At 38.5% G+C, this 249,465-nt stretch overlaps 10 protein-coding genes across 23 annotated transcripts; 4 read left to right on the forward strand and 6 right to left on the reverse strand.

Moving 5' to 3' along the window:
• Window positions 1–52,362: 52,362 nt before the first annotated feature.
• Window positions 52,363–53,760, reverse strand: ccr10 (chemokine (C-C motif) receptor 10). Its single transcript, XM_056248805.1, has one exon. The coding sequence runs from the start codon at window positions 53,683–53,685 to the stop codon at window positions 52,417–52,419; it is 1,269 nt and encodes a 422-aa protein (XP_056104780.1). The 5' UTR covers window positions 53,686–53,760; the 3' UTR covers window positions 52,363–52,416.
• A 13,057-nt stretch (window positions 53,761–66,817) lies between these two features.
• Window positions 66,818–69,589, forward strand: LOC130084172 (receptor activity-modifying protein 1-like). 2 transcript variants are annotated; one of them, XM_056249407.1, is made up of 6 exons: window positions 66,818–66,961; window positions 67,226–67,251; window positions 67,895–67,957; window positions 68,036–68,065; window positions 68,159–68,306; window positions 69,342–69,589. In XM_056249407.1, the coding sequence occupies exons 1-6, from the start codon at window positions 66,906–66,908 to the stop codon at window positions 69,583–69,585; spliced, it is 567 nt and encodes a 188-aa protein (XP_056105382.1). In that variant the 5' UTR covers window positions 66,818–66,905; the 3' UTR covers window positions 69,586–69,589. The 2 variants fall into 2 exon arrangements, with proteins under 2 accessions (XP_056105382.1, XP_056105381.1); XM_056249406.1 differs by having other exon boundaries at window positions 66,818–66,960; window positions 67,216–67,251.
• A 2,429-nt stretch (window positions 69,590–72,018) lies between these two features.
• Window positions 72,019–76,005, reverse strand: LOC130084169 (UDP-glucuronosyltransferase 2A2-like). Its single transcript, XM_056249399.1, has 2 exons — window positions 75,859–76,005; window positions 72,019–73,721 (listed from the first exon to the last, which is right to left on the reverse strand). The coding sequence occupies exon 2, from the start codon at window positions 73,713–73,715 to the stop codon at window positions 72,111–72,113; it is 1,605 nt and encodes a 534-aa protein (XP_056105374.1). The 5' UTR covers window positions 73,716–73,721; window positions 75,859–76,005; the 3' UTR covers window positions 72,019–72,110.
• Window positions 76,006–85,052: 9,047 nt separating this feature from the next.
• LOC130084170 (C1q-related factor-like) lies at window positions 85,053–101,819 on the forward strand. 3 transcript variants are annotated; one of them, XM_056249402.1, is made up of 3 exons: window positions 85,053–85,918; window positions 101,352–101,571; window positions 101,700–101,819. In XM_056249402.1, exons 1-2 carry the CDS (start codon window positions 85,268–85,270, stop codon window positions 101,529–101,531), a joined length of 831 nt encoding a protein of 276 aa, XP_056105377.1. In that variant the 5' UTR covers window positions 85,053–85,267; the 3' UTR covers window positions 101,532–101,571; window positions 101,700–101,819. The 3 variants fall into 3 exon arrangements, with proteins under 3 accessions (XP_056105377.1, XP_056105378.1, XP_056105376.1); XM_056249403.1 differs by having other exon boundaries at window positions 101,352–101,533; XM_056249401.1 differs by lacking the exon at window positions 101,700–101,819 and having other exon boundaries at window positions 101,352–101,627.
• Window positions 101,820–113,561: 11,742 nt separating this feature from the next.
• On the reverse strand, window positions 113,562–116,087 carry dcakd (dephospho-CoA kinase domain containing). Of its 2 annotated transcripts, none has more exons than XM_056249404.1 (5): window positions 116,012–116,087; window positions 115,336–115,448; window positions 115,044–115,247; window positions 114,879–114,966; window positions 113,562–114,111 (listed from the first exon to the last, which is right to left on the reverse strand). In XM_056249404.1, the coding sequence occupies exons 1-5, from the start codon at window positions 116,065–116,067 to the stop codon at window positions 113,826–113,828; spliced, it is 747 nt and encodes a 248-aa protein (XP_056105379.1). In that variant the 5' UTR covers window positions 116,068–116,087; the 3' UTR covers window positions 113,562–113,825. The 2 variants fall into 2 exon arrangements, with proteins under 2 accessions (XP_056105379.1, XP_056105380.1); XM_056249405.1 differs by having other exon boundaries at window positions 115,895–116,060.
• Window positions 116,088–118,840: 2,753 nt separating this feature from the next.
• LOC130084166 (protein FAM171A2) lies at window positions 118,841–125,284 on the reverse strand. The gene is made up of 8 exons (XM_056249390.1): window positions 125,053–125,284; window positions 124,177–124,404; window positions 123,913–124,005; window positions 122,401–122,553; window positions 122,101–122,280; window positions 121,856–121,969; window positions 121,641–121,767; window positions 118,841–120,482 (listed from the first exon to the last, which is right to left on the reverse strand). The coding sequence occupies exons 1-8, from the start codon at window positions 125,147–125,149 to the stop codon at window positions 118,925–118,927; spliced, it is 2,550 nt and encodes an 849-aa protein (XP_056105365.1). The 5' UTR covers window positions 125,150–125,284; the 3' UTR covers window positions 118,841–118,924.
• Window positions 125,285–126,960: 1,676 nt separating this feature from the next.
• Window positions 126,961–147,174, forward strand: LOC130084167 (carnitine O-palmitoyltransferase 1, liver isoform). Its single transcript, XM_056249392.1, has 19 exons — window positions 126,961–127,199; window positions 129,150–129,292; window positions 130,531–130,670; window positions 133,355–133,526; window positions 134,648–134,749; window positions 134,864–135,001; window positions 136,863–136,940; window positions 137,494–137,601; window positions 138,251–138,338; window positions 139,274–139,469; window positions 140,148–140,336; window positions 140,497–140,602; window positions 141,374–141,490; window positions 141,579–141,743; window positions 142,982–143,110; window positions 144,110–144,265; window positions 145,251–145,364; window positions 145,818–145,910; window positions 146,315–147,174. The coding sequence occupies exons 2-19, from the start codon at window positions 129,152–129,154 to the stop codon at window positions 146,447–146,449; spliced, it is 2,367 nt and encodes a 788-aa protein (XP_056105367.1). The 5' UTR covers window positions 126,961–127,199; window positions 129,150–129,151; the 3' UTR covers window positions 146,450–147,174.
• Window positions 147,175–149,933: 2,759 nt separating this feature from the next.
• On the reverse strand, window positions 149,934–154,989 carry LOC130084173 (dynein axonemal assembly factor 3-like). The gene is made up of 12 exons (XM_056249408.1): window positions 154,907–154,989; window positions 154,593–154,686; window positions 154,396–154,505; window positions 154,167–154,260; window positions 153,657–153,817; window positions 153,388–153,564; window positions 152,777–152,899; window positions 152,574–152,696; window positions 152,157–152,379; window positions 150,618–150,732; window positions 150,442–150,516; window positions 149,934–150,323 (listed from the first exon to the last, which is right to left on the reverse strand). Exons 2-12 carry the CDS (start codon window positions 154,672–154,674, stop codon window positions 150,185–150,187), a joined length of 1,422 nt encoding a protein of 473 aa, XP_056105383.1. The 5' UTR covers window positions 154,675–154,686; window positions 154,907–154,989; the 3' UTR covers window positions 149,934–150,184.
• Window positions 154,990–161,445: 6,456 nt separating this feature from the next.
• On the forward strand, window positions 161,446–225,912 carry kcnc3b (potassium voltage-gated channel, Shaw-related subfamily, member 3b). 7 transcript variants are annotated; one of them, XR_008806902.1, is made up of 7 exons: window positions 161,448–161,924; window positions 175,997–176,665; window positions 199,215–200,220; window positions 201,798–201,986; window positions 206,490–206,540; window positions 212,039–212,078; window positions 224,095–225,912. XR_008806902.1 is itself a non-coding variant. In XM_056249395.1 (7 exons), the coding sequence occupies exons 2-6, from the start codon at window positions 176,048–176,050 to the stop codon at window positions 212,071–212,073; spliced, it is 1,869 nt and encodes a 622-aa protein (XP_056105370.1). In that variant the 5' UTR covers window positions 161,448–161,924; window positions 175,997–176,047; the 3' UTR covers window positions 212,074–212,078; window positions 224,095–225,912. The 7 variants fall into 7 exon arrangements, 6 of the variants coding, with proteins under 6 accessions (XP_056105368.1, XP_056105369.1, XP_056105370.1 ...); XM_056249395.1 differs by lacking the exon at window positions 206,490–206,540 and adding an exon at window positions 205,759–205,779; XM_056249393.1 differs by lacking the exons at window positions 206,490–206,540; window positions 212,039–212,078; window positions 224,095–225,912 and adding exons at window positions 205,759–205,779; window positions 216,210–216,445 and having other exon boundaries at window positions 161,446–161,924.
• Window positions 225,913–229,621: 3,709 nt separating this feature from the next.
• Window positions 229,622–243,559, reverse strand: cog7 (component of oligomeric golgi complex 7). Of its 4 annotated transcripts, none has more exons than XM_056249411.1 (18): window positions 243,307–243,559; window positions 243,007–243,191; window positions 242,327–242,475; window positions 241,744–241,860; window positions 241,500–241,668; window positions 237,325–237,407; window positions 237,113–237,235; window positions 236,828–237,026; window positions 236,311–236,438; window positions 235,745–235,899; window positions 235,527–235,643; window positions 235,331–235,396; window positions 233,375–233,555; window positions 233,155–233,295; window positions 232,989–233,072; window positions 232,717–232,831; window positions 232,494–232,637; window positions 229,622–229,927 (listed from the first exon to the last, which is right to left on the reverse strand). In XM_056249411.1, the coding sequence occupies exons 2-18, from the start codon at window positions 243,170–243,172 to the stop codon at window positions 229,761–229,763; spliced, it is 2,304 nt and encodes a 767-aa protein (XP_056105386.1). In that variant the 5' UTR covers window positions 243,173–243,191; window positions 243,307–243,559; the 3' UTR covers window positions 229,622–229,760. The 4 variants fall into 4 exon arrangements, with proteins under 4 accessions (XP_056105386.1, XP_056105387.1, XP_056105384.1 ...); XM_056249412.1 differs by having other exon boundaries at window positions 243,007–243,212; XM_056249409.1 differs by having other exon boundaries at window positions 243,302–243,559.
• Between the last annotated feature and the right edge of the window lie 5,906 nt (window positions 243,560–249,465).

Raw genomic sequence — 249,465 nt, forward strand, 5'->3', positions numbered from 1 at the left:
GGCGGAATATTAGTGCCCCAAACTAATACATACAAGACATAAAGTGCTGTCACCATCACACACACTCATACTAGACACATATGTTAACTGCTCATTCTCAATGTTCACTTTTCTTTATATTATTGCTTAAAGATTTAAATTTTAAATAAGATTTTAACCTTTCCATTTTCCTGTAGCTTCTACCTAATTTTACATGGTATCTTAACCACTTTCAAAGCACGTCTGTTCATTATTCATTTGATTTTTAGACAAGTCAGCTGGGTTGTTTTGTTTCATTATCATTATTTTGCTTCAGCTTGCTCTAGCAGGCAGATAACAGAAAGACAGACACAGTTACCATCCCTTCCTCCAACTCAGGCAGTCTCTCTCACTATAAACAAATAATTTTTCCACCAGCCTCCTAAGGCTGTAACTTAGACAAAATTTGTATTCATTACAATAACCTTTGACCATTCACCTTTGTCATCCAGACTTTCCTTAAATCAAAAGCTGTCTTCATCTTTAGCCACCACCATGTCTAACGACCTTCAAGAGTTAAAACTATGTCATAGACCTATTAGTTCAAAATCAACACTATGATTTTCCTTGCCCATAAGGCAAACCAGTACATAAAAGGTTTTGCTACTGTCTCCACAACAACTAATGGGAATCACTTCATGGCCTCAGCTGGCTCTTGAAAGCCCACTCCTGTTAGCCCTTTATCTATAATCTCCATCAGGGTGTTTTCCCCTGGCATATTTGCAGACGCTTGTCACAATAAAAAAAACAAGCCATACAACTAATGCGGTTTCTTCTGGCGAGTGGTATATATAGAGGAGCTTTGCTTTATTGGGGAGACATGCCGTGACTCGTCACCGCGTCATCTCCCCTTACCGGCATAAGGACGCTGCTGGCCTCACAGCTCCTGCTCAACCCTCATACCTGTCTCACATAACACACCTCCATTCAGGAGATGCCCAATGACTTTACGTGATCCACTCTGGCTTAGGTTGCCCCCTGTCTGGCCAAAGAAGGTCTTACCCGTCATCGAGATGGTCACTCGTGCCCACTGGTGACCGCTCTTTCCAATCACACAATCAGTTCTCTTCAACAGAACTCAGCTGTTTTCTGGAGCTTAGGAAAGGCACGTTCAAGAGTCACCAGGGCCATTCAGATTGCCTAATAGTGTTCACACAGGGAGACAGGTCAATAACAACAGTATTTAATCACTTAAATCCATTAACTATCTTAAAAGCAGCAACCTAGCTACTTGGATTATACTCAGTGAATTTAGATCACAACCGTACAGTGTACTTCATCTGTAGCCGGAGCCATCGGTCCTGAATGGTGGAGACTAAATGAGAAAGAAGTTACTGGTCCTAAAATAAGCTAATCAAAATGTCATCTCTATCTGTATTATTATTTTAAATACTTCTTTAAAGTCATTCAGTTTTATTTTTAAAACATCTCTGTGTCTATGATCTTCAACTGAAACACTGTGCTTTACTTATTATCACAGATACCAGCTTTTAGCTGACTCATTGAATGAGAGAGACTCTGAGACTCTATTGGATGGTACACTGCTCTCTCATATACTTCTAATATCAAACTTTTATCTACCATCTTTTAACTCTATCCCAGCTTAAGGCATCTTTGCCAGAAATTACATACGGTTTCAAATAAACATATTATTTATATTTGTCTTTTGTCCACCTCAGGGAATTTAGACATTACAAATTTCCACTCAGATTGAGTCTCTGTCGCACTGGCAGTTTCAGGCACAGCACACATCAGATTTTAGATAAGCGAACTGTTTCATTACAGCCCATAACAAACTTATCTTTTGAAAGCAAAACATCAGCTTCTAGTTCTTTCATGGTCAACTTTTCAAGCTGTTTGTTTAATCAGATGCCTTTCAACACATTTTACATTTAGCAACTGTTAATTCAGTAGCCTACTGCTTCTGCTTATTTGTTCTTACATAATGGTAATTATTCTAGTTCTCAATAACGTTTCACATTTCTCAATCTCAATTACCATAGCTTAATCTCTGACTTCAAAGTTTTCTCTTCTAGGAGTTTATCAGTCTCCAATCAGGATTCACACTAACTTTGACAAGGCTACTCTGCCTCTTTTGCAGTTATTATAAATCATCTTTGAGATCTGTCTCTCTATATTACCTTTACATATTTTGCAACTCACATTTGTTGGAGTCACAAAAGGATTCACTTTAAGACTTCAATCTTTTGACCTTGTTTTTTATCTCTTATTTCTCAGACCAAAAATTGTCACTGTCGTCATTTAAACACTGATCTATTTTCAACCCCATATTATTACCAGAAATGTGTTGTCATTTTATCACATTTTTAAACACCTTCTCGGTGGTCATTTACAGTGACCTATTAAATTGTCCTGATGACCACCATTAAAACACTCTCTGTCATCTAGTGAATTTGTTTCAGCCTCAACTTCAGCATCAGACACCTGTCCTTGACTATAGTTTGATCACTGTGAGCTTGCAAACGGCTCCAACTAACTGCACACCCTTGAAGCAGTGCGTGTCCCATTCAGGAATGTAAACAGACCCACTGATAAGCAGTTCTCTGTATTCCTTTGACCATCCACCAATGGCGGATTCAATCACAATAGCCAAATCATACCCTTCATCATTATTATTGGCAGAACATAATTTCATGAGCAGCACAGAAAATGCTCAAAATATTCGAATTTGTTTTCTGTCTTTACCTTACTAATTTGGTATTATCATCAACAACACTAATTACAAGTACTGTTGCTGTTATCCCAGCTTATCTTTTACAAAACATCATCTGCAAATCTCTTCAAAGTGAGATCTTCAGAGCAGAGCTGTTTACAGCATTTGCTCTCTTCTGTCTCACTATTTATTTATTTATTTATTTATTTTCCCGGACTGTTCAGTTACTCTTCATAAAGTGTAACAATTTGTACATCATTATTTTCATTACAACTGGTTTGAAGCCTTTGCCCTTCCATCACATGGTTAGTCTGCAGATTCAACTTAATATTATCATTATTGTCTCAGTCTTATCTCTACTGTTTCTCCAAAACAGATTATATTACTCAGTCCGTAAATTACACAGACAACCATTATAGCTACTTGCTTCAATACCCTTATTTTCTTAACATTAATAAAGTAAAGCAGATATATCATCATTTCAATCATACAATGCCTTATTTTATTCTAAAACTTTTCATATCATTAAAACACTGTTTATTTGACTTCCATAAATTCTGTCAGACCATGTCTATTTTCATCACATATAGTTTTCTACTATATTTCTCCTTTCTTTTCCCTACATGCCAGTTCCTTCATTATCCTCTCCTTTCTTTTCTCAAACATGCCAGTTCCTTCATTATCTAACCAGTACATAATTGTTTGAACAATCCCCACACACACATTTTGAACGCAGCCACAACAACCTTTTGTCCCGCTGCCCTGTTCCCCTGATTCTCGCACACTCTTAGTCTATTTGTGCTCAGTGTTCCCTCCCTGGGGAAATCATGGTATTTTCTCAGTTTTTTCAATATCTAAAACATACATTTCCCCCCATACTTTCCTAGTTCTACAGAAAACCGGTGTATCAAATTTGGCATGCTTACTCTGAGATTTTCCCATACTGGCTGTTTTCTGTTCCCTGTGGATTTCTCTTCAACGCGCGTTTTCTCTAATCTGTTTAGGCGTCCCCAACAGACCCGATTCTTTCTTTTAACCCAAATCGGTCGGGTTGCACTATTAGTGCCCTCCTAATTAAGGTTAACCAAAAACTGTTCTGGTTCCTCCAAATTAGCCTCAGTACCTAAAAACAATTTGCTCCGTCGTGGAACAACTAATTTTCAGGGTACCTATCTTGATCTGTTACAGTTCTCACTTAATCCCAGATTATTTATCTGCTTGAAATTTCTTGTTCTGTTACAGACCTCAATTAATCTCAGATCATTTTCCCTCGTATCTGTTTTAAATTTCTTGATCTATATAGATCTCAATTAATCTCAGATTACGTACCACAGAAACAGCCTTCAGCCAATATGGTTCAATTTCACTCTTCTCCCCAATTAAACTGAATTTAATTAACTTACCCAAAAGAAAATAAATTGAACTGTCTCTTACCAGAGATGCTTCTGTTGCCACCGGGTTCTTTCAATTGATTCCAGTGGAGTTTCTCCTGGCCCTGATAGCGGTCGGCCCCTCTCTCTGAAATTTACGAGGTAGAGCTGGAACTTACTTAGTCCAGGTGGCCAAACACCGTCCGCTCTCAGGTCCAGAAGGCACTTCCAAGGAATCCCACTTCTGACACCAATCTGTTGTGGCAAAAATTCATCTCAAACAAACATCACTGCGTAAGAGACACTCAGAGTCAAATTATATAAAATAGAAGTATTTATTCTTGCAAGAATAGGAGCAGTCTAAAACACAGTTGTTACCCTGTGCAGAAGAGTGACACACCCCCAGACAGACTGAACTAGCTTTTATCTTAGTTTCAAGGCCTTCTTCCCCCCAGAGCCTTCCTCCCAGTAGTTTTCCATAGACGTCACTAGTTGGCCCACTAAGCTCCCCTGCACCAAATGGCCTTCTGACATCTAGGTCAGAGGTCCTTGTTCGTCTGTTCTCTGGAGTGTCTCCCTCTTCTGCCTCCCCAGGTATAAACAGAATCCTCTCTCACTACAAGTGAGAGACACACATGTGACATTCTTTGAATCATCTATATTTAACTAAAGATCAATGAATATCATTAAAATTGCCACCACAGACCATACAGGGTTAAATAAAACATTGTTTTTAATGGGCAAAAGTCAGATAAATGTTTGGAATGTAGATCCAAGGAAGATGTAGAACATGTATTAATACATTGTAAGAAATATAGAGATGAGAGGATGAGGCTAAACCAAAAGATAAGTAAGGCAGGAAGGAAGTGGAACCTCGAAGGTTTATTAGGCACAACAGGAGATGGGGTAAAGGATACACAGAAAGCAGTTATACAATATTTGAAAAACATAGGAATATATAAGAGGATCTAGGTGTTTTTTTTTATTTTTTATATATATATAAAGTAGTCCCAACGAATAGTTTATGCTACATATTCTGATACAGTAGGTGGCGGTATGCACCTTTAAAAGTCATAGTTGCAATCTGCCATAAAACGGAAAAGAAGAAGAAGAAGAAACGCAGGATACCGTCATTGACAGGCGACGAAATGACATGTTACGTGTCCTGGTTAAAATAGCTGATTTCTCTGGATTTAAACAAGTAAACAAACCGCATAACAAATGCATTTCTTTGAAGAAAAAGACACGTAAGCTTCGTAACAAAATGTATAAGTAAAACTTAAACAAATACAAAAAATTCAGTAAAATAAGCATTTAGCAGCAGCCAGAATGATCCGGTTGCAAATAGGCTTCTGCATATAAACAAGACATGTTGTAGGCTAGGTTTATGATACAGACTATACAGTGATACACCTGAATATTTATATATTATATAATTCATATCCAAAATTGTGTAGCTAACTGATAACACGACTTTTAACTTTTAATGCCAACTGACGCTTGTGAATATTGCTTTTTTAAAACTTCCGCCCTTTACAGTGATAATATTTAAACGTGTCACAGAAGTAATTTCTGTACTCAGCTCCTTAGCTGTTTTTGGACTGTTTTTATGTGCCGCTACATATGTATAAAATGGATATGTAACCAATACTAAACCTAAACATATGGTCAATACATTCACTGCATTACAGTGCATTACATATATAATCACACTGTACATGTTTAAAGAGCTTTGAGCCTTGAGTTTCAAAAAAAAACTTTGGGGTCCCACACAAAAAACACTTCAGCCATATCAGACAAGAAATCTGTGGGCTGAGTTTTCCCTTATGATTATTGACTGAAATTTGTTAAAGATATTTCCAGTTGCAGATGTTTGAATGGAAGGATTCCCTTAGGACTTTTGAAATGTTGTTGTTTTTTGTACTCTGGACTTTTTATCGTTCACATGATTAATTTGTAATGCGTTTTATACCTTGTTGGTGTTTTTGAAGTGTTTGTGCATTTTATTCAAGTATATCAACTTTTTTCTACGCATGTCTTTTTTTATATTTTAGTGATATCACCAAGTATTACTTCATCACAAATGTCTTGCATACAGTAGCATTCACTGCATGAACCGTAACTTCATTTCTGATGTCCCATCATCTCTGCTGAGCTGATTCACTAGAGAAACTCATTTCCTCCAGATGGATGCTACATGTACATTATGTAGTGGCTAAGAAAAATGCTGGCTTGTTTTAAATATCATACACTTTCTGTTTTTGCAGTTTTTATGTACTGAGCACAGTATGCAAGTTTTAAGTGTGCATGAAACACATTGTTTTTCATAGTTATATTGCATGCTGTAACTTTCAAATGGATGTTGTGTGTTGCAGATAACTGAGAAAGAATCAGATGATAAAGTGCTCTGATAAACAGTGTCAGCTTTGCACAAAGTGTTTTATTATTATTATTATTATTATTATTTACATAGTCTTACACTTAATTTGGGAAATAGGGTTCCATCTGTGAAATATGTTGTGTAATCAAAATGAATTTCAATACAAATATGTTACAAGTCACACATCATTTGTTGTATTTCGAATTTTATATTTGTGTGTGTGTGTGTGTGTGTGTGTGTGTGTGTGTGTGTGTGTGTGTGTGTGTGTGTGTGTGTGTGTGTGTGTGTGTGTGTGTGTGTGTGTGTGTGTGTGTGTGTGTGTGCACGCGCATGTGTGTGTGTGTGTGTGTGTGTTGCTTCCAAGACATAAAATAATCGGATAACCCCATTTAACCTGATGGTTAAGTGTGACTGGTTGAAGATTGTTACAAAATGTTTGTTCACTATTTGTTTGTGTGGATGTGTTAACAAATAGAAACCAGCTTCTTTCTTTGGGTGTAAAAAAGGCACAATATGCAATGCTCTATTATTTGCCCTTGATTAATTTATTTCAAAGTGAAAATCCCAAATAAAGAAGACCATCACCCAAGGTTTATTATTATTGTATTTTATTTTTTTAATGAAATCAAGTTACAGTGTTACATGTACAGTGGGTACTCAACCAGAATAATACTTTTACCGCCGCCGCTCCCGCGGCGGTAAAATTCTGGTGTGTATTTGTTGCCTTTTACCGCTAAGAGGCGCTACAATTACAGACTTTGAAAAGTGTCAGTTTATTCTCTCTATTGCGTAATCTGCCGCAGTGCCGCTGCTCATTCAGAGCCATTGAAAGCTGGTAACAGATGATTTCAAGTGAAACTTGTAGTTAAACGAATTCATAATCACAATAGGCCTACTGAAATTAAATTGAATAAAGTGAAAACATTTCAACATAAAACATCGCAACCGAAACATATTAGGCTATCAATGAGGGTTTGGAAGAGCATAAGACTATATTTAACAGCGTTCAGACGATAGCTCAGCGGTTAACGCAACAACATGAGCCGCACTACGCATCAAAACGATCTGAGATCGAATCTCAATGGAGCCAATTTGCTGTTGGCCGAATTCGTTTATGTTTTACTGTTCTTGATGCTTCAATAGGTAACTGTTTATTAGCGAGTTCATTAACTGTTTACTTATGTAAAGTCAAGAGTTTTGTTTAAATTATCAATGGCACATTACAACATAAATTTGCTACATTCCAGTAGAGCCGCTGCACGACAAAACTGATGAGGGAAGATTAGCTGATCGCGTCAGAAAATGAAAATAATGAAGCTTTTCTTTAATCTGCTAAATTATTGTTTTGTGAATCATTCACGAAATTGAGGTGATAGACAGTGATACCCGGCCATAGCAACGGAAGAAATTTTTCAAAACAGATCCATAAATTGAACAAATCAGAAAAGACTGATTTTGTTGACTTGGCTACACAAAATAACAGACTAACTAAATAGTATTGCTTTCAATATAAAAACAAATGAAAATGTAAAAGAACACTAAAATTAATTAAGTTTGAAACCCCATTGCACATTTTTAAGGTTTAAATAAAGTGGGACAGTTTATTTGTTTAAAACAGCTGGTTGCATTGAGTTTAGAGTTTATTTCCTTTGCGATGCAAAATAAGAAACACAGAATCTTATTCTTGCAACATTTTAAATTTGTATTGCCAAATAAATTGCAGCTTAATTAAACAATTAAAACAGTACAAAACGAACAAAACGACATAAATTAAGAACATGCGTTTTTCTTTGCCTCTCTCTTGCGCTGGATCTCTTTTTAGCAAAGTTTATTTTGTCTCCCTCCAAAAAAAAAAAAAAACCTGTAACAAATGATTTTGCCTTTGTTGCTTCAAAGACACAGCATGCCTTGTTGAATTCACTTACAATAAAACGAGGTTGAATTAAAGAGCTCTTTATCTGCTTCGTTTCGTCAACAGTTAATGTTTAGATAATGCCAGATTGTTGACAATCATACACACTGCTTCAAACATTCTAAAACTCTATAAAAACAGTTGAAACAACTGGATTGAACACTTTAATTTAAATTTTGTGTGAAAAACTTTAAATACAAAAAATACACTATATTTATAATTAAATAAGATATAGGGCCTACATTTGGACACATCGAGAGATTTATCCTTAAAAGAATTTAGCCTTTGCCTGCTCATTGGGCTGGCTATCCGACATCTCCATATGAAAGACGAACATTAACACCTATTGTGCACGCACGATAAAGCCACTGTCCCTCCAAACCCCCACAGGCTCTCTGAATCTGAGACTGACTTAAAACAAGAAGTCGCAATTCACACTTAAACCGCTATTAGACATTAGCATTAGGCTATTAAAGTGTTGATAATGAAGGAATTAAATAATGTGAGCTACATGTAGTGATATTTCTGTCATGAAACTTTATTACTAAATATTTAATTTCAATAATTCATTCAATTTCAATACGTTTTTCTTTTTTATTCAAATAAATCTCGAACCACAGTGCTTCGTTGTGCTGCTGTTAAACTAAATAACATTTATAGAATAATTATGAACTTAAATGAAACAATAGCGCAACATTTCGACAAATAAATTATTTGATTTGTTTTTACATTTTAATTCAGGGCGATTTAGCCTATTTAATAGAGCGAGATTTTCCCCTTGCCTTGTCCTTTCCTCATTTTTAAGCGCTCACATAGTTAAACATGTTTAAGTAGATCCTCTGTACCTCTGTACCTCTCAGTTTCAGATGGATTAGGCTACATAATCAGATAACATTTATTAAATATTTAGACATTTAAAGGCTTTAGACATGAGCTGAGGCAAGTGGCTTTCGGTTCAGTTTTGTGACGAGCAGTTCCCGGAGACAGAGACGACTGCTAAAATGTTGTTAGCCTAATATGAATAAAAGTTTACTAGAAGCCTATTAAGTTATTTTAGCTGTTATGAGAAAAATAAATCCAAGTGAACGCGCCGCCGTGTTTGTCGAACACTAATTCAACATGCCAGAATAAAACCCGACTTTAGAACAATAGCGACACTCGACGTGATGTGCCAAAACTATAAACTTCAATATTTCATTCAAAATAATCTCAAAACGCTTTGTGACATTTTGAAAAGCCGTGGGCCTACATTAAGGCCACTGGAACCACGAACGTAGGCTACTGTAACTGAAACGCTGGTTTTGATTTTATTGTTTGTCGTTTAAACGTGCCTGTTGCATATCTTTATTTTATATATTTTATATGGTCTATTGGTGAAGTAGCCTAAGCCTATTAGCACTGATTACTGCGGAGGAAGGGGGTGGGGGGTTAAAATAATTCAGCAGCAGGGATGTTTAGACCAGAAGGAAATCCCCGTCCCCCCTGGCAAATCACACCTTGCTTAAAACCATGTTTTTAAAAACTCAATGTAGGGAATCCAAAAAATAGGCTATATATATATATATATTTTTTTTTTTTTTTTTTTTTTTTTTTTTACAGAACTGCTTTTGAAATTACGATTGGTATTAGATGTTAAGTCATTCTGTTGGATACTATTTGTTCCAGTGTAAAATGGAAATGCATGGCAATTTTCTTTTATAATATAAGCAAAAACTAGGCCTATATGGTGCATAACAGAGTTTTAGAACTAGACAAATCTCTCTGCATTAATAATAGGATATAAAATGCATTAATAGGGTAATATAAAATTGACAAAAGTCCTTGTTTGTGCGGGATTTGAACCCGTGTCATCTAAATGATTGAATCGTAAGTTCTTCCACTCGGCCATGAATTTACTCACTGTGAAATGCCCAAACGTTTGTTTCTCCAGTGTGTTCGCTCACATGAGCGAGAAAACGTTTTATCGTTAGCATAAAACACCTTTTACTGTTTTAAAAGACGATATCTTATCTGTATGACCAAAAATTACAGAGTAGGATAGCTTCTATCCTAGAAAGTTCTTTTAGTTGTTATGAGAAAAAATAAATTCAAGTGAAAGCGCCGCCGTGTTTGTTGAACTCTATTTCATCATGCCAGACTTTAGAATAATGCGTAGCGCCACTCGGCGTGATGTGCCAAAACACTTAATTATAAACTTCAATATTTCATTCAAAAACATCTCAAAACGCTTTGTGACATTTTGAAAAGCCATGAACGTATTAAGGCCACTGGAACCAGGATCGTAACTGAAACGCGCTGCATGTTATCTCTCAATACAGGAGCAGAAGCGCGGTTCAGATTTTATTGTTTGTTGTTTAAACGTGCGTGTTGCATATTTTATATATATATAATATATATATTTGATATGGTCTATTGGTGAATTAGGCAAAGCATTGATTACTGGGGGGAAATCCCCCACCAGCATATCGCACCTTGTTACACAATGTTTTTAAAAACGTAGCCTATGGAACCCCATGAAGTTTTTTTTTTTTCTGTTTTTTTAACAGAACTGCTTTTGAAATTACGATTGGAATTATTATACAGATTGATATAAATTCAGTCAATCTTGTGGATAATATTTGTTCCTTTGTGTAAAATGGAAAAATGCATGGAATTGTATTTTATAAGTAGGCTACCGTGTTTGGACAGGATTTGAACCCGTGTCATCAAAATTATTGAAACCTAAGTTCTACCACTCGACCACAACTTTTCTCACTGAGAATTTCCCAGAAGTTCGGTAGTTCAGCAGTCAGTGCGCGCACACGAGAGAAGCGCTCTTCTTCAATCCTCTCATTCCTCAATAGTTTAGCGTCATTGCACCTAATTGCGAGAGAGGCCTATTTTAACTTTTGATTCATAAAATGTTCTGCTCTAAAAGTTTGTTATATTCTGTTTAAATGTAGCCTACTTTTACTTTACGTTTTGCTTTCGTTTAATTTAACTGAATCTGTTAGCCTATAGGTTAAACTATTTATATTTGTATTATTATTATTTTTTTGTTCTAAAGGTTTGTTCTATTCTCTTTCGTTTGTTTATTTTTATTTTATTTTTTACATATTCAATCAGTCTCAACTATTTCATCCTTACTGTTAATTGACATTAGCCCGTTTCAAAATGCAGCAATTGCGGCTGTTTTGCTAAATGCCCCTTTGCGCCACCTGGCGGTCATTTCGCGAAGGACTTTGAAATGCGACTAGTTTATTTTTGCCGCGGTGGATTTGCCGCGGCACGAGTCGCGGCGGTAATAGGCATTCTGGTTGAGTACCTACTGTAGCTGATCTTTTTCTACATTATTTTCAACTACAGTAGTTTAAATGGAACTTAGTTGGGCCAAAAGCATCTGATGAAACCCTGTTTTATGGCCTGCCATGATCGTTGGAAGAAGGCCATGATGAAGGCCATGATGATTCTTCCCCTGTTCATGTTTTGCATGTTGTCCTCGAGAAACTCATGCTCAATGATGGGGATGTTCTCCTCCTGTATCATATTCTGTAGATATATATGGAAATATTATATAAAAGTTTATATAATATATATATTATATTTTGTTCTCTCAGGGTTAAACGAAGCGTAACCACAATTGAGTTTTCCACCTGGAAATTGAGACACTGATGCTCAATGATGGCGATGTTCTCTGTCCCAGTCCCTGGTTCCAGTCTGGGTGTTTTCATAGCATTCCACTCCTCCTCCGTTATCTCACACTCAGACATCATATTCTGTAGATTTATATGGAAATATTATATAAAAGTTTGAGGGCAAAAAAACAAATGCTGAAACAACATTGAAACACTCCAATTGTCAGTGAAAAATGTCAGTTACACATTTTGTAGGCAAAAGAACTTGTTAATTTACTGCTGGTCTTTATGCCGGCCCTATCGTCCATTCATTGAAAACATTTAATATATTTTCCATTTTTGACATAGGCCTAACTGTAATGTGAGAGCAATGACATTAATAATGTTACATTAGAAGCTGATGCTCTGAAGCTTGTGTCAAACTGGCTCGGTTTGCCTAATTTTATTTTAGTAGGTTTTTTTTGTAGGCTTTTTTTTTTTAGTAGGCCTATTATTTATTTCAAAAATGTTGTATTGTTTAAGCATTTACTTCTTTTAAACAAACAACCAAACAAACAAACAAATACATAAATTGTCATGAAGAATGTTTTTGAGCCAGCTGTGTTTACTATATCTGCCATATCTTTATTTTCAGACTTCATAGCGATGTGAAATGGGTCGGAATGAACTGAATATGAACCTATGATATGAACTGAACATAGCAGCTAGATGACGTCATGTTCTGCAGTTTCCTTATTGGCTGACAGACATCGCAATCAAAAATTCACCTGCAGGGGGGCGGGTCTCTAGCGCATGACGTCATGACGCTTTGACCGCACCAACTGTAACTCCACCTTACATTACTTCATTTGGATGGGTGTACAACAGTGCGCGCTTAGCTCAAGTTGTAGAGAGAGCGACGGTGGCATCGCAAACTCGTGGGTTCGAATCCAGGCAAAAGTGACATTTGTACTACGACTATGTAAACGGATGAAAGTGACGAATGATGACTACGGGTAGAAGTAGAGTACATAGAGTGAGAGAGACTGCGAGGGTAATAAATAAAGAGAGAAACTGCGACAGGTACATACAGTGCGCAGTCTACTAGTGCGAGTGGACTATATAAAGTGCGAGAGGGATACATGAAGAGAGAAAGCCTCCAAGACCGCGAGATGGATACATGAAGAAGAGAGAAGACAGGTACATAGTGCGAGGGGACTACATAAAGTGCGAGACTCCGAGACTGCGAGAGTAATACATAGAGCGAGAGAGACTGCGAGAGATGCGTAGTCGGCGATTACGAAAAAAAAAGTGATAATTGACTTACCTTGTGTGGCTTTGGGAAAGTAGATGAGAAAAACAGCTGTCAGGTATTCCAGGGTCTCCTTGAGACCTAAAGCTTGCAACATCTTGGGTTTATACATATTAGAGGACATATTGTATCTAATTTGTCAATGTTTTTAAACTGTCGACAGTTCGCGACAGGTACATAGAGTGCGAGAGGGATGCATGAAGAGAGAGGGAGGCTGCGAGACTGCGAGAGGGATACATGAAGAGAGAGAGAGGCTCCGAGACTGCGAGAGGGATACATGAAGAGAGAGTGAGACTGCGAGACTGCGAGAGTAATACATAGAGTTAAGAGAGACTGCGAGAGGAGCGTAGTCGGCGACTACTTTTGTAAATGTTTGTACCCTGTTTTATCTTTTAGCGTCCACTAGATGCCGCTTAAGTGACTTATGCTTTATTTCTAAAAAGGCTACTAACAAGAATTAAGTTATCAAGTAAATTCATTTCCATAGCTTTCCATTTAATTCCACTCATCTTTATGAAAGTATACAGTTGGGTAATTTATGCATAACAATTCTTTTTTAATGATTTATTTATACATTTTAAGATACATTACAAAACAGTGGGAGACAAAAAGGCACTAAAATATGTTACAGTAAACAGATACACCGAAGTCCCACAAGAAAAAAAAAAGAAAGAAAAAAAACAACAACAACAACAACAACTTACAAGTGCAATCTAATACAATCCTGCATACAGTAAACCCAATTATATATTGACCAGACAATACATAGGCCTAAGTAGTATCATCTATAATAATTCTTTCTTTTGCAATTTTATCAGTAGCAGTGAATACAGGTAAAGAGGAGATACAGAAATTCAAATGAAAATAGCAGAGAATAACACACACATAGAAAAAAATAATTTCCTTTAATTGTAAAATTGAGGAAAAATGAGTGCACAATTAATTAACAGCATACACACAGACACACACACACACACACACACACACACATATGTACGGTATATATCGTCACTTATTTGGTTCCCCTGGAAACATTTCCGTTGTGGTGTTTTTTGCAGCGCGTTTCTGTATTTGATTATGTGAGCTTTTGCAGCGCATTTCTGTATTTTGTTGTGTTGTGAGTATTTGGAGCACACGTGTGTTGTGAAACTGATGAAGATGTTTTCTTAATTTGCGGGTGTTTTTTTCTATTTGCATGTTTTTTTCTATTTGCATGTTTTTTTCTATTTGCATGCATTTTTTTTATTTTTGCATGTGTTTTCTTCAGTTGCAGCGCGTTGAGCTCTCTCGGCCACGTAGAAAAGCTATGGACAAAACACAATTTCCACGAGAGAAGGCATTGCTGATGAAAGTTAGATAAGGAAATGGGTAACTTGCCAGGCAAAAAGGTACACTTTAATAGGAAAGACAGGCCACCACGTTTGTTGAAGATATTATTAGGAATGAAAAACCATTGCGACACTGGGTTCACAAGGCATATTGCCAGTTTACTTTAAAGGTGTTTATAGTAGGCCTATCAGCAAAGTCCAAAAAGTCAAGGCAACCTTCACCTCTGGAATTAGAGAGTACTTCTCAATTTGTGAGGCCTATTTTTCCAAATGAAATCCAAAAATATTTAGTTAATTTCCTTTATAGCTTTATCATTGATAAATAGAGAGAGAGAGAGCAGGGTATACAAAGCGAGAGAGCCCTTCCACCTTAGATAAAATAACTCTGCCGTATAATGAAAGTTTTGCTTCCTACAGTAGGCTGTAAAGTAAACTAAACACAGTAACGAACAATGACTCGATTTGACCATCTCAATGCTAGCGCGAGTCCGATGAGGAAACACTGGAAGAGCTCGTTATTCAACCCGAACTTCCATCGCAAGGATGATTCGAGCAGGACGTTTCTCAGTGAAACGCTATTCCGTTTGAGGTACATTATACGATTTTGCAACTGTAATTCCTCACCATCAGCATTAACAAGTGCATGTCCATCAACAACCCGATTATTTTACTTGTAGTCTACTTATTTATTTACCAAGTATTTTGCTAATATTGCGGTGAATACGTGGAAACTGTATCAATAGCAAAGCATGTATGCAATGTTCATTAGCCGAGCTCTAGAGTGAATGATCTGATGTAAAATAAACGTTGGTAAAACAAATATTTCCTCAAAGTAACGTTAGTGTAGTGAGAACGACAGACAATCTGCATTAATAGAGACAGTAGGTAGCAGGGCCGGAGTGGGACTCATTTTCAGCCCTGGAGTTTCATGCCTTATAGACCGGCCCACTTTAGTTCCCGTCTGACTATATTAAAATAATGTAATTGAAACCTCAGTATAGCTATAAGTCTGCAATAGTGCAGTGTTCTGTACAGCCTTGTTATTCATTGTATTTAAAAAAAATATATAAATTTCTATTCAGTGCAATAGCCGTATACAGGGTTTTATAAATACAGAGGTCCAAAAAGTGATCTTGCTGGGGGTTCGGGGGCATATGCTCACCCAGACAAGTGAAGTAATACAAACAGTGAAAAGTCCCAGTGCTGATATGGGGAAATATAAACACATTCGAGGTATACAAATATCTATATTTATACAATAACAATGGCAATATATTAGCCTATATATATAGGTGATTGTGTTGTTAAATTGAGCTTATTTTTACACTGATGATCATCATTGGCAAAGAACATAATATGTCTGTGTTAAACAGGAATCCATTGTAATAAAGTTATTCTCATTCTGGGCACAGTAGCCTATGCAATAGGCTTCTCTACCTGCTCTCATTTCTCATCTCCATCTTCTCTCATTCTTCTTCTCTTAGTCTCTTTATCTTAGGTTACCTGTAAATCTCCCCTTCCTTAAGCTGAGTTTTTATTGATACAGTCTTCACAAACTGATTATTTCTTTCGGTCGTTTAAAACTTCTTCCGTAATTAAAACAGCTGTTTAGTTTAGCCACTTGCATCTTATCTCGTGAAGCGTCGCGTTGGGATTCGCGCGCGGCCGCGGCTCGCGCTTCTGTGAACATAAATCCCGCTTGCTTTGATCGGTCATCTCAAACATTTTGCCATTGCCGACGAGCGGTGTTTGAATACTGAAGCAGCTCAGATTATGAGGTCGGTTATCGTCGCGATATGCAAATCATTGCAGCACCAAATTAGAGTTAATATTAGGCAATTATTTCACAACGTTCGTTATACACTCAGAAAGCTGTGACTGGAGCCAAAAAGCATTCAACCCAGTGCCATGACAACACCGGCCCTCCTGGCCAATAAAACAGACCGGCCCACCGGGAATTCTCCCGGTGCTCCCGATTAGCCAATCCGGGCCTGGTAGGTAGTGGCCCACAGCTGATCAGCAGAAGTATTTCAGTAAATCCATAATAAGGGCCCTTTAAGTTTGATCACTTTGTGCCCACGTGGCCAAGACAAAAAAATACATATTTAAAGGTTTTTCATTTAATTTGTGATTATGTTAATGGATGTTAAATGACAGAACAGGAATCCTGCTTCGGAACACGTACTGTAGATCCTGCTTCCTCCATTTCTGCAACCGATCGTAACAATTAGCAGATTCACTGTAAAAAGGGATTAGTTAACATATCTTAAAAAAATTAGGAAACCCGTTGCCTTAAAATTAAGTAAATAAACTTCATTCGTATTCAAAAAATTAAGTTATGCAAGTAAAGTTTATTTACTTAATTTTAAGGTGACGAGTTTCCCCACTTTTTAAGTTAAAGGCACAATATGTAATTTTAGCTGCTAGAGGTCGCTTATTCAAAACAAAGGCGTAGCTTGATGACGCCATGAATGAGCGAGGATTCACAGGAGTTGTCGTCTTCACCTCTGCCGATGGAAAGGAATCATGCTTCTCTGGTTCCAGGATTCCCGTGTGCTCGCAGCAAGTATACTCAAGTTTACCACTAACCACTCTCCTGTGTGTATTTCCAAGCAGCCATTGTGTGCGGCGGTGCTTCAGGATTCTTCAGTCTGATTCTCTGTGTTTTTCTGTGCGTCTACGGACCTGGTATCTCTTCTCTGCATTCAAGTTGGAAGTTTAGTCCGCTCTCAGTTCATGTGTCTTCGGATCGGTATTCCTATTCAAGTGTCTACGTATCTGCTTTCAAGTTCAAAGTGCATTCGTGTCTGCCTTCAAGCCCTGATTTATCATCAAGTCTACCTCTGAGTTAAAAGTATTCAAGAGACTGTTTATGTTCCAGGTATTCCGTTTCCTGTTTTCATTTCTGTGTGGATCCCGAAGCCATCTATGAGATTGGATATTGCAACAGGTGTATAAATAAAGTCTGTTAACCGTATTCTAGGGCTGCACGATTAATCGAATTTTAATCACGATCACGATTTTGGCTTCCCACGATCAAATTCGCGTGATCGAGCGATATTTTAAATGCGTCATTCAGTTCACAGAAAGCTTTTTTTTTGCCAATCTAGCGCACCGTAAACCAGTGTCTGATCACGTGCCTCCATGAGCCCAGGTGCGCGAGAGAGACCTACGGTCTGCGTGCGAGCGACAGTGCACGAGAGAGACCGCGAGTGTGTCTGCGTGCGAGCAACAGCGCGCGCCTACCGATTGTGTCGCGCGCGAGAGAGACTGAGTGACAGTGCGCGTGAGAGACCGAGTGTGAGCATTAGTAAATTGCATTAGTAAATTGGTACATACTACATATATATATTTACTATTTATACCATGGTCTGGGTGAATACTCGATTCTGATTGGCTGCAGGGTGTCCGTTAAAAAGTGATAGAGGACACCTAAAGTAGTTCTGGTGAAACTGCCTGTTTACCATTCGAAATTAATAAATAAATGCGCTGCCTACAACAGCTGTGTGAGTAACCATAGCAACAGGCAGTCAACGTTAGTTAGATATTACATAGCCTACTACAATGAGCGACTTCGTTCGTTATTTCATCTTCAGTCTCTCACGGACTGACGGAGCCCAGTAAGCCCGCAGACTGCTCTCGCATCGATGGCCTGTCACCGACTTTATTTGACGGCTCTCCAGTCCAGCATCGGAGAGTCGACCTACAGCGGTGCTTCGGAGGCTGTGGTTAGTGTAGACTAGTGTAACACAAAGTGTTTTATGTGCAATAAAAAAATAACTATGCCTACCTTTGTGTTTCATGAAAAAAAAAATGCATTTTTGAACCTGAAGGGTTCTACAAGCTGAGCGGACTATAAATATCTCAAGTTGCTAAATAAATCGTCAGGCAAGTTATTATTTGAAAAAACTAGATTTAGCCTAATTAAAATATAAACTAATGTTTTAAAAATGTTTTATTTGGCAAGTGACCATGGTATAAGCGGGTTAATGCCCTTCGAGGTGACCGTTGTCAGGTTTTAATGGACTTCGGCGGAGGCAACCGTCCTCCGCTGCGCGTCGGCCGGTTTACACCTCGCCGTCGTCCATTAAAACCTGACAACGGACACCTCGTCGGGCATTAACCCTTACATAAGAGGCATGGAAGTTCGATTAATGGACTCCAATAATCAGTCCTACAAACGTCTTGTTTTGACCTATTGTTTAACAAATAGAAATAATTTGAGCACATAAACTTTCACATGGAGAATTAAATAGATTAAATTTATGCAGTAAGACTTCACAACTAATCACTGACACTGTAGGCCTACCACAACATTTTACATTTATTAAGCGTCAAATAACAATGACTCTGAATTTCATCCATTAATCGAACTTCCATAGTGCAGTTCTGCCTTGAAATGTTCTCATTTGGTTACATTCTGTTATGGAATATTTGTTTTTTTATTGATTGTATATTTTGCGTGTTTTATTCACATCCATTATGCAGGTACAATGCAAGTTTATATTTTGCTTCCTAAAATAGATTTACACAATGTAAAATGTAAAATAGTGCCCTGTTGAAGTTTTGCTACATTTTCTTTATTGTTTTCTTTATTCTTTAAGGAGATGCACTGAATTTTGGTGAATAAGAGGACCTATTTTATTTAGATACACATACATTAGCAGAAATGTAGCACAATATGGATGTGAAAGCAGTTATAATTAGCCTATGTGGCAATAAAATTTGTTTTGGTTAAAATCAACAAATAATCGTGATAATTAATCGTGATCGCAATATTGATCAAAATAATCGTGATTATCATTTTGGCCCAAATCGTGCAGCCCTACCGTATTCCTTGTGTCCTCATCCTTCTAGTAGTGTGACAGAAGACCGGACCACACACGATGCAAGTATCCCCGGCTTCCGAGATCGCTGCCGTATCAATCGAAGCCCCTCGGGGCGCCGCCGCACCCCAATCGCTTATGGATACCTCAGCATACGCCACTGCCAATGCAGCCTCCGCACCGCACACACTGCTCCAGGAAACCTTCACTGAATTCCGTCACGCCCTTCAGAACCTCAGACCTCAAACCTGCTTCATATTCGGGCAAGGAGGAGTGCAACGGGTTTCTTCTGCAATGCAAGCTTTATATGGAGGTAAATGCTACTCAATTCATTTCTGAAAAAGCCAAAATTGCTTTCATAATTTCCCTGCTCTCTGGCCGTGCGTTGAATTGGGCTCAAGCCCGGTGGGATTCCAATACTCCTGCTTTACTGTCTTTCAACGGTTTCATTGAACATTTTCGCACTGTATTCTCTCAAACTCAGAATGCCATGTCTGTTAATGATCAGCTGTTTCGTCTTCGACAAGGCAAATCCTCAGTTGCAGATTATGCTCTGAAGTTTCGGACAATCGCCGCGAACAGCGGATGTAATGAGATCGCGTTGATGACTGCCTATCGTCAAAGTCCTTTTAGGCAAGTCATGCCACTCGGCCGCCATCTTGGCAACGCCTCCGGGCCATGGACGCGGGAAGTAGGGGTGCTGCAGGTGCTGCAGCACCCCCTGTTGGCAAACTGTGATGACAATCAAATGATAGCTTATAAATATATCTCTGGTTGTTGTTTCTGTTCCACAACATTTTGTATGTCATGTTTGGGGTGTGGGATGAAGAGAGGGGTATTTTTAGTAATTATTTAAGTAAAAATTATTTAATTTATCTTCGGTGTGTAGTATTAGCCAATCAGGTGTCTTGACGCGAATCACGCGATTACGATTCAGCCTACGCAGCACAAAAAAACACCGTCTAAAAAACTGCTAGTGATATAACGTTAGCCTATATCAATATCAGCGCTACACCAAGATAATTAGTTAGCTCATGTCATGTCAGAGTTTACCAGCAGAACTCCAGAGCGCAAATCTACCTTTGGTGTACCAAATTCATCGTAAGGTAGAGACACGGTGTCTTACATCTCTGCGTCTTTTTCCTGCCGCCGTGCAGGCCCAGATGGTAGCCTATATGATTGTGATTAGCATGCCTATTATAAAGAAACGAACCTTTTACTATCATGTCCATTGATTTTGATTAATATGCACGAGGGAGAGAGAGAGAGCAAGAGACAGCGCGCGCGCGGCCGGGGCTCGCTCGCTCTCTCTCCCTCTCTCTGCTCGTTTGCGCCATGGTTTGCGCCCTGTCAAACTATGTGTCAAACGCATCAGTCATTCTACTCTACAACACTCACCGATCAAAAAAGGCTTTGGCAGCCGCCAAAAAGCGGACGATCCGACGGGTATTAAAAGATTAAATACAACCCGAAACTAAAAAAACCGACCCGGCCTCTATTTGAAACCGGCCTTTATTTACCCAAACCTGTCGCCATACCAGGCGTGTAAAAGTGACAGGCGTCTATTTGGGACTCGGCTATTATTTGAAGTTTTATGGTGTAAAGATCGTTGCTGTGCTTGCATCACTCCCTTACTCCTCCTTATAGTCCCCATGGCCACTTGGCCTGCGTGAATGCAAATGAAAAAAAAAAAAAGTTTTGAGGGAGAGTAGTAATAATTCGTTACATTTATATAGCGCTTACTAGTAATTAATAGATCTGTTTAGAAGTGGACTTTTCCTATAACCACGTTCCTGTAATTGCTTGGTCCAAGCAAGCGCCCACCCCCCACCCCCCAGCCCCCAGCCCCCAGCACCCCCTGTCGAAAATGACTTCCCGCGTCTCTGCTCCGGGCAGCTATTTCGGACTAACAAGACCAGGCTCCTATCTAAATGAATGGGCAGAGAGTCAGAACTGCAGTTTCACTGGTCACCAGGACATAAAAACTGCATGTATAGAAACAGACCGCGGGAGACTTCTGATGTCTGATATTTACACAACTCACACATACACTGCATATCAAATCTGCCGCCTTTTCAAACAGTAACGTATTCTCCGCTGTCGCAAACCTCAACTGTGCGCATGCGTCAGTGGAACCAGACGATAGGCTTAAATGTTTCCCGGCTTGACTGTTAAAAGCAGACGATTGGCTTTCCAGTGGGAGGGGCGGGGCATGTGCATACAACCGCCATCTTTGGCGTTACGGGTTTTCTCTATATAGTTGTATTAAGGATTGATGAAGTGGCATGTCTCTATATAAATAGTCTCTGCTATCGTCGAGGGCTCAATTCTGAAATCTGCTTACAACTGGCCATCTACGAGGATTGAGAAACTCATCCAGCGCTCTATACTCATCGCACAACATCGCACAGCTTGCTTAAAGAACTTCCCTTCACACTCCTCTCATCACTCCTCACCCGTAAACCCTCCAGTACCAGAACCCATGGAAATCGATGCTGGACATCTCACCGTAGATCAGGGGTGCCCAATCCTGCTCCTGGCGATCGACTGTCCTGCACAGTTCATCTCCAACCCTAATCATACACACCTGAAGCAACCAAGTAAGGTCTTCAGAGCACGTCAGGATCACTTGAAAATTAAAGGCAGGTGTGTTTGATTAGGGTTGGAGATGAACTGTGCAGGACAGTCGATCGCCAGGAGCAGGATTGGGCACCCCTGCCGTAGATGAACGTAATCCTCGTCGCACCAATAACCTCTGCATGTACTGCGGAGCTTCGAGACATTTCCGAATGGAATGTCCCATCCGTCCCGGGCGTACAGCGGTGAGTACTGTTGACCTACCATTTCCAGTTACCAATCTGAAACAAACTCCAGTACTAATCACCTATTTGAAACACTCCATTCCAGCGAAAGCTCTGATTGACTCCAGCGCTCCAGGGAACTTCATCTCAGCCTCACTAATCAACCGCTTACAAGCCCGCCGCAGACGACTGAGTCAGCCTCTGAGTATACACTCCATCCTAGGGAAACCTCCCAGCAGAAGAAGTATTCATTACTGCAGTCCAGAACTCCAACTTTCCATCGGCTGTCTTCATCAGGAGAAATGTTCGCTACTGGTACTGGAGGGCTCCACTGCAGACATCGTCTTGGGACGCCCGTGGCTCAATCAACACTCGCCTGACATCTGCTGGACTAATGGGGAAGTACGTCACTGGAGTGATTACTGCAAGGAACATTGTCTTCGCCCTGTCAAGAAAAGTATTTCGGTGCCTTCCATGCCTGCTGTTCCTGTTATCCTGGGTTCAACTTCAGTAGAAAGTCCAACCACAGAATCTCGCCACCACTCTTCCACCTCATCGGCCTTGGGACTGTGCAATTGACTTGCTGCCTGGGGCCACTCTACCACATGGAAAGATATATCCATTGTCCATCCCGGAGCAGAAGGCCATGGAGGAGTACGTGGAGGAGGCTTTACGTCAAGGATATATTCAGCCATCTACGTCCCCTGTCGTCTCAAGCTTTTTCTTTGTTGGGAAAAAGGATGGAGGACTCCGCCCATGTATAGATTATCGCATTATGAATGCCTCTACAGTTAAGTACAGATACCCACTGCTTCTGGTGCTCTCAGCCCTGGAACAGTTGCGTTCAGCTTGTATCTTCACCAAGCTCGACCTGAGAAGTGCTTATAATCTGGTTTGTATCCGTGAGGGAGATGAGTGGAAGACTGCCTTTATTACCCCTGCTGGACACTACGAATATCGGGTCATGCCTTTCGGCCTTTCGAACAGTCCAGCTGTCTTCCAAGGCTTCATGAATGAGATATTCCGAGATATGCTCCACAAGTTTGTCATCATCTACATCGACGATATCCTGATCTTTTCTACCAATCTCGAAGAACATGTCCAGCAAGTGAAGAAGGTCTTGAAACGTCTCCGTGAGTACCAACTGTACTTGAAGTTAGAGAAATGTGAATTCCACCAGGAGACCATGCACTTCATGGGGTACGTAATTTGTCCAGACGGCATCTCAATGGATCGAAGTGGAAGCTGTACTCAACTGGTTCAAGCCTCAAACCCTGAAAGAGCTGCAACGCTTCCTGGGCTTTGCCAACTTTTATCGCCGATTCATCAGTTCAGTTCAAGACCTTTATTTGTCCCCGAGGGGCGATTAGTTTTGCTGCAGTAGCCAAATAAATTAACATTAACATGCAGTACACGACAAACATCAACATCAATTCAAATACAGGGTCAGACAGATGAAAAATAAAAATAACACCACATCATTTTACATTTAAGTTCAAGTGTGTCTTATGTGCAGACATTACCTATTCTTTACGGAGTCAAGCAGAGAGATCGCAGAGGGTACAAAGGAGAATTTAAATCTGTTTGTTTTGGCTCATCCGCGACTACAGTAAGATCTGTGCTCCATTGACTTCTATGGTGAGAAAGGGTACCAAGCATTTAACATGGTCTGATGAAGCCTCCGAAACATTTGAGTGTTTGAAAAAGTGGACGCATCCACCAACGGAGTAGGAGCTGTTCTTTCCCAGCGGCAGGGGACCTTTTCACGACTCCATCCATGTGCCTTCTTTTCTCATAAGATGTCCCCGGTGGAGCCGAATTAGGATGTCGGTAATCGAGAACTTCTGACCATCAAACTAGCTCTGGAGGAATGGAGACAATCATCCTTTCCAGGTGATCACTGACCATTGCAACCTTGAGTATCTCCGTGAAGCCAAAAGACTCAATCCATGCCAGGCTCGTTGGGCACTCTTCTTCACACGCTTTGACTTCACAGTCACCTATCGACCTGGCTCAAAGAATCTTGGAACCTCTGCCGAGAATCCAGAGACCATACTCCCTCCAGCCATGATTGTCAGCCCCATCCAGTGGAACATCGATGAACTCATAGCCGACGCCACTTTGAACAAACTTGCTCCGCCGGGAGGTCCAGAGGGAAAATTATTCGTACCATCTACTCTCCGCCTTTCCCTCTTGGATTCAGTACACACCTCTCCGGGCTCTGGACACCCAGGCAGTCAACAAACCCTCTCACTTCTCCAACAATGCTACTGGTGGCCAGGGATGGCTCAAGATACCTCCTGGTTCGTGCAAGGATGTGGCCAAAGTACCCCGACGTCTGCCTGAAGATAAACTCATGCCACTACCCATTCCGAACAGACCATGGTCTCACATTGCTGTGGACTTTGTGACCGATCTACCATCCTCTGATTCCAAGACCTGCATCCTGGTAGTAGTTGATAGATTTTCCAAGTCCTGTAAGCTGATCTCTCTCTCTGGGCTTCCCACAGCCTTCAAGACCGCTGAAATGCTGTTTACTGAGATTTTTCGCCACTTCGGAATTCCAGAAGACATCATATCGGATCGAGGACCACAGTTCATATCGAGAGTCTGGAGATCATTCTTCAAGCTACTGGGAGTCTCGGTGAGCCTGACGTCGGGGTACCATCCGCAATCAAACGGCCAGGCGGAGAGGAAGATCCAAAAGATCGGGAGGTATCTGAGAACCTACTGTCATGAAGCGCAGGACCGCTGGAACCAATACCTCCCATGGGCAGAGTATGCCCAGAACTCTCTCTGACAAACTTCTACTGGTCTAACTCCCTTCCAGTGCGTTCTGGGATATCAACCCCCTCTGTTCCTGTTGCGCTCACTACAGCACGGGTGTTTGGTAGAGAACGCAGGTTAATAGGTGGGAGGTTCACCTTCCTGATTGAAGGAGGGACTAGTTAAGCATTGAAACGCAAATCAGTGAGATCTTAAAACGGTGTGATATCATGAGCTTGAGATATACGCAGAATCAAGAGTTTGTTTGCATGTTGTCTCGTCGGGAGAGACGCACCACCGGTAAGCTGCTGTTTAATAATGAAACGCTTATTGAGATGCGGGGGAAAGTTTGCCTGTCTGTTTGTGTAACTACTGACAAATCTTTGTGTGTAGATAAATGTTGGTAAATGTTGCTGTGGGAACACTGAGAACCTCGTTTGCAATCAATGTTTAATGTTGTCGTATTGATAGTATTCGCGGTAGAACTTAAGGAAATGTTTGGATTTGGAGCGTTTCACTTTCATATGAGTTACTTCCTGGTTTGCGATGCCGGATAGGAAATGTAGTTTGTTGTCTTGCGTTTATAATGAGTTACTATGCTAAAGCGCCACTACATAAACTACACTCACTTGATTCACGTCCGGCCAAGCACTGAGAATATCTCTTTGATTTAGAGCGATTGGTTTAATTGAATATTGGTGTATTGTGTGAAGCTGTTGCATTTCTGTGCTTAATGTTTATAGTCATTTAGATTAATTGCTAAATTAATCTAATATAGTCATTTAGATTAATTGCTAAATTATACTATAGTATTTATTGAGAATGTTGATATATTATTACGAAATATTTATTAGAATTAATGTTTATTAATATTTTATATTGTTCAGAATTTATAGTATGATATGTAAGTGTTATTAATATTGTCATTTACACTGTCTTTTTATGTCTATAGGTTTATAACCTCTTTGTTTGTGGACAAATCAACTATATGTGGAAATAATAAATCCAAGTAAACAAAACCACAATTGAGTTATGAAACGTGTTCTCTCCTGACGCCCCGTTCGGTGGGGAAATTCTTGGAAAACCGAACAGTTATAAACCGTGGTTCACTGCACTGGAGTGAGTGCAGTGCTTCATGAAGGAAGTTCAATCAATCCAGGAAAGCTTCAATCAACCCAAAACAGCTGGCTTCTCACTTTCTCTGACGGACCCCAAGTTTTCCATTAATTAAACTGCCTGTTGATTAAAGTAAAGGAGCGGAAATACACATTGGGTGTGACAGCTTTTTGGTCAACGCAAAAGGAGTAACTATGGCAGACTTGGAAAAGTTAAAAAGTGTGCGATCAAGAGCACAGGCTTCGTTCACAAAGAGGGCTCATATTCTCACCAAACCGGGGCTTTTGGAACCGACTGAGGTTCTCAAAGAATGGAAGATTTTCAGGACGGATTTTTCTAAAGTCATAGACGCGGGACATGAGTATGTTGAAGCCCTGAGGGAGTCAACGGATGAAGAGGTGAAAGCATAGGCGGATCAAATTGATGTGAAGACAACGGAGTGTGAAAACCGGTTCCTTGAGGTAAAGGTAGCCACTCAGGAAACCTTTTGGACCAGTTACGCTGAGGAGGCGTTTTTCAAACAGGTTAAAACAGCTGAGACGGCCATCACGCAGGCAGAGGAAGAGGAAGTTAACCCTCGGAAGTCAATCAAGGACCGCAGGTTAAGGAATAGAGCTCTTGAAAGAGAGGTTGTTGAACTCGGAGAAATGTTAGTAGAATGGAAGGAGTTGATTCCTGGTTCGAAGGTGTTAGATTTCAGGACACGCCACAAGACACTAAAGAAGAGGGTCCTGGTGCTGTCTGACAAACTGGAGGAGGATGAAGTAGACCAAGTAAAGGGTAGAGAAAGAAATCTGGGAGATGAGAGCGGCGCAGCTGGGGATCCGATGCAAGATGCTTCTTTCCTCAATAGATCTGTGTCTCAATAGATCATGTCTTCCGATCACAAGCTGAAGCCCAGGTGGTATACGGGGGCATTGAGCATGAACACCCGGCCCCTCGTACAGCAAAGCAGCCCGGAAAGGATCAAAGGAAACTCTAATCTCAAGCCTCAAATCAGCCTTGAAAAAGTACGGCTACCCACTTTCTCTGGTGACATGAGAGACTATTATCGCTGGAAGATTGAGTGGGAAGATCTACAAGAATTGGGTAACCCACAAGGTGTGGAATGTATAAAAAAGTTTCACTTGTTAAATAGTCTCCACGAAGAAGTCAAGAAGGATCTTGTGCTATTTCGCTGTGGAACCGCCGATGACATGTTCAGGTTGCTGGACAGCAAATACGGGAACTGAGTGAAAATAGTCCTTATGATCGTTAATGAGGTCCAGTCTCTTCCCCCTGTCAAAGGAAACAATCCAAGAAGATCTATTGAATTGATCCAGGCTGTGGAAAGGGCACTGTGTAACCTCCAGATTCTCGGTGAAGAGGACGCCGTGAAGAACCGTGTTGTTGCTCAATCGCTTGAAAGCAAGCTTCCCAGTTCACTCAAGAAGGAGTGGATTATGCACAAAACTAACCCAGCAAACAGATTCTCTCCACTGGATCATTTTGATTCCCTCCTAGGATTCCTAAAGAGGTAGGAGGAGATTCTTGAGGAGTTGGACCAGTTAGAGCCAAGCCCCACAGATAGAGGCTCTGTTGAGAAGGGTGCTGCGGATTACTTCGAGAAGAGAGGGAGGAAGGCTTTCACTAAATCCACAGCAGGTCAGAGGGACGGTTACCCCAGTTGTACTGTCTGTGGAGATCATTCTCATGGTGGCAAGCTATTTGCGTGCAAGGTCTTCAGAGAGGAAGATCTCGCAAGAAAAGGGGTCCATGTGAAGAAGCTAGGGTTGTGCTTCAAGTGTTTGCGGTCTCACCCTAGGGATGGGAAAGGATGCACACCTAGATACCTCTGCCCAAAAGTAGACTGTCGGAAAGGAGGGGTGTCAGACCACAATTATCTTCTGTGTCCTAAGCCACCGGTTCCAAAGAAGGACAGCAGCAGTGAGGAGCAGAGCGTTATAAAAGTTGGAGGAAAGACACTTGGCCTAACCAACAAGCAAGAAGAGTTTCTGGCGGAGCTGACTCCAGAACAAAGAGAGAAATACAAGAATGTGTTCTCAAACAGAATATCAACTACCGTATCTGCCACGGCTGGAGATGGATTGCAAGAGCATCCATTGGTGATGATGCTGATGGAAGTAACGACAAACTCAGGTTGCCTTATTGGCTCTCTAATCGACCTCGCATCTGACACCAATTATATCACCAATGAGACAGCTGATCGCCTTGGACTGTGCGGTGAGAAGATCAAGCTTATAGTTCATGGAGTAGGAGGGATGAAGAAGACCGTCTTTACAAAAAGATATTCCCTACGGTTAAGAGTGAAGACACCTAAGGGAGAGGTAGCAGAGCATAGCATTTTCTGCTATGGGTTGAAAGACATCGCGGAGGTGACTCAGCCAGTCACAACCAAGCAATTGCAGAAGTTCTTTCCAAATGTACCCAGGGACGAGCTAGTTCATCCCAAAAAGACTGACCTCCTTATCAGTCATCGAGAAGGCCGTCTTGTTCCCCAGCCAATTAAAATAGTAGGAGATCTCGTCCTCTGGGATGGTCCGCTGGGAAAGACTGTTGGAGGTACCCATCCTGATCTTATTGAGACTGTCGATTTGGCAGTATACCACTCTGAAACACACCTTGCAAGGACGATGAGATCAGCTTCGATGGCGTACAAAGAAACCGTCTTACCTCAAGAGGAGGAAGGAGATGCACTTGTCCGAAGCACTAAAACCACTTACAATGAGGTCCTTGAGTGGTTCAGGTGGGACAGCATTGGAGCTGCGTGCAGTCCTCAATGTGGTGGTTGTAAGTGTGGTAGGTGCCCTCCTGGAGGAAAAGAGATGACCCTCAAGGAGGAGCGAGACCTGGAAAAGATAAAAGAATGTCTAACATATGTATTGGCGGACAAGCACAGCAACTCTCCCCATTGGGACGCGGCTTATCCCTGGAGGACAGACCTCAAGACACTGCCCGACAATAGGCAGGCCGTGGAGGCAACATTCAGAAATACTGAAAAGCGTCTGGAGAAGGAACCTATGTGGAAAGCTACATACAAAGAGCAAATACATGTGATGGTTTCAAGGGGAGCTGCTGTTAAACTCACGGAAGAGGAAATAAAGAAGTGGGAAGGACCGAAGTGGTATATTAGCCATCTGGTTGCACTGAATCCGCATTCCTCTTCAGCCCCAGTGAGAATTGTGTGGAATAGTAGCCAAGAGTATCAAGGTATAAGTCTGAATGATCTTCTCCACAAAGGTCCCGATGTACTTAATCCCATCAGAGGAGTCCTGTTGAGGTTCAGGAGTGGACGCCATGCCGCACTGGGTGATGTAAAGAAAATGTATAACTCAGTGTGGCTGAAAGATCAGGAAGTTCACCTCCACCGATTCCTCTGGAGAGACGATCCTAAAGACGATATTGAGGTGTTTGCGGTTGTCAGAGTGAATATCGGTGATAAACCCGCAGGATGTATCGCCCAAGTCGCAATGAGGGAAATTGCCAACTTTCCTCAGTTTGCTGATATGGTGGAAGAACGCCGGGCTCTGATTGAGGACAGCTATGTGGACGATATTCTAACCTCACACAATGATCCTGAGGCATTGGAAAAGATCACCAAAGGGGTAGAGAAGATGTTAAAACCGGGAGGCTTCTTCCTGAAACCATGGGTTCTATCATGCCAAAGTGGGAGGGGTGGAGTCACTACTGAAGCTATTATACCGAGGACCTTGGTACTGCCTAACCAGATTCATGATGGGGGAGAACAAAGCACTCGGGGTCGGTTACGAACTTGAAACTGACAAACTTCGGTTGCAGACGTCTATCAACTTCTCCAAGAAAAGAGGGAAAATGAGGACTGGAGTTAACCTGAGCATGGAGGATGTCAGGGAAGGAACACCAGACCCCCTTACCCGACGTATGCTTCTTAGCCAGATAGCTGCATTATATGACCCTGTTGGTCTTGCTTCACCAGCCAAACAAAAGGGAATAATGTTGGTTCGGGAATCATTCCAGGAAGCTGGTAGGGACAACCCATCTAAAAATACATGGGATTTCCCTCTCTCACAAAAACTTAGAGAAGCCGCAATAACTTTCTTTGAAGAAATCGTGAGACTTGGTCAAGTAAAATTTGAGAGAAGCCTTACACCCCCTGGAGCTAAAGGGTTGCCAATAGGGATTACGTTTTCAGATGGAAGCGAATCCTCCTATGGGGCTGTACTTTATTTGAGGTGGGAAACCAGCGATAAAGTTGAAGTGAAGTTGGTAGAATCCAAAGCGAAACTCACACCTCTTGACTTGAAAGGAGATGTGATCAAACCAGAGCTTTGTGGTGCGGTGTTTGCTACCCGCCTTAAGAAATATTTTGAGAAACACTGCCATATTAAAGTCAAGGAATGGATTCACTTCGTGGACAGCCAAACAATTCTGGCAGCCATCCAAAAGGACAGCTATGGCTTCCAGACCTTTTTCGCTAACCGAATCGGTGAGATTCAGAAAGCTGGAAATGTGGAAGATTGGAGGTGGATTGAAGGCAGAAGAAATATTGCGGACATACTGACCAGAGGTGCAACTCCTGAGGAACTTGGCGAAGGGTCAGAATGGCAGCAAGGCCCTGAGTTTCTGAAAAATCCCAAGACCGACTGGCCTATGAAGATGGCTAGTGAGATTATACCCTCTGCTGCTGAAGATGTGGGAAAACTTCAGCAGAAAGCCTTCTCAGCAGTGGTCACTAGGGCCCAGTCTAAAGAAAAAACTGGCCTCAATGGGCCTGACATTAAGGCGAACCTCAAGAATGAAAGAGTTAATAATAGATCAACATCACCAGCTATCCCGGGTGTAACATCAGTAGCAAACAAGCAGAGAAAGCCTTGGGCAATTGGGCTAGTGCGCCTTGTGGAACCTCAACGTTTCAGTTCTCTGTCCAAGCTGTGTAGTTCCACAGCCTGGACTCGACGGCCTGCAGTAACTTGGCTGAGAAAATGCCAGGCACCAGACTCATCAAAGTGGGAGGCAAACAATTCTATCCTGTCAACTGAGGAGAGAGCACAAGCATTCCAAGACCTGGTCTTCGCCGCCCAAGATGGTTGTCAGTTTCTGGACTCAACACTTAACCGCTTGGTGGTCCACAAAGATGAGAGCACAGGAATTCTTCTCTGTGGAGGACGAATCCAGTGCTGGAAAGAAGATGGGACAGCTGTTCCCTTAATTCCTTTTAGTTCATGGCTCACAACACTACTGTCAAGAGAAGCTCATAACAAGAACCATGAAGGTGTTGCTGCTACACTTTTGCGTACCAGGAGGAAGGCGTGGATTATGCAGGGTCGTAGGATAGTGAAGAAAGTTGTAAATGACTGTATTGAATGTCGCAAGAGAAAAAGTAAGATGTGCCAACAAATGATGAGTGACCTGCCGCCAGAACGATCACAGCGTGCTAACCCATTTGAATATACCACACTTGACCTCTTTGGCCCCTTTGAGATCAAGGATGCTGTCAAGAAAAGAACAGGAAAGAAAGTTTGGGGCCTAGTATTCTGCTGTATGGCATCAAGAGCAGTTCATGTGGATCTAGTTGACGATCAATCATCTGAAAGCTTTCTCCAAACTTACTTTCGCTTTGTAGCAATGAGAGGCAATCCCAGAAAATTGTGGTCAGATAGGGGTACCAATTTTATTGGAGCTAAACCTGCCCTACAAGACTTGCACAGGTACTTGGAGACTTTACAGGAAGTAGCCATAGAGGACAAAGCCGCCAAGAATGGGACAGTGTGGGCATGGAACTTTCATCCGGCTGACGCACCACATCGTAATGGGGCTGCGGAAGCTGCTGTTAAACTTGTTAAAAGAGCCCTCACTAGCCTTGGAGGCATAACAAACTCACTCACTTGGGGTGAGCTCCAAACACTTTTCTTCCAGGCAGCTAACCTCACAAATGAAAGGCCGATTGACGCTAGAGCACAAGAACAAGAGGACTCTGTAGAGTATTTGACCCCCAATGATCTGCTTCTCGGGAGGACAAGGCAAAGTGGAGATACAAGAGGAATTGACTTGTGTATTCATCCCTGGCGCCGTCTCAGGTCCATCCAGATAGGTGTGGATATGTTCTGGAAGAAGTGGAGCGAACTCGCCGGACCTAACTTATTCATCAGACCAAAGTGGCACCGGACCCAAAAGAACGTAGAAATTGGTGACATTGTTTGGATTGCTGATCAAAACGCATTACGAGGGCAATTCCGGCTTGGACGGATCCAGGCCGTGTACCCTGATAAGAAATGACTTGTGAGAGATGCTGATGTTAAGGCATGTGCAGGCCTTCCTGCCTCCCAAGTAAGTGGGCAACTTAAGAGGATCCCTCAGCAGCCGACATCAGTCATCCTACGGAGAGATGTGAGGAGACTGGTAGTCCTCATTCCTGTGGTAACAATGACTCTTAGAACTTTGTTTCTTTACCATTATTTGAACTACCTTTCAAGGGAATGGACCAACCCCCGACAGAATACTATATATCTGTCAGTGGAGGTTAACAGAGACAATAATGGTTTTATAAAAAAAAAAAAAAAAAAAAAAAATTATATGTTTTATGAAATGTAAGGCTGTGACCGCTTGGAATCACATGATTACGCGGTCAAGTGGGAGGTGTTGCGCTCACTACAGCACGGGTGTTTGGTAGAGAACGCAGGTTAATAGGTGGGAGGTTCACCTTCCTGATTGAAGGAGGGACTAGTTAAGCATTGAAACACAAATCAGTGAGATCTTAAAACGGTGTGATATCATGAGCATGAGATATACGCAGAATCAAGAGTTTGTGTGCATGTTGTCTCATCGGGAGAGACGCGCCACCGGTAAGCTGCTGTTTAATAATGAAACGCTTATTGAGATGCGGGGGAAAGTTTGCCTGTCTGTTTGTGTAACTACTGACAACCGCGGCATATGCGCGCAGTTTGTTTGTAGATAAATGTTGGTAAATGTTGCTGTGGGAACACTGAGAACCTCGTTTGCAATCAATGTTTAATGTTGTCGTACTGATAGTATTCGCGGTAGAACTTAAGGAAATGTTTGGATTTGGAGCGTTTCACTTTCATATGAGTTACTTCCTGGTTTGCGATGCCGGATGGGAAATGTAGTTTGTTGTCTTGCGTTTATAATGAGTTACTATGCTAAAGCGCCACTACATAAACTACACTCACTAGATTCACGTCGGGCCAAGCACTGAGAATATCTCTTTGATTTAGAGCGATTGGTTTAATTGAATATTGGTGTATTGTGTGAAGCTGTTGCATTTCTGTGCTTAATGTTTATAGTCATTTAGATTAATTGCTAAATTTTTATGTCTATAGGTTTATAACCTCTTTGTTTGTAGACAAATCAACTATATGTGGAAATAATAAATCCAAGTAAACAAAACCACAATTGAGTTATGAAACGTGTTCTCTCCTGACGCCCCGTTCGGTGGGGAAATTCTTGGAAAACCGAACAGTTCCCATGGTCTGGAGAGCCATCTAATGTTCCAGCGGTCCAGCACTGGTTCTCTGAGAGTGAGAGGGTCTGGGACTCGGCACATGTCCACCTGCAGGGGGCAGTCCCAAGGTACCAGCAGCAAGCAGACGCACGAAGACGACCCACGCCACACTACGCTCCGCCAGAGACATCCACCTCCGGCTGCCCTCCCCCAAGCTGAGTCCCAGATACATAGGTCCTTTTGCTGTACTGAGGCAGGTCAACGAGGTCACTTATCGTCTTGCACTTCCCCAGCACTACCGGTTTGCACCTACTTTTAATGTATCTCTGTTAAAGCCATACACTGCTCCTCTCTCTCCTGTTCCCACAGACACGGATGCTGGCGAGGTGCCCCCTCCTCCTCCTGTAGATCCTGCTGATGACGTGTACAGCTCCAATACCTCGTGGACTGGGAGGGGTTTGGACCGGAGGAACGCTCCAGGACTTCCATCATGACCATCCAGATCGTCCTGCCCCTCGTCCACAGGGTCGCCCTCATACTGTCACGGATACACCTAGCGACACACCCCAGCCAACAACTCAGCACACCTGCTCACGCTCATCATCCCCTGAATACTTTACTCACCACCTGCACTGCATCACGAACTCACCACCCTGCACACAGGATTTAAGCTTCAGTCTCTCCATTGTTCTCTGTCCGGTCTCGTCATTTTATGTACAAATAATCTACCGATTGGTGAGTCAAAAACTATTTTGGGCTTAATATTGAATTGATAAATGTGGTTGAATTAATGCAAACCATTTGCCTTCATATTCAATTGAGCAGTGTGTGATTTTACTTTTGCTGACTGACAAACATAATTGGCAGCTGTGCAACAAACGTGTGTGTGTGTGTGTGTGTGTGTGTGTGTGTGTGTGTGTGTGTGTGTGTGTGTGTGTGTGTGTGTGTGTGTTACATCCTGATTTGTACATTTCTTGATATGCCGCGATATAACGTTTACTGTTATTACGTATTATTAGCCTAAACAATAAATCAGGTAATCTGGCTTTCATAACTCAGTGCCTAGCCTCTTTAAGACATCACCGCACATCACTGGCAGGTACTGCTGTCCTTCTGAACAACTTTCCTGGGAAAATTGTGACATCCAAAAAGAGCACTGATGGTCACTGTATCCTATGCGTTCTTTCAATCAAAGACTCTTTTATTATCCTGGGAAATGTCTATGGTTATAACAACATAAACCAAAACAAAAATCTACTCTCTGAAATTGATGATCTCGTTAAAATTTTTAAATTACGTTATCCAACAACTAATATTATTTTAGGAGACTTCAATATGGTATTTAATGAATGGTTAGACCGCTCACCCACCAAGTTTTAATAACCATCACTATAACCCTCATTAAGGCTGCATTTACACTGCAGGTCTTGATGGCCAAATCCGATTTTCTGACTATCCGACTTTTTTTTTTTGACGACCCGCTTACATCATCTTTTAAAAGTGACCCGTATCTGATTTTTGCGTTTACACTATACACTGCTGAAACTACCAAATGTAGACGTTCTGACCCGGGAAAGGAAGTAAAACAGCACGAAATGCAATGGATGCAGATGCAAATAAAATTATCCAGTGTTTTGTTTTCCACAATATTTTGAAAAGTCATCAAAAAATTCAGCAAAACATTGGTCTCGTACGGCAGAGAAAAAAAGAGGAGAGCCCTTGTTGGCACTGTAGCCACGAGCGCTTAAAACCGTGCCTCCCCATATCTCGTGAAATGTCTTCAAACGAGGATTTATTTCTGTAACAACCCTGCATTTTTGCCCGCACTGTCTCTTCGCCCCAAACACTCAAAAGACATGAAACCTGCGCATTGCTCCACTGTGTGTATCCTCGTCCTCCATCGCGCGTATAATAAGTCATGTGATCTCAGTTGGTGGTGTCCACCTGAGTTGACGTCACTTTTTTAATGACGTACGACTCGCATTTACTGGGGAATATCCGATTTGTCTGCTTACATGGCACACGCAAATGCACGTATCCGATTCATATCCAATTTATTACCACATATGAGTGAGGCCTGAATCCGATCTGAGAAAATCGGAATCCATGCGTTTTTTTCCTGCTTACACGTTCACCGGTCATATACGATCTGTGCCACATGAGAGGAAAAAATCGGATTTGGGTCACTTGAACCATGCAGTGTAAATGGGGCCTTAGTCAGTTTCTGTAGCACTCATAATCTGTCTGACCCATGGCGCTTTACACACCCCAACTTAAAAATCTTCTCTTGGTTATCAAATCAAGGATTGACCTTTGGTTCATCTCTGACAGTGTAAAAGACTTCGTATCTGACTGCTCTATATCTGACCTATCTGACCAATGCTTTATTAGTCTCACCTTGAAACCCAGTAATAATCACAAACAAAACAAGGGTTATTGGAAACTCAATGCCAGCCTGTTACAATCCGAACCGTATAGCCAAGGGGTTAAAGATATAATTTATGAAATTACTCAAGACTCCAACCTTTTGTTTTATAGCTCCAAATGGGAATTTGTAAAATTCAGAATAAGAAACTTTTCAATCTCTTTCAGCAAACAATTGCAACATTCTGCCCTTTTAGAGGAGACCAATTTGACAAGAGAGATAAGTCTCTTTTGTATTAAACCCACGCTTACGGATACTGACAAAAGAAAACTACTTACTCTACAAACCAAATTAGATAATATTTATACAAGAAAAGCAAATGGAGCCTTCATCAGATCCAGAGCAAAATGGATTGAGGAAGGAGAAAGAATTTTGTCTTATTTCTGTAGATTAGAAAAAAACTCGCCAGGAAAAAAATAACATAGGAACACTGATCATTAATGAAAATGAATGCTCTGATCCTAAAACTATAACCAATGAAGTTTATTCCTTTTACAGCAACTTATATTCTTCTAGTTTCTCAGCTGATGCAACTGAGGCCCTCTTTAATAAAATCAGAGGTTTTATTCCCCAAATAACTGAGAACTTCCAAAATACATGTGAGGCAGAGATCACGTATAATGAGCTTGAAAAGGCGTTGCAATGTCTGACTTCTGACCGATCCCCTGGCCCAGACGGCCTGACAGCCAACTTTTATAAACATTTCTGGGAGCATATCAAAACACTTTTATTTGAAACACTTAAAGAAGCTTTAAACAACCAATCACTTCCACAGACGTTGAGGCAAGGTGTAATTGCTCTCATTCCAAAACCAAACAAAGATCCCAAAGTCTTGGAAAATTGGAGACCGATAACACTATTAACAATGATTATAAATTGCTAACACACATATTTTCAAATCGTCTTAAAGAGGGTCTTCCTCAAATAATAAGTGACACTCAATCAGGATTTATGAGAGGTAGATCAATACACAATAATGTTCGCCTTGTCCTTGATTTACCAAAGGACGATGGCTTTATTCTTTTTTTTGGATTTTTATAAGGCGTTTGACACGGTAGAACATCCCTTTATTTTAACTCTGTGGTTTTGGGGATAAATTTAGAAGCACTATAAAATGTTTTTATAACGACACCAGCTGCTCAATATCTCTCTCAGGTGGCACTACGACTCGCTTCACTATCAACAGAGGTATAAAACAAGGTTGCCCCATCTCACCCTCACTTTACATAATTGCAGCTGAAATGTTGTCAATCCTCATCAAAAATTCAGATATTGAACAGTTAAATGGCTTTGATAACAAAATAGTTATAAGTCAGCTGGCTGACGACACCACTCTATTTCTTAAAAATGTTGAGCAGGTCCCAAAAGCTATTGAAACTATAGACTCATTCTCAAAAGCATCTGGGTTACAACTGAACCTGAAAAAGTGTGAGTTGTTATCTATACACGACTGCCACCTTGAGGCACAGGGCCGGATTAAGAGTTCAGAGGCCCCTGGGCACAATGTCTTGTAGGCCCCCCCTTTGGGCCAAATGTATATTTTGTCCAAGGACATTTTAATATGGCATTTACAGTTTTACTGACTTAAAAGGAACTTTGTTGCTATGCTGGAGTAAAGTTCATAAATGGTCGTTCTTTCCCATAGGATTTTGTAAAACTATGTTGGGTGGACCTCTGTGCCTATAGGGGGGTTCGGGGGCATGCTCCCCGCAAGAAAATTTTGTACATTTTAAGGTTAAATGCATCAATCTGGTGCTCTTTGAGAGGTCAAAATTAAGAGCTTCAACCCATAAACTGCTCATTGAACAAAGAAAAAGCATTGACTTGTACCAGGGCTCAAACATCTTTTTAGTTATGAGAGTCTCAGTCTACATTACATTATCAATGGTGTTTTAAGATGCCAAACAATTATTATAATAATGTAATAATGATTTATATAATTATTCCTATGACGTAAAATCCATAATATAGCCTATAAATATACTATAAATGAAAATGAATATTTCAAAAGTATATTTTAGTCTACATTACACTATAATACAGGAAAATTTAAATACTTTTGTCCTAATTTCTTCACTTGCAAGAAATAAACCCATGAGCTTTTATTTTGGAGAAAACACCAGATAACCATGCTGATCGCGTGAGCAAAGAGCGCACTTTTCTTTAAATCACCCAGCACACACAGGATGCCTATTCTTAAAGCCTTGTGCTGTTTTATAAAGGCACAAAGCCATATATAACGCTAGAGACCTTTATGTTAGGTTATACATTTTACATCTCATATGTGTTGGGAAAAGGGAGAAGAGAGAGTTCGGCAAAAGGCGGATTCGAACTCGGGTCGAGCACATCAAAAGCTGCTTTCAAGCACTTCACGTGTTACGACCTACGCCACTGTAGCTATTCCGTGACGGGCGTCTTTTTGCTAAAAAGACAGGTGTAACCCCTCCACCCGGGTCCTTTTCACCCCGCTCTGAGCGGGTCTCGAACCCGGGTCTCCGGCGTGAGAGTCAGGCGCTCTAACAAGGAGGCTAAAGACTGCAGCCTCTAACACCTGTCGCTAGAGAGCGTTTTGAGATCAGAGGAGTGAGGTTTACTCGCACAGCAACTACTAGCTGGCCTCCGTTACACTGGCACTTAGTGCAAATACGCTCCGTTATCTAAAATATTTTTTTCTTCCCCTCGCTTTGGCCACAAGTGCGCATGGCGAACTTGCAATGAATACATTTTATCAGACCGGCCCTCGCAGCCTCGAAACACTACCGGCCCACCGGGGAAACTCCCGACTCTCCCGATTGCCACTCCGCCCCTGCTGCCCAGGGCCCCTTAGATGTCGTGGGCCCCTGGGCAAGTGCCCAGTTGCCCTAATGGTTAATCCGGCCCTGTTGAGGCAGCATATGGTATCCCTATTAAAACTGCAGTCAAAAACTTGGGTATACATATAACCAAACAAAGATATTAAAGCTTCAGTCCGTAACTTTTTTAAGTTAAAAATAATCCAAAATAATTATATTAAAGAAAACATATTCTGCCAGTGGTCAAAACTATCTGCTTGCCATAGCTAGATTCAAAACGGTTAGCTTGTAATAATGATTTTAATTCCAGTGGTACTGGTGGGTTTCCGTGGGAAATTCGAGCACGTCTTTGCGTCATTACGTCACACCCGTACACATAAAGAAGGAGTTTCGGCTAGCTATACTGCGCGTGAGGATGTTGACGTTGGGGAGAGTAGAGATGCCTTTTCTCGCAGCACTTTACATAATTGAACTTATGGCGGATCCAGAAAGATCCAAACGACAATCATCAGTGTCAACTGGAGATTCACCAGTTATAAAACCCAAAAGACTTCCTACTTCGGATTTAAGGTGGCTAGAGAAAGAGAAAGAAATCGTCTCATGCGAACACAAGGATTTAAACATCGGCGGGGCTTTTGAAAAGTGCGTGAACTCCGTGTTTTGAAGGGGTTCAAAACGGAAGAAGAGACGGCTTTTTTTCTGCTGAACAAGTAAGACATTTCAATAGTTCAATCGTGTAACAGTACGTTTTCTTAATTCACACAGTTATGGAGTTTCCTTTGTTGTGCCTTTCTCGTTTTGCTATTATGGACAATATGAATTCTGAACTACACAGGTAACCATAAAACACATTATATTTAACATTAGTCACGCAATGCTGATGTTGTTAACATGAACAATTTGAGAACAAAGTAGGCTATAATTTGCACGGTTGCTGTAAATCGCGTTGATTAAATCTAACGAAGCTTATCGTGTCGAATGCTTTTTCCCCCTTAGTTGGTCAGAACAAAAATGGATGTTACTTGTTCAGAAGACATTTTCTGGTGAAAATTATTATGTTGGTCAAACTTTCAAAAAGTGAATCTGTGATTCTGTATGACAGTATCCACACAGCGCGGTGACTGACAGCAGCACTCGCCTCAAAACACTGTGTTCATCCGCGCTGTTTCATGCCGATTTACAACCCACGTAAAGATGATAATTCCGCGAATCACTGCAGTTACAGATTTCGAACAGAGATGGCGACAAAGAGGAAAAGCTACGGACTGCAGCTTTAAGTTGAGTGAAACATTAAATGTATGGAACAAAATGGATGAATGTAAATCAAGATTAGACAGATGGTTAAATAGAGATCTTTCGCTGTTTGGTCGCATCTTTATAACCAAAATGGAAAGCCTTTCAAGGTGTATTTACCCAGCCTTTTCTCTGTCTATCCCCAACAAAGCGGCTAAAACCATCAATTGACAGTTTTGGCAATATTTTATCTTTTGAAAATTTTGGTACAAAATTTAATTTTCAGTGCAATCGTAAACATTAAAGCGTCCCTTCTGCCTTCCTTTTGATGGCAAAAAATGCACCTCATTTTTTCAACCCCCCTCTTCTCCCTTCATTGATGATTGCTGGTCACCAGTTCTGTAGTAAGGCTTTGCAAAACAAATTGTTCCGTGATCTCTTTACTCTGACTATACCCAATGCAATACAGCCGAAATGCTGCTTCTCTTATCTTCAGTCATTCCTCTCTGAAGAAACTACGCGCAGATTTCTTAAATTTACCTTTATCACCAAAAGCTAAAGAGCTCCATTTCAAAATATTTAATGACATATATCCTTCAAGAGACCTCCTCTCACGTATAGATTTAACTTTGATCTAACTAACTGTATATTCTGTGATGAGGACATAGAGACCACGGATCTTTTATTTTTCTTCTGCCCTTACACACATTCTGGTGTGACATTTATGATTGGCTGGAGCCTTATCTCCAATCTCCCTCCAGTTTCACCAGAGAATAGAGATAACATCACATTTGGAATTATAATGAAGGACAAAAACTATTAACTGCTTTTAAACACTTTAGTTATCTCGGGTAAATTTTTCATCCACAAATGTAAATGTATAAAAACACAGCCTCTTTTTTTCTGTCTTCAAGAGAGAATTTGCATTGTACTACAAGTCCCTGTTGTTCATGAAGAAAAAAACAGCACAAAAACTTCTTGATTTTATTGATGCCTTAAAATTAACTGAAGCCCCTACCACTGTTTTATTACTTTTGTTTATCATATGTTATTTTATTTATTTTTATTTATTTATTCTTTATTACTTTACTTTCTTCTCCCCAAAGTAGGGTATGTCATTTTATGTGCTTTGTTTCCTGTTAGCACTGATATTTTTGTGAAATCTGACTAAACCGGATATTGTTGTGATTTTTTTTTTTTAAAGAGTGTGTGGTCGACTGCTTCCTGTTGGTCGTGTTGTTGTTGTGGAGATTTTCCGGAGTCGCTAGTTTTGAGTAGACATAGACAAAGTTTCAATATGAGCGGATGTCGGGTAAAAGAGAGGCGGTTGGCGTATCAACGTGTGAAAAAGACCACACTCCATTGTTGTGTACCCCTGTGTGCGAATTCGTCCAGGTACAACAGTACTATAAGCTTTCATAGCTTTCCAGTGGATGTGTCGGTGAGAGCCGAATGGATGGTAAGAGTACGGCGGGACGTATACATAGTTCCCACAGGCCAATTAATGTCACGTGACCTCCCCGGAGACGCCTTTGAGGGCATAAGCTGCTGTGTTTACAAAGTTTTACAAGCAAATTTAGAATATTTCTTTCTGTTTATAATGTTACGAAAATCATGAAGAGACAAAGTGACAGAGATTATAAAGAGACTCAATACAAGACAGAGAGAGGCACAATGCGAAAATTTCTGTCATAAATGGTGTGGATCCGCACTAACGGAGCAAGCACTGAGCACTGATTATGCAGTTTTGCCTCATACAGTATTATCATGTGCAACGTTACCATTATATGGTATTTTTTACACATGTGAGCAATTCTGAGCCTGGAAATCACTGAAGGCGTACAATCAGTTTGTCGATGGTTAGGTTTGTGATGTTTGCTCAAGTGCAATCAATGGAAAATTAGTCATCATAGCGAATGTATGTAGCGTGATGCTAGACTATCTGTCTATTAAAAAAAGCCATAGCCTGCACAACTTAATTCCTGTTCCCCTTAAAACAGTCATCGGTGCTTTCTGTAATATGCATGTACTTATTTGTACAGTGTAGAATAGTGGAACGGTAACATGTATTCGTATTGAACCGAAACTGTACGGGCGTCACGGTTCAGTGCACGATATAAAAATAAATAAAACTCGCGTGCAAATTAATTAATGTAATGCGGAACTACTTTATACGCGGGTTCTTTAGGGACATAATGTGAGATTGCAATGCTGGAATGTGTGTGTGTGTGTGTGTGTGAGTGAGTGAGTGAGCGAGTGAGTGAGTGAGCGAGTGAGCGAGTGAGCGAGTGAGAGAGAGGCGCGGGCGCGATCGAACAGTGGTGGAAACAATGTTGTTTTTAATACCTCGTAATTATTTTCATACAGGACATCAGCCATAACCTCCGTCGTTGTTCTGACAAAAGCTTAGTCTTCTCACATTCATGAAGTCTAAAGACGGGTATTCTGTAAAATCCTAATTTAACTGAACCTCCAGCACGATTTGAACATCCATTGACCCAGCAGGAGATGACCATTTTCACTTTTTATCACGAAATTAACTCGTTTCAGCTTCTTCTAATATTATTCTGCCCACAACATGCCCACAGAAATGGCGCCGGCTCGGCAAGTGCCCGTATGTTGTGACGTCATGTAGGAACTATGTATATTAGAGTGATTTGTGAAGGATCATGTGACACTGAAGACTGGAGTAATGATGCTGAAAATTCAGCTTCGATCACAAGAAATAATTACATTTTAAAATATATTCAAACAGAAAACAGTTATTTTAAATTTGTAATAATTTTTCACACTATTACTGTTTTACAGTATTTTTAATGAAATAAATGCAGCCTTGGTGAACATATATTATTAACAAATAAATAAATATATAAATGGAGCTCTTGCATAAACTTTGATATAAAATAGAATAATTCTCAAATCTTCTACAATGTACATAAGCCATACTTGTTATATTTATAATATTTTATAATATTACAGTAATATTTATTATTTTAACTGAATACTGAATCTGTCATTGAGTAAATAGTGAAGAGGTAGCATCAACCTAACTCAGAAAATCTACAAAGTGCTACTGGATTACTGGAGCATGTAGGCGATTGCTGAGCAGTGAGATGGAGAGAGCTGATCCTCTGAGTGTTTCTCTGACTTTAGAAACTCTTGAATCTCACTGGACAGAGTCTGATCATTCACTTCTAGCAGACAGAGGAACAGATTAATGGATCTGTCAGCTGAGAGACCACGTCCGTCTTTGATTTTGCCTTTGATGTAAGTAATAGTTTCACGTATTGTGTCTGGGCTTCTTTCTGTGTGTCAGAAGACTCTGTAAGAGTATCTGATTGGATTTCAATAAGATTCCCAACAGGAAACGTAGGGAAAGATCCAGATGTCCATCTTACTCTTCACAGATTCCTCAACAGCACCCTTAAGCAAATTATGCAGTGAATCAAAAGTCTTTACTGCCTCTGCAGTGCTATTTACATATAGCAGTAAAACCAATAAAAAGCAGCAAGAAACTCCTGAAAGCTCAGATGTATGAAGCAGTAGACTTTCCTCTGATGAATCACAGATTCCTCCTTAAAGATCTCAGTGCAAATCCCAGAATACACTGAGGCATCAGTGGTACACTGAGGCAACAACAGGTATGTGGCACATGATGTGGAGGCTTCTTGCTTTTCTAATGTGTGGGATTATTCCGCTGGCTTGATGCTCATCACTAAATCTCTTCCTGAAATATTCCTCTTTCTGAGTCTCATTGATGTATAGAGCTGTGTGTAGATCCTGTTCAGGAGGGTTTGATTGTCCTCTTGTTTGATTCCCTCAAATAAGCTCTTGTACTTGTTCTTCATGCTGGTTTTGTGTTTGTCTTTGACTCTCTGTAGAATATCATTCACTAGTTGATGTGAATCTCGCTGCAGGTGTGCAGTCTCTTCCAGCAGTGTGTTTGTCTGCAATGCTGGCTCGTTGTCTTGCTGGTTTTGTGTCATAGTACTGGACCCTCCAACCTCTTTCTGTGGGTGTAGAACAGGCTGCGTTCTACATATTTTAATGCACTGGGGACAGTTTTCTGATTCACTGATCTTGTCCAATAGCGGCTAATACAATGCCTGCTGAAATTCTGCCCGCAGTTGATAGACACTGGATTATTCAGAATCTGCTCACATACTCCACATTTGGACTGATCCTGTACCAAATCTTTCCGCTTCACACTGCACAGATACAACATTGAATACAGAATTTTTGGGTAACACTTTATTTTGATGGTACCTTTTGAACAATCTATAAGTAACTTTGCAACTACATGTCAACTAACTCTCATTAGAGTATAAGTAGACGGTCTGCTTAATATCTGCTAACTCTGTTTTTGTGATGGTCCTCCAACAGACCTTATACTGACTATAAGTACTTTGTAACTACATGCTAACTTATTCAATACTAACTTACTTCTAATACTAACACTCTAATGAGAGTTAGTAGACATGTAGGTGCAACGTTACTTGTAGTCAAAAAATGTGTTCGGCTTTCTGTTTGTCAGATAGTTGCACCTCCTTCTATCGGCAGGGAAGGCAGATCAGAATCAAAATATGCTTGAGAAACAAGCTGGAACAGGCAGTGCAACAAAGTTGGCTCGACGTTTGATATTTGATTGGTTTGATATTCGACCTTAAAAAAGTTGAAATTATCTTTAACGGTTTATCATAATGGTAAAAAATAGTTCCCTATCGGTCAGTCACTACAACGTAGGTCAGACTGACCAATAGGAATCTCGCTAGAGAGGCCAATCTACTTCGAGTGAAACTAAAACAAGCCAATGCACATTGGCATGCAATCATTTGCATCAGCTGCGCGTCCTCGTCAGCGCGGGTATTTAACAGCAGCTGTTATGATTGCACGCTAGCTTTTTGCTTCGGAGCCAAACGCTTCATGTTAAACCTACAGAGTGTTACTAAGCGAGCCTCTTCTTTGGACCTCTCCTTCCCGGTGCGGGCGTTACAGCACGGCAGCGCGAACAGTCGTCTTTTTCTCTCTCCTGTCTGTGGTGTTGAGCAAACCAAAAAGCTGTTGTAACAGCTGGTAAGGTGCGCCGTACGAGCGCTCAAAAGCTGTTTTCACAGCTGGTAAGACAGCGAGAGAGAGAGAGAGAGATCGCGCACAGACAGGTGCACATTCCTGTCTGTGTTCGCAGTGACTGTTCCCCTGCGTGTTTCAGCACCAGTGAGAGCAGTCCCTAAAAGAGCTTACACAAATAGAGAGCGTCTTTTAAAAAGAAAAAGATGACTTTCTATTTGTGTGTTTCTGGATGCGGTCGTTACCTGGGCTCACAGGATGGTCACAAACGCTGCCTCGTGTGTCTGGGCATTGAACACGCTGAGGCAGCGTTTGTGGATGAGTCATGTACCCATTGTGGGAAGATGACCATCGCGGAGCTACGGTCGAGACTCCTGTTCCTGCAAAGGGGCGGAGTCCCCGTGCCTCTGCCTCGTTCCAATCCTCCTCAGAGGGTTGCTTCGGGCGGGGGCGCGGGTGACCTGAGGATCACGGTGAGCGCGTCTCCTTCGGGGAACCAACCCCCTAGGAGCCCTCACCCCTCTCATGCTCCGCAGCCAGTTGAGCTTCCATTGGAGAAAGCTGGACCGTCCTCGAGGTGTGTACCGGTTGTCTCCTTTGGGGCTCCCAGTGACCAGATGTCGATCGCTGCATCGGAGGGTGGGTCAGACTTCTCTGCGGACGACGACTCGGCACCGCTGCCTCCTTCGGGGGTGCCAGCGGTGCCTGAGACGGACCCGGAGATGATGGCCATGCTCTCCCGGGCCGCCAACGGGGTCGGGCTCGTGTGGAATCCTCCACCGTGTCCCGAACCCTCGAGGTTGGATGATTGGTATCTCGGGGTGGCGCGCGCTGGTTCTCAGCAACCCACCCCAGTGCCTTTCTTCCCGGAAGTGCATGAGGAGCTTACGGGAACGTGGACGGCACCTTTTACTGCCAGAAACCGTTCCGGTGGCTCCTCCTCCCTCACCACCCTTGATGGCGGGGCAGCTAAGGGATACACGCGCATCCCGCCAGTGGAGCGGGCCGCTGCAATGCAGCTGTGCCCTAACTCCACTCGGCGCGGAGAACCGTGTCTTCCTTCCCAGGCCTGTAGGTACTCGTCGGACCTATTCGACGAGGCTTACAAGGCCTGTGGGGAAGCTGCCTCTGCCATGCACGCCATGGCGTTGCTGCAGGTCCATCAGGCCAAGGCACTGAAGGACCTGCACGAGGGTGGTCATGATCCACAAGTTCTCCAGGAACTTCGTGCCGCAACGGACCTCGCGCTTCGTGCGACGAAGGTCACCGCGCGGTCAGTGGGTCATGCGATGTCCACCTTGGTGGTCCAGGAGCGCCATCTCTGGCTGTGTCTGGCAGACATGAGTGAGGCTGAGAAGCTCCGGTTCCTCAACTCCCCCGTGTCCCAGACCGGCCTCTTCGGCGACGCGGTCGAGAACTTCGCCCAGCAGTTCTCGGCTGTACAAAAGCAGACTGAGGCCATCAAGCATATCCTGCCGCGGCGGTCAGCTGCTGCCTCCAACCCACCGCCTGCGGCTCCTCAGTCTGCTCGTCGCCGGGGGCGTCCTCCTGCGTCTGCCCCTGCTCCCGCGCTGCAGCAGCAGCCTCCACCTAAACGGCGCCGTGGAGCCAGTCGCAGGCAGGCCGCCCCGCCCGTCCAGGCCCCCGCCAAGAAGGGTGGCAAAGCCAGAGGTAAGCGGCCCCAGGACGGGCGACCCGGAGATGGAAGGGACTGCTCTCCAGGAGACGATGACCGCATCGCTCCTTCCCCCGGAAGAGGGCCGGGTGGAAAATCCTGTGTTTCGTTTTGTTCCGCCGCTGGCCTTAAAACCAGCGGTACCCAAATTTTCAATAAAAGAGCAGTTTCTGCCATCTCTGGGTCCGAAGAGGACCCGGAGAGCAGTGGGGGGACAGAATCCTCACCACTCTCATCCGCCTCCTCTGTCGCCAGTGAGCAGCAGTGTGCAGTTCGAGAACGCCACCGAGCCGCCTCCTGCACCTCCTGCCCCGTGGAACCAGGTAAGTGCTGCACAGCACACACAGACCCTGCTACGGGCCGCCTCCCAGAGAGAGCCTCCCGAGCCACGTCCCTGTGTTCCACCTCGCTGCCCCACTCCGGGTACGCCTACAGTCCCTTTGGTCCCGCTTGCACGGTCTCTGAGAGCCTGGTTAGCGCTCCCCAGTCCGTCTCGCTGGCTCATTCGGACCATCAGGCTCGGCTTTGCGATTCAGTTCGCCCGGCGTCCCCCCAAGTTTCGGGCCATCCACTCCACTACAGTGAGAGCAGCCGATGCCCATGTCTTGCGTGCGGAGATCGCAGTCCTACTGGCGAAGGACGCGATAGAGCCGGTCCCTCCAGCCGATATGGGGTCAGGGCACTACAGTCCCTACTTCATTGTACCCAAGAAAGGTGGTGGGTTACGACCGATCTTGGATCTGCGAGTTTTGAATCGGAGCCTCCACAAGCTACCGTTCAAAATGCTCACGCAGAGACGCATTTTCGGATGCATCCGTCCCCAAGATTGGTTTGCAGCGATCGACCTGAAGGACGCGTACTTTCATGTCTCGATTCTTCCTCGACACAGGCCGTTTCTGCGCTTTGCGTTCGAGGGTCGAGCATATCAGTACAAGGTCCTGCCCTTCGGGCTGTCCCTGTCTCCCCGTGTCTTCACGAAAGTCACGGAGGGGGCCCTTGTTCCCATGAGAGAACAGGGCGTTCGCCTCCTCAACTATCTCGACGACTGGCTTATACTAGCACACTCTCGAGATCAGTTATGCGAACACAGGGACCTCGTGCTCACGCACCTCAGCCAGTTGGGCCTTCAGGTCAACTGGGAAAAGAGCAAACTCGCCCCTGTGCAGAGGATCTCTTTTCTCGGTATGGAGTTGGATTCGGTCGCACAGACAGCGCGCCTCACAGAGCAGCGCGCTCAGTCGGTGCTGAACTGCTTGAACACGTTCAAAGGCAGGACAGCGGTCCCACTGAAATTTTTTCAGAGGCTCCTGGGGCATATGGCAGCGGCAGCAGCGGTAACTCCGCTCGGCTTGCTTCATATGAGACCGCTTCAGCACTGGCTTCACGGCCGAGTCCCGAGATGGGCGTGGCATCATGGCACTCACCGGGTGGCAATCACACCGGCCTGCCGCCAGACCTTCAGCCCGTGGTCAGACCTCTCGTTCCTTCGGGCAGGAGTCCCCTTGGAACAGGTCTCCAGGCATGCTGTGGTTTTCACAGATGCCTCTGCCACCGGCTGGGGTGCCACGTACAACGGGCATGCAGTGTCAGGGGTGTGGACGGCTCCCCAACTGCATTGGCACATCAATTGCCTCGAGTTGCTAGCAGTACATCTCGCTCTGAGCCGCCTGAAAAGGCCGCTACGGGGCAGGGACGTGCTGGTCCGTACGGACAACACTGCGACCGTGGCGTACATCAACCGACAAGGTGGTCTACGCTCCCGTCGCATGTCGCAACTCGCCCGCCATCTCCTCCTCTGGAGTCAGAAGCATCTGAGGTCGCTTCGAGCCATGTATGTCCCTGGCGTGCTCAACCGTGTGGCCGACGAGCTATCACGAGCTGTGCTTCCGGGAGAATGGCGACTCCACCCCCAGGTGGTTCAGCTGATCTGGAGAGAGTTCGGAGAGGCTCAGGTAGACCTGTTTGCCTCTTCAGAGACCTCCCATTGCCAGCTGTTTTACTCCCTGACCGAGGGAACACTCGCCTCGGACGCACTGGCACACAGCTGGCCCCGGGGCCTCCGCAAATATGCGTTTCCCCCAGTGAGCCTACTTGCACAGACACTGTGCAAAGTCAGGGAGGACGAGGAGCAGGTCCTTCTGGTGGCTCCCTATTGGCCCACCCGGACTTGGTTCCCAGAACTCATGCTCCTTGGGACAGTCCCTCCCTGGCCCATTCCTCTGAGGAAGGATCTTCTGACTCAGAGACGGGGCACCCTATGGCACCCGCGTCCAGACCTCTGGAAACTCCATGTCTGGTCCCTGGACGGGACGCGGAGGTTCTAGGTGACTTACCCCCTGAGGTACTTAACACCATCACTTCAGCACGGGCGCCGTCCACGAGACGTGTTTACGCCCTGAAGTGGAACCTGTTCGTCGAGTGGTGTTCTTCTCGCCGAGAAGACCCCCGGAGATGTTCGATAGGGTCTGTGCTTTCCTTCTTGCAGCAAGGGTTGGAGCGAAGGCTGTCTCCCTCCACCCTCAAAGTACATGCTGCCGCTATTTCAGCTTATCACGACCACATAGATGGCAAAACAGTGGGGAAGCACGACCTGGTCGTCAGGTTTCTTAGGGGGGCGAGACGATTAAATCCTCCTCGACCCCCCTCCATACCCTCTTGGGATCTTTCCCTGGTGCTTCGAGCACTTCAGGATGTTCCCTTTGAGCCTCTGCAGTCAGTAGACTTAAAGCTTCTTTCCATGAAGACTTTGCTACTGGTTGCACTGGCCTCTGTCAAGAGGGTAGGAGACCTGCACGCATTTTCGGTCGACGAATCGTGCCTAGAGTTCGGGCCGGGTGACAACCATGTGGTACTAAGACCCCGGCCTGGCTATGTGCCCAAGGTTCCTACCACTCCCTTCAAAGACCAGGTAGTGAACCTGCAAGCGCTGCCTTTGGAGGAGGCAGACCCAGCCCTGGCTTTGCTCTGTCCCGTTCGCGCTCTGCGTATGTACGTGGACAGAACTCAAAGCATCAGGACCTCAGACCAGCTCTTTGTCTGTTACGGAGGCCAGCAGAGGGGAAAGGCTGTCTCCAAGCAGAGGATGGCCCACTGGATAGTGGATGCCATCGCCTTGGCTTACCAAGCTCAAGGCGTGCCCTGCCCGCTCAGGTTGCATGCACACTCCACGAGAGGCGTTGCATCCTCCTGGGCGCTGGCACGTGGCTCCTCGCTAACAGATATCTGTAGAGCTGCGGGCTGGGCGACACCTAACACGTTCGCTAGATATTATAGCCTACGTGTAGAGCCGGTCTCCTCCCGTGTTCTCACCCTAAACGGGTAGAAGCACCGAGAGGCCCGGCTCTGTCGGCTTGCTGCACCCTACTGTGCACCCTTATTGCTCCAGAGTGAAAAACCTGTTGAGTCCTCCAAAAACCCCTCGGCCCGGACATGGCGGAGCGTCCAGGTGCCAGGCCTTTATCCGCTGAATCCTTGAGAACCGGATCTGGGCTGGGTTCCATATGTGTGACCCTACGGGGATCCCATATGTGTATATTTTCCACGGCTGCTCCTAACGGAAGCCCGTGTCTTTCCCTTGGGCTAAGTCACCCACTATCTCATATGTAGTACAGCCTTCGGGCTAGTCCATATGTATTCCCCACATAACTCCTTGAAGTAAGTGGCTTCCGCAGCGTCCTCCTTCCTAACTGAGGGGCACGCTTTCCCAGTGTTATCCAATAATCTCACTGTATGGGTTATTACGGAACAACAGTGACAGATACACTCTGTGTGTAGCCTCCTCCTATCGTCCTTCTAGGCAAGAAGGTGTAGAGGCTTGCATGGGGCGCTGGATGGGGTGCAGCAGCTGTGGCGCTTTGGTAGGGATTCCTATTGGTCAGTCTGACCTACGTTGTAGTGACTGACCGATAGGGAACGTCTCGGTTACATATGGTAACCCTCGTTCCCTGAGGGAGGGAACGGAGACGTAGGTCCCGTCGCCACATCTGCTGCCGCCCGCTGGGGCGGCCAGCTTTTTCAGGTTTGGCTCCTCAGCAAAAAACTAGCGTGCAATCATAACAGCTGCTGTTAAATACCCGCGCTGACGAGGACGCGCAGCTGATGCAAATGATTGCATGCCAATGTGCATTGGCTTGTTTTAGTTTCACTCGAAGTAGATTGGCCTCTCTAGCGAGATTCCTATTGGTCAGTCTGACCTACGTCTCCGTTCCCTCCCTCAGGGAACGAGGGTTACCATATGTAACCGAGACGTTTTTTATATAGGCTATGTAGAAGAGAACACGTTTACTTTAGTGTCAGTTGTAAATTGCTAAGGTAAAATTGAGTTGTCACTGCTATCATTTCAGCCTTAATAAATGTAGAGCAAAACTTATTGTTTTTTTTACAACAGTAGCCTACAAGCTCAATAGTTTACTGTCCTATACTGTAGGTGCCAGCTAGGACTTATAGGCCTAACATCTAATTGATTTTCACTTTTTTATATACATCTGTTCATTTCATCTGTCATATTATTATATATAAATGTATTATTTATCATTTATATTAGTTTATGCCAAAGTTGATCAATATTTTTCTTAACCCAGATTTCAACTCAAGGTGGCGCTAACATGCTGATAAAATACCTGCTTCAATGTTTTAGATATTCAAAATAAATAAAACTTGAATAGGGTTTAATATAACTAGAATTAAGTGCTCAAAGAAATTTGCTTTCATAGATTTTCATTTATTTCAACTCATCATTATCAAATCATTATAAAAATGGGTAATTTATAGCAATATAAAAATATTCTTTCTCTTGCAGTTTTTGTCAGTAGTGAATACAGGTAAAAAGAAGATATAGAAATGAGATTGAGACAGCAGAGAATAACACATATACAACAATATTATTTATTTTAATGGCAAAAATGTTATGCACAATATATTTACAGCAATTGTTTTTTGGATTACATAATGTCCTCACTTGATAGATATTAATGAAACAGCCTTTTTTACCCAAAAGAAATGCTCAACTGTGAATCATTGTATCTGTTTGTGTTTGCTGACGTGTCTTCGGATGGTGAAGTTTCAGAGAGACAGTGCTGTTGTTGAAAGTCTAAGTTAGAAAAATGACTGAAATTTAGAAATTTTTGTTAATGAAACCTAACATTCTTAGTCTAACATAGCGAACTAAAAAATAGAGAAAAGATATATCTAACAAGCATACATTATGAGCCTCAGTAAGATTACATATATATTTTTAGCTGTGAAAGCTTAAAGAAGAAGCTTTTGCTGTAGCACCTCATTGCAGTACACGAGATCCAGGGGGCGGAGTTGGATCCAGATCTAGGATTAGGGGTGGGGTTAGGGATCAGGGGGCGGAGATGGGTAGGATTAGGGGTGGGGTTAGGGATCAGGGGCGGAGATGGGTGGAGGAGTCCCCCTGGATTTCGTGTTCTGCAGTGAAGACCATCTCAGCTTTTGTGCACATGCATTTGTGTCTCGGTTTTCCTGTAGCTCGAACACTAGAGGGTTGGCGCTTGCAACGCCCAAGGTCATGGGTTCGATTCCCAGGGAAAGCAAGAACTGATAAGAATGTAAATGTGTACCTTGAAATGCAATGTTAGTTGCTTTGGATAAAAGCGTCTGCCAAATGGTAAATGTAATTATGATCTTAAACTGAGAAATGATTTATTTCAGATTGTCTGATATCTAAGTCATTGATGACACCAGCTCATGACCGAAGTCCCTTTTTCAGATATAGTTGTGGGGAAAATGAATGTTTGGGCTGTGTTTGCAGCAGGTGTGTCCAGGGCAGGGGTTTTCTTCACGGATGGGTAAGTAAAGGAGACGGGTGAAAGCAAGGTTGGAGCCGGAGAGGACGGCGTAATAGAGCTTCCGTTGTCATGATGAGGTGTTATATGGGACACACACGCGCACACACACCCGGTATCCGTCAAAAGCCTGATGATGTCGTTTCGGAATCGGACGCCAACCAGCGCATAAAGCAAAGGGTTCAGGCAGCACCTCACGTAGGCCAGATTGCGTGTCACGATTTCCTGGAGGTGGAACCTGGTCGACTCGTCGCAGAGTTTCGGTGTGGGTGTGAATATTTTAATCAGCAGCACCACAGTGTACGGTAGCTGGAAAACCAGGAAAAGAACCACCAGCAATGCCATCAAACGCAGGGTCCTCTGCCTACGCCAGCCTTTCCCACCGGCACGGATCAGCACGCGTCCGATCGCACCGTAGCACGCCACCATCGCCACGCAAGGGATGCAGAATCCTGCAATCTTCGCCATCTGGGCCCACAGCTTCCATTTACTCACTTCATCGCCCCAAACCTTCATTACGCACATGTTTGAACCCATGTTCTTTTCTATGGAGCTGAAGCGCAGGTCTGGCAGGCTCAGGAAGACTGAGGTTACTGTGACGCCTAACGCAGACAGTGTGCTGTAAAACAGCGTGCCAGAACTCATCTTATGCACGGCCCTGGTGCGAACCACCACTAAATAGCGATCGACGCTAATGCACGCCAACAATAGCAGACCGCTGTTGGTGTTGATGGCATACATGCCACGGTTTAGCTTGCACATGGCCTCTCCGAACTCCCAGCTGCCGATCAGCGTCTCTCCCGTCTGTAACGGAAGAGTCAGCAGAAGCAGCGTGTCAGACAGAGCCAGGAAGAAGAGGAAGACATCGGTCATGCAGCGCAGACGTAGCCGGCGGTACAGCGCGAAGGTTGCAATGACCAGCCCGTTTCCAATTACACCTAAGATGAAGACGATGAGGAAGATGGTGGTCTGGACAGCAGTGATGGTCAGCTCCTGCTCTGTGCTGGCTTCACAAAGCTCTACAACGTCAGTGAAGTTGCCATCGGTGAGACCAACTTCAATTTCTAAATCAGTGTAGTTATATAACCCATAGTCGTTAGTTAGGCCTGCATATGACATGAAGTCTTCTGTAGTTGAACCAGAGCTCGCCATTCCTGTAAAACATGGGAGAGAAGCGGAAACCGTTCATCAGGTGTGCTTATTATGGGAGGTGAACCATATAAACCCTATTTACATGAATTTCTAACGCCTCTGAACGAACAACATAATCTTTTTCTAAAAGAAACACTTCGTACTCATTGGTAGTTCATACTTTTAAGGAAGTAAAAGGCATTTTAGTGTAATTTCAAATATGTCAGTAATATTTGATGAACATTTAATGGACAAAACAACTTAGATTTACTTGATTATCCATTATTCCATGATCTGTGATCATACCGTTTTTTTCTTTTTGAAAGATCATGTTAAAATGTGACTATCAAATATGATCCATCGGGCTTCTGTGAAATGTGTATTTGTATCTCTAGTCGTCATTTTATTACATTGTTTATTACGCTTGACTGTGAACTCATTATTCTTACTAAATGGGCCATTAAAGCCTGATGTTTTAAATGTTACTCAAACACACACAAACATATATACACTACCGTTCAAAAGTTTGGGGTCAGTGAGAATTTTATTTTTATTTTTTGGAGGAAAGAAATCAATACTTTTATTTATCAAGGACAGTAAAGACATTTATAATGTTACAAAAGATTCTATTTCAAACAAATGCTGTTCTTTTGAACTTCCTATTCATCAAAGAATCCAAAAAAAAAAAAAAAAAAACTGTACAACTGACAGACCAACAACTGTTTCAACATTGATAATAATAATAAATGTTTCTTGAGCATCAAATCCTCATATTATACTGATTTGTGAAGGATCATTTGACACTGAAGACACTGACACTGGTGATGCTGAAAATTCAGCTTTGATCACAGGAATAAATTCCACTTTACTATATATTCACACAGAAAACAGCTGATTTACACTGGAATAATATTTAATACTATAACTGATTTTTGTTGTATTTTTAATCAAATAAGCGCAGCCATGGTTAGCAGAAGAGAATTCTTTTAAAAGTATTTAAAATCGTACCGACCCCAAACTTTTGAACGGTAGTGTATGTATATATATATATATATATATATATAGGCTATATTAGATTTTTTTTTTTAAATGTGTTATATATGTTATGTTTATATATATGTATATATGTGTTATATTATATAATATGTTAAGACATATTAAGGTGTTATTAAGGGTTAAGGTGACGTCAATGCTGCTGTTTTGTTGCATGCTTCCACTAGAGGCGCTCTTTAAAGGTCATGTTTCTATACTATGTCGTGAATAATCTATAAACTGAGCAAATCAAAGATGCTAAAATTACCATGTAAACAATAGTGTTGCAGAAGTTACACATTTAGTAGATTTTTATCTATTTATTATTAAACCAGTTCGGGTTAGTTAGACATAAATCATCTTTGAGATCTTCAGTTTCACATGTGTGGCATTTAAAGGGCAGAAATCTGAGTGGTTTCCTTGTGTAGTGATTCTTCTGTAAAAATGTCATAACTTTAGCACTGACTATCCAGCAGATTTTGCAGCAAACTTTTATGTAAAATGTAATGTAAAAATGATTATTGTAGTAGGTAAAAAATGCTGGAAAACAAATAACCAAAGAGTTAGTTCATTATTGAGGTTTTTGGTTTACATAGCCTTCTATTCTAAACACATCTTTCATGTCTCAGAGTCAGCACAGCTTATTATTACAGTTTTTAAATTGAACCAATAGTAAATTGCATAAACTAAAAAGTGTTTTGGGATGCACAGGTGATTTCATTGTTTGACTGGCTGCCAGTTTTATTTATACTGCTGATTCTGTCACGAGTTCACCCTTTGCATATATTTAAGTTAGGCCTATATTATATATATATATATATGCATATGCATATATATGTCTGCATGTTTATTATGTTTGTTTACAGGTAGGCTACATTTAAGCAAATGAAATATATTTTTGAACATCTATTGCGGCAGTCTTACATATTTGTATTTGATTCATTCGTGGTTTTTTAAAGAAAAAAAGAAGACAAAAAAAAAACTTTTTCTTTAGAACTGCATAACCATGCTAGAAAAATAAGATCGTAAAGTCGTGCGCCTCACAATAACAACAGTAACTATAGTTACCGGCGCCACACTGGAGACAGATGCATCAGCGATTAAATGTCACCTTAAGTTTCAGGTGTGTTTTTGTGGTGAATGGGAGCACGAAATATCTATGTTAAAAATCTTTAAATAACGTCTAAAGTGAAATTGTACTCATTCCACTACTCATCGCGTGTCACAGTCAGACAGTCGTTGGCGTGATCTGACACCCAGGTCGTGCTTTCAGTCAGCATCGCGTGCCAACCTATGGTGCCAACGCGCTTTAAAACCCTGTCTCGAGGAACAGGGTCTTTATTTTAGCAGAAGTGAAGATAAAAGAGCAGAATGAAGTGAGGAATGTTTCTGTGGAGAGACAGGCTGCCGTGTGTGTGGCTCTCTGCTTGTGAGGATGAGGATGAAGAAACTCAGGACTGCATCAGATGTTGAAGCCAACGGCTATTCAGCCTCAGAAACAACCGTAAGCTATCAAACATTTACCAAATCAAAACAATTAGGGATTTTATACATTTAACGTGTTTTCATAAACAGTGCTTTAAATAATGCACCATAATTTTACTTTTGAGTTTGCTTTTGAAGGTGTTGATATTGATAAGCGACATAGTGGCAAAGTTACGATGCTTTGAATTTGTTTGAATGATTAAACAGGTTTAATATGGACGTGGTGTCCGCGGGCTCGAGCCTGTGAGTTGCCCGCTAAGCACATTCTATAAATAGCCCCAACTTGCCAATAGCAGACTTCGACCAAATGGTATTTTGCGACCTTTAAAAAAAAAGAAAAGAAAAAAAGGTACGTTTGAGAAACATCAAATGGCAAACGCTCCAAAAGCGGAACGAAACTTGTTTGACCTGTTCAGCTCGGAGCTTTTATCAGCTCGGCCCAAAAAACAGTGATCACGCGAACATTATTAAACTATTTCTTTCTATTTCTATCTCTATTATAAACCCACTCATGACTCTGGGATTTAAACTAGTTTATGAAAGCCTGATGAAACAGTGCTGATATTCCCAACACATTGACGCAAAAAAAACAGGAGGAACATTAAAAAACTAACTTTTTTTTGTCAGAAACGTGCCGGTATATATTCATATTGAATGATGTTATATTAATATAGGCATGTATAAATGTATTAAATGTCTTAGAGGAGCAATGCAATGTAATTACACTGTTTTTGTGTTTTTGTTGAGAAGCTATGGCCGTTTTTTTGTTCTTCTTTTTTGCATTTATTTATTTATATTGTCATTTATATTTATTCTAAATGTTTGGGCTACTGTTTTTGATAACACATACAATAGGTTTATGGAGAACCTACAGTTTTTATTTTATTTTGTTTTTATTTTTACTGTGGTAGTGAAGAGCCATGCATGGGTTACCATGATATGATACTGGAAGAACAATGGTCAATTTGAATGAGCTAATAAAAAACAGAAGCAAGGGCTGTCCCAGTTGCACTGTCAGAATATATATATATAAAAAAAGAAGTTTTTTTTTACACTTTTTACAGATGTAGTTTATTTAAACAAATGCACATTTGCATCCTGACTTAATCTTTTTTGTTTTACTGTCCATTTCCATGATGAGACAAATTCAAACACTTCTGTTGCCATTATGGTGGCAAATGACTCCTAAAATTGTGTGGCAGTTAAATAATGTGATTTTCAGAGAGAAAATTATAAATGTACAATATACAATTTTAATATATATTTTAATTGTTGATTTTTTTAAAACGCGTGTAAGTCTGAAACAGAATATCAAGATATTTTATTATTTTGCATATGATGGTGAAAAGTAATAAAGTTAAAAGTAAAGGTAAAGTAAAAGAGCACAACCATGTTATATGTATTTAATAGCCTACATATTTTTGAGTATAACAAACAAGTAGGCCTTCTTGATTATTTTATCCCTTGAGGTAGCCCTCGCTCACAAAAAGTTTAGAGACCGCTGTATATGATCTAAAATACGAAACATTTTATCAGTTGCAGCAATGAAAAGAACGGGACAGAAAAAGTACGTTTTAATATATCAAAACATACACATTCATCTCTGAATACAACTTCTTTTTTTTTAAATAGTTTTTGACATACTTAATGAACAGTGTATACATTTTTATTTATCATCAAATATTTTATCGTTTTATTGTGTGCTCTGTAATTAAAGTATTAACCCTTTAATGAGCAAACCTGGTAAAAATACAGTAACAAAAAATATTTCTTTGCAATTTGTAGTTAAGACGTTAACAATGATTATTAATTATTACTAGGCGCAGCATTTTTTTAAATTTAAGTCAATAATTATAAAAACAGTATATCAATCTTTCTGCATCGATATCATTCACATTCAAGTAAAAGATTTTTTAATAAATGTGGAGGAAAATACATAGCCTATATATAAATACATACACATACATACATGCATACATAATGCGTTTGCATACTAAACTATAGGTTCTGTCTAAAAGATCATAGACATGAATATGATAGAAATAAAACTATTAACGACCAATGTTATTAAAATATATTTATTTGAAATGGAAATATGTCTGCAAAACATTTTTTTTTATTTCAGCATAAATCACAGATAATAATGCAGAATCAGTGTGAAGGAATATCTATCTATCTATCTATCTATCATAATGCGTAATGTGCGTGGGCATCTGTAAACCTGACAAGTTTCAAATTCAATAGGACAAACCTGCTTTGACTCACCTCTGAGTGCAGATCTTCAGGACCTCTTGTGCTCTTCTATGTAATTCAGACCTCAGTGGTTTGTATCTGAAGTCCTCTGATGTTTGGGGGGCAAGTGTCACTCTTGAGAGAAGGATGCTGCTCTGCCTATTTGTTCTTTCACTTCTTTGTTTTGCTGACTTTGCATTGCCCCACATTTCACACCATAACATCCAAAGCTCAAAGAAGCCAATAAACATCTCAGAAGGAGGTGTGTTTAAGTAAGGTTGTTGATTTCTTGGTAGAACACCCTAAGATTGATGCAAAAATCAACTTAAATAAGCACAGTGGTGATATCTACATTAATATATGCACATCTTGTGTCATTTCATTGCTGTATGTTAACATGACTTCAGTTCGGGGCATTTTATAAAATTTTTCTTATCAGCAATCTGAACTTGCTGCATCAAATAATCTGTAATAAGCAGAAAAAGGAAATGAACATTTCAACTCTCTTGCTATATTACCATCCCCATTCGAGACACGATCACACTTGAGTTGATCACCTCCCAATTTACACATCATTCCCTTCACCTATGTATATATTAACAATGTATATTGTTTAATATGAACAATTATCATACAGTATTATAGGTCTCATTCCCACAGAAGTAAACCAAAAAAATAACAAGGTGTGGAGAGATTTCGAGATAACTTGTTAACAGCTGTGAGTGTGCCTCGTGTAAATCTTCTTCTGTCCCCAGTAAGTCTGTGATGGTGATTAATGCAAATTCCCATTGTGAATTCATGTTTACATTTGAAAAGAGGTTTCTGCCTTGGTCTGAGTATTTAGGTTCAGCGCGATTTGTAACTCAAATTAGTATTTTATAATGTCAGGTTCGCATCTTCTCTCTTTATTCCAGAGCATTTGATGTTTTGTATTTATTAGCTTTGAACTGTTTATGAAATTGGCATGATACATTTACCTGACATAATAAATTGTTCCGACTGACTCTGAAATTGTTTTCCCAAGTAGATTAAATGGATTCGTTTGTTACCGCAAGTTTTGCGTCAGAGTGACGACTAATATTTGGCTCTAATTCAAGTGTACGTGGTTCGCAAAGACAAGAAGTGAATTTCCGTTTAGAACAGCACAAATGTTAGCTTGGTCCCACCAGACTCTCGTACATTTAATTTGTACAGAGAGTCTGGCCTTGCTTCATTGACAACAAGCGTTAACTTCCTTGAAGGCGGGTACTCTCCATCCATCCATCCATCTTCATCCGCTTATCCGAGGTCGGGTCGCGGGGGCAGCAGTTCCAGCTCTTTCCCGAGCCACATTTGCCAGCTCTGACTGGGGGATTCCGAGGCGTTCCCAGGCCAGTGTGGAGATATAATCTCTCCACCTAGTCCTGGGTCTTCCCCGAGGTCTCCTCCCAGCTGGCCGTGCCTGAAACACCTCTCTAGGGAGGTGTCCAGGAGGCATCCTTACCAGATGCCCAAACCACCTCAGCTGGCTCCTTTCGATGCAAAGGAGCAGTGGCTCTACTCTGAAGTCCTTGCGGATGGCTGAGCTTCTCACCCTATCTCTAAGGGAGACACCAGCCACCCGCCTGAGGAAACCCATTTCGGCCGCTTGTACCCGCGACCTCGTTCTTTCGGTCATGACCCAGCCTTCATGACCATAGGTGAGGGTAGGAACGAATATTGACCGGTAGATTGAGAGCTTTGCCTTACGGCTCAGCTCTCTTTTCGTCACAACGGTGCGGTAAAGCGAGTGCAATACCGCCCCCGCTGCTCCGATTCTCCGGCCAATCTCCTGCTCCAATCTCCCCTCACTCGTGAACAAGACCTCGAGGTACTTGAACTCCTTCACTTGGGGTAAGGACTCATTCCCTACCTGGAGCTGGCATTCCACCGGTTTCCTGCTCGTGACGTATGACGACTCAAACTAGCGCACAACATCAACGTCAGGGTTCTCAGGCACTCCTTCTGTTTGCTGATTGGACCGGTAAAAAATTGACTGGAGAAAACCAAAGAATACACAACAAGCCCAGACGTAGTACTGAAGGAAAATGAAAATTGATCAGAAGTACGTAGGAGGGCCGAGCCGGTCACCGTGATTTTGCCAAGTAAGACACGTTCCTGGATCAACATATTTTGTCGATCCTGGATCAACATTCCTGTCCCAAAATGTAGTCCTTACCCAATCCCTACACCTAAACCTAACCCTACCCATAACTTTTCCCTAAAATCAGAGGGTAATGATAGGTGAATAACACTGATGTTTAGTACTTCACCCTGGTTCTAAGCCTATAAACTGTAAACTTGTCCCTCAAATCTGATTGGTTGATTGGAAAGTTGATCCAGGAACATGTGGTACTTAATGAAATCACTTTCACCGGGCGGAGCCAGGCTACAAAAATGTTGCTTGACCAATCTAAATTTGGGTGTGTCTTACTCTGTTTTAATTTAATGTTACTTTAGATAAGTGTACGTGGGAAACCACGGCATGGCCAATCCAAAGCTATTATAAGAGGAGTAATGTTGGTCTACTTATATCTGTGATAGTGGCCATACCTCTGCCTGGAGTAAACGTTACTTTAATTTCAAATATGCAATCACGGGGGCTATAATAAAGTATCTTTGATTGTGTATGCCACCAATCGCAGGTATATAGCAATTACCTCTGTTTAGTGACCAAAACTGACGAGCTTGTGATCGTGAGACCGGCGTTACACAGAAGTCGTGAGGTCCTCTGAGCGGCATAGCTTCCTAATATGAACGGGTAAAATATAAGTAAAGAGTTAAAAGGAATAATCAAACATTCGCTCACATGCTCAGATTTCATTAAACCTTTTTAATTTATGGAGTCAGATGACATAACGAAGTAATACATATGAGACAATTTATTTTATTTAATCTTGTTGTGTTGCGTGAAAGGAAAGACAGTAACACGCAGAGACCTTCACCCGTTCTATCGGATGCCGCCATTGGACCGGTTTAGACGGGCTACGTCCCGAACTGAAGTCATGTTAACAGCTTTGCAACTTGCAGCATGCACAGCGATCATGAAATGACACAAGTTGTGCGTAAGTAATGCGGATATCACCACTGCGCTTATTTAAGTCTCACAGATATTTTGATTTTAAAATGCAACACCATTTTAGGGTGTTCTATAATCTGTGATAAACAGATTTTGAAATGAACACTTCTGACAAGATGTGCATGTAGTTATGCTTTTAGAAAGTACACTGTAAAACATTTTTTTTAAAACAAACATTATTGGAGTACATTTTACAAGAAAATACTAGTTAAATTCTCACGTCTAATTCAGTTTGTTACTTGTAAGTATTTAGGAAATTAACCAACAATTTCTGAGAGAAAATTATTTCTACACCAAATTCCTTTTTTCAATGTAAAAGTTTTATCAAACATAATGTAAATGTTTTACCACACAAATTACGAAACCTAGACTAATCTTGACTTTAGACGACATAAAGTTTTCTTTTGGCAAACACAAAAACACAAGGAAAATAAATATAGTGATATTTTTGAGAATGCGTTTTATTTTTACATTAATTTTGGGAACACTTGTTTAACATTTAATCTTATATTTTTTTATATTTAGTTATATTTTTGGTATATATATATATATATATATATATATATGCAGTATATATAATATAAGTGTGTGTGTCTATGATTAAATAAATCATTATGTATATTTAACATAATTTTCCTCATAATTCACTGATATTTGCCAGCAGATGTTTGATTGCAGTTCATCATAAGTGACATGTATTTGACATCTGAAATTGTGCACGTATGCCATGAGAGATGTTTGTTTAACTGGTCTGGATCTTTTGGGTTGGTCTTGAGTTCAGCAGAATGTCATACTGGCTCCCCGAAGTGCAGAGACCATGTAGGGTATGCTGTGGTTACATTGTAGGTTTTAATCAGTGGAATCTGAGGTCAACTCTACAAGGGTGTATGAGCGCAGCACCAAAACACCACAACCTTTTAAACTTGTAAATGAGAAGCATTATCTTTGCAGAACAAAGTAAGGTAAAGCATTCTATTCAGAAACATATTCCATGGGATATTTGAGAAAATTCTATTTCAGTTCAATATTCAAGTCCAGTTATTTACATTTGTGGTAGGAATAATAAGCTATAATATATAATGTTCATTCAATTAGTCAGTATCAAATAGTACATTTTTTACTATTTACTTAAGCACTTCATTTGCAATAATGACCAGTTGTGTGTGTGTGCGTGTGGGCATTGTGTATTTTTCAATTTTCAGTCTGTGTAAATAGTGAAGAGTAGAGTGAAATTGAAATGACTCTCAGATGGCACATTTTCTCACTCGATTCCCTCCACCCTTTCTCGCTCTTTCCCACCCGTTTCTCTGTTTTGTTTTCAGTAGTTTGTGGTTGGCAGGTCGTTGATGGGTACAATGTTTACTTCAAGCATGCCGTGCACAGTTCATTAGAAACACACACACATACACACATGCATTACATTTGACCTTGTTTTTTGTTGTGGCAGGTATTGGATTTAATTGAGGCTGCAAACTGCAGACATGAGGTGTTCAATGTAAACGACTGCTCCAAGAAGTAAATTTTTACCCAGCAATATGCTAGCATCAAACTTTATGAAAAGCCTAAACACTGTTGAAGAAGCTGCTAATGGTGCCAGTAACCAGAAAGGCTGCTAACTAGGTTTTAGAGTCAGTGTTTCGATAACAACAAAATATACTCCTAACATCACACAAAAGATGCCTGAAAACGAAACTTTCATTTCGACAAAATCATTTATAAAGCACTCGTACACTTTTTGAATTAAAAAATCCTTTTTTATATATATATTTGTTGCATTTTGCATTTCTTGCTTTGTGATTTTAAACTAAGTTGTGTGTGATTGCAGTCAAGTCATTAGCGGTATGTGTGAAATTAAATGAAACTTATGAGCTATTTTGTGCAACATGCTTCAATGTTGTCTCGGCACGAGGTGTGTTACCGAGTGACACAGGAAGTATTGCTCACTTGGTGCAACTGGACAAGTAAAAAAAAAAGCAATGGCAGTGCTTGCTGAATTTAAATCTGTACTCAGATCAAGTAAATTCTGCTGGAGAAAAAAAAAGATGAACTTGTTTTACTTGCTATTCTGAAGGGACCTTTAGGAACTTTTATATTATGGAGCTTTTATGTTATGATTTTTCTGATATTAATTGTGATGCAAACCAACAAGCACAGTGGCATTGGATAAGTGCATTTTTTAGTCCAAACACATGATTTTGTGGTTCAGCCCAATTTACCCAGACAACCACTTTGCACAAGACTGTATAACTGTAAGACAATTTTTTTAAGTTAATACAACTCAACACAACTTAAAGCTATAATAATTGTTACAATGATTTTAATTCATTTTAATGCATGGCAACTTGACATTTTAAGTTCACTCGATACATTAAAGTAGATTAATTCAACTCTAAAAATGCCAAACACCTCATTTTTGTTAGTTTTAGACATCTTACAGGTCACCAGATAAGCTAAATACACGGATAAGCAAAATTGCCCACAACTGGGTAAAACACTCCCACATTTGGCTGGTGGCGGTTGTTAATTTCACACCCTATATGTAGAAAGATACTATGTTTTCAGATCAGCACTTTCTCTCATGCTTGTTTTTCTTTCTTTGTTCATTTTAAGTTTTTTTCTTTTATTTTGATCTTGTTTTTGGCCATGGACAGAGCATTTCCTCACAGATACGGGCTGCTGGATGCATTTAGACATGCACACATGGGACTGTTTGCGCAGAGTCCTGGATGACATTCGGAGAACTGTGCCAAAAAAAGGACATTGATCAGTATAGGGCAGCGTTTTGTATAATATGTGACAGGATGTGACAGATGTTTAGTAGTGGCAACACAAGCTATGGCCCATTTCCTGTGAGTTACTGCAGAAATGACTCCTGTTTCATTCGACACTTTGCCTGGAGTGTTATTTACTTTATGTCAAAACAGTTTACAGCAATGATAGAGGCAGGAGTCTGCACAGTTATCCATCTAAACAACTGAGAAACAAACAAAAAATAGACATATATTTAAATAGACAACCAACTTGTTGACTAAATGTATATGTAACGCTAGTGGTTATTTGATTGTTTTGTCCTGAAGACTGACTTGGCTTGTTTTATTTATTTGGATTAATTTGAACAAAAATTATAAATTTAAATCTCTTCTTTTAATTTGCTGACAATATAAGACCTTGTAGATAAAGGTATGTCAAGCTTTTTGCATGTCTCTCGTGTGTTACAAATAACGATTCTCCGCAAAAAACATGCAACCTCACACAAGCATGTTGTATATGGGTTTGGAGATCCCCTGACGGCACGTCTTGAGCGGATGCATAAAACACCATTAACACAAAAAATAATGTGTTGCCGATGAAAATGAAATTCTGTGTTGAATGTTCTTGCGTCTTCTTGAATTTATAGTTTATTGCATTACATCATGTATGAAATTAGCTGTCCATTTTACTGCTTAAAGCATAAAAGTTGTAACTGCCACAAATGGTCAGCAAAAAGGTCCATATTTTTGCAATGATCATGCAATTGAAGAACGTGCCAAGAAATGTCTCTTTTTTTTTTTTTGCAACACTTCATTGTTTCTTCATTTCTTCAATGTTTTTTCATTGTAACCTGTCTAGACGTAGGGTGAATTCAAGTTGATTGGGACACTTTTTCCTTTAAGATGACGAGGAAAAATTGTCTGAATTCACCCTAAATATTAACTAAAAATATATTTTCCACATTCACTGGAATGGCTTAGCCCTTCACCTTCAGCTAAATTTTGTCCCATACATGCAAGTGCATTTCATCATGAGAATTAGCATCTTTCAGCTGTTCAAATGTATAAAAACATGCAGTGTGCATTATGTGAAATGTATTTTCTCTCATAACTCACTTAAACAGAGGATTATGAGAAGTGTGTTTAGTTATATTATCATGATGATAATGTTTAATCACTCTGACTCTCTAAATGTTCCTGTCACTGTAATGACGATTGCATTACGATGGAAAGCTTTATTTATCTCAGAATACTGTGTGAATACGGTAATATAACTGTGAACTGGGTTAGACATAAGAGCAACTGTAAAAAACCAATTACTATTTATTACATAACTTATTTTTATTTCCATCAGCAAGAGAATGAAACTAAATTAGCGGTGGCTACGGAAATACTGCCAGCACTAATAATGCGCTGTACAGTTTAAAGACAGAAACTAGGGAAAGGTGTCAGTCTGAAAGGAAATATACTGTATTACTAAAGAAAACAGCCAAACTCTAAAGTTTGAGTCACACTTCCAAACCACAAGAGGCCGCTTACACTGAAATTGTGGTAAAATTAAATTCTAGTGCAATAAATTATTCACGAATCAAAAGAAGTGGTCTTTAAGATATGTTTATTTCTTTTATAATACAAGCTGCATTTCACAGACAAAATATATCATTTACTAATACTAAAATAGGGAAAGTAAATAATAAAAGTTGATTTATAGTCATTTTGTCTTAGTTGTAGAGGAAACAAAATGTGTCTCCGAAACCCCGGTACAAAACTTATAACATGTTAGCCAACATTCTAGATCGGAAATAAAGTGCATTTACCACACTGACATTTACACGCTTAGCCAATCTAACGATATCAACTATCATTTAGCCGCACTCTTAGTCGAAAGGGTTCCGTCATGGTGGTTCCCATCATGGGGATCAATTTATAGATTTTGTTTTAATTCATTTTTAATTTTGATCAAATTTCATCAGTTAAGCAGATCGTAAATATATTTTTATCACCAAAAAAACAAGCTTTTAAACAATCAAAACATTTCTCCATAAAGGGTTCTTTAAAATTGAGTCAAGAACCCCATTAAACCCTTTTTTCTAAGAGTGTGTGCATGCAGAAAAACCATTCAGTGAAGTTTTGCATTGAATGCTAATGAAACATATCTGATACTAAAACATATACTTACATCGTGAAAGTTATGTTGAAAAGCCATTTGAAATTAGCAGTAGGAATCATGTAATTCTATAATTAAGTTGTATAATTCCCACTGTCCACTGAGAAAACTCTTATCAGGGCAGGAAGGCATTGCTCTGGCTCCACTATATGCACACACAAAGCTGCACTCCTGTTTACAGTAATGGAGCTCCAAAGAAATGTCTCATCCCAAACTATCCGTGAACTCCGAATGGGTAGGGTATTTCCTTTAGACGCACACACACACACACACACACACACACACACACACACACACACACACACACACACACACACACACACACACACACACACACACACACACAAGCAGTCTCCCTGTGTTCCTCCCCTCTTTTTGTTTCTCCTGTTAAATGCTCCAGCCTCAGGAAAGTCACGTCCATTGATTCACTTAACAGCTCACTCACTCTGTAGTTGCCATTCTTTATTTGTCTTGCACTATGTTTTATCTCTCTGGACTACTTTTGCTGTTGCTGGATTCATCTATGATCTGTGGTAGGAGATCTTCAGTCTAAGAGATAACCCATGAGTTTACTTCAGGATGAACATCTGAAAGTCACTTTTGGACATTCAAGATGTTATCCAGGAGACATGAAACCACATTGCAAGCCTTTCTTTTAACCGTTGACTTATGAGCTACCAAACTACCAACCTGATTGCATAAGAACAGATTTATCATAAGAAATTGTGTTAACGAATGTCTGGTAGCAACATGGAGGATCATTAAAATGTTGATTTCTATATTCTCAGGTCAAATGACACAAGATGACAGAACAGCTTCTGGAGGTAAGGGACCAACTCAACTTATCAGTTATTTCTCCTAGACATAAACAGAGAGAAAATGGAGACCTTTGCTTAAATCTCCTGCTTCTCACTTACTCTTCTTAAAAATCTCACGTCTCAATGTTTCAAATCTGTAATCACATGTGCGATATCTCAATATGAACTCAAACATTTCTTTTCTTTTCTTTGATATGTTCATTATATACTCTTAGTGCATGTAAATATCTCTTTTTTTTTCTTAAAAAAATATATTTTTAGGATGAGATAAAGATTATAATTTAATAAAGTCTGATGAGCTATGAAAAGGAACATCTGAGCAATAAGATATTTCTTATTTCTTTCTGATTATAATTTGGATGAAAGAAAATTGACGTAATCCGTAAGATGTAAATTGCACTCAACAGTGGCTCTTGGTGCACTAAAATAATCTAAAGTTATTTTAAGTTCAACAAATTAAACTTAAGCTTCTGTCAAAAAGATTTTCAAGATTCTCAAAGATGGATTTGTAATTGAATACAGTTAAAATGCAACACTAAAGTATTTTTTATTTATTTTTATATAGCTCTTAAACACTTTAATCCATTATTCACCCTATATTGAAATGCATAAATTATAGAAATAGAAAATGTTATTTATTTTTCTCCAGATAAGAGTCCCAGAGTCCAAACTGAAAACACACAGAAAGAACTAAATGTATCTTTAAGCAAGGGTACGTAATGTCAGCATTATTTACACCTGCATCATCTCATCGCGAGCAAATTCATAATCACATTTTCCCCTCTTTCAGAGACACACAACGTCACGTATGAGGACAACGGTAAGAGAGTTTTGTGACGCTTTAGGGAGTATGTGAGCTATTAGACTTTAAAGATCGCTTGTGTCCCTATTAAATGAATCTCCTGTGGCTCAGAGGATTTTCAGAATACAGACTCTTACTACAGTCGCTGTAATGAGGAGGTGTTGAAGTTTTATACAGAGGAAGAGTGCTGTGCGACTTTCAATTACAACATGAGTGCACTTGGAAAAGAGAACTGGTGTAATATGGAGATGGTGTTAAGGTAAGCCAGAGCTTATTCACCTGTGACTTTACTTAAAATGACAAACCATACACCATAGTTCTATATAAACTGATATTTCAAAACCAAAGGAGCTGCAATTCTGAAACATTGCTTCAATGATGCTTTGTTGATTTATTAAGCAAGGATTTGATCTGTTTACCGTCTTACTTTTGTAAAAAAGTTGTCTCCATACATTTTCATATGCATTTTTGATGTTGCTATGAAAACCCTCACATTTATTCGGCTTCGTTTTGAATTGCTTTTGATTTCTGTGCAACACACTCTAAAATGAACCGTTTCTATACAGTGCTTATCTTCTGCACAGGCGCTACTGAGAAATGTGAAATGCATAGCTACATGGCATATACACAAAGAAAGGAAATGGTCAGAGAAACAATTGAAGGATGTGTGAGGAAGAGCTGAGCTAATCTTGAAACCTGATTGCTAACTATGAGACTGAGAGACCTTCTGGTCCATTAAACAATGAGAGACGTTTCCGTTTTCTACGTAAACATAGATAAGAGTGTGTTTTTTTGTTGTGAACCAGAGTGATTTGTGCCACTTATGGACAAATGCACTTTAAAAAGTGCTTTCTTTAGCGTGTTGTAATTCAGTGTAAAATTTTAATCTTCACTATACCGTTCAAAAGTTTAGGGTCAGTAAAGACTTTTATACTCACCGAAACTGCATGCATTTAATGAAAAATACAGAAAAACAGTAATATTGTGAGATAGTATTTCAATTTAAGTTCAAAGCTGAATTTTCAGCATCATTACTCCAGTCTTCAGTGTCACATGATCCTTCACAAATCATTCTAGTATGCTGATTTGCTGCTCAAGATCTAAATTTCTTATTATTATCAATGTTCTTTGATGAAAAGAAAGTTCAAAAGAACATTATTTGAAATATGTCACATTTGATCAATTCAATGCATTTGTGCAGTGTGTGTGTGTGTGTGTGTGTGTTTGTTTTTGTACAGTAAACCTATTTTCTCTGTCACACAACTCACTTTGTATCTTTTTCTCCTACTTCCAGAAGCTACAACAAGTTAACTGAGTGTTTGGAGTTTGTATCCAGTGTTTTCGGATGCTACTACCCTAATCGTGTGGTGGAGCAGCTGTTCGTCAGGATACATCAGCAGTACTTCAGCTTTTGTAGCAATGGAGGGGATTTGTCTGACGCGCCGGCTGGAGTCGTGCTCGTAGCCACACTGCTGCCCATCCTCCTTATACCCCTCATAGTGTACATTGTGGTCTGGAAGAGTAGTTTAAGGGACTGACTTTAGCAATTATCCCCCAGCTTAAATGAGTTAAAGTGATATTTCACTCAACAATAAAAATGCTGTCATCACTTGCTCACCCTTATGTCATTCCAAACCTGTATGCATTTCATTCTTCTAAAGAAGATATTTTAAAATTGTTGTCTGAACATTCTTACAACATAACATTCTTCAAAATATTTTGTTTTGTAGAAGAAAAAAAATCATTTTGAAACAACATGAGGGTGAATGATGAGGGTTTCAGTTTTTGGGTGAACTGTCCCTTTAAAGTCAGCTCTCGAGTGTATAAAGTTCATGTGCTTCATGATGTAATTATTGTAAATAAAAGAGTGGGTGTGTGATTTTTCTACACACTTAATGCCTAAGAGTCTGATTTATGATCATGATATAAATATATTGTGACTCTGAACTATTAATTCTGAAATACAGAATGTCCAACATGTCCTGCTAGACTTTATTCAGGTGTTGTATATCAGTTTACAGCTATTTATGAAGATTGAAAATGCATAGCAACTTGGTTACAACTGTAAACCTTAAAAAACATTAAACAAAATACTGGGTGACACTTTCCTCATGAAGCCTGTGTTTAATGCATTATAATGGTATTAGTACATTACAATGCATGCATAGGCATAATATGAATTATTCTCATGAATATGTATAAAGTATATATATATATATATAGGCCTATATATATACAATCATAATATAATTATATAAATATATCTTAATATATAACAACAAATAGTATAGTAAAAAATCATATCTTTTTCACATTAAGATAAGTTTACCAGCCTCATTACCACTTCATAATATCTCATTATGCCTCATTACCACTTCATAATATCTCATTATGCCTCATTACCACTTCATAATATCTATGGCTGTTTAAAAAGAGATCTAGCCTTTTTTACTTTTACTAAAAGCAAACAAGCAGCACTTCTAAATGAGTATAAGCACATTATAAAGCCATTTACAAAGACTGCATTTGTCGCTTTACTTTAAGCAGTAAAAAAAAAACACGTATAAAATGTAGTAAGATACTGTGCAGATGTTAAGCAATGCCAAGATGAATATATTATATATATATATACACTCACCGGCCACTTTATTAGGTACACCTGTCCAACTGCTCGTTAACACTTAATTTCTAAGCAGCCAATCACATGGCGGCAACTCAGTGCATTTAGGCATGTAGACATGGTCAAGACAATCTCCTGCAGTTCAAACCGAGCATCAGTATGGGGAAGAAAGTTGATTTGAGTGACTTTGAACGTGGCATGATTGTTGGTGCCAGAAGGGCGGGTCTGAGTATTTCAGAAACTGCTAATCTACTGGGATTTTCATGCACAACCATCTCTAGGATTTACAGAGAATGGTCCGAAAAAGAAAAAACATCCAGTGAGCGGCAGTTCTGTGGGCGGAAATGCCTTGTTGATGCCAGAGGTCAGAGGAGAATGGCCAGACTGGTTCGAGCTGATAGAAGGGCAACAGTGACTGAAATAACCACTCGTTACAACCGAGGTATGCAGCAAAGCATTTGTGAAGCCACAACACGCACAACCTTGAGGCGGATGGGCTACAACAGCAGAAGACTCCACCGGGTACCACTCATCTCCACTACAAATAGGAAAAAGAGGCTACAATTTGCAAGAGCTCACCAAAATTGAACAGTTGAAGACTGGAAAAATGTTGCCTGGTCTGATGAGTCTCGATTTCTGTTGAGACATTCAGATGTTAGAGTCAGAATTTGGCGTAAACAGAATGAGAACATGGAACCATCATGCCTTGTTACCACTGTGCAGGCTGGTGGTGGTGGTGTAATGGTGTGGGGGATGTTTTCCTGGCACACTTTAGGCCCCTTAGTGCCAATTAAGCATCGTTTAAATGCCACGGCCTACCTGAGCATTGTTTCTGACCATGTCCATCCCTTTATGGCCACCATGTACCCATCCTCTGATGGCTACTTCCACCATGTCACAAAGCTCTAATCATTTCAAATTGGTTTCTTGAACATGACAATGAGTTCACTGTACTAAAATGGCCTCCACAGTCACCAGATCTCAACCCAATAGAGCATCTTTGGGATGTGGTGGAACGGGAGATTCGCATCATGGATGTGCAGCCGACAAATCTGCGGCAACTGTGTGATGCCATCATGTCAATATGGACCAAACTCCCTGAGGAATGCTTCCAGCACCTTGTTGAATCTATGCCATGAAGAATTGAGGCAGTTCTGAAGGCAAAAGGGGGTCCAACCCGTTACTAGCATGGGGTACCTAATAAAGTGGCCGGTGAGTGTATATATAGGATTTATAATCCATTATAAACTAAATGGATATAACGTGGTGTTCATCACCCTAATTAAAGATTATAACCACAAATTGTATAAATTATTTTAATACTTATGCATGAGAGTATACAAGCATAATGCCTGAGGAATACCCTTACAATGCATTATAAATACAGACTTCATAGAAAGTGTTATTATTGTTAATTAAATATTATTTATGTTCATTAATGCTTCACTCAAGTTTGGATTTCTTTCTCCTGCACAGACACAAACACAAATAGCGTATTGTAAGAATCACAGCTCCCCCTACTGTCAGCACCACTGCTAGCAAAAAGGCCATTACGTCTAAAGAGTGATATGAGTACCAGGGCATCTTATAAGACTCGGTCCGTAAATGCGCTGCTCCCTTGTGCCGCATTACATACTCTATCCAATAGAGGGCGCTATCCTGAGGTTGTGTAGGCTTGTCTTTGTGTAGCCTAGACAGTCGCTGCATGTTTTCCCTGTATGACGGCTGATGTAAAACTTCCTGCACTGCCGCCATAAAGCTCTGGCTGTCCAGTTTGGTAGCGTCGAGCACTTTAGCGGCCCCTCGTACCTGGAGACGCAACATATTCTCGAACTGGTCAAAAAGCAAGGGAATCCCAACCACTGGAACACCATGGTAGATAGACTCATAAATGCCATTCGTTCCACCGTGAGCAACAAATGCACGTGTTTTAGGGTGACCAAGTAAATTGTTCTGAGGAAACCAATTAACCAGAAGAGTGTTGTTGCCCAGATTATGAGGACGTTCTCCTAAGTGCCTCCATATGACTCGCTGGGGAAGCTGAGCAAATCCGGCAGCGATTTTAGACGTGATTTCACTAGGAAGAGCTTTCACGAGCGTACCCAGTGACATTACAACCACCCCGTGTTCACCTGAACCGTTCACAAACTCCTCCAGGTCTGACGGTAATGGTTTGGAGGGTTTGCACTGGAAGCCTCCGATGTAGATGACGTTGGGCATGGTTGGACGCGGGAACTCAAAGATGAAATCCGACCTCATGAGCCAAATATCCGCACCTTGCAGCAAGTGGTAGAAATCAGTTTCGGGTCCAAAGTAGCGTGTGACTAGTTTGTCATACTCTGGTCTGACAACGAACTGGTCGATGTACACGTTCAGCACATAATGGAAGATATTCTTGACCCTTTCCCCAAAGGACATGTGGTTCGATAGGTGGCTCCCTGATGCAGGGACGTATGAAACCGGAGAAGGTGCGACAACAAAGTGCCCTTCTCCACTCGTGATCCATCTCACATTGTACACCATGGGTAATCCGAGTTTATGAGCCACCAGCACACCCGTAGGCAGACCCGGGTCGGTAAGGACCACGTCGTAACGTCCCTCGTACAGCTGTTTCATCAGCACAGGGTTTTCGAAAATCTCCACAACCAGCTGACTTGCCTGCCGATGCATGTTGTAGAGACTCGTCAGCATCTTCCAATTGAACTGCACGAATGCAAGCGGGGATCCTCCACGTTCCTGTATCTTGAGCATTTCACTCAGGAACGAGATGAAGAAATCTGGCTGCTCGATGTTAATGGGCTCCGGGAGGGTCACGGTTATGGCCGTGTAGTGCGGGGAATCCTCCTTGACGTACCAGCTGCTGGCGGTGCGCACCACGGTGACCTCGTGACCGCTGGAGTGAAGGACGCCAATCAGTATGTTCATGTTGACCCAGTGGCTTCCGTCTACCGGGAAAACAAGGATCTTTCCAGCCAGAGCGGAGGGAAGATCGGTGGCGAAGAGTACGGATAGAGCCAGAAGAATGTGTGAAGCTTTGAGGACCTTCATTGCTCCCTATAGTGCACATAAAAACACTAGTGTTTACAAGACAGATTTAAAGGGATAGTTCACCCAAATATAAAAATTCTGTCATTAATTACCCACCCTCATGTCGTTCCAAATCTGAGAGCTTTCTGTCAGATTGAATTTAGGCTTTTGTTCACATTTAAACATTGATCAGCGAAGATAAACAGAAGCTCAACCGAACCTGCTTGACGTGCGCGAACAAACCTCTTGCTGAAGCTCAAACGTGATGCGTAACACGAGAATGAACCTCATTGGTTCTTGCTGAAGCTCAAACGTGACGCGTAACACGAGATTGAACCTCATTGGTTCTTGCTGAAGCTCAAACGTGATGCGTAACACGAGAATGAACCTCATTGGTTCTTGCTGAAGCTCAAACGTGATGCGTAACACGAGAATGAACCTCATTGGTTCTTGCTGAAGCTCAAACGTGATGCGTAACACGAGAATGAACCTCATTGGTTCTTGCTGAAGCTCAAACGTGATGCGTAACACGAGAATGAACCTCATTGGTTCTTGCTGAAGCTCAAACGTGATGCGTAACACGAGAATGAACCTCATTGGTTCTTGCTGAAGCTCAAACATGATGCGTAACACAAGAATGAACCTCATTGGTTCTTGCTGAAGCTCAAACGTGATGCGTAACACGAGAATGAACCTCATTGGTTCTTGCTGAAGCTCAAATGTGATGCGTAACACGAGAATGAACCTCATTGGTTCTTGCTGAAGCTCAAACGTGCTGCGTAACACTAGAATGAACCTCATTGGTTCTTGCTGAAGCTCAAACGTGATGCGTAACACGAGAATGAACCTCATTGGTTCTTGCTGAAGCTCAAACGTGATGCGTAACACGAGAATGAACCTCATTGGTTCTTGCTGAAGCTCAAACGTGATGCGTAACACGAGAATGAACCTCATTGGTTCTCGAACGTCAAGCGAACATGCTTGAGCTTCTGTTTACCACAACGGATGTGTGCGTTGATGAACGTTCATATGTGAATGAAAGCCTAAAATAAATCTGTTCATCCTATAAAGCGGTCGAGTCTCTTCAGAAAATTTGGACCAAACCGCTAAATTCATATGAATTAGTTTTACGATCTCTTTATGAACTTTTTGAAGCGTCAAAGTGGTAGTTGCGTAGCTGTCAATGGAGGGACAGAAATCGCTCAGATTTCATCAAAAAGATCTTCATTTGTGTTCTCAAGATGAACGAAAGTCTTACAGGTTTGGAACGACATGAATGTGAGTAATTAATGACAGAATTTTTATTTTTGAGTTAACTTGCCCTTTAATATGACACAATGAAACTAATTTCATCAACAAAAACTGTTTATGTTTTTTCACAATCCAACATTCTTTGGTAGCACTTTATAACAAGGTTTCATTAGTTTGCATTAGTTAACTACACAGTTAACATGAACTAACAGTGAAAAATACTTCTAAAGCATTTATTAATAACAAAGTTGTATCTGTTAATATTATTTAATGGACCCGAGCTAACATAAACTAACAATGAATGGTTGTTGTTTTTTCATTAACATTAACAAAGATGAATAAATATTGTAACAAATGTAACTAAAACTGTATTGGTTTTAGTTAATGCATTAACTGACGTTAACTAATGGGACCTTATTTTAAAGTAAACAAAGATTATTGACCTAGTAGCTTTGTTTTACAAAAGATTTCAGTCTTTATACTTAAAAATATCAATGTGTTACCTGCTGTTTATTTGTAATTGTGAAATTTCCTAGCAAAATCTGCGAGGAAAAAATACACCAAAGCTTTTTTTCAGTGTGTAACTCATTCCTCTACCCTGGGAAATACTTCATGCTTGAGTGCATGAATAGACACACAAAATGTTTCTAAAACCCTGAACAGGCCGTGTGATTTAAAGCAGATGTGACTTGTTTTTGCTGCGGTTTTGCAGAAGGTTTTGCAGAAAGATTGAATGTTGTATAAACTGGTATTCCTTCATGTGAAACATGCAAAAGAAAAAAAGGCTTTTAGTGGGCAACGTAAAAGTTCTTTCTACATTTTAAGACAATTGTACTGCAACAAAAACTGTACAATCAGATAGTAATATAAAGGTTCTTTACTGTTGCATTAAAACTTAATAAAGCTCTTTTACCTTCTTCTGTTGCCTCTCCTCTTCTTTGTGGTGAAACGAGGGTTTGTTCAGTCTGGTTCCAAGTCCAGATCGAGTTTTAGAGTTGCATAACAGTGGAGGTAATCCCAGGAAAGTAGGCGTTGTTAACGCAGCAGTGTGTTCGAGTTTGTGTGAGAAGCGTGTGCTTCTGTTTCACAGAAACCTCCTCTAGGACCTAAAGCAGAGAAAATGTATTCGAAGAGTTTTCAACATATACGACAAAACAAATGCTATCTCCATACATGTCAAGAGAGAAGCGAGAGAAATCTAACTGAATCATCTGTGTTTTCTGTTTTTCTCTGTCACGGGACAGTTCAAGGATGATGGCAACATGGTTATTGTTGAATGCTTTCAACAAATTACATCAAAAGTCAGCTCATTAAACTCCTTAGATATAAGAATAAAGTGTGAAGCATGCATGACAACATCCTGAGAATGAAGTGAGAAGAAATAACGGGGTCAATGAATCTCAAAACTCAATGACAAGTCACATGTCCCCTTTTCAGACAAATATCTCAAAATATAAAGAAATTCCACGTAAAAGGCATCATTCTATCAAACCATTTATTAAATATTATGAACTGTTTTCACTCTGCTTTTGGGATATTAAAAAAAATGTCAAGTGCCTTATTTATTACTTAATTTGTTTTCTTGGGTTAAACAAAAAAGATCTAAGTGCAAAAAAGCAAAAAGAAAAAACAGTAAATAAATAATTTAATAAATGTTTGTCCTTTGATTTCTTGTCATTGGTGTTATCAATGCTTGAAAATACAAAAAGTTGTGGAAAAATACTTTCAAGGTCAAAGTTCAGAGTAAGAGGCTCTTTTTACCACCATGTTGAAAAAGTTTTTAAAGTTGTGTTTAAAGTTATTATTTTACATTTTTTTCAGTGGGTTATTACTTTAAAAATTGCCTTTGTCATGGGTGTTTGTCATCACTGGTGCTTTCTTCATTTGTGAAAAAAATTCTCCATTATAATTAATAATATAAGGACATGATGTTAATGAATAATTAGCTGTTATAACCATATGGGACCAAATGGGTTTTAGATCAAATAAAAAAAATCACTCAATATAAAAAATATAAATGTTTATTATAGTCCAAATGGTGTTTGATCAAGTAGCCTATTCATAATCTGCTGTAGCCTAACTGTTGAAAAAAAAGCAGTATGATAGCTTTCTAATAAGGCATATTTAATGTTAATGTTAAAATTATAAGATTACCTTTTTTCCCGCTCGGGCCATCAAAGATGACGTTTTAAGGCGGCATTGGGCATGCGCACATTGAGAGCGGTGAGCCGTTGGCAAACTTGACTATTCAGGAAAGTCATGAACATTCAGTAAAGCTACTGCATGCAACTTGGAAGTAGAAATACAAACACCATTGAGGAGATTGTAAACTTCGACCTGCATTTTGCCAAATGAGGTGAACGTTTGGTTAATTTTTAATTTGTAAGTTTACGTCGCATCACACGACCTGTGTCACGGCAGCCTAAACCGTGTGTAAGTAAATGTGTTACATCATTCTTGCTTCTATATGTATATATTACTAGTTGGTGCAGGCAAGTCTTAGATTACTGATTTTGTGTTATTATTTTTAACAATGTCATTTATCTTGAGCAAATACACTCCGCTGTCATTTAGTAGTAACAGCATAAGGCCACAGGGTGGCGACATTTACAAATGAACACTTAAACTTGAATCGATATCAACAATTAGTACACATTAAGGTTTTTCATGTTCATTTTAAAAGGTCAGATATACTAAAATGGAGACTAACATCACTGAACACACTTGTCTGATATGATTAATTTATGATTTAATTAATATTATGACAGATGAAAGTGAGCATTCATGCTATAATCTGGCTCACTAACAGTCTCTACACGAGTGTTAGATTGTTCATTAATGTGCACTGTCCCGAATAAATACATAAATAAAATAAAATGATTTGGACCATTTTGACTATATCTTTCATGATGGAGGAAAGGTTTCATTGCTACGTCAGTGGATGGTTGTGTCACAAAAATGTAACATCTGAATGTTTGCCCTCTTGATCCACAATCATTAATTATATAAAAACAATACATGTCAAAACGTGTCAAAATAAATGGTAGTTAAAAGAGATGGTAACCACATTTCATATGTTAATAAGTGAATGTAAATGTCAAAATGTTAAAATACATCATGAAAGACTGAAAATGGTCCAAATTAATCAAAAGTCATTAAACAAATGTGTGTTGTTTAGTTTTTAAATAACTATATGTTTATTCAATTAGAGATTTTCAACAAAAAAAGAAACATTCAATATCTGTACATGATATAGGCGAATGAGTATATGTATGTATTTGTGTGTGAATATAGCAGAGACATAAGGATATCCGCAGATTTAATTCAAACAGTAACATGTCCTATAGATCTCAAGCACAGATTCTGAGTAATGTGTGCGCATCTAGAAACAGCCTGCAACGCAAACTAAGACTGACACATCGGTCTGTGTGGTGGGTGGAAAACACAAAACACACACGTACACAGAAACACACTGATCTGTGGGCAGGTACCAATCTGACATCAAAATAGTATGCTTTGGCACGTTAGTGTGTGTGTGTGTGTGTGTGTGTGTCCTGTAGTGCAGTAGGAAGCAAGCATATAAATCTTGATTTCCCATGCTGAGGTTTACAGCCTCCACATATACAACAATTACTCCTACTTGGACAAGTGAATCCATGATTCACTGAATATAAAAACCTTGACCTAAAACAACTATTCATTTAAATAACTTTTGGTTTATAAACAACATAATGTTTAATTCATAAGAATTGAAAGAAAATGACAATCTCCTACACTTCAGCTATACAGAATCAGATATTTTTTGGGCATTGCTTGCACATTATGAAATAAAAACTCTAACGTAAAACAGAATTTGAAGCTGAAAATGTATTTTTTCACATGCATTGCCCAATATATTGGCACTATATTGATTATTTTATTTTAATTTATCGGTATCAATATCTTTGAAAGCCCTTTTCCACCACATAAGAAAAAACATGCTTTAAAAAAATCATAATTATGAGACAAAAGTCTTTTTTTATTTTTATGTCATAATTTTGACTTTTTATGTAATAATTATTACTTTTAAGTTGGTTTAAGTTATTTTAAAGTTCATTATGATTTTCCAAAGCATGATGGTTTTTTTTTCTTATGTGGCAGAAATAGGCTCTTTTTTTCTATATTTTTACTTTGCAATCATCTAATGTTTTTTTTTTTATATATATATATATATAATTTTGGTGCATTTGTAGAGTACGGAGCCCCTAAAGGGACGTGGTGGTGGAAAAAATTTAGGATGGGAGAATTTTTTTTTTTCCAAATCTTTTGCGTTCCCCCGAGAAACTTTGCGTTCCCTCGCAAAGATATTTGCGTTCCCTCGCAAAACCTGTTGTGAGCTCGGACAGACACTTCCTGTTTAATGTCCCGCTGGCAGTGTTTCAGAGCTCCGTACGTTAATGGAGCGTTTCATAGTGTTTGAACTTGGACTCAAATATAAAGAAATGCGGTCAGTGCTTAACTCAAGGAGTTCAGTGAAGTTGGCAATATATTCAAATAGGCTATTCGAACTTCCCGGATCAATATTCTTGAGCTAAAAGTTGTTAAAACACAAACGACACCTATTTACAATCACAGTAACCTAGACAACGAGCTACAACCCAATTCTCCTCAAAACGAGCTTTATAATATAAATGTATCTCTAAACAACAGCCGATTGAGACAAGTCCAAATAAGGGGCCGTCTGCAAAGTGCAAATGCCCAAATCCCCAAACCCTTCTGCACATTTTATATTATTAAACATATTCTATAGCTTCACTATGACACACTGTAGCTACTGTCACCAAATTCAGTTCACACATCACCGCTCTCCTGGTGGTTATACTACACGTAGTTTGATAAAAAAAAATGCATAATTGTTATGATTTTTTAGTATGAAATAAAATCAGTAACTAACTTCACTATACAGTGTAATGCCATCGAAATTCAGTAAGCAAATATAATGCAAAAGCTATGGTTGTGACTAACAGTACCAATATAATTTGTGTAAATAATAGGCCTACTTATTTTTTATGTGCTATTACTTCCCATACTATCTTTCCTGTAGCTCAAACAGTAGAGCGTTGGTGCTTGCAATGCCAAGGTCATGGGTTCGATTCCCAGGGAAAAGCAAGAACTGATAAGAATGTAAATGTGTACCTTTGGATAAAAGCGTCTTCCAAATGCATAAATGCAATTAAGTGTTCTATAACCAATATTAGAGCAGTGATGTGTGAACTAAATTTGGTGTGTTACAGTGAAGTTATTGAATATTTTTCATAATATAAAATGTGCAAAAGCAGTGTAGTATGACCAGCGGGTCACCATTGATGTGTAAGCTGAATTGGGTGGCACTACAGTTTGTAACATTGAAGTTAATGACTATTTTTTTATTTTTGAATATGAGTTGATGCTGTAGTCGTTTTTTGGGTTATATTGCACATTTTGCAGATGGTCCCTTGACTTGTCTCTCAGCCGCCTGCACATAAAGATCCATTTAGCCTATATTATAAAGCTCGTTTTGAGGGGAATTGGGTTGTAGCTCGTTGTCTAGGTTACTGTGGTTGTAAATAGGTGTCGTTTGTGTTTTAACAACTTTTAGCTCAAGAATATTGATCCGGGAAGTTCGAATAGCATGTGAATATATTGCCAACTTCACTGAACTCCTTGAGTTAAGCACTGACCGCATTTCTTTATATTTGAGTCCAAGTTCAAACACTATGAAACGCTCCATTAACGTACGGAGCTCTGAAACACTGCCAGCGGGACATTAAACAGGAAGTGTCTGTCCGAGCTCACAACAGGTTTTGCGAGGGAACGCAAAAGTTTTGCGAGGGAACGCAAAGTTTCTCAAAGGGAACGCAAAGTTTCTCGAGGGAACGCAAAGTTTCTCGAGGGAACGCAAAACATTTGAAAAAAAAAAATTCTCCCATCCTAAATTTTTTTCCACCACCACGTCCCTTTAGGGGCTCCGTAGTAGAGCAATAAAAGAAAACACATTTTTGTACCTTAACAATTAGCATATCAATTTTGGCCACTAGTGGAGCAGTGATTTGTTTTTGACTGTGAAAAAAAAAAAAAACATTCCAGGAGACATTAAGAAAAATGCATTGTATGCACAAATATTTTAGCTGCTTTTGTCTTGTTACACAGCACAACAAGATAATAAAAAAAATTAATGTAGGAATTAGACTGCAGCAAGTCTGTTCCCTACTGTTTTCACCTTTCCCTTCAGGCCTGTTTGTGATAGTATTGGCACTCCAAACAATAGTGTCTCATACAATATTTTCTAGTATGTGCTCCTCAAAAGCAGTGGTAGAATAATAAAATAGTTTTGTGATAGTGTAATTTATGTTGTGCGAATGCATTGTGCAACTAGCGAGCTGATGGTGAAATGACTGGACTGCTGTTTTTAACGCTTTTTGTTGCGTTTAATGTTACCAACTATTGCCTTTCCTCTCCATGCTCAGACATAGAGACCTCCAGGATAACACACACACACACACATGTTCATACATACAGACACTTAAGCACATGTATGCAAACACAGCTCGTAAGATCATTCTGGCTTACATCATGGTCTGTCTGGCCCAGCCTGAGGTTTATCTGTACATTATGTTTCCTTTCAAGTAAAATCGAATAAGAAACAAGATATTCCCCCATGCTCAAGGATGAGCAGGACGCGTGCATCTCTCTGGGGGATTGTGACTGACTCAAGGGGCTTGTTGTTCTCAGCTGGCGAAGGCATGGGGTGGAGAAGAACAGTGGAGGAAGTAAATTACATAGGGAGGGCTGGAAAAGTCTCTGTTCTTGTCGCATTACTGCGCCTGCCGTCAAGGGCACTGTGGCCACGGTTTGAGTCACTGCGCTCAGAGCTCCTCACGGCCTTCCTTCCCTGAAGCCAATGATCAACATTCTCTCTGTTTCAATGACTCACAGCGATAGTCAGCAAGCCCTCCCGTATCTTCATCATGTCCCATGACAGCATCACAAATCACAAGAGACCATGGAGAAAACGCACGTTTCGTTTTAAACTGTTGTGTACGGTGGGACTTGTCTTTTAGACACAAAGAATCACTTAAGCGAGTTAAAGGGATAGTTCACAAAAATGATTAACTCACCCTCATGTCCATTCCAAACCTGTGTGACTTTTTTTGTGCTGTAGAATATAAAAGATGGAAGTCCAGAACAACTTTAGCTTTCGTTGTATAAACGTAAAACTGACAGAAATCTTCTTTTATGTTCCACAGAAGACGTTAGGTTTGGAATGACAGAAATTTTTGGGTGAACTTTTCCGTTAAATCCGGGCTCAGACTACAGGAGTTTCAGGAAGATTAATGCCCTATTTACCCCTCCTGACATTTAGAGAAAAAATTGCGTCCCGATGTTTGGCCCAGATTATCTGGTAATGTGAGGAGTTTTCAGATCAAATCTTAAACCCCCCGATCTGCTCGCAGACTCATTGGGGCCGCCCCGAATTTATCAAACATGTTTGATATTTAGGATTTTAAATTGGGATGATAACGACTATGATTACGTCAGTACTCCTAATAGCCAATGAGAGACAAGTCTACAAGGAGACAGAAGTGACGAAACAAGCAGCTGTATGGGTCCGGTGGACAACGGAGATAGAGGAACGGCTGCAAAACGACTGCCTTTATAATGTCTATAATGTCTACAGCAAGTTGAGGCGACACAGTATCCATATTGTTTACATCCACTTCCCCGTGAGAGCACGTGAGGTGCTAAATCTGCCATGACTAGTAAGGAACAAATGATCAATTCGAAGTATTGTGCGCACGTCCAAACTTCGGTAGGTGCCAGACGAAAACCTTCCTTGTTTGATCAAAACGCTGCATATATTAAAGTTTAATTGGAGCAGATAAAGCAGTGCTTTTATTTATTTATTTGATTAAGGAACAAGTTATTATATTTTGATGAATGATTACAAATATACGGAAGCGTATTGCATTCACTTGAGGAAAAAAATCTACTCTGTTTTTCTGAATTAACGAGTTAATTATCTCAGAATTACGAGATAATTTTTCATGGAAAAAAGGTTTTGCTCTGTTTTTCTGAATTAATGACTTAATTATCTCAAAATTATGAGTAACTCATTAATTCATAAAAACAGAGTGAAAAAAAAAATTTTTCAAGAAAAATGTATCTCGTAATTCTGAGATAATTAACTCGTTCACCTCAAGTGAATGCAATACGCTTCCGCACAAATACAAACTTTTAATGTGTACATAATGTTTTTGGTTTTGATTGCATGCTAACTTTAGCAACACCACACCATTCTCAGCAACTCGAGACTGAGCATTAGCACCAGCAGCTGTGCTGGAACATCATTTGCGTTGGCTGAGAATCAGACCCAGGTGTCCTGCATAGTGGGAATATTTTACCATGAACTAGCAATGCTTGTCTTGCGAGCCCAAGGCTGTGCATTTCCAAGCAGGTCTTCTTTCAGACCTGACGTACATGAAATAAATGGCCAGAAAGGTCTGTAATAATCCAGCAAGCTCAGGAAACCATCTACCACCTGCTTCAGCGGGCTGTGAGATCTTGAGCTCTTCGCTTAAGGTTGGTGCATGCAGTGTAGTTTTTTGCATGTCAGAAATGTATGTCTTAAATGTAATGTATGTTGTATTGAATGAGTTTAGATGGCATCTACCAAATCTGCATGAAAGCCAGTGGAATTTTATGGTGGACCGTGTGATATACAAGCGATTGACAGCGTTGATTATGATTTGTGGATCGATCTTTTTTCAAAGTGAACTTGAGGTAGGTTTTATTATGTTAAAGACAAAACTAATAAGATATTATTATGTTTATTTGAACTTGTATTTTCTTTCTCTCACACAGAGTACGTCAACAATTGCTGTTCGAATCGTTTATTAATTCGACAACTGTCTTAGGAGCAGCCACACAGCAGGATTCTGATGCATCATTTCTGACACTGTCAGAACTTCGTTGGAGGCTAAGATTCATCACAAGGGCAAATAATTGTTCGCCAGTGAGCATGCCATGCTGAACTATCAAAGACCTGTGATGAAACGATTCAGAAATTTGTCCCAGATGCAAAACATTGTGCACTGAGCGTTAAAAAATGATTAGTTATACATGATGTGTGAATAATTCTGGGCCCTTGTTCACCAGTTTTACAATTTTTGTTGATATATTCCTTGTTGCCAATTTACATGCTGTGGGGAAGCCAGAGTTATTCTGACTTGCAGTACCTTTGGATCAAAACAAATTTAAGGTAAATATTCTAATTTTCACACAGTCATGTTCATTACACTAGCTTGCTATTCCTGGGACACTTGTATCATAGCAAAAGACAACAAATGATCATCAACTTTCATACGAGTTAGCATTTATTTAATGAAATGAGACAATTATGAGCATGCCTGTAGCGTGTTCTCATAATCCGAGCGAGCTATGGAAGGATTACTGTGTTTACTGCACATAAATAAACAATGACATAATTACATAACAATGCCAGGAAGATGCGTTGAGGGCGGTTTTGAGAGACAGAGAAAGAGGGAAGCGGAAAAATCCTTTTGCTTGCACTCAGCAGGTGTCCTTTTGGATTAGCGGAAGCTTAGAATGCATCCTGTCATATTTACTTGACCATCATGCAGACAGAGAAACAGACTATCTCTTCCTCATCTTCCCTCTCCTCTCGTGCCTTATCAAACCACCATGTCTAAACCCTCCCATCGAGTCTTGCAGTTCAACAAGTGGAAAATCAAATCATATTTCAAAAGACTGCACAATAAAACACACTTAAATGACTTTGAGATTTCCTTGGCATTGGGTTTTCCCAAATACCCCTTCTTTCGCTCTTATTCTCTCTTGCTCTCCCACTGGTTCTTCATTTGCAGAAAGCCTCCTCCCACTTGTCCTTTTTGAGTCATACAAAGAAACACACTAGAAGGGCATTCTCTCTCTCTTTCTCTCTCTCTATCCTTTTCTCTCTCAATCCTACTTCCTTCCTCAACGCCTAAACACTTCTCTCCACTCACCTGCTGAAGCAGTGAATGCTCTCTCTCTCTCTCTCTCTCTCTCTCTCTCTCTCTCTCTCTCTTTCAAGCAGGAAAGACATACACACACTCATCTGAGATCCCTGGAGGTTCTCATTTCCCTTCTCCTCTCCGTGAGCACCTGACGTTGAGGGAGCTTGTTCCCTCTCACTTCCAGAGGTCAATATTCCTGCTTGCGGCGAGAGCTCCGCGCTGGCGGCCCAGCCCCTTTCCCGCTTCAGCCTGGGACGAAAGACCATTCTGGTGGCTGGCGTGGCCGTCATGCTGCTATTGGTGTTGGTGATCCTCATTCCTGTTTTGGTTCATATGGCGGGCAGCAGCGAAAACGGAGGTCAGTACGAGATGCTCGGCACTTGCCGAATGGTCTGCGATCCGTTCTTGGAAAAATCTGGCACTACGGCTGGTATCGGCACGGGAACGGCTATCGCTAATACGCAACTGGAAGCCGAGGCGCTGACTGATCATAGCATGGGACCCCCGTTGCCCAACTACGCACACGGACCGCAGGGCAAACCCGGCCGCCAAGGGAAACCAGGGCTACCGGGACCTCCAGGACCCCCGGGACCACCTGGAGAGCCTGGTCCTCCAGGACCAATGGGGCCACCGGAAAATAAAAACCACACAGAGCGACCAGAGATCCTCGCTCTGGGTGGAAGAACAGCTACTGGAATGGGCACAGCGGTCTCTTCCATGGGACCCCGTGTGGCCTTCTACGCAGGTCTGCGAAACCCACAGGAGGGCTATGAGGTTCTGAGGTTTGACGACGTAGTTACAAACATTGGGAATTACTACGATGGATCAACTGGGAAATTTGTGTGCAAGGTTCCTGGGACGTACTTCTTCACATACAACGTCCTCATGAGAGGAGGGGACGGAACCAGTATGTGGGCGGATCTGATGAAAAACGGACAGGTAGGGTTTTTTACTGCTAACGCACCTGTACTGAGGTTTATGAAAAGACATATTTTATAATATTCATAATGATATTTTTACTACACTGTGAAAAGGAATAACTGACTGCAGCAACACTAATGAAACTCATTTTTAAGGACCATACCTCCTCATGGTAACAGTAACTCATTTTCACTTTTTACAGTCTACTGTATGTATAACCCTCAGCCCTTGAAAATATTTATTTTTTCTATTTACATATTTGTACTTTTTTTTTTTAACATGTGCTGTTCATGCCCCCTATCTGTCCATGAATAATATATGTCAAGCAGGGAACAAGAAAGTGGTAACATGTTTACCAAGCTTTCAAAATGATGATATTTATTATACACATTGATGTTTTACATAATGTTAGTTATAAACTGAACTGAACTTATAATGACTACTGACTACAAATTCAGCTAACTTTGTTTTTCCCCAAACTATAGGTTTGTTTCGCATTGCAATAATGTCTGTGTCTGTTTTAATGGAAGGGAGGGTGCATAATTTTCCGGCAGCATATGCAATGCATTAATTACATAACACTGACTAAACACAGACTGCCACAGGGATGTAATTCCTCGAGTTTCTGAATAATCCCACTCCAGTGGGTTTCAATTTGAATATTCATATACCAGAATATCCCGTATGTAACGGGGAGTGCATTTAGGGTTGCTTTCCAGTAAAGGTCAGTTTCATGTTTGAGATGAATTTCTGTATAAAGGAGATATGACCGCACACACACTTGCAAATACTTTATTTCACCAATGTTTCGACAACAAGCCTTTGTCGAGGTGATTTCTCACATAATGGAGAGAAGTGTAAATAGACAATTATTCACAGGTGTGGACAATTAATCTTAGTCGAGCAATTAGCAATTCTAAAACACCCATTTTCAGTCTCACAGAAACAATAAAATATAGACAACAACTTGAGTATCAACATTCACAGTCAATATTTAAATACATAGAATATTTATATTACCCAAGACAAAAGTTTCAATCCGATATACATTGACTAGAATCATCACATTCATAAGAAACAGCTTAGATCAAAGTCAACATTTAGTTTGTGTATCCAATAGGCCTCCCGTTTAAGCAGTATTCGATCCAGATCACCTCCTCTCCTCGGTAATAACACCCTCTCAATTCCTATATAACGTAGAGATGTAATTGGGTGATTAAACTCAGTAAGATGTGAAGCCAGTGGGTAATTCATATTTCTGCATCTAATTGTACTTTGATGTTCAGCAATACGCGTTTTCAAGTCACGAATTGTTTTTCCAATATATGATTTACCTCAGGGACATGCTATGAGATAAATAACCGCTTTTGTTTTGCAGCTCATTTATTCCTTTAATAGGAATCGATTTACCAGTATGAGGGTGTTTAAATGATGTTCAACGGTATGTATAGCTACACTAATTACATGTACCACAGCGATAGTTACCTTCTGGAATTGGTGTGTTAGGGGGGGTAACAGTTTCAGACCCAGGACCAGAGATGATGAAAGAAGACCAGGAGTCGTGATGTTCAATCAAAGAGTAAAATTTACTGAAGAATAGTTTGCAGTTTAATTGGCAGAGTCAGCGTCAAAGTCTCACGAGGAGGTCGCAAGCTAACTCTACCTTACATGAAAATCGTACACCAGTTATACTGTTTTCAAGGGCATACATTACATAAACATTCACTTCTGATTGGCTCAGAAGACATAAAGCCTAAACAATTACACATAGATAGAAGGGTACGTTGACATCAATCAAGATAGCTGTCATCCAAGTCACGAAGATCCAGTAATGACCTCGGAGGGCCCATCGAAAAGCGTCATGAGACCAGCCACCCCATGTCATGAGACCTGCAACATACTGATAAAACCTTCCATCCTCAGAGAGAAGAAATAACAATTACTTTACTTCTTGAGAGATATATGTATGAAAGAAGTAAAACAAATCATAGAATCATACAGAAATTGACCCCTGCCCATTAATAGGGTCAGCAGAGAAACATGATCATATGATGAGGGTTTTCTTTAAGTTTAACACACTCATTAGTATACATACGGACAAAAAGCCTGTATTTAATGTTCTTGCTCAGGGCCACAGAAGATTAGTCCCAGACATCATAAGACATTCATGAAAGATAGGCCTTCACCCAACATTCAGGAAAGAGGTGCATTCAACAGAAGTATGAATAAAAACTATATGTGAATCATTTATTGCGTATAGGAATGATTATATAACTTGATTAGTGCTTATTATAGTAATACTGTAATCATAAAAAAGGATATACATATAGTTAAATTGAAGAGGCAAGGGATTCTGACCCCAACCCTTCAGTCCCCCGTTTTAGACCGATGTGTGGTCCAATACCGCCACGTCTGGTCTATCAAGTGAGGCCACTACGGAGAGGGGGAGTGGTGACGCATGCTTCCCTGACGGGTCACACTTGTCTCTTCACCTCGTCACGGACATGCTGGATACTAAAAAGTCCAGTCCCCGTTAAGAGGCTCTCCCACCTTCCACTCACATCAGGGCTTCAATGTTGTTTTGATCCAATTTGTCCCTCAGGTGGGTCGTGAGCATCAGCAGTCTCTTTTCCTCCTCAGCAGGATTCAGATTTCTGCATGCAGTCCTGCACAGATAGGAGAAACAAAAACGAACACACAACCAAATACACAAACAGAGGAACATCACCCCCACAAGGGCTCCCACAGCATACAGCACGTAGTGCACAAATCCCATGACTATATCTTCCGATGCTGTCACCAAATCATCCCAAGCTTCTTCCACATATTCTTCTACAGTTTCTGCCATATCTGTGAATATAGCACCAACCGAAAAAGCCAAAACAAAAGCCACCGCAATAGCAGATGGTGCTTCAGAGTCCGACATAAGAGAAGTTCCCTTGGACTTAAACCAGGCAGAATTCAAATACTCATAACCTGCAAATGGATCAGTCGTCTTTACCTGCTCAAGTAAAGCTGTAATATATTTCTGCTGAGCTTCCTGGGCCTTTACCTGGGGAAAATATTCAGTTTCTTGCTTCAATTCAGTAACACAAAGGGAACCCTCCGCTCCATTACCATCTTGACTCTGATCCACTGGACGCCACGTGGGACCCAAGGGATGCGTCCACCTATGTCTAGCACAGTTCTTGGGAGAAATGTTATACTCGTCATGCAACTGGATCGGACCCAAAAACTGCCGAAATTGTTTTTCCCTATCAAACCACTCATCCCCTATGGCTACATCCTTTAACTGAGGCCACATCCTCACCTGGAATGGTTGATAATTATCCCACAATAACTCCTCATATTTCACTGGTACCAGACGAGTCTTTATTCTAGTATACATCAATTCAATCGTCAATTTAAGCACATGAAGGTGCATCCAGGCAGTCACATTATAAGCCATGGAGGTAGGGCTGTAACATTTCTCTTCTAAATAATCATGCAATTGATCCATTTTAAGAGCCGTTTTATTAGCAATGCTCCTAACGAGCTCGTACTGATGCAACACGTCATACAAACTAGTCCAAGTGTATCCTGTCTTAACAAAAGAGGAATTACATACTTCCATAGGCACTTCCATCACCTTTACACCTGTGAGTTTTTCCGACATCGTTTTACATTTCTTAACATCACCTGGAGGAAAGGTTTTAACAAACCATTGTTGAATGTTTTCACCTAAACAACGTTCCACCTGTACTGTCTCCTTCCACGGATCATCAAACCTAGTATACTTGGGCCAAGAGAGAGAAAAAGCATTGACAAAAGGCAAACCATTTTTACTGCCATTAAGGTCGAAATTCTTTTTATCAGTCTTATCGATTCGTCCGAATCGATCACAAACAGCACCATAAGACCTGTCTACGTCCCATCGGACCATGTGAACCCTCGTGGGAACTAACACTTTCCATCTCATCGAATCCTTATCCTTCAGGATCTGTTGATACAAGTCTGAACCTGGTTCTTCTCTCACAACAATGTTGCTATGTATGTAACTTTGGACCACATCTTTGACAACCTGATTAGAACCTAATTCAGCTTTAGCTTTGGGCAGGTAATATGACATTATGTGTCGAGGGTCAGGTGCACTAGGATAAAGGGGAAGTTTCACTGGTTTCCCTCCTAAAATCATGTGGGAATCCCCTAATGCTACGGTCTGACGCTTCTTCCGCCCTGCTCTATTCTCATTCTTCATGGGTTTCAACAGATAACTATTAGCCATATTCATCCGTTTGGAGCAGGCAGTGTGGTTTTCATGGGCTATGCTGTCTGGAATCCAACTCATGGAGCTAAAATGCGGTTCATAAACATAAACACCTCCATCTCTCACCCAACGACCTTTTTGCATAATGAGGGTATTACCGGGATAATTTGGGGAGTGACCAAGCCAATAGGTCACTGACTCATTTCCGTCCAACCGATAGCATCTATCGTTTACCTTCTGATACATAGTCGAAATCAAATTTAGACCCTCAGTTGAATTTAGGCATGGGTATTGTACCCAGGATGGACGGTTGTCAGTTTCTTCACAATCCCAATTAGTCGCAAAAGCATGGAATCGACCGGTCCAAATGGAAATCTGTATCCACAGTAGAAATGACAAAGCGATTAGGATTAAACATACAAAAGAGAGCGGGAGTACTAATCTAACAAAAGCCCGTCTCATTTTCCGTCGCTTCTCATTACGCACTTCTTCTTGCAGAATTAGCAGCTTCAATAAGTCGTCTGGCTCAGCCATCTGTAAATGATAAAACAGTAATGCCAGAATTTAGAAAAATCATATACGACAGATATTGAAGAGGTACGATTTATCATGTTATTATGTGGTGGTATTCTGGTTGCAACACCTCTCAAGTGGTTTCACCTGTGACCAATGTCTCCATACTGTACCCAACACACCTCTGTCGAGTAAAACAGATGTATTAGTAGTCAACAGAACTTGGTAAGGTCCATCAAATTTCGGACCCAGAGGAGAGATTATCTCCCTTTGCAACATTACACTGTCACCTATCTCAGGCAACGCAGGCATGTCTTTTTGCTCAGTGTTATCTTTCTCTGCTTGTCGGATACTGACACTAACCCTGGTGTCTTTTAAACAGTTATCCAAAGCCTTCAGATAATTTTGCAGAGCATCTTTCAAAGGCCCTGACGGTCCCTCATGTTGCAGAGGAGCGTCCCAGGGCAGTCGCATGTAGCGACCTGTCATTATCTCAAAGGGACTGATCTGAGTAGTTTTGTTCGGGCTGGCTCTCATACTTAAAAGAATGGTTGGGATAGCAGAGTGCCATCCCTTCCCCCACTCCAACAATCTCTTTCTCAATGAAGTTTTAATCGTCCGATTAGAACGCTCGACAGAACCACTAGACTGAGGACGAAACGGTATGTGGAAGTGTTGTTTCACTCCCATCAATTTCATCACATTCTTCATTACCTTCCCCGTGAAGTGTGTGCCCTGATCTGAGTCAATGTGCAATGGTAAACCCCATCTGGGGAAAACTTCATTCAACAGAATTTTTGCAGTTGCGTCTGCGGTGCAGTTTTTCAGAGGAAACGCCTCCACCCATCTGGAAAACAAATCAACAATCATCAGAATGTATGAAAAGCCTCCACTAGGGGGCAGGGGACCTATGAAATCAATTTGAAGGTGGGTCCATGGCCCCTGAGGTCGAGGGGCATGTCCTAAAGGAATCTTTAGCTTTGCTGGGGAATTCACTTTAAGACATACTAAGCATCTTTTACAAAAGTCATTGCAAGAAGCTCTCAGCTTTGGCCACCACCAGGTTTTTGAAATCATTGCATGTAAATTCTCAGGACCAGCATGTGCCAAACCATGATACAGAGACATTAGTTCAGTTCGAGCAGAAACAGGACAAACAAAACGGTCATTGAATTTCCATAATCCTTCTGTATTTTTCTTTGCACCTAATTTTGTCCATTGCTCTATCTCTTCAGGGTCATCCTCTGAATAAAGTTCAAAAATGTCTCTAGAGGGTTCACTCTCCTGGGGAGCAAAAGCCAGCACACTCACGCATGTCTCAGTCAATTTTGCAGCCTCTCTGGCAGCAGTATCAGCCGCTTGATTCCCTTTGGCCTCTGGAGAACTGTCAGTGGAGTGTCCCGTGATTTTGATAACAGCTCCTGCTGCAGGGAGATCACATGCAGCCATCAATTCTTTTACCTGGTGCTGATGAGAGATGGGGAGACCAGCCGTGGTTAGAAATCCCCTGCGTCTCCAAACCGGGCCGAAGTCATGAACCGTACCGAAGGCATAACGACTGTCCGTGTAGATATTGACGCGTCTCCCTTTGCTGTGCTGTAATGCTCGGGTTAAAGCAACCAGCTCTGCCACTTGAGCCCCTCCCCCTGAAAGAGAACCACAGTCAACAGTTTCACCATGTTCATTTACGACAGCCCAGCCTGTGAATCGTTTCCCCTGTTCATGAAAGCTGGAACCATCCACAAACAAACTCATGGCATCGGAAAGGGGCTCAGACTGGAGTGGGCTTTGGCTGTCTGTGTCAATCAGCCGTGCGCAGTTATGGACAGTTCCTTCGTCTGGAAGCAAGGAGGCAGGGTTTATAGCAGTCTCAATGTCAATTTGTATCTCCACATTTTTACTCAAAAGAGTGGCTTCCCATTTAGCTCTTCTTTGGTTAGAAATAGATCCTAAACGAGTGTTTGTTAGCAGTTTCAAAATCTGGTGTCTGGAGTGCAGAATCACCTTTTGATGTGTCACAATGTTCTCTGTGGTTTTCACTGCCCACTCGGCACAATCACATATCAGCAGACATGGATGTTGTCCTGCCATGGAAACAGGAATAGGAGTAGAATAGTAGCCTACCATTCCATACGAACTTCTTCCTGGAACCTTTTGACCCAGGGCAGCAGAGTAGGATCTGTTTCCCACCCAGGTCCACAGATGGAACGGTCTGGTTGCATCAGCATGTCGCAGTGCTGGGGAGGAAGCAAGAGTTTCTTTGATACTCACAAAAGCCTCCTCCATCTCCTCGGTCCACTCGATCAGATCTGCTCCAGGTTTTCCTCCTTTCAGTGCCTCTGTGAGTGGTTTAGAAAGTTCAGTGTATTCACAGACATACTGGCGGCAGTAATTCAAAAGACCCATTACTTGCCTTAGACCAGTGACAGTATGTGGCTTTGGAAGTTCAATGATAGCTTTAACTCGTTCAGGGGTGATGCGTCTGCCATGCACCCCAACAATCTGTCCAAGATAAGTCACTTCAGGCAAAGCTAGCTGTGCTTTCTTCAAATTCACTTTGAATCCCCCGTTTTGGAGGGCATTCAAAACAGTTTGGACAGCAGTCAAATGTTTGAACTTAGTTGGACTAGCAATCAGTATGTCATCCACATATTGCAGGACAACCGATCCGTCATTTTCAATTTGTTTTCTTACCGGATCGATGAAGGATGCTAGTACCTGATGAAACAAGGTGGGGCTGTTGCAGAAGCCTTGTGGAAGCCGACTCCAGGTCCATTGGCGACCCCTGCTGGTAAAAGCAAATTTCCCTTGGTCCTCCTTGGCTAAGGGACAAGTCCAAAAACCGTTAGAAATATCAAGAGCAGTAAAATAACAATGTTCAGCTCCTATTTCATGAAGGATAGTTGCGGGGTTGGCCACCAGAGGGTGTACTTTCTCAGAAATTGAATTTAAAGAAGTATAGTCAATCGTCAAACGCCAAGATCCGTCCGCTTTTCTGACAGGCCACATTGGAGAATTAGTGGGAGAGGAACATGGAATGATTATTCCCCGCTCACTTAACTCATCCACAACAATGTCAGCTCCTTCCCTAGCTTCATTTTTCAAAGGATATTGTCGTTTGGCTACATGCATAGGACCTGGGATGCTCAGTGGCTGGATCTGTGCAAGACCACAATCATATTTGTCTTTGGCCCATACCTTTGGGAATTTTGAAATTATGAACTTCCACTCAGGACGAGTTTCAGTGAAACCAACAGGTTCAGCCACTGCACATCTCTCATGGTGGGGGCCAGAGTGAGATAAGCGAATTGTTTCATTGCAGCCGAGCACGAGCTTATCTTTTGAAAGCAAAACATCAGCTTCGAGTTCTTTTAGAATGTCAACACCGATAATAGTCCCCACAGTATTCTTCCCCACCCAAAACTCAGTCCAGAACACTTTGTCAGAATCAGAAAGGGTTAGAGGAACAGAAACAGATTTGTGAAACACCTTTTTGCCATTTAGGCCTTCTATATACAAAGTTTCAGAAGTGATCTCAAGATCGAGATCAGTAATCGATACTGTAGCACCCGTGTCAATTAAAGCAATGCATTGCCGGCCTCCTAACAACGCGTTTATGAATGGACGGGTGTCAGCATAATTACTATTACCGGAGGCCGCTGACCCCTAGTCCCCACCTATCAGCTGTTTCAGCTTTGCAAGATCAGCTTGAGACAGAGTGACAGATGGGGAAGCTTCTTTTTTATCATTTGAAGCATTATTTTTGTTACCTCCCTTTTTCCCGTTTCCTTTATTCTTGGGTCTACGGCAATGTTTCGCAATGTGACCTTCCCTTCCACAATTTCTACATTTAGCAACTGACTTGGGACAGGTTCGGGAAGTGTGGCCTAACTCATCACAGTTATAGCATGTCACATCATTGCGGGGAGGGGCCTCCCCTTCAACTGAAACAGCAGCCGCTTTCACAGTGCTCACAGTATCAGCATCGCATGCTTGCATACGGCTCCAGCTCACAGAGCACCAACGGAGCAAATCTGCCCACATTTGGATATCAACAGCACTGTTCATCAACATATCTTTGTATTGCTTATTCAGACCGCCTGTGGCTGATTCGATTACTATAGCAGAATCAAAATCTTCATCATTGTTATTAGCAGCACAGTAGGTCTCATATGCAATACGGAACCGGTCCACATATTCTATCGGGCTTTCACCGGTTCTCTGTTTAATCTGGGTCACACTACTCCACGGAAAAGAACCCCGACCCAGCAATTCTTTCACAGCTGTTTTATAATCAGAATAAGCCACACAAAACTCACCCCAATTTGCAGGGACCCGAGGGAAAAAGTTCACACCCTGGACAGCCCTTAATTTGGAAGAAGGAACTAACCCTTCGACCAGCGACTGGATATCAGCAATGCCTAGATTTTGTTGCCTAGCAACAGCCTCTAGCTTGTCCCATAGACTTTTGTTTGGGTTATACAACTTAAAAGGTTCCAACCCTGCAAGCAAACTGTTTTTCTCAGTGGGTGTGAGTCTGACCCATTGACCATCCTCACATCCTGCACCCATTTCAATATTCAACCCGGCCCAGTTCGTGTGTCGAATCGGGGCGGCGGATGCAGTAACATTAGGTTTAAATGCCTCCATGGGAGTCAGATTAAGATTTTTGACCCCAGAGTTATATTTAGTTTGTTTTGCTTGCACAGAAGGAATCTCTGAACTGTAGGGAGGGGGAGTTGCAACAGCCACATTCAACAGCCCGCGTACCTCAGCGTAGGGCCCACTATTTTGGTTATCAGTCTGTCTGGCAGAGCCTGAAGCGGCAGCCGCCTGAACAGAGTGAGAAGGGAAAGAGGGGGCGGAGGGAGTAGGAACTTCCTCCTTTTTTACAGCCTTTTCTGCCATTTCACACAATGCCTCAAGCCCTTTGCTCAAACTACACAGATCACTGCCTATTTCATTCCCAAGGATTTTAGCCATCCTGTCACGTTGGGCAATTAAACTCTTCCAACCATTAATCATGTTCGGGATTGCCTTTTCAGGGGTTAAGGGAATTCCACCCATTTTACAAATCCATGAATAGGCAAACACGGACAAAAACTTCACTCTGTCAGCCTCTTTCTTTTTTTGCAGCCAGTCAATCTGTTCTGTGACTCCCCAATTAGCATCAAAACCCTGGCTGACCATTTTCTTAATCAGTTCTGCGTATTTTTTTGATTTGAGCGCATCAGAGAAGAGCTGTTTACAGCATGCACTCTCTTCAGCCTCATCACTTGGGTCAGAACAAATTGAGATAACCTTTTTATCTGTCATTGTTGGTCACAGGTGAAACTCACCACAGAGAATGTTCTTAGCAGCAAAAATGTTTTAGCAGCGAATTGAAAAATATGTTTTAAATGACAAGTCTGGACTTCTACACAAAGAAACCACAAAGTATTTTTCACTCACGACTCCCGATCATATATTCTGATCCATGCCAATTTGGGTCATAATTTATTTAAGGGGATCGTTCTTGATGCATCCCTGGCAAACAACCCTGTCTCTGTTACTATATATATATATATATATTTTTTTTCTAACTAATTTCTCAGTCCCTAACTGCCTAATCCACTAAATTCGGGGATCCCCTTTCTGAGATGGAAGAGATATAGTAGGATCACGGCGCCCTGGACCTTCAATCCAGGGACGTACTCTGCTGGGGTGTTGCTATATCAACAATGCCCAGTGGGGCCCCCACAGAGCACGCTTCGCTTGCGCTGTCTGCTCTTGTTAAATTTTTAAACAATGCTATCAGCGACTTCCTTTTATACTTTAACCTTCAGTATAATTAATCTTCACTCTCCTCATCGGAGTGAAGCTCTTCCGTTCCCCTTCAAATCTCTTCCATTCAGACAGACCTATAGCCTATAATATAATAAATCTTCCTACCTTGTTTGTTGGTTTGCCAGGGGTGTCACCTCAGAATGATTGCCCGCGCATCCGCCACCAAACTGTTAGGGGGGGTAACAGTTTCAGACCCAGGACCAGAGATGATGAAAGAAGACCAGGAGTCGTGATGTTCAATCAAAGAGTAAAATTTACTGAAGAATAGTTTGCAGTTTAATTGGCAGAGTCAGCGTCAAAGTCTCACGAGGAGGTCGCAAGCTAACTCTACCTTACATGAAAATCGTACACCAGTTATACTGTTTTCAAGGGCATACATTACATAAACATTCACTTCTGATTGGCTCAGAAGACATAAAGCCTAAACAATTACACATAGATAGAAGGGTACGTTGACATCAATCAAGATAGCTGTCATCCAAGTCACGAAGATCCAGTAATGACCTCGGAGGGCCCATCGAAAAGCGTCATGAGACCAGCCACCCCATGTCATGAGACCTGCAACATACTGATAAAACCTTCCATCCTCAGAGAGAAGAAATAACAATTACTTTACTTCTTGAGAGATATATGTATGAAAGAAGTAAAACAAATCATAGAATCATACAGAAATTGACCCCTGCCCATTAATAGGGTCAGCAGAGAAACATGATCATATGATGAGGGTTTTCTTTAAGTTTAACACACTCATTAGTATACATACGGACAAAAAGCCTGTATTTAATGTTCTTGCTCAGGGCCACAGAAGATTAGTCCCAGACATCATAAGACATTCATGAAAGATAGGCCTTCACCCAACATTCAGGAAAGAGGTGCATTCAACAGAAGTATGAATAAAAACTATATGTGAATCATTTATTGCGTATAGGAATGATTATATAACTTGATTAGTGCTTATTATAGTAATACTGTAATCATAAAAAAGGATATACATATAGTTAAATTGAAGAGGCAAGGGATTCTGACCCCAACCCTTCAGGTGTTAATAAAGTTTGTGTTGTTACAGGTGGAGGAGACAAGTTTAGACTTGCTAATTGATTGTCCACACCTGTGAATAATTGTTTATTTATACTTCTCTCCATTATGTAAGAAATCACACCCCGACAAAGACTTGTTGCTGAAACGGTGAAATAAAGTATTTGCAAGTGAGTGTGCGGTCATATCTCCTTTTATGATTTGTTTTCTTTGACCTGCATCTCGGATGGTGTACGTTTGCTTTAGTGTTTTATTAATGAGATGAATTCCTGTCATGTCTAGGGTCAATGTAAACTGTAAACAAGGAAAGATTTCACCGGACCAAGTGTTCGCCTCTTGTCAGAAGGGCTGCTGCATGTGTGTGTACATACTTTACTCGTCTTCTGGCATCCCTCAGTGTGTCATTCTGAATCAGGGCCCTTCTCAAACACCCACGGCCACTCAAAGCACACACTTTCAGTATGAGTTGTTCACACACACAAAATAAATACTCTAAAAATGCCACACACATCAGGCCGGCTTCATGATTTTAGGATGTGTGATATATGTATGTGTGTGTGTGTGTATATATATATTAAATTTTTCCTTTTTGATTAGTTTATTATTTTGAATAATTTTTAAATACTTTTTTTCTATCATTTGTATAATATTTTTATTATGAAAAAAAGAAAACATAAATGGACATTTTAGAGGCATTTCACTCTTTTACAGAAAAAAACAAGGTATTAACCAAATAATTAAGATTGGCGGGACTTGAACTGGTCATTTGAAATCCCAAATTGATTGACCACTATCTAATTAATTATACATATGATTAATTTCAATGTCTGAAGTGATTGTGGCTTTAAAACTATTTATGAATTTCACATATAAACACTTTTGAATTATATAGGAGTGTTATATGCATTAAACAATCAAAAATCATGGAAATAATACATGCATAGATTTGATATAAAAACATATACACACACATACAAGCAATGATACAGAGAGGCAGAACATGATTTCACCAAGTGCAACATGTTCCTGGATCAACATCTTTGTTGATCCTGGAACAACATTTCAATCAACCAATCAGATTTGAGGGACAAGTTTACAGTTTATGTCAGACTTACAACCAGGGTTAAGTGCTTCTACATCAGTGTATTCACCATCATTCTCCTCTGATTTTAGGGATAACTTATGGGTAGGGGTAGGGATATGGTTAGGATTAAATATCCGATGCAAGAATGTTATACAAAATAATATGATGACCCCTGGAACACGTCTAACTCTGCGAAATCAGGACGTGCAAAAGAGAGAGAAAGAATTTTTGTCATATAGACACTGTGTATAATTTCAAAATACTGCTAATTTTATTGTTGCTGCCATGAACAATAACATGAATCACTTGTGTATCTTTGTGACATCGACTTAAGTCTTGACTTGTCTGTTTTAGCTGCTCATCCTCACGTTTCCGAAACCTCAAGGTGACTCACACACAAACACTGTGCACACATGGCTAATCTGAATATATCTTTTAGCTCCTTAGCTTTAGCTAGGCTATGGGCTCCAATTATAATTCTCTTATGCTCGGTCAGTCATACACATGGAAACACACATGACGGATATCAGTTCAAACACAGATACACACATGTATAAATCCACACCCACGCATGCCGTGTGCTTGAGTCAGCTGTGTTACTCATATGAGCGCAGAGAGTGATGGCCCACAGCGACAGCGTTTCACCGTCTGACTGATGTCCTCATATTTGAGCGACTAAGTTCGGTCCCTGTCCATCAAACAAGTGAATGACAAAATCATCCGTCCTCTCAGGCTCCCAAATAATCAATCAAAGCTCTTTTTCTTCTAGTTTAAAACTACTCAGGGTTGTTCGCCCGACCTGAGCAGTGTTTTATTTATAGAGGCTGGAAATAATGAGGAGCGGGGAGAATGTGATGGGAATGTGACAGACTGGGAATCTCCCAGTGAGAAACAGCTGAATGTGTCAGAGCATGTGTGTCTCTTTCTAAAGTCTCTTTTAAAGGGATACTCCACTTTTTTGGAAATAGGCTCATTTTACAACTCCCCCAGAGTTAAACTGTTGAGTTTTTACGTTTTTGAATCCATTCAGCCGATCTCCGGTTCTGGCGGTACCACTTTTAGCATAGCTTAGCATACATCATTGAAGTGGACAAGACCATTAGCATTTCTCAAAAAAAAATGACCAAAGAGTTTCGATATTTTTCCTATTTTAAACTTGACTCTTCTGTAGTTACATCGTGCACTAAGACCGACGGAAAATGTAAAGTTGCGATTTTCTAGGCTGATATAGCTAGGAACTATACTCTCATTCCTGTGTAATAATCAAGAAACTTCACTGCCGTACCATGAGTGCAGCAGGCGTAATGATATGACGCAGCGCGGTTGACGGAAGGTAGCCTATTTTCAGGCGCTGCGTCATATCATTACATTTTCCGTCGGTCTTAGTGCACGATGTAACTACAGAAGAGTCAAGTTTTAAATAGGAAAAATATCGAAACTCTTTGGTCTTTTTTTTTTTGAGAAATGCTAATGGTCTTGTCCACTTCAATGATGTATGCTAAGCTATGCTAAAAGTGGTACCGCCAGAACCGGAGATCGGCTGAAAGGATTCAAAAACGGTAAAACTCAACAGTTTAACTCTGGGGGAGTTGTAAAATGAGCCTATTTCCAAAAAAAGTGGAGTATCCCTTTAAGGCAAATCAGATCACTCAGTGGCCATCTTGGTAAAACCCCCTGACAATTGGCATACAATATGGCAAATCAGCATAATAAAATGTATCAGATTTGTTGAAATCCTGTATAAAGGAAGAATAAAGTGCATGTCTTAAAAGGCTTGACACCACATTTCCATTATAGGATTTATGTTTTTAAATTAAGTGAGGAACATCACATGCTTGTTTGCCTCCAGCTTTAGTTCTGATAACATTTTTATCATTCACGTTTTTAAAAGTTCTGCTGTTGGAGAAGCACAGATAAACCATCAGCTATTTGAAACAGATTCATTAAAAAAATGTGAGCTCAATTTAATCTGCCGGAAACAACCGCAGCCGGTAATATGAGAGTCAGACGATATGCCATCAAATGTGAAGTGATGATTGCATAAACAGGAAAAATCCCATCAGTCTCACCTGAGGAAATGTTTTAAAGAAACACTTCACCCAAAAAATTGTAATTCTGTTTTTTACTCACCTTCATATCATTCAAAACACACATATGACTTTCTTGCTTTTATATATATATTCAAAAAGAAGTATCTCCTGTTCACCAAGGCTTCATTTTTTTGTTTAAAAAACAGTAATATTTTGTGGAAAATTATTTTAATTTAAAACAACTGCTTTCTGTTTGAATACCGTATGTTTAAAAATGTAATTTATTCCTGTGATCAAAGCTGAATTTTCAGCATCATTACTCCAGTCTTCAGTGTCACATGATCCTTCAGAAATCACTCTAATATGATGATTTGATGATCAAGAAAAATGTAATTTCAATGTCAACAAGTTTAATATTCTTGTGGAAACTGTGATATAGTTTTTCAGGATTCTTTGATTAATAGAAAGTTCAAAAGAACAGCATTTATTTAAAATAAAAATCTTTTGTAACATTATAAATGTCTTTACTGTCACTTTTGATCACCACTGTCACCATTTCTTATTTAAAAAAAAATATCTTACTGACCCCAAAATGTTTAGCGCACAGTGTGTATATACATATGTAAATACTATGTAAAGACTTAAAACTGAAAAGCTCTGTTAAATGATCTCTTGATCCTCTCTCTCTCTCTCTCTCTCTCTCTCTCTCTCTCTCAGGTGAGAGCCAGTGCGATCGCCCAGGATCAGGATCAGAGTTACGACTACGCCTCAAACACTGCCATCCTACACCTCGACCCCGGGGACGAGATCTTCATCAAGCTGGACGGTGGAAAGGCACACGGCGGGAACAGCAACAAGTACAGCACTTTCGCTGGCTTCATTCTGTACAGTGACTAGAGGTCAAGAGGTCATTGAGTTCAGTCTCACATTTGTATAGGTGAGAGATATTAGGGGGTCTTAATTGATTGAAGTTGTAAATCTGATATTTATTAACACCACTGACCATGGTCAGTGTCGCAAGAGATTTTATTTTCCATTTTTCCTCTATGGTTCTGTTTGCTACAGGATATTTTCACCTGAAATTCAACAGCTATTCACGCATAACTGAGTCACAAAACACAACAATGTAATTTGTTTAAAGGCTCAAATGATTCACTGTGCACCCTGAAAGAAATGGCCCTGTTTCGTTGTAGTAGGCACTGGATTCAACGAGAACACTCTGAATCTGCACAGAAACCTTCAACAGACACACATGACATCAACCCGAAGGAGAGAGCAGGGCTTCAGGGGTTCAGTCGTAACTGAGTGAAAGCCCAATCAAGTGAGTGTTGATATTTCATTATGATGTTGTCTTTATATGTATGATCAATCTGTGAATCTACACTGATGTTTATCAATGTCTACGACATAATGTGAAGTGAATGATGTTAAATGATTCCCTAAAATATTAATAGGATGAGTGTATGCACCTTGTTTTGTCCGTTGTAAATCATAGTATTTGTGGTTGATGTGGAAATACTGGCACAAATAAAGCTCAGCATTTATTTAAGCTTTTAGCTAAAGCTAAACCCGTTCATTGTTTGTTTATTTTTTTTAATAAATTATGAGGTATGTGGCTTTCTTAGCTGATATTACCATTAAAAATCTCTTAAGTTACCACTTAATGGATGGAGATCTACATGGTAACTGTAACAGTGATATCTCATTTATAATGACGACCACTATCTAAAACCATGTACTGTATATATCGCATTAATCATGACCTGTACAATATGTCTAAATATCTTCTGTTCTAAATGTAACCGCTAATAGATTTTTGCTTTTGCTAATAAATGGGATTTTTGTAACACTTTTGGGTCACTTGACTGATTGTAAAGTCACGTTTGGAGTGTCTGTCCTGGTTTGTTGTCTAAAAGCTGCCTTTATAGAGAGTATCCTAACTTAAAATGAACCCTAATAAGTGACTGTAATTTAGTTTTTTAGATTATTTATGTACTATTTTAGTTTTTAGTAATATTTTGAATTAACGGTTATTTTATTTTCATTTTTTTTTTCATTTTCATTTGTAGTGCTTTTGTTATGTGCTTTTGTCATTTTTTTTAGTTTTTGTTTTTTGATAATTCTATTTAGCGTTCATGTATTTTTATTTCAGTTTTAGTCATTTTAATACTTCAACTTAAACCTATTTATTTCTGTTTTCGTTTAAGTTTAAGATTTGCATCTAATATTTATATTTTATTTTATTTTAACTTTGTTTCAATTACCGAAAACCGTTTTTTTTATATTGGGTAAAATGTTTTCAAATTCGTTAAATAGTCTACTTGAATTATATTTTAGCTTTATTTCTTTACCTTTTGATTTTACATACCATATAATAAAGACTTTGCCTCAAACTAATTAAAAATATTGCTGCATATCTTTTGGAAGATTTTTTTTTTTTTGGCGCCTCAACCCTCTGTAATTTTTTACCGAAAATTTTTACTTTTTTTTCTTTTCTATTATTATTTTACTTCATCAGAATGGTACGAAACTTGGTAAAGGTTTTGACACTTGCTGTGTGAACACACACAAAAAAAATCATGGACATGTATATGAAAAGGTTAAAGGGTCCTAAAAAAATAGTCACACTTGTATTGTTCGTGGTCAAAAATGAGCGCAAACGCTGCGGCCAAACTAAATCTTACTGAAAGCTCTTTTTTTAAATATCAACCTCGATTTTCTCACAGTTTCAGAGTAAAATGTGTTTTGGAATTTTGTTATATTTAATATAAAATTTAAAATATAATATTTTTGTGCATTTTTCATAATAATAAACTTAAACTTCTATGACTTTTTTTGTTTCACTTTTTTAACTGTTTTCAGTTCAGCAATAATCTGCCATGTGTTGTCTTTAAAAAGAGACCAAACTTAAGTCTGTGCTACAAAACATTCAAGATTTACCACAGTTAAATTTGGAAATTTGAATCGACCAATAGCAAACCACAACCATCCAATCAATTCCCCATGGACAAAATCAAGTCCCGTCCTACTTTTTTTTTTCTTCTTCGAGAAGCTGTTTCAGTCGGGTATACGTCACAATATAGGGAAAAAAAGACTAACGCAATTTCTGTTTCATGCGACTTTAAAATGTGGTTTACAAATCGTCATCAATGTTACATATAGTAAACGTGCCCAAAACAGTTTTATTCACAAATAAAATCCCCTTTATGTGCATGCATATGCTGTTATTTGTGTTAATTTGTCATGAGTAATATTTGTGTTATAAAGACAAAATCAGAACAAGAGAGATAAAGGCGGATTTTAACGATAAAGAAAAGAGGCGAGATCACAGCTAGGTATAATGAGTGTGAAATGCCACATGTCTGGAGGGAAGGACTTCCGCCTAATCAGAGATGATCAGTGTTTCAAAACAACAGAACGAGAGAGAGAGAGAGAGAGGAAGGCTTGGAGCTGGCATGAGCGCCGGGAGGGAGACGAGAGATGATGAGGACTGGTTATGTAAACAACAAGATGTTTAGATGTGAAGTTTAAATGACATGGTTCATTTTCACTGACCACGGACCGATCAAAGACAGCGCACGTTTGAGATATCAAGAGGTTCATCACCAACCCTAGAGGGCTTTTTTTAATTACTTTTTTGAGCTCGTCAAGAATGTACACCATATCTGCTCTTTCATTAATGGGAAACTCTCTCAGTTAAACGATATAATTAACTCCTAATGTCAAAGTAGAATAGCTCACAGCGATCTTCAAGACGCTAAATGGAGAAACAAGCCTGTTTGTAAGGGAACAGCACTAATTATAAAGTCAACTTAAAGTTATTGTAATTCCAAAGAAATCTTGATCATCTTTTATCAAAATACAATAACTTGCTTCGCCTCAATGTAAAATGTGATTAGTTGATTACTTTTAAAAAAGTGAAGAAACTCATTGGCTTGGGAAAATTAACCCAACAAGCTTCCCTTCAATATGACTTAAAATCTCCAAATTACCTCGTTAAAACCTAAAACCACAATATAGTTTATTTTATCCAATTAACTTGGAATTGAAGTCTGTAACTCTGAAATTTCAGATATATCCTACTGAAAAATATTTTTTTAAGTACGGCTACTTTTCATGATCCAATCAAATGGACAAATTAAGTGCTGCCTTTTTTTTCCCCCTTAGTTGAACATAATTTTTATAACAAAATGGGTTTTGAATGCCATGGCATGTTGTCAAGCTTAATGTCAAAAGGAGTGTGTGGATGCTAAAAAGCATTAAGGGACCTTTCTGTAAAATAACACCACAAATTCATGCAGTCACAATAATTTGTATCTCAAGTGATGGGCGGCACCAAGAAACTAGTGCCGGCCTCAGATGACACCGCCCACTGAACGCCAGATGCATATTGTTCACATAAAAAGGCACTGGATAGCTGACAATGTCATTTTCCATTCGGATAAACTGGTCGCTGGTCATGAGAATTGGTAAGTAGCTGTTTTACATGTAAGAGATAACGTAACCCATACAGCAAAATATTTTGTTGTCTCAAAATATTGTAATTTTTTCAATAACAACCGACTGGATGTAGCCTACATTATCCCACTTATTACACGGCTACATAAGTAAATAATTAGACACAAAATATCGATTTTGAGTTTGAATTAAAAAATGATGTTAGCTAATTAAACACAAACCTTCCATGAAGAAAACCAGATTTGAGCCTGGACAAATGAACAAGTTCAAACAAGACTGACATTTAAGGGATAATGTACAGTCGTGCCACTTATTACACAGCTTTTCATCACAGAAATAATGCCAAGGACAAGAAATATTGATTTGAATAAAAAACGTTTCAAAGTTCTTATTTTCCATTGCAGCATTTATTATAAATGAGTTATCCGTTTATATTATTATTATTTTTTAATTTAGGTGCCTCGTAATCTTCAATCAAAATAAGTTCCCCTCCCTCTTACGTGTTTACTGGTGTGAGGGCGGAGCAACCTGTCACTCACATGAGATCCACCAATAGCAAACCACAACCACAAGCCCCGCCCTACATTTGTTCTTGTTCAAGAAGCCGTTTTACTCAGTTATACATCATTTCTGTAAAATGCCACTTTTAAAATCTCACCTGTTTATTATTTTATAATCCATTACAATGTACAAATAACAAAACAATCGTTCTAGCCGTAAGACGAACACTTATTACAGTAATACTGAATTCCTGCAGTTTAAATACAGTGGATAACAGAGGCGATAGATGGCACCAGCTAATTTTGAATCAAATGAGAGAGAGAGAGTGCGTCCAGCCATGGCATGATACGAGAGACATGAAAAAGCGCTGGCAAATACCTGGATGAGTGGTCTTTATCAAAGACTATAGAATATCACACGAGGCATCACTTGTATTGTTTTGAATGGGGAAAAGTGCAACGCTCAATATGGCGGAATAAGTCTAATTTACGATATTCCATTCATAATTCACTGGAATGCACGAAGATTGTCCTCAAATCCTCACGTCTCTTTCCAGGTTTGTTTTCCCAGGTAAATGCAATATATAATCTGTCAAAATGACGGAAATCACTTTGATATAGTGTCACGTAATGCTGAAGTTAATGAACATTTTTGATTAAGGCTTGTTATACAGATATATATTTGCCTACTACAGTGATATTTAACCAAAGACTCGCGCTTTTGGGGCTATTTTTGGTTTGTTGAAAGTACCTTGTTGATTCTTTTAAACTTTTAAATTTCATTTTAATGTTCAATGGTTGAAGTCGATTAACGTCATCTCATTGTGACACTTTTTTAACGTATTGCGTTCATAGAGCGAGCCTTTCACTGATTGTTTGCAGCTTAACGGAAGTTACACCCATAATTCGCGCAAAGCATTATGGGGCGTAGGTTGCCATTGATGACATCATTTTCGGAATTCCATTATTTCGTTATTGGAAAATAACTGACTTTCGGAATGTTGTGACCGACCCGTCAGAATCAAGCATTTCAGAGAGCCGTGTAGCGTTGGATGTAAAACAAACCCCTTCCAGTTGAAAGCCAACTTTCTTTTAGCTCATTACAAATCTGTAACCTGGCCCTAGCCAGATGAATTTCGCTCCGCCTAGCTTCACTCACATCCATCTGGAACCTCTTCCATTGAGAGTGATTTCTCCAACCAACTTTATGGTTTAGCCAATCAGGACGCAGGGCGGGAGTTTCATAGATGTGACGTAGTGGAGAAGCGACCGTGAGACTGTTTTGATTCAGACAACAATGGCGGCTCGCATCGAGGAAGCAAGCGTTAACATTGATGCTGCTATTTCATCCGTGTTGTCCAATCTACCTATTATTGTTTAATTAAAAGAACATCAGAGAACGGCTCTTAAGGCTTTTTTTGGTGGAAACGATGTTTTCGCCCTTCTCCCGACCGGATTTGGCAAGAGCTTGATCTACCAAATGGCTCCTCTGGTAGTGTGAGTGGTTGAAATAGCACGTCGATAAAGATGACAGACAAGTGCCTTATCCAATCAAATGCAAGGATTTTTGATAAGGCCCAGCCTTCTGAAACGCCATTTCAATGGATCGGTTCCAGATGGATGAGTGAAGCTAGGCGGAGCGAAATTCATCTGGCTAGGGCCAGGTTTACAAATCTGAGCACCGCTGGGAAACCCTAAAGTTGTACAGTAGGTCCCAGAAAGGGCAAATGATGACCTGGAAAGTCGCCCCACAACCACTGTGGCCTTGAGCAGGGCATTTAACCCCAGGACTGCCCTTCTGGTAAGTGCACTTAAGTCGCTGTGCATGAAGAGAAGCGTCTGCTAAATAGCCAATAACCAAACATCAAGGAGAGGTCAGTCTACCCATAGCCTGCCCCTTTCCTCTGAGGGTGTCTATGTGTATCCTCAAATTAGAGTCATCGCAATCAGAATGTCATCTCAGACACAAAGATACCCGCCGACGCGCACATCAAAACACGGAGGATGGAAAACAAACCGCCGATGACTGACAGGTGAGAAAGGTAACTGTCTGCGCTCTGAACACAAACAATTCACAGACTGAGATCTGCCAATAACAGGCTTCCCGCGGGGAAAAGCATGATGAAACATGACCATAATACACAATGCATAGCCAAAGCAAATCACACTCGCGTAAAATAGAATAATCCCTTATTTTCCATGGATTAAGCTGTTAAAGATCACAGTCAGCCCTGCTAGTTAGAAGCGGTGTAAATCAGCGGATCAAGTCAATGTGAGGTTGTTTTCATACAGGCAGAGATGAAGGTGATTTTTGTGCATAAGATTGCGATGACATTTCCAGACCCCTTTGATAAGCCCAGTTTTCTTATCTCGCTGAGACAGACTTGAGACTACAGCGGGACACCTGCTTACATTACCAGCGCTCTCATCAGAGACCGTGCAAGATCTTCAGTAATGTTATTTAGAGATCGTATCGATACCAGGAATCTCTGTTTTAAGTTGGGAATTGTCACATGCTAGGAAAAAAAACACAAAGTACACTTGTTAAAGTCCTCATGAAATCAAAATGGACAATTTATTTGAGCAGGCCTATACAATGTATAACATACGTCACCTTAAAATAAAGTGTAATCGTCATTTTTACAGTGTAATTTCTGTAATAATTTAGATTATCGTGACTAGTTTCCTTCATGGTTGTTTTTGATACTGTGCCTTTAAGACCTTCATGTAACCTCCTTTTTCACATGTGAAATGAGTTTTAGCAAATTGTTGCACTCACACATGGGCTGCTGTGGAGCTGAGTTTAGTTTTTAACTGCTCCATCCTTTAATAGCAGCCTCCACACGTCAGATGTGTCATCCAAACTGTGGAGATGCAGACCGAAATTATAAAAGTGATGATGAAAATAAGCTTCAGCCCCTTAAATCTATAAACATTGGGATTCTTCGGAAGGATCTGCGAAACGGCAGCTGCTACACAGCAAAAGGTTTGGTGAACTTTTATTTTACTTTTACTATTAGTTCTTCTGGTGTTTAGCAATACTCAAAGTCTGTTTAATAAGGCAAGTCATCACATTGTGGGCATATTTGTAAAAAACCCAAGCAGTAATTTTAGCCATGCAACTCCCATCTACTATATAATATTTAGAATAAACGGTTGTCAAATAATTAGTTGTAAAACCAGTCTTTTTTTAGTATAATTTAGAGACTACTATAGATTTTATTAGAATTTTGAGTTAGTTTTTAGTTTAATTAATTATATTTTATTTTAATTTAATATAATAAAATGTTATTGAAACCTAAATGTACTTTATCAAAATAAAATACATTTCAAAAAAAAAATTGTTCAAGTTTTAGTAATTTTGTTGTGTTTTGTAATTTTTATGTCAATGTGGCTTATTCATTTTTCATTTAATTATTTTTTTTGTATCAAGTTAAACTAAATAAATGTTTTGAATTGTTAAAATAAGTTTTTTTTTTTTTTGCCATCGCTCATTTTTTTAATCGGGAATAAAATCTGACAACAATGTAGGCTACTGTATCAAAAATTGTGGTCCATTTTCTTTGCTGTCTGTACAAAGATAATTCGCTCTTGTAACCGTAAGGCGGGACTTCCGTTCCTATAGTCGCCATTTTAAACATTGAGATGTCACTTTTAACAAAAGATTGGCTTAATATATGCTATATTATGGCTTCAGTATATGCTTTTTTTGGTCTAAGCAGGACATTTTCTGAAAGTAACAGTATGTTTTCAAGTTTTTTACTTCAAAAGAATTTGCCACAAAAATTCTCATACATATACACCTAATTTTTCATGTAAGCGCGGGTGCGGCCATTTGTAATTTTAATATGTCTGGCTTCCTGTGTCATTCGCTTCCAGTTATTTTTAGCTGTACAACACAGCTCGTTATACTGCTTGATATTTCAACCTGATATTTCTTACCATATTATTTTAATGTTGTCTTAATAAAAAGCTCGTTTGTAGCACTATACAGTTTACTGCACTTTGCTATATTGTTTCCCTATACCTGATAATAAATCGGAAGTCTCACACATTCACAGAATAAACCTTACATCCGCGTTGAAAAATTCACGACCAATTCGTACGAATTTGTACGAGTGATTAAAAGGTGGCTAATTCGTACGACCTCACTCGTACGAATTTGTACGATTTGTCTAAACCCACGTGATGGGTAGGTTTAGGGGCGGGGTCAGGGGTAGGTCGTACGAATTGGGCAACTCGTAAAATATGTACGATTTTGCAAAAATCTTACTAATTCGTACGAGTGAGGTCGTTCGAATTGTTATTAATTAGCCACCTCGTAAAATTCGTACGAATTGCCTTAAGATCGGGTTGGGTGGACAGTGTCTCGTTTTCCACTAAAAAAACTCAAAATTCCTAAATCAAGAAGCAAAATGATTTAAGATAATAACCCCCAGTTTCACAGACAAGGTTTAAACCGAGTCCCAGACTTAAATGCACGTTTGAGCTGTTTTAACTGAAAGCAACTTGTATATCTTAAAGTCAGAGCCATTGTTTTGTCTCAAGGCACACCAGTGATGTTTTTTTCTAAGGCACGTTTATAAAATCTACTTAAATGTCCTAATTGAACTAAAGCCTAATCCTGGCTTAATCTAAACCCTGTCTGTGAAACCAGAAAGTGGCGTGGAAACGGGGGGTGGGCGTGGCTTGCTGTCTGTGATGAAGGGGCGGGGCTGGTTGTGATTGGTGGAATTATATTAGCAATCTCCTCCCAGACTTTTGCGTAACTCAGTTCATGTAAATGTCAGTTTGCAATGTCAAGGCTTCAGGTAAACGTGGTGCAGAGCAGATGAGGACATTCGTTTGTCCATCCTCTCATCGCCAATGACACCAGCAGCAGCTCAGTCTCAGTTTGACGCGAGTTCACAGAAGTCAGACGAGTAACAGATCTCACCTTTAGCTGTGAGCGAGACGCAGGCCCGCTGAGCTCAGACTGGCAGGTGGGCTGCATGTGGCTCATGTAAAGTGCCAGCTGATGGTTTATCTGCTCCAACAGCCTCCAAACTGTAAATGACAAACGGAAGCGCTGCTGGGATCTAATGTCACGTACTGTAGCTGTAATTTAGATTTACTTGATATATTGATTGTGTGAAATGTGCTTTATGATTGTTCCAGAGGTGCAAATTAAAGTTTCTGATATTGCTATTAAAGGGACAGATTGCCTATTCTCGAGACACATTAAAGGGATAGTTCACCCAAAAATGAAAATCCTGTCATCATTTACTCACCTTCATGTCTATCCAAACCTGTATGCATTTTATTCTTCAGCAGAACATAAAGATATTTTCAAAAAACTTTGGGAATCTAACAAAATCGTAAACCATTGATTTTTATTGCATGGCCCTTTGTGTTTCACACAGGATTGGAACGACATGAGAGTGAGTAAATGATGACAGAAATTTCATGTTTGGGTGAACTATACCTTTAAGAGCTCAAGTAGATGCATGTAGAATAGCATTATCCAGACAGCAACATAGTGTCGGCCCAGATCCGGGTCACATTCATGTAGATTCAACGCGTACCAGATGTGAGCCGGATCTGGGCCGACACTATGTTGCTGTCTGGGTATGTAAGTCATGTTGGTTAACTTTCTTCATGAAAATTATTACAAGTGTTGCCAAGAATTCATGGAAACACGCTTATTCACTCATTTCAAGCCCTGATGTGCACTTTTATCACCATATTTTAAGAAGTCAAATTCGGTATATCAAGTAAGTGCCGGCATACACCCCGAAATTCACGCTCGCTGACAAACACACACAAAGCAGCTGTCACTTCTCATTAGGTGGGTGTTTTCCAGCTGAGTTGGTGTGATAGGGCTGGGTGACTCGACCAGCGACAGTGTGTTATGATGTGGACACACCCGCAGGCGAGAGAAAGAGGTGGGTGGGGGCATATCTACAGGACACACACACACAGTTACTCCCAGTAAACGGACTCAAATGCTTCACTGTTGCAGGCCATCCCATACAAACCACAAACCAGCAGTGTAAGGGCGGATCTCATGAAAACCGTCATGAACATCTCTGGGTCTCCTCAAGTCAAAAGAAAAAGAAAAAACTTTGATGAAAATGCCTATTTTTAGGACCAATAAGACATTTTCAATTATCCACCAGTTTACCATTTTCCGAAAAATTTTCTTCAAGGGTGCATTAAATTGATCAAATGGGATTGTAAAGATTATTCAAATTCAAGGTTATTCAATTACAAGATATTTCAATTCTATTTGCTGTTCTTTTGAACTTTCTATTCACCAAAGAATCTGTTTTCTTTTCTGCACTGTTTTCCACATTGATAATGATTAGAAAATTGAAGAATCTGCATATTAGAATGATTTCTGAAGGATCATGTGACACTGAAGACTGGAGTAATGATGCTGAAAATTCAGCTTTGATCACAGAAAAAAATGTAAAAAATAAATAAATAATTAAAATAGAAGCATTTTTATGATTATAACAATATAATGTAATAATAATATTTCACAATATTACTGTTTTTCCTGTATTTTTAATTACATAAATGTGTGTGTATATACAGTATATATATATATTAGTGCTGTCGTGATCAATTTGCATCTAACATGAAAGTTTGTATATGTGTGTGTATATATACATATATATGTGTGTGTGTGTATACACATAGATAAAAATAATGTCATCACTATGCAAAAAAAATAGGCTTCATTTCTTTTATGCCAAAAATATAATTTCTTATTATGTTTCTTGTGATTTTTGCAGTTGATATTTCTGTGAATTTCACTCGAAAGTAACATTTCCCAAAGTGACAGTGTTCAAAAAGTTTACTTTTCACTCTAGTTACTTTACATCTTGATATGCAGACACTTGATTCTGTTTCAGATGAACATAGACTAAAGCACTCTGACAGGACTGCTCTCTCTCTCTCTCTCACCATCCTCATCCATTCCATTAAGACAGATGCACAATCTTAAAACCTTGACCATCTCTCACAAACACACACACACACAGAGGTCTTACTGTGCAGGGCCGCTGGCCCGCGTCACTCTGTGTTAGCATAAGAACAGCTTATTACAGACAGAGAACATCACCATGGGCCAAGCCTGAAGATGAAGCGAAGTGAGTGAAGAAGACAGAGAGAGAGAACTCACAACTGCCATATCTGTGTGTCCGTCTGATGCACATGTTTATTACTCATGTTTACACTGCAAGAGGAACATATACGCTCTTGCTAATGTAGCTGGATCAACAAAACCAACCTAAATATGATCATTTATACCCACAAAACAATTTTTATAGGTCAAATCAGGTTAAAAAAAATAGCTCTTTAAAGAAACAACTGCAGGTTACCAAAACGAAAACTTGCATAATTTCCCCATCTGGACTTATTAATATTCAGAACAGCACTCCGACTTTTGCTTATGTCAAAGTGTGATTCTCCTGTTGACACGTTAATATTTGCTGGGTAAATACACTGCATGGGTCATTTAGCATCACAAAGAGTGAATTTAGTACAGCAGATGATGTTGTATCTGTTTAATTCAGATATAGATCAAAATATATGATGTTCACAAAGAGCAGCAGAAGATACTGATACATTCGTTCCATTTTATGAAAGCGTGAATTCATAATTAACAAATAAATGTGTATTGAGGTAAAAAAAAAAAAAGTTGCATTGTTGTCAGTTCTATTTTATACAATATATTACATTTAAGATTAATCACAATTATTGTGTTGATATTTATGCAGCCTTTGCTTTTGCTCTACTGTGCTATGATAGCGCTCATATCACGGGGCTCTAGAGGTACCGTACAATCCACAGAGATCACATAACACAGCTGTGTACAGTAACCGTCAATATGGAGATTTCATAGATGTAGCTCAGGCTGCAAACTAGCTGTCGGTGGTGAGGTCAAGTGAGGTTACACATCCAATAAAACCCTAACAAAAACTTAAAATGGTAAAATCCTATTCTTTGTTGTTTTCAGACTGAAATTAAAATTCTGTCATCATTTACTCATTATCATGTCATTCCAAACCTGTATGAGTTTAGGCGTTAGATTAAGCCAGGATTAGGCCTTAGTGTGAAAGTCAATGGGGTCCAATGTTGTTTGGCATTCTTCAAAAAGCAAGGAATGCATACAGGAGTGAATGATGACAGAAGTTCAGTTTTGGGTGAACTATCCCTTCTATTGCCATTGAGTTCTGTATGTTTGCTAAGAGACGAGCAGTCTGACTGTATACAGGAACAGGCCGCCGAGCCCGGCGACGGCTGCCACGGCGACCGCCCTGACGACCAGAAACTCCATGGAGTCCTCCAGCTTGGTGTGCAGTCGCAGCACCTGTCGGTGAGTGTCCTCGCGAGAGCCCGAGTTCTCGATCACGTGACTGGCCAGTCCACGCTTCTCTTTGAGGGGCATCTGAGCGCCAGTTCTCTTTTCGGCCTCCTCCTGACTCAAACCATCCCTCTGCATGAGTCGGGACAGCTGCGTCGCCGGATCACTGCCAAAATACACACTCGTCAGGTGGAGATTTCAGTGTTGGCTTACACTTGGTAACACTTTATTTTACAGTGTCCTTGTTACATATGTTACATGTACTTACCATAGTAATAACAGTAAATTATGCATAATTACATGCAACTAACCCTCAACTAAATCTAATCCTAGAGTAAGTACATGTAGTTGCTTATTATTACTTGTATTAACTTGTAATAGTGTAACCCTTTATTTTAAGGTGACGTAGTTACATTGTACTTACTCAAATAAGTACCGAGTAATATTTTGGTTTGGTTTAGGGTTATTTACTTGGGTAATTATGTATAATTTACTGTTATTACTATAGTAAGTACATGTAGTAACTACGTCACCTTAAAATAAAGTGTTACCCAAAACTATTAAATAATTTTTGCAAAGCTGGAAAAGTAAACGTAAACCTCCATGAAAATTTGAAATTGGCAGCTGAAAAAAGTTTGTTTGAAGTACTAAAATGACTAAAACTGAAACAAATATTAAATTAATATTATAGCTAAATGTATATAAATAGGTGGATATAGCTAAATAGAAATATTGAAAAAAATATAAAGTAACATTAAATTACTGTAAGCTATAATAAAAATGAAAACCTATAGGATAAAATAAAAGCTAAAATAACATTATTATCTGCTTTAAAAACTACTTTAAAGTAACCAACCCAATCTGACTCGCGTTACAATGATTTATGAAAAACAGAGAAACTAAAAGATTTAAAAATGTATATGTATATCATACCAGTATACGACAACAGTGTGGGTTAGGAACCGAGTGAGACGTCGAGTTTCGAAAAGCAGCGGCACATCCAAAATCACATACCTGTAGCCTAAAGAACAACACACACACAAGCGTTTATTCACGAGACTCATGCCTACTCATAATCTGCTTTGTGTGTGAGTGTACCTTTGATGAAGTACAGCAGTATTTGTTTGAACATTTCTTTATGTATTTCTGGGTGTGTGATGGAGTTCAGAAGTCTTCGTTTCTCTGGGTTGGAGAAGATTATCTGCCCCAGTTTCTGTCTGTCAATCTCGCCATTGTCTAACAATATTTCCTGTCCAAAGTGCCGCAAAATCAGTCTGTACGCTGGGCTCTGGGGCTTCACCACTGAAGCACAGAGAAAAAACACACAAATAAAGCACACATATACACACATACACCATATATAGGCCTATATAAAAACAGTACTAAACACCTTTTCGGGCAACCAGATCTGCATCGATGACAGGACAGCCCAGCTCTTTGAGTTGAGAAGACACTGTGCTCTTCCCTGATGCGATCCCTCCGGTTAACCCCACCAGAAACATGCTGAAACAGACAGAAAGCATCATTTACCCATTATCATTTACAGTATGTGGCTCAAGAATATTGATCACTGGCGCTTTCTAGCGGCCACCACTGGAATTTCAATGAAAATTTGGGCTCATTAATATGCATTTACAAGAGCAGTAGGAAACCTGACAGACTCAAACAACATTTCTATTAATACTAACTAACATTATGATTGTTGACTTGTTTATATCTGTACATTGTGCGGTAAAACATATTAATTCAGTTGACAAATTTTGCTTAGCTCAAATCACTCATACCACAACAATAATGTGATTATAAATAGTAATAAACACTACTGACATTTAAAAATGTTAAAAATATACAGAAAACGCAGTTACCCAACAGCAATGACCTACTTATGCTGTAAACAGAGATTATAAACGCGTTTCTGCATATACATTTAGACGAAAATAAAGACGAGCCTCAAAGAAACCCCAAAACACAAATCTCGCGCTTAATGGAGGGTTTCTAAAGGGTTTGACGACTCTTTAATAATACTAGATAAATATATTCCCATTATTTGTGTACATAACATTGACCTGTTCGCTTGAAAGCAATGTTTTTCTCTTCCTCCTCTTGGTAAATAATTCAACATAGCACATTAGCGCCGACACGCGGCCTGGAGCGCAAAGACAAGTCTGAGAATGTGGAGTACACAGCTGAAGTCTCAGCAAAGCTTTTTACAGGGAAGGTTAATTAATTAATCCCTGCCTGAACCAACAAACTGGTTTACCATTGCCTGTAGTAGGCCTATTTATACAATGACAGGCAGGTAGGCCTACACTATGTTGAAGCAAGAGTAGAAATGGCAGATTTCCAAGAGGCTTTATTGAACAACCTTGCTCTATTTTGACATTTGTCAAAAAGTCTTTGCATTTTTAAGCTTGTTCTATGATAAGGAGTGGAACTATATATGATTTAGATCAAATGTTATCAAGACAACCAGACTTTCAGGAAAAAAGCTTTGAATTCTGGGTAAATAAAATGTATTTCTATTAGTATTTAGTCTCACAGGTCATTATTGTGAAATCTTTGTGTGAAATCTTTTCATATTAATTAATAAAGAACAACACATCACATCAATGCAATTTGTAATGAGTCATTGCATTAGCTGGTATTATATGCGGGCAATGAAAGTTAAAAAATAAACTTCTATACTCTAAAAGATGATTGACAGCTCATCTGCGCTGTAGACCAAACTTTCAGTTTCATATTTAATACAAACAGAAATGAAGGGAAAAACCCACAAGAAATGGAATTTCTTTATTTTATACCACATGACTTTCGGACACGTCAGAAGTGAAACAGTCCATTTCACATGTGATCTTTCTAGGATATTATGAACAAATTATAAAAATTGCAAAAGATCCATCTGTTACATTTTAGAACAAATAAGCAAATCTGTTGTGCACAATGGAAACAACATCATATCAGAGCCATATTCATATTCAGTCAAAGAGAGAAATATTTACACAGTACAGAGGGAAGTGTGTTTTAGAGCACCACATGTACATTGACAAAGATTTCCTGTGTAAATAACCCACAGGTTGTGAACAAAATCTGAACAGATGGAGGAAGTGAATGGCTTTTGATTTCAGCTCTTATTGGTTTGAGTAAACCTCGTGCTAAAAAGAGTGTGCAAATCTAACCTCAGTGAAATTGTGGGTGAGTTATTATACATTTTGAGAGGATTAGGGGTGTCAGCACTTATAGTAGCCTATATAATCCTCTGTAGAAATCCACAACAACAGCGTAAGCTATAGATTTTAAATCTCACTCTTAATCGCCAACTTTGTGATGAATAATCCAGAGCTTAATCTCAGTTCCAGTCAAATTTGTGTAATAGTTATTATAAGGAAGAAAGGAAGGGTTGCAACACACATATGAGACATGTTGCAACAGCGCTGTCATTTGTTGTGAGTTGACAGTCATTGCAGGAGACAGCATTAATCACTGGTCTACATGTGATTGGCATCAGATCAGCATGAGCAGAGCTATTTTTGTTAAAGTCTCTTTCTATCATGTTTGATAGTCATCAAATAGCTCTCGAGTGTCTCAGCCGTCATGCTCCATACGGTACCCTGTAAATCTGCCTTAATCATTCAAAATGTTGCTTTAAAATGATACAAGTGTTGTGCTTGTTTTGATGATGGTTAACACGAGTCAAATAATAATACGTTTTTTGACAAATTGTCCATAGAAAAGTAACAAATTAAGAAGTGTCGTAAATTACTAGCTTTTAATATCTGAATGGCTTTTTAAAATGAGCAAAGTCAGATTTTTTTCACAGTCAATGCAAGTTACAGACAGCGTGAATATTAACAGCGCTGGAAAAGTTTTGACCTGTAAACTGGTATAGAATATTTCAAATTGGCATTTGAAATTTTGGCAAATTTCTTCCCATTAGGCATCAATATAAGATGCATCTATAGCATCCACTTTCATGCTTGAATAGTGTCTATTTTAATTTGTTGGCATAAAAAATCTGTTGTCCTATACTAGTTATCTCATGCACATATAGGCTATCATACATATACACAAAATGCAAATAGCTCTCTTTTAAACAAACGAAAGGCCGACTAAAAATGCTAATTGTGGGGAATATACATTCATTTCTACTGTATCACAGTCAATGCTTTTTCATTGTAAGTGAGAACAGGGTCCCATTGAAAAACCTAATTTGGAATCAGCTTTTCCTAAACAAATCTTCAAGTGCTAGCTTTAAACTAGGTGCATTGGAGTGAAAAATGTGGTACGGCATTAAAAAGGAAAGGATTTCATATTACAATAAATCAAAATGCATTATGTAATAACTTACAGAAATTGCTATAACATCACATCACACATAAATGTGAACATAAAAAGCCTTAATATAATTTTCCTCAAGATAATTAAGGACTAACGGTAAAAAATCTGGAATGTTTGAAATCTGAACTGTACATTTCAGATGGAAGATTGAATGAGGGATTGACATCAAAATTATGAGTATTGAAGGTAGAAGAACGAAGGGATACCAATAAATATACTGCATTAGAACATAAGGAAACAAGAAACTTCTCTAAAGTTTAACATGAAGTTCTGGAGACATCAAGTCCTTTGACACAAGCTAAAATCCATCCATTCAAAAAGTTTTTTATCCCCAAATCATTGAGAGTGAAAAGGTACTTTTGGATCCAATAGTTTGTAAGAGTCTAATTGGTTTGGAAATGACCGTAGACTATAAGACAAAGTCTTCCTCTTTGTGTGTTGATGTGTTGTGCTTTATTTGAATGCACTCGCCCTTCTTCTTTTTTGGAAACGTCAATCAAATTATCAAGACACAAATAATCAGTCTGTGTGTGAACATTTTTGGGTGACATTTGTAAAACTTTCAATTCGAGTCATTATCAATTCGAACACATCTTTAGTTTGTCTAATTGGTCAAGGCAGCTGCTGGGATTGATTTTCTCACTCTACTTCTTGGCATTAAACACCATAAGTGGGCGCTCTTCAATACGCTGCCAGGGACTTTTCTTGTTCTCATCTTTATCGTCAAGGTCGTTGTCATCTTCTGGGCTGGTGACAGAGTCACGTTGCGTTTCGCTGTTGCTACTACGTGAGCTGTTACCCCTGCTTCGACCCCTTCTCGGCATTGAAGACCCCCTTGGTTCCTCGGGACCGTCATCCAAAAGAGGGGTCAAAGGGTTTTCCAGTGGCGAACTGGCCCCCATGCGGCTCACTCCTCCACTGAGGTCCAGAGGGTCATGATAGGTTGGTTTAAAGTAGTGTTTCCCGCCACTTGTACCGCCGTTTCCTCCGTGGCCCTTGCGCCCCCTTCCGTGGTGTTCCTCTTTGGTCTTGCGACCGGACGCGGATTTGCGGTCATGTTGGGTATCGTGAAGACTTGTATCTCCGTTTCGGTCTTTATTGCTCCCGGCAGGGGCGCTCAATGTGCTTTGTGCGCTGTGGTTCCCGCTGTGCGTGCCTCCGTGGCCGAGATCAGCACCTACATCTATGTATGAGTGGCGTACGTGAGCGTTGGCACGGCCGTCGAGTGATATAAACCAGGCACGAGGATGTTGCTTTACCCCCAGCTCCAGAAGCTTCTTCTCCGTGAGGGCTTGTAGCTCCCCATTCATCTGCGAAATGGTGGAGTCATTGAACAAAACAGGGATGTGAACCGGTCCTGGTGTTCCACTTGAGGGCCAAACACTATCATCTGAGCCTGCTGGAGATGCACCTTGTTGGGCTTCTGAATGACCTGAACCAGGGGTCTGGCCTTGGTGGTTTTGGCCTTGAATCCCGCTGCTGGCTCCCTGTGAACTCTGTCCGTCTCTGTCTGCCTGGTTCGCTCCATCCTTTCCCTGATCTGTGCCACCGAACTCTGACGAGAGCCTCATGTAGTGGGCCGGGATCACAAGAGTTGGTACCATAGAACGGTACATATTCTCCTTCATCTGATCCAATGAGCTGCAGAATATAATCTGACCTGGTTGCGTGTTGAGTGACGTTGGACGAGCAAGGTGATCTGGCCCTTGCAAGACCTGCGAGTACTCCGGTGGCTTGTCAACATTTGGTGGAGAAGGCGGATCAGACGTGTAGCCACGGTTATCATTGACAACGTGCCTCCGGCGATAGTCGTCCTTCTCGCCGGGGCTGTAGTTGCGTCCGTAGTCCTCGTGTAGAAGATTGCTGTCCAGATTGCTTGTATCTGTGGATCGATGCACCTTCATGGGGAAACTCTCTGCATTTCTTTGGGCACCTTTGGACTGCTTGGTCTTAGAGGAATGCCGAAGCTTATGGGCAGGAACGTTTCTGGTAAACTCTTCCCGAGCACTCTTGAAGGCATGGGATGGGGATCCCTCGGATTTGTTGGCGTCCAAGTTGCCATTGGAGGCAGCGGGTTCAGCATGGCCACCACAGATGAGGTTCAAGTGGGACATGGAGGTGCCTTGGTCCCGTTTGGATCCGTTCAAACCAGATGGACCTTGAACCTGTTTCTGCTGCCGTCGGGGCTTCAGACACTTTCGTCTGGAAAATAAATATTGACATTTAGTAATCTTGTAACATGTATCTTACAATCAACCCAGGTTCAGTGGGAAGACATGCCTGACATGCTGCAAAATGATTTTATAGTACGTCGTTTCTCACATGTTTAACAATATTTTCAAAGTGAAATGTCCTGTGAGGGGTGCAAAAAGCATGTTCATGTTTTATTCAAAACCAATTAACATGAATCTGGCAATGTTGTTGGTTGTTGTACATTTCGTGGCAGTTGAACTTGGTGCACGTGGTGCTTAATGCTATATTGCGTTTGAAACTAAAGTACCACCTACACTAAACCGAAAATGTTAAGCAAACATAAGATGAAAATGCATTTGCTGAAGCAACCATGCCATTTTAGTTTGCAAATTTCAAAACGTATTTGTTTACAAATCCTACACATATGGTAAAAGTGTTTTGAGGTTATAATAACATACTATTGTGTAAGGAACTTTATTAATCAATAATCTGCCCCTTTAATCATAATTTGTGAGAAATGGATTAAACGCTGCCGGCCTTTTACTGCCTTCCTTTCAGCTGGAAACTGAAGTGAATTGTATGTATCATAGACTGTGAGAAAAGATGGACAGCATGTCTCCGCTTCCTTCCACTGTAGAAAAATAAAGCCAAAATATCCCAGTTTGGGAAAAACTTAGTTCGGAGCCCAAGTCTGCGCAGTAGTGATCCTGAGGTGGACCCGTGGCATCAAGGACCCGCCCACACTTCCGCAGACTCAATCGCAAGCACAGCTGTCAATCATGATGTTACCCCCTTTTTATAGCATCGAAAAACGAACTAAAACCAAACTTATTGGGAAAACGAACACTTGAACATACAGCTGCGTGATGAGAACTGCTGTACCTAAAATGACCAAAACCATCTTTGGGAAAAAAATCATTTGAAATGTAATTGGATTTTTTAGTTTGCCTTGCATCCCATTTGCTTACATGGAGAGGGCGGGGTTTAAGACCTGTACTGCAGTCAGCCACCAGGGGGCGATCCAAATGCTTCACTTTCAAGATGTGTGCGGCACACTTGGTATGTATAAATACTTTTTTGGTTAAACATTTTTTAGGAGGAGGCATGTTCTTCCAATGAGCCTATTTTGCTTATAATAACACATGATTTAGACAAACTAGTACACACCTGCAGTAGTAGAGTAGGACACAGAGTAAGACTAGTACCAGCAGTGCCAGAGATCCCAGGATGGACAGCAGGAAGAAGGTGTGGTAGGCCGTGATGTCCCTCAGGCCTGGGTGAGACAAACCTGAGCCTAGTGTTCAAATACAAAGCATGCTCAGCCTTCGTGTGCTTTTTTTGTTGTTGGCGTAAACCAATGCGGTTGCATTTGAGTATATCACCTGCTGAAGAACGGAAGGCTGCGATCCAGTAGCCAAGCTGGGAGGCAGTGAAGTCCCACGTTAGCTGTGTTCCCTCTCGAGTGATAAATCCTGTTCCATTTCGTACCCATAGTCCTAGAAAACAAACACATAGCATTATTTACAAAATGATGAGCTAGCATTGATTGGGCTTTAGCAGGACTTTCTGGAGGACTTTGTTAAATAAAAGCATGTCTTTAAGGTGTCTTAAGCATGATAGTACATACCTGTCTTGGTGTCGTACATCCATACAGGAATGCTGGTTGCGGATCGTATGCGAGTATCAGAAGGCAGAGGCACGGAGATGTGAACGGGCTCGGTGACCTCAACCGCTCGACCCTCGCGGTCAAACAGTTGTGCACTGACCGCTGCTATCGTTGTCAGGTCCGTCCAGCCATTCTCTCCTCCTTAGCACAGTTACACCATCATAAATATACTGTATTGTCTACAGATCTCTTTCATACTGCAAGACTCTCTTATCTCACAATTTTTAGTCTTATATAGAAAGACTGTAGTGTTTTTCGGACCTGTGTTGTTTGGTTCCAGAGCGAGTGGGTAAGGGAATGAGTTGATTTCATTCTGCTCTCTGGCTGTTGTTAATACTGCGGTCAGTTCTGTGTAGGAGGAGTTAAACTGTAGGCTCCGCCTTGGAACTTGCAGCCATGGCTGGCTCCGCCCACCTGAAGGTTTAAACAGTAATAGAGTACATTAGCGCCCGCCCCCTTTTTCAGCGGCACTGGTTCCGGAAGTATTTTTTCCATTCATTTTTCACATAGGGATTTAAAAAAAAGTAATTGTTAAAGAGTTATAGGCCATGAACCAAGACAATCAGCTACGAGAAGTTTTTGAAAATGGGACAAAACTACAAAGGTACAAGAGAAGACTGTGCTTAACGGATTTAGTGAGACAAAGAACTACAATGAAGCATTGCGAACAGCATAATCGAATTAAAACCGATGGAGAAACAAAACTACTCATTTACAATCGATTACATCATTCACAGTGCTTCATGGGAGTGGACGGAGCTAAAGAGTGTTGCTTGTTTCCACTCTCTGATTGGTGGAATTTTCTGTACAGCATCATGGGTAATGTAGTTTTTCAACACAAATTCCATTGTTAAACACGATTATTTAAAACTAAGTTGAAATTATGCGGGATGACGGCTTCAACAGAAGCAAATACCATTGATTAACAACCTTGTTGCTCACAGTAACTTTACTACTTTTATTATAGAGATTAATATGCCACATAATTAAAAAGTCTGGGCATAAATGTGTTTCTTGATAAATCGATGGTATTTGAGGTGGATTTGGATTTTCCAGAATTTGAAGTCACACAGAAATGTTCATCAATGGCCAAAACTGAAATGGAGCAGATTAGAATTACACAATCTTTTTCAAAAATGTTCCTTTTTTGAAGTTTTGTATGGGTATACAATATTTTTATACAAGAGTTTGTGTAAACCAACATTATTATATGATTATATACTAGACTGAATTCTTAAGTTTGGAAACCAACTGTATTTTGGCATAGAAATGTCTTCTAATGTGCGTGTATGACAACTAAAGCCACCTCTGTGTTGGATAAAAGCGTATGATAAATCACTAAATGTAATGTACGCTATATAGCTGGGTTCCCACTTAGGCAATTCACTTCCTTTGTTCTAACATTTTGTGAAATGTAAGCCTCTCCAAAGCACACCACAGATATAGTCTTTCCTCCACAATAAATGCCCTATGATTATAGTGGAATTGGAGCAATTAGATAGCAGATTCAGATGCAAAAAGATTCTGTAATGGCATTAGGATATTTCTGCTGTTGCTATGGTGACAGCTGCAGGAAACTGAAGTGTCAGGTTGACATAAGCTGAAAGCTTTAAAGAGAAGAAAATATTGATATATGGGCACATGCCATGCATTTGTCAACTCAGTGTCACTTATACGATATAATAATAATCGTATATTATGTGAAAAGGATTTTGTGATAATCGTGTGTATATACCGTACAAGTTGCTTTAAAGATCACAGATGTTTTCTTACTTGGGGAGCCGTGAAAGACCTGGATGACATCATCATATAGGATCAGTGTGCCAGGCTTCTGGGCGATCAGGTAAAGACTGACAGAGGCATATACTAACAGAGAGAGAGATTTGTTAAAAAAGTAGTCAAATAAAATGGCCACAGATGTCTGTTATGCCACACTGAACAGCATGATAACGGACATCAATATAAACTTCACCTACAGTATATCAGAATTAGCCGATGTCAATGACAGATTTTTACAGATTCTCTATGTTTACTCACAGGGTACGCGGCTGGCGTGCCATGGCACTGAGCTGGTGAGGTAATCTCTCTGAGATGCTGTAATGATTACCCATGTTCCTGTGCGGTACAGAAAGCTGACCACCTGTACACCATCACTGCCTGCTTTGCTTTGTGCCAGCACACTCTGGTTCCCATGAACCGTAATAGCAGCGTTGGACAGGGGTGAAAGATCACCGCCGTCAAACACCTGGACCCTCACCTGCACCTCTGAGAGGGATAAAACAAGTTCACATGACCAGATGCATGGCAATAGCATTACCAGACATATTTACGTCAAACATCAAATATAATAAATGGTCCTTTTAACCTATTATATGATGCACTAAAAGACCCAATGGGTATAGAAACCTCTTAGATTTGAGCACAGACAGCTTCATGATTCTCATAAAAAAAAATGAGGCAGCTCTCAAACAGCATTCACAGCTCACTCTGGAACAATAGCATGCAATCATATAGACAGCTGAAGTAATAAATAAGCACACTTCTAATGCGCCTGTAATGAGCTGCCAGTGGGCCTCAGTAAATCTTAGATTTGAATAATTGACAGGCACACCAAAAGCTGTTTAGATTCAATATGCTTTTTCGTGCAGCCAATAGCTTAGGAATTTCTAACAGGAAAAGGCCAGGATTGCAATAATATACACTTATTGTTTCTGGTCTATATAGCCATGCGATGCATTTAGAGTAAAATTCGTCAAAAATCTGCATTTCGGAATTTGCATTTAGCAATCAGAGGCTGATGCATACAAATGATATGCTTTTGCATTCATATTTAGCTCGTTTGCTCGATGTTTTACAAATAGCCCACCACTCCCTCATCCAGACCCGCTATGCGCCCCTTTATTCTCTACTCACCGAGAGCTTCCCTTTCAGGGATCGATTTGCCAGCTGTCCCTTTAAAACTGGACAAAAATAGAAAGAAAAGAAAACGAGAGAGCAAAAAGAATGGCATCTTCAAAGCTACATCGCTGTTTCCACCTCGTCAGCCATTTGTGTATGTGTTTTTTCAGACATGGTCGCCAGCATCCTTCTGTGTGATGCGGGATGCTGCGCTGCCGCCTGTCATTGTCAGTGGAAGAGGAAAAACAGCGGCCTCGTGTGGTCAAATTGAGCGGCGCTTTAAAAAAATCCTACTACACCAATATTGTTTGTTTTGGGAATTTGTTCTGTTTGCATAAAGGGGTGACCGGGGTAAGTTGCGGTAGGCAGCTAGGAGTTCATCGTGTTCCGGACCTCGGTGTTTTTCTGAGGTGTATATAATAAAGGTTGTGAAATAATTGCCTGTGACTGTGAAAGTCATGACTGCGAAACCATACATGTCTGGTTGGGGCAAGTTGTCATGTATTGTAAATGTTAATAATGTAAATGTATAAATGTATCCAATGTCATAATACAGTATTTGTTGCAATGCTTGTTTTACATTTTATTATTTCATAATTGTTTTATTGTTGAAATTTTGTTTTGTTCATTGTGACAACATGCCCCATTGGGTTTCACAATGGAAATTTGAGCTGTCTTGAGTAACTAAAAGGTTTTGATCTATCTATCTGTCTATCTATCTATCTATCTATCTATCTATCTATCTATCTATCTATCTATCTATCTATCTATCTATCTATCTATCTATCTATCTATCTATCTATCTATCTATCTGACATTACACTCGTATTTTAAAATGGATGCAAAGTTCTTTAATGCAGTTTATCAGAATAAAAGCCACACTTCATGGAAGTCTGCAAACATTGTATCAGTAAACACCTAGATGGCGCTATTTAAATAATGTATGCTGATCTAACTAAGTGAGATTCAATGAACTCAACACGAGGTCAGATTCAAATAAGAGTCCACATTGTGAGCCTGTTGACTTCAGGAATCAATAATTGTGGGAAAGGTGAAAGATATGAATGAAAGAGTGGGGTAAAGCCTGTCCCATGCTGACCCACAGGTATTCCTGCTGTGAAATAGGTCAGTGAACAGCTTATGTAAGCCAAAGGGAAGGGGGGTTCGAGGAGCTGGTGGTCTTTCCCCACTTATATGGAAAGGAATGAATCCTGGAAAATCTTTAAAGGGATAGTGTCATACTTTACTCACCCTTGTTCCAAACCTGTATAAATGTCTTTCTTCTGCTGAACACAAAGGAAGATATTTTGAAGAATATGGGTTACCAAACACAGTTGATGGACACCATTTACATACAGTAGTATTTCCCCCCATGGAAGTCAATGGGGCCCATCAACTGTTTGGTTACCCATATTCTTCAAAATATCTTCTTTGGTATGTATCTTATTATTATATGTTAGAAACTGACATTAATACTTTAACATTTTAAGAAATTCCCATGGCCATGATGGCACTATATTTTTAAAAAGATTTTCCTTTATATTTCCTTAGACATGTCATTGACCCACAGTTGTAAAGTGATAATAAACTTAAAATAAGATTATGAACTAAATTGACCACATAATCATAGCAGAGGTTGCGTATGACGTACAGGTAATGATTTTGCACGAATATTGACCTTTGTTTGATAGTAACACACCAAAATGTTTATTTTATACTCCCCGCTCCGCGTCCGCATACATGCTTAAACTAAGCCATGTTGTAAACTGCTGCCTGACCGTCCTTAATCTTTGATTGGCAGCCGAGACGTCCAATCACAGCGAAGTTCCCCGCGCGTTACGCGGCATTCTATTCGCTCATTTGCCACCGCGCGCGTCAAGCTGTTCCACGGAGACGTCATCGTCTCCTGACCAATCACAGCTCACTTCCGAGCCGCTTGTTTCCCGCCCTCTTCGCTGTATCTTTTACATTCTTTCGCACTAAGTATCAAAGGTACTTTGTATCCAGTTACGCTACACACCAGTGAGCTATCAGCATCTATATTGGGGATTTATTACGAGATTATCAGTACATATTTTTTATGTTTATGTTCCTCAAAAGCAGAAGGGAGGAAAGGAGCCCGTCACTTTGTTCCCGTCATCAGTAACATCAGTAAACAGCAGGTAGGGATGATGCTTTCTGACACTATAATGTACATCGGATGCATGATGATCTGTAGTGTGTTGGAGACGATGGGTGATGGAGATGTGTGGGGTATTTTGTACTGATTGCCGGTTTTTATAGCTGGTGTGCTAACAATCCGTTATTGGCCTTGATAATACTTGCAATAGCCCACAAATCCATCGCTATTTAATGACAGGAGACTCCCAGGTCAGCTGCATGCTGTCATTTCGACCTTTATAAACCTCCTCGCCTGCTGATCAAGCGTCTAATGCTAGTTTATAATGGATGAGTGTGTTTTCTGGCTCTGTGTTTGTTTCGCCCGCTAGGTTTTTTTTTTTTTTTTTTTTTGATTAATATGGGTAGTTACTGATTCATTGCTACTGTTATGCATTAAACACGTTTTATAATTCAGAGAGTCGGTTTCTTGTGGGAGGACTAAATTGCAATTTAAATGATAAGCCCCTGATAAAGTCTGGCACCTGTCCATTACGGTCTTATATCTTTTTGACTATTTTTTTTAAAATGATTTGAATATTATTATGTTTCCTGATTCCAAAAGATCATACTCCAGTGTTTTAGTGCAACATATGTGAAATGATTCACTCGTTATTTTTAATTGGGTTAAAGTTCATTCAATTCATCCCTGTGCAGTGCCCTCCTCTGGTCACGTGTGATGGTGCAGTTGTAAATGCCTCATTTGCATGTTTTCCCAGAAAGCAGCGCCCCATGTGATGACGTGAGATTGTTTATTTGCATAATTAAAGTTTTTTTTTTACTTTCTTTCTTACCAGATCTTTTAGTGAGCTTATTTTTATTCTATTTTTGATTAAATGTATTTACACATAAAAACATTTTTTTTATCATATATATTATATATATATTATTAAAAATACTAGCCTGGGTGTTGGGAAATATAAACAGTGGAGCATATTTTTATCTGAATTTTTGGGAACAAAACTTTTGATGAAATGAAAAAGTATGTTTTGTCCAGGTCAGGTCACATGGTTTAGAACTCATGACATAAAAAATTACATTCAGATTGTGTAATGTCTTCTTTTTATCACCTTTCTGTTACTTTATTATTTATATACTAGTATTATAGTATTTATTAATATTTTAATTATATTAATATTTATTATATTTTCAGTTTTCATTTAGTCATTTTGTTGTAATTTTGTCTTTTTTAGTAGTTTTTTATATTTCTATTTCTATTTATATAATTCTAAAATAGAAATATAATAGAATTGATATATTCTATTTATATTATAGTTAACACTAACAACGCTTATCTGTCACTGGTATAAATGAATTGTTTATATGCATGTGCAAATGTATAGGCATGTTAATTTCTTTAAAAATGCTTTGTGCTTTGACAGTGTAAAGCTTCTTTTACCAAGCCTGTGTAAGTCACTGTACATATAAAGATTTAATGGCGCACATAGACAGTGAATCTTGATGAATTCTGTATCAGTGTTTTGCTTGAGCAACAGACTGGTAGTCACGAGGGAACCCTTTGCTCTTGGTTGCCATAACAACACTGTTGCCATAGATACATCTTGTCTGGATGTAGATGTGGGAGTTGTTTTATTTATTTATAAGTTTGATTTATACATAAAGTGTAAGTGTCTGTTCTGTCCGAATGAGAAATGAAAAAGAATGAGTTTTAAAAGGGAGTTTCCGTTCGTTACACAGACCGGAAAGAGCTTCTCCACTATTTCATAAGCATAAAACAAACCCTTAACTGAAATGTCTGTATCAGCACTGCTCTTGCCTTAATGGATCATAACTCAAAATGTCAAACTTGTTGATTCATAATGGATGGGGATCAAGTATAAGTGAGATATTCCGGGATGGATACGTCGAGAGCTGCATGCATAAAGGAGCTTTGCTGCAGTGAAATTTGAGCCGCCGTTTTAAAAGCCTCTGTCTTCGTCTCACACTCTCTTCAGAAATGGCAGAAGCCCATCAGGCCGTGGCGTTTCAGTTCACCATCACCCCTGAGGGGATCGACCTGCAGCTGTCCCATCAGGCCCTGAGACAGGTCTATCTGTCAGGCCTCCGCTCCTGGAAGAAACGCGTCACACGCCTGAAGGTAAACGCCAAATCATATTTGCATCTTTCCTTATGTGATGTGTGTTATGTGATGAATCTGAATATTTAGTGGTAAATAATGTTTGGGTTGGAATTAGGTTTAAATGCAACTTGATTTTATTGGATTGTGGATGTTAGGCTATGATATTATTAGTTAAAGTGCCCCTATTATGCTTTTTCGGATATTACCTTTCATGTAATGTGTGATATGACTTTTTGTGAAGTTTCAAAGATCAAAGTGCAGATAAATGAAGTAATAGAGAGCCTAAGCCCCTCCCCTTCCGGTCGACCACCACGGGACCTTATTTCGGAAAAATATTGTATGGTAGTCAATGGCGAAAGACAACAAATATTTTGATCTCGTTTGAATTGTGCCCTGAATTACACATATGATGTTTGTCAATTTAAAAGATACATTTTAAAGTCAAGAAAGTCGCAGTTTGATGTGAAACTGTTGAGGTATAAGACTGTGAAAATACTTACAAAGACTACAAACCCCAAAGCCGCACATTTTCTCTCAATGAATGAAGCTAACTTTACTGAAGCTAACGTCTGTCATTGTTTCTATAGTCTTGCGTTATAATCGTAACGTTACGCCGTCACGCCTGAGTGTTTTGTACCAGACTGCACACACACGAGCAGCGGATCTCGCTCGTTGTTTCGCTTCCCGGGAGATGTAGTTCATCGAGCGATTTCCACATAAAACTAAATGTTACTCTTCTGTTTTATGACAAACTGCGACTTTCTTGACTTTCATAATTATCTTTTAAATTGACAAACATCATATGTGTAATTCAGGGCACAGTTCAGACGGAATAAAAAGATAAGTTGTCTCTCGCCATTGACTACCATACATATCTTTCCCGAAATAAGGTCCCATGAGCCGGAAGCGGAGGGGAGGGACTTGGGCTCTCTATTGTCTCATAAAAGAAAGAATCGATTCTGAACGGCCTGAAACGAGTCTTCAGTAATTTCCAGTCTTATTCCCCTGCATAAACCTAAGTAGGTTTGTAACAAATTTGCATAATGATGATCTTCATTGGCTGCCCGTGAACAACATCTACCTATATAGTAGATTTTGATATTTGATTGATTATTAAATCTGTCCGGTTTATTTTTGTGCTTGTTTAACGTTGATAATTCTCACACATTCCCCAGCTGCATTTCATAGTGTCTTTTGTTTATTCTGGCCGTCTTTTCTCATTTTTCTTGTGTTTGTTTATTGCTTCTCTCGTACAGAACAATGTGATCACCGGCGTGTATCCCGCTAGCCCGTCCTCATGGCTGTTTGTTGTCATAGCGATCCTGGCCACCATGTACACGCGCTCGGACCCTTCCATGGGCCTCATCGCTAAAATCCAGGAACATCTGCCTGTCAGGTAAAAGAGCTCACATTGTGGCCTCAGACTAATTGAATTTGATCCCAGTTCAGATAACAAATGAATGATCTGCATTGTGAACTCAACGATACACATGAAACATTTGTCATGCTCTTATGTAAGTCACTTTGCAAGCTTTTTCAAAGGATATGGGTTCCCGCCCATGAAAACATGAGCATGCCCGCAGAGGGTGTGTACCTTCACACACCTTGATTGAGTTGGTTTCAGACAAAAGCTAAAGTTATATTACAACACGGATGCTATTTTGTGTTCCAATAAATGTATGTGTAACGATGACTTTAATAATGAATATCTGGTAAAAATTCTGTCATTTTAATCCATTCTTATGTCTTTACTTTCTTCAAGAACAGACAAAGTTTTTTCCCTCTATTAGAATTTCTGAAATATTTGGGAAAAGCATTTTAATGTTATTATTTAAAGGTGCCCTAGAATGTTTTTTATTTATTATTTTATAATGTTTCCTGGGTTACCCTTATAATGTTAGTATGTTTTTTAGATAAAAAATAATCATAATTTAGAAATAAATGGCATTTTTCCTAGCCTGCTTTTAGCCTCTGATTTGAACACTCTGTTTGAAGGGGCGTGTCTGCTGTGGGATTCAGTGTAACCGCGGCCACTGCTGTGATTGGCTGTGGGATTCAGTGTAACCGCGGCCACTGCTGTGATTGGCTGTGGGATTCAGTGTAACCGCGGCCACTGCTGTGATTGGCTGACATGCTTGCATATGAAATAGCTACGCATTACATGTGAAACTCTCTCCCAAATACTTTTACTACTGCTATTATACGTTTTTACTATAACAGCTATCGAGATTAACGAATCGTGAGATGTTTTTAAAGTATTTAGATCTATTCCCATCACATAAAATGTTGCCGTGATGAGCATTGAGCAGATGACAGTGTGTTGATCGCGAGAATGAAGATCTTATCATTGCAAAGCAGTTTCTACACTCTCTCTGCTTTCACCAATGCAAACACGATGATGTAAATACAGTAAGAGCTTCGTTGTGCAGTAACGTGCGTCATTGATTTCATAACGAGTTTGGCAAGTGTCCAGATAAACTCGCGCTGTGTGGAAAGATTGTTCTTTGATCGCTTTCTGTATATAATTTGTTCACAAATTAAATACGATTATTTTCATCTTACTAAAAGAAACGATGTGAAGCTGATATTTTAGTCACTGGCTTGACTTACTGATGCATAAACAGTATTGAACGATTTTGAGAGAAAGATTACCTGTCTGAACTTGAACAATTACACATCAGAAAGTGTTGCTTGGTAGCTCGATCCGAGGCCAGCTCTGTATTGGCCCAAGTTGAGGAAACACTCGGTGAAATGTTTGGAAATTTCCAGAGAAAATAAAATCAACCCAATGTTTCTTCAGAAGGCCCAGATGAAGGAACTAAAAAATACTTTTGTGTTCATGTGTACATCCACACTGAGCAACTGCCATGCTTCGGCTGCGCAGTTCCGCCTGGCATTGAGGGCTGGCATTATGCAAATATTTGGAGGCGTACATATTAATGATCCCGACTATTGCGTCACAGTCGGTATTGTGTGGAGAACCGACCGTTTTTCAGGGGTGTTTTTCATAAACGTGAATTAAATGAGAACGCGAAAACAGTCCAGTTTGAGATTCACTCTATGTCATGTCCATGCACTGAACTCTTGTTATTTGACTATACCAAGGTAAATTCAATTTTGAATTATAGGTCACCTTTAATACTTCACTCCTAAAGTTTGGGGCCTGTAAGATTAAAAAAAAAGAAATGAACAGTTTAATTCAGCAAGGATTCATTGATCAAACGTGACAGTAAAGACATAATAATGTTACAAAATATTTATGTTTCAAATACTGTAAATGCTGTTCTTTTGAACGTTCTACTCCTCAAAGAGTCCTGAAAAAAATGTATCATGGTTTCCACAAAAATATTAAGCAGCACAACATTGCAGTTCAACGTTGATAATAATCAGAAATGTTTCTTGAGCAGCAAATCAGCATATTAGAATGATTTCTGGAGGATCATGTGACACTGAAGACTGGAGTAATGATGCTGAAAATTCAGCTTTGATCAAAGGATATAAATTGCCTTTTTAAATGCATGAAAATAGGAAACAATTATTTTAAATTGAAATAATATTTAACAATATTACTGATTTTACTGAATGTTTGATCAAATAAATGCAGCCTTAGTGAGCAGAAGAGACTTCTTTCAAAAACATTACAAAAACTTTTGAGTGGTAGTGTATGCATTTTTAGATTTTTAGTGTTATTAAAAAGACTTGAAGTTGTGTCCTCAGGTTATGCACCAAGCCTAAAATCTCCTCATCATGCAACATTTAAATACTTTTTTTTTTAATCATTGTTTTTTAATTTATTTATTTATTTAAGGGAAGGTCTTACTGAGATACAATATCTCTTCTACCAGGAAGTCCTGGTCAAGATGTGCAGCAGAAGAAAGAAAATTCACACAAAAATACAAAGAAGAACATGAAAACCACACAGTAAACAAACACAAAAAAATAGGTCTGATAGGATATTTACAATCCTTAAAAAATGACATTCACCTTATCAAAGTGCACCAGTTTCAAAGTGTCCCATAAGCTAGAAAAGTTCTGAAGTATTGCATACAGCAGTGTAATGCTGTGTGTGTTTGGTTGTAGTGATTCCCTGAGCATCCAGTGTCGGACGGTGGTTTCTGCCGTGTTGTTCAGCACTCTGCTCTGGTTCTCCCTGATCTTCACCATGAGGCTTTGCCTGAAGCAGTTACTGTCCTATCACGGCTGGATGTTTGAACAGCACGGGAAGGTGTCCAACACCACAAAAATCTGGGCGGTAAGTACAGTCATGCCATCAGACACACCTAACCTGCAACCACCCAACCTGCAAGTGTAAATAAAGGTGAAGTGTTTTCACCAAACAGAATAGTAAAAATAAAGACTTCCAGAACACGCATGCCATCCACTATTGGTTGGCAAACCAATCAATTTGCTGCATTGGAGTCAGTCAGTACAATTTTATTTGTATAGCACTTTTCACATTACACATTGTTCCAAAGCAGCTTAACAGAAAATCACGATATTAATATTTATAATATCTTCATGTCTTATATTTAGCAGAATAGAGCTGCGCAATAAAATAGTCGAAATTTTGCAAAGATACGAGCAATAACACAGTTGAGAGAGCCTAGTATATATCGCCCTATACATGAGTATAATGTGTGCATGCGGGTAAAGTTGGACAGGTATCCAACTTTATACAAAAAGCTGAATGACAAAATATGACATTTTGCAATTAAATAAATCAGTCAGTTGAGATTTGCTATGTAGTGTATATCGCTTGATGTGAGTGTACTGTATGTTTGTGGAGGAAGTTGGATATAATATGTGTACAACTTTATATATAGAGTACGTTTGTGACAAAATAAACAATCACGCAGCTGAGATTTGCAATATAGTAGATATTGCTTTTGCTGTACGTGTCTGGCTTTGAATCAACCAGTGTTATTTTTAATATCATTGTGATACTATTATATTTTTTATTAATATTTTACATTTTTCTATTTTACATTTTCATTTTAGTTAAATTCGTAGTCATTTTGTTGGGTTTTTGTCATGTTTTTTTATTACTTTTTATTTAAGTTTGAGTTATTTTAGTTAGTACATCAAGTTAAACTAAATAATAATGAAATGTTTTGCCTTGCCAACTAGCTGAAATAAAATAAGTGTAAGTATTTTTAAATGCTATTTAACAGTTTCAGTTAACGCTTTTTTAATTTCAAGTAACGGGAAAAAAAATTGTTTTTATTTTTAGTTAACCGTAATAACCCTGGAATCAACCTTCAAATATTTGATTTATACTGTACATAGTTGTCTATGCATATTTAACTGGATAGGAGAAAGTATTTGAAAATCACAAGTAAAAACCCTTTACCTTATAAATGTGTGTGTTTTCAGGCCATGGTCCGGATCTTCTCCGGCAGGCAGCCTCTGTTGTACAGCTACCAGGGCTCTCTGCCAAACCTGCCCGTTCCGACAGTCAAGGACACTGTTAACAGGGTGAGATCATCATCATCATCATCAGCAGCAGCTGCAAACTGCATCACTAAATACACTTTATATGGCAAAAATGATGATTTATTAACATTCCAAGCTGTCTCTCTTCTGCTGTAGTTCCTGGAATCGGCGCGTCCGTTGATGAGCGATTCCGAATACGAGAGGATCACGACTCTGGCCAAGGAGTTCGAGAGCAGTCTTGGGAACCGCCTGCAGTGGTACCTCAAGCTGAAAGCCATGTGGGCCTCCAACTATGTGAGAACAACCAGCAAACATCCACATGAGCTTAACATGCAACCTTCAAAATGCTGTTTGCAACCTGTTTTACTTCCATGGTCTGAAATATTTCAGAGCGAAACTGAATGTTCAATTAAAGGAGAACTCCAGCGCAAAATGAACCTTTGGTCTAATAAAACATTGGTACCTAGTCAACCGTTCTCTGAGATTTGTTTTCATGATAATCGAATGTAAAGAGTTTTATCTCTAAAAACTGTTTAGCGTATAACGCTAGTAATGGGGGCATTTAGTAAGTAAAAAAGAAATCGCTAGTTTATACCACTAACAAGGCTCAAAATAGCCCCACACGAACACAGTAACATAATGAGGGTCCCTGCATGCAAAACGAAGCATTGAGAACTTTGTAAGTGTACAGACCGTTTAATGAGAAGATATTTTATGAAGACAGTCCACTTCGTGTATACAGACAGGAGCCATCTTTGGAAAACAGTCTCGACTAATCAAACCACGAACGACGTGCTAAGTGAGCTGAACTGTATGAATGGCGTTCGTGGTTTGATTAGTCGAGACTGTTTTCCAAAGATGGCTCCTGTCTGTATACACGAAGTGGACTGTCTTTATCTTTATCTTCTTATTAAACGGTCTGTACACTTACAAAGTTCTCAATGCTTCGTTTTGCATGTAGGGACCCTCATTATGTTACTGTGTTCGTGTGGGGCTATTTTGAGCCTTGTTAGTGGTATAAACTAGCGATTTCTTTTTACTTATTAAATGCCCCCATTACTAGCGTTATACGCTAAACAGTTTTTAGAGATAAAACTCTTTACATTCGATTATCATGAAAACAAATCTCAGAGAACGGTTGACTAGGTACCAATGTTTTATTAGACAAAAGGTTCATTTTGCGCCGGAGTTCTCCTTTAAGAAATTGTAGGACGGAATTGAATTTTAGTTATCAGGATTTGATTGGTTCATAAAGAGTGAGGATTACACACCAAATGATTCGTGATTTGAGGAAAGTGGTTAGAAAGGATTTGTGTAGTTGTTCAGAGTAGGAACAATTGCATTTTTGTTACGTTTTAATGAAAGAGTATAAAAACAATCAATTATATTTTATTTAGAATAAATAGTGTGCTGATTAGCAGAGACAAGGAGTTAAGTTTAATATTTATTTAATAAGAAGGCAAATTGGGTCAATTTTGATTTCACGCTGACCTGAAAATCATCTTGTGCTAGTGGGATTGTGCCGTAGGATGGTTCAAAGATTTCCTGACCTGTTTTACTTTGAGATTGAATTGAGGCTGGGCGATTATAGCTAAAAATGTACTTCTCAATATTTTTCCAAATATAGATGATTTTCAAAATATATATCGATATTTCTGCATTTGCTCTTGAGAAATTTAGGGTACGTTTACACGACATTGCATTTTTCAGGCTGTACCTACCATGATTTGAGTGTTTAGAAATGAAATTTATAAGATGATTGTTGTCAGATTTCATTGGTGATTTCAAATATGAAATTTAATGAACAGCTGCTTACTATATAAGCTAAACTTCTCAACATTTTTGCAATGTACACAATATTCACTAATTTTATATTGTCAACAAAGATATCGCAATAATGGATTTGTTTAGACTGAATTAATTTTTCACTTAATTTTACAGTGACTTTGTTACACAAGTTAAATGTAGTTACTGTAGTAATAACTATAAATTATAATTTATAGTAATAAATAAATTATAAACCAAATCCTAACCCTAACCCTATAGTAAGAACATGTAGGTAATTAATATTACATATTATTTAAATGTATATTTACACTGCAACACGGACATCTTAAAATAAAGTGTAACCAATGTTTCTTGTCTGATCTTTAAGGTCAGTGATTGGTGGGAGGAGTATATCTACCTGAGGGGGCGTGGCCCAATCATGGTCAACAGCAACTACTATGGAATGGTAAGACTCGCTGTGAAAACACTCGTATAAACAAGCAGGAAGTTCTAGTGGTTTGTGTGATTTTTATTTTTTTAAAGTAAGATTTTTTACCTTAAAATAATGTTTCCAAAATGGTTTCAGTGGTTCATTAAGTCGTAACAGGGTGAAAGGCACTTCTGGATTCGCTTTGCGGTCCTATATCTGATATATCCACTCTATGTCAGATTGCCAGATCGGGTCGAGTTTCTGTAGTTCTAATGAGACATAAGAAAACTACAAATTTGACTTGCTTTACGTCAAGCGTTAAAATAGTCATTATTTAGTTTTTCTTTGTTTCTGATGTCGCAATACATCATAATTTCATGAAATCATGCAACATACTCTACCTTGTCTGTGGACATCGTTCATTCCAAAGCCGGTGCTGGATAAACAACGAGCGTGAGTGCGACAGTAGGCTGCGGTGGGCTAAATTATTTACGACAGCGCTAATGGGCAATTCCGCTTCCAACCTGTAGGGCGACTGCAGAGGAAAAGTTACTTGGTGTTGCTTTAAGTCGTGCTCTTTCATTCGCAGGACTTCCTGTACGTGACACCGACACCGATTCAAGCGGCGAGAGCAGGAAACACGCTTCACGCATGTCTCTTGTACCGCAGGAAACTCAACAGAGAGGAAATCAAACCTGTGAGTCCACATTGCAGCACTGACAGATGGTATGAGGTGGAGGGTGAAAGCCCTCGTCGCCCCGAGCGAGGACACAGATTGATCACAGAGCTGTTTTTAGCTGTGCATTGAACTTTGTTGGACTTTGAGTTATATGGATTGGGTAATAGTGTGTGTGTGAATAGGGAAGAGCCACAATCATCTGTATCTACTGAGTCCGTTTTTTGCATACTTGCATTAAAGAGAAAATAGTACGCAGAAGCAAAAACGTTTTCCCGTTATATGTACATATACCGTATCGTACGCTACAAAACTTCCTAATTAGTTCATATATATATCAGCAAAACTTCACTCCAGTTTACATGCAGTATAAAGCAGAATAGCATATAACCGCCCACATTTATATATGAACATAATGTATTAGCATCATTTGGTGAAAGAGCATTTGAACTATGCCAGTATGCAGAGATTAGATAACCATAACAAATCATTTACATGTTTACTGTTAGTTACAGTAGCAGTTATAGCTTTCTTAAAGGGATAGTCCATTCATTATAATGAAAATGAGAATTTTCAGTTTTGTGTGGCCTGTCCCTATAACTGTAATGGTCAGTGAGAGAGTGGAAAATGGTTAGGTTACCTTGACTAACATTATAACTCTGTCTTTTAGGGTCGTGTTCCAGGTTTAAATATTCCTTTGTGTGCCGCTCAGTGTGAGAGGATTTTCAACACCACACGCATTCCAGGAGAAGAGACGGGTAACGCTAAATGATTTGAATGTTTAATGTTCACCAAGGCTGAATTTATTTGATTAATAAATACAGTAAAAACCATAATATTGCGAAATGTTATTACAATTTAAAATGACTAATTTCTATTTTAATATATTGTAAACTGTAATTTATTCCTGTGATCAAAGCTGAATTTTCAGCATCAGTGTCACATGATCCTTCAGAAATCACTCTAATATGATGATTTGCTGCTCAAGAAACATTTCTGATTATTATCGATGTTTGAAACAGTTGTGCTGCTCAATATTTTTGTGGAAACTGTGATACTTTTTATCAGAATTCTTTAATGAACTGAAAGAACAGCATTTGAAACATGAAATAAAAAGCTTTTGTAACATTATGAATGCATTTACTATTACTTTTGATCAATTTAAAGCATCTTTGCTAAATAAAAGTATGGCTTTAAAAAAAAACAAGTTTGAACATTTACAGACTACTAGAATTAAAAGCTCTAAACTCATTAGAGAAATAGAGAGACTGGTTCTGTCTGTTTGTGCATCTCTATTTCTATTTTTCTTCTTGTCTTCAATAACCTCTTCAGTCTCTTAAGTTCATTTTTCAGTCTTTCCTCCATATTTCCTCATTCTTTCTAAGATGATAGGATGTTTGACATTAGTCAATTTCCTGGAAGGGTCACAAGTACAAACCAACTTACTGAATAAACTTACACACACGTGCCCACACACACACACACGCACACCCTGGTCTGGCCTGGTTTGTATTGTACACACTGACTGACTGATACACAAACACACTCAGATTTGTCCTCTTCTAGTCATCAGAAGCAGTTTTTGGCACCATTTTCAGATGCTTGATTTCAGATGCTTCAAAAGCTCATAATACACAAAGCATGAATGCAAGCAGTGAGAATTTGCATTGAATGTTTTTCTGTGTGCATTTAGATTCTCTGACCCACTGGCAGGACAGTGAGTATGTTGCGGTCTTCCACCGAGGCCGTTATTACCGCCTGTGGCTGTATCATGCTGGCCGTATGCTGTCTCCCAGAGAGATCGAGCACCAGGTTCAGCGTATCATTGATGACCCATCAGCCCCGGCGCCCGGAGAGGCCAAACTGGCAGCCCTGACGGCAGGGGACAGGTATACACAAACACACACACACGCTCTGACGCACTACACAGGGTTCATTTACCACAAAACAAACATGCATGTGCTCCGATTTCTCTTTGTAAATAAATGTAAAATGCTACACTTTAATGAAAGTTGGCAAAGGTCCAGTGAATGTATATCAAACGATTGGTTAGAAATGTAATTCTTCACTTTTTAAATGAATTTCTTTACTAAATATTAGTAATATTTCAGTCGGTGTTATTTTAGTATAATAGTTTAATTAGATTTTATTTTTGCATTTGCTGTTTTCAGTTTAATGTAAAAGATTTTAGTTTTTAAAATTCAAAAGTTTTAGTAAGTTTGTTGTGTTTTTGTCATTTGTATCCGTTTAAAAAAATAATATCTATATAGTTTTAAATAATATGTATTTCAATTTTAGTTATTTTTGTACATCAATTAAATGAAAATGAGAAAAAAATGTTTTTTACGTTTTATTTTATTTCAAGCAACACTTTTTTTATAGTTTTGGTTAACTATAATTACCCAGATTTTAGTATTTTTAATGCATTTATATTATTAAGAATCCATTTCACTGATATAAAAATTGGGCATTGTGCAATGGACGATTATTTAAATGTAAACCATCCCTTGATTCTTTCTTTAAGTGTTTTCTATGAATGCTTGAATGGTTTGAACTTTCTTTCCCAGAATCCCTTGGGCCCAGGCCAGGAAGGAGTTCTTCAGCTCAGGGGTGAATAAGAGATCTCTGGACTGCATTGAGAAAGCTGCGTTCTTCGTTGCCCTGGACGACGATGAGCAAGGCATGATGGGAGATGATCCTGCTGGCAATTTGGATCGGTACGCCAAGTCTCTGCTGCACGGAAAGTGTTACGACAGGTGAGATGTTCATCCGTCCAAAACTGTCCGTCCGTTACGTTACAAATACGTGAAACTTATTGACAACACTAAAATTATTTGAGTATATTTGCTCTTATGCTGCCAAACATACATGCATTTATGTCTTTATTAAGAAAGTGTTTTGCTCTTTTTGTCTAAGGTGGTTTGATAAGTCGTTCACAGTGGTGGTGTATAAAAACGGAAAGAACGGACTCAACGCTGAACACTCCTGGGCGGACGCACCTATAATGGCTCATGTGTGGGAGGTGAGAGACAGAATGAGTGAAAAAGAGACAAACGAATGAGAGATAAACTCAGATAAACTAAATGGTGCTTGCTAAGAATGAATTGATACAGTAGGAAGATTTCTTGTCTTAAACAACAGGTTGTAAATAGTTCTTGCTTGACTAAAAATATTTTTTAATAAAAGGGATGGTTCAATTCTAGTAGATGCTTATTTACATCGAATGGCTGCTAAAATTCTATAAATTTTTATGTGAGGAAATAAAAAATTAAAATTAAAATCAATAATTTTAAATGTTACAAGTGAATTTAGGTATTACCGTGTTATAATGTACATTATGAAAAATTCATATTTATTTCGAGATTCTTTATGACTGTCAGTGATGAAATCATTGTAATATCTGGATATAAAGTTGCTTTTTTCTCTCGCATATTTTTGCTTGAACTTTGCATTTTTGCAACTTTTTTTCTTCCAGTAAATGCAAATATTTTTGTTATTAACACTAATAGAGTTTTTTTGCATATTTTACATAGTCTTTGCATTCTTGCAATTTTTTTAAAGAAATAATTAACTCAAAAATTAAAATTCATTCTCATGTTGTTTCAAACATGAATGTGGATAAATAAAGATAGTTATTCCTTTAAACTTATCAGTGCCTAATTTTTGCTAACTTGCAAGCATTGTTATTTTTCTTCCAGTAAATGCAAATCTATTTGTTATTGCTATGTTAGCAGTTTTTGTTATTAATACGATGTCAGCTATTTTCTAATACAATTGTCTCTTTCTCTCTCAGTATGTGATGACTACGGATTGTTTCCAGTTGGGTTATAATGAAGAAGGTCACTGTAAAGGAGACGTGTCCTCCTCCCTGCCTCAACCTTCTAGGCTAACCTGGGACATACCTGTACAGGTACAAACACACTGTAACACCTTCTCATGTTACAGTCATGCAGTGCACAGTGACACTGAATTATTGATCTTCCTGTATGTGTTTTCAGTGTCAGGAGCGTGTGAATCAGTCTCTCGCTGTGGCACAGGCCCTCGCCGACGACATCGACTTTCATGTGTTCCCAATACAAGAGTTTGGCAAGGGTGCCATCAAAAAGTGTAAAATCAGTCCAGATGCCTTCATTCAGATTGCGCTTCAGTTGGCCTATTATAGGGTAAGACACAAACCCCAGCGTTGTGTGCTGAAGTCATTCTCCTCAAGCTCACACTAGCAGAGGAACCACAGGTGTCAAGAATCACATTAACTATGAATATGTTCCACTAACACAAAGTGGCACAATACGTGTGGTTTTCATTTCTTTCAACACTAGAGCTATTGTTTTATTATTAATAACATAACCTTTTTTTGTGTGAAATGTTTGAAAATGTACTTGCTTTCATATGTTATCTAATGCAGTAACGTTAAAATATTTTTAAGTGTGACTTACTGTATATAAAATAAATTGTATATATATATATATATATAATACACTAAGTGTGTATGTTTCACACATCTCCATTGTCTATCTTAAGTGCCCCTATTATGCTCTTTTAAAGGCTCCTACAACAGGTTTACATGCATCCAAGGTCAAAAAACACTTGAATTTTGTCATAATATACATTACAACATCACCTCTTTTCTCCCAGTGTCTAAAACAGTTTGATAAAGGATTCTGTCTCTCTAAACCCCTCCGTTCCGAGAGCCTGCTCTGCTCTGATTGGTCAGATGGCCCAGTCTGTTGTGATTGGTCGATCGCTTACAGCGCGTGTCGGAAACAAAGCGTATATTGCCATATCTGAATTTCTTCCTCAGCGCTTATTTGTTGTTTGAGGATCAAAGTAGATGTTGTTCGCGGGCAGCCAACAAAGATCATAGGCGGTAGGCAAATTTGCATTATGCAAATTTGTTACAAACCTACTTCGGTAATTTCCAGTCTTACTTCCTGCATAAACCTAAGACTCATTTCAGGCAGTTCAGAATCTATTATTTCTTTAGGAGACAATAACTTCATTTATCTGCACTTTGATCTTTGCAGACGTTTTACATCCACAAACAGTCATATCACACACTACATGAAAGATAATATCTGAAAAAGCATAATGGGGGCACTTTAAGTAACTTTACTGAACACTGAAATTGCTTTGTACATGTATGACTATGTAGGAAATGTTATGACCAGGAACAGGTTGCATTGATGCAACTACTCAGGTAGTTATCTTGACATATTACATACATTTATGACATATATTATTTTATGTATAAACTTATTATTTAGTGTATATTTCACAAATCTCTGATGTTTTAGCAACTTTACTGTTCACTGAAATTGTTTAAGAAACATTAAACAATTGATGTAACTATCGAGGTTTATATAATGACATTCTTCCTTTCTCGTTCATTCCCCAAATCCAGAATCGAGGCACGTTCTCTCTGACCTACGAAGCGTCTATGACCCGTTTATTCCGCGAGGGCCGGACTGAGACGGTGCGTTCCTGCACCGGTGAGAGCTGCGCTTTCGTCAGAGCGCTAGATGGTGGAGAGGTAACAAACATACACACATTACACACATGCTGTGCATGTTATATTTTTGTAGTGACAGAAATATTTTGTTAAAAAATATTTTGTACACCGATTCTATCATCACTTCATTGGTTACCTATAAAGCTCCGTATTAATTACAAGGTCTTGCTTTTGACTTATAAAGCTCTGAATGGTTTAGCTCCAGTCTATTTAACGGATCTTCTATCGCCCTATAATCCATCGCGCTCTTTAAGATCACTAAATTCGAGGCTTCTGGTCATTCCTAGGATATCCAGATCCACCAAAGGAGGGAGAGCATTTTCACATTTAGCTCCGAAGCTCTGGAATAGCCTTCCTGATATTGTTCGTTGATCAGACTCGCTTTCCCAGTTTAAAACTAGACTAAAGACGCATCTATTTAGCCAGGCATTCATAGACATTTTATCTTACAGTTACTGTAAATTCGGCCTCTACTTCATAAACGCCAGAGGAGAACTGGCCCTGACTGAGCCTGGGTTCTCCCAAGGTTTCTTTGTTTCTCCATTGGGTCATCTGATGGAGTTTTAGGACACCATCGGGTCACTTGATGGAGTTTTTCGGTTCCTTGCCACTGTTGGCTTTGGCTTGCTCAGTTGGGGATATTCAAATTAAATGACCCATCATACCACTGATCCGCTCTACCAAACTTGGATGTCTTTTTCCAGTAATAAACAAACACTGTTAAGTTGTTTTGATTGATACTGTGAAGCAGCTTTGATACAATCTGTATTGTGAAAAGTGCTATATAAATATATTTGACTTGACTTGACTTGACTTAAATGCTGTGAAATTGAATTGCTTAATGCATGTAAATTCTGTATTTTTTACAATTTAATACAATAATTTAAGTATTTTTATTTGACAGTTGATTACTTTTAAACTGTTTTGCTACATTGTGAATAGTTTAAGAGCATCTAGTATCTTTTCAAACATACCCTTACAGCACAGTGGATATTTAAACCTCTCTCTCTCTGTCGGTAGAGTAAGGAGGTGTGTCGACGTCTCTTCCGTACGGCGTCTGAGAAACACCAGAATCTCTACAGGATGGCTATGACCGGAGGAGGAATAGACCGACACCTGTTCTGCCTCTACATTGTGTCCAAATACTTGGGAGAGGAGTCACCCTTCCTCAAAGAGGTGTGTGACTCTGGGAATGTTATCTGATTAGCAAGGAAGTTGGAGCTAGATAAGCTTAACTGATTTTGATTCCTTGCAAATGCTCTTTCAACATACACGATAAACCTGTCGAGAACATGTCCAGGTCATTTCAGACAAATAATAATGTATTTTTGTATCGTGATTCGTGACATTACATTCATAACAGATTCTCATTACTGTAGTGCAAAAAATACACTTAACAATAAGTTTTAAATAAATACTATAAATATATACTTCCCAAAAAAAAAACTTCTAAATAATTTATTAATGTTAGTTTCCAACATTTACTAATACATTATTTTTAAGAAAATATATCTGTTTATATTAGTTAATGACCTGAGCTAACTAACAATGAACTAGCGTTAACAAATATTAATACATACTGTAACAAATGTATTGCTCGTTGTTAGGTCATTTTAGGTAAGGCATTAATGAACTAATTTGTTAACAATAACATAACAATAATTATGTTAACTAATGGGACCTTACTGTAAAGCGTTACCAAAATGTTTTCCTAAAAGCGGGTTTAAAAAAGTTATTATTTAAATTGTGAAGTGTGTTAATACATCATGGTAAAATGTACAGCCTTTAATTTATGATGAATAAATAAATGTGATTTAACACAGTTAAAAATAGCGTGACTTACTACTGAGGATAATGAGAATAACAAAAAAAAAATCCTCTAAAATTAAATTTCCACAAATTATATAGTAATGAAAATTCCGGGGAAATTTACTCATGAAAAAAATGTCACAATGCAAAAAATCATAATAGTTCAAAATTAGTCTATCTTTTATTTCGATTTTGTTTACATATGTTTGTGAGATTCACCCATCTAACTACATACATTTTTAAATGCAATATTATATTATAAAATATATAGTACTTTAATTTTGTAAATATCTTATTATTAAAAATATTTGTATTCTAAATTTTTGTTTTTGTTTGTGTATGTTTTCTTCAGGTGCTTTCAGAAACGTGGCGTCTGTCCACCAGTCAGACTCCACTCCAGCAGGTGGAGCTGTTTGATTTCGTCAACCACCCAGACTACACAACCTGCGGTGGAGGATTTGGCCCGGTCAGAAATATTCATGCATATTCACTTAACACTTAAAGGGTAACTAAACCCCTGACTCCACCCACTGGCAATATTTGAAAAATGCTGGAAAAGTGGGAACTGGGAAGAGTCCAGCGGAGGGGGGGCGTGCATCTCTCTGTAGGCAAGGGCGTGGTTAGCTGGTACCACAACTTCCAATAGGAAAATTCAACTGCAGTAGCCACCGTTCAACCTGAAGAGGGCAGCACTCAGACGTTTTTAACACCATATATTGTAGAATTAAACCCTTTAAACCCAAATGTCAAAAAATATACTCGAATCAATTAACAGCATTTATGAAGCTCCATTCTTACAGATCATTAACTAAAAAAAGTTTTTTTAGTGTTTAGTTACCCTTTAACCATTAACATTCAAATTGTTTTTACTCAATTGTCTGTGCATTTCTATAAATGTTCGTCTGTGTGCTCTTCACAGGTTGCAGATGATGGTTATGGCGTGTCTTACATCATCATCGGAGAAAACATGATCAACTTCCATATTTCCAGCAAACACTCCTGCCCTCAGACTGTTAGTACACTAAAATATGCTTCCGTTACCAATTTCCTGAAATCAAAGGAAAAGAAAAAATAGAGACTAGGAAACGATTTGAGAAGCTAGCTATGTTTCCACCCATCTATTTTTCAGCACAATTTGGGATATTGCATTAAAACACTGGATGGAAACACCAAGATGCACAAATTCAAAAAAAAAAAAGTGTATATAAAAAACGTAATGCCTCAATTGAGGTGCATACATTTATTATCTGATTTGCAACTTTGGATGGAAACATAAAGTCTTGCTAAAGTTGGTAGGACAAAAACTCAGATTAACATGGCAAATATAACATTTATGGCTTTCTCTATGGTGCTGCACCTGATTATGACAGTGTTTGATGACAATCACATGTAATGCTATTTTGGTTTGGTTTGCAGGATTCTCACAAGTTTGGAGCTTATATCAAGAAGGCCTTGGTGGATCTCCTGGAGCTGATGTCACCGGAGAAGCCCGACCTGTCTAAAGCTGAGCAGAACCACTCGAAAAACCCTCAGAGCAAAAAAGACCTGTAGAGGTAGAACAGATTGCCTATGACGGTCAAAGGAAGACATGAGGCCACTGTGTGTGAGAGTGTGTGTGCGTGTTCGTTTGAATGCACGTTTGTTATAACCTACAAATATGCATTCATACATTCCATGCTTGTTGTAATCAATGCCATGAAGCCATGAATAACATAATAATGTAAAAATGGTGGAAGCTGGTTCTTCAGAAAAACGTATTAGTACAAAATAACATTTATGACAGAGGACTGAAGGCGAAAGGTAGTGTGGTAGCGGAAAACCTTTGTGTTTTCCAGTAGAACAGTTTTCAATATTTAGATTTAAATGAGGTCCTCACTTTTAATTGTAATAACGAATCAAAAATGATTAGTGTACATTATCGCCAGATGATGGGAATCTAATGGTTAATGATCTGACCAGTTAGTATAATGGTTGTAGGTTCATAACAAGTTAGGATGACATATGAACGGTAATGCATCACCTCTGTACCTTCTGATGAAGGCACTTCACTGCTCTTACAGTACAGTAAATCACATCTAATAGAAACTCTCCATCTGAACAGGTTATGTTAAGGTTTAAGTCTCAGAATAACTTGATCTTGGACCAAAATCCAGTGACGTTTTACTTGAATCCCAGAGCAGATGTACATTTACAATTTCAGTGACCAATGACTCAGAATATTACATGTGACTGCAGTTTTAATATGATTGTCCAAATACATTTATATGTTCATCTCACTATTAAGTCTATTAATTTTAACTGTTTTTTTATTTAAAAGTACTGCTTTTTTTTATATACACAAGGTCAATTTACAACTTAATTATTCACAATGTATTGGTTTGAGAATGTCTTAATAGGTATTAAAAGTGATGCCAGAGGAGAAAACATTTATGCCACGACACATTTCTGTTAATATCTCAGGTGTTTCGAATGCACAATTAAACTTAAAAGATGAATCACGGCCAGTTAATTGTAGTTAGTTCCTGTTTACTGCTTCCTTAAAGGGATAGTTCACCCATAAATTCTGTCATTAATCACTCACCCTTATGTCGCTCCAAACCTGTAAGACTTTCATGATCTTCAGAACACCAATAAAGATATTTTAAATGAAATCTGAGAGATTTCTGTCCCTCCATTGACTGTCTGCCACTCAACTACCATGCTTTAAAAAGTTCATATGAAATTCATATGAATTGAGCAGTTTAGTCTAAATTTTCTGAAGAGACACGATCGCTTTATATGATGAACAGATTGAGATCGAGAATGAACCCTTATTGGTTCTCACACGTCAAACGATCATGCTTTCCATTTACTACAACTGATGTGTGAGTTAATGAATGTTTAAATGTGAATAAAAGCCTAAATTAAATCTGTTCATCTTATAAAGCGGTCGAGTCTCTTCTGAAAATTTGGACTAAACCGCTCAATTCATATGGATTCGTTTTACGATCTTATGAACTTTTTGAAGCGGTAGTTGCATAGCTGTCAATGGAGGGACAGAAAGCTCTCAGATTTCATCAAAAATATCTTCAATTGTGTTCTGAAGATGAATTAAAGTGCCGGTATTATTGGAATGAAATGTAAATTATGACAGAATTTTTATTTTTGGGTGAACTATCCCTTTGACTCTTAAGAGACCTAGATGCTAAGTATATAGTGCAAAATCTTGATTTGATTTTAATTTTAATTTTTAATTTATGTACTTGGAATCCATTTATATGGTTAACCATATTCTAATGAACTAATTAAATTGCAAAAATGCTTTCAAAGCTAAATGTGGTCTTGATTAATATGTATTTACTATTTAATAATAGTAATAAACTTTAAAAACATTCCGATGTAACTTTATTTTTTTTAAAAAAGTATAAAACTGAAAAGTGATTAAAAAAAACAGAAATTGATTTAATCTGTTATTGTAATATGCACTAATAGACAAACTAGAGTTAGAATGTGATGCAGGACATATTACTATAATCATACTACTATAACTCATATGATTAGACAATTGTTGCATTAGAACATACAACACCAAAAACTGTTTTTGCAAAAGGATATGAAGGTGGTGACTGGTTTCACAGGTAAAGGAATGAGATATGCTTATCAACGTCAAACATTTACAATCAATATACAGGCCGCATAATGCTGTATTTCAGTATTTGTTGTCGCTGTAAGCCCTTTGCTACACTTAGCCGGACTGAGAGCAAGGGCTTGTAAACTTCCTCTTAGTTTTCAGTTTTCTCTTTGCAATCTGTTGGCAGCTGTACTTTTTATTATCTCTGTTACACCCTCATACTTGGCAGATATAAAGTTGCCTTTTGAGTGCGCGAGATCTCGTTTGCACAACTCCTAGATATTGTCATTTTGCAAATATCGATATAGTTCAAAAAGGCCTGTATCTTCTGTTCTCTCTAACACTGCTTACACTGTATATCTCACTAGAATTTAAACCTTACTGAAGGATTTTTTAATTGTTGTTGTTCTATTCTTATTGTCACTATTCTAATAATTAACTTGAAACTGAAAACAGTAGCAATGTAAGTGTTTGTGTAGTGCTGATATTAATGTGGAGCGGCAGTGTTTTACCTCATCTGTCTTATGAATGTTGAATCATCAGCGATCGATCTCTCCTCTGTCCCGGGCCAGTACTGTATTCTCTGCTTGACTTGTTCTCGGATTTCCTTTGGGCTCAGACTATCTGTACACCGCAGAGCTTTACACTTTCTCTCTTACTCTGGAAATCTGTCTTTCCTTTACATTTTGTATGTGAATGAAAAGGAAGAGACAACATGTCACTTTTTTTAATTAAAATTGTTCAAGCACACACGTGTTTGTGGTTTTATTATAATGGCGTGATGTTTGTGTTTTGCTTGATCAACATGAACGTTCTCTCAGAGTTAGGGATGCGCCGATATCGATAACCGACAATTGTTTATATTTGTAATCGGGCTCAAAAATGATAGGCCAATATTTCAAAAACAAAAGTCTCACCATTAAAAGCCATGTCCCAAGCACAGAACTTATGTATAATGTTTTCATTATAATTTTATGTAGCTTATATGACACTTGTGCTGCACATAACTGTATTTTCCTTTTTGAAATGATTTTCAATATTTCAAGCAATTCAAAACCATCAGTGTGCATCTGAAGGAAATAATCCTTTGTTTATCGGCTTTAATATATTGGCCAACAATAACGTTCAAAATGAACATATATCAGCCGGTACCGATATGGTGTTTTGTTTGTAGTTGTTTTTTCCTATATTACTTTAGTTCTCTTAGTTCTATTACTTTAGTGTTCCTGTTTTTGTAAAGTTTGTAATCTGTGATCTTACCTTAAGAAATGTATCCATTTATTTGAGTCATTAATGCTTTTATTCAATTTATTTGTTTCTTGAATCACCCATCCACACTTGTTTGTGCATTTGTTGGTCATTTAAGCTAATTTAGGCAACACTTCATGATAACATTCATTAAAGGTTAACATACATGAATACATTTATATAATGCTTAAAATCATTAGTCCATCTACATTCAAGCAGCTAGAATCTATATAATTATATATATTGTCATATTCATATTTAAATGTTTGTTAAAGTTATGGAGTCTTGCTTAATCAAATCTCCCATTAAGACAAATTTCAGTTTCTAGTCTGAAATTGCCCTTTTTTTTGTAATTCATCAAATGCATATGGCTGATGTAGTGCAGTGTGTGTTTGTAAAGTGTGTATCTGAAACTGCGAAAATGTCCTTCAGTCACTTTTCCGTGTGAATACTGCATGTGTGTCGCTGCTCTGGTCGTGTGTTGCAGTGAATCCTGATTCTTCAGCGATCTCCTTCACTCTGTCAGCAAAACCTGACACTTGCTCTTTTGAAAGATCCAACAGGAAGCTGAACAAGAAAAACACAGAGATCATGAGCATTCAGAGGTTTTGCTTCCAAGCTATGCATCAAAATGTTAGAATGAGCATGAATGTAAGTTTGATTGTGTGTGTGATGATGGACCCACTTTGCTAACTCTATTAGCAGAGCAGCATCAGGCGCTGCGATCTCTCTCAGAGAAGAATCGAGCTGATGAACCATACTGAGAAAACAGAGATGGTGTTATCATCAGACAGTTTATGTTGGTCACTTGCACACAAACTCAAGTACTGTTTCTGTGAGCTGCATATGAACAGGTTTCACCTGGCTGAACAGAAGATGCTGTTGAACAACTTTCTGTATTTGTTTTTTAGGGGAAGTTTGTTGAGAGAGTCTGGAGACAGAAATGACACTTTCACTCCACTCAGGTTCAGCAAATCTGCAAAAACACAAGAACCCAAAGTAAATGTGTGGAAAACTCTCAAACTATTAAAAGCAGCACTGTTTGATTTGTTTACAGCACTTCACTGACACAATAGGACAGGGGTCGGCAACCCAAAATGTTGAAAGAGCCATATTGGACCCAAAAAAAATAAAAAATATCTGTCTGGAGCCGCAAAAAATTAAAAGCGTTATATAAGCCTTATAATGAAGGCAACACATGCTGTAAGTGTTATATTAGCTTTATTAGTATCAAAATGATAAGTAGGCTACAAATTAGAGCTTAGAACGGCCCAAAAAATCAAGCCCGGCCCGGCCCGGCCCGACACATTAAACGTAATTATGAGCCCGAGCCCGATTTTAACCCGACCATTTTTTAATGCGTGGGTCGTTATAACTGACGTTCTCAACTTTCTTTCTCCCGCCCGCAACATTTGTTTTGTCCCGCTCCCGCCCGCAAATACACTTTTTTCTGTACCTCCAAATACTTTCAAGTTAGCCTACGTGTCGCCACCATACATCCTCCTGATAAATTATTTGTTATTAAAGCATTAAAACACAAACCACTGTTAATTTAACATGAAAGCAAGCAGTTTACTGCGTGCATGGTTTGCCATGACTGAATGCGCGCAAAGTGCGCTCTCTTAATAATCCGTAAAAAGATGACAGTTCATCGCGATCTCACACATCTCTGTTATTATCAATGAAGCTGACTGCACAATGAATCTTTCATAATATCCACACTTTGTTCATTATAATTAAAGGATTTGCCAGCATACAGAATTCAGCACTGAACAAAAACGTCAGTTTCGAGCGATGAGGGGAGTCTATCTTAAATGCTTCTGATTGGCCATTGCGTTCAAGAAATCAACACATATGTCTGTGATTGGCTATATCGCTCAACGCTGCAAACATGTTATGAATAGAAATTCTGCCCTGTAAATCGTTTCTATTTTGTTTTAGTAGAGTGAGTGCATTACCGCACGCGCCCGCGCTCGCGCTCGGCCATCAAATCTAGTCCCGCGCCGCACTCTATTGCGTTGGGAGTGCTCAGCTATCTTTCTCTTTTTCCCCTTGGGATCCATGGCCCATGACACACCCGCCGGTTTGTTTGTTTGTTTGTCAGCCACCGGTCTACCATCACGCCGATCTGACAGACACGTGTGTCACAGTCTATGACGTAAATTCTTCAGTGACAGAAATGTTGAAATTAAATATTTATCATACACATTTTTACAACGTTGAAAAACTTTAAGAATATTTGTCATGTTTTTCCTCATACAGAAATTATATTAAAACAAAAAAAATATTTTTTCCATTTTCAAATTTTTGAAAAAGCTCCAGGGAGCCACTAGGGCGGCGCTTAAGAGCCGCATGCGGCTCTAGAGCCGCGGGTTGCCGACCTATGCAATAGGACATTACCAAGTGCTTGTGTGTGTTGTACTGCTGGATGTTGCTCATGTTCTGAGTGAGTTTGAGAGGAAGGTGGATCATTCTGTATCTTCTCTTCTGTTATGAAACTGTCTGTGGATTGACAGCAGGAACTTGGAGGGTTTGGTACATCTTCATTCAGTAAAGAGCTCCCTCTAGTGGCAAGACATTCAAACAACGCCAAGACGTTGACTTCTGAAATATCCTGAGCAGTCTGAGAGAGAAAGATGGCCAGAGAAAGGTAAATCATGTATTGCAATATAATATATATATATCATGCAGTATAAATGACAAGCTATAAAGATAAGTCATACATGTGGTCTTGGACAGTAAAAGAAGTAATGCAATATAATGACATGGTTTTTGTTTGTAACTTCATATTAGGGGGTATTAAATAGTTCCTGTCACCTTTACATGTTGATTGTTCTGTTTCTTCAGCAGGTCTTTGTTCTCGGTCACTATGCCGAACGACAGATATGGACTGGAGACGATGTCCCCCCAATATCCTCTAACAGCGACCTGATCTCCTCTCTGGTACAAACACACACACACCGTTGCATGACAGTGTATCATGGCTCACAACTATTATTGTAGACAGTCAATCTACTCACATGATTGAACACTCGTGTGGAAAGCAGACTCTGATTGGCTGTTTGGTAAAGCCCCTCCCTCATTTCAAAGGCCACACCACTTTCCCTCCATTTCACATACTGATGTTTGCTAATGACGCCACACTAAGAGAAAAATCACAGGATTTTGTAGAACAGTAGTGAGGCAGGCTTCATATCCTTAACTAAAACCATAAAAAAAACTACTTTGTTACTTAAAATAAATCAAATTAAAACTTATTTTATTTCAAGCTAGTTGCCAAGGCAACATTTGTCATTTTCGTTTAGTTTACTTGCAGTACTAAAATAACTGAAATATAAAAAGTAGAAACACACACAAAAAAACCTACAAAATTATTGAAACTTGAACTAAATTTTTGTTTCTTTATACATGGAAACATGGAAAAAGTGTCTTCTGTGAATCGTAAATATGTAATTTAGATGCTGTAATTCGGAAATTCCCTAAACAATCACATTTGTAATAAAATATGTGCTGAAATAAGTCTATTTGGCAAATAACTGTGTAACACACAGTAAATTGAGTCTTATTGCACGGCTCTGATTAGCCTTCCGGAGTGCAGGTGTATAATAATGTCATGTTATTTGCTACATACGCCTCTCTGGTGCAGTTTCATGCTGAGATCCCAGTCGAAACACCCCTGTCGTGAGTCGTAGCGAGTCCCCAGGTGCTGCCGGACACGGGCGTCCCAGACCTTACGCACACTCGCTGGCACTGACGGTGGCTGTTCCCACAGTTTGAAGATCCGGACCAACTCATCTCTCTCCTTAAACTGATGATGAAACGGCAGAGGAGTGGATATCACTGAGATGAGTTTGATTATGACATGCAGTATAGAAACACATATATTAATGTCTGCTGGACCTTCAGAAGGCTTGTATCAAGGCAAGGATGGGCGTGCGAGTTAGAGGACAGAGTGTTTGTGATGGAGAGAGAGAGTTGAGCCGCAGCGTGTTTTAAAGTCTCTTCCGTCTCTTTGCGAATCTCAGAATTCCCAAACACCTCCAGAAACACTTCGGTCTTTTCTAAAAAATACAACACAAATAAACTTCCTCGACTTGTTCTGATCTGAGTATACAAACATGAATGCAATAATATGTGACATTTACAGAGTACAAAAACAATGTATAGAAAAAACAGTAGTACATTTGTATTTTCTGGGGATTTCTACACCTTCCCCTAACTTGAAACAGAAATTGTCTAAATGTGATATAAGTTTATTACATCTCATTTGTATCATATATTTATTATATTCTTTAAAACATTTTTAATATTTTAAAATGTGTGAATACATATACTATGCTGGGATTTATAGGTTAAAAACGTATAATTTTTAAAAGAGCAGAAGCTTTGTCAATATATGAAGGTACGTACTGTGTAGACTCATGTTCTCAGGGGTCTGAAGTGATAAATATAGTAGTAATAATTGTCTGGCAACAACCTCCATGCTGTTCTCAATCACCCACACCTGCAACATGCCACACGTCTCATTATTAACACATTAACATGCACAAAACAGTTGATTTATGTTGTGGTAATATGTCATAAAGGCTATTATTATGCTGTATGTAACAGACTCTGAGGTCAGTGATGAATCACACACATGTAGTGTATCAGAGTGTGTCAGTCCAGTGATGGTCTTCAGGATGTGTCTGGGATCTCCACTGCCCACCAGCAGGACATTCAGCTCTCCATCTGACCTCACCATGTTCTCTGTTCTCAATACATCAAACAAATGTGTGTGAGCATTGATCCATATTTACTGTGTTTTGTCAGATACTGTGATGGTTTATGGTTCACCTGAGTTCAGGAGGTCTCGTGCTGGTCCGAATCCCCACCAGGTCACACACCCCGCGCCCTCGACAGTCCGGCCGGCGCTCATTCTTCACGAGGACTAACTTACGACATTATAAAACAGGATAATGCCTGAATATCCTCCTGGGATCCCGTTTTTAGCGGACTGTTGTGGATTTTAGTTAGCTAGCAGCTGGCTGAACTATTTTTTTTTATTGTCTGGACTAATTTTAATTTTACAGAGACTGCACAAGTATGTGAAGCCGTAATATACGCAACATATATGTAGCAAAGTGTAAATAATCCTCTGTGAAACTCACCTCTCGCTGCTCTTGCCGAGTACAAGCAAGCTAATGTTTGGACCGCGGTTGCTTAGCAACAGGAACCGCGCGCCGTCTAGAGTAGTAGGACACAAACACTGTTCTTGATTCAAGAACTCAAAAATCTCAGAGTTAACTACTTAATGCAAACCCTGCCCAAATAGTATCTATGTGACAAGTGAGCCAAGGTTGAATGCACTGGGAATTCCTGTTGAAACGTGGACTTTATATTATGGTGAGATTCAAGAAAACTGAATAAAATCTAAACCTAATTTTCAAAATTTTCGTCTGCTTCTTCTACAATCTATTTTTTTTTTTACATTAACTTAATTTATCTATTACACTCTAAACAGGTGGGCATATACTTTAAAACATCCATATTATTAATTACTTTGAATATTCAGTGTAGCATTTCCGTCGAAGAACCATAGACTAAAAAATAAGAACATAAGAAATGTCACCTGATCAGCTGACGTGATTCGACTATTTCCAACAAAAAATCTCACCTGACTCGTCACAAGCTGGGAAAACGATAGTTGCTGTTAACAGAAGGAAGTTTATTTATTTATTTATTTTGGCAGATAATTAATACGTATTTTAAGGTGCAAATGGATCGTATGTTGAATTATAACCACATACACCTAATTTCTGCTCTTCAGAAATGGACAGGCATCAGAAATTAAAACGTTTAAAATACCTTTATTGTTTTGAAAAAAGTTATACATAACACTGGACCTCTTTCAGAAATATAATAAGTGTATATTTGTTTCATAGTCGAACATAAATTGGGTATTTAAAAAAAATATATATTTATATTTAACTTCACAATTTCATTATCATTAAAACTAGCAAACGGCAGCGTTTATGTATGTATGTAGGCCTATTATTATTATTTACAAAAGACATACACACGGATTTCGCGTAGACTTATCTGTTGTTTTTTGTTTTTATCATATCTAAAGCAGAGTTTGCCTGTTGTCTGTTCTGTCAGCAGAGGGCAGTAACATGCCGAAAATAGTTTTATGCATTTGTACAAGTTAGGCTACCTTTTATTTTATTTTTTCTAAAATTACTGTAAATATTATAACTTATTTATGTATAAGAATTATGTTAAGAATCATATTATGTTAAGTTTTATAATAATAATAATAATGTTTTAAATAGCTTTATTCACAGTTTCATATTGTCTTTTTTCTAGGCTTACAGTGGATTTTCCATCGGTGTCTCAGGTGTGCAGAAATATTAAAAACAGCTGAAGCTAAAGATATGTCAGAAACTAAGCAAGGCAAGTCAAAACAAACATTATCTATAACTCTAATGCTTCGGCTGAGTCTCACTGTACATAAAACACTATTAGGCTAGGACATGTCTGACAGGATTTTTTCGTTATTAATTATTCTTTTCTCTCTCTCTCTCTTCTTCAGAGTTGTCTCTTGTTTGCCAGTCTGACGCTGCATTTTTTAATCCTGGAGATGATGTCGTTCTGTCATGTCATCTTGAGCCAGCCATCAGCGCTGATGGAAATCATGTGGTGGAATAAGGAGGATCTGCTCTGCCATTATAAGGATGGAAGTCATCTATGAATGTCAAACATTACAAGATACTATTTTTTAGCAGTATCAGCTGTAAGTATTCAAATAAACATGTTTGAAAAATATTCAACATAGGTCAGTTTAAAATTGTTCCTTTTACCTCAACATGTGAACTGATAAAATGCATAGTCAAATTTATTTATAGTTTTCTAGTGGACATTGGTTCAAAGCAGCTTTACAGAACAATATTGCAGTAATAATGTCTTACTATTATTCATGTGGTTCAAAATATTTCTCTGTCCAGCTGAAGACTTTAGTCTTGTGATTCCATGCGTGGCAGACGTCATCTTACCTGTTCATCTCTCACCTGAAACCAGTGCTGTCCATGAACATCAGCTGGTATAGAGAGTCAGAGCTCATTTATCAGTATATGAACGGGCAGGTGAAAACAGTTGATAACTATGATGAGCACTGACTGAGTCTGTCCATCCAGGAGCTGGAGAGAGGAAATCTTTCTCCGACTTCGAGAAATGATCAGCAGTCAGATATAGGAAAATACACATGTAACGTTTTCAGGAGTTATCTTCATGACGGATATCTGCAGACTGGAATAGTTCAATCCAAGTGAAAGGTAAGATGCTGTTTCACATATACATTATTGAACTTTTTTTCTCCAGCTCATTTCTGTTCTTTGTTCATGGAAAAACACATCAGTACTGTTTCATGTATGTTGTTGTATATTTACTGAATATAGCAGGTTAACATTGACATTTAAAAATTTGAAATTTTAGTTCTAGTTAAAATATATAAAAAGGCAAAGCATGTAATATTTTTACATGAAACATACAGTGGCCCTAACATTTTTGGATACTTAAGTCATGCTTGAAAATGTCTGAAATTCATAGGATTAGAAACAAAAAAAAAACAAAAAAAGTGGCATCTGCAAATAAATGATGCTACAGCTTTTCTCAGAACCAGCTTCACTTTTCTGAGCCACTTTTTCAATTATTTTTAATCTAATTTTTTTGCTTTCATGGTTGCGTTTCATGGATGTGTTTCTCAAATTCATTTAAATCTCTACAACTGAAGAATGTTGGTAACCAAACCGTTTTGGAAACCATTGACTTCCATTGTATGGACAGAAAAAAACCTTGACATTTCTTAAAATGTCTTACTTTATGTTAAACAGAAGAAGAAAAAAAGAAATTGTACAGATTTGGAACGGTATGAGGATAAGTAAATAATGATTGAATTTTCATTTTTAGGTCAACTATCCCTTTAACATGTGAACATTTCCCACAAAATGTAACAACCAGCAACATTTAGTCTTTATTTTCAACAATCTATCCATTTCTTTATATTTTGTATCCTAGTCAACATTTTTTTTATTATTATTATTGAAAAGTGTGTTTGTGCTATATTTCTTTAAAAAAATTCCCAGTTGTTTTGATATTTTGAATTGATATATAATGCAAAGACATACACATTTTAAATTGTGTCTCAAGTTTCCAAATACTTTATGGGGCCATCACTGCTGTGCTGCGACTCATTCAAAAATCACCTTGATATTTGGTTTGTTTTAGGGATTCAGAATTGTGGTGAAGCTAGATTGAGACATTGAGACTTACTAAGACAAGTACAGGATGACATTCTGATACTGAAAGTATAACTATTAACAGGAACCTTAGGTTTGCTTTAAGAAACACTCGATCCAGATGACTTTGGTCTGAGACAATGAGAAGAAAATAAATTCTCCAGATTATTACAAAACTGAACTATACATAAAGTAAATTGCCTTTTATATATATATATATCACTTTTTTCTAATCTGAAAGTTTGAGGATGGTCAGAGAATACTACAATGTTACTGTATCTTTAATGGGAAGAGCTATTGAGATGTTCATTTCATTTTTGTTGTATTTAAATTCACAATCCAATCTGCAATGTCATTTTTGTATTTTAAATAATATTTTATCAATCGATATCTTGTGATTGTCTGCAGTGGAAGACGATGGCGTACTCGAGTCACGCACAATGGCAGGAGAGACACTGAGACGTGTGTTTGGGCAAAATATCAAATGCATTACAGACAGAATATGTTCTATAAGTGCACCAAACTGTAAGTGTCATGTGCTGTAAGATGGATGCACTTGCCATCATATACTGATGCTTTTCTTCACCTACCTTTTCCCCCTGTTAAAATGCTTTTTATTTTAATCTGTGCACTAACAATCAGTTTCAGTGCATTTTGTTAGTTTCTCATTGTCCACAGTAAGGACAGGTATTCCCTGCTGGTAGCAGATACACCAAACCTTGGTATATTTGTTTGGTTGGATTCTTTTGTCCATTGTAGATAAAAGGCTGACTTACAGCATCATTGCAGCTGTATTTGTTTTGTGATTTGGTTAGTTCAATATTAAGCATGTCCTGTTTCTTTGCTTGTGTGTCAATATTGCAGTGGATAGACACCATTATGATCAAAACACAAGACGACGAACAAGAGGAGGGAATACTGCCACTCCGCGGGAGCTGTTCAACCCACTGACACCGAATCAGCAAAGTGAAATAACATCAGAATTTGTCATTTTACCTTCAATGGCTTGGACACATGCACAAGAGGACCCTGGAGCAACAATGCAAATGGATCAGGTAAGGAGACAAGAGAGTGAATCCACAGATATACAGACACAGGTACAAGACAGAGAAAGAACATCACAATCAGTCTCATCACTACCAGGAGATACAACAGAGAGATCTAGAAGCCCAGGAAGTACAAATAACTGCCAGATTGTATCATTATTAAACATTAAGTAGGAGATATACAATTATTACTGGTCTATAGGGTTAAGCATGTTAATAGAACAATCTTAAAATCCTTGTGTAGTTAATTGACCGTACTTGATGGATGTGTCACGTTGGAGTCTGGAATCAATCACATTTTTGTGAAATCACAAAAAACACACCCTCCCTCCAAAAACTAACATCTAAAATGATCCACAAATGTGAATAACCACTGTAAAGCTCTAATTCTTTGGCTGAGGAGTCGCACCATTACCCTGCGTTAAAACAATTGAATGTTTTAAAATAGAGTTTTGAATTTATAAAATAACTCCGTGGTTAACATTTATACCTTTATAGCTTTATACCTCAAATGTGAACTTTGAAGCTGCAATTTGTAAAGCATCTAAACTGACATTCTTGTGGTAGTTGTAGATCTTACTTAGCAACTTGATGGCAGCTTGTTTTTTAAAGTCAGCATGAAATTGAAGTTGTGACCATCTTTTCTTCCCTATTGTGACGAACGAGAAAAGAATGTTATGGGCGGGACTTGATTTTGTCCATGGGGAATTGATTGGATGGTTGAATTGTTGTTTGCAATAGCTTTCATCTCATGTGCTTCGCTTTAAACGAAGCGTTTTAGGAAGGTGCTGAGCCTTAAAGGTGCAGTGTGTAACATTTTTGAGTATTTATTAACAGAAATGCAATATGACATCCATAACTATGTGTTCATTGGTGTATAAAGAACTTACTTAATAAACCGTAATGTTTTTATTACCTTAGAATGAGGCATTTATATCTACATAGGCGCGGGAATCCCCTTCTATGAAGGTCGCCATATTGTGACGTCATGTTTCTACCGTAGCCGAACGCGAACAAACAGCGTTACAGAGCGCGTTTCGTCACTACCTTGAAAGAGAAGCCGCAGGAAGCTAGAAGAAGCTAGCCATAAACACCGTGAGTAGTGACTTTTCCCTTGTCAGTGGTGTAAATATATAGTTGGATTGTTTCATGTAACTTAATTCTTCTCCCTCGCTGTGTTATGGCTTTGCTATGTGGGGATAAATGTGCTGGTTAAGTTTGTGAGACAGCTGATTAGTAGGCTAACGTTACTCTTGTCATTGACCGTAAAACAGTTACAGGAATCACCAACCCGTCGATCTTGGAAGCATTTTAAGTCGATCGAGTTTCCAAAATCAGAGAAAAAAAGCCTATTGTGTGTGTAGTAAGTGTGTCTAGGGGATGCGGAGGCGCGCGCTGTTACAATCACGTCATTTTTGCCGCGCGCACCTTTGGGCTCATGCGGACGCGTCGAGTATAAACAAGGCTTTACGCTTTAACCGGCTCAGCCACAGTAACAGCTCATATTAGCTCATATAAAATATATAGTTTCATGTGGTTCTTCTCCCTCGCTGTATTATGGGTTTGCTATGTGGGGAGAATGTGCTGGTTACGTTCGTGAGACAATCAGCTGATTACTATTATTATATTATGTATTAAGACCCTTGATCCTCACCTGAAACTTTATCTATGATGTGGTTTATAATGGACTGTGGTACAGAAACTTGGTTTACGCTGGCTATTCTCTGCTGTCTCAGACGACGATGTTTGTCCCGTTTTAGCCACCGTAGCTTCTTCGAAAGGGAGGGGTGAGCGGTGGGCTGAGCCCTTAGTGTAAACTCGCAACCGAACCACTAGATGTCGCTAAAAATCACACACTGCACCTTTAACTTTTACAAAGAATATCTCTTTGGGTTTGAGACTTTGAAGCAGATCTTATACACGCACAAACAGCTACATAACACACTAAAGAAAAAGAAAAACAAGAATTCGCATCATATGAGCCCTTTAAACTAGGAAATATTCAATTTTGATTTCATGGTGACTTTAAAAGCGGCTTCAAAATTCACACCCTATACTAGACCCTAATTCACACATTTAAAATCATATTGATATGAAGATTATTTATTTATTATTATTATTAAATATAAAAGTAGAGTAAAAATAGATGCATTTTCCTAGAACCATAACTAGCTACAGCTCTCGGTCATTTGAACACAAAAATATTTCACATTTACAGTCTGTGAACGTCGGTGTCTTTCTAATCTTTACTCATTTTTTGGATGAATCTCCACGCGCGATGCCCGTTCCCTTCGCGCGCGCGCGCCACGTCACAATCACCTACCGAACTCGCGTGAGTCCTCCCACCGCCCACGCGTGACATCTGAAAGAAAGAAAAAATGAATTAAATAAATAAACGAGCGAGGTGCAGTTCCGCCAGGAGCCGTGAGTGTGTGAGCGCGTGAATGTGTGTGAGTGTGTGTGTGTGTCGTCTGTCTGAAACATGAACCGCTTGCATTAGACATCAGGAGGGCGATTTCAAACGGGGCAAAAATCACCACCAACATCATCATCATCATCCTTCTCTTCCACGGGGAAAACCTGTTCGCACGCGCCAGGGAGCAGGAAGATCAAATTAGGGTGGTGAAATTATTTGTGCAAGCAGCCTATGAAGGGGAGGAAGGTGTAACACATACACTATAATAGAGTGTGTGTTGTTTCCATTAGTGGTAATGATCTTGTGTACTACTCTTAATTATCAGCACTAAAAACATTCGAGGAAAACTGGAGCGTACATGTCGTGATCTGAGAAAAGCATCGGGTTATGCTTATGGATTAACATATGATCTTAACTCAACCCAGGTCAAGTGAGTATGCTGTTTAGTATAGATGTCTACACTGTGTCTGTAGTGCACTAAATGTATGTATATTGTGTCTGATGTGATGTTGCATGCAATTTTCTGTTATGGGATTAAATAAACTCTCTTCATGTCTATTTATCATATGTTTCCTCTAGTGTTTAATGGGTCGGGGTGTTTTATGCGGTGGTGAGCATTACTTTCACAACATTCAACAAGTATTTTTTTGTGCTGCTTTAATGTGGTGCGTTCATGGTAAATGCATTGATGCTGAACCCGGCCACACCAGCACTAACAGCATTTGTGTGGGATATCATGGCACACGGGCAGGTGTGTGAAATGAGATGCGGGACACACTACATGCATGTCCACATGTTTTGCACAGTCTATTTGAGCATATCCTCACACAGCCAGATTTATGAGGATTAACAGGTGGAATAGGATTGCTTGGGATCATTTTCACCTATTGGCCCGAGTGTAAGGCAGAACCGTGGATAACCAGTGTCACGTCTTTTCTGCAGGGATGAGTAATCAGGGAGAGACTGAGAGAGAGAAACGGACAACAGAGCAGAGCTTGTGTGAACTCGTGAAATAAAAGCATGGAAGAGGGCAGAAATGGAAGGCAACAGGTTTTATTTATATACGGTGTAAATAATTAAAGAGCTGTTCATGGATGTTGAACTCGGTGACCAGTGGTTTGGTATGATTGCTGCAAAAACTGAAAAGCCGGTTGATAATTGAAAGATTAATCTGATACATGCTTTATATCCTTATTCCTCCACGTTAAACAAAGGCATTTGCTCTTAAATCAAATCACACACCGAGCTAATGGAATCAGATGTGTTGGAGCATCTGCTACTTTTATTAATACAGTTCTACTTATGACTTTTGAGTGAAATACAGTTTTACAATCACACTTGATTGAATTAAAATAAGTTGTGATTGATAAGTATTTCAATATTATTCCCAATTCTCTCCCACTTTTATCTGTTCTTCTGTAAATAAGCAGTCAAAAAGTAGTTAGGCTTTTATGTTTTAGTCTGTTTGGACAATCATAAGTGAGATTGAATTGATATAATGGTCAGTAATTTTTGGTTTTGTTTGTGAAAGAAGTCTCTTCTGCTCACAGAGGCTTAATTTTTTTAAGCAAAAAATACAATAAAAACAGTATTGTGAAATATTATAATTTACAATAACTGTTTTTGGTGAATTTATTTTAACATGTAATTTATTCCTGTGATCAAAGCTGAATTTTCAGCATCATTACTCCAGTCTTCAGTGTCACACGATCCTTCAGAAATCATTCTAATATGATGATTTGCTGCTCAAGAAACATTTCTGATTACTATCACTGTTGAAGACCGTTGTGCTGCTTTCAACATATCAAAACTGTAGACTTCTCATTGGTATCTGTAAAATATTGTCCTCTATTATCCCGATTTTAGGGTCGATTGATCTGTGGACAGTGTAAAAAGTTCTGTACTGCAGATGGCAGTGGATTACATGCTGAGATGATGTGGTCATATTTATTATTATTCTTTATAAGCAAGTATGATCTTACATAATTGTTAAACCTAAGTTACAGAAATATATCAGTTATTGGCAACAAAACTGTAACATTTCAATAGTTGGTTGGATTTAGAACACATACTGATCCTGTAATACCAAACAAGTTGTATTATCCTTTCAGTTTAATTTTTTGCAAGTTTGCAGTAAAGAACCTTGTCTTGTATTCGGCGAAGTTAACTGGCTGTATTTGTCAAGACAGTCCTTGTGAAGTTCCAACGGGTCCGTTGACATTTACGTGATGATGTCACTGTGCCCCATCTCTGCTAGTCCGCTAATAGATTCTCTGTCTCTCTCTCTTCAGACACTTTGCTGTAATTGCTGTTAAACTTGAGAAAGAGCTGAGCTCTCAGACGCAGAGGTGAGGAAGGGGTTACACTGCTGTAAGATGATACTTTCCTCATTTAGCAACTTTGACCTCTTAATCATTTCATATTTCTCGTAATCCCTTATATTTCCCAGTCTCAGATTTCTGTTTTATACACAGCTTCTATTTGCCTCTGACTGAAAGGTAGCCTACACTGAAAAGAAAAAGTTGCTGCCATAAATGAAGTGCCAACTTGAATCTTTAAGTCATTTTAACTTAAATTACATTAAACTGATTTTTTTTTTAATGAGCTGAATCTTGTATAACTTATGAAAAAAAAGTTGAAATTTGATGAGTTAAAGCAATGTAAAAACATGTTGTCATAACTTATTGATCATATAATTTCATACAATGTATGAAACCTAAAATACTTCTGTTGGAGTTGCTGTAGCATTTGTTAGTTGCGTATATTATTCTATTTTCAACTTTAACATTTTTGCTACTGTGTGTTCATTTAGGATTAATATTCATCCTCTCGTCTCAACCACACAAAATATGTTAATTCACTTTTTATGATTATCAAAGCATAGTTAGATCTTTTGATCATTTTAAAATGTTTACTTACAATGTAATCTGCATATAAAATGTATATCTTACTAATAATTCTAGTCATGAAGTACGTTTACCAGCTGTTTACTTCGTGAAATGTAATAAAAAGGTTAGTGTGCTGCACACGTTTCCAAAAAGAGGAAGAGCTCCTCTGGCAGCCAATGGCGCAGTTGCGCGCTCTTTTGTTTGGAGGATAATGGGCTGCTATGTGTGCTCACAGGTAGCCCAGAATGATAGTTTGCCCTTAAGGAAGGTGGAAACGCTTGTCTACACAGCAGCTGAAGCAGACAATATGGAGTCTGCTTTCCACTGCGGTCTGTAGCACGTCGCTGAATGAAAATGTGAGACGCGCTGACTCGCGCGCGCGCGCACGCACACACACACACACACACGCACACAATCACGGAGTCTGCTGCTGAGATGTGTTATGTTCACAGCTGCTGAAATCGACACATCACCAGTGCGTCACGTGATGTCCTGTCTATCCGAAATGATTTTTATGATGTGAATCATGCATTTTGGGTTTTATTGCTGAAGTATTTTTGTATCAATAAATACCCCGTGCTTGCGCGAGATAAGACTGCTAGCAGGCAGGGAAAATATCCTTTTAACGTGCTCTCTCTCTCTCTGTCTGTCTGTCTGTCTGCACATAATTCTTTCTGCATCAGTGGATCTAATGTTTTGACCTTTGAAGGAGGAAGAGGAAGACGTGGGACGGTGTGCGCTTTTGATGAATGTCTCGATAGAATGGTTGAAATTGTTGGCGCAAAGATCAGATCAGGGAACAGAGAGAGAGAGAGAGTGTGTGTGTGTGGTGTCACTGCAAAGGGGAGGCGACTGCAGCACTCTGCATCGGTGCAGTTCCCTTCATGTCCTGATGGGGCTCCACTGCACCAGACGGGAACATGTGAGGGGCTGCCAGACTTTAATATACTGTAGATGGGGAGCTATAAGATGAGGAGAGTTTTGGAATGCATATCATGCCTATTGCAACTTAAAGGGATAATTCACCCAAAAATGAAAATTAGCCCATGATTTACTCACCCTCAAGTCATCCTACATGTATATGACGTTCTTCTTTCAGACAATACAATCGGAGTTATATTAAAAAAATGTCCTGGCTCTTCCAAGCTTCATAATGGCAGTGAATGGCCGTTTCTGTTTTAAAGTCCATAAAAGTGCATCTATCCATCATAAAAGTGCATCTATCCATCATAAAAGTGCATCTATCCATCATAATAGTGCATCTTATAAAAGTGCATCCATCCATCATAAAAGTGCATCCATCCATCATAAAAGTGCATCTATCCATCATAAAAGTGCATCTTATAAAAGTGCATCCATCCATCATAAAAGTGCATCCATACATCATAAAAGTGCATCTATCCATCATAAAAGTGCATCTTATAAAAGTGCATCCATCCATCATAAAAGTGCATCTCCTAAAAGTGCATCTATCCATCATAAAAGTGCATCTATCCATCATAAAAGTGCATCCATCCATCATAAAAGTGCATCTTATAAAAGTGCATCCATCCATCATAAAAGTGCATCCATACATCATAAAAGTGCATCTATCCATCATAAAAGTGCATCTTATAAAAGTGCATCCATCCATCATAAAAGTGCATCTCCTAAAAGTGCATCTATCCATCATAAAAGTGCATCTATCCATCATAAAAGTGCATCTATCCATCATAATAGTGCATCTTATAAAAGTGCATCCATCCATCATAAAAGTGCATCCATACATCATAAAAGTGCATCTATCCATCATAAAAGTGCATCTTATAAAAGTGCATCCATCCATCATAAAAGTGCATCTCCTAAAAGTGCATCTATCCATCATAAAAGTGCATCTATCCATCATAAAAGTGCATCCATCCATCATAAAAGTGCATCCACCCATCATGAAAAGTGCTCCACACTAGAGTTCTCAACGGGTCGGGTCGGCCCGACGGGACCCACGGGTTCGGGTCGAAAATATTTGCAAATGACTCGGGTCGGGTCGGACCTCGGGCTTAATCTTTTAAATTGTACAGTGAAAGAAAAAAAAAACATTTATTATTCATCGCTGCTGTTCACTGTAAAGAAAGTCTGGCTGCTGCGTGCAACGTGCATCGCGACGCGAGGGCAGACCTGACGCCGCTGCGTGCACGCCTTTAGCCCGGAGAAGAAGATGGAGTTGGTGAAAAGTAAACTTGCTGCAGGTGAAATCACCGTTGCTCAGGGGCGGCGCGACACGTTGTGTGATTATCTCGGCAGTTTAGGACATCGCACAAGATTTGCGTCAATACAGAAAACATTTAATCACTGGATATTTTTTTTCGTTTATTGAAATGTGGTTTATGTCAGCTGGATGGGCGGAATGTGTGAGACGTGAGAGTGCGCGCGCGCGCCCGCGCGCGGCCGGGGCTCTCTCTCTCTCTCTCTCTGCGTCAAGCGCAGCAGTCATTCTACATACATCATTCACCGATCAAAAGGGTGGCGTCGGGCCGCGGGTCGGGTTCGGGCAGATAATTCATTCATGTTGATGTGTCGGGTTACATCGGGTCCGGGCTTTAAAAGCCACGGGCCGGGTTGGGTCGGGTTGTAATTTTCAGGCCCGTTGAGAACTCTACTCCACACGGCTCCGGGGGGTTAAAAAAAACCTTCTGAAGCAAAGCGATACGTTCATGTAAGAAAAATATCCATATTTAAACTTTATAAAGTAAAATAACTAGCTTCCAGTCAAACGAACATACGGATTCCACTTACGCCTAAATCACAACTAATGCGACGCACTGCTGATATTTACGCTACGCCATGACGCACTACGCTACTTCTGACGTCACACGTTGCGTAAGTTGCGCTTTGGGCGCAAGTAGACTGCGTTTGGCTGGGAGCTAGAATTTTACTTTGTAACGTGTTAAATATGGATATTTTTCTTACACAAACGATATGCTTCATTTCAGAAGGCCTTTTTTAACCCCCCAGAGCTGTGTGGAGCACTTTTATGATGGATAGATTATGATGGATAGAAGCATTTTTATGATGGATAGATGCACTTTTATGATGGATAGATTATGATGGATAGAAGCACTTTTATGATGGATAGATTATGATGGATAGATGCACTTTTATGATGGATAGATTATGATGTATGGATGCACTTTTATGATGGATAGATGCACTTTTATGATGGATAGATGCACTTTTATGATGGATGGATGCACTTTTATGATGGATAGATTATGATGGATAGATGCACTTTTATGATGGATAGATGCACTTTTATGATGGATAGATTATGATTGATAGATTATGATGGATAGATACATTTTTATGATGGATAGATGCAATTTTATGATGGATAGATGCACTTTTATGATGGATAGATTATGATTGATAGATTATGATGGATAGATACATTTTTATGATGGATAGATGCACTTTTATGATGGATAGATTATGATTGATAGATTATGATGGATAGATACATTTTTATGATGGATAGATGCACTTTTATGATGGATAGATGCAATTTTATGATGGATAGATTATGATGGATAGATGCACTTTTATGATGGATAGATTATGATGGATGGTTGCACTTTTATGATGGATGGATGCACTTTTATGATGGATAGATTATGATGGATGGATGCACTTTTATGATGGATAGATGCACTTTTATGATGGATAGATTATGATTGATAGATTATGATGGATAGATACATTTTTATGATGGATAGATGCAATTTTATGATGGATAGATTATGATGGATAGATGCACTTTTATGATGGATAGATTATGATGGATGGATGCACTTTTATGATGGATTGATTATGATGGATAGATGCACTTTTATGATGGATAGATGCACTTTTATGATGGATAGATTATGATGGATGGATGCACTTTTATGATGGATAGATGCACTTTTATGATGGATATATTATGATGGATAGATGCACTTTTATGGACTTCAAAACAGAAACGGCCATTCACTGCCATTATAAAGCTTGGAAGAGCAAGGACATTTTTTAATATAACGCCGATTGTATTGTCTGAAAGAAGAACGTCATATACACCGAGGGTGACTTGAGGGTGAGTAAATCATTGGCTAATTTTCATTTTTGGGTGAACTATCCCTTTAAGGTCTTCTATCGCTTTCTGTCATTTACATTATAGACCTTAATTAGGGTAGTGCCATATTTAATTTTCGACAGGAATGAAAATGAGGCTTTGAGGGATAGAAGTTTGGATTGTACGAAATTGTTTAACAACACACTGATTGTTCAGCTGACGAAATGTCTTTCTGGGGGGAAAAACTATTTGGTAGACAAAAACTCCATAAAACATTGAAAGTTGTGAATTGTGGAAATTACGTGACCTAGCACCTTTATAAACTTCTTGCCATTGTAAATTCAATATGGTGTCAGACCTGACTGAAGGGCCGGTCACACTGCACTTTTGGTTCCATTGACTTCCATTCAAACGCATGCAAATGTGTCAGCCCCATAGACTAAAAAAATATTGACGTAGTGTCCGTGACATCACCCATAGGTTTCTGAAGAGCATTTTTGAAGCCCAAAGTGAGCGGAACCAGCCGTCGCCATCTTGGCAGCACGTCACTTCCGGATAACCAAAAATGGGCAAAGATGCGGGATTAGCTGAGGTGGCGTGACGCTAACAGACAAACGACTAGTAGTGACAGTAGAGGCAATCCACCTGTAACTGCCCTAATGCAATTGCCCCTTGTGGGATTAATAAAGTGGTTCATTTAACTTAACTTAGAACTTAAAGGCCTAATATAATTTAAACGGATGAGTTATAAAAAAAAATCACCCACCTCACAGTTGTCATGAAGGGCAAAATTAGCCAAATAGACCAAACCCCTTTTTGTACCAGGCTGTAAACACATTTTTTTCTGCTGTAAAGTTGGGCATTTTAACAGGGGGGTCTATGGGATTGACTCTTTTTTGGAGCCTGACGCTAGTGGCCAGTCGATGAATTGCAGTTTAAGTCACTTCCGCGTAGGATTCAAGAGAGATACGAAGGTTGCCGCTTGGTCGGACCGTAAGCTCAAGCGAAAAGTTTCGCATTTCGCTGCGTTCCAATTTTCAAGTTTCAAGCACAAGCCCTGAAAAGTGAAGCCAAAGCGTCTCGATCGCCCCCCGGTGGCCGGTCCTAGTATAGGTCATAAACCCCGCCTCCCCATGTTATTCAACGGCACGTGAGACCAACTAAACAATTAAATTACACTTCAAATATTGTTTTTCCAAAAATGGTTTCTGTCAATGGTTTTTTAGCCTAACTACATCAGACTTCGTACTTCCGCTCAATTTCAGTTCGCTTCTGTACTCAGTCTGAGATAGCGACCTATCTCTCAGTTTTCCTCCGGCCTGAAAACAGCCGGCCAATCAACGAACAGAGTGCGGGCTGAGAGCCGTGACGTAGACGCTAAGCGCCGAGTTTAAGATTGTATTTTAGGTTAGGGAAATCGAAAACGACCGCGGATATGGAGATACGGGATGCAATTCGCTCTGTTGTGGAGAATATTCCCAGCATTTGCAAAGTGAAGCCCGAACAAGAAGAGTGTTTGTTAAACATTTTGAATGGAGGTGATGTTTAAGTTGGAGAGAGAGGTGATTGGGTTATGTGATTGGCTTACGGGTAACCAATGATTTTATACTTCAGACAAGCGCCCCCCCGCGAGAAAGTATGCCATTATAATTATGCCATTCCAGGCTCTGTCTACGAAGCAAAGCGAAGTAGCAGAGTTTGGTATTACCAGGCTAGTAGTTTTTATCACGCTGATGTAATTTCAAGTGTTTGTTTTTAAAATAAGTTTGTTTTTAGTTAGTTATTTGATGTGGTGGTGATGTCATGATTGACAGCTGTGATTGACAGGTTCTCTGAGCGAAGTAGTCACTGAAGCACCAACAGACTTTTTTTCGGGATCTTCGGAGGACTGAGGAGATTGGAGCTTTAAATTTAATATCAAAATTTCTATAATTCATTTTTAAAAAGTGCAGGAGAGAGTGAGGGCCTTGATTCTGCCTTGATTTCGCGGCTTTACTTCCCGCTCACTACTGCGCAGGTCTGGTCCCGAAATCGTTTCTGCGCAGACTCAAGTTCCAAGATGTCAGCGCCATATCGGGATACTGGCGGCTTCACTTCTGACCAATGGAAGAGAGCGAAGGGGCGTCGTCCATCTTTTGTTTACAGTCTATGACTCGGACCTGCGAATTCGCAACACATGAAGACATCTGACTAGTAGAAGATCGATGCGTCCAGGCTTGACCTCTTGGCTGAATTAAAAGAACAATATTTTTGCAGTATAGTCAAGTAGATTGTATATTTTGTACATTTTGAGTGTATTACTATGTTGAATTCATGTTTATGAAAAAGACGCTTCATAGTGTGACGTCATATCATGACCGCTGCAGAGTCCGAAGAAATTTTGCATGCTCAAAGTCTAGTGTGACGGTGGCTTAAGGTATATTATCTTGCTGTTTACTCATTCTTTTTTTTCATTTTGTCCTTTATGTACCCTTTCCTGCTGAAAAAAGAAAACATCTTAAACCGGCCTAAATATTTTTGCTGGTCTCCCAGTCTGGCCAGGCTCATCTGTTGGTGGTTTTAAAGAGGTTTTGGCCACTTTTCAGCTGGTCAGGCTAAGGAGACCAACTCAAACCAGCTGCTTTAAAGGGATAGTCCATCCAAAAATGTAAATTGTCATTATTTTACTTACCCTCATCATGTTGTTCAAACCAGTATGACTTTTTCTTCTGTGAACTTATGCTGGTAACCAAACACTTTGGGTTACGGTTGACTTTCAGTGCATGAACAAAAATACAGTGCGAGTCAATGGGAACCAAAACTGTTTACCAACATTCTTCCAAATATCTTCTCTCATGCTCCACAGAAGAAAGTAATACAGGTTTGGAACAACATAAGGTAAAGTAAATGATGCAGCAGGATACTATTTTTTTTTTTTTTCGTGATTTTTTTTTTTTCTTTTTGTTATTTTTAATGGCTATTTTAATTTCTCAGGTTCATTTTTTTAATCTTGAGTTCTTAATTAGATAGATATTTCTGACTCAACATTCTGATGTTTGAAACTGTAGTAAAACACGGCCCTAACAATAAACTCATGCCTGTGACTATAATATAGCAAGTTGATGCATTGCTTGGCAACAGTAAACAGCCTACAGTTATGCTAATTAACTGTATTGATGAAATAATTGTTTATTCTGATTAATGCCTATATAGACTGATTCAGTCATAATATTCAATCGACTGCGCAGTATTCTATTCCGAACAGCCCATGACACGCCCACTGTCTGCCATTGGTTAGAAACAGGACACTCCACCCCAAACTCACTCCATTGGTCGAGTCAGTGTTGCTGTGTAGGGCTGGTTGTGATGATCAAATAAACAGAGCAATGTTTTAAAAGCAGCACAGATTCACGTGTGTGTGTGTGTGTGTGTGTGTGTGTGTGTGTGTGTGTGTGTGTGTGTGTGTGTGTGTGTGTTTTAAGGAAATCAACCTACAATTGATTTACTAATAGTTGTCTTTTCATATTAGGCTGGATAATAGGACATTTTAACATCAAAATCACCTTTAAGTTTTCAGGTTTTATGGCTAAGACCTACTCTTACTTGTCGAACGCCTTGCAACGATTGGCTTTTTTTCTTTTTCATCTTCATATCTCCTGCATTTTCCTTTTCATTTGCTTGTATTCCTTCTTTTCCAGCCCCCCCTTCCAATCTCTCGCTCTCTTTCATGAGCAGGCTTTCCATTTTTTCCCAAGTACAGGAACGTAAGTCACTAACTCTCTCCAGTCTTTTAAATTCTCTCTCTCTCTCGTCCCCTCCCCCCTCTCTCTGTCGGTGCTGGTCTCTCCTGATCTGTTCTTCTCTCCCTCCCCCTCTTGCTGCAGTGTTACTGCTAATGTATATTAGCGTCACTGCAGTCCTCCACTGCTCACCCTCTCCTTCTCTCCTTCAGCTTCCATTTCCTCTTCAGTGCTAACAGCATTTTTACTTCTCATTGTGTTGTCTTATTTTGCGCAGGTTCTGTGTCACATGCCTTCACACACACACACACACACACACACACACACACACACACACACACACACACACACACACACACACACACACACACACACACACACACACACACACACACAGGAGAGGGTGAATGCGCTGGGTAATTATACCTTGTCTCCCTCACCCTGTGTTTCAGGATTTCTCACGCCGCTCGCATAATCTCTAAACCCTCTTTTTTTTCTTGCCTACTTCTCTTTTATCTATACTTGTTTTTCTCACCTTCTCTTTGTGACCCCCCTATCCCTTCCCCTTCCCAAAAAATGAAAATAAATAAATAAATAAATGAAATAAAACGTCACCACTGCTGCCGAGCTCAGTTCTGGTGCCTGCCTTACACACACACACACACACACACGGCGCAGTCAAATATTAACCCTCTCAATTCTTCAGTACTTCAGCAGGGATTACGTTTTTAGTCATTTTAAACTTTTGCATATTATTTTTTAGTCAGGTACACGTATATTCCTCATCATGTAATCAATATTTCTTCATATTTTCCCTAATATTAACTATACCAAACCCTAATTGATTCTAATAAATAGTCTTTTATGCTTTTTTTAATGCATAGTTTGAAAGTACCTTACTGGGCCAAATCCTTACTTTTACTCTACCCGTAACTCATTCCACATCCTCTTTTCTCTGTGTTGGTCTAGTTTTGTTTGCCCTCTCTCTGTCGCCGCAGTCCTGCTGCTGTCCGAGGTGCTGATATCAGCCCTCTTCAAACTTCTGAGTCTGCATTCATTTTTATTTCAACAAAAGCTTCTGTTTTTCTTCATTTTTGCTCTAATATCTTTCCCCTCGACCTCTATGCCAGCTTTTTTTCACTTTTCCTCCATCTGTGCATTCGACTATCTCACTTTTTTTAATTGTTTTCTTTAATGATCCCTCCTCTGGGTTCATTTAAGTATCACATTATTCCATTAACATGCTCTCTGAGTCACATTTATGCACCTGAACAGCTTTGAACTCACTATTTCTATATTGCTTTTCCTGCATTAATCTGAAAGCTCTGTGTTTATGCAACAAAATCAATATGATATACAAATTTTTTTTTTATGCAAGCACAAGTACAGTATTTTAACTTCTGGTGCTCATGTAGTTTTAAGTCAATCACTGTGAATACTAGTCAGGGTTTAAACAATTAAACAAAGATCTTTTTGAAACAAATTTCACCGATAATTACAAAGAAATGGCATGTAACACATTGAATTAAATGTAACATTTTGAAGCAGAAACTCTGAAATAGTATTTTCTTGTAAAATGTGCTCCGATAATCTTTGATTTACTTTACATTTACTTGGTGTATTTAAAGTTTAATAACAAGTTATAACTTAATGCACTTACTTCTATGATAAAGTTACCACAACCTTATATATATTCTACACTAACATAAACAGCACAACTCTTGCAGACATCGCATACATCCGCTATCAGAAGTAAATAGTCTTACCTTTAATATTTCCATCCTCTTTCTTGACCTTCTTCTCTAGATCCCTCTTGCTCAAGCTGTTTAAGTGTATTTCTGCGAGAGTTGACTAACTTTCACCAGAATGCCTAGAAAAGAATTTGAATAGACAGAAAGGAAAGTGACTAAGGAGTTGAGTTTCTAGCTGCCGAAAAGTGCGATTAAATAGACAGAATGGAAGAAAAAACATAAAAAGAGGCAGAGAGAGTAATGGAAGAAGGAGAAAGTGCTTGTGAAATGAAATGATGAAGGAATCAGCTGAAAGGAGGTGATGTAGTAGAAAAGAGAAAAGTGATGCTGGACTCCAGAGTCGTTCTCAGTGAATTGTGATTCCTTAATGCGGATTTGGAGAGCATGGGATGGGGGGATGGGGGGTGGAAGAGAGGAGGAGAAAGGTAAGGGGGGGGGGGGCAAACAGAGATGGGATAGGAACAGAAAGAGAGCAAAATGGAATGAATACTTTAAAAGCAAGTAAATCAACCATTTCGAGCAGGGCTCTTTACTACAATAATAGAGAGGGGAAGAAGAGGGAGAAGCACAAAGTCAGGGTTTTACTGCAGCAAAGCTGCACTGTTCTCTCCAAACCTCTCTCGCTCGCTCTCCCTCTCTCTCGCTCACACCCCCTCCTGCTCAGTGACGCTCGGCTACAGTGCTGTACTGCTGTGTGTGCATAATGAGCACCTTTCTATCTTCCTCTTTCTCTCTCGTTCCCTCCATGCAATGAAGCTGCAGTGAAGCTCTTGACTTATTAGCTGCTTCATTTAAAGAGATAGAGAGACGGAGGGAAAGAGAGACAGATAGAATTCTAATCAGTCGCAATAGTCTCTCGCCCTCAGTTGCGTCTAGCAGTGGCGTAGCTTTGAGAGTTGCGGGCCAAAGGATGTCTGAAAGCAATACGCATGAATGATGGATTGACGGACAGTATCTGTAGTCGACATGCATGCAATTGCATTCAATTATATATGAAATATTCCTTCGGTTTCATGCATTAATGACTTTTTGATTACTAAACTTACCTTTTTCAGTAGTTATCATGCTTTACAATTGATCACTGAAGTATTGAGAGAGAAAAAAAATAATAATGAATTGTTTGACTGCCAGTTATATAATTCTCATATTGCATTCTATTCTATTCTGTTGTCTAGTAGCTCTACTTATCGTGTTCTCTCTTATATTTATCGTTTCTGTTTGCATTTGTCATTTGCGGGTTGCATCAGATAAAAGCATCCTCTAGATGAATAAATGTAAATCTCATTGTGGATAACTTGTGCTAAGGGACAATTGTTTTTATGATCCTGTTGTTTAATGTGTCCTGTGTGTTCAAAACGGCATCAAAGCCCTTTGTATTGTACTGAATGTTTCCGTACGATTGTTATTCGATGTGCTCTGATCTTTTTTAGTGTCTTACAGATAAGTGTGTAGTTGATTAGTTTACATGAAATACTCTTGGGAAGTCCTGCAGTGTGAGATGCTAAAAACTCTAAAACTCTTTTAAACAGCATTATGATTTTGTAACCTATTATTAATTCAGAGACCGCATGCAATTGTAAGATTTGAAGGAAAAGGGTGATTTTAAATGGAGACCAGTTACTGTGCATGAGCTACACTCTTAAAAATGTCCTTTATTGACATCTATGATTCCATAAAGAATCTTAAACATCCATGGATCCTTTCCATTGCACAAATGGTTCTTTTTGGAATTGTTCACTAAAAGGTTCTTTAGGAAACCAAAAATTAAAGGGGAGGGGGGACCATTCTGGACTCTTTATTTTTAAGAGTGTATAAGATGCATGCATTCTTTAATCTTGATGTTGATGTCATAAAGTCATGCGTCAATTACGCGCACACATGAAGCAACTTTTGCCCGAAAAAACACACAAGGTCACATGGCAACCTTCATGTCACTGCAGTATTTTTGGCATATCAATAGCGGGACCCCCATATGATGTGCAAGATCTCTTCCTTATACCTTTACTAAACATCTTCCCTCTTTCTCTCCCCCCTCCCTCCCTCCTGCCTCCCCCCTACAGACCGCTCTTCTCTCCTCCCCTCTCCGTTTTTTCTCCTCCTCTCCCTCCCCTATGCTCAGTTCGGTGTGTGTCTCCTCATTCAAAGGGCGCAAGGGTGGGAACAAGTCGTCCAACAAAGCATGTTACAGCGCCGACATGACTTGCCCGTCGGAAAGCGAGAAAATCGTCATCAACTGCGGCGGCGTGAGGCACGAGACGTACCGGAGCACGCTGAAGACGCTTCCCGGGACGCGGCTGTCGTGGCTCACTGAGCCGGACGCCTTCAGCAACTTCGACTACGACGCAAAGTCAGACGAGTTCTTCTTCGACAGGCACCCGTCCGTCTTCTCGTTCATCCTCAACTACTACCGGACGGGCAAGTTGCACTGCCCTAACGACGTGTGCGGCCCGCTGTTCGAGGAGGAGCTCGCCTTCTGGGGCATCGATGAGACCGATGTGGAGGCGTGTTGCTGGATGAACTACCGGCAGCACCGGGACGCGGAGGAGGCGCTGGACAGCTTTGAGACGCCCGAGCCGGAGGTACCGGACGATGACCCTGCGCTCGCGGGGGACGGAGACCTGAAGCGGCTCTGCATGCAGGAGGACAACAGGAAAGCGGGCTGGTGGCGCGTGTGGCGACCCCGGATCTGGGCGCTCTTCGAGGACCCTTATTCATCCAAATACGCGCGGGTGAGTGTTCAGCACCTCTTTACGCATGGACAGCTCCGTTAACTCGGTTAACTCATGGTGCTGGTGGGCTGATATGTTGCCGAATCCATGAACTTATAACCTGATTAGTACATCCAAGTGCTTTTTGAAGACCCAAAATGTTGTATGCATGAACTAGTTTGGTTGTTAACTGAAGGTTTTAGGTTCCAATACGAGAATGGTTTGTGGATTGTGCCCTTGAGTTTGAGCATTTAGAAAATGTACACTCTTCTTCTTTAGTGGTTCTTTATAAGTTATTTAGGTTATTAAAATATTCTTTGAACTATATGAAAAAATGGTTCTTTTTAAGAACGTTTGATTCTTTTGGGAACCTAAATGGTTCTATTGCATCGCTTTAAACACCCCCTTTTGCAAGTGCTAAAATAAAAGTTATTTATTGCCATTGAGGGTTTCATCAAAAACCATAAAATGTTCTTTAGAAAATGTTCTTCACTCTAAGAAAAAAAATGGTTCTTTTAAAAACTTTTTTCTGAAAGGTTCTTTGAGGAATGTTTCTTCAGCTGCATCTGTAAAAACTCGCTTTATTTTTTACGAGTGTTCACTTTTTTAGCCCCCCTTTATGAATAGACAAATCCTTAGTATATACTTCTGCTAACCCGCTAAACTAACTTTCATAGTTTAACATAAAGGTTGGACATGTTGAAGCTGAAAGTTCAAACACCATAAGCGTTGATCAGATATCATTGTGCCCTTGAATAAGACGCCTAGCCTCAGGTTACTCCAGAGGGATTGAACCAGTAATTAGTCACTTTTGATGAAGGCATCAACTAAATGAGTAATTAAGAAATCTGTGCACTTTTATTCCTTCACAAGGGATACTAAATACTTAATTTAACTCAACTTTTAACTGTGTGTTAACTGTGAGATGGGAGGTCATTGTGCCTTTATGCTTGTTTTTACTTAATTAGTAAATCTAGATGCTAGTTACTCATATATACATTGGTGAGTGTGTATGTTTAGGTAACATTTTGTAGTTTATTAACCTTCTTTGAGGTGATGCAGCCTAGTGGGTTGGTAACTGAACATTTGTAGGTTTGTAGGTCCATGAGAGTTGAAGTATCACTGTGCCATTAAGCAAAGATACGTCCCTTAATAAAGTGTACAGTAAGTGACTTTTTATAGTAAGTGGCTTTGGATAAAAGCGTCAGATAATGTCTAATTAGTCAGTAATTGTACATTCTGGAGTATTTAAAGATCTGAACTGGTAATTGAGAAGCTGTGGGATCACGAACTGTCCTTCGCTGAACTTTGAAACAATTTTCACTCAGAAATTGCTTGTAAAACGGCAATTAAAATATTGAATTGAACACGACATTGTAAAGTAGAAAGGCTGAAATATTTTCTTGTGAAAATGTGCTCCAGTAATCTTCATTTTATTCACAGTTTCAAAAATATTTTGAGTGTTGATCAAGACATTTACCCTGAGGTTAAGTCACTGTAGATTAACCTGTAACCCAAGCTGGTTAAATGAGTTTTGAAGAGTGCAACCTGTCAAAAAGAACTGGATATTCCCCCAGAATCACACATTGCATCACCATCAAACACATACCATACTCATATTTCTGCGTGTAATTGCACACTGTAAAAAATTATCGTGATTTTAACGGTAAAAGACTGTAAAAATGCTACAGTGAAAAACTGTTAATTGGTTAACAGAAAGTCTCCTTACTATATACGGTAAATAACTGTGATAGATCTAACGGTACATTTAATGTAATTTTACTGTAAAATACCGTTAAATTTACAGTTTTTGAAAGTGAAAAAGAACAACTCATTGTATAATTTACAGTGAAAAACCGTAAATTGACATTCCCACAATTCCCTGCGTGACACTTCACATTTGATGTATTTTTGTTGAAATAACTATGTTTCTTCTTAGTTTTATTAGTTCTTTTCTTATCAGTTATGTACATTAGAGTTTTATGTTACATTTAATGTTGTTAAATTAATGTTTATTGCATTTTTAAAATTTCATGTGTTACCATGATGCTGTTTAGTGTTTGTGCGAATAAGACTGTGCAGCTTCAATATTGGTACTAACTTTCTCGTGGAAGAGCTGCTTGTGATGAGCTTTGATTTATCATGTGACTTTCTTCACTGCTGTGATGATTGTTGGTTGTCAGTGTAATACAATGGTAATACAATGGTACAAAACAGATATTAATACATATATAGGTTGGAAAATTAACATTATATCAAATAATGAAATACGGTTTATTACTGTAAATTTTAAGTTAAGTCTGTAAAACCAATAACGTTTGTACCATATTTTTGACGGTAAAGTTCTGGCAAACACAGCTGCCGGTATTTTACCGTAAAAATGGCATTTTATTTTTTACAGTGCATGTTATCGTGCAGGAGCCCCAGATTCATCTGCAGTCTTTGTTTCAGCTGTTTTAAAAAGTTGCACCTTACAGTAGCAGCCACCATTACTGCATTTATAAACCCACTGCTCTTATGAATCTTTTATGCTTCTGATGCCCGACGCAGGAAACACAGACGCTTGTTTCTTGTACGAATCCTTGGTCATTTTCATTTAAATGCGAGCTTGTGTTTTCAGAGCGAATAACGTTCAATCTGATGCGATTATAACTGATACAGGACGAAACGGTTGCTGCTTCAGAGACAGGGTGCACTTGATTGATATTGCACAAATATGATAGACTATCACTCATATTTTGGCTCAGAGGCATAGTCAAATATTTGAAAACAAATGCCCCAGTGTGTGCATAGACTGTCGGTGTGTGTGGATGTATCAGGTTCAGCTGAGGAAGTGAATTGAGGTTGTGTGTATACAGAAAATCTATGTGCATTTGTCAATGGTGACTCACTTATAGCAGGCCATATGCTTTTTAAAGTTGTTTGATCAGCACGTTTGGTGATTATCACATGCTGTGGCGTGTCTTTCGTGATTTTAGATGAAATTGAGATGTATGGCTGTACAATTCAAAAGCTTTTCAACACATTATGTCATAGAGGTACTCTGATCTTCCTATCTGAAACTAGATATAATGACTTTACTGTGTGAATTTTTAGGGAAGAGCTTAAAAGTATGGTCCACGTATATATAGACGAGGCACGATCGCTGTCTGCTGTGTGTTTGTGCGCTTACAGATGGATTTAGACTGATATCTGAGGAATGCATCTTCATTGTCCAAATGTCACTCGCTGGTCAATATTTGCCACAGTTCATTCACCTTGTTGTAAGCCAGGGTTTACTGTATAGTTGTTGCTGAGCACATGCAAGCATTAACATGCATGTTTGCATATGGTAAACACAATCAATTAGTGGTCGAACGATAAAGGTTTTTAATGTCTAGTGCTGACTGATATCTAGAGAGCAAGGGGAATGAAGGCAGTTCTGTCAGGACCACTATCGTCAAATACGATTGACATTAGCGTACAGTTTGGATTGGCGGTATGTTTCCGTTCTGGGCGAGAACATTTCATACACTATGGCAATTTAAAGTGCTTTACAGAAAATGATGAAAATAATCACAAAATAAAAGCAAGGAAAATTAAAACTCTTTTAAAAAGAAATTAAAAGAGATATACAATACAGTTAAAACAGTATTTTTCACAACTCCCAGTTTTACTCTGAGATTTTCCCACTGTGTCTGTGGTGTTCGTTCGGCGCGCCTAAGAAAGCTATTGGACGTCTCCGATGGACACGATTTTTCCCTAAATTCGGACAGGAGGTGCTCTGGAAAGCATTTGAATTTGTCAAATTTGAATCACATATTTAAATGATTTACTCCATTCGAAATTTTGGGGTCTTTTTTTCTCAAAGTAACACTTTTATTTAGCAAGGATGCATTAAATTGATCAGTAAATACATGTATAATGTGACAAAAGATTTGTATTTCAAGTAGAGTAAATGCTGTTCTTTTTCATCAAAGAGTTCTCAGAAACAAAAAGTCTCAGCTCCACAAAAATATGAAACGGCACAACTGTTTTCAACATTGATAATAATAATAATTAATAAATATAATAAGTACAATTTAGTGAAGGCAAATGAGATGCTGAATTTAAATTAAACTATTTTACACTTTTTGGACATTATTCATAATTAAAGGAGAACACATTTCTTGATAAATCATTGATAAATCCATACTTTGTGCTGTTTAAATTGAATTAAATGCAGAAATTTACATAACGATTTTTACAGAGAAATTGATTCTGCTTGTTTTTCATGAGTAACGCTTATTTATTTGAACATATTTATGCAAAATTCTCCAAACACTTAAAAAAAAAAGAGAACATGGTTTCTCACAAAGCATTTGACTGGTGTCACGGTTTCTCTCCGGTCATGCATAAGTAGACGACACCGATCCGTAGCCTACAGTAACACTCCAGTGATCTCCAATCTACCAGGACAACACAAAAAGGACGGACAGTGGAAGGTGAATGAGAGAGGTGAAAGAAAGGATATTGCAGGCGTGATTTAAAGCCACTCGCTATAGATTCATCATGTGGGTGAAGTGTGAAACATTTATGAGCTGAGCGATAATCTTCATGTTTTTCATACCAACATCAGTCCTCTCTGAGAATCCAACACACACACACACACACACACACTGGCGTGCAACACTGCTGCAATCCTGCTCTCCACGCAGCCTGAGCTGTGCACTAGAGCAAAGCATGAGCGAGAGAGGGTCAGATGTAAGGAATATGGGGGGAAACAGAGATGGAGGAAGCTGAGCCATGAGAGATAGATATTTGAGAGGGGGAGTGGCTGGAAACGAGAGGATGGGGGGAGAGGAATGCATTATGGACTCATTTTAACATCTTCAATTATTACTAAAGGCACCGGACGCCCTCCTTCCTCACTCTCTGTGGACTATTGACTGATCGTTTATCGATCGCTCGAGTCTTTGTCTCTCTGAAGGCATCCGATCAACACACACACACACACACACCCCGACTGCACTGCAAGTAATACTGTGCAGTTGCACGTGACACTTCTGAAGGTTATTGAGAACGAATCCTCTAATGTATGCATCCTAAAAGCTCATGCAGAGATCAAAACTTATCTCATTAATGTTTACATTTGATGTTTAGGACTAATTCTAGCATTTTTCGGGATCCTTTCTGTGGTCATTTTTATATTCCTTTTTGATGGGTGTTTTATTGAAAGCACAGTGGAATGGTAACATATACAGTGACCCCAAAAACACTTAAAAGTGATAGTTCACCCCCCCAAAAAAAAACATAATTTACTTACCCTCATGTTATTCCGAACCTGTAGGAAATTTTTTACACTGTAAAAAATATGTTTTTAAATTAAATAAATGACATTATTGGAGTACAATTTACAAGAAAATACAGGAACATTTTACTTAAGGACTTAATGTATAATGCATTATAATGTACTTTATAAGGCGATATAATATTTGCAGATTCATTGTTACATCTGAAAAATTGCTTGTCATGTGTCATGCATTATACTTTCTAAAGGTGCAACAATGAATAGACGAGTATTATAATGTATTTTTACTGTGGTTACAATTATTCATGAGACCATTATACAATGCATTATAAGGTGCATTAGAAAGCATAATTAATGCATTACCGAAAATACTGTTGAGTTTTTCTACTTCAGAATTTTGCATTTAATTCAATTGGTTACTTGCTGTTTCTTTAAAATTGTTTCTATACCATTTTTTTTTCAGTGTATGTATAACACAAAAGACGATATTTAGAAAAACATCAGCATGACGTTCATTGTATTGTATTTTGTATAAGGAATTAAATTTTTTGGGTGAACTTTCCCTTCAAGACACAATTCCATGTGTGAATGCCATTGCATTAGATAAAAGTTTGTGAAGGGAAAAGCTTGTACAGCACATGCCATTTGCTCTGTGATTTTATTATCTAATGCACTGACATTCAGATGGTTTAAAGTGTGGCTTAAATGACCAAATACTTTTTTGCTTCAGCTGTAATGTACAGAGGGAGAAACTTTTATCTACAGTAATGTAATGAGTGTCATGGAGTTATTACTACAGCATCATAAATACAGATCTCAGGCAGCATGTGTGAAAAAGGTACAAACAAATCACGTGATGCTCATGGCTTGATTTCAAGTGACATATTGCTTGAGAAGGAGCAGAGATTTAAAAAGACTTACTGAGCACCTGTTTGTCATCTGTCTTCCATATATAGGAGACATTGCTGGCACACTTACAGGTGCATGATAGATAGATGGATGGATGTATGGATAGATAGATGAATCGTGCGGTTTAGTCCAAATTGTCTGAGAGACTCGATCACTTTAGAATGATCAGATTGAATTTAGATGAACTTTACGATGAACTTTTATTTACATAGAAACATTGATCAGCGAACATAAACAGAAGCTCAACCGAACCTGCTTAACTCACGAGAATGAACCTCATTGGTTCTTGCAGAAGCTCAAACATGATGTGTAACACGAGAATGAACCTCATTGGTTCTTGCTGAAGCTCAAACATGATGTGTAACACAAGAATGAACCTCATTGGTTCTTGCTGAAGCTCAAACATGATGCGTAACACGAGAATGAACCTCATTGGTTCTTGCAGAAGCTCAAATGTGATGCGTAACACGAGAATGAACCTCATTGGTTCTTGCTGAAGCTCAAACATGATGCGTAACACGAGAATGAACCTCATTGGTTCTTGCAGAAGCTCAAATGTGATGCATAACACGAGAATAAACCTCATTGGTTCTTGCAGAAGCTCAAACGTGCTGCGTAACACGAGAATAAACCTCATTGGTTCTTGCAGAAGCTCAAACATGATGCATAACACGAGAATAAACCTCATTGGTTCTTGCTGAAAGCTCAAACGTGCTGCGTAACACGAGAATAAACCTCATTGGTTCTTGCTAAAGCTCAAACATGATGCGTAACACGAGAATGAACCTCATTGGTTCTTGCTGAAGCTCAAACATGATGCATAACACGAGAATGAACCTCATTGGTTCTTGCTGAAGCTCAAACATGATGCGTAACACGAGAATAAACCTCATTGGTTCTTGCTGAAGCTCAAACGTGATGCGTAACACGAGAATGAACCTCATTGGTTCTTGCTGAAGCTCAAACATGATGCGTAACACGAGAATGAACCTCATTGGTTCTTGCTGAAGCTCAAACATGATGCGTAACACGAGAATGAACCTCATTGGTTCTTGCTGAAGCTCAAACGTGATGCGTAACACGAGAATGAACCTCATTGGTTCTTGCTGAAGCTCAAACGTGATGCGTAACACGAGAATGAACCTCATTGGTTCTTGCTGAAGCTCAAACGTGATGCGTAACACGAGAATGAACCTCATTGGTTCTTGCTGAAGCTTAAACATGATGCGTAACACGAGAATGAACCTCATTGGTTCTTGCTGAAGCTTAAACATGATGCGTAACACGAGAATGAACCTCATTGGTTCTTGCTGAAGCTCAAACGTGATGCGTAACACGAGAATGAACCTCATTGGTTCTTGCTGAAGCTCAAACGTGATGCGTAACACGAGAATGAACCTCATTGGTTCTTGCTGAAGCTCAAACGTGATGCGTAACACGAGAATGAACCTCATTGGTTCTTGCTGAAGCTTAAACATGATGCGTAACACGAGAATGAACCTCATTGGTTCTTGCTGAAGCTTAAACATGATGCGTAACACGAGAATGAACCTCATTGGTTTCTGCTGAAGCTCAAACATGATGCGTAACACGAGAATAAACCTCATTGGTTCTTGCTGAAGCTCAAACATGATGCGTAACACGAGAATGAACCTCATTGGTTCTTGCTGAAGCTCAAACATGATGCGTAACACGAGAATAAACCTCATTGGTTCTTGCTGAAGCTCAAACATGATGCGTAACACGAGAATGAACCTCATTGGTTCACACATGTCAGGCGAACATGCTTGAGCTTCTGTTTACCACAACTGATGTGTGCCTTGATGAATGTTTATATGTGAATTAAAAACTTAAGTGAAATCTGTTCATCATATAAAGCGATCGAGTCTCTTCAGAAAATTTACCGCTTAAATTCATATGAATTAGTTTTACGATCTTTATGAACTTTTTGAAGCGTTATAGTGGAAGTTGCATAGTTGTTAATGGAGGGACAGAAAGCTCTCAGATTTCATCAAAAAACTCTTCATTTGTGTTCTGAAGATGAAAAAACGCCGAATCTGCTGGCAAATAGAGAACGCGACAGAGCTCAAAATAAAACAAGAATCAACATTAGCGAGAACTGAGGGATTAGAAATGTTGTAAAAGCAACGCAGAGATGGTGTTTTTATTACTCAATAGGTGAGTAAGATATTTTACTCAACAGATAAGCTATATAGCTCTCTAAAAGAGTTCACTGGTCATTTCATTATGGTTGTTGTAGCTCTGAACTGGAATTTATTCTCAAGGAAGTACGGTGTCTATTAATGGGTAAAGCTACAGTAACGTCTTCAGCTAGTCAGCTTGAGATCTGGTAAACTGGTTTCATCTATGAAGTCTAGTAGTGAATATTTAATGAGCAGAAGGATAATCATATTCATCCACACAGTCACGCAGAGCCGAAGCACAACCACAACAATGTTCTTTCGCAAAATGCATGCAGTTCAGGTGTACCTTTAAGAAAATATAACTCGTTTTAACCTGTTGCTGTCTTTTTACTCTGGTAACATGGTAACCTGCATGATGTCTGCAGTTGCATGTGTTTGACAATGTCCTCACCAGTATAGGTTGCTGTAATTATCTTGTAAACCAGTCTCACATATAAGTGTTTGACACATATAAGAGTCTGCTTCCATCAACAGTTCTGGGACGCCCGGTCCCGAAACACCTCTTCCCGTCGGGCCCAATCATATCCACGGTGTTCCCGAGTCCCATGCATAGCAGTCGTATTAAACAAACTGCTTTGGGCATCAGCTTTTTGTAACATTGGCAAGTTTAACAGGGACGCTGTGTTTTGCCTAGAGAATGAATGCAATCTGAGCTGTGCTGACACATACACACCTTTAAACACAAATGCACACAAACACTGTCTCTTGACAGTCTTCTTCAACACATACTTATGCACAGCAGGGATAATTGTAACACTTTTTGGTTTTTGCTCATTTATTCAGAAAATAAAGTCTAAAATGCTTTGAACTTTCGCTATAAAAACATCTTTGACATTATTACATATTAATAAAAGTCAGTCATAATCATTTTCTGTAAAGCTGCTTTGAAACAATATGTGTTATGAAAAGCGCTATAGGCCTACAAATAAACTTGAATTGAATTGAATCATAATTGAGTTGAATAAAATTAAGCTAGAACTACATGAGCACGAAAACTTTAGAATGTGAGATACCGGTGTAAAATGATGCATGATTTGATTTATTGGAAATATCCCAAAATTAATAAAGAAGGTGTTTTTACTTGCTCTTTACAAATATCACGTCTAATGTAAATTAGTCTGTTTGTTTGAGGTAGAGGACTGAAGTCTTGCTTTCTTATCCTGCTGTAATTTTTGCACCAGTTGTTCATAAAAATACTCAAACGTTCATCAAACACGCAGGCACAATCTCATAAACATACATTACTGCTTCACTCCACTGAGTTTTGCTGTTTTATATACGCCATGGCCTACAGAGGCCGAATGCCGAAACAGAGAAACACTTTAACAGAGAAAAGTGGTTTCAAAGTTCATTTTGATTGATTTGATGTCAATTTCACACTGCATTTTCTCTGAATCTCTGTATAGTGGAGCCAAACCCAACTGTCACAGGACAGATCATAGTTTAAAAGTCGTAACTCGATTTTGACATAATGCATAGTTACTCTCTTTTGCCTTTGCAGAGCAGTGCATCTCTGAGAGACAAAGAAATATCTTTCGAGCCAATCACACTTCTGTAGATTTGACGTATTTAATGAACACAAATGCAGAGGACATAATTGGGTGTGTGTTTGATGAGGGTTTATCTCAGCGTGTTCCTGAAATATGGTTGGAAATAGAGAGTGTGCATTTTCAGGACATTTCTGCAGGAATTTGAGTTGAACTATAGCAAACTTTCATGTAAATTTGAATGTAAAGAAGTAGAATTAAATTAATAGATATTCATGTGTGAAGTTTTTAATGAAACTTTGAAAGTTGGCTTGACAAAGCATTGCTTGAAAGTTTTCACACACACAAAAAAGGTCAAAAGTTTGGGCTTTAAAAATGAACTGGCCAAGCAGAACTAATTCGAGAGTAAATTGTGCATAAAACGATTATGAAAATTCAGTGGAACAGTGCATGTATGAAAAATTTCTAAAATGATTTACTGATGGTTAACAGAATTTCTTTAATCCTTTTTTTTATGAAAATTGTCTAATAAGTGTACAATAATGTTTATTGCCTTATCAATGCATCGTGCACATTTTTATTTCTAATTAATTTTGAGTAAAATACATTTTCATGAAACATGAGCAGAACTAATATCTTTGTAAATCGTGCATAAAACTTGCATAAAGTGTTGCACTGTAAATGTAATGGGACTATTTACAGTACAGTTGGGGTTGGTAAGATGTTAAATGTCATTCTAATATGCTGATAATATGAAACATTTCAATGTTGAAACCATTTGTGTTGATTTAAATGTTTGTGGAAACCGTTTCAGGATTCTTTGATGAATATAAAGTTCAAAAGAACATTATTTAAAAAAAAAAAAATCTTTGTAACATTATAAATGTCACTTTTGATTAATTTCATGCATCCTTGCTGAATATACACTACCGTTCAAAAGTTTGGGGTCAGTGAGAATTTTATTTTTATTTTTTGGAGGAAAGAAATCAATACTTTTATTTATCAAGAAATAATTAATTTGATCGAAAGTGACAGTAAAGACATGTATAATGTTACAAAAGTCTTTTGAACTTCCTATTCATCAAAGAATCCTAAAAAAAAAAAAAAATACTGTACAACTGACAGACCAACAACTGTTTCAACATTGATAATAATAATAAATGTTTCTTGAGCATCAAATCCTCATATTATACTGATTTGTGAAGGATCATTTGACACTGAAGACACTGGTGATGCTGAAAATTCAGCTTTGATCACAGGAATAAATTACACTTTACTATATATTCACACAGAAAACAGCTGATTTACACTGGAATAATATTTAATACTATAACTGATTTTTGTTGTATTTTTAATCAAATAAGCGCAGCCATGGTTAGCAGAAGAGAATTCTTTTAAAAGTATTTAAAGTCGTACCGACCCCAAACTTTTTAACGGTAGTGTAAGTATTAATCGTTCAAAAATCGTACTGACCCCAAGCTTTTGATGTAGTGCAGATTTCATCATATTTAATAAACTTTGTGCGTCACAGTCGAAGAACACTTCATTTCCCAGAACCGGTTTTGAATTTTCTTTCAATTGCAATCCAGTAAAGTCCTGTGGTCCTGTGGTGATGATCTCGGTGTTCTTCTTAAAGGGCCAGAGGAGCTTGACCTGTAGCAGCTTCCAGCATCATGAGCTCAGAGACACTGGCGTCCTGCTCCATGAATATTTTATTGGCAGTCTTGACATGGCTTGAAGGGTTGAGCAGATGAACAGCTCTTATGTGACGGTCTTGGAGTTGGCGTCTCCCAGGGGCCTTGCATTCGGGCTCCTGGTTGCTTAATTGACAAAGACAAGTATACTGTCATGTCCCTCAGACGATTTTCACAGCTGTCCCTCCACATTCCTCCTGATGTTCTCGAAGGGCACCTCCGTGATCCTGGTCTGGAGGCTCATACGTTTATTTGATTCATGTGTACTGAATGATTCATGTACACTACGCTTGGATTAATTAGCATGTTTTCATGTTTTGGAAAGAAGTCTCTTCTGCTCACCAAGGCTGCTTTTATTTGATCAAAAATACTGTGAGTTATTATTACATTTTTTTATTTTAATATATTGTAAACTGTATTTCTGTGATCAAATCTGAATTTTCAGCATCGTTACTCCAGTCTTCAGTGTCACATGATCCTTCAGAAATCATTCTTAATATAATGATTTGCCGCCCAAGAAACATTTCTTACTGTAAGTGTTAGTGTTTTTACTGTATTTTGATCAAATAATGCAGCCCTGGTAAGCAGATGAGACTTCTTTCAAAAAAGCGTAACTTTGGACTGGTATTGTATTGGAGAAGTGCTCACGTGTACTAGACTGTGACTCTTGAGAGTGTGAGTGACTGGCGCCAGAGCTTCGAAACATTCGACAGAAAGGGTTTCAGTTTGCCCTGACACAGGTGTGTGTGTGTCGATGAGTCAATCTCTTTAGTTTCATGTCTGTTCCACAGGGAACCCGAGATCAGACCTGCTGGGTAATTTCATCTCGGTGATAATTGGAACTTCCTGTGGCGATGAGATCATATCCTGCTGAGCCACATCAGAGCAATAGCATAACACCCTGGTGTCTGGCTCAACACACACACACACACACACACACACACACACTTCATCTTCATATGTGAGGACGTTCCATCATTAATGGGATGTGGAAGTTTGTCCTTGGCATCTTTGTTTCCAATAAACAGATAGTTGAGCTATAAAGTGATGGCCATGGTTTAATGTTCTCTAACGCTTTTCTAATTATTGACAGCAGTAATTCCATCCATCTCTGAGGAGCAGTTTTATTCTCAGCCTTAAGTAGCCATAAATATTTTATCTGAACTTTTAGTTTTTTAAATACCACAGTATTCACATGGTACTTTAAGGTATTTTTTCAAAAGACATTAATACTTTTATTTAGCAAGGATGCATTAAATTGATCAAAATATTTCTATTTCAAATGAATGCTGTTCTTTCGGACTTTCTATTCATCAAAGAATTCTGAAAAAAATATTTCAACATTGATAATAATCAGAAATATTTCTTGAGCAGATTTCTGAAGGATCATGTGACCATCATTTGTCGTCTTTTTTCCCTCTGGTCATTTTTTAGTTTCTTATTTATTTATTTGTTTATTTATTTTGCTGAGTCAGGAGAACTGTCCCGACGTGTCCGTGTCTGGGAGACAGGACAAGGGCAACACACACACACACACACACACGCACACTCTTTTACTAAAGCATGACCTTGGACAGGTGGACACGCTGTAGATAAGTCACCTCAACGTAGCAAAACCTTTACAAAGTTACTTTTGGCCGCTACTATATAATATATATAAAAGTATAATATAATTATTAATGAATACATTTTACTTTGAGGATACCCAAAGGGAATTTTGTCATACTTGGTTTACAACTATAGCAAAGTACCCCCCCCCCCCCCCCCCCAAAAAAATGTATCACACACATTCAGACGTGCATGTTATGTTAAGGTGTGTGTGTGTGGTCCAGTTAAACCCTATGTTATGGGGGAAAATGTCCCCACAAAGATGGCAATTTCCTAAGAAAGTCCTTGATATTTTTTGGTCCCCATGATGTTTTTTGAAAATCTGAAAATGCAGAAAGTTTTCTTTGATGGGTAGGTTTAGGGTTAGGAAAAGTGTGTGTGTGTGTGTATCTGGTATTTCCTACGTTATGGGGACCAAATGTCACCACAGTAAATTTTGACCTTATGGGGACATTTTTATGGGGACAAAACAGCTTATAAATCATACAAAATAAAGTGTTTTGAAAATGTAAAAATGCAGAAGGTTTTCTGTGATGGGATAGGGAATAGAATACACAGTTTGTACAGTATAAAAATCATTACGTCTATGGTAAGTCTCCATAAAACATGGCAACCAGTGTGTGTTTGTGTGCGTGTGTGTGCGTTTGTTTGTTTAGCCATCTGCTCCTACAGGATAGATGTCCAGCGTAGCCAATGCTAAATTCATCACTTTGACTTTCTGCTCGGTTCAAGAGACACACACATGTAAAGGTGAATGCAATGCATGTTTTCATGGCGAGATGAAAAAAAGTTATCATGTGCGTACCCACACCGTGACTTTGCCGTTTCTTTTACAAAGTAATTCTCTGTCACAAAAGCTCTGTTAGATTAAGGACAGAGATAGAGCGAGAGGAGAGAAAAAGAGAGCGATAGAGAGACTGCGAGTGAACGAGACGGGAGCGGTGGGAAAGAGGGTGGGCTGTGGCGCAAGGACAAACGTACATGGCAACACTGCAGTCTTCTAGAGAGAATACAAAACAGGCGCACGCAACAGTGTGTGAGCTTCTCGCCTTTTCAAGCAATGGCAAAGAAATGCACGCTTTTGTGCATCATGTTTTACACACAACGTGTCAGAATAGCAGATGCACTGCAGGAGGAAAGTGCATTCGGCTGGTTGTTTGCATGCAGCTGTGCATGTGAAGTAACGTTCACACATCCTTGTAATGCACCAATGGCACGTGTGGACCGGTGTTACACGGTGCTGTCTGTTATCATAGAGGTGCATGCATGCCTTCACACACACACACACACACACACACTGTCCCCCTATGACCTTCAGTATCCCGCAGTGTCCTGTGTTACATCAAATGACCGATCACTCTCTCTCTCAGGTGTCTCTCCTGATGTTATGGGTCGTTCCCATGTGACGCTGATATATTTCCTCCTGTGCTGATGCATGAGTGTGTGTGCACTTTTACGTCTGTTCAGTGTCTATATGCATTTCTAGAAATGTATAAATCTCAATTATGCATTTAAATTTCAGATTGTGAAACTCATTATTCAGTCGAAACGGTTAATTAAGAAAATAAGCCTCTTTGGTATGCGTGTTACAGTGATTTTAGTTGATTTTGAGTTAATAGGCGTTTTTAGGCATGATGTGAAGTGGTAAAGCATGGTAAATCACTATAAAACATCACCGAGTGGCTTTTTTTTTAACGGCACAATAGCAATATGATAAAAGACATTGATGTTAAATAAATAGTATGTTTTATTATTAAAGATAGTAATTGGATTAAACATTTAAAAGTATATTATAATAATTGCTGCTGGAAATTCAGCTTTGCCATTATAGGAATAAATTCCATTTTAAAGTATACCCAAATAGAAATCAGTCATTTTGAATAGTAAATATATTTCACAATTTTTCTATTTTTTTCTGAATTTTTTATCAAATAAATGCAGCATTGGTGAGCAGAAGAGACTTCTGAACGGTAGTGTAAAAAAAAAAAAAACATGGTAGTATCAGTTTTTTACAGGCCAAAATATTTTGTGTGTGTCTGAATGGTTGATAAAAATATATTCTTAGATTTACTTTTAAAAGAAAGGTATGGAAGCTTGTTTCTGCCACTAAAAAAAAAATTAAAAAGGTAAATTGCGACTTTTCTTTCTCGCAATTTTGACTTTATTTTTTGTAATTGCGGGTTTCTGGGAAAATTCTTAATTCTGGGAAAAAAAGTCAGAATTCCGAGATATAAACTTTCAATTGTGAGAAAAAAAGTCACAATTATTTGTTTTATTATATTTTTTTATTTCGTGGCAGAAACAAGTTTCCATAGAAAGGTTTTTTTTAACCAGCAGTCTATTTTTTTTTTTAAATCACCACAAATGCAATATGATGTTCAATAAATAGTAAGTTTTATTATTAATAATAATAATTAGATAAAAATGTTTTAAATATTATAAAAATAATAATAATATTTGGATTTACAAAATCTTAAATAATAAAAAATTGCCGAATTTTTCTTGTTTGTTTAAATGTTTTTACAGTCTTGCTAATTTTGCATCCATTTAGATCGCACCTGTCTTTGAATGTGGCTCATCCGATCGGGATTTAGAGTTGAACTCTTCCTGTTGTCATATGTGATCTTCTCTCGTCTTCATTGCATCCATTAAAACATGCTGATGTTTTCAGGTTGCGGTCGGTCGGATGTACCGAACTTGTGACATCGCTACAGGCCTGTAATACTCTGAACTGAAGGCGATTGGCTCTTTAACATGCTTGAGAAGGTTGAACTTCAGTTGGCAGGGATGATCTGGTCTAGATGTGTTTGGATAATAATCCCTGCAGGTTCTGTTAAACTGTCCTCATGTTCAGGATGTGCTTACTGCACAGTACATACTGTATATACTGTATGAGATCATATTCAGTGCTAAATGTTTCATGTGTACATTTCATTTAGAAAGTGGCATTTCATATTTTGATGGGATTGTTCACCTAAAAATGAATATTCACCTTCATGTAGATCCAAAAGTGTATGACTTTCTTTCTTCCGTGGAACATAAAAGAAGATATTTTGAGAAATGCCTCTGTTTTTTGATCCATACAATGAAAGTCAGTGTAGTTTGGTTCTCAACATTCTTCAAAACGTCCTCTTTTGTGTTGCACAGAAGAAAGAAAGTCATACAGGTTTTGGAACAACATGAGGGAGAGTGAACGACGACAGAACTTTCATTTTAATGTGAACTATCCCTTTAATTTGGATCTGATGAAATAATGAGTCAAGAGATGTTAAAAATCATGATATATTAACTCGAGTTCATTCATTACACTGGAAATAGAACAGTAGATGCTTTGCATTGTGGGATGCAGTACACAACAGTTTCTGTTTTCCCCTTAAAGCAGGGTTAGGTTTAGAAAATACATTTTCTATATCAAATAAATTCTGTTCTTTTGAACTTTTTAGTTTGACAACTGTTTTCAACATTGATAATAATTAGAAGTGTTTCTTGAGCAGTAAATCAGCATATTAGAGTGATTTCTGAAGGATCATGTGACACTGAAGACTGGAGTAATGATGCTGAAAATTCATCTTTGATCACAAAAATAAATTACAGTTTTAAATATATTCACAAAGAAAGCAGTTATTTTAAATTGTAATAATATTTCACAATTTTGTTACTGTTACTGACAGTAGTCATGTCCTTTTTTGGATCTTGACACTTGATTATTTGTTCACTCATTCATTTGTTTGTTGAGAGTCGACCTCCGGTGTTGCCCAGCAGAATTAACACGTAATGAATGTTGAATGGCATTAGAGTGAGTCGACGTTGACAGAATTTATTTTCAGCTGAACTTTCCCTTTAACATCCGTTTGCAGCTTTATGTTGAAGGAGATTAACAGAGCAGGCCAGAGAAAGAAAGAAAGATTAGAGGGAAAAAAGCAGACGAAGTGACGAGTGACTTTCACACATGCTGTGAGCGATTGCGTTTATTTTAACGTCTCACACTGTACTGTGGTGCACGACGCGTGTGTGTGTGTGTGTATGTGTGTGTGTGTGTGAAAGAGTGTGCACTGCACACGAGTGTTAACGTGACTCTAATGACGTGTTTACCGCAGCACAGCTTCATCACTGTCTCCATGACAACCACTGTGTGTGTAGCTTCCTCTTCCTGCACCAAAGACAGAAAGATAGTGAGCACAGAGAAATACTCACACACTTACACCAAATACCATGTACTTTAGTCAGTGCCATATTTTTGACAGTGTAGTGTGCTATGTTTTGGACATCATAGTACGGTAATATAGTGTTTTTTGAATATGATACTATGGTAATACCACATTTTTGGGATATGATACTATGGTAAAACTATGTTTTGGACATCATAGTATGATAAAGCTATTTTTTTTTAACATGGTGCCAAAATACCACATCTTTGGACACGGTACTATGGTAAAACTACGTTTTGGACATCATAGTATGGTAAGGGTTATGGTGTTTTTTGAGTATGATGCCATGATAATACCACATTTTTGGACATGATACTATGTTTTTGGACAATATAGTATAGCAATATTGTGTGTTTTTTTAACATGATGCCATGGCAATACCACATTTTAGGACATGGTACTGTTTTGGACATCATAGTCTGGTAATATTGTGTTTTTTTCGTATGGTGCCATGGTAATTCTATGTTTTTGGACATATGGCCAAGCTGTTTTCTATCCTAGTATGGTAATAATGTGTTGTTTTGAGTTTGGTACTCTGCTAAAACTATATTTTTGTTTCACAATTGTGATTGTATTACCATGCCATTCTTTTGTGGTACTGTATAAATACCATGGTATGTGAATATGATAATAATACAGTATCACGGTATAACCATCTGATACCATCAATGTATCAATGACACAACACTTTTTTATTTATACTCTAACTCACAACAGAATGGTTAATCAATAATAATTGTCCGTTTGAATTGTGATTTGCATGTAAGAAATGTGTTTTTGAAGTGACATATAGCCTAACTCAGCGTAACAATATTTTTTTGCAAAATTAGATTAAAAATGCTAAGTAAACTGAATTAAATATGCAACATTGTGTTATATAATGATATTGTTGCATGCTCATGTTTATCTTGGCATACTGTATACTGTTGCCTCATTCATGAAACACATGCTAAATCATTGTTGCTATCAGTTCAAAGATTCATTACATAGAAATTTCTGCTTCTCTTTCATAAATTAGGTATTTATTACGTGTAGTACGCAGTATGCTGGTATTCCATGCATTTCATGTAAATGTAAATCAATCTTGCGAAGGGCGTAAAGTACTAGAGAGTGTGACTTAAACATGCAACTGGTTTGTCAATTGACTAGTTCCCCCGTTTAAGCGGGCAATATGGAGTCTGACAGAGCACTACTATGAGAGATCATTAGAGAGAGAGAGAGAGAGAGAGACACCTGGGCAGAGGAGGCTGGTTACTGCAGCAGTCTGTAACTAGGTCAGGTTGAGACTGAAGACAAACAGAGAGAGAGGGGGCTTGTGGGATGAGGCAGGTACTTTAAAAAGAGTTGTGCGTTCATGTTTACCTGAAATAAGCACCTGTCCTCTTCAGATCTGTGCTCTTATTCCCTCTCGTTTTCTTTGTTTTTCATATTCCTGATTGCATAATTACAAATATTTCCCTTGTTGGGAGTGATTACATGTGCTATAAATGTGTAAAAAGGCAGAAATGCGCTCATCTTAAATACAGTTTTAAAAAAAAGGTGCAGGATTTGCTTTGAAACAATTATCAGTCAGAAATTACTGGTAAATTTCACAAATAATGACAAAGAAATTACAGTAGCACATTGAATTAAATGTGACATTTTAAAGTAAAAATACTATTATATTCCTAATTAACATTATTCCAAATATTTCCCTTTTTAAGATGGTTTGGAGTGATTATGTGCTATAAATATGTAAATGACACAAATGTGCTATAGTCTATAGAGAGCCTAAGCCCCTCCCCTTCCGGTCGACCACCACGGGACCTTATTTCGGAAAAATATTGTATGGTAGTCAATGGCGAGAGACAACAAATATTTTGATCTCGTTTGAATTGTGCCCTGAATTACACATATGATGTTTGTCAATTTAAGAGATACATTTTAAAGTCAAGAAAGTCACAGCTTGATTTGAAACTGTTGAGGTATAAGACTGTGAAAATACGTAATCACAAAGACTACAAACCCCAAAGGCGCACATTTTCTCTCAATGAATGAAGCTAACTTTACTGAAGCTAACGTCTGTCATTGTTTCTATAGTCTTACGTTATAATCGTAACGTTACGCCGTCACGCCTGAGTGTTTTGTACCAGACTGCACACACACGAGCAGCGGATCTCGCTCGTTGTTTCGCTTCCCGGGAGATGTAGTTCATCGAGCGATTTTCACATAAAACTAAATGTTACTCTTCTGTTTTATGACAAACTGCGACTTTCTTAATTATCTTTTAAATTGACAAACATCATATGTGTAATTCAGGGCACAGTTCAGACGGAATAAAAAGATAAGTTGTCTCTCGCCATTGACTACCATACATATTTTTTCCGAAATAAGGTCCCATGAGCCGGAAGCGGAGGGGAGGGACTTAGGCTCTCTATGCCTTTGAAAACCACTTTTATACTGTGAAAAAAAAAAAGGTGTAGGATTTACTTTTAAACAATTTTCAAACAATTTTCAAAACTGCTAGCAAATATCACAAATAATTACAAAGAAGCGGCAATTAACACACTGAATTAATTTGACATTTTGAAGTAGAAAGCCTAAAATAGTATTTTAATGTTGGCATGAGACGAAAGTATTTTCTTCTCTATTGTGACGTATATCAGAGTGAAATGGCTTCTAGAATGAGAAAAATGAGGGCGGGGCTTGATTTTGTCCTTGGGGAATTTTGGTTTGCTATTGGTGGATCTCATGTGAGTGACAGGTTGCCCCGCCCTCACGCCAGTAAACACATCATCAGAGAAGAGAAGTGATATCGATAAGAGGGAGGGGACGTTTATTTTGATTGAACATTATGAAGGCACATGAATTCAAAGAATAATTGTGTGCATGGACAAATTATTTATAATAAATACTGCAATAGTCCATGAGAAATAATCAATTGAACAATTGTCAATTTGATTTCATGGTGATTTAATGAATGCTTAAATGCAAAAGTTTAGAAATAGAGAAAATATCTTTAGCACAATGCACAAGCCTCCGCCATGATAGAGAAACGTGTGTGTGTTAGAGAGGGAGGTAGATGGTTCAGTACAAATCCTGGGCAGCCTGTGAAACAAAGCAGTCTTGGATGGAGGGATAAATGGAGCGAGCAGATAGAGGGGTGGAGTGAAGGAGAGGCTCTCAACCCTGTGTGTCCTAAATGCCTGGAACATCTCATGCACGTGTGTGTGTGTGTGTGTGTGTGTGTGTGTGTGTGTGTGTGTGTGTGTGTGTGTGTGTGTGTGTGTGTGTGTGTGTGTGTGTGTGTGAGAGAGAGAGATCTTAATATAAATACATGTTTGATCTTTCTTTCTTATACTAGTGTGCAAAGACTTGTGCATTTGAGAGAATTTGCTTCCACATCCAAATGGTTGCATGAATATAATGTTTTTGGCAGGTTGATTGTAAATTAAACACTCCATTTAATGTGTAAAACTAATTAAAAAAAGGAGCACAAAAGAGCCCTGGATCTCTGAGTGTTTAGTGGGCTTTTATTCTGTGGGTTACAGTCGGATGTAAATCTGTGTTTAAAAGAGAATTTAGGTGAGAGATTATATGAGACTAATGTAGATCAGAGGTGTGTGTGTGTGTGTGTGCAGGACCCAATTAAGGTTCTGGCACACTTTTGAGTAAGTACAAAGGAAAAGTGTATATATCATTATTAACATCAAAATCATTGTCAATGTTTAATTTGTCAAGCTGTTAGTAGAAAGCAACATTTTTAAACAGATATGAATGTTGATTATAAATTTATATTTCTGTTAACTTTATAAATAAATATTATGTATTTATTATATTATATTATATATATTAATAATAACTATTTGGAAAATAGTTAAAATATTAAATGTAAAATGTATCATTTTGTCAGAGCTGTGTTCAGTGTTATTGTAGTATTTATATATACTGTTATAGTATTTATTCATATTTTGATTTAGCTTTTATTTTTAATTTTAGTAATTTTGCTATGCACTTTTGACTTTTTTAGCTTACATTTTTTTCAGTTTTAGTGCATATGTTTTACTTAAACATTTATTTTTAAGTTGCCAAGGCAAAAGTTCAGTAACAGACTGACGGTTCATTTACATGTTTTAAACATCTTTTAAAAATCATGTTCATAATTATTTGAAATTCTCCTATAAAATAGTAATGCAATGTAATGGAAATCATTATATTCACTCAATTGTGATATTGTGAACTAACCGATAAGATTGTCATCTTTAAAAAAAAAACTGATTTTAATGTTTTATCCAGTACATAACCCTCTTTCTACCAGGTCTTTCTATGTGAAGTGATGCTTTGGATAATTTTTTATTGAACTGCATTGATCAGAGAATCAGCAGTTCACTTCCTTGCATTGCCACTGATCTGTATGTAAAGCTATCATACTGTATGTCTCCGTTTATAGAAACGTATTGTTTTACCTAAGATCAGTGTTGGAAAATTAGGTCACTATGGTCAAGGTCAAGTCTATTATATAACTGAAATAAAATAAGTTTAAAGTACTGACATTTCTAAAACTGAAATAACTGAAATAAACTAAATACACACAAAAAAATCTAATAAAAAACACAAAAGCACAGCAAAATGTCTAAAATGAAAAAATATATATATATATTAAATTATATATATAAGCTAATTCACAATATTAATACTATATTGTATAATACTAAAATATTTAAATATTTTTTAAATAACACCGGTGTCTATCTAATGCATAAATGTAAATGTTATATATAATAATAAATAATGCATAAGGTGGGTTCCAGCACAGTGGATATCTGAAAATGAAGCTCCGTTTGTGGGTTTGTGTTCCACCATTCTGGCGTAATGGCTAAAGCTTCGGACTATAAACTTCCGGACGCTGGTTCGGTCATTAGCTGATAGCACTGTGTCCTTGAGCAGGGCACTTAACTGCAGGTTACTGGAGGGATTGTGTCTGTAATGAGTGTGTAATGCAAGTTCCTTTGGATAAAAGCTTACCGGAACAATGCATGCTGGTTAAATCAGTTCGAGTTCATTGTTGTTTCAAAACAGGTGCACATACAATGCTTGTTTTTGGAAGTATTCATAGTGATATTTGACCGTTTTGTATGTTGATCCAAAGTTTGTTTCGTCTCCCCTGCTGAACTCTCTCTTTCTCTTTTTCTTTTTCTTTCTCGTTCTTCAGTATGTGGCGTTCGGATCCCTGCTATTCATCCTCATCTCCATTTCCACCTTTTGCATGGAGACGCACGAAGCATTCAACACCATCTACAACAAAACGGAGAACGTGACGGAAGGGAACGTGACGAAAGAGGAGATCGTGTACGAGGTGGTCACGGACAGATGGCTCACGTACGTGGAGGGAGTGTGTGTGATCTGGTTCACCATCGAGGTCTTCACGCGCGTCGTCTTCTGTCCCGACAAGGTGGAGTTCTTCAAGAGCGCGCTGAACATCATCGACTTCGTGGCCATCTTGCCCTTCTACCTGGAGGTCGGTCTGAGCGGACTCTCCTCCAAAGCGGCTAAAGATGTCCTGGGCTTCCTGCGCGTGGTGCGCTTCGTGCGAATCCTGCGTATCTTCAAGCTGACGCGTCACTTCGTGGGCTTGCGTGTCCTCGGACACACACTCCGCGCCAGCACCAATGAGTTCCTCCTGCTCATCATCTTCCTCGCTCTCGGCGTCCTCATCTTCGCCACTATGATCTACTACGCCGAAAGGATAGGAGCCAGTCCGGACGACCCTACGGCGAGCCTGCACACCAGCTTCAAGAACATCCCCATTGGTTTCTGGTGGGCCGTGGTGACCATGACCACTTTAGGCTATGGAGACATGTATCCGGAGACGTGGTCGGGGATGCTGGTGGGGGCGTTGTGTGCCCTCGCGGGGGTGCTGACTATTGCCATGCCCGTGCCCGTGATTGTTAACAACTTCGGCATGTATTACTCTCTGGCCATGGCCAAGCAGAAGCTGCCTAAAAAGAAGAACAAACACATCCCGCGAGCCCCACAACCCGGCTCGCCCAATTACTGCAAGCCGGACGCCCTGGCAATGGCGACGGCCTCCCCCCAGAGGATCCTGGGTAATGTGCTGGGTGGCGTGCTGGGGTCGAGCGGGCTGGCGGGTGGACTGGCGGGAGGACTGGCGGGTGACTGTCCTCTAGCTCAGGAGGAGATCATAGAGATTAACAGAGGTGAGACAGAACAAATACGCACCACTCTTTCATTGACTGTTTTTAACCTTGTTATGGAAAAATCTTTCCATAATTCTTTTTTTATATGTTTTGATGTTATTACGTGTGAAAGCCGTAGAACAAGAAGTTTCAATAATATGGTCGAATATTTTTAATGATAGTACTGAATTACATTAAGTTTTTGGAGTGGTTGATATGATTAATATATCATAATATGATCATTTTACCTGAAATCCAACAGAAATGTATTTATTATTTTTATTATATTTAAATTTTATATATAACGTGTATATATATAAAGTTTGGAATCCAACAGAAACAAATATTACATCAAACTTTGTTTTTATATTATATATTGTTTTTATATATTATATTATATTGCATATTTTTTATATTTATATATTAAATAGCTATTTTTGGATAGTGATTGTGATTGTGAATGATTTATGTAGGCCTATTAAATATTGTTATGTTATATTATGTTTTTTTATATTTATATATTAATTTCTGTGAACTTAATACTTTGCAAATGAAACTTCAATCATATAAAAAAATACATACAAAGCCACAACCGTCAAAGTCATCTGAAAGAGATATTTAGGAGCTGTGTCGGAAAATGTATTAGTGCATTGTTAAAATGTTGTTAAAATGGTACAATGCAACATAATGTCCTTGCACTGTACAACTGTGTGTGTGTGTGTGTGATTCTCCAGATGCACTGCTCTCCCTACTAATGTTATGTCTATTATCAATTATTCATTGTTTTTAAAACCTGCAAGTCTCTAATAGTTCTATAGGGTCACTATTAGTTATATAAGGTACAGGACAGGAATCAGGGCAATGCATAACCTTGCCTAACAAACTTTTTATTTTCCTATCACATTAGTTCCAGATATAGTTGCATAGTAATTTCTTTCATTCAGGACATGCAAGCTATTTTCTATTTAAGGAAGAGCAACAACCATTGTTTTTATCTCCAATTTAGCACATTTGTTGTTTGCAGATTAAATAATACTTATTTTAAAAAAAATTAAGAATAAACTCTAAACCTAGAAATGCGGTGCAGGACAATAGAAGCTTACAGAATTGACCATATCTGAACCAGATTATCGTTAAGATTATCAGATTTTTTTATTTCACATTGTACAATGGAGTAGTTAATGAGAACTGGGGCTGTCAAGCTGCCAAAAAAAAAAAGTATAATAAAAGTCCTCTATGCGATTCATGTGCTATACTTTAAGTCTTCTGAAACAATATGCTCAGTGTGAGGAACAGGTCAAAATTCATTTTTCACTAAAGATTGTTTTGAGACGGATCATTTCAATGAATCGATTAAATTAGTTCTCAGAGCTGATGTGAATGATTCGTTCACAAATGAACCCGATTCAGTTCTCAAATTCAACTCACTGATTCAAGAAATTGAAGTTAATCAGGTTTAGGACAAAATGAGTAGAAGTAATTAATGCCACAATTGATATTTTTAGGTGATCTTTTCCCTCTTTTCACCTAATGTCCTGTTGAATGTCCCGCATCTCTCCTGTCTCACGCTTGCTGTGTTGATTCATGTCTCTCTTCAGACTCGAAGCAGAACGGTGACGCAGCCAGTGCCGCTCTAGCGAACGAGGACTGTCCAACCATCGATCAGGTTCTCAGTCCGGACGAGCGCAGCCCGATGGGCCGAACACAAGAACGCTACCAGCAGGACAGAGCCTGCTTCCTCCTCAACACGCGAGAGTTTCGACCCACTGATGGGAACGTGCGGAAAGGTGCGTTTAAATGCTTCTGCAAGCGAGTCACACACACGTATTCACACAGTCTCGGCCCAATCCCAGCCTCTGTGCAAGATGTGCTAGATCTTAAAGATCCCTTTCTAACATAGTTTGCACACACAAGCATCCCCTAAAACCTGCCCATCTCACACACTCGTGTCCATCTCTCCAAAAATACAGATTACATAACCATAAACATCTCTGGGTGTTTTCACACTTGGGTGGTTTCACGAGGCTGAGAGCATTTATAATAGATTTGTCAAGTAAAGTCAATTTTATTTATAGCGCTTTTCACAATACACATCATTTCAAAGAAAATGTATAATCAATATAAACAATCAAGCCACTGAGATTAGCATATATCGCTTTACATGTGTACTTCATAATGTTGGATATGCATATACCGGTACTGTACATCCAACTATATATAGAGCTGTGCGATAGTTGAGTTGAAATTGGGTGATGATAGAAGAATTGCAATTTAGTTTATGCATATGCATATGCAACCCTTGAGCACTGGTCCAAGAACCATTCCCTTTAAACCCACTGTACAGTTCGCTTATATCGTGCATTTTAATCAAAAAACACTCTGTGTAGTCAAATACTTCAACTGTTTTTCAATACTTTTACAATTCTCAAATCATAACTTAATTTATATTCACAAAATTATATTAGCAAATGCCCAACCAACCAACAATTCTGAAACGCACAAGCACTTTTGCACATTTCTGTTGTTTGTTGTTGAATCTACATTTGTAAATCATCAAGTGTGTGTGAATCGCTATGGAAAATTATTTTATTTCTCAGTATCTTTGTCATGTTTTACAGTAGAAATATCTAAACTTTCTTAAATCAAGAAACATTTATTTGAGAAGCAAAATTACGTCTGAAAAAATATATCAAAAGTAAATGAATTTATGTTTAAAATATGAGTCTGGTAAGAAAAATAAACTTAATTCTAAGGGGAAAAAATTTGTTCTTTTAAAAATTCTGTTTTTTAAGCATAAACTGGGTTAAACATTGCTGTTTGCAAATATATAAACTTTTTTTGCATTTGTGTATCATATTTGTAAACGCATTAATTTTGAGCCTATTTTAGCTCCATAGTTTAAGGTATGGCAGGACATGAGCAGCTTATGCTATTTTAATAAAATATTTTTCATTTACATGTAATCATTTAGCAGTTAAGTCATCAAAGTGAGTAAATCATCACAGAAATGTAATATTATTCTACAGCAATTTTCAATAAATAAATTAGATTTAAATGTGAAGTGTGTCGGTTCTGAGCCAATAGCGGCACCAAATTAACTTGCAGAAATATTGTCCAGCAAACATATGATCCCACTGTTAACTTACACCATGCATTGGTTGAGTCAATGCTAGTCAATGAACACTAAAATGGGTCAAAATCAGATCCAACCCCTCACTTTAGGCCAGGAACGGTGTGAAAACAGAGTGAACCAGGTTGTTTTTTGCTCCACCTCAAGGGATCTGAAGTTGGTTATTTTAGGATTCAAGTGTGAAAACATCCTTAAAACACACTGACATCTGAAAAATCTCTCTTTTGACATTTTTCCTCTTCTCTTTTTCTTTAATTTCTTAATTTCGTTTTTTTTTTTTTTTTGCATGTCTAATTTTCCATAATAATACACAATTTCTCCTCCGTTTCTTTCCTCACGTTCACCATACTCTTCTTTTTGCCGTCTATATTCCATTCTCTCAATTTCTTTTTTTTTTGCATTGCATTTTCCTTGATCCTTGGTCTTCATTTTTAGTGTCAAACCTTCTGTTACACACAACATCCCACAACACTTTGTGATCCTGTTCTGTCACCTCCAACAACCACACAAATCTCCTCTCCATCCACAAAAATGCACAGCAAATGACACGAACAATGTCCGATCCATGCACGCACAATTCTCAGAACCCGATATATCCCTGGTTGCCGTTCCCTCAACACAACCCGACTCCATTTGGCACAGTTAGATTTAGGATATCAGCCGACGGCCACAAATCCTTCTATCACAGATGAATGGTATAAGCTGGAAGGATATTAATGCAAACTGGATCAAACCATAGTGATCAGAGGTAAAGACCAACCACAGAAATAGAAACATAACACATGCTCATGAAGTCCGATAATTAATGATCTAGGATATTTAACACAATTACACACACATTTACACCTGCATGGGTGTTTCGTTGTTGATGGGTGTAATTTTTCGTGTTGTGTTGTTGTCCTAACAAACTGTCATTAGTTTCATCTGTTAAAGGAAATGAATCTAATGTTGTATGATGTTACTGAATATGAGTTTAAGTTTGGGTTTCACACACTCTCTGACAAATAGATTTGCTCTTGTATGTTTTTTTGCAGATTGGCCACCTCTTAAATTGCTGACTGTCCCAATCTGGACAGTCAATACCAAAAATGTCTGTGCACTGGGGACAATTTATCACCCACTTTAACACTCGGCATGTAGAAACTCAGCACAAATACAATACGATGACACAAATCTTACTCTAAAAGTGCATTTTTTCTGGCACTGTGAGTAAAGGATAGTAGACTAGCAATCAAATGTGTTTAATGGAATATTCCAGGTTTATTTTTTAAAGAAATTAATACTTTTATTCAGCAAGGACACAGTAAATTGATCAAAAGTGACAGTAAAGACAATTTTAATGTCACAAAATATATCTAATTCAAATAAATTCTGTTTTTTTCTCACTTTCTTTTCATCTATTCATCCTGACAAAACAATTGGATCACCGTTTCCACAAAAATATTAAGCAGAAAAAAACGTATAATAATCAGAAATGTTTCTTGAGCAGCAAATCATCATATTAGAGTGATTTCTGAAGGATCATGTGACACTGAAGACTGGAGTAATGATGCTGAAAATTCAGCTTTGATCACAGGAATAAATTACAGTTTAAAATATATTCAAATAGAAAATAGTTATTCGAAATTGTAATAATATTTCACAATATTCCTTTTTTTACTGTATTTTTGATCAATTAAATGCAGCCTTGGTGAGCCCAACATTTTGAATGGTAAATAAATTAAATTAACGTCACATTTTAGGTTAATAGTGAGACTGTTTAACTAACTAACACTTGACCAATCAGATTTGAGTATCACAGAAAGATGCATTGGTCATTTTATCACACTAGTCTCAAGCCATCACATGTAATGTTTAAGTGTTAAGTGTTTCATACAATTTAATAGTAGTAGTAGTAGTAGTAGTAAAATCTTTGTTTGTCCCTTTACAGGGCAATTTAAGTAGCTTCAACCTCACAAACATACACATTTTTATAAAACAGAAAACAGCAAAACATCACAAAACCTTACGAAAAAACTTCACAAACCCCGGGCATTTATAGTTGTACTTTGTTGATTTGCTGTGCTGTTCATGTCTATGACTGTGAAAGAATCCAAATGATTAGGTTGAAAATAAGCTGGAATATTCCTTTAAAGATCCTCTGAAACGTTGCATATACTGTATATACGTTCTTTGCGATGTTGCAAAAGAAGTGAGCAGAAACCCAATCTTTACTCGGACGTATTCAGGTCTGTTACACTAACCTCATACTCTGTAATGACAAAAACATGCATATGGGACAAAGTTGGACACTATGTTGTGTAACAAAGATTGTTTTCAATGTCATATGAGATCCACTGCAATTACAAATGGAACTGCACCTGCTGCAGTGTGTGTGTGTGTGTGTTTTCAGTGGGATCTCACACGCTCTGTATTGTCTTTTTCTTCAGGTTGTGTCATATCCCGCGTTTGTATGTTGGCTTCTTCATATATTCTCTCACTGTTCTACTGTTTCCCCCGTCCTCCTCCTCGCTGTGTGTGCGTGCGTTGTGTTTGTTGTGATGTGACGTCGCTTATTGTGTTTTCAATGTGTTTCCCTCACTCTTCCGGTGACCTTTAACCCTGGAGTGATGGAGGCCGCGCACGTGCGCACCGAGGCAACACCTAAAAATGCAGACACGTAGAAAAACTAACTGGAAGGTTGCTTAGGTGTTCGCTGAGCTGAGTCGAATCACCTCAGGGTTAAAGGTCAGGGGTCGATAGAGGTCAAGGTGAATTCAAATGAGCACGAGTTCTCGGTTCTGTGCCATGCTGCAAACACAACATTCACTCAAAAAAACATATTTGGGCCTAAATTTAAGATTTATTTATAGATTTATATTGCATACATTTTTTTACACACTGAGTTTATATGCAATTCAAATACATAATCTAAAATTTAGCCTAAATGTTTTTTGAGTGGATGTTGCTGCCGATCGCAACAGTGAGGGGAAAATGCAAAGACGGATGTGTTTATGTGTGGCACGGATTCCTATGAATCTGCTCATACGACCTCAACCTGCTATAGTTCCTAGCGTAGCCTGAATCTCCTACATGTGTGTGTGACAGTCTGTGTGTTAGCTCTTGTTTTTGAGGTGTGTGTGCGTGCTGTGTAACTGACGTCTGATTGACTGGTTGACAGACAGACACTGGGATATTTGGACAGACTCACAGACAGACTGACGTAGAGCAGGTAAGAAGGATCCGTGGTGTTTTCCCAGCACTTATCCTGGGCTTGAGCAACACGTCGTCTTCTGGGACGCAGTCGCTTTATCACTTTTAACATCCAGAGACCCTATAGATGCAGAAATAACATTACGTTAAGCTTTAAAGACCAGTGTCTGTTGAGGATATGTTTGTGTGTGTGTGAGTTCTGTTATATGGCATCTTAGCTAAACTGCCAGGCTCTGTTTCAAACCCTAGTGAGCAAACTTCTACATATAGTATATAGAGCATATGGAGCAACAACAATAGTTTCATTAATTACATATATTGCAACCTGACATTAGAAATTTACGGAAGCGTATTGCATTCACTTGAGGAAAACAATCTACTCTGTTTTTCTGAATTAACGAGTTAATTATCTCAGAATTACGAGAATTTTTCATGGAAAAAAGTTTTTGCTCTGTTTTTCTGAATTAATGACTTAATTATCTCAAAATTATGAGTAACTCATTAATTCATAAAAACAGAATGAAAAAAAATTTCAAGAAAAATGTATTTCATAATTCTGAGATATTAACTCGTTAATTCAGAAAAACAGAGTAGATTTTTTTTCTTCAAGTGAATGCAATACGCTTCCGTAGAAATTAAAATCTCTCTCATATTCTCTCTAATACATCTTTAATATTCTCTGATTTAAGGGTGTCATATGATGAGGAATTATAATAAAAAGATTTTTTTTTTTTTACATAAAAAAATCATATTGCTCCATATTTATTTTGATATTTAAATTGATTTATTTATCTAATATTTATTAATTTCAGTTTAACTTGATAGTCAGCGATCCCCATGAAATAAAGTAGTTTTTTAAATGCAATGAAAATCAAATAATTTATTTCTTGTTGCAAAAAAACATATAAACTGAATTCGACAGTCAGTGATGTTTTAAGTTTTAGTAGTTTTGTGTTTTTTTGTCATTTTTGTTTCTATTTAGCTTTGATTTATTTTTATTTTAACTTTAGTTTGTCATTTTAGTGCTTTATTCCAAATTTTCATTTAAGTTTTATGTTTTACATCTAATGTTTATATTTCAGATTTATTTAAATTAACAAAATGATTTTTAATAGTTTTAGACAATAATAACAAGACTGGTTTAAAAATGCATATAAGCAATAGCGAATTGCACACCAACATTTAATATTTGGGGTTATGGGTTTGTTCAAATCACTAATTCTAGGTATAAAATAATTAAATAAGCATAGAAATAGTTGATGATAAAATAACTAAATAGTCGTGGTAAGCATCCTAATTATGCGGCCTTGATAAGATACCTTGTTTTGGTCACAATATGTAACGTTCATGAAAAACACACTCCCATAATGCATTGTGATTTTCATCGAAAAAGACATGGCATGGAAAATGGTTTCATGCATTTAAAATGCATATTTCACCCATTATGTGAGTGTTATTTGTGCAACTGCTGACGTCAGTCCTCACTGGAATCAACTGCAAGCATCCGTCGAGTCTCCCGGGCGCTCAGCACTATTTGTGTGGTGTGTGAGTAACCATTAACACAGTTAGTGGCCATGAAGAGCATTTCAGATCAGTCACTTATGAGGTTCCATTTCAGCTAGGATGCTGCCTTAGAAGCTAACAGACTATGTAGACAGCAAGGCAGCACACTGGGGTTTGGAACAGAGCCATAGTGCCTCGCTGAACGGACATTAGACTGTTAATTGGGCACGATACAGCGAGTGTAAACTGTGTGTGTGTGAGTCTGTGCCAATGGGAGTTGATTTAAGATCTAAATATATTCCTGCCATCTGTGGAACCTATACAGACACACACATATTGCTCTGGGTGTTAAAGCGATCTCTTCCTGTGCAATATAATCCCTAAATGCTGTTCACTGTTCTTAGAGGAGTGTGTGTGTGTGTGTGGGTGCGCGCACCGACCTGCCCTGCTGTAATGCTGTTTGCATGAGGCTATTTACTCAGAGTCAAAGTCAGTATCTGACAACTGAAGTCTCTGTGAAGGATCTCTGTAAGGCATTGTGAGTTCTCTTTCCCTCTCAGTGTGTCTCTCTATCTTCTGTTGTCTTCCTGTTGTTTGTCTTATATGTTTATGACCTTGTGTGTGTTGTTCAAACTGGTCAATTTTCGTGTGTGTTCAACTGGTCAAAGTTCCTCAATGCCCTGTTTTCTGGGCCACACTCGCAAACAAACATCAGTAGTTTCATTGTAGCAACTACAATAGTTTCATAAATGATGCATGTATTTTTATTCGAGACTAAAAGCGAATCTGATTTTAAAGGGGTCATATCATAATGAACCAAATATTCCTTAATCTTTTGAGATCAAACATTCAATATCATCAGTCTAATTGCTATTTATTGTTTCAGATTGTAATGTTTTTTATATTGATTGAAATATATTTTAATATTCATAATTATTATTATTAAAAAACATTAAGATTTATTGCTGTATATTTATTTATTTTTAAGATTTTATTATTTATTATTTTAAGATTTTTATTTTTTATGAATCCAGAAAAGTTGCAGGCGTGCAACTGAATGTCACAATCAGCGATCACCACCATGCATTAAAAAAATATGTTAAAAAATATTTTGAAAAAAAAAAGGTATATATATATCATATCATAATACATCAAGTATTCCTAACTTTAATATGAAGGCAAGGCAATTTGTTTTATTTAAATTTGTTTAAAAAATTGCTCTATTTGTTTATTTATTTATTGAATATTTAATACTGATTTTAATAAATCAAGCAAAATTGCAATTGAACTTGACAGTCAGATAATCATGCATTTTCATTGCATGTAAAAAAATGTTTTTGCTGTTATACATAATAATATGATATGACCCCTTTATGGATTTAATTATATTTTGTTATTGAAGCACTTTAAACTGTTTCAAGAAAGGTGTAAAGCGTGGGTGTCTTTCACATAACAGTCTCTCAGTTTATTGATATTTCCATTACAAATTGTAGCCTAAAGTTGCATTACAAGTTCAAAGTTATAGTCTTTATGAAAGATGCCTTGAGCAAGACATTTTTCAAAACTAAACAGGTGTGCTCTAGTTCCGTCAAGGCAACAGCATGAACTCTCTTTTCTCCATTAAAACAGGGTCTCCATCATGTCTATATTTAGGCTGTGTAGTGAAGCGGTTATGCATTACAGATAGACGTGTAAATATTTGCCCTGATGATACAATTCAATTGTGGAATGCATCAGGAAATCTGAATTTTAGTCACAATTTAGTTCAATTCAATTGGTATGATTCGGCATTATTTTCAAAAATATAAGCGTTCGTCTACGTTCGTGTCAGATTGGATTTTGCATAAGAAAATAACACTGTAACATTAGGTATTATAATAAATTCTTACAATTTGGAATAAATTAACAATGCATTTAGTTAAAGATCATTCGTAAACTAAAATAACAGAGGGTGTTATCACTATATCACTGAACTCAACTCATCTCATATCATCACACACACAGACACACACACTCCTTCCATGTCTATGCGTGTAGTTGTTAATGTTGCATGTGTGTGTTTGCAACTGTGCATTTCCTGTCTGCAAATATCACAACCTGTCATTTAGAAACCCATACATTATACATTAGTGTCATTGTTTACAGGCCTCCTATATTGTCTAAAAACAAGCATCTCTATTATTATTGTGCCATCTTGTTGTGCTAAAGGTTAACAAGTGGCACTGTTGAGGTTTAAGGACTAGTTTGATAACAGAACAGTATCAGGAGCGATTTGATCTGTTCTCCTGTTACAGCACATTCCAGCAGTGAGCGGCCCGTCATGGTTGTGGTGTTCTGTGTTCTGGTCACAAGCCGATCGATAGAGCTTAATTGTGGGTAATGTGAGCTCTCTCTATAGCTAACAGTCCAGCGGTCGATATGCCGGGATACTGCCAGAACAGCCTGAGCTGGAATAAAGCTTTCACTGCACACATGTAGACCTAAGCAACATATATGACAGAAAACAGGACTGGGTATTGACACAAATTTCATAAGCTTGCAATTCGATTCAGTTCCCAATCTCGATTTGGTATAATTTGATTAGCATACATATAAGGTACTGTAAATGTAATTTTTTGCAAAGAACTAAATAATTTCTATCAACTAATGTAAACTAAGAAACCCTGTCATTTGGTATTACTGTAATATTAAAGGTTAAAATTAACAACAGATTTGTATACAAACATTAAAATTGGACATAAGGTAGTTTTATGATGATTACTTTTTAATGATATACCGTACGTATGTTTCTACTCAAATTCGTTGTTGAAATATAAACATTTAAAGATGGCTGTCATAACTTGTAATTATGGATTTATACAAACATACGTTAAATATTGAAGAAAATTTTAAGTAAACATATAATGAATATGTAATTTAGTGCATATATAGCAAAATGCTTCTATCTAGAGTATATATTTCTAGCTAACATTAGCTTTATGGTCAGTGAATGGCTTTTCTTAGGTAGTTACATGTATGCTAAGTTGAGCTGTTGTTTACAAGTTGTTTATTGACGTCTTTCCGTCAATAAAACATTATTACAAGATTACATGAGACATAATGCGGATTTTGGAAAGTTGTCCTGTATCTTTCAACATACCTTCTGATGTTCGTGTTTATTTCGTGTTGTAAAGCGGAAGAGATGATCAGTTCACTCACGCGCGCTCCTGGCGCGCTGCCGCTTCACTTGAACTGAGATCTGTCACGTCACAATAAAGAGCGCCAAGACGGTATTTATTGTTTAAATTTCGCATTAAAATTTACACAGTTTGAAAGCTGAGCCTTTTGTGTGTTCAAGTCTTGTCGGAAAGATCGTATTTACGAGTTGAAGGCACATGAGCGCTACCACAACGTCGTAAATACGAGTGGAAATCTCAGGATTTTAATGCTGCCTTCACGTGCTATTTGGAAGTATCATATTAGTTTCCTCGTTAATAAAAAATGGACATGAACGCCCTCTCAAGTCAAAATTTGAATGCGTTGAGCTGGTAATCATGACTTCTGAAGTGGGAAGTAGGAAATGTCCGATAGCACGTGACGGCAGCATTAACAGTATTAGCAAACGCTTCATTTAAAAATTAAAAAGGCATAATATGCTTATTAGGGATTTTTTTTTGGAAGGGAGGAGCGCTGCAAATAATGTGAAGAGTGTTAGTGAAGACGATTCAGCCGAAATTTATATTTTCAACCCAGCCCTTACATAAACACCCAATAACCTCAATCACACCCATTATTGCCTCAACTTATCAGGGTGTCATCATAATCATTATCCAATAGCCTACCTAACTGATGCTGCATGGTGGTCGCATGTAGGCCTACTGTGGCGTTTATTAAAGATTATAATTTTATTAGGGCATCTAAATGTGGTTTTGATATTTGCACACCCCCTTTTTGTTATTTCATGTCATTCACTCTCTTTTTTTAACTCTTTCCACTGTGTGACTAACACTCATCTCATCCTTCATTCGCCTCCAGGCCGTCAGTGCAGCACCAGAGTTTCTAATGCGTGACTATGGTAGGTACATCAACTGTTTTAAACTGTTCTGTACATGTTCAAACGGGAAACACTTCTTTATGAGGTTTTCCTGGTTCACACTAGGTATGCAAATCTTGTAGCACTCATCATACTGAGCGATCTGAACATGGTAATATTATAAAATATTACATGTACATAAGAAATATAATATAAACTATAACGCACTTTCATTAGCATGAGAGGTATCAAAGCTGTTGTGGGTATTTAACATGGTAAATGTGTTGGAATTATAGTGTTTATTCTATTTTGTGTTACATTGCATTATTTAGTGCAATAAAGGCATAAATATGCTGTACTTTAAGTATATAATTTAGCAAGAATATGCTATATAAACCATTTCAGGTATTAATAGGCATATTTTAGTAGATATGCAACATGAGATGTCAACACGTTATACTTCGATAATGTATAACGTAACTTCTGGAACATCTGGATTTGTTTGAATCATGGATATATATACATATGTGACCAGGTATATTTATTAATACAGTAAATGAGGTCCATTTTAATTTCATGTTGTCTTCAAATATTTTTAAAAGGTAGTTTTGACATTTTTTATTTATGCATTTTTGATTGGTCAGCCCGTTAATTTTTTTCACCGTGCTGTCGCACAAACTTCCTGTTGTTTTAATGGCGCTACATTCTCACACACCGTCCTACTTCCATCGAGTATCCATCAGTCCCACTCCCATTAAATATATTCCCTCTTCCTGTCTTATTCCACCCTCACTAATGCGCTCTGTCTCCTGAGGAATCCTTTAAAAGCTCTTACTAGGCAAACATAATATAAAGGGCGTGTGGCTGTCTGAAGCGATGTTGACCAGGCAGACGGGTAAAACAATCCAGTTGTTCTGTTGTTCTGATGTCCAGACCAGCAGATAGAGTAGCGGTTGTGTCGCACTGTGGTAGCGATGTGTGTGTGCTGTACTGTATTATAAACACAGGCTGTTCTGTATGTGCAAGTCGTTGTTTTTGCGATGGTTCCTCCGTCCGTCTGTGTTCGACGTCAGGCCTCCTGGTGCATCCATCGAATCATGGTTTGTTTGTTTTTTACATGTAATTCGTTGCATTGAACAGTTTGTAATTTTACATGAGAATGATGCAACATTTTACAGAGGAATGCCTTTACAAACTATTTGCACAGAAATTCATTGCATATCGTTGACTGTAGTTTTTGTGTGCATATGTGTCGTGTTTGATTGTGATTTTGTCAACATTTATGTGGCAACGAAAAATGTGTGTGTGTGTGATTCAGGTAAACCCTACGTCATGGGGACAAAATGTCCCCACAAAGATGGCAAAATCTGAAATCCTTGTCCTTGTGGGGACATTTTTTGCTTCCCACGAGGAAAACAGCTTATAACTCATACTAAAAGATGTTTTTTGAAAAGTAAAAATGCTGAAAGTTTTCTGTGATGGGTTAGGGTTAGTGTAAGGGATAGATTATACAGTTGTTCAGTATAAAAATGTTTTGTCAATGGAAAGTCCCCATAAAACGTGTGTGTGAGAATTTTAAATCAGACCTGACTCAGCACATTTGTGTGTGTGTGTGTGTCCAAGTGTGTGTGTGTGTGTGTCCAAGTGTGTGTGTGTGTGTGTGTGTGTGTGTCCAAGCTGTTGTCCTACTTTCAGAGGAAAGTTGTCTTTCTTTTTTTTTTCTTTTTTTTTATCGTCCTTGTTTTTCTTCCAGAGTATTTTTCTGTGATCAACGTGCGGCAAACTTTTCCCACATTCACCTCTTCCTCTCCCAAACAAACACGCATATAGGGAGAAAGCGGGAGAGAGACAAATAAATCTGATATGTGGGTGGAAGGTCGCTGCTAGTCACTTCACTTAAATGTTTGGTCACAAAAGCCTGACTACTAATCTCACAAAAGCTCAATGTAACACTCATGAGTGAGTCTGATTTTCTTTTTTATTACTATGGCAAAAGATGGAATTATAATACACTAAACACTTGTGATTTACTTGTCATGAATGTAATTTTATATCGAAATTACCGTAATTCAGAGTTTCTGGGGAGCTTTATGTAGATACATTACTGTTTTTGCTTATTTTATTTTAGCCGACAACTTTTAGGTAGGCGTTATATAAATAAAAACTTACTATTGGTTGCTTAATATTTTGCAAGATTTTTTTGTTGTTGCATATTTTCATGTCATCAGCAAAGGCATAAATGTAGGCATTTTATGAGTGTGAAGATATAGATTCTGTTGTCATCTTGTGATTACGGTAATTCCGACAACGTGAATGCAGTGGAAGTGTTGTGAATTTTTTTTTTGTCATTATTAGATTATACAAATGCAGGCTTTATGACCTTTCAGTCAAGTGAAGTATAATAGGATGTTCAGGAGGTTGTCAAAGAAACCAGCCAGCGGTCCACAAGAGCATATCTGTGCACTAACTCAACTGTAGTGTATTAATCAGCTTCTTACGGTGATATTTAATAGTAGTACAGAAACACTTCACCTCAGTAAGTAACATTTAGTCTGTTCCAAAACCCAGTGAGCCGCCTAGACATACCTTTATATATAATGAGTTTTAGATCTTGAGCTTTGGAAAGGCACTATATATCAATGAATGAATGATTGAATGAATGTATGAAAGTTTATTTATTTATTCCCAAAATCTATATATTTTTGACCTTGAACTTATATAAATTAAATATTTTTATTTGTTTGTTTGTTTAATACTAAAAGGTATCTATATATTATGACATAGAGCTTTGGAAAGGCACCATGTAAATTAAATATATATATATATATATATATATATTTATATATATATATATATATATATATATATTACCAAAATGTGTCAATAATATATTTTTTACCTTGAGCCTTGAAAAGCCACTAGAATAATTTATTTGTTTGTTTAATACCAAAATGTATCAATATATTTCTGACCTAGAGCTTTGGAAAGGCGCCATATAAATTAAATTATTATTATTAAATATATATTTTTTAAATGCATCAATACAAAATAAATAATTTAATTTATATGGTGCCTTTCCAAACCTCTAGGTAAAAAAAAATGTATTACCTAAATGTGTCAATATATTTTTGACCTTGAGCCTTGGAAATTAAATTAAATTAAATGTATTCATTTATTTAAAACTGCATCAATACAAAGTACATAAAATATTTTTTTTATTTGTTTCCAAAATGCGTCAATATATATTTGACCTTGAGCCTTTAAAAGGCGCTATATAGAATTTGTTTTATTATTATTATTTGGTTGTTTTTTTTATACCAAAATGTATCAATATATTTTTGACCTGGAGCTTCGGAAAGGCACTAGGCCTATATAAATTATTCATTCATTCATTACAAAAAAAAATACATCAATACAAAATTAATTTAAAAAAAAATACTTTACTCAAAATTTGTCTGTGCTTTGTAATTGCTTATTAGAGTGTCACATCATACGCTTTAGCAGTTCACCAGGTTTTGGAGCAAAGTAATAAAAAATGTTTCAAAACCCACTAACAACATTTTATACTGTATAATGTTTATTAATCTGTTGAAATGTCTCACAATGGCTCCCGTGGTTTCTTCAACAATCTCCAGCAGTCTGGCCGAGGAAGCTTCTGTCTTATTTGTTGTCTAGTCGTCTTACTCTACACTGCACTGGTTAACTGAAACACTCCATCGCAAATCCCACAACTTAGTGGCAAACAATCCAGCCAGTGTTTTCTTCAACCAGTGGGAGTGTGTGGACGTTTATCTGTGGAGTATTTGGTTCTGGGAAACTGTGTTTATATGTTGTGGAATTTTTAGTAAACCAATGTATGATGATTTTCATAACTCTCATTTTCCTGTTTTGTCCTGTCTTGTCCTGTGTATGTCTGTCCGTCTGTCTTTTCCCTGTATCTTCACATTTGTTCCACTTTATACCTACGTTTCAATTTTACACTCATGTTACTTTTTCTTTTGTTCCTTTCCCAATAATTCATTTTCTGTCGGCTACATTCTCACTCGAACCGATATATTACCCGAACATGTAACGCCCAATGACAATCCACCCCATCGCTCATGCTGTTCAATCGAAAAACACGCATTTAAAATTGATTCAACCTGTCACTAACGTGGACAAACAATCTGGCAGCCACGGGTTACGAGAAATCTCGCAGCCTGAACAACATATCAGGAATGGCGGGGTCGTCCCTGCGTTTGACCCCCATCACCAGCACGCCCTTTGACCCTTACGAGGCCCCGGGACCCATCCGTCGCTGCCGCTCACCCATTCCCTCCATTTTGTAGCAGAAAAAGCAGAAAGAGTGACAGAAAGACTCAGGAAAGGAGGAGAGAAAGGCAGGACAGCCTCATACTCGCATTCATAGCAATAACAATGACTGATCGTGTGAGCGGAGACCAGTAGATACACAGTTTGTGAATGATCACGGGTCATGTTCGTGTTTGAACTGGACTTGACGGGTCAATAACTGTGCGAGTGTTTATGGACGGGAGTAAATGCTTTGTTTTTCCCCCATGCTTCACGGTAGTCTTAGAGGGAATGATTTTGATGCTCAAGGAAGATAGATTAATGCATTTTCATTTCAAATGCACTCACTACCCTTGCTTTGTGTTCAAAAACCTTCCGTTTCCCTCAAACTCTGAATTAAGATTAATATTACTGTGAATAAGTGTAATTCTGGACTGTAGAAAACTCACCAGAATTTTGAATGCAAGAATAATGTACATATGCAATCATTACTCTGTTCGCAGGGGTTAAAAATGAAATGTATCACGTTTGTTTGTTTGTTTGTTTGTTTGAATTTGTCGTTGGATTGTTATTGGCTGTCAAATAACTTAGTTTAATGCAAACATATTGAATCAAAACTGAATGGGTAAAAGATAAATCTGACAAATTGATTATTTAAGAATTCATTGCCATATAATCACTTTATTTTATTTTGCACATATTTGCTCATCGTCATTTTTGTTTGTTTATTTGTTTGCATACTTTGTTTTGCTCATTATAACATGTTGCCAAGTTTCGCCCACCTCTAAGCAAAGACTTCCAGTCCGAAAACTGAATATGAGGAGCAAAAAAAGTGGGGAAAGTACATTTGATGAAATAATTTTTCTTTGTTTGCCATTGTGCACAGTGTTTGTGATGTGTTAGCGTACGATTTTAAGATGATGCTCCATAAAAAAAGGAATATTGTGCAAACTCGCCCACATATGCAAATCATGTGCAATATTCCACCCTTATTCATAATGCTGCAAACATACAGCACGCACATGTGGTGTTTAAATTTATGTGCAAGCGTGTGATTAATCCTAATGAAAAGGTTAAAAGAATGAAGAATGGAAGATGACGAAAAGGATGTGATGATTTTAAGAGCATTTCTTGTTTGTCTTGTCAATGTTAGTGTCCTGATGTTGTTTTTTTTATCATATTTTGAATGTTTTTCAAAGACGAATTGTTTTTGTTTTCGAAAACATTACACAACAGTTTCATTTGTATATGATATATACGTTACGTGTTACTGTGTTTCTTTTTGGATTAATAGAACTAGACAAAAATATATATGTATTCAGGTCGATGTGACCAAGTGCTTCCAGAATCATAAACAAAAGAGATGATACTAAGTAAATAAGCCATTTCTGAGAAAAATCCTTCCCTGAAATAGCAAAAAGAAAAGTAACATGTTGCAATACTTGCAAAGTTGTAGTTTATAGGAAACTGTATGTTATCTAGTTTTTAATCATTAAATGTGATTTAGTTTCCCAATGGAGAACAACCCACTGCTGAAACAGTAAATATAAGGAGCCATTTTGTTTTAAACATGGTTCCTCTATCATGCAAACCTGGATCCCACAATGTACCCGGCGTCATGCAAGATTCAGTCGCCCTGCTGAATCCCTTCTTCCCCAAATCAGTCCCGTTTTCCAATTTGAAATTGCTACAGTTTCTATGACAACCAAAGTTTGGCGGGATAGAGTGACATGTACGTAGATGGAAGCGAAAAGGCATCTTTTTTTTTATTCACGGATTCAAAATTATATAAAAAGAATATATAGTCAATAAAAGATTTTGAAGAAATTAGTACTTTTATTCAGCATTGATGCATTAAATTGATCAAAAGTGACTAATAATGTTACAAAATGATTTTTAGAATGAGTTGTGAAGGATCATGTGACACTAAAGACTGGTGTAATGATGCTGGAAATTCAGGTTTGATCACGGGAATAAATTATAATATTCAAATAGAAAGCTGTTATTTTAAATTGTAATAATATTTCACTATTTTTACTGTATTTTTCATCAAATAAATGCAGCCTTGGTGAGCAGAATAGACTTCGTTCAAAAACATTAAAAATCTTACCATCGCAACCCTTTGAATGGTAATACATCAGTAAAGTTGTAGTAGATGCATTTTGTGCTAAATTCTAAAATTATAGTTAATACCATATTTTCTATTCAGAACCGAAATGTCCAAAAAATAAGGAACCCAAACTAAATCAAATTTTATAATACTTTATTTTACTTTTATTATACTGTACTCGCATTACCAGATCTGCAGGACGACTGAATCCCGCACGACATCGGCAGCAAGCCTTGTTAAAACGTCTGTATTTTAACATGTTTTTAATTGTTGTGGGATGCCAGGCCTTCTCATACACTGTGAAACCAGAGACATTCTTCCACTAAAACTGAGTAGTCTCCATTAGTTATGGATCTCTAGTGATTAGTTAGTAGAGAAGATTCATTCTCTAGTTTAAAAAAAAAAAAAATCTCTTTCCTCCATTTGTAAGTAAATGTTGAAGTTAATATTGTGCTGTTCTTGTATTAATCCGATGTTTAACATGTTAAAAAAAAAGAACTGATTTTTTTTTCTTTGACTTGTGTATTCCATGTAGTTGTGCCCTATTACCACACTGTCAGGTCACTGAAACACATCGAACATGTTTATATTAAAAAAGCAAGACCCCTCTATGAGGATAATTTAGGCTACAGTGTTGTTGTAGAGACTCATACACTGCTAGCTAGATTTAACTAGCTTCACCTGTTAAAGCAAAGCTTCTAGGCCGACATCGTAAACTTGATCTGTACAAATCTGTATCTACACGAGTGAATGCCCATTAAACTCATCTCTGCCTTTCTCTTTATGTATGCTGGTTGTTCTTTAAAGATGTGTTATGTTGACATTTATGTAAATGAGCATTTGTTTTTGGTGTATTTGTGTGTGTGCATTTTAAATTTCTGTTTGCATATTAACAAGAAAAACTATTTCTTTCCATAACTGAAATGCACTCATTCACCAAGATAACGTTTGAATGCTGTATATGTGTACAATCAACACTTTTTGACAGATTTATTGCCTTATTAAAACCTGGTAACAAGAAAAGGTAACACTTTATTTCGATAGTCCACTTCAGACATTCAGTAGTAGCAAATTAATGAGTTAGTTGACATGTAGTTTCAAAGTTACTTGTAGTTACTGACTATATGTAACTTTTCAAGTACATTTCAAACTTATTCTACTACTAACTCTTAACAGTCTACTAATACTCTCATGAGACTTAGATGACATGTAGTTGCAAATTAATGAGAGTTAGATGACATGTAGTTGCAAATTGATGAGAGTTAATGGACATGTAGTTGCAAATTATTGAGTTAGTTGACATGTAGTTTCAAAGTTACTTGTAGTTACTGACTATATGTAACTTTTCAAGTACATTTCAACTTATTCTACTACTAACCCTAACAGTCTACTTATACTCTCTTGAGAGTTAGATGACATGTAGTTGTAAATTAATGGGAGTTAGATGACATTGACATGTAGTTGCAAAGTTACTTGTAGTTACTGACTATATGTAACTTCAAGTACATGTCAACTTATTCTACTACTAACTCTTAACAGTCTACTAATACTCTCTTGAGAGTTAGATGACTTGTAGTTACAAAATAATGAGTTAGTTGACATTGACATGTAGTTGCAAAGTTACTTGTAGTTACTGACTATATGTAACTTCAAGTACATGTCAACTTATTCTACTACTAACTCTTCAGTCTACTAATACTCTCTTGAGAGTTAGATGACATGTAGTTGCAAATTGATGAGAGTTAATGGACATGTAGTTGCAAATTATTGAGTTAGTTGACATGTAGTTTCAAAGTTACTTGTAGTTACTGACTATATGTAACTTTTCAAGTACATTTCAACTTATTCTACTACTAACCCTAACAGTCTACTTATACTCTCTTGAGAGTTTGATGACATGTTGCAAATTAATGAGTTAGTTGACATGTAGTTGCAAAGTTACTTGTAGTTACTGACTATATGTAACTTTTCAAGTACATGTCAACTTATTCTACTACTAACCCTAACAGTCTACTTATACTCTCTTGAGAGTTAGATGACATGTAGTTGCAAATTAATGAGTTAGTTGACATGTAGTTGCAAAGTTACTTGTAGTTACTGACTATATGTAACTTTTCAAGTACATTTCAAACTTATTGTACTACTAACTCTTAACAGTCTACTAATACTCTCTTGAGAGTTAGATGACATGTAGTTGTAAATTAATGGGAGTTAGATGACATTGACATGTAGTTGCAAAGTTACTTGTAGTTACTGACTATATGTAACTTCAAGTACATGTCAACTTATTCTACTACTAACTCTTAACAGTCTACTAATACTCTCTTGAGAGTTAGATGACTTGTAGTTGCAAATTATTGAGTTAGTTGACATGTAGTTTCAAAGTTACTTGTAGTTACTGACTATATGTAACTTTTCAAGTACATGTCGACTTATTCTACTACTAACCCTAACAGTCTACTAATACTCTCTTGAGAGTTAGATGACATGTAGTTGTAAATTAATGGGAGTTAGTTGACATTGACATGTAGTTGCAAAGTTACTTGTAGTTACTGACTATTTAACTTTTCAAGTACATGTCAACTTATTCTACTACTAACTCTTCAGTCTACTAATACTCTCTTGAGAGTTAGATGACATGTAGTTACAAATGAATGAGATAGTTGACATGTAGTTGCAAAGTTACTTGTAGTTACTGACTATATGTAACTTTTCAAGTACATTTCAAACTTATTCTACTACTAACTCTTAACAGTCTACTAATACTCTCTTGAGAGTTAGATGACATGTAGTTGTAAATTAATGGGAGTTAGATGACATTGACATGTAGTTGCAAAGTTACTTGTAGTTACTGACTATATGTAACTTCAAGTACATGTCAACTTATTCTACTACTAACTCTTAACAGTCTACTAATACTCTCTTGAGAGTTAGATGACTTGTAGTTACAAAATAATGAGTTAGTTGACATTGACATGTAGTTGCAAAGTTACTTGTAGTTACTGACTATATGTAACTTCAAGTACATGTCAACTTATTCTACTACTAACTCTTCAGTCTACTAATACTCTCTTGAGAGTTAGATGACATGTAGTTGCAAATTGATGAGAGTTAATGGACATGTAGTTGCAAATTATTGAGTTAGTTGACATGTAGTTTCAAAGTTACTTGTAGTTACTGACTATATGTAACTTTTCAAGTACATTTCAACTTATTCTACTACTAACCCTAACAGTCTACTTATACTCTCTTGAGAGTTTGATGACATGTTGCAAATTAATGAGTTAGTTGACATGTAGTTGCAAAGTTACTTGTAGTTACTGACTATATGTAACTTTTCAAGTACATGTCAACTTATTCTACTACTAACCCTAACAGTCTACTTATACTCTCTTGAGAGTTAGATGACATGTAGTTGCAAATTAATGAGTTAGTTGACATGTAGTTGCAAAGTTACTTGTAGTTACTGACTATATGTAACTTTTTAAGTACATTTCAAACTTATTGTACTACTAACTCTTAACAGTCTACTAATACTCTCTTGAGAGTTAGATGACATGTAGTTGTAAATTAATGGGAGTTAGATGACATTGACATGTAGTTGCAAAGTTACTTGTAGTTACTGACTATATGTAACTTCAAGTACATGTCAACTTATTCTACTACTAACTCTTAACAGTCTACTAATACTCTCTTGAGAGTTAGATGACTTGTAGTTGCAAATTATTGAGTTAGTTGACATGTAGTTTCAAAGTTACTTGTAGTTACTGACTATATGTAACTTTTCAAGTACATGTCGACTTATTCTACTACTAACCCTAACAGTCTACTAATACTCTCTTGAGAGTTAGATGACATGTAGTTGTAAATTAATGGGAGTTAGTTGACATTGACATGTAGTTGCAAAGTTACTTGTAGTTACTGACTATTTAACTTTTCAAGTACATGTCAACTTATTCTACTTCTAACTCTTCAGTCTACTAATACTCTCTTGAGAGTTAGATGACATGTAGTTACAAATGAATGAGATAGTTGACATGTAGTTGCAAAGTTACTTGTAGTTACTGACTATATGTAACTTTTCAAGTACATTTCAAACTTATTCTACTACTAACTCTTAACAGTCTACTAATACTCTCTTGAGAGTTAGATGACATGTAGTTGTAAATTAATGGGAGTTAGTTGACATTGACATGTAGTTGCAAAGTTACTTGTAGTTACTGACTATTTAACTTTTCAAGTACATGTCAACTTATTCTACTACTAACTCTTCAGTCTACTAATACTCTCTTGAGAGTTAGATGATATGTAGTTACAAATTAATGAGTTAGTTGACATTGACATTTAGTTGCAAAGTTACTTGTAGTTACTGACTATATGTAACTTCAAGTACATGTCAACTTATTCTACTACTAACTCTAACAGTCTACTAATACTCTCATGAGAGTTAATGGACATGTAGTTGCAAATTATTGAGTTAGTTGCCATGTAGTTTCAAAGTTACTTGTAGTTACTGACTATATGTAACTTTTCAAGTACATGTCAGCTTATTCTACTACTAACTCTTAACAGTCTACTAATACTCTCATGAGAGTTAGATGACATGTAGTTACAAATTAATGAGAGTTAGTTGACATTGACATGCAAAAGTTGCAAAGTTACTTATATTTACATGTCAACTTCCAATCTAAGACCCTAACCTAACAGTCTACTAATACTCTCACTTGAGTTACTTGACATGTAGTTGCAAAGTTACTTAGTTTCTGACTATAAGTAAGTTATCAAGTACATGTCAACTTATTCTACTAACACTAACCTAACAGTTTACTAGTACTCTGAGAGTCACTTGACATGCAGTTGCAAGTTAATGAGAGTTAAGTGACATGTAGTTGCAAAGTTAATTATAGTTAATAAAATGTCTAAAGTAGACTATCGAAATAAAGTGTAACCCAAAAAAATATGTACAAAAACATAGATAGGCATAATTTCATTTAATAATTTCATTTTTTGTTCAAACCTCATAATTTGACTCAAACTGATAAATGATTCCGCTTATAATATCATATAGTTGAATGAATTATCTGTTAACTGAATTCTTGCAGTACATGCTTAACTTTTACCAGCGATTCACAGGTAAACCCTCCCCAGCTTTCTACTGTTCTCAGATATAATCAATAAGTTTCCTTTATCAATAATAATGTAGTAGCCTATTGTATTTTTAAATTGATCTAGAATGTATCTGGGGTGGACTATTCCATTCCTGCTTGATCTAGAAAGTTAATTGGCCACATTTAGTTAGTCAAGTGTAATCTTCAGCGTCTTTAGATTTCAGGTTAAACACTGTGTGACGCCATTAATTGTAATTAGCACCTGTGTGTTTTCTCCGGGACTGGACTTTTTCACCCCTGAGAAGATACATTGCACAACCGGTGTTCAGTGCATGCATCTTCATCTTGAGATCTGTGTGTAGAAACGTTTTAACCGTGTTTGTCTCAAATTCTTTTCTTCTTTTTTTTTTTTGTCAGTAACTTTGTTTTTGTGTGGTTTCTGTAAAAGCATTTCTACATCTTACGTTTTCTGTGATTTTTCTTTTTTAAAGCATTGCATAGTTAATAATTGTTTCTAACAAAATCATTATATTTCTGTTTTTGTCCACAGTGTTAAGTTTCTAGCATTTGGCAATTCTTTTAAGGAGACACAGTTAGTCGCTGAATCCTGAAAACTTTGCAGATGGGACCGCACCACCCATACGGGACGTGTGAGGGATGTCGGAGTGGCAAGAGGGTGTGACTGGAAACAAAAAAACAACAACAAAGGAAACTGGAAATTTCCAATGCCGAATCTTCACACGGTAACCAAAGCAACCTCACCGAAATTCCGGATCACTCCTCTTTCTACAGACTGACTGACTTTACAGCAACAAAACCGAACATTGCACTGACACCTGAAAGAGAAAAAAGACTCTTGAAGGAACGAACGGAAAAACATTCCAATGTTTTAAGATCAAAACACCAGGCGTTTTGACTGCCGCACTCACCTGGGCCCTGAGTTTCTGTACATTAGTCTATATGTAAGAATGAAGGACCAAGTTAGAATAATTATGTAGCATTTCTGCTAAGACCCTGTAGCATTTCTTGGCTGGGAGAACTCTCCGACAGACTTTTTACAGACTGATATCCATCGACCGTTTGCACAGAATGACTAAAAATGACTTAGTCATGCACAATTTGTTCTTGTTTTCTTTCCCCCCACTCAGCATATTAGCAGCAAAGTGTGTTGTCCGTGTATTGCCGTGTGGTAGTTCCCACTCCCCGTCCGAGAAAAGTCTGAGTCTTAGAGTAGCTTTTCTTTGTGAATGAATCTAGAGCGCTGAAAAGTGAAACGCAGCACTCTGCTTTGGTAACAGATGTACGTTGCTATTCCCAAACAGTCTTCCAGGTTTTTTCCCGTACGTTCGGGGGAGGCAACATCAAAAACACAGTCCCGACAGACCAAAGCCCAACTGTGACCAAATAATGTACGAAAGCTAAAACGGCACAAAATGACTTTAGATGTTCCCTGTCAGATCTGAACTTTTCGTCCCTTTAAATATGAACGGATTGGCTGTTCTGCCAGGGGTGCTGTCTCTAATTCCCAAAAACCCCTCAAATTGAGGACTTTTCCCATGGGAATCCTCTCTGATTATAGAGGTTTATTATGTGATTTATTTTGTGATTTAGTATAGCTAATGCTGCCATAGATTATATACATGCACATGTGAGTGCTTGGACCAATAACTAGCGTTTTGTCTTCATGGAAAGAGGGTATAAAGGTCAGGGAAATGCAGAGACATTCTTAAAATCTCCCTTTCTAAAAAAAATCGTCTATGTACGACTTGTCTAAAACTGCCTTCAGAGTTTCCCTCCATCTCTGTCTCGTATTCTCTCCTTTTGGCTTGACTGCGTTGTTCCTTCTTAACTAATCAGAGGGAGCGCAGGAGGTCACGCCAAACGAATCAAGAATAAATGTACAAAAAAAAAAGAACAAATTTATATTTTGATAAGTAACATCTCCGTGGTTCACGAGGCATGCGACGCCACCGATGTTCGAATGCGACTGTAAAAATGCAATGCCGTCCACCCTACGAACAACCGCAGCGACTTACACAAAAAAGAATAGAGAAAAAAAGGTCGAAAGAAAAGAATATTAACGCGCTCTTTTGGAGGGAGATATGCTTCATCAAAGAGATCGTTTCCTCGTAGACTGAACTGTGAGAAAATGGATGTCAAAATATATGAAAAAAGAAAATCAAATGAAAAAAAAAATACTTGGAGAGAAAAAAATAATTTAAAAAAATGCATTTTTGTAACTTTGTTTACCAGCATGAGACTTTGCATGACTGTATTTTCTGCTAGCCCTTAGTTGAAGTGGGGAGGGCTAAAAAAAAAAAATTAAAAAAGATATTAATAATAAAGATGTTAATAAAAATTAAAAACATGATATGCAATGGATATTTAAGAAAATAATATATTTAAAAGAGCTATATTTTGTTTTGAAATAGGAAGAAAATGTGAATAAATTCTGACTGCGAGTTACACACTGAACTGTTTTATTAGTTTTAGATTTCAAAAAAAAAAAATCTCAATGCCACCAAAATCTGTTCTGCTACATACTGCCCCATGTGACATTCCCGTTCGGTTTCATTTCTTCCATCGAAATGCCGCCTGGACTGTATATTTTGGTTGCGTATCTCTCTTTTTGTGGGGTCGTCTATCTATCCAAGTGTTTGGCTAATGTTTGTCTGCGTACAACATTAGTTTTCTCTGTAGCCATGATAACAACTGTGCTGATGCTAGCATCCTCTGTAAGCGGGATACGGCGTCTTTTCCCACATGCATCGGGGCTGATAGCGTTTCATTCTCAGTTTGAGTTCACCTGCTCTCATTGGCAATAATATGAATGATAATCTGACGGAGATGTAGCAAAGGCAAAGTGGAGGCTCGTATCAGTCTCAGCGTCTTCCTTACAAACGGATGCAGTGTGGGAAACTGTGTTTTTGTAGAGGCGTCGTGTCTCTAATCTCAGGTGAAAAACGTGAATGCTCAGTTCCGCACCAGACCCCTGCCTGCCCGTGCAGCCATTTTTCATTTTCATCTCGTCTGATTGTTTTAAAGATCCCGTTTTACAGTCATTTGTTGATGTATTTCCTGTTAAAACAGGAAGTTAGGACACAGGGCTCATCCCTTCCATTTGTCTTTAGCCTTTAGCTTAGCAAAACAACAGCTGAATGACAGCTTGTACAATGGACCAAATCAATGAAAACACTTTTCAAACTCTTCAAAGAACAATTTTAAATGCCATTCTGTAATATTGGCTACAGAATTAAAATGTCTAATTTGGTTTTTTAAAATGTTCAGTTTAATCTAACTTGTTTATCATAGAAGTTATTTTTGGTTCTAAGGACACCAGTTAAAGTCAAACATTTAGCTTTAGGCTAAATAATGCAAAACATAGGCATTGTACATTGTAAAATAGGCTACAGAATTAAAGTTGCTAACTCTAATCATGCTAATTTGGTGTTTTAAAGTGCTAAGTTTTACCCAACTTGTTTATCTAAAAGTTTTTTTTATGTCTCAGGACATGAGGCAAAAGCTAAATCTTTAGCATTCAGCTTAATGCTAAGCCAAAACATTTAAGTTGAGATGAACGTGCTTAGGCCTGTTTGTTATTTTGTAGTAAACTCCATTACAAATTCTAATCATGCTTATGTGGTGTCCTAAAATGCTGTGTTACCCAATAGAAGTTTTTCTTTTTATATCTCAGGACACCAGGCTAAAGCTAAACCTTTAGCATTTAGCTTTAGCCTAATGCAAAAACATCACAGTTGAGTTTTTGCTTCAGATCTGGGCCTCAGTCAGTAGCATCTTTAGCATTGTAGCACTGCAGCTAATCTGTTAGCACTTAACACAAGGGCATTTACAAACTTATTATTCAATAAGTTATATGTTCATATTATTCAAGATTGCACAAAAAGTGAGTGTCACACTTGAGCCACATCATGTGAAGGAAATGAGTCGAGGTTTTTAGACTACTGACATATAACAGATGTGCTTATCAATACGCTACATAGGATGAGAGGGCAGATAGAAGATCAAATATGGATGCTGGAAGCCCTTGACGAAGGTGCTTGATGTGGCAAGTCTGTTATTGTAGACGAGAAGCCTCTGCTAATTAGCAAGTCGACAGAAATGACTGAAGGAAATGAATATGAGGGACTGCGAAGGTTCGAGCAGGCAGCGGTCCGGTGTCTGGTGTGAGGGACGGTTCGTGATATTTTGGGTGTGTTGATATCATCCGCTTCTGATATATGGAATGCAGATGATGGAAGTGGACATACGACCTTCAGGAGAAAGACAATATGACACAGCTTATATTTTCGAAACTTTACCAAGCGAAAACGAGATGTCTCCGGACTGGGTCACTGGGTCCTTTCCCAGCCCAGAAAGAAACCTTATTATAGCCCAAATAGGTCTTTGTTTTTTCAAAGTTGTGCATATTTATAGTTTTATAAATGCTTTTGTTTATAATTATCAATTTATTGAATAATTTATATTTTATACAGAGTTTTTGTTCGGAGTTCATCTCTTTGTTCCATTTCAAAGATTGTTCATATTTTTCATGACCACTTTGTTGTTCACACATATATAGATCTATATATATATAAAAGAGCCTGTGTTTGGTTTTATTTTAGAAGGCGTTAAGACCACTTTGGTCCAGGTGTCACAAAGCAACGCAGAATAAATCATTTAAAGCATGCTTCCAGCGAGAACACAACGACACATATCCACATCCGTTTGATTTTGTTTTATTCCCAAACATGTTAGTTTTTTTCTTTCGGGACAAGTCAAGCTTGTCTCTCCGTCTTTCACTCACATTGAAGCAAACTGCCCTCTTAAAATGATTTGGAATGATAGATATGTCTGCATCCAATTCTTCTCGTACGATTTACTGTGCCTGCTCTTGTATCCAATGTCAAGTTTGATCACCTGTTTCTTGTGTATTAAGTTTGATTTGATGTACTTGAATTACAGATATGCAATCACCACCTCTCTGACCACTGCCAATCATCCCGATCAATCAACATGATCAGTAATCAATATGATTAAAGTGATTAACAACCTTGATGTGTTTTTTATTCTTATGAGACTTCAGAAGTATGTATTAATGCACACTGACACTTGCATCCATACTGAAAGATTAGACAATATTTTTCCCTCTTTTTTAACAGGATGAAACTGGTGTTGGGTAAGCTTTAAAAAAAAGTTAATATTTTTATTCAGCAAGGACACATTAGATTGATCAAAAGTGACAAGTCCTCAAATATATATATAATTTTCTATTCATCAAAGAAACCTGATCATTTGATCATTTCTAAAGGCTCATGTGACACTGAAGACTGGGGTAATAATGATGAAAATTCAGCTTTGATCACAGGAGTCAATTATTTTAAAACATTTCCTTTAAATTGTAATAATATTTCACAATATTGCTGTTTTTACTGTATTTTTGATCAAATAAATGCAGCCTTGAGCATAAAAGACTTTTTGAAATATGGCTTAATAGTATACGTCCTGAATATAAAAATCATGTTTTATTAAACAATCGTTTCTTTTACTTCAAGTCCAGGGATAATGGGTTGGGTAATTTCTTGAGGAATTCATTTACTACAATGTTGGCAATGTTGACGCACTGTGAAACACAAAACAATGCACTTAAATCTGTTCAGATGTTTTATTTTGTTAAATTAACAGAATTGAAAACATTCTTGAAATGCTGTCTGAAACTGTCCCCAAGTGAGCAAAAATAATAAAAACACAGAGCCAGAAAAACACAGAAAAAAGTCAGAGAGCCGGACATAGAAAGCATTAGAAAGTTACCATGTAGCTTGATAAAGCAGAAACACAGCAGTGCTCATGTTCATTATTGATTAGGAGTAATGGCAAACATGCAAAACACGAAAAAATAAATATGCATAAACAATCTTTCATTGTGTCATTTCAACTTTAAATCACTGGATTCAGAAATATAAGCAAAACTGATTCAATGTAACATTTTCTTTTTTCCTACACAATTAAATCCCACTATATTTTTTTACCCCAAACCATCAACTTCTGTTCAAATTCATTGAAAACAAAAATACAAGATGCACATCTGAAGTGCCATTAATATTTATTTTGTTTGTTTGGGGATATAGATCTGTTTAGTGTCGCATTTTGGTGTTAGAATCAACAACAGCAAAAACCCTTCAATGAACACACACCCATCTACTCATGGCGGTCCCGGTGTCAGTACTCCAGACCCCTCAGGGTGGCGATGGTGGAGGTCAGTCTGCGCGGGACGGGTTTGGCCGTCTGCCGGTATTCCTCCGGTTTGGCACGAAGAAGAATGACGATATTCTGGAGGGTTCTAGAGGTCTGCAACCCCAGCGCATCCATCACGTTACTCAGGTACTCTATAATGACCATTAAAAAAAAAAACACACATACACAAGTGTTTTTACTGACACGCTCTTAATTATAACAAAAGAAAATCAGCAAAATAACTAAGGCCTATTTTTAATTAATGCACTTTAAAAATATTAAGGTATATATATATATATATACACTAGAATTATCTATACTAATTCTAGAACTACTCAATAATTATACACACACACATATATATATATAATATTGTGAATAGTTTAGAATTATAGTAAATAATTCTAGTATATATATATATATATATATAGGATTTATTACCATTAAAAAAAACATTTTCATTTGAATATTAAAGGTGCTCTATGTAACTTTTCAACTAAAATGAATCCTTTTTTTATTGCCTGTGTGTGAAGGGGTTGTAATCACACTAGAGCCCTGCACGGGCCTCAAATCTAGGCCCTAGCCCGGCCCTGCCCCGAGACGCTCAGGCCCTAGCCCGGCCCGTGTCCGACAGCTCATCAGAATGATCAGCCCGAGTCCGACCCGAGCCCGTAAAAAAAAAAAGAAAAAAAAAAAGATAAACAGCCTGACCTATGTTGCAGTCAGTAAACCAGATATATTTTGTTTTCAATGGCAAAGTATTTACCGGTAAGTTTATTTTCATTTCTTTATAAAGTTAATTAAGAAAAAACAAAAAACAAAATTTATGACGACCAAGCAGCCGACAGCGAGTTAAACATGTTTGATCCATTGATTGATTTATAGCCTCTCAAATCAACACTTTACTTGGCTACAATAAAATCCATAGATTTAAAACAACTTAAGCACATCACACAGACAGTTAACGTTAGTTTAAACGTTTATTGTCATTTTTGAAAAGCTGAGGCAAACTGCTCTGCTGCTCAGTCGCAACAGCGCTCGCAAACTAAATGAATTTATAATATAGGCTACAATACAGAGAATGCAATCTAAACAAATCAAATAAATTACATTAAAAACAAACATGCAGGTTATCTTACCTCAAAAATCAAGTCTTCACTACAGAACATGGCCATTTCCAATAGTTTCCAACAGACTCATGAAAATAAAGTCCAATCAAACAAAAAACAACCTCCTCCTAACATGGCTATAAGAACAGTCTCAGAGCATCGTAAAGAAAAAGCACAGCATCCACAGTGGAAGGTTTTAATCCAGTCGTACTTTTTCCAGCTGCGCTGAAGTCACGCTCGCTACCATAGCGGGACACTAGAACGAGCCGGTCGCGCGAATCTCAGATCGCGCCGCCGGGAAACCTGTGTGTGTGTGTGTGTGCGTGAGCGTGAGCAGACTGTCATGTGTCAGTCATATGTCAGTGTGATAGGTTATAAAACGTCTTTCTATGTTTGCTTTTCAATCGTCATCTTCTCATGTTTTATTTTAATTAATGTCTAAAATAGGCTATAAAAAAGATAAGCCTAAAACAGGCCCGAGGCCCGGCCCGCGTGTGAACTATGACGTGAAAATTGGCCCGAAGCCCGGCCCTAGGAGCATAAATAAGTCGGGGCCCGTCGGGCTCGGGCTGAAATGCAGGCCTCTAAATCACACATTAAAATGATCCACTTGTCGGGTTTTGCTATTACCTCTGAAGGCCAGTATTCCTATTTCTATGTGAAGTCTCCGGGTCGGATTTACCGCGAAATCCAACGGATGTGACGTGCATGCACGCTCCCGAGCCTCTCTCCTTATATAGTCTATTGTAGACGGTCAGGGAGTTACGTCTGGTTAAAGGCGCACGTTTTTCGGCTTATATCTCAGTCAATCTTTGATCAATATTCCCAAGACTCTAATCGTTCGTAGTGCTGGACGGGGCCTTTCGAACGAGCCCACCCCCAAGGTCTCACTCGGCTCCCCGAGTTATAGCTGTTCGAAATCGGGGGTCCCAGCGAACGGCGATCCGGTAGGGGGCATCCCCGAGGCCCGCCACTCTAGCGTTCAGGCAAGGGTTCCCCTGGGACCTCCTCCCCCGAATTTGAGCTCTCTGGGTCTTTGCGTTCCAGAGATACGAGCGATTTTCTTCTGAGATCGTGACGTCACCGGTGTCCGCAATTTTGCAGCGCGCCCGATGGTTTTCTGCTAATATCTCCGCGAAAACCACCACCAAAAACTATGGAACTTGTATGGTTCTTTTCAGCTCGACTAGATGGTCCCAACGAGCTCGGTGCTCGCCAAATCCGTCTAGTATTCGCCGAGATATTTGCGTAATAGACGGTATTGTCTATGAGTTCGAGCACGAGCGCTCTTGTAAAATTTGGTTGCAATCTGAAACATCACCACTAGAGGCCGCTAAAAGTTACATAGAGCACCTTTAACTGAAATAAAATATTTAAATCAACAAGGGAATTAATTTTTTTTAATAAAAATGGTGGAAACAAAAGAAATCATGACTCAAAATACACACTTTACCATAATAACTGTTTGTAAATGTGAACTGCAAATCTTGATGTTAATAATGAATAATAAAAACATTGCCACCAGCCTTGTAGTGTGCAAGTGTTACATATTAATTATTGTTGGTGATAATGGAGCCATGATGTCAATAATGCTTAATGATGATGTCACCTATGTCAGTTGCCAGCTGTTTGGTTGCATGTAAGCTCAGCTCAGGTAACTGTAGGATGACATCACAATAGGTCTGCATGGTCGCCCTGGCGATAGAACCCAGCCAATAATCCGCCGTGTTCTCCAGCTCAGGGACGTCGTCGCCTATAGAGATGCACAGCATATATTAGAGTAGGAAAGGGCTTTCTTGATTCATTCCGCTTGGATGTGTGCTTGCGTTTACCTTGCTCTGGTGGGTAGGGCAGTTTGCCGGTGTGTAAGGCGAGTTCCAGCGCTGGATCCTCTTGAGTCACGAATGGCTCCAGATGCAGAGGCAAAGACATGATATACTGGCCAATCTATAGACAAAACACAAAAGTGTGTAAAAACACCCATTGAGCTTCCTCTTGTCCTGTGAACACCAGTGGCTTGTGTTTGTCCTTGTACCTGTAGGAGCGTCTTGTGATTTGTCATCATGTTTGACATCATAAGGACATTGACTTAATATTATCTTACATTAGTGATGTACTCCTGCGGTGACAAACTGAAGGCCGGTAGATCATCAGTTAGCGTTCCACCCAAACTAGCAGAACCGCAAGCCTTAAAACATCAAAAGCACGTCGAATCAAACACGATATTTTCAATACTTCATGGTGACCAAAAACACGCTGTGCAAACGCACCTGTGGTTTGTTGAGAAGGAAAAGCTGCTGTTTGATTTGCAGGAACACCGAGTCAAACGCGAGCTGATTGGCCTGCTGGTTCAGACGCGTCAGAGCAGCGCGAGTCTCGGCCAATAAGCTTGAGTTTCCTGTTCCTTTCTCCTGCACAAAACACATATGCATAAGACTTGACCTCTGCACTTAATGCTGTACATTCAAAGCACACATATATGAAGTGCACCTTGAGGGAGTGCAGCGTCTCCAGTAGATTATTATACTCCGCAGTGTTGGTCTGCTGGAGATAGTTGTATTCCTGCCATGGGTTCTTCTGGCTCCGCCTCTCAGCCACACCCTCTTGTAAGCCACTCAGACTTCTGGGGTTAAACCCCTCCCACAGGAAACGGCCCGCCCTCCCCAGGATCCTGCCAATCACAATGCAAAACTCGGATACTTGACAGACAATCATTGCTAATCCATTATTATAGCGTAACAGGCATATTAAAGGTAGAATTCAACCCTCAGAGACCCTTCATTTGTATAATGCAGTTAAATAACTTTCACTAAATATAGGGTAAAAACTTAACATAATAGCTGACACTCTGAAATTTATGCTAAAGTCACAAAATTCACCAGCCAACAGACACAATACTTAACACTTTGGGAACAAAATTATCCATGTATGAAATATTACATCGAGAATACATTTTATTTCTATATTCTAAATTCCATGATATGTAAGCTTCGTTCCATCACTAGACGATACAACATAGAGGTATTAATTACAATTACTACATTATATGAAATATACTCTGATATGAATATTTATTACAGTATTTAAATGGTCAAATAGCAACATTTCTTAACTTTTCATGACCGTATCATTATCGGTTGAAACATACTTTTCATTTCAAATACATTTGTGTGCTAAATTCAAAACTTTCACTAATTGGATTTATTATGGGTGAAAAAATAAATAAATCATGAAATATTAATTAAGTCAATAGAATTTACTTAGAATTACTTTTTCCAAAAAGAATCGCTACTTTAAAAAAAAAAGAATCGCTACTTTTTTCAAAGAATTGCTACTTTTTTTCAAAAAGAATAAATGTAACAAAATAATAATGTAACAAATGTATAATAATAATAATAATGTAACAAATGTGTATAATAACAACCTTGAAAAGAATCGCTACTTTTTCCAAAAAGAATAAATGTAACAAAATAATAATGTAACAAATGTATAATAATAATAATAATGTAACAAATGTATAACACTTAAAATGTATAATTACATTGTAATAAACGTATAATTACATTGTAATAAATGTATAATAACACTAATAAATGTATAACTACATTGTAATAAATGTATAATAACAACCTTGAAAAGAATCGCTACTTTTTCAAAAAGAATAATGTAACAAAATAATGTATCAAATGTATAATAATAATAATAATAAAACAAATGTATAATAACACTTAAAATATATAATTACATTGTAATAAACATATAATTACATTGTAATAAATGTATAATAACACTGTAATAACTGTATAATTACATTGTAATAAACGTATAACACTGTAATAAATGTATAATTAACAACCTTGAAAAGAATCGCTACTTTTTCAAAAAGAATAATGTAACAAAATAATGTATCAAATGTATAATAATAATAATAATGTAACAAATGTATAATAACACTTAAAATATATAATTACATTGTAATAAATGTATAATAACACTGTAATAACTGTATAATTACATTGTAATAAACGTATAACACTGTAATAAATGTATAATTACATTGTAATAAACATACAATTACATAGTAATAAATGTATAATAACAACCTTGAAAAGAATCGCTACTTTTTTACTTCAGAAGTAAACAGTGTTGCTGACTTGATGTTTAGCTGACAGAATGTTTATTTTTAATCCACAACCCTCTCTAATGTCAGAATGTTTATTTTTACAACTTCAATGTGCGCTTCTTTTACAGATATATTTAACGATATCTTTTGCATTTCTAATCCAAACAATGTCAAACTCGGCACTGCACTTACTCGTGCCCGTAGCAAGACATCAGTCAAGTTTGAAATCCATCGGACTAACGGTTCGAGAGATATTCGATTAACCGACAGACAGACAGATGTTCCTGTTATTTATAGATAGATGGATAAAATAGATTTCTTACTTATTTGAAAGCTGCTGTTCAAATGCTCCACATTGTCTCAGTAACTCTCCACAGGTTGCAATGATTCTAGAAGATACAGGAACAAATTGAAAGACATTTATATAACTTTATAAACAGAAAACTTATTACAGAATTGCAACATTAACAGCAAAAAAGAAACCGCCCACTAACTAATGAAAAAAGAAACCCCGCCCACCTGACGGAGTTCTGGAAAGCCGTCCAATCCTCAGTGAACACCTCAGAGGAGGGCGTGTCCTCTAACTTATACTTCTTCCGGATTGATTGAAGCGTGACAGAAAAATCGGACACGTACCTGAGAAATAAACAAGAGAATAAGCTGGAGAGCGTGGCTGACCTGTGGGCTGTGTGTTTGTCTCTGCGTTTAAGTGTAGTAAATGCATGCATGATTCATACTTGCTGAAGAGCGCTCGAAGGGCTTTGATGAGCCCACACACACCGAGACCATCCGTTAACTTCACACAGCGATCGACGGCAGCAGCCGCCAAACCAAACACCTTCTGAACCGAGTGTGTGAGCTCTAACACACAGTCCAGAACCTCACCACGCTCCTAACACACAAACAATCAATAAAGCACATGGTGAATGCTGTGGGTGGGGAAAAATACAATCATTTTAATAGTTATACAACAAAACTCATTTCTTATCAGCATCTAGTAAGTTAGTAAATTCAGTAACTGCTCAGAAAGATTCAGTTAGCAATTTGTTAGATTGATTCAATCTGAGAATGAGTTTGTGAGTGCATTTGACCGATTCACTAAAAAGAATCATTTGTATGCAAATTAGACTCCATACAGTCAATGCAATAATATAAATTATGCTTATTTATGGTCTTTGTATTTTTTTCAGTATCCTATCTCATTTAGATGAGACCATAAACTCACAACTCAAAAAATAAAACAAAAACATACTTTGTACTTGTACTGGTTCAAGATCAAACATGAAAACGTCTGTTTGCTCACCAGTGGAACAGCACTGAGTTGGATCAGTAAGTTGGTCTCCTCTAGTTCTCCGAACTGCATCTGATAAGTTGCATAAGGTGAATACACACATGATACCAGCTCTGCCACCTTCAGGAGGTTACACTCGCCTAAAACACACACATAGACAGGAAAATGATGAAAAAAACCTCACATAACACGTTCACAGAAAGCAGATACAATGACCTCTTTAAAACTGAATCTCACAAAAAAAGTGTCTAGGCCAAATAAAAATAAAAAAAAGACTAATTTGCATTCATTTTGTTAACTAAAAACAGAGAATTATACATATTTTTAGGAAAATTTTAATACGATTTTTAAATTAAATAAATAACCATTTGCAAAAATTCTCATCAATATACTGTGGAAAAAAATCTCTCATTACTGTAAATGATGTACTTTTACAAATGTTCTTCACAACTTAAATTGCATAACATATAAATGTGTATAATATACACAAATCTTTTTTAATTCGATTTTCACACACACAGATACAGACCGAGCTGTGGTTGCATTGCTGCCTCCAGGCTTCGACTGAAGTTAGCCGCCGTCTGATGAAGATCCAACAGCACGTCCAGACGACAGTCGCCAGAGCAACGCTTCAATGTCACAGCAATGCAGTCTGGGATAGATGGCACCATCGCCCCCAACGTCTGGATCATCAGCACTGTGAGCACTTCACAGGGGTTTTTAAAGACCTACACACACATACACATGCTTGAGTGTGTGTGACAGCGAAAGCCATTAACATTCCACTGCAGTGAGTGTGTGTGTGTGTGTATACCTGGCTGCTCCACTGTAGCTGCGAGTGCCACGTGGACAGAAGTGTGTCGTAAAACTCAGAGAGCTGCTGCTTCAGAGATGCGTCTGACTGACAGATGCTTTCCCACACAGTCAACAGTTGTGCCTTCAAACACACACACACACACACACATTTATGTGTTAAGCTCAGGTTGATTCCACAGCCAAACTGAAATCAGTGACAAAATACTATACCTTGTGGCATTTGTAGTAGTAAGTCAGTAACTGAGGCATTCTATCCATCTCAGTAAAAACTCTTACAAAAAGCTTTGCTTGATCTGAAACAGAACATACAAATAAAGATTAACTTGCTAAAGCATATTATAAAACAGATCATTCTGGTTCTAGTATCTGATTGCAAAGCATGTCCACACACACTACTGTTGAAACGTTTGGGTTTGGCAAGATTTCTTAATGCTTTTAAAAGAAGTCTCTTCTGCTCACCAAAAGGCTGCATTTATTTGATTGAAAACAGTAATATTATTAAAGGGGTCATATAATGCCATTTTTGTACAAGCTAATATGATTCTTTAGGGTCTAAATTAAAAGTTTGTAATATACTTTAATTAAAAATTCTCATTAGTATTGTAAGAAAACACTTATTTTACCTGGTCAAAAACAGCTCTGTTTTCAGCACGCCGTTTCAGTGCATATGACTTTAAATGATAATGAGCTTTGCTCACCCCGCCTCTCTGTTCTGTGCGTACACCGTTTGTAACACAATAACACAATAACCATAACGCGTTGTTCAGTATAAACGTGGGATTATGAATTATATTGAGAACGTCATACATAGAAAACATGCCGTAATGTACCCTAAGTGTAAACCTTAGACGCATTCATTGTGAAGCGTGCAGCTAGCGCTTTGCAAAGATTAATATATTAATATAAAGTTTAATAAAACGTTACACTCACTTCCGTTCTTCTGGAGATTCAGCAGGGACACGAATATTATTTGCTAATATTATTTGCTTATTTGCTAAGCAGCTTCTTAGCAAATCCAGCTTTATACTGACCCTCGTTTATAAAGCAGTCTGGTGAGAAATGATTCGCGCAAACATGAAAGCATTGACGTTGCTCGTGGGGAATATTCCCTTCGAAAACAAACTCAGCCACTGCGTCTTCAGCGGTTCGGATTTAGGAACATTAAAATGACTGCTGTGTTCGTTATTACACCCAAGAACAGAACACCACAATCGCTTAGACGCCATTCTGCTCATAGACAGCTCCAGCATATCAACAATGACCGCGCCGCGCAGACTATGATTGACAGCTGGCTCACGAGCGAGGGCGGGTCTGTGTTGAAACGATGCTGTCAATCAACAATCGTGGGAGGGGCTTCCGACCGTGTGACGTCACAGGCTCGAACGGCTCGATTTGAGGCAGGGGAAAACATATAATGAGATTAAAACAAAACCACTGGATGGATTTTTATCATTATATGATGGTTGTGTACAGGCACTGCCAACACACATTTCAGTACAATCAACTTGTAAAAGTGCATGTACCATTATATGACCCCTTTAAAATGTAAAATAACGGTTTTCTATTTTAGGCCATGAGACGGGACCCCAAATTTGGGCTACCGGTACCATTTTGAGGGATTAAATTTCTTTTTGATTTTCATGAAGGTACACATCTCTAGTGTTGGAAAATGTGTGATAGCATCCGATCCATGGTAGCTTTCATTAGAAATCAACACTTATATCATCCTACCTCAAGGTAAGGTGTTCAGTGACTACAAGAGAGAAAAATTTATCCTTTTATAATTAAAAAAATTTATTTAAAAAAATTATTATTTTTTTATTATAAAAATTTATAAAAAAAAAATATAAAATTTTAAATTTATTTAAAGATAAATTCATTTATCCTTTTTCTTGACATATGTTTGAAAATCGTCCTCCGTAACCAAAAACTACCTTGAATCTAATGCTATCACACATTTTTCAAGTACAGGGTCATATACTTACCCAAAAATCACCATGCGGTTTAATCCCTCAAAATGGTACCAATCAACCCTCTGTCTCACGGCCTATTTGAATATATTGTAAAATGTAATTTATTCCTGAATTTTCAGCATCATTACTACAGTCTTCAGTGTCACATGATCCTTCAGAAATCATTCTAACATGCTGATTTGCTGCTCAAGAAACATTTCTGATTATTATCAATGTTAAAAACAGTTGCTTCATATTTTTTTCAGTATTCTTTGATAAATAGAAAAGAACAAAAGATCAGTATTTATTTGAAATAGACATTTGTATCATTAAACTTTTATTTACCGTCACTTTTAATGCAACCTTGCTGAATAAAAGTATTAATTAAAACCCCCAAAGTTTTGAATGGTGACATAATTAAAAATGTAGGTCCTTTAATCTAAAAGCATCACCCTGCTAAAGGCGACTATGGCCCTGTTTACTCCTGGTATTAAGACGCCAGGTCAATCGGATCACAAGTGGACGACACTAAATACAGGTGTAAACGAGGTCTAAAACGTTTTGAGCTTGTCCACTTTCAAAAACGTGACCGGATTGCTTTTGTAGTGCAAGTGCTCATGTGGTCGAATGCGTTCGACTGGTGCAAAAGACCCCTACTCTCTGCCTACTGACCTAATGCGTAAACGTTATGGGAAGTGCACTAGCCAGACGGGATTTAAACTTTGTCAGATGGGACCTAAGTTTGGTTTGAAGATGAAAAACGTAACGAAAAAAATCCTGATTTCTAACACACTCTCACGCACTTCGGCTGGTCTTGCGGCTGTCAGAGCAGAAACTGTGTTTTTCAGTCATGTGTAAATTGCGTGAGCTTATTTAGTCCATTCGATGGAAAGATCTGAAAAACACTAACATTTATCCACCCATAGACCCTCCCCTTGAAGAAATCAGCACAGACGTGGTTAAAAGTGGACAAAATATACGGCTTAAAACACGGATATAAACCGGTATGTCTCCCTCGTCTACTTGTGATCCGATCGACTAAAACGCATCTTAAAGGTTCTCTAAGCGATGTCGGGTGACGTCACTTCTTGTTGACGTTTAAAGTATTGTCAAACAAAACGGAGGCTAGCTAGACCCTCCCTCCTCCTCATCCCCGCACTAACCCCCCAAACCCCGCCCCCAAGTCCTTCTGGTCGATGATTGGCTGGAACTGTTTGTCATGTTTCGGGGAGCGGGTAAGCCCAGTTTGTTTTTGTTGCTGTTTGTGGAGCCTGGGCTGTCTACAGAGACCGCGTTTCTTTACAGTGTGTTCAGGGGACAGGCAGCCAGCGGTTAGTGAGGAGATGTTTGCTGTATGTGACAAAAAATGTTTTGGCCTAAAAAACGCGTGACATCGCTTAGAGCACCTTTAAAGCTACTGTAGGTAACTTTTGAAAAAATGTATTTGCTAAAACTGTCATTATGTCCTGACAGTAGAATATGAGACAGATAATCTGTGTAAAAATCAAGCTCTTCTGGCTCCTCCCAGTGGTCATATTGCAATTTGCAAGAAATACACGCTCCCGGTCAGAAACAACCAATCAGAGCCAGGAGGAATGTCTTAGCAGTGTCAATCACACTCGTGTACGCGCTGATCACACCCCTCTCTTGCACAGCCCGAGCCGTCGTTCAAACTCAAGATTGCCGACGTGCTGCAGCTGTGCTTATGACGGAGAAACAACCTAAACTGCCAATTCTCGAGTGACACCTGTTCATAAAACAAAGAGGTAAAAGGAAAAAGACTGATGACGATAAACAAGCGAAAAAGAAAGAATTACACAGAGCCCATTGACTCGGTGTCAAAACTCTAGTCGCATAACATGTAGATAAAATGTCAAGCACTCTGCTAAGCAACAATTGAAACCTGCTAATTCACTGGCTTGTCATGTTGCTGAAATAATGTACAAGCACACCTTATCTAGCATTATATATCGCTAGAATAATTACTTACTTACTGTAACGTTAGTTACCGTTATATTAACGTTATCTTACTAGCTATTAATAACTTATAGAAAGAGTGCAACGTTATAAAGTTACATGTAGGCTATTGCAAAATACATAATGATTTGAGGACCAAGTTTGTAGTCAAAGTATGGGCAGGCCATAGTCAATGTAAAGCATATTGTTGACGTTTAGTCCCTATTAGTGAATGTGCCATATAACTTTTTATCCGCTGTTATCGGTGGCTCTGTTTACTAGTCTGCGCGTTCACGACGAGCGTAGAGGACGAGCTGTGGAGGGAGGACTGTAGCGCAGCAGAGAGCAAGGGGGTGGGACCTGTAAGTTGTGCTTGTTCAAATTTTCAGGCTAAGTCAACGTTTTCTCAAAACTCCCTACTCCAGCTTTAATAGCAAGTGTAAGCAGAGTCTCTGAGACTGTTTTTGTGTGCGTCACCTGTAGCCAGTGAGTTGAAGGTGGAGACGATCTGTGTGCTGGTGAGAGCTTCCAGACGGTTCTTCAGAGCCTCCAGCTGAACACACTTCTCACTGTAGTCTGGTGTGTCCACCAACATCGCCAAACTACCCTGCATGGCGGTCAGTTTACTGCTGATCACAGACACGTCCTGCAAACAAACACACATGAACATTTCAGAACGACATCCACACACGCACGTAAAAACAGACGTGCAACACCTCACCTGTGTTTTAAAGGTCTCCTCGATATCAGCACTGAGAGTGCTCCACTTATCAGCTTCCTGAAGCGCTTCTGCTGCTAACTGCATTCGGGACTTCACCTGATCAATCTCCACCAACACCTGCCAGACATCCACACAGCGCTCAATACTATACACCACCCGGCAAAAGTCTGGAATATTTAAAGATGTCTCTTATGCTCACCAACGCTGCATAATAATATTTCGCAATATTGCTGTTTTGTACTGTATTTTTAATCAAATAAATGCAGCCTTGATGAGAAAAATCAACTTTTGATCGGTTGTGTAAATCCATATAAAGTGAACATTTGCAATAGAGCATTCTGACCTATTAATTGCTCTGATTGTCTCCTATTCACAACTATCATTTTTATACCAATTATATAATAATTTTCCCAATATTTTTTTCTTTGGACTTGTTTGAACTAATTTTGAACTAATTATTGTATAACACATATTTTTAAATTGGTTTATTAATGTATATTACTATTTAATGGTTGTTATTAACTATCAAGCTGTGTTTTTGCACAGAGTATAGAGTGATTTGGATGAGTGTGTTTATGGTTACCTGCATAGACTGCACTGTGTCCTGTTCAAATTTCTTGATGTCCTCTTTAACCAGAATCATTTGATCCTTCAGGAATGACGCCTCTTGTTTCAGAGCTTCAATATCCCTCAGTACACGCGGCATATTCTGCAGAGCCTGATTACTGCTCTCTGCACGCGTGCACACACACAAACACACACACACACAAACACACACACACACACAGAGAGAGAGAGGGGGAGAGAGAGAGAGAAAGGCAATCAGAGACATTTATAACATTTTATTGTTTGGGGTTTTTGGAAGAAATTAATACTTTTATTCAGCAGTGAGTTACATTAAAATGATCAAAAGTGACAGTAAAGACATTTATAATGACTGCTTTCTATTCATCAAAGAATCCTGAAAAACTTGTATCACGGTCTTGTATCAAAAATATGAAACAGCACAAAATCATCATATTAGAATGATTCCTGAAGGATCACGTAACACTGAAGTAATGATGCTGATGATTCAGCTTTGATCACTGGAATAAATTACATTTGAAAATAAGTTCAAATAGAAAACAGTTTGTAATAATATTTCACAATATTACAGTTTTATTGTATTTTTAAGTAAACGCAGCCTTGGCAAGCAGAAGAGACTTCTTTAAAAAAAATGACATTGAGAGTGAGCTTTAAAGTGTTCAAATCGTGCACACTCACCTTCTATCGAGTTATTGACCTCTTGAATGAAGAGCTGCAGCTTCATGACCAGAGTCGAGGCGTGAGCGTCACTTTTACCCGGCGCGTCTTTCTGGGCCACTTTAAAAGCTCCATTCACCCAGTCCTTCACATCAAAATCATCTGCCAGGAACTTGGAGAAGTCCATTCTCACCCCTTTAGTGACCCTACAGAGCCGAATTCACCATTTTAAAGAGTCAAAACCATATGCAGAAAGGCACCGGATATAAAAAGACATGTTGTAAATGTTAAGCGGTGTGTATTTTGATGTGTTTACTCAACTGAAATCTCTTCAGCTCAGCACACCATCACCAGTCTATTCCATAATTCTTGCCCACACCAGCTTTAGACACGAACATAAAATAAACAGCCCATGAGAAAGATATAACCATGACCACGAGATACAGTTCAAGCAGTGCGATCGCTTCCTCCAGCGTTAATTTTTTTAGAATAAAACTGATATACAGTTTTTTGTTAGTTGAATGTTTTCAGTGTTTGTACACTGCTTCCTGGTTGCGCTCCTCCTAATAATAACCGGCGGGGAGAAAATATGACGAAGAAGCATTCCGCTTTCGAAACGTTTAACGGATAAAACCCGTTTTACAAAACCTAGTAAAATGGAAAAACTGTGTATAGACGAAAACTATTAATGTAGACAACTGCTATTATTGTTAATGTATATAAACATGTGCATTGCACTGAAGTAATTAAAATAACTTTCATTTGAGTGACGTGGCTGTGTTGCACCCCATGTTGTTCGGGTGGGTCACATGTCAATAAAATAAAATAAAATAAAGTAAAATAAAATAAAATGAAATGAAATGAAATGAAATGAAATGAAACGAAACAAAACTGAAAGGGAAAAATTTACATTCTTGTATTTTGAATTGTGTTTAAATGCACAAAAAGCCCATTTACACACAAAACGTTTTACGTGTTATGTATAAATGTAGCCTAAAGATTTTGTGCCTTTTAATTTTTTTTTTTTTTTTGGTGCCTTTTATTCCTGCTGTAATTTACTCACGGATGACGTACATTGATTTTATACGAAGACCATCTATCTATCAGCTCATTGCTGCCTCCTGCTGCCTCACTATTCATTTACACCTTCATTTGAGGTCAAATGCTGCAATTTCATCTCTTCAAATGACATTGAAGAATATTAACGTGTTTTAAAAAAACATTTTCTCCATTTCAAGTGCTCACTGTTCACTCACTCACACATCAAATTTTCTGTTTTCGTTAAAGACAGACATGTTGAAGAAACACAAGCCGATAATCCAAAAAGCCTATTGAAGGGACAGTTCACCAAAAATTAACCACCAAAATTAAAGTTCTGTCATAATTTACTCACCCTCAAGTTGTTCTAAAACTGCATACATTTTTTATTCTTCTGTTGAACATCAAGGAAGATATTTTGATGAATGTGGGTAACCAAACAGTTACATAGGCGGCCTACACTTGAGGGTGAGAACTATCCCTGCAATCTCAAATTGTCAAAGAGTTTTTTAATATAGTATAAACCAATCTTCTATTGAAACATGTTTTTGTGACATGTATGTATTTCTATTTTTTGCTTTGCATTTAAATTTGTAAGGTCAAACTCAGTAGTGTGATATAACCTGAAGCTCCACCACATTTTCAAAATGAACACAAATATAAAGTATAAGTGAATTAAAATAGACTGTTTTTACTCTGACATCTTTTGTTTTTTACTCGTTTCAGCATGTTTGGTTACTTCCTGTCCTTATCTTCCCCAAAGTTCCTGTAGCTCAACACTTCCAGAACCTCATCAGATAAGAATCAACCATTTTCTGTTCAAGAGATAAACGCTGACGATATCAGTTTGGGTCATTTGAACCCAGAATTATACGCATGGCATTTGAAGAATAAATACTGAGCAGAGAATATTGTGTACTTAACAGAGAACATTAGATGTTAGAGAGTTACTTACCCAAAAAGCAATATAGTGTCGGCCCAGATCCGGCCCACATCTGGGCCGTGTGGAATCCATGTTTACCAGATGTGGGCCGGATCTGGACCGACACTATGTTGCTGTCTGGGTAGAAAACTCTGAATCTCTTTAAAATTCAATAAATGTAATGCAACTTTCAAAATGCAGTGACTTTAAGATGCGTTTGACGAATGCAGATCTGTCATGTTGATAATGTGTTGGAATATTGCAATTCTGTTGTAGAAATGTTCAATTACTTGTTCATTTGAACCATTTGAATCCTGAATAGACCAGGTTTTTGCTTTTATTTTCATTTCTCAGCAGCTGATTTTTAGATAATGAAAGAAAAAACCACAAACACACACACACAAGCACATGTCTTGGCACATAATGTCTAGCATCGTATCAAGTGATATCAAGTTTACCAAAGTGTTGGAACGCTGGCACAGCACTAACTAAATACTGGCACCATCCGTTTGCCATGTGTTTACTTGCTTTGGCGAAGACATCTGTTACTTTATAGGGCACGCTTCAAAGTAGGACGCCTGTGTTACACGTACCATAAGGCAGAATTAGGTGTTGCCATCCAAAGATTACTATTTAGGACTATCAGATTGAACTCACCTCAGGGCCTGAGAAAGATTGATCTGATACTATCAATGCAAAACTACTGTTATGGAGAAAACAACTCTTGTTTTGGTTGATCTTCTGAAAGAATGTCTGGTCAGAAGGCACAAACCTTACAAACAAAACTAGCCATGAAGCTCCTCTATACCCGGATGAATAAATATAGGCCTCGGTTTGATTCTCATCAACGTAAGCGTAGGTTTAGAAGTGTGTAGTTTCACATTTAACCTCAACTTTGACAACATCAGTCATAATAATATAAACCATACGCCTATTCTCATGTCTAAAACTAAACTATAGACTCGCAACAATTATTTTAAATGCTCTCTTGCTGCATTTATCTTGATGGTTTGACCATTACATGTCAAGTCGAGTTAAATTTATTTTTAGTTTCAAAGCATCTTTACAGAAAATCATGTTGTTAATGCTTACTCTTAAACTGTTGATAACTGAAAGTAATTTTTTAAAAGTAATGCGTTTAACAATATTGCATTACCCCCAAAAAAGTAACTAATTGTGCTGGTTACTTTTTATGAAATGTTGTTACTTTTGGGTTACTTTTTTGGGCTGGGCTTGCTTGTTTGTTTAAAAATAATAATAATAAAAAAAAGTTTCCCATCAAAATTGAAATGAGAAATTTAGCATGAAACTGAGCCTAATTATCAGCCATAAATTAACTTTTTGCCTATATTGGTAAGGTTGAATTGGATCATCGAAAGGTCAGCACCAAAGACATTGGTTAATAAAGTGAGATTACATAAATACATAAAGTATAGGCTATTAGTATTATTTGACATTATTGCGTAATATTTTGAGTTCACATTTTACTGTTTTTATTCATTTTAAGGAATACAGATTCTGTTTGTGTGCAATTGAAATGAGTAAATGCACGCTCACATTTAGTCTAGAACCATTATGTTCACACACAACGCCATCGCAATTGGAAAAGTAATCTGATTACACAATACTTGTAATGCCTCAGAAAATAATCCTTTCTATCCACGTATCATTCAATGGTATAGGTACATTGACGATATTTTTGGTATTTTTTTGGGAGATCATGATGAGGCTGTAAAGGCCCTGGGGCCAGGTATCTCCAAAGGCCCCCCCCTCAGTGCGATTATAAAATCTCGCAAGGGCTGCAATTTTTTTCGGTTTTTAATAAATATATAATGCACAGTTGACGCTGCCAAATCTCGTGCATCGTGTTGACACTTTCCATCCACACGTTTTTATCCGCATTAAGTGATATCGAATGAAAAATGCCTTATGGAAACAGTAAAATTCGATTGAATTTCATGAATATCGACTCAAATGAAATACGATCGGTCTCATCGGATTTTATCTTGATCGATATACGGCTTATGCGATAAACGCGGATGGAAACGTTATTAGGGTGCGATCCATTTTGCCTGGTAAAACTTTGTTCGCAAATGTTGGCTTGAATGTTGTGCAATTCGGTGAGAAAATGAATGGAAACACCTTAACATGTCTCAAATCAATTCGATATACCAATTTGATCGCAAAACTGCATGTGACGTCATTACGCACAGGTTTTTATCCGCTTTAAAGCCGTTTGATGGAAACACACTTTCACCAGCTTTATTCGCATGAGGTTTTTTTTTACCGAACTTCAGATAATTCGATTGACAAGTGGATGGAAACATGGCTACTGTTCTCCGTTTTTTTCACGCAATGAAAACTCCTGAGGCAAAGAGGCCACTGACATCGATGGCAGGTTACTTATGAAACAAAGTCTCAGCTTTCAAATTATGTCAATTTTATTACGAAATTCAAACAATAAATACTGTTTTGGTGCTCTTTAATATGACATTAAAAGCCATTTAATGACCACAGCCTATCTAGAAAAATCTAACAAGCATATAGAGAGTATCATTTTTGCTAAATATATGCACTATATTACATATTATAATTTTACTCAAAGAGTGACAATAGTTCTATAAGAGGTATTGGGGCCTTCATATTCACATAGGGCCCAACAGTAAGTTCCAGGGAGCCCTCAGAGTCCAAGAGCCTTGTTTAAGAGGCCTTAGGCTATGGGACAGATATATTATTTTTTGTTGCGGATTAGATAATATTTAAAAGACGGTATGCAATCAACCCATGTGAGCACTGTGGATAAATTATAGGACATATTTAGGGGAGACCGGGTTTGGTTAACATGATCATTTAAATGATTTCACCTCCTCCCAGATCACATAATGGTTTTCAAGGCTGTAATGATGCCTAGACAGTGTAAAAGAAAGACAGATAGATGTGTGCCAGCCAGTGCTTAAAAAAAAAAAAAAAAAGGAACTGATGAGGTTTCAAAGAAGGACATGTCAGTCAGATCAGTTGCGAACGCAATGTTGAAAGCCAGTGGAGGATTCTGAGACATCAGACAATGAAAAATGTTGTCTGTATGGAGCTTGGTAACTCAAAGCCAAAGGAAGTTAGGGGTAAAAATGTGCTCTATGCAATCTCTGGGCTCACCAAGTCTGCAATCCAGGGTTTAAAACACAGATTTTCACCATTGTTACTCTGATTGAGAATATTCAAACACAGACAAATGTACACAGTTTTTTTGTTAGATCTACGTTCTTTACACGGGTACACTGCAGTCGAGGGTTCATTGAGCATAAATACTGTTAAGGAAGTTTGTTCTTGTAAGTAGAATCTTCTTTACAGACGTCAATACGATCTAAGGTGTGGTCAGTCACATATATTGTTTCAATAAACCTGTTCTTGAAGCATATTGTATTGGATGGCCGCTGTTTTTGCTTATTTTGCCTAATGTATTTGACATCAACTCATAAGGGTTGTGATATTTTACAGAGGTTTGAATTGGTGCCTTTTGTAGTGAACAAATGTGATACTTTGTATAAAAGTTTAAGGCAGTCTAGCTTAAAAATTCAGTGAGTTACAGATGCTGAAACAAAAAGTGTTACAACCATACCCGGTTTCTCCCTATAAATCCAACTTTATATAAAGAGCTGGGCGATAATATTACAGTTTTTCTCAACTGCTAAAACACTAAACCCTATTGTCTGAACCAAATGCTCAGTTGCCTGAACCCACTGATTGAATCAATCACTCTTTTGGCAAAACCATAAGCACTTTTCACCTGTTTAGACTTGCCAGCACATTTTCCTTTTTGATGCACCCGTGCTGCATAATGGTGAGCACAGGTGACAAAAGTCAAACACAATTAAAGCACAGTTGTCACCACTTGAACACAACAACTCAAAATTGATCACACTTGTGGCTAATGATGTGAGGGAACATATACAGTAAGCCAGTTCAGAGAGCACTGGTTTGTGAGGCCCTACAATGGATAGAAAAATGAGAGGATTCTGAGAGAGTTTTCACAGAGCCCTCCAGGTTATTTTTACATGGGCTTACTGTACTCAAGTGGCAAACGCATAAGATTTCTGTTTGTTTTTACAAGTGCTACGTGTAAATGCACAAGATTTCTGTTTTGTCTTTTTGTACAAGTTCTAAATGCACAGTTATTTTTGTTTTGCAACATGCATTTAGCCTACAGTGAACAATAAACATTTATTTCTCCAGCTTCATGTCCTGAGCATTGTGATTTCTATTTTTCTACGTAGTGTTTAGTGACTGTTCAGTATGTTTTTAATTTTGATTGACTTGGGGCACGATTTGACAACATAGTTCAGTTTTGAGCACAGATTGAACTGTTTTGAGGTGAAAGTTTGGTTTTGCAAGAAGAGTCTGAGCTTTTTGTATAATGGTGAATGAAATATGCTGTTTTTAGACTTTCAAAGCAGTTTAAAGCACCAAACAGAAGTGTGATGATATTGGTTAGGAAACGTCTGAAACTTGTCACAGAGTTTGCT

The sequence above is a fragment of the Rhinichthys klamathensis genome, unplaced genomic scaffold (assembly GCF_029890125.1).
Source record: "Rhinichthys klamathensis goyatoka isolate OS25496 unplaced genomic scaffold, OSU_Roscu_1.1 h1tg000059l_1, whole genome shotgun sequence".
In the NCBI taxonomy this organism is placed as follows: Eukaryota; Metazoa; Chordata; class Actinopteri; order Cypriniformes; family Leuciscidae; genus Rhinichthys; species Rhinichthys klamathensis.

What these genes read in the sequence shown, in the direction of transcription:
- ccr10 (XM_056248805.1), bottom strand. Translation starts at nt 53,685, where the DNA reads ATGGCGAGCTCTGGTTCAACTACAGAAGACTTCATGTCATATGCAGGC.
- LOC130084172 (XM_056249406.1), top strand. Translation starts at nt 66,906, where the DNA reads ATGTTTTATCTCTCTGGACTACTTTTGCTGTTGCTGGATTCATCTATG. An exon ending in AAATGTATCTTTAAGCAAGG is followed by an intron (nt 67,958 to 68,035) that starts GTACGTAATGTC and finishes CCCCTCTTTCAG; the next exon opens with AGACACACAACGTCACGTAT. An exon ending in AATATGGAGATGGTGTTAAG is followed by an intron (nt 68,307 to 69,341) that starts GTAAGCCAGAGC and finishes TCCTACTTCCAG; the next exon opens with AAGCTACAACAAGTTAACTG.
- LOC130084169 (XM_056249399.1), bottom strand. Translation starts at nt 73,715, where the DNA reads ATGAAGGTCCTCAAAGCTTCACACATTCTTCTGGCTCTATCCGTACTC.
- LOC130084170 (XM_056249402.1), top strand. Translation starts at nt 85,268, where the DNA reads ATGCTGCTATTGGTGTTGGTGATCCTCATTCCTGTTTTGGTTCATATG. An exon ending in ATCTGATGAAAAACGGACAG is followed by an intron (nt 85,919 to 101,351) that starts GTAGGGTTTTTT and finishes TCTCTCTCTCAG; the next exon opens with GTGAGAGCCAGTGCGATCGC.
- dcakd (XM_056249404.1), bottom strand. Translation starts at nt 116,067, where the DNA reads ATGTTGAATTATTTACCAAGAGGAGGAAGAGAAAAACATTGCTTTCAA. An exon ending in ACTGCTGTACTTCATCAAAG is followed by an intron (nt 114,967 to 115,043) that starts GTACACTCACAC and finishes GTTGTTCTTTAG; the next exon opens with GCTACAGGTATGTGATTTTG. An exon ending in CACACTGTTGTCGTATACTG is followed by an intron (nt 114,112 to 114,878) that starts GTATGATATACA and finishes GTATTTTGGCAG; the next exon opens with TGATCCGGCGACGCAGCTGT.
- LOC130084166 (XM_056249390.1), bottom strand. Translation starts at nt 125,149, where the DNA reads ATGCCATTCTTTTTGCTCTCTCGTTTTCTTTTCTTTCTATTTTTGTCC. An exon ending in TCTGGAACCAAACAACACAG is followed by an intron (nt 122,281 to 122,400) that starts GTCCGAAAAACA and finishes AACTGTGCTAAG; the next exon opens with GAGGAGAGAATGGCTGGACG. An exon ending in GTCCTACTCTACTACTGCAG is followed by an intron (nt 120,483 to 121,640) that starts GTGTGTACTAGT and finishes TTTATTTTCCAG; the next exon opens with ACGAAAGTGTCTGAAGCCCC.
- LOC130084167 (XM_056249392.1), top strand. Translation starts at nt 129,152, where the DNA reads ATGGCAGAAGCCCATCAGGCCGTGGCGTTTCAGTTCACCATCACCCCT. An exon ending in GCCCTGACGGCAGGGGACAG is followed by an intron (nt 139,470 to 140,147) that starts GTATACACAAAC and finishes TTTCTTTCCCAG; the next exon opens with AATCCCTTGGGCCCAGGCCA. An exon ending in CCTGGGACATACCTGTACAG is followed by an intron (nt 141,491 to 141,578) that starts GTACAAACACAC and finishes ATGTGTTTTCAG; the next exon opens with TGTCAGGAGCGTGTGAATCA.
- LOC130084173 (XM_056249408.1), bottom strand. Translation starts at nt 154,674, where the DNA reads ATGAGCGCCGGCCGGACTGTCGAGGGCGCGGGGTGTGTGACCTGGTGG. An exon ending in ACGAGACCTCCTGAACTCAG is followed by an intron (nt 154,506 to 154,592) that starts GTGAACCATAAA and finishes TATTGAGAACAG; the next exon opens with AGAACATGGTGAGGTCAGAT. An exon ending in CACACTCTGATACACTACAT is followed by an intron (nt 154,261 to 154,395) that starts GTGTGTGATTCA and finishes GGCATGTTGCAG; the next exon opens with GTGTGGGTGATTGAGAACAG.
- kcnc3b (XM_056249393.1), top strand. Translation starts at nt 176,048, where the DNA reads ATGCTCAGTTCGGTGTGTGTCTCCTCATTCAAAGGGCGCAAGGGTGGG. An exon ending in GATCATAGAGATTAACAGAG is followed by an intron (nt 200,221 to 201,797) that starts GTGAGACAGAAC and finishes GTCTCTCTTCAG; the next exon opens with ACTCGAAGCAGAACGGTGAC. An exon ending in TTGTGTCATATCCCGCGTTT is followed by an intron (nt 205,780 to 216,209) that starts GTATGTTGGCTT and finishes ACAATCTGGCAG; the next exon opens with CCACGGGTTACGAGAAATCT.
- cog7 (XM_056249411.1), bottom strand. Translation starts at nt 243,172, where the DNA reads ATGGACTTCTCCAAGTTCCTGGCAGATGATTTTGATGTGAAGGACTGG. An exon ending in CTTCAACTCACTGGCTACAG is followed by an intron (nt 237,408 to 241,499) that starts GTGACGCACACA and finishes GTTCTGTTTCAG; the next exon opens with ATCAAGCAAAGCTTTTTGTA. An exon ending in AGCTACAGTGGAGCAGCCAG is followed by an intron (nt 237,027 to 237,112) that starts GTATACACACAC and finishes ATGTGTGTGTAG; the next exon opens with GTCTTTAAAAACCCCTGTGA.